The 285,203-nt window shown below is 48.4% G+C and overlaps 3 protein-coding genes, 1 long non-coding RNA gene, 1 other non-coding gene and 2 pseudogenes across 9 annotated transcripts; 4 read left to right on the top strand and 3 right to left on the bottom strand.

Moving 5' to 3' along the window:
• Positions 1–17,724: 17,724 nt before the first annotated feature.
• Positions 17,725–25,974, bottom strand: LOC117069418. Its single transcript, XR_004431536.1, has 4 exons — positions 25,825–25,974; positions 25,425–25,683; positions 19,793–19,909; positions 17,725–17,839 (listed from the first exon to the last, which is right to left on the bottom strand). It is a non-coding gene; the product is annotated as an uncharacterized LOC117069418 (long non-coding RNA).
• On the top strand, positions 25,974–131,025 carry ACTN1 (actinin alpha 1). 4 transcript variants are annotated; one of them, XM_033187630.1, is made up of 22 exons: positions 25,974–26,652; positions 79,319–79,433; positions 83,864–83,983; positions 92,475–92,561; positions 94,995–95,082; positions 95,648–95,726; positions 100,830–100,911; positions 103,006–103,091; positions 112,661–112,753; positions 114,122–114,352; positions 116,099–116,246; positions 119,598–119,748; positions 120,282–120,390; positions 120,856–120,996; positions 122,110–122,292; positions 122,573–122,707; positions 124,185–124,364; positions 125,045–125,191; positions 126,085–126,165; positions 126,626–126,691; positions 127,922–128,080; positions 130,130–131,025. In XM_033187630.1, the coding sequence occupies exons 1-22, from the start codon at positions 26,548–26,550 to the stop codon at positions 130,286–130,288; spliced, it is 2,745 nt and encodes a 914-aa protein (XP_033043521.1). In that variant the 5' UTR covers positions 25,974–26,547; the 3' UTR covers positions 130,289–131,025. The 4 variants fall into 4 exon arrangements, with proteins under 4 accessions (XP_033043521.1, XP_033043518.1, XP_033043519.1 ...); XM_033187627.1 differs by lacking the exon at positions 126,626–126,691 and having other exon boundaries at positions 130,130–131,022; XM_033187628.1 differs by lacking the exon at positions 126,085–126,165 and having other exon boundaries at positions 26,308–26,652; positions 130,130–130,847.
• On the bottom strand, positions 70,782–71,499 carry LOC117069417 (annotated as a pseudogene).
• Positions 131,026–146,970: 15,945 nt separating the features above from the next.
• LOC117069419 (protein mago nashi homolog 2-like) lies at positions 146,971–147,911 on the bottom strand. The gene is made up of 2 exons (XM_033187632.1): positions 147,461–147,911; positions 146,971–147,158 (listed from the first exon to the last, which is right to left on the bottom strand). Exons 1-2 carry the CDS (start codon positions 147,737–147,739, stop codon positions 147,006–147,008), a joined length of 432 nt encoding a protein of 143 aa, XP_033043523.1. The 5' UTR covers positions 147,740–147,911; the 3' UTR covers positions 146,971–147,005.
• Positions 147,912–213,358: 65,447 nt separating this feature from the next.
• Positions 213,359–217,041, top strand: LOC117069422 (annotated as a pseudogene). The gene has a single exon (XR_004431537.1). The product of XR_004431537.1 is annotated as an uncharacterized LOC117069422 (transcript).
• ZFP36L1 (ZFP36 ring finger protein like 1) lies at positions 216,068–222,872 on the top strand. The gene is made up of 2 exons (XM_033187634.1): positions 216,068–217,920; positions 220,287–222,872. The coding sequence occupies exons 1-2, from the start codon at positions 217,864–217,866 to the stop codon at positions 221,244–221,246; spliced, it is 1,017 nt and encodes a 338-aa protein (XP_033043525.1). The 5' UTR covers positions 216,068–217,863; the 3' UTR covers positions 221,247–222,872.
• A 52,559-nt stretch (positions 222,873–275,431) lies between these two features.
• On the top strand, positions 275,432–275,538 carry LOC117071636. The gene has a single exon (XR_004432404.1). It is a non-coding gene; the product is annotated as a U6 spliceosomal RNA (small nuclear RNA).
• Positions 275,539–285,203: the final 9,665 nt, after the last annotated feature.

Consider the following 285,203-nt stretch of genomic DNA (forward strand, 5'->3'; position numbering starts at 1 on the left):
AGCGGTGGCTCATACCTGTAATCCCAGCACTTGGGGAGTCCAAGATGGGTGGATCACTTGAGGTCAGGAGTTCAAGACCAGACTGACCAAGGAGGTGAAACCCTGCCTCTACTAAAAATACGAAATTAGCTGGGGATGATGGTGCACACCTGTAATCCCAGCTACTCCGTAGGCTGAGGCATGAGAATTGCTTGAACCTGGGAGGCAGAGGTTACAGTGAGCCAAAATCGCACCACTGCACTCCAGCCTGGGCCACAGAGCGAGACCTAGTCTCAAAAAAAGAAAAAACATGTCAAATAATATTTAATGGCATAAGAAAATGTTCACAATATATTTTTAGGTGGAAAAAACAATATGTAAGGCAATATATAGTAAATCACATTTTTATTGTGATAAAGTATATTTATGCTAGGAAAAAACCACTACAAGGAGACATGACAAAAATATTGCCTTTCTGGACGGTAGGATTATGTAAGGTTTTGCTTTTTTTCTTTTAATTAATCTACATAACTTTTTTTTTTTTTTTTTTTTTTTTTTGAGACGGAGTCTCGCTCTGTCGCCCGGGCTGGAGTGCAGTGGCCGGATCTCGGCTCACTGCAAGCTCCGCCTCCCGGGTTCACGCCATTCTCCTGCCTCAGCCTCCCGAGTAGCTGGGACTCCAGGTGCCCACCACCTCACCTGGCTAGTTTTTTTTTTTTGTAGTTTTAGTAGAGACGGGGTTTCACCGTGTTAGCCAGGATGGTCTCGATCTCCTGACCTCGTGATCTGCCCGTCTCGGCCTCCCAAAGTGCTGGATTACAGGCTTGAGCCACCGCGCCCGGCCTTTTTTTTTTTTTTTTGAGACAGAGTCTCACTCTGTTGCCCAGGCTCGAGTACAGGGGCGCAATCTTGGCTCACTGCAAGCTCTGCCTCCCGGGTTCACGCCATTCTCCTGCCTCAGCCTCCCGAGTAGCTGGGACTCCAGGTGCCCACCACCACACCTGGCTAGTTTTTTTGTATTTTTAGTAGAGACGGGGTTTCACCGTGTTAGGCAGGATGGTCTCAAACTGCTGACCTTGTGATCTGCCCACCTCGGCTCCCAAAGTGCTGGGATTACAGGCGTGAGCCGCCGCGCCCGGCCAACATGTTTTATTTCATTATAAGGAAACAAGTTAGGGAGAGTCAGGCAGCCTAAACAACCTGGCATATGTTTGTGGAGCCCAGATGAGAATTCAGGTTTCCTTTTCTCCTACCTTCTCTCCACCCAAAACTCCACTCCCCACCACCAGGCTAAGCAAGACACCATCCCTCCATTGCTGAGAATGTCCTTGGAGGCTTCTGGAGACCTGGCCCACTTGGCCAAGTTTATGTTTTGGTGGAAACTCTTAATGTTTCCATTGTCTGACTTGAGAGTCTTTAAATTATTCATCTTAATTAAGTGCAGCCTGGGTGTTCTTTGACAGAGCCCTGGCCCAGTGGATTTCTTTACATCTTCTTTGTTTTAGAAGCCAAGAATAAAAAGGGTTTAGAGAGAGGACAGACTATTGGCTTTGCTGTGTCTACATCTGAAAGGCACCCATTCTGCTGGGAGAAATGACGGCATGGCCATTAGGCCTGTCTGACATCCCACACAGTGATTCCTTAGGGTCTTGGAAGCCAGCAAGAACTATTTCTCTGCAGAAGTAGCTGCCTGGGTTTCGAGGTGAGTCAAATAGCATCCCTTACTTGAGTAGCTTCACGAACAGACATATCCTTTCAGCTAAGACCTGCATTCTTACCATGTGCCAGGTACTGGGGGCGCAGCAGACAGCAAGGCAGGCAACAAAGGCCCTCTCTCAAGGGACTTATGATGGGGTAGGAGAGGAGATAGAACAAATTAGTGAACTGGCAATTAAACAAGGTGACCTCAGAGAATGGTAGATGCAAGGAAAAAATAGTGCAGGGCAAAGTAAAAGGCAGTGATGTGGGGGGAGGGAACAAGTATAGACAGGTGACCGTGGGTGGCCTCTCAGAGGTGGTGGCATTTGAGCTGGACCTCACCGGTCATCAGATCAGGAGCAAATCCAGGGGAACAGGTTTTCAGATAGAAAACAACAAAGGGAAAGACTTGTGGAATGAACTTGGCCATTTTTATAGGAAAGGAGGGAAGACTGGGAGGTCTTTTCTTGGAATAAATTCCCAGAGGGGGTAATAGGACCAAACTTTGAATATATATTGGTGGATTGCTTTCCAAAATCAACACATATCGTGTAGCTAATTGTTAGCAGTCATTATCCTTGGGGAGTGGAATGCAGGGGTCAACAGCATGAGTAGAGGGACTTTAAAGTTTCTATCTTCTGAGCCAGGTAGGGTGGCTCACACCTGCAATCCCAGCTACTTGGGAGGCTGAGGTGGGAGGGAACATTGCTTGAGCCCAGGAGGTCGAGGCTGCAGTGAGGTATGATTGCGCCACAGCACACCAGCCTGGGTGACAGAGTGAGACCGGTTTCTAAAATAAATACATTAAGTAAGTAATAAATTAATAAATAATTTTTAAAAATTTTCCATCTTTTGTATGACTTGATTTTTTTTTTTTACCAAGGGCATAACATTTTTTTTTTTTTTTTGAGATGGAGTATTGCTCTGTTGCCCAGGCTGGAGTGCAATGGATAGAACTTGGCTCACTGCAACCTCTGCCTCCTGGGTTCAAGCGATTCTCCCACCTCAGCCTCCCAAGTAGTTGGGATTATGGACGTGCACCACCATTTCCAGCTAATTTTTGTATTTTTAGTAGAGATGGGATTTTGCCATGTTGGCCGGGCTGGTCTTAACCTCCTGATCTCAAGTGATCTGCACTCCCTGCCTCCCCCTGGCCTCCCAAAGTGTTAGGATTACAGGCGTGAGCCACCGCACCTGGCCACATATTATTTTTATAACTTAAAGAGACATAATGTTTTAGGATGTTGGTAATAAGCAGGGTGGTAAATATGTTTTATTATTCTAAATACCATATATGCATTACACAAATTATGTTATATATATTAAATATTTTATAATAAAACCGGCCAGGCGCGGTGGCTCAAGCCTGTAATCCCAGCACTTTGGGAGGCCGAGACGGGCGGATCACGAGGTCAGGAGATCGAGACCATCCTGGCTAACACGGTGTAAACCCCATCTCTACTAAAAAGTGCAAAAAACTAGCCGGGCGAGGTGACGGACGCCTGTAGTCCCAGCTACTCGGGAGGCTGAGGCAGGAGAATGGCGTAAACCTGGGAGGCGGAGCTTGCAGTGAGCCGAGATCCGGCCACTGCACTCCAGCCTGGGTGACAGAGCGAGACTCCGTCTCAAAAAAAAAAAAAAAAAAAAAAAAACCTTGGGTTTTTATGTTTATTTTGTCTCTGTGTGTGTGTGTGTGTGTGTGTGTGTGTGTGTGTATTTGTGTGTATGTGTGACTCTGTCGCCCAGGCTGGAGTGCAGTGGCGTGATCACAGATCCCTGCAGCCTTGACCTCCCAGGCTCAGGTGATTCTCCCACCTTGGCCCCCTAAGTAGCTGGGACCACAGATGTGTGCCACCTCGCTTGACTAATTTTTATATTTTTTGTAGAGATGAGGTCTTGTCACATTGCCCAGGCTGGTCTGGAACTCCTGGGCTCAAGTGATCCTCTTGTTTCAGCCTCCCAAATTGCTAGGGTTACAGGCATGAGCCATCACACTTGGCCAGCTTCGGGTTTTACAAAATATACTAATTTTTACACCATCAGGTAGCTATAAATGTGACACCTTCGCCACATGCTTATGAGGATTGATGATTATTACTCTTTGACATTTTTGCTTCTTTATTCAAGTTCTGTCACTGGTTTGCTCTGATATTAGATAAGTCACTTCAGCCTCGGTAGGATTCAGTTTTTTATCAAACAGGAAGAAAGATCCTTCCAACCTCTCAATTTTCTAACAGAATTGCTCACAGAATTAAACAAAATAGTAAATGGAAAGGCACTCTGCAGATTTTTGAATGCAATAGGATAGAATAGAGGAAAGAGAATTGGGAGGGAATTGTCATCTGGAATGGAGTTTCCCTTTCCAAAATGAATATATATAATGTGACCAACTGTTAGCAGTCACTATCCCTGAGGAGTGGGATGCAGGGGTCAAAAGGATGAGAAAAGGGACTTTAGAGTTTCCATCTTCCATCCACATCTCACTGGAGCCAGCAGCTTCTCCATAGAGCCTTCCTTGACTCTACCTTTCACTCTGATCTCTCTGTTCTCTAAATTCTTTTTTCTTTCTTTCTTTCTTTCTCTCTCTCTCTCTTTCTCTCTCTCTTCCTTCCTTCCTTCCTCCCTCCCTCCCTCCCTCCTCCCTCCCTCCCTCCCTCTCTCTCTCTCTCTCTCTTTCTTTCTTTCTTTCTTTTCTTTCTTTCTTTCTTTTTCTTTCTTTCTTTCTTTCTTGATGGAGTGTTGCTCTGTTGTCAGGCTGGAGTGCAGTGCCACAATCTTGGCTCACTGCAACCTCCACCTCCCAGATTCAAGCAATTCTCCTGCCTCAGCCTCCTGAGTAGCTGGGATTACAGGCACCCACCACCACTCCAAGCTCATTTTTGTATTTTTAATAGAGACGGGGTTTCACCATGTTAGCTAAGATGGTCTCGATCTCTCAACTTCGTGATCCACCCGCCTCGGGCTCCCAAAGTGCAGGGATTATAGGCACGAGCCACTGTGCCCAGCCTCTAAATTCTTTCTTTTTTTCTCTTTGAGGTTATCATAAAATAGCACATTCTCTAAATTCTAACTCAAATGTTTTTGAACTTAAGGTTGTTTGACTTTATACTTTAATTGTTTAATGTACATTAATGATGATGTCCCTCTTACTTTAATTTCCTCTAGAGGAGGGTCCACAGAAGGCATGGCATTTCAATGGTGGAATTTTAGGCATTAGCGAGCAGGTCAAAGAGATATTTTTGGGGGAAAGGGTGGTCTTTTCAGATTCTAAAATTACAGAAAGTTGGATGTATTGGGAGGAGCTTCAAATTAAACTTTCAAAGACATAGGTTATAGTCTGGGTGTTTCAATTGCTAGCCCTGAGCAAGTCTTGTAACCTTCCTGATTTCAGTTTCTTGAGCTAGAAAAGGGGGCCTATGAATAACTGCCCTACCCACTTCCTTATGGTGTTTTGGGGATTTGGTGAACCAATGTACAGTTAAAAAGCTTTGAAGATGGTGGGGTTTTGTGGAACAACAAGGGCCTAGTGCTGTAATGTGATGACTTCAAGTGTGCCCCGCAAAGTCATTCAAGGGACACGCTCACACAATGCTTGCTGGCCGAGGCTGGAGGGAAGGGATTCCTGTCATTGACCCTGAGTGTCATGCACAGAGCTTGGGCTTTGGCTTTAGGCAGAACTTGGTTCACCAATAGACCTCCTCCCCTTTCCAGCACATGGGAGACTGTACCTCTCAGCAACCTTGCTGTTGGGTAGAGCCATGGGGACTGGTTCTGACCAATGAAACAATAGAGGAAGTTCTCTTCCAGGCTAGTGAAACACTCATGCGTGATTCTCCATTCTCTCTCTTCCCCTCTCATGGCAATTGTAGAGGAGGCCTTGTGTTGACATTGTGGGACCCAAAGATCACAGCAGCCAGGATCACTGAGTCCCTGCTTGGAAGGTGGCTGTGTGAAGGAGAAATATACACCAGTTATGTAAAACTGCTGAGATTCTTAGAACTGTTTATTACTGCAGCACAACCTAACCTATCCTGTCCAATGTACAGCCTGAGTCTCAGGTGCCCCTCTTCTGGAATAATAACACGTATTGCACATGTTTGTGGTGAAGATTTAATGAGAGAACGTGTGAAGCTCTTAGCTCAATGTTGGCTCATGGGACGAGCTCATGAAATGTTAGATTCCTGTCCTCTTCTGGCAGGGTAGTGCATTCTTGACAAAGGCAGATAAGCCTACCTGATCAGACCTTCCCTTGGCCCTCTGAGGCATAACAATGAGGTCAGGAGTTCCTCATGGAAGCAGATGCACAATCCTTATTAACCTGCAAGTATTATGAGTTCTGTCTCTCCACACTTCCCATCTCTTTTCATAGAAATCCTGGGGCAGTAATTTGAGGCTGCTGAGAGATGTGGCACTGACAGATGTTGACATCCATCTTCCATTTGCAACAAGCTGTGGCAACTCCACTTTCCCCACCCCACCTCCACCAACTGACTTCTCTTCTGCTGGGGATAGGGGTGGGGACTGAATGTCTGGGGAGTCGGTGGTGGGTGGGGAGGGGCATTCCTTCCTCATTTACCATGATCTGTCCCCCTCAGCCTAAGGGAAGCATTTGGGAAGATCAGCATTCAGTAGGGCTTCTGAACCTCGTTTAGTATGTGCCTTGACTCAATAAAAAACCAAATAATTGCAAAATAATAAAGAAAGAAAGAAAATAAAAACTCTACGCTGTGGGTGCCTTTTTTGTTTTTTGAAGTGAAGTTGAATGAAATGGTGATGTGCTGGGAACAAACCATAAACTCGAAGCCTCAAAAGGTAGAAACAAAACTTCCACGGAAAAGCACCTTTCCACCCCCCACCTTTTCCTTTTTTGACGCAAGGCTTATTCTGTCACCCAGTCTTGGGTGCAATGGTGTGATCTCGGCTCACTACAACCTCTGTTTCCTGGGCTTAGGCGATTCTCCTACCTCAGCCTCCTGAGTAGCTGGGACTACGGGTGTACACCACCATGCCCAGCTAATTTTTTTAGAAATGAGGTTTTGCTATGTCGCCCAGACTAGTCACGAGCTCCTGGGCTCAAGCAGTATGCCTGTCTCGGCCCCTAAAAGTGCTGAGATTACAGCTGTGAGCCACCATGCCCAGCCACCTTTTCCTTTTTAATAACGGTCCAAGATGTGGTTCTGTGCAGATGCTTCTGCAACCAGGCTGGTCCTTTTAGCTGAATCAGGAAAGTGATTTCTTGAATCCCACAGGGAGGAACTGGAGAGCCTAAAAAGCCTTTAGAAAGTTAACTCAGGGTGATTGTAGTCTTTTCCAGAGCCAGGAACTGAGGCCTCACCTGGACACCTTCCCCCACAATGTCCTCCCACTCTTCCGTGATCTCACACATCCAGGCAGACACATACCCATTCAGTTATGGAGGAGAGGATGGGAGCAACTGGAGAAGCTTCCAGCCTAATCTTTGAAGACTCAAAAGAAATTCAAGTCCATTTTCAAAGTGTAGCCCTGGCTATGGTGGGGCCTGGTCCTGACCTGCAGGAGCTGTGGCCAGACTAGTAAGGAGCTACTCCAGACAGGCCAGGAAAATAGATTCCACTTCCCACACTCCACCTTATGAGAAACAGATGACTCCTTTCTGAGAAATGCTGAGCGCCTCCAGAAATCCATCCTTGTCCCCTTTTTTATTTTGTTCCAAAGCAAATACTTCCCTTGGCTTCTGTTCTCACGTCCAGACAAGTTCTGCAGGAGCGGAACTCCCAGAGCCAGGGACCTGGACTTGAATGGAAGTCAAAGAACCTATGGGTGAGCTATGACCACAGACTGGTGGGCTCATTTCATAACAAGTGCTCTAGACTTACATATCCAAATAAGCATTCCCTTCAAAATCATCACCTAGGTAGGCTATAGGTTTACTTCAAGGGTAATTAACAAAAGTATCAACATTTATGGAACATCTGCCAAATGTTAGGCTCTGTGCTAAGGGGCCTATGGGTATTAGCCCATTTGACCCTCACAGCCTCAATAACAGATGAGAAAACTGAGGTTCAGAGAGTCACATCACTACTGGGTAATAAGGCTGAACTCAGGTCATCTGACTTCAAAACCAGGGTTAGAATGACTTTCAGAGTCAGGAGTGAAGGCAGTCCTTTAAGATCTCACTGCTGGCATAAGGGCCTGCCTTTATCAGGTTCAGCCAGTGCAATCCAGAGCCGTCACACTCTCATTATTTCATTGAAATCTCTCCACAGTGTGACACGTGGGTGATCACCACGACCTTCATAGGCAGGAAGCTGGGTAACTCAGAGAGGTTATGGAACTGGCTATTACAAGAAGTGGCACTGAGATAACTCTTGGGAATGATTTGACTTCTGGAAACAGCCAAAAACTATTTGTAGCAAAGTCAACTAAACTGGGTAAGTCCTCAAGGTGGGCAAAATTAGGCATACTCAATAAAAATTGACACAAACTGCTCATCGTGTGTGGTACATAGGCTGGTCATGAAGACATGGCCTCGGTTCTTAGCAGCCGGAGCCAAAATCTGCCTCCTTGTAATTTGCCTCTGGGGCTCCAAATTGAATTTGGAGGTGCATTGAATTGATCGATTTAATACCCCTACCCCTCTTCCACTCCTTCCTAACAAGCCTGGTTATCTGATTACCAAACTGGGCAGACTAGAAGCAGCAAATTAGAAAACACAGAGATGTGGCCAGGCGCGGTGGTTCACACCTGTTATCCCAGCACTTTGGGAAGCCAAGGTGGGTGGATTGCCTGAGCTCAGGAGTTCCAGACCAGCCTGGGCAACATGGCAAAATCCCATCTCTACTAAAAATACAAAAATTAGCAAGGCGTGGTAGTGTGCGCCTGTAATCCCAGCTACCCAAAAGGCTGAGGCATGAGAATCGCTGGAACCCGGGGAGCAGCGGCTGCAGTGAGCTGAGATTGTGCCACTGCACTCCATCCTGGGTGACAGAGCAAGACTCTGTCTCAAAACAAAACAAAACACAAAAAATTAGCCAGGTGTGGTTGTGTGCACCTGTAATCCCAGTCACTCAGAAGGCTGAGGCATGAGATTGCTTGAACCCAGGAGGCAGAGGTTGCAGTGAGCCAGGATCGTGCCAGGATCGTGCCATTACAATCCAGCCAGGGCAACAGAGCCAAACTCTGTCTCAAAAAAAAAAAAAAAAAAAAAAAGGAAAGAAAAGAAAACACAGAGATGCATTATTCAAATCACCTGGGAAGTTTCTAACCTACTGAAGTCTGGGTTCCCCTCCCAGAGAGTCTACTTTTATTGGTCAGCTTTGGAGCTCAGGTATGGTTTTGTGTGTGTGTGTGTATGTGTGTGTGTGTGTGTTTATTTATTTATTTTTGGTTTTTGTTATTTTTTTGAGATGGAGTTTTGCTCTTGTTGCCCAGGCTGGAGTGCAGTGGCACAATTTCTGCTCACTGCAACCTCTGCCTCCCAGGTTCAAGCGATTCTCCTATCTCAGCCTCCCGAGTAGCTGGGATTGCAGAAGTATGCCACCACGCCTGGCTAACTTTTGTATTTTTAGTAGAGACGGGGTTTTGCCATGTTGCCCAGGCTGGTCTTGGACTCCTGAGCTCAGGCAATCCACCCACTTCAGCCTCCTAAAGTGCTGGGATAACAGGCGTGAGCCACCACGCCCAACCACATTTCTGTGTTTTCCAATTTGCTGCTTCTAGTCTGCCCAGTTTGATAACCAGATAACTAGGCTTGTTAGGAAGGCGTGAGCCACTGAGCCCAGCCATCGTTGTTATTTTTGAAGTTCTTCAAGTAATTTTAGCCAGGGTTGGGAATTGCAGTGTTAGGAAGAGAGAATTTAGACTAGCTCAAGGTGTCACAGGAAGCGAGCACCAGAGCTGGGCTTTAAGCCACAGCCCACCTGACCCTTCAGACTAAGCAAGTGCTCAGTAAATATGATGTCAACCCTACTGTTCAGGGGTGGCACCATGAAAGTAAATCCAGCTTTCCAGTGAGATCCTATTTGCCAGGGATTGAGGCAGGTGCCTGCTCCCTGCCTCTTCCATTCCCGAAAGCCAAAGGAGGCCCAGGGGTGGTACTGCCTGTGTTCCTGCCTTGCTGCTTCTTCTTCCTTATTTTATTTGAGACAGCGTCTCCCTCTGTCACCCAGGCTGCAGAGCAGCAGCACGATCTCAGCTCACTGCAACCTCCACCTTCTGGGCTCAAGTGATTCTCCTGCCTCAGCCTCCTGAGTAGCTGGAACTACAGGTGTACACCATCACACCTGGCTAATTTTTGTATCTTTAGTAGAGACAGGGTTTCGCCATATTGGCCAGCTGGTCTTGAACTTCTGGCCTCAAGTGATCTGCCCACCTTGGCCTCCCAAAGTGCTGGGATTACAGGTATGAGCCGCTACACCTGGCCCTGCCTTGCTTCTGATAAGATTTTGAATCCTTGTCTAATTTAATTTAGCTTTACAGGGTGTGTGTGTGTGTGTGTGCACGCGCGCGCACGTGCATGCATGCATGTGTGTGTGTCTGTATGTGTGTCTGTCCATCTGTCTGTATACCCATAACCTTTAGCTTGAGGGGACATGAGGAGAGGGATGGCCTCCGGCCCTGGCACTTTCCTGCATGAGACTGATAGGAATAGCAAGCCACAGACACCATGACAAGGATGGATTGGGACTGTCTCCACTGTGACTCCTCATTGGAGAGGCCACCAAGGAGCCAGACCCTGCCTGGTCCGTCTCCCTGGGCAGCTCTGTACTTCAGCCTCTCTAGTTGTCTTTTTTCATCAGTGCAAAGTTCCCCCAGGTGCTCGGGTCCTGGCTCCACATACAGATGCATTTGTCAGTTGCTACACCCCTTACCTTTCCCTTCCATGGCTGCCACATCCTTCATCCCTCAGCACAAGGCATACTTTATCTTTGAGAGAGCAGACTGGAATTTCAGGCCAAAAATAAGGCACGGGTGTGGAGTGATTAGCTCAGCTTCCTACCATCTATACAGTTTAAACGCTTCCACAGATGCAATTTCATTTAGTACATCCTCAAAATAACCTTGTATAAAGGATAATTTTATGTGTCAACCTGACTGAGCAACAGGGTGCCCAGGTATTTTGTCAAACATTAGTCTAGGTGTTTCTGTGAGGGTGCTGGGTTGAGAGGAACATTGAAATCAGTGGACTGCACCTTCCCTCCCGAGTTTGTGGGTGGGCCTCATCCAATCAGTTGAAGGCCTGAATAGAACAAAGGCTGACCCTCCCCTGAGGAAGAAGAGAGGATTCTTCCTGCCTGTTGACCTCCAAGCTGGGACATCAGCTTTTTTCCTGCTTTTGGACCTTTTCCTCTGATGAGACATTGGCTCTCCTGGCTCTCAGGCCTTTGCACTTGGACTAGAATGAAACCATTTGCTCTCCTGAGTCTCAGCTTGCCGACTCACCCTGCAGATCTTGGGACTCATCTGCCTGCATAATCACAGGAACCAGTTTCCTTTAAGAAATCTCTTCCGGGCAGGTGCGGCGGCTCACACCTGTAATCTCAGCACTTTGGGAGGCTGAGGCGGGAGGATCACTTGAGGTCAGGAGTTCAAGACCAGCCTGGCCAACAGGGTGAAACCCCATGTCTACTAAAAATACAGAAAATTAGCCAGGCATGGTGGCACGCACCTGTAGTCCCAGCTACTTGGGAGGTTGAGGCAGGAGCATCGCTGGAACCCAGGAGGCAGAGGTTGCAGTGAACCGAGATCTTACCACTGCACTCTAGCCTGGGAGACAGAGTGAGCCTCTGTTTCAAAAAAGAAAAAAAAGAAAAAAAGAGAAATCTCTCCCTCACACATCCCATTGGTTCTGTTTCTCAGGAACACCCTAATACACCTTGTCTCACAGATATTGCTAATCTTCTCATTTTACAGATGAGAAAATATTCGAGTCAAAGCCACTGCATATGTGGCCAGCCCTGAAAAATGTTCTGTAACTTGTTCAAGGTCAGTGTCAGTGTCCTCGGTAGAGCAAGACTTGAAGGTGGGTTTAATTTATTAAATTATATAGCCTTTCTGGGAACTCTCTTTCTCAAGCACAGGGCCCTCCTGAGAACGCAACCCTTAAGGGGCTACTCCTGGACTTAGGATTAGCTGTCTCCAGCCCCTGAGAGGCCTGAGAAAACTGAGTGTTTCTTTTCTGGACTCCAGGTTCTTCCCAATTTAGTTCTGGATTAAAGTGTGCTCTCCTGATGATCGGCCACTGACACCCACTCAGGTGTGCGCTGCCCTTACCTCTCTAACAGCAGCACCTGGATTTTGCTCACTCTCACTCTGCTCTCCTTGCTTGCGCCTTTCTCCCCATGTTTCGTGCATTGTGCAGCTCACCTTGACCAGGTAGAGCTCCCACTTCAGCCCCCTCCCCATCTTGTCCAGTACATGCCTGGATCTATGATCTCTGATTCTTTCACAGGGAGCTATGCAAATGGATATTCACAGATAAGTTAAACACAGGCACTGTCCTTCCCCGTTCTACAGTCCTTTCCTTTTTTTTTTAATTTGAGATGGATTCTCACTCTGTCTCCCAGGCTGGAGTGCAGTGGCGCAATCTCGGCTCACTGCAACCTCTCCGCCTCCCCGGTTCAAGTGATTCTCCTACCTCAGACTCCTGAGTAGCTGGGGTTACAGGTGCGTGCCACCAAACCCAGCTAATGTTTGTATTTTCAGTAGAGACGGGGTTTCATCACGTTGGCCAGGCTGGTCTCGAATTCCTGACCTCAGGTGATCTGCCCACCTCGGCCTCCCAAAGTGCTGGGATTACAGGCGTGAGCCACTGCGCCTGGCCAGTCCTTTCCTTTTTAAAGAGTTGAAAATATTTCAGAACCCACGTTATTTCCATTTTGTTGTCAAGCCACAACCATTGTTTCAGAGAGAAGGCTCTATATGAAAAAGACTAGGTCTTTTTTTTTTTTTTGTAATCATGTGCCTTTAGATACAAAAAAGACTAGGTCTTTTGAATCTCCATTTCTCTCCCCACCTGCTTATACATTCCTTTCTCACTCCAGATAATTGCCTTCTCCCTGCAGGTTTATTTCCAAAGTTATTCAAGAAAATTGCTTTGACCCCTGTTTGATGGATCTACACATTGTGATCTTCTGTGGCTCCTAAAATGTTTTCGAGTTTTCTGGCGGGGGAATAGGTTAGCTTTTTCTTGGCCATAGACTGGGTAGTTCTGGTATGACAGCAAATGTAATATAATTTTTCTTCTTTTTTCTTATTTATTTATTCATTCATTTTTTTTCAGCTCCAGCTCCAAGGAATTCTGATTTTTAGATGCTGGGAAAAAGGAAGGAAAGAAAGGAAGAAAGAAGCAGAGGAAAGAAAGCAAGAAAGAAACGAATAGCAGCATCCAACAACGAAGTTTACCTGTACCTTAAGGGAAAGAATTTTGTAAGAAAGTTTTTATTTGCAGATAATGTCTGCAAATTGCACCTGTGGCCAACCAGAAATGGGGAGGACCGACAACTGCAGCAAGCCACTTACCAGTTTCAAAATTATATTTATCTCATTTCCCCCATTTTTAGTAGTTGAAAACACTTCAACACATTCACTGTTAATAATTCTTGCTTCTGAGCATATAGGAAATAGGTCAGTGATGGGACGTGCTCCCAGCCATGGTGGGAGATAAGAAGATCTTTGAGACCTGAACAACTTCCTCCATGAGGCTGTCACTCAGGGCAGCTCCTGGCTAAGACCTGGGAACCGAGCTGTTAAGCTGTGCTGAGATGGAGTTAGAGGGAATGTGGAGGAGGGCTTTCCAGAAGGCAGGAGCCTGGAAGAGGGACTTGAGGGTCTTGAAGAAAAGGTATGTGGGCAGGAGTGTCAGGAGGGCCATGAGGTAATGCTCCCAGAGTGCTCTGAGCCCTCTGGTTAAAGGACATTTAACCACAGATTATTATCCTGCCTATTATTTGTGTCTGTAATAACAGCTATGACAATGGATGCTGCAAAGGTCAGCCCTGGGGCTCCTGTTGTCTGATGCACTTAGTAAGAGTTGGGGGTGGAAAAGAGTTGATGAGGCTTGCTGTTGATCTAAACACTTTTCAGCCAGCCAAGGCCAAGGCATGGGGGCCTATGAGAAACCCCTGATGAAACTGATCTCCTGTGGTCCTCAGGCAAGGATGGCAGCTGAAATTTAACTTGAATATGTGCAAGGTAAGGCCCACGGTATGAAAGCTCATCTCAGCATCTTTTTGAGGGTAGAACCCTCAGGGTGGAATCCTGAGAGGCTGGACCAGACACAGAGAGTAGGCACTCACTCAGTTCAGGGCAGAGGCCTGCCTTGGTCACCAAGCACACAGCATGCCAGGTGGAGTGGGGCCATGGGCTCTGGGCTCCTGAACAGTTACTAGGCCCCACAGGGGTTTGGACTGCCCTTTCCTGTCTAGAGTCATCTCACATCTCACTGGGTATTGCTTGGTAGGACTGTAGCAATTCTACCCCTTCACCTTACATGAAGAGAGGGCGGATCTTGGAGGAGAGACCTGCCCAAGGTCACCCAGCTGGATGGAGGTTGAGCCAGGACCAGAAGCTGGGCCCTTGTCTTCCAGTTGGAGTATCTCCTCCATTCCACCTTATCTGCAGGCCTCCCATCCAACCTGAGGCAGGTAAACAGCTGCCTCACAGCCCCTAGCTGGAGATAGTGGGAGATGGGAAGCCCAGGGGCCACCCAGTTCTCCTTACTCCACTCCAGTCACTTCCAACAAACGTGTTTTGAGTACTTGCTACATATCGTGCACTGTCACACATGGGGGATAGGGACATGAAGTTTAGTATCAGACCTTGTTCATTTAATCCCTTTGAGCCTTGACTTCCTCATCTGGAAAATGTGCAACACCAACCCCTGTGTCTAACACATATAGTGAGTGTTCCCTTAAAGGTACAAGATGAAGGCCAGCTCTCAGGAAGCTGGCGTCTGTCGGGGGAGCCAGGTTCATCATCAGTGATACTCAGTGTGTACAAACAAAGTTGTTTAAGAGCAGAAGAAGGAATAACTAACTCTAGCTAGGCTGTACCAATATCTGCTCTGACACTTTGCGGCTGGATGACCAGAAGCAAGTTCCTCACCCTCTCTAATGGAGCCTGAATTGCCTTACTGGTAAATGGGACGATGTAAGTAGCACATAAATGCCAGCTTATGGATTTATGAATTAGAGATAACAAATATAAAGCATTTGACAGTTAGTAGGCATCAATAGAGTATATATATTTTTTTCTTTTCTTTTTTTTGCTTGAAGCCAAATCTTCACAGAAGAGGTAACATTTGTGTTAGGTTTTGAGAGAGAGGCAGAGCTTTATGAGGAGAAGATGGACAGGACAGCATGGACAGAGGCATGAAGACATGAAAATATGGCATCTTCAGAGAAGGACAAGAAGCTTGGGGATTCTGGAGCAAGGCATGTGCAGGAGAGTGGTAGAGAGACTGGGACCAGGCTGTGATGGGCCTTGTACCCAATGTAAAGAAATTTGGATCTATGAACAATGAGGACCGTTAGGGGTTTTTGAACTTAGACAAGACATGGTCAAATTAGCATTTATAAGATATGCTTTGTTAGCATTTCCTTGGCTGTTTGTTTTTGCTTGTTTCACTGAGAGTCGCATTCTAACAACAGTAACACAACAGTGATAAACTCCTGAATGTCTATCAGAACTCTCTTCATTGCAAGTGACAGGAAACCAAACACAAGTTAGGTGTGATGGTTTGAAAATATGTCTGCTGGGCCAAGTGTAGTGGCTTATGCCTGTAGTTTGGGAGGCTGAGGTGGGAGGATCACTTGAGGCCAGGAGTCCAAAACCAGCCTGCACAACATAGTGAAACTCCATCTCTACAAAAAATAAAAAAAGTTAGCCAGGTGTAGTGGTGCATGACTGTAGTCCTACCTACTCAGGAGGATGAGGATTGCTTGAGCCCAGGAGTTTGAGGCTGCAGTTAGCTGTCATTGTACCACTGCACTCCAGCCTGGGTGACATCGTGAGACACAGTCAAAAAAAGAAAGAAAGGAAAGAAGGAAGGGAGGGAGGGAGGAAGGAAAGAAGAAAGGAAGGAAGGAAGAAAAAAGATGTCCACAAATTCTTTGATACTCCTCCCTTCAAGTGGTAAAGGCTGATTCCCCTTTGGGTGTAGACTGGACTTGATAATTCATTTCCCACAAATAGAATAAGTGGGAAGTGACAATGCAAGACTGCAGAGACTAGGTCATAAAAGGCACAGAGGCTTCCCCCTCACTGGCCCTCTCCTGGGTGACTCTTCCGGAGGAAGCCAGCTGCCATGTTCTGAGAACACTTCATCAGCCTAAGGACAGCCCGCATGGCAAGGAACTGAAACCTCTGTCAAAAGACACATGGGTGGACCAGCATGTGAGTTCACATCCTTCAGGCCTGGTCAAGCCTCCAGATTCCTTGCTAACATTCAGTCTGAAATCATATGAGAGACGCCGAGCCAGCACCACACCGTTAAGCTGCTCCCAAATCCTTGACCTACACACACTGTGCAATAAGAAATGTTTGTTTTTTGAAGCCCCTAAATTTTGCAGTAATCTATTATGCAGTAATAGATAGCTAATACATCAGCTTAAGCAAAAAGGGAACTTGTTGGTGTACATAACTGTGAAGACTAAAGGTAGGGACAACTAGATGCGAGTCATCAAAAGACGTCATTGGGGGCTGGACGCGGTGGCTCACGCCTGTAATCCCAACACTTTGGGAGGCCAAGGCAGGTGGATCATTTGAAGTTAAGAGTTTAGGACCAGTCTGGCCAACATGGTGAAACTCCATCTCTACTAAAAACACACAAAAAATTAGCTGGGCGTGTTGGTACATATCTGTAATCCCAGCTACTCAGAAGGCTGAGGAAGGAGAATCGCTTGAACTCGGGAGGTGGAGGTGGCAGTGAACTGAGATGGCACCACTGCACTCTAACCTGAGTGTCGGAATGAGACTGTCTCTAAATAAACACATAAAAAGCTGGGCATGGTGGTGCATGCCTGCAATCCCAGCTACTCGGGAGTCTAAGGTGGTAGGATTATTTGAGCCCAGGGAGTCAAGGCTGCAGTGAGCCGTGATAGGGAACCACGCACTCCAGCTTGGGTGACAGAGCCTCAAAGAAAAGACAGAGACCCTGCCTCAAAGAAAAAAAAAAAAAAGTTTCATTGTGTGTCCTTCATTCTGATTGGGTCCCATGCCCTAAGCCAATCGTGTGCTCTGATTGGCTAGGCCTGTCATTTGCCCAGCCCTGTTGACTAGGGGTGGGGTCAACTCTACTTGAAGTCCAGGGATTGGATCAGGGGAGGTGCCCTCCCAGAGGAATATCAAGGTATGGTTGCCAGGAGGGGGAAATGGTTGCTGGACAGCAAAACAACAGGTATCTCTTATACCCACATTTGCATTGTACTTTTCGGTGTGTGTCTCATGTGCATTATTTCTTCGTAGCTACTGTGACCTATTGCCTGTTCCTGGAATGCTCATGTTTTCTCACCCATTTATGTCTTAAAGGCTACCTACTCAACAAACCTTCCCTGAACACTGCATTTAAAATATGTAACCTCCCTCTACTTCTCCCCAAATTCTCAATTCCCCTTCTCTGAGATATATATATATATATTCTTTCCTTATAGCTTAACACTATCATATTATTTTACTTCTTTATTTTCTTTTTTTTTTTTTCTTGAGACGGAGTCTCGCTCTGTCACCCAGGCTGGAGTGCAGTGGCCGGATCTCAGCTCACTGCAAGCTCCGCCTCCCGGGTTTACGCCATTCTCCTGCCTCAGCCTCCCAAGTAGCTGGGACTACAGGCGCCCGCCAACTCGCCCGGCTAGTTTTTTGTATTTTTTAGTAGAGACGGGGTTTCGCCGTGTTAGCCAGGATGGTCTCGATCTCCTGACCTCGCGATCCACCCGTCTCGGCCTCCCAAAGTGCTGGGATTACAGGCTTGAGCCACCGCGCCCGGCCTACTTCTTTATTTTCTTATCAGGCTCTCCCAGTTGAAATGTAAGCTCCATGGGGTATGGACTTGTGTCCATTCTGGTCACTGCTACATCATCTGTGCCAAAACAGTGTCTGGCACATAGTAGGTACTCAATAAAAAATAGTTGAATGAATGAATGTGCACAGCCATCCTGTGAGGTAGGTGGGATGGAGGTGATTCTCTCTGTGTTATAGATAAGGACATTGAAATTTGAGAGAAGGATCCTGTTGGTACAAAGATTAAAAAAAAATTTTTTTAACTTTAACTGTTCAGTGCTAATGAGAAAACAGCAGAGGGAACTTGATTCATTACAGTGTGTTCCAATCAAGTGAACGTTAAATGATGCCCTGATGCAGGAGTTCAAATAGAGAAAGTGGTAGGAGAATTGAGTCATTGCCTGGCACGTGGTGATACAGGCATCCCCAATGCAGAAAGAACCACCTGCTTGATCACAGTCAGAACTAAATCATGCTGGGAGTAGCAATTTTGTTTCAGCAAATAGCAACAGTTACATTTAAATTAGTGTGACTAATTTGGATCTTACTGGTTTTATAGTTTCTTTTAAATAGAATTTGTAAGCTTGTTTTCATTTTATAGTTGATTGTAAACCCCAAACCTTAGGAAGTTTTGTACCTAGTTTTACGTTCATACACATTTAAGGAACTTTAAAATAAAAATTAAGTAACTTTGTGAGGATTTGTATCCTTTCAAAAGGAACTTGCTTAGTATTCAAGATAGAGAAACATTGTTTCAGAAGATTTCAAATCCTCTTCTCACTGAAGATAAAAAGCAGGAGTTGCAGAAAGATGTTCTTAGAACAGGGCTCAGAACTTCATTACTGAGAGCTTAAAGACTGTCTGGTGAATCCAGCCCTGTCATTTTGCACATAAGTAAACTGAAGCCCAGCGAGTTCAGGTCTCCTGGCCTTATCCTGCTTCCCACATAGGGATATCTGCCCCTAAAAGCTATCCCATCATTTCCATGGAAGTGATCTGGACAGAGTGACTTTTCTTTTTTTCTTTTTCTTTTTTCTTTTTTTCTTTTTTTATTTATTTTCTTTTTTTATTTTTATTTTTTTTTTTTTTGAGACGGAGTCTGGCTCTGCCACCCAGGCTGGAGTGCAGTGGCCGGATCTCAGCTCACTGCAAGCTCCGCCTCCTGGGTTCCTGCCATTCTCCAGCCTCAGCCTCCTGAGTAGCTGGGACTGCAGGCACCCGCCACCTCGCCCGGCTAGTTTTTTGTATTTTTAGTAGAGACGGGGTTTCACCGTGTTAGCCAGGATGGTCTCGATCTCCTGACCTCGTGATCCGCCCGTCTCGGCCTCCCAAAGTGCTAGGATTACAGGCTTGAGCCACCGCGCCCGGCCCAGAGTGACTTTTCAGCTAGTGGCTGCTGTAACTTGTAAGGCCAGGGCTGTGTTGTGGGGGGGGTGGAAGGTTAGGCATCAAAGTGGGGATTATTGATTCTTCCAATCTATGAACATAATAAATCATCTTTCCATTTATTTAGGTCTTTACATTCTCAGCTGTGATTTGAGTGTATTGCTCTGATTTTTGCTGGGAACAAGAGACAGCTGGGGAAAAGCTCCCAGCCCTCCTTGGAGGGCCCAGGCTGGGCAGCTCTCAAGCCTGACTAGCTCTGCTCCCAGAGCTGACCTCAAGGTAGCCACCTAAGGCAGAGATTTCTGAGGGTCCAGGTTGGTTTACCCTGGGTGCCTGGGGGAGATACATATGCCTGATAATTAGGGAAAAGAATGTACCAGGCCTGGTACGATGGTGCTTGCTTGCAATCCCAGCACTTTGGGAGGCCGAGGAGGGTGGATCACCTAAGGTCAGGAGTTCGAGACCAGCCTGACAAACATGGTGAAACCCCATCTCTAAAAAAAAAAAAAAAAAAAAAAACAAGCAAACAAACAAATTAGCCAGGTGTGGTGGCACATGCCTATAATCCCAGCTACCTGGGAGGAGGCTGAGGCAGAAGAATTGCTTGAACCTGGGAGGTAGAAGTTGCAGTGAGCCGAGAACGCACCATTGCACTTGAGCTTGGGCAACAAGAGTGAAACTCTGTCAAAAAAACAAACAAACAAACAAAAAACAAACAAAAAATGTGTGCCAGACAGGCCAGATATTCTCTCACCTGAGACCCTAGAGCTGGGCAGAGCATGGGAAGCACAGGAAATTTTCTGCCAGCCTCTTATTAGAGATCCCACATGAGGGAAATTGCTGAGTGTCTCCTGCCCTGCCTCACTGGTCTCTGGTAGGAGGGAGAGGAATTGGCCCTATGGCAAACAGTTCCAGTGAAGCAGAAGCTGGTGCGGAGGAATTCATCCTGGTGGGTGACGGCTGAGTGCTACTGGCTGGGGCATGGGACTGGGGACAGCCAACTCAATTTCACCACCCTGAGCTTCATGAGGTTCTCAGGAGGCCCAATAACTTAGGAAATGCTTGTGTGGACTATGGCAAAGGGCTGGCCTCCCTGAGCCTCCCATGGATTGATGGAGAAACAGGCACTGAGATGGAATTTTGCTGATGCCATTTTTCATTTAGTGAATATTGAACTGGAACACCTATTGTGTCCTAGGCTCTGTGTTACACTGAGTGGGGGAAAGAAGAGGGTTGAGGCTTCATAGAGACAGTGTGAGAGAAAAAATGGACAAAGGACTAAAATAAAGCAAAATATACTCTCTTAGTTACAAATGGTATGCTATGAGCGTTTGGGGAAGAGAAGTCTATTAACTATATTGCTACTGGGACTGAGGACAAAACTGAGATTTCTGATTTCCCAAGGCCGAAACCCAAAAAACTACAGTGATTTATTTCCTACCTCCTTCTAGCATTCTACAAACACTCTAATGACTACTATGCCCTGGGCTCTTAGGAAGAGCTCATAGGAGCCTATCACCATTAGATGTAAGGTTAGAGAAGAACTTAGGATACAAGGAAGGCAATGGCCAGATATCTGGGCGGGAGGTTCATAGTGCTTTTAGTTTCCAGAATATTGCAGATCCTTCTTGTCTATGTTTCCACACAGGGCCTTGCATGGTCAGTCACCCATAGCAGGGTGGAAAAGAAACTCATGAGCATTGAGGTGGCCTGCTGCATGCCAGGCATGGGGCTGGCACTCTCCCTTCTTTATGTCACCTCATGTGTCAATCCAGTTCTTTTTTTTTTTTTTGAGATGGAGTTTTGCTCTTGTTGCCCAGGCTGGAGTGCAATGGTGTGATCTCAGCTCACCACAACCTCCGCCTCCATGTTCAAGTGATTCTCTTGCTTCAGCCTCCCGAGTAGCTGGGATTACAGGCATGCACCACCATACCTGACTAATTTTTCATATTTAGCAAAGCTTGTGTTATACTGAGACTAAAGTCCCCAGTATCATCTCACAGCGTGATGGTCATGAGTGAGAAGATGGGTCAGTGTGTTACCTTGGTCCACCTCAGGACCTCCCTTATTGAGAAGATAAGTTCATCAGTTATTGTTTTAACTTACTTCCTGACCGTCTTCCCACACACTGTGAGCATCCTCACCCATCAAAACTCCCCCTCTTCTTTCTCAGACTCAGATGAGGGTCTTTCTTTCTTTCTTTTCCTTTTTTTTTTTTTTTTTTTTTTTTTTTGAGACCAGCTCTTGCTCTGTCACCCACTGCACTGGTGAGATCTCAGCTCACTGCAACCTCTGCCTCCTGAGCTCAAGTGATCTGCCACCTCAACCTCCCAAATAGCTGAGACTACAGGTGTAAACCACCATATCTGGCTAATTTTTGTATTTTTGGTAGAGACAGGGTTTCACCATATTGGCCAGGCTGGTTTTGAACTCCTGGGCTCAAGTGATCCGCTTGCCTTGGCTGTCCAAAGTGCTTGAATTACAGGCATGAGCCACCTCACCCAGCCAGATGAGGGTCTTTCTTCTTGTTCAATGGTCCATCCCTTAGCCTGTGTCCTTGAACCCATACGGTCCTATCTCCTCAAGAACTTTGTGCTGTCCCTCAACTTTCTTTTCCCTTTTTTTTTTTTTTTTTCTAGACAGAGTCTGGCTCTGTCACCCAGGCTGGAGTGCAGTGGCCCAATCATGGCTCATTGCAGCCTCGACTTTCCAGGCTCTAGCGATCCTCCCACCTCAGCCTCCCAAGTAGCTGGGACCACAGGTGCACTCCACCACACCCAGCTAATTTTTAGTATTTTTGGTAGAGATGGGTTTTTACCATGTTCCTGAGCTCAATTGATCCACCTCCCTTGGCTGTCCAAAGTTCTAGGACGACAGGCATGAGCCACTCCACCTGGCTCCCTCAGCTTTCTTTTGCTTACATTTTCAACTTTTTCCTTTTAACCAAATTCTTCTTCTCAAACAGCTCACATTTTCCAGTTTTAAAAGAAATCCTCCTTTGATCTCAGTACTCACCTCTAGCTATTGCCTCTCTAGCTACTTCTTTTTCCCCTCTGTATTCACTGTCTCCATTTATTCACTCCTAATGTCTCTTTAAACTTACAGCTTTCGCCACTGTGCCAAAATTCCATTGGCCAAGGTCATCAATTAGTTTTCAACTGTCATATCCAAGAACACTGTTTAGGCCTTACTTTCCAGACTTTCTGAATATATCTGATATTGCTAATTCCTCTTACTTTGAAACTTTAACTCCTTTGACCTCCATAACATCATATACTCCAGTCCCTCCTCATTCCTGGATGACCATTTTCTTTGTCTCCTTCAGGGGTTTTTGTTCTTTGCTGTCGCTAAGTGTTGCTCTTCGGGGTTCTGCCCTCTTCTCATCTCCACCTGGGCATTCTTCATGGATAGTCTCTTGGTGTTAATATCATCCATATGCAGATGACTCTCAACTCTGTTTTGCCTGAGGTCAGGGCTATGCAGTCAAACTGCTTTCTGGGCAACAGAATCTGGACATTCTAAGAGCACTCCAAATTCAATGTATTCAAACTCAATCCATGATTCTGTTCCCAAATATTTTCTTTTTCTGTTCTATCTCAATTGGTCGTAGTGCCACCATTCACCAGATCACCTAAACTATAAACTCATGATTAAAGCAGGATTGCTCAGCCTCAGCACTCTTGATATTTTGGGCTGGTTAATTCTTTCTCTCTCTTTCTTTCTTTCTTTCTTTCTTTCTTTCTTTCTTTCTTTCTTTCCTTCCTTCTTCTTTCTTTCCTTTCTTTCTTTTTTTTTGTCTGAACAGGGTGTTGCTCTGTCACCCAGGCTGGAATGCAATGGTGCAATCATGGCTCACTGCAGTCCTGACCTCCTGGGCTCAAGCAATCATCCTGCCTCAGCCCCCCATGTAGCTGAGACTACAGAGTCACACCACCATGGCCAGCTAATTTTTGTATTTTTGGTAAAGATGGGTTTTTGCCACATTGCCCAGGCTGGTCTCGAACCCCTGACCTCAAGCGATCCACCCGCCTCAGCTTCCCAAAGGGTTGGGATTGCAGGCGTGAACCATCATGACTGGCCTGCATAATTCTTTGTTGTGGGGATGCTGTCCTATACATTGTAAAATGTTTAGCAGCATTCCCAACCTGCATCCACTGGACACCAGTAGGAACCCACCAGCTGTGATAACCCAAAATGACTCCAGACATCAACAAATATCCCTTGTGAGACAGAGCTGTTAAAATATCCTAGGGTTGAGAACCACTGGGGTTAAAGGCATGGGTCTGGGAGTCACATATATTGGTGCCATTTTGGACTAGTTACTACCTCTCTGAGCCTCAGTTTGTTTTCTCTATAAGACAGACACAACTCTTACCTCATAGGAGGAACTTAATATAGGTAAAGTGCATGGGATCTCTCAACAAAAACACTTCTCTTTTCTCCACAATCCTAGGTCTTTCAGTATTATCTCTTAAGTATTTCTGGTCTCTCCACACTTTTCCATTTCGACCTGGATTATTGCAACAGCTTTGCAACTGGTGTCAAAGCTTCCAGCCAGCCTTGCTCCCTTTAGATCCACACTCCACCTGGCACATGAGGCCTTCATGGTCTGGCTGCTGTGCACCTCTCTAGCCCCATCTCTTGCCCCTCCCAGCCACGTTGAGATGCTAGACATTCCTTTGTATACCATGCAGTTTCCTGTCCCTGTACATTAGCTTGTGCTCGTCCTTCCTTGTGGAATAACTTCCCACACTCTTTATCTGGCTGATTCGCATTCTTTAAGGTTCAGTTAAGTTTCACCTCCTCCAAAAAGTTAAGCCTGGAGCCTCCTTTCCCACGGGGTTCAGTGTCCCTTCTCTGTTCCAACAGTACCCTTGTCATATCTCTCTCCTTGCATCTAGCTCATGACATCATATTTTTGTTTCTGTGTCTGTCTGCTGGGCTGTGTGTGACAGGGACTATGGCTTTTTCATCTCTATATACATACCATCTAGTACATTCCCTGATACGCAGATGATGCTCAGCAAATATTTATTGAGTGAATGAATGGATACAGCACCACCATTACCCTCTGTGTTAAGTTTAGAGCCACAGTTTAGAAGTGGTGATAAAATAGTCCATAAATCAGCTGTCTCTGTGGCTCAGAAGCAACATTTCCTTAGCCAGGGGCTTTTGGAAGGCACAGTGCTGAAGGGTTAACACTCATATGAATGTGTGTGGTTGACGAATGATGCAGCCAGCGACACCACCCGATATCTGCTTACAACAGCAGCAGCGGCTTCTGAGAACCAGGGGGCACTTTCTTCACCTTTTCCATGGGTGGCCTTTCAGGGTATCCACCATCAGCCTGGAGAGAAGGTAGAGGACAAAATCCAGCCCATAATTCAGGGCCCTTCCTGTCTGTGAACTTCTTCATCTAGCTCCTTCATTCACCTCTGAATTGACATATTTGCATTTCTAAATTTAAATTTAAATTTAAATTTTTGCAGTTGATGCAGCCATTTATTCTACAAATACAGTCCTCCCTTGGTATTGGCAGGGTATTGGTTTCAGTATCCCCGTGGATACCAAAATCTGAGGATGCTCCAGTCCCTCACAGTCAGCCCCGGGATCTGCAGGTTCTGAAGCCTGTGGATATAAAGGGCCAAATGCATATATGTATGTATATATTTTGAGACAGTCTTGTTTTGTCACCCAGGCTGGAGTGCAGTGGTGAAAACGCACCTCACTGCACCCTCGACCTCCCAGGCTCAAGCGATTCTCCCGCCTCAGCTTCCCAAGTAGCTGGGACTACAGACGCGTACTACTATGCCCGGCTAATTTTTGTATTTTTAGTAAGGATGGAGTTTTGCCATGTTGGCCAGGCTGGTCTCAAACTCCTGGGCTCAAGCGATCTGCCCGCCTCAGCCTTTCAAAGTGCTGGGATTACAGGCATGAGCCACTGCCACCGCCGCCAGCCTCAAATCCATAAATGAAGCTCTACTGTGTGCTGGGTGCTGGGGTGGAAGACTGGCACAGCTGTTGTTCACAATACAGTGCATAACGTAGGAGAGATTTATTTGCTACTGTTCTTCCGACCCGGGAGCCCATAGAGAAGGCTGCCAGAATGCGAGGCCTGCTCCTTCCCGGGCATCAGCGCTTTTATACTCTGCTCTTACTAAGCGCAGGGAAAGGAGTCCTGGCAGGTGGCAAGCAGAAGTTAGAGCTGTTTAGTCACTCCCGCCCTCCGTCCTCCTCCAATGACAATAAGGTTTTGTTTGTCAGGCATAAGGTTACAGGATTGGCCTGTGGAGTCCAGAAGCTCTTTCCGCGCTCGGCTCTTTGAGCCTCAGTTTCTCCATCTGTCAGGTGTGTGTATGTGGGAGGGGGGCACGGAGTAGATCTACCTAGATCACTTGGGGCCGCCCCTTCCAGTTTTGGGGGAATGTCGGGGTGTCTGTGAGGGGGAGGGAGGACCCCGCCACGCGAAGGTAGTTTTGGCCGCAGCAGCCAGCCAAGTGTGCCCGCGGAGACCGGCAGGGAATTCCGGGAGGCCCCTCTGTGGAGCGGTCCCCAGAGCCCGAGGGCGAGCTGAAAGGGTTCCTGCGGCGAGGCGGGAATGCTCGGTAGCCCCTGAGAGCAGTTCGCTGACGAGAAACCGGGCTCCTGCAGGGCAGGGATCAGCCGGGTCGCGCCTCGTAGGGTGGGGTGGGGTGGGGCGGGGCCGGGGGAGGGCGGTGGAACCATGAAATTCCCAAGAAATTCCTTTCCATTGCCCCACCCCGCCCCCTTTCCTAGGGTGCCGACCTGTCCAGACCAAGGTTCCCTGGAAAATCAAAAAATGCATGCTCTTCGGGTTTCCTCGCGTCCCTTCTCCAGCCCCCTCCCACCCCGGGATTTGGAGCGCGCGTGGGAGCGCAATAACGGTGGCGGGGAACGGGTCCAATCCCGGCGGCTCCTGGGGCTCCCGAGCGCCCTGCCACTCAGTCCCCCAGCTCGGGGAGGCGTCTCCCGGCTTCGGTCCCGTTCAGCTTAAGCTGGCGTCACATGAATCGTGGGGGAATGGGCACCGCGGGAGTGGGCGGGGGTGTGCGCGCTGGGAGGGGGCCGCCCAGTCCACCTATATGTGCCGCAGCCTGGCTGACGGATGCCAGGAATTCCCAATGAGAGGCGATGGGGGGAAGTTTGGGCAACTCGGCCTGGCCAATGGAGAGCCTCGGGAGGGCTCTGCCCCTTCCCCCCGCCCCCGCCCGCCTCGCCTCCCGCAGCGCAAGTGTGTCCGCCTAGCTCAGTGTGCGTGGAGATTAGGTCCAAGCGCCCGCCCAGAAGCAGGCAGTCCGCGAGCTCAGCCGCCGCTCTCGCCGCCAGGAGCAGCCTTCGCCAGCAGCGCCGCGGCGGAACCGGGCGCAGGGGAGCGAGCCCGGCCCCGCCAGCCCACCCAGCCCTACTCCCTCCCCACGCCAGGGCAGCCGCCGTTGCTCAGAGAGAAGGTGGAGGAAGAAATCCAGCCCCTAGCACGCGCGCACCATCATGGACCATTATGATTCTCAGCAAACCAACGATTACATGCAGCCAGAAGAGGACTGGGACCGGGACCTGCTCCTGGACCCGGCCTGGGAGAAGCAGCAGAGAAAGGTTAGCAGCTGCCCCCGCCCACCGCAGCCCCCAGCCCCCAGCCCCGACCAGCTCTGCCCGCCGGGCTCTAGGATCCGGGCTCTGAACCGGTTCCGGGCGCGCACGGGAGGGGGCGGGGGCGGCGCGACCGCTGTGAGGTGGGGTGTTGGGTTACAGGCGCCTGGCGGAAGCGGGAGCGCCCCTGCCCCGGAGCCCGCGAACGCTGGGCCGGACCGCGGGGAGGTGGCGCCGCCGGCGGGCATGTCTCCTTGGGGGTCCGTGGTCCAGGCCACCCTGCGGCTGCTGCAACCATCCCCGCGTGGGCTGTGCGCGGGGGCAGTGCTCCTCAGGCTGGGGCTGAGACCCCGGCTCTGGGCTGCTTGCCCCGGATCGATTTTCCCTTTTCTTCCGCCCCCGGCCACCTCTCCATATGGCGTGCGGTGGCCGCGCCGCTTCCTGGGCCGCCCTGGGTTCAACCTGAGCGGCGGGCCGCCCGGGACCCTGTGGCTCCCCAGGCCGAGGGGAGAGCACCGGAGAGATCGGCGGCCGCCTCCAGATCTGCCTAGAGAAGGACCAGCTGGAGTGCGTCTGGGGCCGAGAAAACTGGGGGGCGTACGCTGGCTCCCCCGCGGGCCTGTTGGAGGCGGAGTCAGGACTGCAGACCGTTTTATTGCTTAACTCAGTGGGTTGGAAGCTGTAAGACCCACATGGGCTTGCGTCTACGTCCTGCCCCTCCGACCCCCGGGAAAGGTGGGCAGCTCGGTTCGAGTTGAGGGGCTCCAGAACAAGGGTCTGTCTTAGGGGATATTTGGGGCCAGTCACTGGGGATCCCTACTTAGCTACGGAACTGCTTCCCAGGCAGGCGCGGTGTGCCGGGTGCGCGCCCCGCCATGAGAGCTGGGCTCGGAGTTGGCGATGGGACCCGGGCACAGTGGCCAGTGGCAGGAAGAGGTCAGAAACCACTCGTGGTGGTTAGGGGAGGGCGCCTCAACCCTGCCGCTGCTTCCTGCCTGCGCGGTGAGCCCGTGCCCCCAGGCGGCCACGTACCCTGAATACCCCTTTCCCTCCCCCTCCTCCCGGCTGCCCGCTTCCATCCGGTCCCTCCCCGTTTCATACCCTCCCCCCACCCTCCCTACCCCCCCTCGGCTGATCTGGGAATGGGGTTTGGGGTGGGGGGGACAGGATGGCGCGTCCCTTTGGATAGTGCGGTTAGGGCTGGGCTTGAGGGAGAACGCTCATGTCCAAAAATGGTAACATTCATTCCCTTTTTTAAACTTAAAAGGGGGGTAGTTTATAGAGCCGACTGAAGTTTTTTTTTTTCAGCCAAAGGCATCCTGTATTAGCTCACTCAGGAATCCCAGGCCCTGAAACGGAGCCCTTTTACTCACTTCATCAGACAGGCAGAGGTAATCTAAAACACACACAATGGGATTCCTCAAAGCAGGACGACCTGGGCCACGGTGCCCAAGGCCTATGCAAGGCTGGGCCCTATACAGCGACATCGGTCATCGGTCATCTAATCGGACATGGAAAGGTCCCCTGACTTCGAACTGACTTCTTTGTAATGTGCCAGTTGCTTAAACTCCCCCTCTTCCTGTCATCTTCCTAGTAAGAGCTGAGGACTGGGGGAGCTGCAGACAGTCCCCCACTCACTTGGCTAATTTCCTGGGACCATGGGTGCTGTGGGTGGAACTGAAAAGTGAGTGGGTAATTTGGAGATCCCTATGGGGCACCACACAGAAGGCTCTTTAATAATTTCAGGGTGAAGCCTTCTTGCGAATGGATTTTAAATTAGAAGTGAGGTTAGGATGGTGGATTGGGGTCTTCCTTGGGGTTTAGAAGCAAAAGAGAAATCCCTGCTTAGGGAGCACCTGCTTTGTGCCTAGGAGGGGCAGGAGTAACAGCTGCCCAGGAACTAGGCCCCAGGAACTGCCCAGGAAAAGGACTGTGAGACCAAGTTCCTGGGGGACAGACACTGAGCACTGGCCTGAACATAATATTTAATGTTTCTGAATGAATGAATATATTAAATGCAGTTGGGGAGAATATAGATTCCCAGGGCTCTGACCTGGGTGGCAGTGGGTGTGCCCCAGGCCTTTGGGCAGCCAGGTAGGAAGAGGTGGTCTGGGAAATTGGGTTATCCTGGAGGCAAACTCAACAGTGCCAAGAGCTGGCATTTGCTAATATGTGCCAGGCACTCACAAAGATGAGGAAACCAGGGCCAGAGAGGGGAAGTAACTAGCTCCAAGTCCAGACTGGTGTTTGGTGGGACTGGGGTGCAGCCATATTTGGGACTGGCAGCTTCCCCTCACTTGTCCCTCCTTGGCAAGGGAGGCAGGAAAACTGGGCCTGACAGCCAGAGCCAGAGCATCTCGGAACCAGGAGAGCGGACACGTGCTTTGGGCGGGGTTGATGGAGGGGCCACACAGAAGGAGCTCTGGGCCTGACTTGGAAGATTCAGATCCACATTTTTTTTGTTTCCTGTTAATTCTCTAGATTATCTTTCGTGGGCCTTAGTGTGCAGAATTTCTGGCCTGCCTGGTTCACAGCAGGTTGATATTAAGGAGGTAGTATTACAGGTGAGGGATAAGACTTAAGGTAAACGTGTTGCTTTTGACACTCTTTCTACTGACTGAGAGGCAGGGTTTGTGTGGGACCAGAGTCCACAAGTGGACAGAGGCTGATGGTTCCAGAGGAGGCAGGGAGTGAGTGTGAGGAGGGGAAGAGGAGGACACAGTGTAAAGGGATACAAAGGTCACCTGGTAGAAGGCAGAAGGCCCTCTTTTTAGCTTTGGTGCAGCCATGGCGATTTGTGAGACTTTGGGCAAGTCTTTCCATTTCATTGAGCTTTTATTATTAGATCATTCAGCAAATACTTTGTGAGCACTCATTCTGGGCCAGACACAGTTCCAGGTATTAGGGATGGGGCACTGAGCAAGATAGACTAAGCTCCCGTTCTTGTGGCACTTTCATTAGGTTTCCTCCTCTGTAAATGGGATGCATTTCTGCCCACGGAGCCCTCAGGACTCTTCTGGGGAATCAGGTTAAATGACGCATTGAGAAATGCTTCCTTGGTGAAAGTATGGCCTGATGTGGATGCAGGGAGAAGTCTGTGCAGGCAGGAGGCATGACTCAAGAAGCTGCACTGGCTAGGCCGAGGCTTGTCCCTCTTTCAAAGAATGCTTTGGTGCGGAGTTCATGGGCTGGTCGCCATGCCTCCAGACACAAAATGCAGTTATCTTCCAGATAGAGCATGTGGATTAGAGGCACTCCTCTCCTTTTCCAGCTTTCATAATCTTCCTGGTCTTTGAGGCTGGGCTCTGAAGTTGCTTTTCCTAGGAGTTGCTGTTATTTTCAGGATGACTGCGGCCCCCAGTTTTCTCCCTTATGTAATTTTGCTCATGTTCTTAGGTGTATGTGTGTACCCAGTGTAGGTCAAGCTGGAGAGAGCATCAACTTGGAGTAGGATCCTGGCTCTATAATTTTCAGGCTTGTGACCTTGGGCAAGTTCCTCTACGAGTCTCCAATTCCCTACTTATAAAAAAGAGCTAATACCCACCTTGCTGGCTTGATGAGAACAGATATGTAAATGGTAGCTTCTGCTGTTAAATTTTATTTTCTCTCTTCCTTCTCAAGTCCTGGAGATTCTGGTTTAATGTGTGTTTCTACAGGTGCCAGCCTGCGGCCTTTTACATGTAGGAACTTAATCAATACTTGTTGAGCTAATGGATGTTGAAACAGAGCGGCAGCGTTGGCAGGTGAAAAGAGGTGGTTGTGAATAAGGCCCACATCCCCATTCAGCAGACAGGTGAGGATAGGTCACAGGAAGAGGGGACATGTTTTTTGCACTTCCTTGCACTTCCTTCTGGACAGCTAGGCTGTTGCAGGAGCTAGCCAAGGCCACCAGTCAAGGTGGAGGACTACAGAGAGAGGAGGATCTGCTGTAAAAGAGTTTACCTGGGGAGAGATGGGACATCCAAAACCAGGGTGATGCCTTGTAGAAATAAAACCAGAAAGAGGAGAGGATTGGCAGTCCTCCCCATTCTTAGGCCCCTCCCTGTTCTGCACTCCTTGCAGCTTCACCCCATGCAGTGTCCGTGGAGGCAGGGACCCAGCCTGTCCTGTTCTCTGCTGAATTCCTAGTGCTGAGCACAGGGGCAGGCCTGCTGTAGGTGGCCTGATCTAGGACTGTCTCTGAAAAATGGAATAAATGGCATCATGCGTGGCTCCCAACTTCAGGCTTGGGGGCGGGGAAGGCAATGAAATGCTTTATGTTCAGATAACCATCTATCCTGGGGCTGTCCCAGACTCTGCAGATAAATGTGTGCTGGGTGCACCGTGAATCCAAATCTTGGTGCCCCTGTTGACTGTTGAGATCTTGGCAAGTCAGCTTACCTGCTGTGTGCCTGATGATATCAATGGGGAAATGGGGATAATAATAGTTCTTGCCTGATAGAGTTGCGTGGAGGTTTAAATGAAGCAATGTATGTAGGGATTTAGCACAGCACCTAGCATATAGTGAGTGCTCAGTAAATGTTATTTGGAGGAACCGGAATTTCTATGGTCTTTACCCAATAGGCTTTGAGATAAGCCATAGTATATAAACCCATCTTTGCAGGAGCCAAGGTTGTTTAGGGGTGTACAGGACTTGTGTTGTCCTTGACGTCTGACCTTAACCTCTGTGATTGCTCAATCTCTTCACCTGTGGAATAAGGTAGACTTCCTTGCCTACCGTACTCCCTGGGTATGGGGATGAAGGGTGGATGTTAAAGTACTTAAAAAACAACAGACAACCCCACCATGTCCGCTTATATAGAGAAAATGGCCACACGGTAGGAATTCCCTGTAAGTGATTTAACTCTGGATGTCTTCAGGCTGAGGCATTCCTTTTTTTTTTTTTTTTTTTTTTTTTTTTGAGACGGAGTCTCGCTTTGTCGCCCAGGCTGGAGTGCAGGGGCGCGATCTTGGCTCATTGCTACCTCCATTTCCCAGGTTCAAGCAATTCCCTGGCCTCAGCCTCCCTAGTAGCTGGGATTACAGGCACGCACTACCACGCCTGGCTAATTTTTGTATTTTTAGTAGAGATGGAGTTTCTCCATGTTGGCCAGGCTGGTCTTGATCTCCTGACCTCATGATCCGGCAGCCTCGGACTCCCATAGTGCTGGGATTACAGGCATGAGCCATCGCCCCCGGCCTGGGCTGAGGCATTCTTTGGGCCCCACCCATCCCTCCCAGCAGTGAACCCAGCCCTGCTTTATCTGAGCATCTGATGTGTCTCCTTCTCCAAACCTTGCCCCATTGGTTGGCGAAGTGATTGACAAAGCTTGAGGAGAGGTGGACTGGGGAATAGGGCTGCAGAGGCCAGCTGGCCTCAGACCAGGCAGGTGGGGGCTGCTTCTGGCTGCCACCCAGGCTGCGGTAAGACAGGCAGGTGTGAGGAGGCCTGGTGAGCCCTGAGAACCAGATTTTCCAGTTTTGAGAAATGGTGGTACTCCAAGGGACTGCTGAAGTCGCCGGACACTGGAGTTTGGTTTGGAGGAGAATGAGGCTAGCAGCTCCTGTAAGATGCATGGCTACCACCTTCTCAAGAGGAAGAGGAGGAACCTCCCTCCCTTCAGTCTGACTTCTGGGGAGGTACTGCAGGCTCTGCAGGCTGTGTTGGACTTGGACACCCCTTTTCGTCTGCTCGAGGAAGGCCTGGGGCTGGGCACCTGGCTGGGGCCATAAACCATCAGTCTGGCTCAAAGACTTGTCATACAAGACCTGGGGGCCTGGAGCCAGGGTGGGGCAGCTGGAGCCTGAGATGTGGCCTAGTCACAGATGTGCTATGGCGGGTCTCTGGGAAAGAGCCCAGCCCTTAATATGGTGAGAATATGGATGGTTCCTCCTCATGGAGGCAATCAGTAGATGTTCATTAAACCCCTGTTAGATATCAGATGCTCTGCTTGCTGTGTGGAGTGTGGAAATGATGGTTTAGGTAGATAGGGAACCAGAAAGATGCAGAATTGCAACAGGCTCTGCCAATAATGGCCATTGGCAGGAGCTTGTGGAATAGGATCTGCACTCAAAGGAAGGCGGTTCTGCTGGGAGCCTTACCTTTCTCTGGCATTTCAGCTGCATGTATGTGTGCGTGCGTATGTGTGCGTGTGTGTGTGATGTAGAACAGAGGTGCGGAGAGGGGAGATGCCTGAAAGGGCAGAGCAGAGCAACAGTGACTATCCTTGCTGGGGAACACCCCCTCCCATTACTCTCCCTTATCATTCTTCTATTATAGTTTTAAATTTGTGTTTTATAGAGATGGGGGTTTTGCTGTGTTGCCCAGGCTGATCTTGAACTCTTGGCCCCCAGTCGTCCTCCTGCCTCAGCCTCCCAAAGTGCTGGGATTATAGGCGTGGCCACTATGCCTAGCTTCATTGTTCTTTTCCATTTGTTTCGCCCCTCCCAGAGCTGACCTCTCACCTTTCTGCGAGAGGTGGCCAGGCCTTCTGGACAGGTCACAGACCAGACTCTTAAGGCCACACCTCTGTACAGATATTGTTGGGATCCTCCCAGCCAGTTAATCCCACCTGAGCTGCCTCCATGTGTAACCCACCTATGGTTTTCCTGGGCTTGGTATGGAGCCAAAGCGCACCTTCTCCACCAGCCCTGCTTTTATGCCCTCTTTAGAGTACACAGAGAGGTGTTGGTAGGCCATGTCTCTGCAAGAGGGGCCTGTGGGTTGGGCTGAGTTACTCACCATGGACACTGGTGGGGTTCTGGAACTCATCAACTGAGTTGGTTTGGGCAGTTCTAGTCTGCACCTCCCCGGAGAGGTCACGGCAGAGAGGCCGGGGCAGAGGAAACCCGCTGAGCCTGCTTCCTTAGTTCTGGCAGATGGGTCAGCCCCCACTGCACTCATGATTCAGTTTAGCCCAGGGTTCTGGCTCCATCTCCCGTGGTGCCAGTGCAGGTGGCCTCCTAAGTACTGTTTGGCCAAACCTGCCTCTGACTGAGGCAAGGAGCCTTAGGAGTGGTGGGGACAGGAGACATAGTAAACCAGGGCTCAGAGCCACCCCGGAAACCCTCCTTCCTCCTTCTTCATGCATGACCAAGGTTTCTGTATTCATCCATTCTCACGCTTATAATAAAGACATACCCAAGACTGGGTAATTTATAAAGCAAAGAGGTTTCATTGACTCACGGTTCCGCATGGCTGTGGAGGCCTCAGGAAATTTAAAATCATGGCGGAAGGGGAAGCAAACATGTCCTTCTTCACATGGCTGCAGGATGGAGAAGTGCAGAGCGAAGGTGGGGAAAAGCCCCTTATAAAACCATTGTATCTTGTGAGAACTCACTATCATGAGAACAGCATGTGGGTAACCACCCCCATGATTCAATTACCTCCCACCGGGTCCCTCCCGTGACACATGGGGATTATGGGAGCTACAATTGAAGATGAGGTTTGGGTGGGAACACAGCCAAACCATACCTGTTTCCCACCTATCCCCAGGCTGGGCATCAAGTCCAGGCTCCCAGGAATCCATCCTTCTCAGCAGATCGGGGGAAACTCATGGAGAGGGTTGCTCAGGCTCTCCCTTCCCTGCCTTTCTTGCTATCCCTCTTTTCATGTCATCCCAGGGGGTTATCTGGCAGGTGAGTGTGGTTATCTGGGCATGGTGAGTCTGGTCTAGTGATGGGCAGGCCCCAAAGCTGTGTGTGGCAACATTCATGACCCCAACTGGCCCCTTCTGCATGCACCATTCTGCCATGAAGTTAACAAAATTCCTTTTCTCATAATAATTCTAGTGGCTCCCCTTTTTGAGCACATGGTAATTATCAGCAACTGTCCTAAGGACTCTATATGCATGAGCGCATCTAACCCTGTGAGATGGATCCTCCTGTTATCCCATTTTGCAGATGAGAGAGCTGGCTCAGAGAAGCTGCAAAACTCCTCCAGGCCCACACAACCAGCAAGTGGTGGAGCTGGGATCTGAAGCCAGGCAATTGGGCTCCAGCATTTGCACTTCTTCTCAACTTTGCTCTGCTGCTTATACAACAAATGCTTGCGTGGGTAGAACACCTAGCCCAAGACAAATATATACAAGCAAAACCCTGGTGATGGAAATGTTCTCAAATTGGATAGTAGTGGTGGTTTCACAGCCTCACAAATATACCTGAAACCACTGGATTGTACTTTTTAAAATGGTGACTTTTATGCCATGGAATTTTATCTCAATTTTTAAAAACCTAAGAAATTATTAACTAATATAACGAAGAAAATGACAATTGCTTGTCATCCCACCTCCAGAGGTAAACAAGCATTCACAGGATTTATGATGGCTTCTGCCATCCTTGTCCCTCTTCCCTCGTTTGTGTGTCCCGTCCTCTGTCATGCCCAGTGTTTAGAGCCGGGGTCCAGGTTCATGATGAGTGAGAGGAGCCTGGAAGAGGAAGACAAGGGCGGGAGCTTTTGTAGAAAGCGGGATGTGGCTCTTTCCTTGGAAACTGACCAGAATAGATCATAGATATGCACAGGCAAACAGAAGACTGGGTGGGGTGGGGAGAGGGTGGCCTTCATTTTCCAAGTCTCAGTCCAAGGGGAAAATTCCTTCCCAATCTCTGTCTATAAATCCTGTTGGCCTGGGATTGCTTCTCTCCATGTGCTCTCCCCAGGATTGGCAGGGTGGGAGTCCATGTGAGGCAGCTTTCCTTAGGGTTGTAGGCAGGGGAAGGGGAGGGCAGGGTCAGGCTGCCCCCCAAAGGAGGCAGCTGTACCACTCTTGGAGGTTGCCTAGCAATCGTGGGGAAAGGTGACCTGGCCCGCTACAGAGGTGGGAGGAGAATAAAAGGCAGCCAAGGATGGAAATCGGGCGTACATTGCAGAGGATGCTGTTCCCCTGGAAACTGCCTCCTTGGTCCTAGAGGGAGTGGAGTCTTCCCTAGGCCTGTCACCCACAGGTCAGGGCTGGGGGACCTAGGGAAACCCTTCTTGCACATGAAGTGTATGTCAGACACGTATGTCAGTGGCTGCATTTAACGTTGACAACAGCCTTGTAAGATATGTGGGATGATGACACTTCATAGATGAAGATCCTGAGCTTCGAGATAGAGAACAACATGCTCACAGCCACACAGGGAGAGAGGCCTGGAAATGAAGGTGCTGGTACCCTTCACCCTTAAAGGGAACCATTCATTTTGGTTCAAAACATTTCACAAGCCCAAGGTACTTGGAGGTAAATGTAAACACCACCTCCTGGGGAGGGAAGAGAAGATGAGGGAAGGCTGGAAAGGTGTGTTACCTGTTTTATATCAACCAACCAACCAGCCAGCCAGTATTTATTAACAATGTCTTGGTTTTCCAAATAAGCACAAAGCCTAATAGTTCACACTGATTAAAGGCTGAATGGTTTGGATTACCTCCACCTGTCAAACAACTCTTTGGGGAAGGGACTGTTAGTTTTCTTGGTACAGACAGGGAAATGGAAGCCCAGAGAGGTTAAGTAACTTGCCCAAGATTAGGCAGATTGACCTCTGAACTCAGCTCTTAACCAGAAGTACAGACACACTCTTTGCTATTAGGAGTTTATGTTTGAATTGGGAGGCAAGGCTTATATAAAATTGAAATAAGAGAACAACTCATTGTGGCACATTTTTAACATTTATGCTTCCATGTGTGGCTTTCTCTCCAGTAATCACGGTGAACAAACTTGTGAGGTCTTATCTCCATTTTACATGCAGGGAAAGTAAGGCTCAGAAAGGTTAAGCGACTTTACCCGGCTTTCTGTAGCCTGGAAGTAGAGTTGGTTTTCAATCCAGGTCTTTGACAGGAGGGTCTGTGAGGTTTAAGGGGATGGACATAGGCCTCAGTGAAGGTACTTTTCTTGGTTTTGAAGGTAGTGAAGGATGCAAGTTGTATTTCTCTGTGTTTTTCAGTTGAAGCAGTAACTGTCAGGAATAGACTAAAGTCCCCTGAACTTGGAGGCCTCCCCAATCCCACGTTCCTGGTGGCCGCTTCTGGTGCTGACCCCAGCTTTTGGGAGCTAGCTTCCCCTGCTTTAAGATTCAGCACCACCCTCCCCTTCTCTCTTGTTTTGGTTCCTTCAGTTTCACCTGTTCTGTCTGTCCTTCCCTTTAGAGAGTCTCTTCCTTTGTGGTCACCACGGGAACCAAACAGGCTTTGAACCAGGCAGCTGAGGCTCAGGTTTATTTTGATTTTAAAAGTCTGTGCATGTGAAACCTGTAACGTTTCAGGTTCTTGTTTAAGCCTTGAGACGATTTAGAAAATTGATGAGGGAGTGGGGGACTTAGGTTGGCTTTTGGCACTGCAGGGCTGGGGAGTTTTTGTGCCAGGTCAGAGAACAGCACCAAGTGGGGGGCAGTGCCATTTCCTGACCCCCAGCTTTGAAATTTCCAGGCCTAAATCAGAGGCCCCAAATGTTCACCTCGAGGTGGAAGAGCAGCTGGCTGGGGGAAGGGAGGCTCCTCCCTGTTACCTTGTTTTTCCTGTGTCTTGGTGGTGGGTGATGGTGGAGCTGGTTGGGAGCGTGGTCACAAGGCCTGTGATTGAGGCCAGGCCAGGGCTTGTAGGGGAGCATTTTTATGGGCCTGAAGATTTATTTTTTAAAAGCCATCTGCAAAGCTGATTATAATTGATGGGAGTGAGACAGCATCTGAGCTCTATTTTCAAATCATCTGTAGGTGAAATGACAGGAGGGGAGGCAACTTCAAGGTGGGTGGGCTCCTTTAGGCCAGTCCCCTAATGGAACTTGGCTTTCCACGCTGGAAGAGGCACCAAGCCTTGCATGTGGGTGGGAGGGGATTGTTAAAATCAGACTCTATCTTTTCTCCTTATGTCTGATGTGGAGATGTCCAATGCATAACAGCCTGTGGTTTGGGGATAGGGAAGAGGAGCTTTTAATTATTCTGAGTCAAGTCTCGACACCCCCAATATGAGGGCTTGGTCCAGGAAAAGGAGGGCAGCCTCCACCGAAGCCCTCTGTCTTGACACTTGTGTCTGTCGGGTCTGTGAGCATGGGGTGTCTGTCAGCGTTTGGCTGCATGTGTGTCTCTGGCTCCAAGAAGCCCCTCTGTTGTTTTTGGCCACGTCCTTGACCTTGGCAGAGGAGTGGCTCCTTTTTAAACACCGCAGACATCCTCCAGATAATAGATAATGGCGCTTTCCAGTCAGTTCCCGATATTTTGTAAGGGCCTTTCTTTCCAGGAACCCAAAGTGCTTTTCCAGACTCGGCCCTGGGAGCGGGGAGATGCAGGAGGTGGCTTATGAATTGTGTTTTCCTGGAGGCAGGGAAATGGGGCCAGACCCCTGGTTTCCTGTCCTTCATTTCGGATACTGGTGGCTGGGGCTGCATGGAGGTGTCTTTGCATGCATGAAGCCCTGAGGCCTCTTATTAGAAATCTGCATATTTTCCCAACTTTAGCTCCAAATGAAGCTTTGCTTTGTAGCTTTCTTTTTCTCTTTCCTCTCTTTCTTTTCTTATATTTAGAGGTTCATTGTATGTAGTTTTTTTTAAGGAATATTACATTGGGGGCTCAGTTATATAGTGGGCCCATGTGCCACCCCCTCATTGAGGCTCCTTGGCACGGGCAAAGAGGCCACAGTAGCACCCAAAGGTGCCTGGCTGGGGGTCATGTACCCGACGCCTTTTCCCCAGAAGCCACTGGTTTGGAAGCAAGCTTACCTTAGGCCCATCTTGCTAGCCCAGGGACTGTTCTGGGAATATGGAGCTGAGCATCTGTGCATCCCCCTGACCCACCCCCAGCATTAGCCAGCCCTGGGACTGTGCTTTGGGCCAGGCACATTTCTAAGTGCTTTCAGATACTAATGTAATCCTCACAATACCCATATGGATGGCTTAGTGGGAGGTAAAGGACATTTGAGGGTATTTGGAAAGACCTGAAAGGTTCAGGTGGTTACAGCAAGTATTTCTAGATTTTCTGATCTTGAAGCCAGTTCACAAAGACCATGCTGGCTTCAGATTTTCATTTTCAGGAAAGAGTACCTTGTCAAGTTGGGGCCCCAGCATTCTCCCTTCCCTCACCGGAGTTAACCGCTGTTCCAAGCTTGGTGTTTTGTTCCTATACATTTCCTATACACTTCTTGCCTATGTAGCTGTCTGTATCTTTGTCCCTGTTTTAAAACTTTGTGTAGATGGGGTCATATCCAATGCATCACTTTGTTCATTGCTCCTTTCGCTCCCACCTCTCCTTTGCCGGGGAACTGTAAAGGTAGACCTGGTGGGACCTCTGCCATCCCTGTTTTGTGGCTGAGACTGCTGAGTTCCAAAGCACTTGCCCAAGTCACACAGCTCCTTGTAGGTGGCAGGTGGGACTGAACCCAGCTTCCTGTCTCTGCGGTGGCGTTCGTATGTTACACCTGCCGCCCTGCACCCCGCCAGAGTTCAAAGACTTGCTGATGTTTGATGAGGGAGGGCAGGAGACGTCAGTCTCAGTGTCTTACTCTCTTCCCACCCACGCATGTGTGTGGCATCTGGTGTCCATACCTATGGGTCCCTGGTCCCTTGCCTGCTGCCCTCTTTTCCTGGGCTTGAGATTCAAGTTCTTAGGGACCTATGCCATGTTGCCATTTTTTTCACCTCCCAGGGTAATAGTTGTGCTTTTATTACTTCTTGATAAAGCAAATATGTCATGACGAAAAGCTATAGTGAATTTGGGAATGCTTCTAAATGAATTTATATTTTATGGCTCACAGCAGCCTCTTGCACCATTTGGAAGCTGGTTGTGCTCTGCAAGACAAGAGACTGTGCTCTGGATATGAGGCTTGGGCTGCATGTAGAGTTTTGGAAGAGGCCAGATGTGGGGAGCCACGATGAGCCCCACTCTGCCAGGCCCGTTCCTGGGCTCCGAGGACAGCAAGTGGGGTCCCGGTTGAGTGGCCCTTGTCCTTGCCTGATTTCCCTGCTCTTGCCTTCTTATCTTCTGGCTCTCGGCCACTCAGCTGTTGCCTTGCCCAGTTACTGCCTGAGCTAGGAGAGTCAGAAAGGACAGATGTATGGCAGCCTGCCTGCCTTCATCACACTTTCTTGGGGCACTGTTGTGAAACTCCTCTCTAAAGACATTTAGAGGATTCTCTGGGATGTCACTGATCTGTGACCGATCTGAGGCTCCTTCGATGATCAAAGGTGGATTTATGGAGTCTCCTGGGGTCCCCCTAGTAACTGACTCTGAGGAGCATCCTGATCAGCTCATCCTAGCCCCCCAAAGAGCAGGTAAGCAAGAATCAAGCTTGCACATACTAGGTATTCATCGAGTATCCAGTGTTGATGAACGGTGGTGGTGAAGGCCTTTGGACAGGAGTGTGGCAGCTGTAGTCCCTCAGGAGACAACTGACAGATGCTGAGGGTCTGGGAGCCGGTGGTCTGAGTCACCAAGGACCACCCCAGAGATGAAGTTGATCCCTGGGGCCAGGGTAGAGGCCCAGTTGGCTCCTCGGGACTCAGAGGTGTGTCCTGGAATCAGAAGGAGGCCAGGGGCCAGGGAAGCTGGCCTTGTCATTGGGATGGGGTCACAGCCTAGGATGACCTCAGCCCCTGCCATGCTGCTCAGCACCCCTCTCTGAGCTGGTGCCTCCAATGGCAGGCAGGTTGGAGCTGGCACAGACCTCCCAGCTCCCTACCAGTCAGCCCAGCTGCGTTTTTATCTTTGGCTAGCTGCCCATCAGATTCCAAGGTGCTGACCATACTGACATGTCCCTCTGTACCCTGCCCCTTCCTCTCTGGAGGGTGGGGTTATTGCATTTGGCTGGGACCTGCCTCAGAAAATCACAGGGAATTTCTGGTCCTTTTGTGTGGGTTTGTGGACCTTAAAGGAAGTAAAACATGGGTCTTGGCTTTCCTTCTCCTTCCAGTCCCTCCACTGAGGGTTCTCTCTGGAGTGTTGGACGTCAGCAGCCCACTGCCTTTAGCCATAGTATCCCAAGGGGTGTGGATCTAGATAACTGTGGGGCCTCTAGCTTCCCAGCATGTGGGGTTCAGCAAAACTTTCACCTGCCTCCTGCTACCTTTCTGTTGGAACTTTGGGAGTAGCATTTGGGAGTGGGGATAGATGTGAAAAGACTGTCTTCTTTGATTTATTAGGCCAGAGAGCTGCCTGACAGAAACCTATCTTGTCCCCCAGGAACAGAAAGAGTGGTCGTGTGTTAGGTACCAGGACCTCAGGAGACCTGAGGTCTTGTCCTAGTGCTGCCTGTGGCCAGTTTGTGATGCTGGATAAGTCACACCCGAAACCACCTATAAACCGAGAAATTCGATGGTAGGATGGTGGTGAGGCTCTGTTCTTAAGGCTGTACTTGGATTATCATATGCAGATGATCTCTAAGGGTCTGGGGTGATGCCAACATTCTGTGTTTCTGCCCTCTTGGGGGACACTCAGCAGAGTCAAGCACTTCTTTTTTTAAAAACAAAATTGGTTATGTTTTTATTTTTTGAGAAAGGTCTTGCTCTGTCACCCAGGCTGGAGTACAGTGACATGATCTTAGCCTCTACCTCCTGGGCTCAAGTGAGTCTCCCACCTCAGTCTCCCAAGTAGCTGGGCCCACAGGAGTGTGTCATCATGCCCGGATAATTTTATTTTTTTGTAGGGACAGGGTCTTGCTGTGTGACCCAGGCTGGTCTCTAACTTCTGGGCTTAAACAATCTCCTGCCTCCCAAAGTACTGGGATTACAGGCATGAGCCATCATACTTATCTGAGTCAGGCACTTCTAAAGGTGACCTTGCAGTTGACTCCTGGGCTTCGTAGCCTGGCCCTGAAGTTGACTATGCTGTGAACACAGCTTTTTTAGGAGCCCTCTGTGTCTCAGCTTTGAGGAATTTGTTCTCACCCTCTAGGGAGGGCGCAAGTGGGGCCAGGTGAATGTGCTTCCTTTATAGATAGACCCAGAAGCTAGTACTCTTTGTGTCCTGGGCTCTGCATTCACTCTGTCTCTGGAAATACCTGCTTAGGGTGTGGTCCTTAGGGCTAGGTGCCTGGGGGAGGTGAGAGTCAGGGAGGCACTCTCCCTTGTTTGGTGTTGGTGAAGGGTACCTTAGCTCTGCCTTCTAGCCTGGGTGCTCCAGGTGTGTCTGGGGATGCTGGAGGTGGCTCAGGAGAACTGCAAGGTGGACTGATCATAATTGGTCCTTTGTGTAGGCTTGGCTGACCCACAGGCCTGGTGTGAGGAGGCTGCTTGCTTCTGGGCTCAGTGGGTCTGAAACACTGGCTGGAGCCAGGGAGCAAGGCTTTCAGTCTGGAATCTGCCCAAGGGACTGGTGTCAATAGGTAGCCTTGTCTTCCACTTGTTTATTTCCAGAGCCTAGCTCTGGCCCTTCTCTCCTTTGCAGCAGTTTGAGAAATCAATAGAATGCCCAAGCCAGAAGGGACCTGCACTGTCACCTACCCCTCTTCTCCCTCAGATAAAGGGACAAGGTCCATAGTGGTAATCTGATTTGTCCAAGGACACTCTGCCATGAGTTCATTCCTTGTGGGGCTAGCTTTGGTAAGGATTCTTTATTCTGGGTATACGTAAGCCATCTTCTGAAGTCATCCTTGCAGGTGGGCTCCAGAACACCTGCAGATAGATGCACATGGGGCAGGCCTCTGTATTCTGAAGGCAAATGAATCTGCTGGGGTTCTGGCTAGTGTGTGGGTGGTCAATTTCAAATGAATTTCACACATGCAGGCAGCTGTACCCTGCCAAGTTGGAGGTAGTGATCCACATGCGGGCCCTTACACTCTGATGTTCCTGAGACTGGCTCCTGCGTTTGCAGTTGAGGGAATGGAGAAATGAGCCTGCAGGACAGAGGCAGCCTGTTGGCTGTAGTGAACTTGGTATTAATAGCCAGCATTTATTACCGCGTGTCCAGCACTGTGCTAAGTCCATTACGTGCATTATACCGAGGAATCATCATAGTCGCCCTATGAGGAAAAGGTACTGTGACATTTTTAGTCCCACTTTACAGAAGGAACTGAGGCTTAGAGAGATTAAATATTTTCTCCCAACTCACAGCTTTTAGTGGGGCAGCTGGGCTTTGATTTCAGGGCTGCCTGGCCAGAGCGCACACTGCTAACCACTGTCCTAGTTGCTTCCTCTCTGCTGGGTCATTCCTTCTGGTGGTGAGCACCAGCTGTCAGCCCTGACTGGAGAAGGGAGGCTCCTCATGAGAGATGGAGCTGAGTCTCCACCCTCCCGGGCCCCATACACTTCTCTCCTGACCCGTGCATTCCTGTGCACCAGGAAAGTGGCCCGTCTCTGGTCATGGAGACTGAAGTCCCAGCGCTGTATTGAGCAGTGGAGGTGGGGGTGGCTCAGGGTCAGGTGGAGGCTTTACGGAAAAGTCATAATGGTAGAATGGAGGGTACCTGAATCCTGTTTTTTGAGGGAAAGTTGCCTTTAAGTTGGAGGGATGCTGTTGGCTTCCTGCAGCTCCTTGCTGCCTTTCGATGATGCCCCTGTGCATGGGAGCCTTCAAGTGTAGGTGGAATAGGCAGGGTTGGAAAGGCTTCCTGCTCCCCATAGTCCAGGAGAGGCAGTACTGGAGCCCCTTATTTGCTGTTCATCTTTGGTAGGTCAGCATAACCTTTATGTTACAAATGCCAATAGATGTTTAATTCCTGGGGTGGGATAAGGTAGCAAGCAATTTAGAATTTAATAAAATTACGAATTCATGAGGAGGTGATTCTTATTTCTCTCTTTATCCATGATGCATGTTAGTTGCATGAATAAATGAATGAATTTTTTTTTCTTTTTTATTATACTTTAAGTTCTAGGGTACATGTGCACAACGTGCAGGTTTGTTACATATGTATGCATGTGCCATGTTGGTGTGCTGCACCCGTTAACTCGTCATTTACATTAGGTATATCTCCTAATGCTATCCCTCTCCCCTCCCCCCTCCCCACGACAGGCCCCAGTGTGTGATGTTCCCCTTCCTGTGTCCAAGTGTTCTCATTGAAATGAATGAATTTTTAAAAACTTATTATGGAAAATTCACACACAGGAGTAGAGAGAATAGTATAGTGATTTCCTGTGTACCCATTACTCAGCTTCAGCAGTTAACAACAGAATTGCCTGTAATATTTAACCATCTGGGCTGTTTTATTGGCACTGAGATTAGTGTGCTAGTGTGAACTGCAAGGAACTTCTCAAGTGAGAAAGGACGCAGAGAAGAAATGATACATAGTATGAATGAAACCTCATCTTTGTGGTGCTGCCATACTAGGCAAGTCACAGGTGCTCCCCTGAGGGTTTGAACTAACTGCTCTGGATAACTGGCCAGTTGGTGTTGGGTTCCAGCCCCAAGTGGGAGGAAAGTTTCTGAAGGGTGAATTCAGCTGGGTATGTGAGATTCTCAAACACACACTGGGGCGGAGGCACTGCAGCCAGCCCCAGTTCATCTACTCAACTCATGTTTACTGTGGATCATCTTTTTTTAAAGTTGACATTTCAAACATAAGAAAAAGCATTGAGAATAATAAAAATGAATATCTACCTGCTTGCCACCCAGACTTAACAAACATAAAGCAGACATTCTTTGCAGGTGAGGGGCAGATGCACAGTCTCTGTCTCCAAGGAGGCCCGTGGGTGAGAGACCCAGGGACGGGCAATTTCCTTGTCATATACAAAGATATCACATCAGGTATAGGAATGGAGTTCCAAGGAAGGCTCCAGCCCGTCCTGGAGGAGACAGGTAGGACTTCTTGGAGGAGGTGATCATGTGAGCTAAAAATCAAATCTGGAATATGTGAGTCAGGCCAAGCTGGTGTGGGGGCAGGGTCAAGGGGAGGTAGGCCTGCAAAGAGTGTGACCAAAGGCAAGAAAAAGGGAATGCAAAGTTCTGAGGACGGAGGGGCAGGAGGCAAGTGAGGAGTTGGCTGGATGCAGCTGGAGTGAAAGATACTTGTGGGTGGGCAACAGTGAGGACTGGCGAGTCGGTGAGGGATAAGCTCTGGGCATCTTCGAGGCAGTAGCAGGCACCAGGCTTGTCCTGAGACCTGCTCAGTGCATGGCTGTCTGAATTCGACTCCATATGTTGAGAAGATTATAGACCAATATAATCCCATGCAGAAAAACCCACACAGCGGGTGCAGAAGGGCGGAAACCATATCGGGACTATTTGATTGATCTGGGCTGCTTAGAGCAGGCTCCAGGCTGTCATTTGAAAGAGGGGATGTATTGGGTTGACCCAATGGGGAGAAGTAGGACTTGGTGAGAATTGTGTGGAGATGGAATCTAGCTCAGAATAGAATTTCTGACAGCCTTCCAGAGAAGGGATGCATGGTTGGGCGAGAGTTTCATGGTCTTAAATGTGTTGAAGTAGTCTCAGGTTGGAAGCAGGCAGGGCTGGGGTGTGGAGAGAGGAGGGCTCTGCATTGCCTGGTCTTCAAGGCCTCTCCTTGTTCTGAGTTCTGAGATATAGGCTGGGGAGGGTGGGTAAGTGCCCCGTGGGCACAGGCAAATGGTGCTCCTGGGAAGGCGGCTGTGGAGGAGGTGCTGGCCCGTTGCCATGGGAACCATCACTGCCGTGGGTTTCCAATTCCAAGGATGCCCTGGAAGGGAATGAGCTCACTCCACCTGCAAGCTGGTGAGTCAGCCCTGCCTCTCCCGCTTGCTCGCCAAGGCTAGGCGGGAATTTGAGTAGTGAACCCTGCCTCTACCCCCTCCTCAGATCACCCAGGTGCCCGTGCCCTGGATGTGGGGTCTTGTCATAAAAGATGCGGGGCAATAAAGGCAGCTGCCAGTCATTCTGGCGTCACTGGGGATCCTGACTCGGGGAAGCTACTAGCCTAGTTGGCTAAACCTTGGCCATGTGCAGAGGGTGAGCCATTCTCTCTGCTGGCCACTCAGCTGATGTGGGCTGCACACCAGCCACAGCTGTACTGGGCCAGGGCTTGTGGTCCGGGGGTAGATGGGTGCAGAGGGCAAGCTTTCAGGGTGCCTTGTGAAGGAGAAGTATAGGCTGGGTGGGTGTGAAGGCCTGTCGTTCGGGCATGGGGGTAGTTTCTGGAGGTGGCTGAGGAATGCTTCCTGTGGGAAGTGGCTTCTGATCCGGTGCTGGAGGGATGAGGAGCAACTAGTTTGCCCACCAAGTCCTAGGCATCTGAGGCCAGGGTCATGGCCCCTGGCTCCTCCTTCTGTGCCCCTTCCCAAGTGCCCAGTTGTGAGGGAGTGATCAGAATATGTCAGGGGTATTGCAAGAATCTCAAACAGTTGTGACTTGAGTGTACAAGTCATTTTATCCAAGACTCTGTGAAATCCATGGCACCACCCACTGGGGGCTGGTCCCTCAGGACCACATAGGGCCTATAGCCCGCCCCCGTGCCCCCGCGCCCTGCGCCTCGCACCCCGTGCCCCATGCGGCATCCTGTGAGATGCATCAGAACACCCAGGGGAACGCTGCATTTCTAGCCTCTGCCCGCCTTACTTGCTTCACCCACATGGGCCTCTGTTTCCATTTGAGAAGATAAATAAGTTAGGGGAGAAAAATGACCATCTTAGACCCTTTCTCCTAAACACAACAATTTATATTTTTAGAAACCTATTTTTATTTTTAGTCTTCATGCCTGCATTATTCTGATAGCAGTAATCATAGTGTATATAAAATTTCGCTCTGCTTTTTTATTTCCCCACTTGGCATTTTATCAAAAACACTTTTTCTTATATAGCCACACAGCCTTTATGTTCCTTCCCTGGAGAAACTGAGATCCAAGTATAGATTTGTTTCATAAATACATGTTTATTTGTACTTTCCTGCCTCTTTCCAAAAAGCATTTGAGGTGGATATATTAAAAGGCTCGTGTATAACAGTTTTTTTTGTTGTTGTTGTTATTTTGTTTTAGAGACCGGGTCTCACTCTGTTACCCAGGCTGGCATGCAGTGGTGCTATCATAGCTCACTGCAGCCTCAAACTCCTGGGCTCAAGGGATCCTCCCACCTAAGCCTCCTCTGAGTAGCTGGGACTACAGGTGCATGCCACCATGCCTGGCTAATTTTTACATTCTTATGCAGGGTCTTGCTATGTTGACCAGGCTGGTCTCGAACTCCTGGTCTCAAGAAGTCATCTGACCTTGGCCTTCCAAAGTGCCACGATTACAGTGTGAGCCACCACACCCCCTTCCTTCAGAAGCTTTTTGTTGTTTATTTATTTATTTTTTAATAGAGATAGGGTCTTGTCAAGTCGCCAGGACTGCTCTCAAATTCCTGGCCTTCAGTGATCCTCCCTGCTTCACTTCCCAAAATGTGGGGTTTCAGGTGTGAGCCACTGTGCCTGGGCCAGCGTTTTAAATTAAAGTTAGAAGATCCAGAGCTATGTCATAGTGGCGGTGAGACAATTGTTAAGAGAACAACATTAAAAGAGGTTAGTTTTTAAGAAATTTTAATGTAATTCCCCCAGCTTTATTGAGGTATAATTTAAAATTTTAAATTATATATATTTCAGTTATGCAACATGATGATTTGATAGACATGTACACTGTGACATGATTACCACAATCAAGTTAATTAACACATCCATCACCTCACACAGTTGTCATTGTTTGTATGTGTATGTATGTGATGACACTAAGATCTGCTGTCTTAGCAAATTTCAAATAAACAGTATACAACCGACCCTTGAACATCACAGGTTTGAACTGTGCAGTTTCACTTACAAGCAGATTTTTTTTTTCGTAAAAGTTATACTGTGTGCCTGCCTCTCCTGCCTCCTCTTCCTCCTCTTCTGCCTCTGCCACCCCTGAGACAGCAGTAGCTGTCCTCCTCCTCCTTCTCCTCCTCCTCAGCCTACTCAGTGTGAAGACAACCAGGATGAAGACCTTCATGATGATCCACTTGCACTTCATGAATAGCAAATATAGTTTCTCCTCCTTATGATTTTCTTAATAACATTTTTTTTCCTGTAGCTTACTTTATTGTAAGAATATAGTATATAACATACAACATGGATGTCGATGTGTTTTTAATCAAATGTTCGTACTATAGGTAAGGCCTCTGGTCAACACTAGGCTATAACAGTTCAGTTTTTTGGGAGTCGGTTGTACGTGGATTTTCTGCTGCATGATGGGAGTGTGAGGGTTGTTGCCTCTTACCCACATGTTCTAGGGGCTCAACTGTAGTATTATTGGCAATAGTAACTATCCTGATGGAAGGTTTGTACCCTTTGACCAACATCTCCCCATTTCTCTCAACCCCCCCAGCTCTAGGAACCACCATTCTACTCTCTGCTTCTGAGTTTGATTTTTTTAGATTCCTTATACAAGTTAGATTATGCAGTATTTGCTATGTCTGGCTTATTTTGCCTAGCCTAATATTAAAAAAGATTAGTTTTTGTAAGTCAGCACAGACCCTGGTTCTGAGCTTCCTGGCAGCCAAAGCAAAAGGAGAACTTGGAAGTATCAAAATGTTTATTTCTTAGTAGAAGAAAGTATACCAGTTCACAAGAAAGGGGCACTTTTTGTAAGTACTAAAAACTGAGTTTTACCATTTTAGGAGTGTGGTGCAGTAAACAGTGCTGTCAGTATTAGTTTCATGGAACACACAGAAACTTTTTTGTATACTTGTTTCTTAAATCAGCTCCCACTGAAAGCCACAGGTATGGTGTTAAATCACACTTGTAGGAAGGCATTTCTGTGGGGAGCTGAGGCAATGAACTCGAGCTCCACTCTTTCCAGAGGTTTAACCTCAGAGAGGCACAAGTCCTTTGAGATACCCTTGAGCACTTCTTGGAGACTCTCTCGTGGCAGTTGTTTGACAAGAGCTGGAGAACAGGCTGTGTGGACTCCTGGTTCGGAATTCAGAGGTTTCCTGAGGTCTTGACAGAAAAGAGAGCTATTAGGTTGGTGCAAAAGTGATCGCGGTTTTTGCAATTAAAAGTAATAGGAATTTTGTACCAACCTGAATATTTGCTTTGGGTGCTAAGCACGTGAAGGGCAAAGCTGCTATTTTATTATGAAAATGAGAGCCTGGCCCACTCTCCCTTTCCAGAAGGATGGCTGTCGAGGTCAAAGTTGTCTTCTAGAAGCAGTTTGGGATCTGCCCACAGAACTGGGATGAGGCCCTTCAGGAAGGGAACAGTGTGGTCAGTCGGGGCTGGGCCTGGGTAAGTCCCCCTTACCAGCTGCCTCACGCTCGGCTGCTGACATGTCCTCTACTCATAATTCTCCCATTATTGGACACTTTCGTGGTTTCCAGTTTTGGCCTATCGTAGATAATGCCTCTATAAATATTCCTTTCATGTGGACGTTTTCCTGCATTTTTGGATAATATCCAGAAGCTGGGTTTTTTGACCATACTTGGAGAGGATCATTTCTGAGTCCTTTTCCATGTGAATCAATTGCTTTGAAAAGACTGACCAGCTTAATATGCCACCTGTTGTTTTCTTAATTGAAAAGGAAAGTAATATTTATTGTGGAAAATTTGGAAACTACAGCAAAGTACAAAGAAGAAAATAAGAATTAGGAGAAATTCTATCACCCTGAGAGCACAGAAGTGTGTGGCCTGGTGCACACACCTGGTTCACTGCTGCAGTGAACTCGTCTCTTGTCAGGCAGGGGATTGAGCCTGGGACAGTCCCCTGCTAGTAGTCTGTCTAGGTGGATGGGCCACCTGATTTTCCTCTGCCCCAAACGGTCTTCTCAGCCACTAATTTGTCTGCCTCTGAGCATACATTTCTAAGGTTTTGAAGGACCTGTTAACCTATTAATCTATTAATCATAGAAAATGGTTTAGAAAAGTTTTAAATGTCTAAATGTTTGGGAGGAAATGTTAAATTATCAGTGACTGGCTTCTTAGCAGATTTCTCAACAGCTACCACCTGCCAGGCTTGAGACCCAAGTGGTCGGGACTCCAGGCTGATGCGCTTCGGTGCGAGAAGTGGTGGAATCGCCTGGGAAAATGTTTCCCAGATCTGACCCCTGACCATGTTCCTCAAGTTCCTATCTGGCTCTGAGGCTTGTCTGGAGAGCCAGGGTGTTTGGTAAAATGGAAGGGAAGTGGGAGCGATCATAAATGAGAACCTAAACCTGCCGTCTCTCACTTCCCTCTCTTCACTTCCCTGAATCAGACATTCTCTGGGCCAGGTAGACATGCCCTTCTTCTCCGCAGTTGTTAGGAGGAAACTTTCAGGGCAGGGAGGCCTTTCCCATGCTGGCCAGATGCCTTGCTGAACTCTTGACCAAGGCACTGGTTGTGGGCTGAGGGTTACTGACCCCCGCAACCCACAGAGTTGCTTCTGTTACTGGGTAACTCCACCATCACTCAAGCGGTTACATGTCAGACTGAATTTCCCAGAATATGGGGCAGGAAGAAGACGGTCCATTCATGGAATTACTTGACCTCAAATAGAGAGTGAGGCTTCAGTCCTTAGGAACTGTAATGACTGACCAAAGAGTTCCCAGGTGGCTTTAAATGCCAGAATGGGCACGGCAGGTATGCTGGGCACTGTCATTCAGCATATAGGAGCTAATGCACAGAAGGCCCACTCTCCTGCCACTCTAGCGGTTTCATTGTGTTGGGTGGGATCTTCGCAGGGACCACAGCTGGAAGTCACAAGGGGTCTCTTGGGGGAAGAGGAGATGAAAGCCTAAATGATGGCATCTTATCCAAACCCCTCTTACCATGCATGGAACTCTCAGACAGATGCTGTTAGAGATGTGCCTTGAAAATAGATGCTTGATGTCTTTAGAGCTGTGTATCCTCCAGCCAGCCCATCTGACACACAGTTGCAAACAGCTTTCAGTTTTCCAATTTCCAGAGGCTGTGGATGATTAGAACTTTGGAACCATGGGATTCACCAGAGAGAATCTTGGTTTGGGGATGTTTTCTTGGGGCAGAGAAGGGGGAAGCCACTGGAATGTCTCAGTTGCTGTTTGTGTTGTTTGGGTGAAGAGCTCCTTTTTGGGATCTCGTGATGCCTCCAGCTTGTGGCCATGTGGATGGGCTGGGATTGATTTGTTCTGTCTGGCTTGTTAGACACTCGACCCGCCTTGTCTCTCTCCACCCAGAAAACCACAATGAACTCTAAAGGCTGGTCCAATTAAGATTCATGGTAATTGGGGGAGAGAGAGGGGGACTTGAGGAGACAAGAGTGACTTGTGCTTTGGTCTGTGAAGGAGAGGTTCCTTTGCGATGAGGATTGGATGTGCGTCATGCAATGAGGGGCCTCCTGCCTAAGCTGTATTCAATGATCACCCACTGCAGGTGACCACAACTTCCTCGTAGGTATTCTCGTTCCCCTGGGTATGTCCACCCTCTGCTACCCAAATGGAGAGGTTCACTGCAAGGCTATATCCCTTATAGAATGGCCTGTGGACCACCTAGGTTTGTGTAACACTGTAGTTTCCTGGGCCTTTTCCAGGCCTCCTGAACCAAATGCTCTGGTTAGAGCCCAGAAATCTGCATTTCCGGCAAGTGCCCTACTTACTTTTTAGATAAAGCTAGGTAACTCTATGAAGGATTACCTGGAGGAATATTGCTTCAGTCTGAATGGAAGGAGTTTAGCTAAAAGAACTCAATTCTTTTACTTTTTTTCCCCCTTTAATGTTTTTCGGTTTTTATGAAAATGGAGACAGGGTCTCACCATGTTGCCCAGGCAGGTCTCAAACACCTGGGCTTAAGTGATCCGTCTCCCTCTGCTTCCCAGAGTGCTAGGAATACAGAAGTAACCCACTGTGCAGCCTCTTTTTTTTTTTTTTTTGAAACAGGGTCTTCATCGTTCTGTAACCCAGGCTGGAGTACAGTGGCATGATTATAGCTCACTATAGCCTTGGACTCCTGGTCTCAAGCAGTCTTCCTGCTTCAGACTCTTGAGTAGCTGGGACTATAGTGTGTGCACCACTGTGCCTGGCTTCAGCTCCTTCACTCTTATTTACTCTACCTCCAGGACATTCTTAATGAAGCTTTGTCTCCTTGTGACTTAGGCCATAAATTCACTAGCCACCCCCAAATGTGAATCAAATATTTCTTCTGGATGCCAAAACCCCATGATTTAGACCAAAAGTGAAGAAAGGAAAGGCAATCTGTTATTGCTTTCCTGGTTGTAAATTGCTTTTGGATTTGGAGCACATGGTCTGGTTGACTGTCTGCAAGGCTGCTTTAAAGAACACTGCAGTGCTAGCAGTGGAGGCCCTGCTGATGAGTGATTCATCCCAGGGATTCTGAGGGGCCATCTGTATCAGGCAGGTGACCCACCCTGCCCACTGATCCCTCTCACCCTGCTCAGCAGGTCCTCCCCTGCCACCAAGCACAAACATCTGTGTCCTTCAGTGACCTGCCCAGCTCTGTTGTTCAGTTTCCTGTGGAGAAGGGCTTTTTAACTTTCTGCTTCCTGCCTCGCCCTGCTTCCCTGGTTGGCCCACCGGAGTGACCTCGGATCTTCTAGTCTCAGTTGAGCCAAATTCTGACTGTGCACTGTTGTCTGGGTTCTAGCTTTCTTCCAAACCGCGTGACGGTAGGAGTTTGGGTTGGCTCTAGAAACAGTGAGCGGCTAGTCATTGTCATGAGACTGGATCATTTCAGCCTGGGGGTCTGCCAGCAGTTGTGTGTTTTGCTGGGATAGACTCAGACAGCTCCTTTGAGACATTCCCAGGCAATGGGAAGCCTAGGAGGCCTGCAGGACTCAGTTTACATGCAATCTCCTAATGACTCCACACTTGAGGTTCATTTTGGAGGTTCTTGGTCAAGAAACCCTCTGGCTGCTTCCCTCTTTTTCCCTGTGGGAGCTTCATAGGGGAGATGTGGAGGCCACAGTGCAGATGGGGACCAGGAAGCTCAGAAATAGAGGGAGGCCGATGATAGGGGAGCAGAATTGAGTGTGGCATGGAGGCCGCCAGGGGAGCTGTTATAGGTCTGCTTGCATCAGAGTGGACAAGGTTGATGAGAAGGATTAGTAAAGAGGAGCTGGGACCTGAAGCTAAGATTTAAGAAAAAGGATCTCCAGGATACCTCATCTGGAGGCCCAGAGAAGGCAAAATCTTGCAGTCAAAACAACTTTGCTGAGAAACAATTTCTTAAAAGAAAAAAGTCTGGCCAGGGCAAGGTTCTAGTAGAGCGAGTGATGTGTTCGTTTCTTAAGGTGTTGCACATTGGCACAGCCTTCAGGTTAGCATCATGGCCACTGATGCAGCAAAAGCTATGAAAATGCTCAGACCCTTTAGCCCTGTAATTTCGCCCCCCAGGAGTGTGTCCTAAGGAAACTGTACAACTGAAAGAAAGACATGCTTAAACATATTCTCTGTGTGGGCTGGGTGCCATGGCTTGTGCCTGTAATCCTAGCACTTTGGGAGGCCAAGGTGGGCGGATCATGAGGTCAGGAGTTCAAGACCAGTCTGGCTAATGTGGTGAAACCCCATCTCTACTTAAAATACAAAAATTAGCTGGGCGTGGTGGCAGGCGCCTGTAATCCCAGTTACTCGGGAGACTGAGGCAGGAGAACCTCTTGAAACCAGAAGGTGGAGGTTGCAGTGAGCCAAGATTGTGCCACTGCACTCCAGCTTGGGTGAAAGAACGAAACTCTGTTTCAGAATAAATAAATAAATAAATAAAATTCTCTGTGTGGAACAGCAAAACTGGGGGAAAAAAAGTGCTTCCATATCTAACTAACCCTGGGGAAGGAATTTAACAAACTATCCATCTTGATACATCATGGTGGTGTAATATTTTTGCAGCCTTTAAAAATGATAATTAGGAAGATTGTACAGGAACAAAATATTCAACAGACTGTTGAAAGTCGGAGAACACTAAAGAGTAATACATTATAATTGATTGCACTGTAAATAAGGAAGATAGTGTAGTAAGTAGTATAAATAAGGAAGATAATATGCAAAAATACAAATGGCTATGTTAAGGCTAGAGAATTCATTATTTAAAAAAATTAGTATTTAAATTATATGGCAAGTCAGGGAATTTCTATCTGAAGCATCATTCCTCTTCAAATATTTTTCTGTTATCACTCATCCCTTTTCTTTTTTTTTTTTTTTTTTGAGATGGAGCCTCGCTCTCTCACCTAGACTGGAGTGTAGTGGCATGATCTTGGCTCACTGCAACGCCCCCTTCTGGATTCAAGTGATTCTTCTGCCGCAGCCTCCCGTGTAGCTGGGATTGCAGGTGCCTGCCACCACGCCCAGATAATTTTTTAAAATTATTTTTTATTTTTAGTAGAGACGGGGTTTCACCATATTGGCCAGGCTGGTCTCAAATTCCTAACCTCGTGATCTGCCTGTCTTGGCCTCCCAAAGTGCTGGGATTACAGGCATGAGCCAGCATGCCCGACCACTTGTCCCTTTTCTTAGGGAGTCATGGCAACTGGGTGAGATTGAATCAGCCATTTTGAGCACCCTTAATGTGTGTTGTGCGCTGCCAGGCTCTGTGGAGTACACACAGTGTAAGATGTCATCCTCTGAGCTTAAGGGCAGAGGATGTGTGTCTTTGCTGGGGAGATAAGATGTCCCTGTGCTGGACACGCTGATTAGTGCTGAGGCTGAGGCATGGCTCAGGCATGGAGTGAGGGACATGGAGGCTGAGGGTGGCGAGTGGGTGGAGTGGTTTGGGCCTTTAGCTGGGGTTGGAAGGAGGACCAGGAGAGCTTTCAGGACATGGAAGCAATCAGCCTGGCATTGGGGCAGACCAGCAGAGTTGAGTTTGCCTAAGAGGGATTTTCAGCTCATCACAGCTGTGAGTGAGCTCTGAGTTAAATAAGATGTCTGTTATTCACCCTGTTTTCTAGAGATTGGAAACTGAAGTCCAGGAAATAAGCTCTTCCAGGAATCTCCAGAGTCCCCTGGGGACAGGGGTGGGTGCACAGGCCAGCTCCCGTGGGTTGGCTGCGCTCCAGTGGCAGATCCCCCTAAGGGTGGGAAATCATCCTCCTGACCCTCTCGGGAAACCTTTTCGGTCCCTTGTGGGTTGGTGGCGTCACTGGTGGCGGAGGATCAGTGTTCCTTCTTTCAAATCTGCCCATGCCCTGCTTGGGTGTCAGGCCCTCCTGGGGACAGCCCCATCCACACTTTCCGTTTGGGGGACTTTGACATTTTGTTTAAGTGGGGATGTGATTGAGAGTGTGTGAGGGTGAGAACCGGAGGCTCTGGCTCTTTAAGGCTCGGCCTTCAAGTGAGGTTTGGCAGAGGAGATACTGAACGTTTAATTTTAGGCCAAGGTAGGGGGTGGGGGAAAGTCCCTACCGCATCTGGTTTGTGTTAAGCCTGTGCCTTCAGAAAAGTACTGTGTTTATGGTTAAAATCCAGCAGGGAAGGGGGGTGGGCGGGATGCCGCTTTCCCCTACTAGGCATTGTGGCACAGGGACAGGGCACACACCTACCTTCCTTCTCATGCTTTGACCCCATCCCAAGCCCGACAGTTGCAACTTGGAGAAAACTGCATGTGACATCCATTTTATCTCTGCAGTTAAAACCAGATGTTTGCTTTCAAGCAGCCGCCAGCAGCTGGACTTTGCCAGGCTGAAGCTGTATCCTTTGTGCCCCAGAACTCCCTGCCGTTGGCTGCCTGTCACTTCGGTCTGTCTGCAGCCCACAGGGTCCCGGGTGGGTCAGGGCTGCTGTGGAGTCCAAGCTGGGGCCTGTCAGAAGCTCCCCGGGGCTGGCCTCCAGCAGGCCGCCCTCCCACGATCTCAGGATTGAGAAGTCGAGTCAATCCCTAGGATGTCTAGACTGCCAGCACTGGAAGGTCCCACAGAAACCAGATCTAGCTCCTTCTGTCAGATAAAGAAACTGAGGCCCAGAGAGCTGGACACTGAACCAGACCTCCCCACTTTCAGCTTGGCTCACTGCTCTTTTCCCGCCTCCTCGTAGCTTCCCTTTTTTCTACTGTTTGTGTTGCTCTTCCATGCTCTACTCCCTCAGAGGGCCGGCCCTGGGAACAGGGAGTAGGGTAAAAGATCTTGAGACCCAATGGGAAGTTCACAAGGCTGTTCTTGTTAACTGCTGTTTGCCAGCATTAATATAGTACCTTGCACAGGGTGAGAGTTTAGAAAATCTTGAATGAATGAATGAGTGAATGAATGATGGGGTTGCTTGGCTTGAGGGTGGGGACGCTGGTGTTGCACTTAAAGCCATTACTTCTGGGAGGGCTACCAGGCACGAGTCTCCATACCCAAAGCTCGCCCTGTTCCAAGACCATGTCCCGTCTTCTCCAGGCCTTCCTCAGCCCAGCCTGTCACCCAGCTCTTAACAGAAGCCTGGAGTTTCAGAGCTGAAAGGGGCCTCATATATCAAATGTTGCATCACCTTCATGTTAGAGATGGGGAAACTGAGTCAAGGGCACACAGCTAGTCAGCAGAAACGTCAGGACCAGATCCCAAGTCTGTGGGGTTGCAGAGCTTCCATGTATCCCTCCTTGGGCGTTTATATTGGGAGTTGAGGTTAGAAAGAGAGAAGGCCCGGTCTTGTCCATTGTGCCTCCCCCTTTCTGTATCTTCCTCCGTTGGATGAGCTGTTTCCTCTTTCTCTCCCTCTTCACTCTGACTTCCTCTCCTGTAGTGGAGGACGGTGGTGTGGTTTCTCCATAACAGTCTGAGTAAAAAGGCTGGGCCCCTGGGATTGGGCCAAGTCATTCCCTTGTGTCTTCCTAGAAAGGGAAAAAGAGAGTCGGCTGGCTCACTTCCTTCCGGGGAAACCAGTGCCTGAGTCACCCTGGAGTCAGGGCCCAGGGAGGAGCTGGCCGTCACCCCGTTGCCTCTGGCCATGGGGGGCGCTTCCCTACCACTGTTTCTCAAAGGGCGGGGGGCCAGGGAAGGCCTGTGCCATACAGCTGCCCCACCGCTCGTCTGCCTTCATGGCTTCTTGGAAGGGTTTCTTGGCCTTCTGCAGGGAGGCTGGTGCTGGTGGCAAGGAAAGCAGGCAGGTGATAACATTGCCACCCTCTAACTGGAGGTCTTAAACACCCTTCTGAGTCACAATTTGAAATGTTTTTGATGTACACGTCTTCAGTATCTGTTTTGTTTTATGATAAAAGTTTGACATGCTTAGGGCTGGGTGAGGTGGCTCACGCCTGTAATCCAGCACTTTGGGAGGCCGAAGTGGCCAGATCATGAGGTCAGGAGATTGAGACCATTCTGGCTAACACAGTGAAACCCCGTCTCTACTGAAAATACAAAAAGTAGCCGGGCGTGGTGGTGGGCGCCTGTGGTCCTAGCTACTTGGGAGGCTGAGGCAGGAGAATGGTGTGAACCCGAGAGGCGGAGCTTGCAGTGAGCCAAGATGGCGCCCCTGCACTCCAGCCTGGGTGACAGAGCGAGACTCCATCTCAAAAAAAAAAAAAAAAGTTTGACATGCTTATGGTAAAATAAAAAATAACTCCCCACACGTAACACTGTTATTTTTCTATACCACAGATAAGATTTTATATGTTTGATTGATACGTATATACACACACGCACATATATATTATGGTAAAAGATACATAGTATGAAATTTACCATTGTAACCAATTTGAAGAGTACGTACGGTTCAGCAGCATTAACTACATGTACCTTGTTGCACAACCATCACCACCATCCATCTCCTGAACTCTTTTTTTTTTTTTTGGTGAGATAACAACTCATTGTCACCCAGGCTGGAGTGCAGTGGCGTGATCTCGGCTCTCCGCAACCTCCTCCTCCCGGGTTCAAGTGATTCTCCTACCTCAGCCTCTCGAGTAGCTGGGATTACAAGCACCCACCACTACACCTGGCTAATTTTTGTATTTTTAGTAGAAACGGGGTTTCATTATGTTGGCTAGGCTGGTCTCCAACTCCTGACCTTGTGATCCGCCCGCCTCGGCCTCCTGAAGTGCTAGGATTATAGGTGTGAGCCATCGTGCCTGGCCCCATCTTCTGAACTCTTTTCATCTTGTAAAACTGAAACTTTGTACCCATTAACAACTCCCCCTGACCCCGGCCCTGACAACCCCATTCTACTTTCTGCCTCTATGAATTTGACTACCCTAGGGGCCCCATGTAAGCGGAATCATACAGTATTTATTCTTTTGTGTCTGGGTTATTTCACTTAACAGAATGTCTTGAAGGTTGGTCCATTTTGCAGCATGTGTCAGAATTTCCTCCCTTTTGAAGGCTGAATCATATTCCATTGTATGTATGACCACATTTGGTTTCTCCATTCATCTTTGATGGACATTTGGGTTGTTTCCCCCTTTTGGCCATTGTGAACAGTGCTGTGGTGAACATGGGTGTACAAATACCTATTTGAGTCCCTGCATTTAATTTTTTTGTGTATATGCTCAGAAGTAGTATTGCTATATTTTATGCTCTTACTGGTTGTGCCTCTCAGGCACCTTGGGTTCCCGGGGCAGTGTCAACAGGTCAGCAGAGGGTTTTGGATACCACCCCTTCCCCCTGCCAGCGCCAGGCCTGCTACAGTAGCTGTCTGCGGAGGCTAGGGCTGGCCTGGCCATTTGGGTCCCCGAGGGCACACTGTGGAACTGCAGAGAGAATGAAAAGTTTTGGAATTTGTTGGTGCAGAAGGACCTCTTTGAGCCAGGTCCCCACCCTTCCTTCCTCTCTACCTCCTCCTGTTTTGTACTTGGGGAAGGGGGATGCAGCCTTCTGGGAGCCCTGGGGAGGCACAGGGACCCCGATCTTACTTTGGGACCCAGAGCCCCATTCTTCTTATGAACTCCTCCTCCTGCCCCCAGTTCTTCCTGTCCTGGGCTGTTTTTCTCTCCGAGGCTCTCCCAGAGGGTTAGTGTGAGAAAGATTTTTGGCCCGTGAGTTACAGAGATTAATGCAAAACTTGCTAGCTTCCTTTGGAGGAAAATTCTATTTCTTGCTAATAGAGCAGGAGCTCCTTGTCCTGATTCCTGCTTTCACCAAGTCGGGCCCCAGAGCGGCTCCTCACCAGAGCCCTGTGCACAGCTGACTGGTCTCTGTGGGCTCACTGGTTCGAGCTTCATTATGAGCTGCTCTGACCCCCGCTGGCAGAGATCTGCACGCGGCTGTCTTTTGGGTACCCCGTGCGCCTCAGGAGGCAGTGTGTCTGTTCTGTCAGCTAGATCACAGCTCTCTGAGAGCAGAGCTGCTGATTGTTTCTCTTTGTGGCCTGGTAGTGGCTGGTCTGGTAGCCTGTACTTCCTGGATGCTCAGTTAGAGAGAAAGAGAGGCCATGAAAATAATTTGGGAGTTGGCGTTAGAGAACTCCTGGCTTTTGGTTTGGGGCCTGCTCTTTGCTAGCCGGCTTTCTTAACCCTCTCAAGTCTGTTTTTCTGTCTCTAAAACGGGGATCAGAAAACCCTACTTCTTTTTTTTTTTTTTTTGAGATGGAGTCTTGGTGTTTTGCCCAGGCTGGAGTATAATCTCAGCTCACTGCAACCTCTGCCTCCCGGGTTCAAGCCATTCTCCTGCCTCAGCCTCCCGAGTAGCCAGGATTACAGGCGCACGCCAGCATGCCTGGCTAATTTTTGTATTTTTAGTAGAGGCAGGGGTTCACCATGTTGGCTACGCTGGCCTTGAACTCCTGACCTCAGGTGATCCACCCACCTTGGCCTCCCAAAGTACTGGGATTATAGGCGTGAGCCCACCATGCCCAGCCAGAAAACCCTACTTCTTAATAAGCTTGTTGTGAAAAGTAAATGGGGTCATTGTTATAAAGTGCATGGTAAGTGTCAGTGAATGTCAGCTTTTTGTCACCGTTGTGCCTCTACTAAGTAGAAGGGCCTGGGGAGGACTCCCTGCAGAAGGCCAACTTCCTAGGACCTCCTGATGCTTTCTCTCCGTCCAAGCCCTGCTCCCCTGGGAGAGGCTGCGCGTGGGGTTGTCTGGTTGGGTGGCAGCAGCTTCCCCTGCAGAAGGAAACTGCTTCCTCCCCAGGGAGATGGGAGTTGCTAAACTCTGGCTTGGGCCAGCTGTGTGCTCTAAGCAGAGATGATGTGCGTGTGTGATGAGGGCGGTGCCTTGGGCTTCATTCCAGATACACCGTGTTCTCTGACCTCGAGCTCCCTTCCTTGGAGCCCCTCACTCCAGCACCAGGCATTGTGGCTCAGAACTCCCACTGCTCTGGATTGCTATTTGACTGTTTCATAGGTGGGTCCTACTTCCCTTTTTAGATGATAGGCTCCAGGGCCTCCGTATTCCTCATATTTGGGGACAGAAAATAAGGGCTTCTCTTTCCATGCAGTAGGGTGCCCCTTTCTCCTGTGGGATGATTGGGACTGCCCTGTCCAGGCTTTGGGGAGGGAATGGGAATGGGAACCCTGCTTGGAGCTGCATTCTGTGTTCGGCCCCTGCCTGCAGAAGATTTTACCTTACAGAGACTGCAGGGTGTTAGGGAGAACCCAGCTTTGGAGCCAGCAGCACTGGTGTGGAGGCGAGCTCTGCTGTCTCACTTGCTGTGTCCTTGAGCTGGTCCTTATTCTGAGCCTCAGTTTCTTCCTCTGTAAAAAACAATCTGTCTTGCAGAGTTGTTGCCGAGACTAAATGAGATGATGGATGTAAACCACCCAAGTTGGCATCCCATACCTGGTAGGCTCCCTAAGTGTGGGCAGGTGTTGTTATTTTGTGTGTGGATGGGCCAAGGGGTGCTTTTAGCAAACCATTCTTCTCCACACAGAGAGGTGCGGTGAGACAGACTTCCTATACATTTCTGTAGCCCAGAGTTGCCCAAACTTGCCTGATTATAGGATTCACCTGGAGTACTTGTTACTTGTTAAAATACCAATCTGTGAGTCCCATCCCAGAACTCCTGAACCAGAATGGTGGTTGTTGGGTGAGGGGTCTCTACTGTTAACCTTTTTTATCATCGGGCCAGTCTGGGAAATGCCGTTTCCCTCAGATTGCGCTGCCAGTTGCTGTGTCATTCCGTCTTCACGGGGACCTGTTGGAATGAGGCAGGTATGGCCCCTTGGAAAGTAGGAGACTTTGCAGGTGAGACTGAAGCTTGAAGGGGCTGGCCTGAGGCCCTGAGCTCCTTGTGGTGGAAGCAGATTTAGAACTGCGATCTCCCAGTGCTGTGTGTCCACTGTGCCTGCAAACATTCCACTAAAGCATGGAAAAGGTGAAGGTGGGGACGGAGAGAGATGCAGTGACAGGAAGGAGGTGAGGGCCGAGGGCCTTCATGATGGCCTTGGGACCTGCAGAGACTGAGTAGGGGATGGATGGTGGGACAGAGCTCTGAGCCCCACTGGGACGCTTCCCCAGGTGTGCCTTCTGAAAACCGGGGCCGCAGTGAGCAGGCGGGGCCTTGGGCTTCTTCTCAGAGCCGCTGGGAGTCCACAGGTGTCTGAGGGGAGGCGCGGTCTTAGGCAGCATGGAGCCGGTGGGAGGGGCTGGGACTCCTCCCCAAGGCTGCTGGTGGAGTCCTGGAAGTCCTGTGGGTAGGACTTCTGCCACTTCTCCCCTCTCCTTCTGCCTTTTTTGTTGGGCTGGGAAGTTTTCCAGAAGCACGGGCAGGGCTGGCTCCCTTGTTCGGACAGGGAAGTTGAGGAATAGGTATTTCCAGGGTCAGCCGATGATGTCAGGCACTGGGGTCCCACTGCCTTGTCTGCTTCCTCCTTCTCGAAGTTGGCCTGGTCCCTTAGAGAAAAACCCTTTCAGGTCCTCACTATGCCATCTTTCTTTCCATTTTACCCTTAAGAGGCCCTTAAGGAGGATTTCAACCTCTGCTGGGCCCCACCCCCAGAGGGTGACTTGATTGCTGGGGGTGAGGTGGGCTGGTGGGCTGTGAGCGGAGGGGCCCTGTTATGGATGGTTGTGAGAGTCTGGCCGGGGCACGGTGACCTGCTGCCAGGCCCTGGGGAGAGTCACGCTGACTGAGCCTGTGGTTAAAACTGTGCGACTTCCACTGCGGGTGAAATTCTGGCTCCTCTATCTACTGTTTGCTGGGACCTTGAGTGGCTGTGACCTCTTCGCCTCGGTTTTCTCATCTGTAAAATGAGATGCCTTCTGGGGTGGTTCGGATTCATTGGGCTGACACTGGTAGAGCACTTGGGGCAGTGGGTTGGGAACGACATCCTGATCTCTGAAGCTCTTCCACTCCGACCTTTCAATTAGATCTGCGGCCTCAGGACTTTGGCCCTTTGAGGACTGCCGTGAACAGCGAGCTGCCCCAGGTGTCTGGGCAGGCAGGGAGTATGGGTGCAAAGCTGTGGCCTCTCTGACTATTCCTTCTTCTATTGACTCAGGTCTGAAAATCTGGGTGTGGCCTCTACCCCTCCGCCCCGTCTCTCCTGAGTATCGCTTGTATCCACCTGCTTCTCCGTCTCCTCCGCTGCCAGGTTGGACTGGCTGCCTTCATCTCTGGCTGGGACCTTTTCGTGATCTCGTGCTTGCTCTCTTTTCAGCCACTGTTGTCCATCTCTGATCTGCCCTTCCCATGGCATTTAGAGATCTCTTTCCAAGATGCAGGTGGAATTATGTAACCAGCATCTGATTCACACTCCCAGCTCAGCCCGCCACAGCCTCATTTGTTTCTTTCAACTGAAATAAAATGTCTTCGGTGACTTCCACTGCTCTCAGGAGAAACAACAGCTGCAGGCACCCGAACACCCATGTTGCTAGCTCATCTCCAGTCTCTGGCACCCTCTCCTTCCCTCCTGCACTGTGACTTTTTTTTTTTTTTTTCCAGTTTTTTGAACAGACCTTACTCTCTTTTCTCTGGGGCCTTTGCTTTTTTTTTTTTTTCTTTCTTTCTTTCTCTCTTTCTCTCTCTCCCCCTCCCCTCCCTTCCCCTTGCCTCCCCTCCCCTCCCCTCGCCTCCCCTCTTCTTTTCTTTTCTTTTCTTTCTGCTGGAGTCTTGCTGTGTTGCCCAGGCTGGAGTGTAGTGGTGCAGTCAGCTCACTGCAACCTCCACCTCCTGGGTTCAAGCAATTCTCCTTCCTTAGCCTTTTGAGTAGCTGGGATTACAGGCACGTGCCACTACACCCAGCTAATTTTGTATTTTTAGTAGAGATGGGGTTTCACCATGTTGGCCAGGCTGGTCTCCGACTCCTGACTTCAGGTGATCCACCCACCTTGGCCTCCCAAAGTGCTGGGATTACAGGTGTGAGCCACTGTGTCTGGCCTGGGCCTTTGCTATTTTGTTTCCTCTGCTTGGGCAGCATCACCCCCTGACCACCCTGCTACCCGCCCCACACATGCATAGGGTGACCTACAGCTCTGCCTATACCTGCTATGCTGGTGTAATTATTAGTAGACCCCCTGGTGCCTTGGTTTGGATGACAGGTTATATGGGCCTCCTTCACATTTACAAACTTTTCATCTAATACTCCCCAGCCTTATAAATTCACTGACATCCTTGGGGCAGTGATCAGACACACTGCCCCCCCCCGCCCCCCCACTGCCCCCCAGGATCAGTTCAGGGTCCTGTTTTAGCCTCATACCTTCGAGGACTTTTCCTATAGGCACTGGAGCTTAGTGTACAAAAATGCACTCATTGATATAATCTTTGCTTACTGTTTGTCTTCTCCATGAGACTGCAGGCTCCATGACTTAGGACAGTGCCTGTATTTGCCCATGATGTAACCCCAGTGCCTGATACAGAATCAGTGCTCAGTAAGAATTTGTGGAAGGAAAGAATGAATGAATCTGGCTGCAGCTGTCTGGCAGGGGAGGCCTGGAGCCTGGGCGAGTCTGTAGAATCTGCAGTGGCCTGCATGAAGGAGGCTGCCAACATCGGGCTAGTCCAAGCCCTAGCAAGCCAGTTGCCCACACTCTGGCACACATCATCGGCTTGGCTGCCCCTTTAATTATTCATCAGTCTTTCTCAATGGCCTTTGTGTTCAGAAACCCAAGGGAGAAGAATTCTAACCCTCTTTCCATCTCCCTAAAACTGAGACCTGGAAGAAAAACCTGCCTGGCCCATTCTGCATCCCCAGGGGGCCAGCAGGTCCACAGCCTCCTCTCGGGGCTGGCTTTGAGCTGGCTCTGCTCCCCAGTCCACTGGGCCCAGGGACTGCCTGGGCACAGCTGAGCGGGAGCCCGTGTGGCTTGAGACTGAGCAGGGACTGGTGCAGGCTGGTGGGCAGAGCTGGATGAGTCCCCATCATTCCGCAGCCTGAGCAGAGGCTGAAGGCTGGCCTGGAAGAGTTTAGCCTCCCAGCAGAGTGGAGCGGGCTCAGGCTTTGACGTCCTAGAGACCTAGTTCACACCTCAGTTCTGCCTCTTGCTAGCTGTGTGACTGTGGGGAACTGGCCCTTGGTGTCCTGCTGCTTTGTTCCTTTAACCTAGAATTGTTGAGTGGATTTGCTGAGATGGCACATGCCTCGTGGGTGATGACAACAGTGAGTGGGCACTCACTGAGTGGTTATAACGGTAGCCAACATCTTTGAGCAACCCTAGGATATGATTCCCTCTCCTTCCCTCACCTCCCCTTGGGGCTCCCTGAAACACGTTGCCATCAGTGTCCCCATCTTGAAACCGAGGATAGAACGCTGAACTTTCCTCTCAAGGTCGGGGGGAGCGGGGTGCTGGGGAGTGGAGAGCACCCCTGGGGCTGCCGTTGCTGCAGTGTCTGAAGTGAAGCCTAGGAGCCCCGGGGCTGGTGGAGAACAGCAGGTGTGGATCTCTTTGATCTTTGAAGAGGACTGTAAATACACTGACCACAGGCGGAAGCCCCTCGTCCCATCCTGCCCCGCCCAGACGTCCCTGGGCTTCTCAGCAGAGGTGGACAGATCTGCCTACAGCTGCCCTTCTTCCCACTCTTCTGGAAATGGAACTTTCCACAGACACATTCCTGTTCCTCAGCTTGCTGCTCCCTGCTGCTGATACCTTGCTGCCCTGTCCCTCACGCCGGGCTGGCCATACCAAGGTGTTGGCGAGCTGCTCAGCCTGCTGGGCTGCTGACACCCCAGACCACTGCCGGCCTAGTGGACAGGCCAGGAGGGCAGTGATGGCACTGGGTCATGTTGTCCTGGGCCTGGGTGAGGGTTTCCGTGCTGCTTTTTAAGGTGCTGATCTGTGTGTGTGTGTTTTGGGAGAAGAAACTTTGTGTTGCTGAACCTCAGGTGAAGAGAATTGAGGTTGTTAGGCTCCTCCGTCATGGCCCAGTGTCATCTCGGGGCCATGCAAGGCCACTGTGTGTCTGTCACATTTTATCCTACAATCTTCTGTGATGGACATGCAGATTGTCCCCAGCTGCTCTCCTGCTGACACAAATGAGGCAACGATGAACGTTCTCCCATACATCCCAGTGCAGCTGTATGACGAATGCATTGAGCAGGGAATTGCCGGGTTGGAGGGAATTTCCTGATACGGTGCTGGGTTACTCTCTAAAATGGCTGTGCAGTCTACTCTCCACCAGCCAGGCATGAGGGCTTCTGGATCCCTCAACCCCACCGACATTTGGCATAATCACCTTTCTAATTGTTTGCCAGTCTCTTAGGTGTAAAGAGATGCGTTTTAGTTTTGAGCTGCAGCTGAAGAGGAACTCTCCACGTGCCTAGACTGCTCCCTCCTCCAGTCAGCTCTCTTGGAACCAGAAACTTCCTCCTGGGTGGTGTTGAGAATCATGGTGATGCTCTGCAGAAAACCTCTCCTCTGTAGGGAGTGGCAGTTTATAGATACAGTGTTTAATGCCTCAGTCCCTGCAGGAAGTTCTTTTTTTTTGAGATGGGGTCTCACTGTCTCCCAGGTTGGAGTGCAGTGGCATGATTACGGCTCACTGCAGCCGTGACCTCCCTGGGTTGGGGTGATCCTCCTGCCTCAGCCTCCTGGGTAGCTGGAACTATAGGGGCATACCATCATACCTGGCTAACATTTTAAATTTTTTGTAGAGACAGAATTTTGCCTGTTGTGTAGGTTCCTGCGGGAAGTTCTGCGCCCTGGGGATGTCTGCTCCAGTCCCACCCCCAGGGTGCAAATCACTGCTGGGACTTGTGGCGGCTTGTGATGCTTCCACAGTTGCTGAATTCGTTCCCTCATCCCTTGGTATCTCTGGCATCCTGAGGGCTTGGGTTCCCTGGAGCTTTGAGAATTCCTTTGCAAAGTCATGTGGCTACTGCTGGGTGGTTGTCCCTCAGGGAGGAGGTGGGTAGTACTGTGGCATTGGCTTGGAGTTTGGGCGGGATCAGTGCTGAGGTCCTATTGATCACGTTTTGACTGAGTCAGAGAGGCTGGGGTGCAGTGCCTGCTGGATCCTGCGGCCCAGATAAAGGAACACACTGGGCACCAAGGTGTCCCCCATGATCCCTTGATGCTACCTGGGACCGTTTAGTGACAAGGGCAATTCCATGGATCCTGGAGTCGTTCTTTTTGTCTTATGCCTTGCCATGAGTACCCTTTCTCTTGTCTTTCTTGTACTTTAGTAATGAACTCTAGACACTGTTAACTACTTAGGGTGTGCTGGGCTTTTTGCATAGATTATCTCATTGAAACTCCTTACCAACCCAGTTGAGAAAGGTATTGTCTCTGTTTTATAGATGAGGAAACTGAGGCTCAGAAAGGTCAAGAACTTGCTTAGGTTCCAAGGTTAGTAAGTGGCAGACCCATACTGAACCCAGCTCTTCTGTGCCCAAATCTGTTCTTAGCCACAAAGCCTTGGTCCTCAGAGTGTGGTCTCTGGACTGGCAGCATCAGCATCACCTGGATACTTACTAGAAATGCGGTTTTCCTGCCTGCCCAGAACTTTGGAATCAGAAACTGGTGGTGGGGCCCAGCAGTCTGTATTTTAACAAGCCCTCCAGGTGATTCTGGTAAATGTTGAAGTTTACATGTCAAGTTTGAGAACCATTGCACTCAATTATTCTGCTGTTCTTTTTTCTGTTTTTTTTTTTGCCCGGCTTCTCCCCTTCTGTCACTGGGCCAGTCACTGTAAGCCCAGACTTTGGACCCTGGCTACTCCTCAGGGACTTCATGCGCCTTTTAAAGAGGTACAGTAATCTGTCCTCTGGGGCCTCCAGGAACCCCTCCCAAGTCCCCAAAAGCAGTTGACAGAGCTGATGCTCCAGCTGCCTCCAGCTGACAGCCTGGTGACTGGAACCACCATGGGGGTCAGAGTTCCCAGCCACTATGCCCGGGGAGGTGCTTTGAGGGGTATGAGTGATCCAGGGGTGGACTGTGGGACAGACCAGGACAGAAGCTCCTGCTGGGAGGTTATTTTAGGGCCACAGAAAGGAGACTTGGAAAACTTCCTTGTCCAAGCAGGATCTCTTTCTTTCTTGCAAATTTGTAATGATAAGTGGTTTGATCTTTGGAGAGGAGCTTCCACACAGGGGGTTGGAATCTAGGCAGGTTCCTTGTTTCTGGTCAGCAAGGCACACTCAGGAGAAATGACCCTGGGGAGAGGACAGAAGCTTTTTTTTTTTTTTTTTTTTCAGTAGAGACAGGGTCTTGCTATGTTGCCCAGGCTGGCCTTGATCTCCTGGCCTCAGGCAGTCCTCCTTCCTCAGCCTCCCAAAGTGCTGGGATTGCTGGTGTGAGATATCAGAGCCAGCCATATTTAATTTTTGAGCCCTCACCGTAAGTCTAGTTTTCTGCTGTTTAATTCTTAGCTCAACCCCAGGAGGGGTAGGTTTCATCATCCCATTCCACAGATAAGACCATGGAGGTTTCAAGCTGGAAGATTGAGGGTCATACCTCAACTACGTGGAGGGGTCAAGTTAGGGGCCAGAGTCTGCCAGACCCCGGGGTTCCCATATTGTATGAGTGGCAGGCTGGGCCAAATCCCTGTCAGCTGGGGGAGTTCTCTATGGAATTGAGTGACCCAGAGCTCTCAGCATCTGTGCCAGAAAAACCAAATGACCTCACTTTTGGTGGCTTTTCCTTCTTTGGGGAAGGAATGTGCTGGCCACTGCTGGGAGCTGCAGCCTGCTGAGGCCTGTGTGCTCTCAGACCTGCAAGGGCCAGAATCAGACTCCAGACATGGGGGAGGGGTTACAGGCAGGACCAAACTGTAACCCCGGAGGAGTGAGGAGGAGGCTGTTCTCACACTGGCCTCCTGGAGCGGGTGCCACTCTGCTTCGAAGACCAGCTCCTCCCATTTAGTAATCCTCATCTCAGCAGGCTTACCAGCCACTGTTCAGTAGCTGAACTAGCTCAATTACATCAGTCCCCTGAGAGAGCTCTGGTCCAGGGCCTGCCTTTGAGCCTGGTTTCTTGCCAGTGGGCCAAATGGGTTAAAAACAAAACCACATCTCGATATAAAAGGCTTAGCGGGGTCCTGGAACATTTTAGTTTAAAAGAGAAATAACAGCTTTATTGAGATGTAATTCACATACCCATACAATTCACCCATTTATACAACTTCATGGTTTTTAGGATGTTCACATAAATGGGCAGCTATTTATGTCATCAGTTTTGAACATTTTTATCACCTTAGAAAGATATTCTATACCCCTTAGCTATCACCTTCCCCCAACTCCTCCGTTCCCAGCCCTAAGAAACCACTAATCAAGCTGCTTTCTGTCTTTGTAGGTGCTTTTGTGTTTTAACATCTAGTGAGTGCTTGGTCTGTGTCTGGCAGCGGACTGAACCCTTTGCACTAGCTCACATAGCCCTCCCTTGTGACTACCTTACAGGCTGCAGGCTCGTTTTATCTTTATTTTATTACTATTTTCACCATCGTCATTCTGGCCTACAGAGCCTTTATTGATGTGAGAACCAAGGCTCCAGGAGGCCCAGTCACGAGTCCAGGATTGTGAAGCCTGTACTGGACAGAGCTTGCTGTTGGCTGGCAGTTGGGGTGGGCTCTTGGGTCCCTGGGAGGGGGTGAGGCTGTGGATGGTGACAGGTTGGCGGAGGCAGTTGACTCTCATTGGCGAGGAGCTAAGAGGACAGACCTGTTTCTTCACTAGGATCGTGTGCCCACCTGTTTTAAAGCAGCTCTGATTTCTCCTGGGAGCCCATAGGTTCCACCTGTACCAGGCAAGAAGGAGCTGGGCAGTCTGCCTTCTGGGGGGCCGTGGATGGCAGGAAGGCCAGATCGGAGTCTCTTGGTGGCCCAGGAGTCCTCTCAAGCAGGGTGCCTTTGTTAGGTCAAACAGCCTCCCAGAAAAAGCTGCGGGCTCCCTGCTTCTTGGCCCTGGTGACGCTCTGGGGGTGTGGTGCTGTGTCTTTTGAAATGGGCTGTAGGTGGGTGTAAACCAGGAAATGCGGGCTCCACTCCCCACTCCCTGTCTCCTCCTCTTGGCCAGAGGCCGGTCTCAGAGTTCTCTCATCAATGTAGAAAAAAAAACAGGACTTCTTTCTTGCTCTGTGAATGATTAACTTTGATTAAATAGACAGTGAATGGGAAGTGAGAGCATCCTGACCGCTGACATTGACTGGGCTCCTGATGTGTCCGGGGTATCTTTCTGGCTGTTTTGCTTCCATTGTCATAATCTTCACAAAGTGGTGATGTTCTTTATCTGCATTTGTAAGGTGAGGCAATTGATGCCTAGATAGTTTAACTAGGCCGGGCGCGGTGGCTCAAGCCTGTAATCCCAGCACTTTGGGAGGCCGAGGCGGGCGGATCACAAAGTCAAGAGATCGAGACCATCCTGGCTAACATGGTGAAACCCCGTCTCTACTAAAAAATACAAAAAACTAGCCGGGCGAGGTGGTGGGCGCCTGTAGTCCCAGCTACTCGGGAGGCTGAGGCAGGAGAATGGCATGAACCCGGGAGGCGGAGCTTGCAGTGAGCTGAGATCTGGCCAGTGCACTCCGGCTTGGGTGACAGAGCGAGACTCCGTCTCAAAAAAAAAAAAATAAATAAAATAAGATAGTTTAACTAAAGCCGTATAGTCAGTGAGTGGTGAGGACCTGCTGGGTTAACACTGTTAAAGTGTCTGTTGTGGACACAGCACCAGGCTAAGTCTTTCAGGACATAGGATCTAATTTGGTCCTGTCTCATTCTGTGCCATTATAGGCCTTGTTATCCCCATTTTACAGATAGGGATCCTGAAGCTAGGATTAAATCTCTGTCCAAGCAGACAGATCTAATGTGAGGTGTGGGCTGACACTGGAGCCTAGGTCTGTCTTGTTCCAAAGTCCAAGGTGCACCCCCAGTCCCCTGCACTCTAGTCATCAGGACCCCAGCACTCACATGTCTTGGGAACAGGCTGTTAGGGCAGTGCCGGGTCCCAGCAGAGGCCTGGCAGTTGTCAGCTTTTTCAGCAGCCACTCCCAGGTGGATGGGAAGTAGGCAGATCTGGGTGGAGATGTTCCCAAAGACTCTGCTTTTCATCAGCGCATGAACCAGCTGACGGCTGGCTTTGAAGGGCTGGCAGTCAGCCCCTGATAAGTTAGCCAGATACTCCTATTTACCTTGCCAGAACACTGGGCATCTGAGATCACTTCTGGGCAGGTCTTTGCTTAGACAAACCATCCAGGGCCCACGCCCTGGCCAGACTGGCCATACACTATGGGGGTCAGAGGGATTCCAGCACACCCCGTCTGCACCTCAGTAACCTCTTCAGCATCAGTGGATGCTGCAGGGGATTCAGCCCTGAGCACAGGGGCTGGCCTGGCCTTCCCCAAGGACCCTGCTAGTTCACACACCCCGCCCGCACAGCAGGGGGCTGGCTTGGGCTGGCAGGGTGCTTGCCTGGGGAGGCTTGAGGGCTGTTGGAGGCTGACGAGTTTGTTTTTGACTTGATGAGCCTAGACCAGAGTCCTGGGTGTTCTACTCAGGGAGAAGAAGGACCATCAGATGAGAAGCTGGCTTGTATAGGAAGCTGTGTACCATTTTCAGGAAGCACAGAAGCTCATTTGGGTGATTTCCTGGGGTCACTTGGCCAGAGTACAGCCCTTCATCTTACCCAGTTAGCAGTTTGCTGTCTTAACTACTGGGGAGATGTGTGTGTGTGATTGCTGGTGTATCCTCATGTCCTGCTCCCTAATTATGACTGTCTTTAAGATTTTACACTGATAAGGCACTTTTAAGTTCTTCAGAGCCTTTTCCCTATATTATGTCTTATTTTATTCCCAAACTCATCCTTTTAAATAGATGGGATATTTTTTTCATTTTTTATCTTTATTTCGAAAACGTCCTTTTTCCTTCTCCGTAATACCTGAGACTTGTCCCACCCTTGCCAAATAATCCCAGAGAAATGGGAAGTCCCCTCTCTCCTATCCTAGAGGTCTGACATAACAATTAAATGTATATATTCCCAGACAGACTTTTCTTTTTTCTTTCTTTTTTTTTTAAAGCCACTAACTTTATTGATCTAAAAAACTTTACAAGGACAGTGACTGTTCTGCCAAAAAAACAGCCAAATGGTATCAAATGGACTGAAAGCGAGGGTGGGGGTGAGGGACGGGGCCAGGGATCCATGCAGGAAAGCTGATGACTGTCACCGGGGAACTGGCAAGGGAAAAAGGAAGGGAGAGGCGTGCAAGAGCGAGAATCCAAAAAAGTTGAAATGGTTAGGGGAGAAAACTCCCAAAAGACCTGGAGTACGTTGGAGGTGAGTACAATAGCAATCTTTTCCTCTGTAGAGGACGGGGAGGAGTCCCTCCTCGGCTGCAAACTCCGGATGAGGGCTGGGGATCAAGGGCTTCCCAGACAGCATCACAAGAAGGCGTCGCAGCCCTCTCGAAGGCATCCGAAGCAGTCCTGGGACTGCTTGGCATTGGCACCACAAGTGTGCTTCAGCCATTCCTGGAAGAGATCTTCATCTTTCTTCGGCACCAGAAACTGGCCAGGGACAACACAGGCCTTGTCAAAGCCCCTTTCCTCCAGCTTCTTGTCCAGGACTTCACTTGGCCAGGCTCCCCACTGGCTCTTCCCCCATGGGCTCTGCCACGATGTCTCGGTGCTTTTGGGAAGTTGTCATCTTGATCAGGCCTAATCGGCAGCTTCAGTTCCCGTAACAGTTTCTCCCGCCACCCCGTAGACAGACTTTTCTTATATTTGCATACTTTAAAAAAAAAAAGGTAATGACAGCACATTTTCATACAAATGGTTTTGGTACAAAACTCAAAAGAAACAAAAGTATATTCTGTGAAAAGCAAGTGTCCCCCACCCCCTGCCTTCCCATTTCCCTCCCTGGAAGCAGCCGATGATCCCAGTCCTTCTGTGTCCTGCTAGGGAGGTTGTAGCATAAAGCTTTTAGATGCTGTTCGGGAAACTAGTATCAGGGTCTGCTTGGTGAGGAGGGTTAGGAGCTGGCTTCCTTGAGACTGAAACACTGAGTATATTCTGAGTTCATGGAGATGAAATTGTCCCTGGGGAATTTTTGGCTTTCTTTGGCAAGGGGGAGAGCCCACCAGTCAGAATAAACCCTACACAGGAACAAAAGATTGTTGCTGGGTGCTATTTGGTTGTGTCTTCTAATTAGGCATGTTATGGGAAAAGTTGCTGGGCTCTAGCCTACAAGGTAGGAGGGACTTGTTTGGGCTAACAGAGCTGGAAGGGATTGAAGTGATTTCTCTGAGGTCACACGCCTGGCCGAGCCAGGGCAGGGCCCAGGTTTCCTGACCTCATCCTCTGAACACAACTCTCCTGGCCTGAATGGTGGCTGGTATTTTTGATTCTGGGAGAGTGGGAGGATGTGCTTGGAAGAGGTGTGGCCAGCACGTGAGGTTGGAACCTGGGCTGTCCCACCACTGCCCAGCTAGTCTTGTTTGGCTGCGGGTGGGTTATCTTGTTTATTCCACTGTGCAACAAATGGAAAAAGCACCTTTGTCAATGGAGGTTTCTCTGGGGAGGTCAGCCAGAGTGGATGGCCTGGATTGTATGTTGAGACTTAAACATCAGAACAGAGTGCTCTGGCTGGGCGTGGTGGTTCATGCCTGCAATCCCAGCACTTTGGGAGGCTGAGGTGGGCGGATCACTTGAGGTCAGGAGTTTGAGAACCAGCCTGGCCAACACGGTGAAACCCCGTCTTTACTAAAAATACAAAAAACTTAGCCTGGTGTGGTGGCGGGTGCCTGTAATCCCAGCTACTCAGGAGGCTGAGGCAGGAGAATCGCTTGAACCCCTGTGGCGGAGGTTGCAGTGAGCCGAGATCGCACCACTGCACTCCAACCTGGGCAACAGAGTGAGATACATCTCAAAAAAAAAACAAACAAAAAAAAAACCAGGGAGGTGAGGACTAACTTGTCCTACACTTGACCCCTCCTTTTGCTTTAGTTTCCTCATCTCTAAAGTGGGGAGAATACTTGTCCCACAGCGTCATGTTGATGAGTCAATGAGTTAAAGGAGGTAAAGCACTCAGGAGAGGATCTGGCATGTAGCAAATATTCCATACATATCAGCTGCTGCTGTTACTATGATCTGTGGCGTATGTGTTTGTCTCCTCCAGATGAGGAACTGAGGGGTGAATTTTAGTTGTCATAGCTTGGGGTTGGGGGATGTTACCAGCAACTAGGGCGGGGTCCAGGGGTGCTGCCGAACATCCTATGATGCATACAGCAGCTTCCCTGCCCCCACCAAAACATTTTTCAGACCCCAAATATCAGTAGTACTGAGGTTGAGAAACCTTGCTGTATATAAAGGGGAGTTTGTTAAGGAGTACTGACTCACACGATCACAAAGCAAGGTCCCACAGTAGACTGTCTGCAAGCTGAGGACCAAGGAAGCCAGTCCGAGTCCCAAAGCTGAAGAACTTGGATTCTGATGTTTGAGAGCAGGAGGCTTCCAGCATGGGAGAAAGACGGAGGCCAGAAGACTCAGCCAGTCTAGTCTTTTCATGTCTTCTGCCTGCTTTTATTCTGGCTGTGCTGGCAGCTGATTAGATGGTGCCCACCCAGATTGAGGGTGGGTCTGCCTTTCCCAGTCCACTGATTCCAATGTTAATCTCCTTTGCCATCACCCTCACAGACGCACCCAGGAATAATAATACTTTGCATCCTTCAATCCAATCAAGTTGACAATCAATATTAACATCACACTGGGCATGGTAGCGTGCACCTTTAGTCCCAGCTACTTGGGACGCTGCAAAAAAAATCCTCTAAACCAACATTTTCAAGGGCTGCCTTTGCAGGGCTGCCTCAGGCTCTCAGAGTCAGAATGATAAGGGACCTTACTTAGCTCTGCTGGAGGGAGCTGCTTGAATCCCTTCCCCAGCGCCTTTGCCGAGCCCTGCCTTTAGCCACAGGTAGCACACTGTATAGCCAGCTTGTGGTCTGTTCTTTATTATGTTGAACTCTAATCTTCCCTGAAACTTTCTGTCCTTCATTCTAATAATAGTAGCTCCCATTTTTGGAGGCTATGTGTGGGTAATTGTGCTTAAGTGTTTTCCACGTGCTGCTGCAACGATCTTCCCCACCCTGTGAGGTAGGTTCTATTACCATCCCCATTTTACAGATGTGGAGATGGAGGCTTGGAGAGTCACCTGCACAGTCACTCACTGGATCCAGGTCCATCTTGCTCTAGAATCCACTTTCCTCACCATTCCTCACCACTGGCCTGTTCTGCCTGGTCAGTACCCAGCAAGTTGACTCACTCATTCACGGGAGGGTCTTTAGATATTTGCAGTAAATCCCTCAGCCTTCTCATCTCTCCTTCTGGTCATGGAGCCCCAGTTCCCAAGGTTCCCCTCAAAGGCCTGTCTGGTCTGCTTACCATCTGGAGTGATCTCGCTTGCCTCTTGACAACCACCTGCCTGTCTCTGGGCTCTGCCTGTCTCTGCCAGGCTGCCCCAGAGAGGCTGCCCATCTTCTGCCAACTCTGCTGATGTTCCATCAGCTCAGACTGTCTGTGCCAATGCTGGCTGCAGTCCCCTGGATTTCATCTGGTTGGTGTTTTCACTTCACAGTGACCCATTTTCAGTGACAGCTTATGAGATTCAGCTTACCTGTTTGGCCCCTGAGAATCTCAGCCTTGGTTCTGCTGTTCCCTTCCAGCACCCACCCGTGCCTGCACCTGAAATCCACATCATTCGGGTGGAGCAGAAAGTGTGAGGGGCTGGAGGAGTCGGGAGGTTGGGTTGTGAATATAACCCAGCCGTGTGGGCTGGGGAAAGCCGCTCACCCTCTCTGGTGTGTGTCCTTAGTTGTAAAGTCAAAGTTTGGCTTGGGTGGTGCCTAACACCTCCTCTAGCTCTAACATTCTTTTATGAGGTGTGTTAACAGCATAAACTGATAATAATTATACTCCCAATTGTGGTGGCAGTAGTAACAATGGTTAATTATTGCAGTTGCTGTAACATTTTCAGTGTTTTAAGTGGACTGTCTCATTGACTCCTCCAGTAGTCCGCTGGGTAGGTGCTATTACTACCCCCAGTTTACAGATGGTACCTTAAGGTAGAGCCATGTCAAGTGACTTGCCCAGGGTTTACCACCTGCTAGAAGTTGATAGGCCTGGATTTGCAGTGTCTTCTTTAGAGTGACTAAATCCTTGCATTCCCGTGGATACTTGTCTGCAGAGTGATCCGAGCAAATCCCATGGCCCTCCTGCTTGAGGGTCTTGTGATGTATGCCTCCCTCCCCCCATGACAAAGGGTATGAAGGATGCTTGACTGTAAAAGCTCATCCCCTGACTCATGCTTCTGTGGTAATCTTCTGTACCCCAGATCCCTGCAGAGTGTGATTATTCAGACATCCTTTTAGAATCTAAAATTCCGGCAGTGATGATGATGGCAGGAACCACCACTTTGTGCACACTTACTATATTTCAGACACAATGATACCATATTGTCATTATTCGCATAAATTCACATTACTATGCTAATATTATTTACTGCATAAGGGCATTTCCTCTCAGTCATGCCTGGGAGATGCTATTGTCCCCCATTTACACACAAGAAAACTGAGGCTTAAAGAGGCCTATTGTGGCTAAAGTCACATTGCAGTGTGTCTGAGCTGGGGGGCAGGGAAGGCATGTTCTCAAAAGCCATATTCCTTTCCAACACATTTTAAAGGAAGTGTCTCAACATGATAATTGTGAAAGATATGACGAAAAGATGTTAGCGGCATCTGTGAGAGCAAGGCTGTGAGACCTGTACAGAAGGTGGACAATGTGATTCTGTCTCCATGGCCAGCTCTGTGAGCCCTGGCCTGGGTTGGGGCTCCTCTGTTGGCACCTGGCCAGGTCCCTCTTTGCAACCCTGAACTTCAGGGCTCGAAAGTTGTATTCTTCACCTCCTCAAACCACCTTTAAACTGGATTAGACATGGGCAGTGGCTTCGAGGTCAGTGAGAGGCTGAGCAGGGGTCCAGGCTGTTTTGCGGCCCCTTGCTCTGTCCCAGGTCCTCAGAGACTGTGCAGGGCCGGGGCGGGTGGAGTACAGATAGGGCTGCTGAGAGGAGAACAGGCCATTGCCGCTGCTCTGTGGGAACGTCCCAGTGTGATCCTTGGTCCCAAGGACTTTTCCTGGGACCTCTCGGCATCCCCGAGGCCATTTCTGGAACGGAGTGGATCCACTGAAGACCTGCCGTCCCAGGTCTCCTTTGTCAGGCTGTGAGCCTGAGCGTGACCCAAGGAGGTGACTTGAAGATGGCCCTCTCCCACGAACACGCCACAGTTCCACCCTTTCCCACGAACACGCCACAGTTCCACCCTCTCCCACGAACACGCCACAGTTCCACCCTCTCCCACGAACACGCCACAGTTCCACCCTCTCCCACGAACACGCCACAGTTCCAGCCCTCTCCCACGAACACGCCACAGTTCCAGCCCTCTCCCACGAACACACCAGCACCGGTTCAAAAAGCTCGCATGTTGTCATCTTGGAAACAGTACAGTGCATGGCGGGGTGGGACCTACAACAGGAGGATTTGGTGGTTGGGGGCAGGGAGAGGATGGGGGTGGGAGTGCAGGGGAGCAAGAGCAAGTCCTCTGAGACCTGGTCCCGGGAACATTGTGGGGAGCTAGTCCTCTTCCTCCTCCCCACTGTTCGCTGAGCATTTACTCAATGGCAAGTTCTTTACGGATATTTTGAGTTAATCTTTTTAACTTTTACGAAGTGCTCTTACTGTCCCTGTTTTACTGCAAAGGGAACTGAAGTTTAGGAAGGTTAATCTGAAGGTCACACAGCCAGTAAATAGTGGATCTGAGAACAGAACCCAGCTCTGATGCATCCCGAAGGGCATGTTGTTGATCACCGAGTCACTGCCACCATTTCCTCCTCTTGCCTCAACTTTGCGGTGGGTGCTGCTTGTCGGGGAAACTTTGCAGTTTGAGAGGTGCTCAGAGCCCCCTTCAAGGCAGTAATCTGTGGGGCCTCTGAGGATTGGGGGTTTTAGTAAAGCCATGTTCCAGTGCTTTGTCCAGGAGACCCGAGCAAACACAGGTGTGTTTTGTTTCCCAGGGCTAAGCCTGGCTTCTCCAGGAAAGGGGACTGGCTGCTTTCAACAGCACTTTTCCTCTTTCAAAAGCAGTGTCTTTTTACAACAGCAGCCTCTTCCTCCTTTATCTCACCCCCAACCCCCTCCACAACTGGGTAATAAACAGTGAGAATTTACAGCCCCCAGCTGGGCGGGCGCAGGGCGGTGCCTGCTAGGACCCGGGGTGTTTCAGTTCACATTGGACCTGAAAGCGTCCCTTCGAGTTGCTGGGGCTGACAAAGTTCCCCTCAAGGGAATAGAAAACCTTAGGCTGAAGGTTCAGTGCTGCGGGCCTGGGATTGGGTGCTGGGGATGGCCAAGTTGGTGATAAATGAGAAAAGACCGTCCACCCCAGTGTGAACGCACACTCCAGTGTGAATGCACAGCTTGAAGACAATGGGCAGACCAGTGTCAGCTGGGAGAGAATATGCAAAACCAAAATAAATTATATTTGTTTTAAAGAGTTAAAAATCCTTTAACATTTTTTCTACCAATAAAAAGAAGTTAAAAATAAAGCTAAAGGCTAAAGGATAAAGGTGCAGTGCCAGCACCGGAGGAAGGATGCTTGATACATGTGCTTCCCTCCCCTGTTGTGTCCTCTTTTCTCCGAGCTGTCTTCTATGTCCAGAGGGTCCCTAAGAGCACTGTTTGTCCCATCACCCCCTGCCCTGAGAGCATTCAGCCTCACCCACAAGGTACAGTTGGATCTCCCAGGACCCTCTCAGCTTTGTATCCAGTTCCCCACTTGTTCCTTCACCTGGCTGCCCAATTCTTACGTCCACTAGAATGTCTGCTGCACAGAGGCAAGGACTTTTGCTGTTTAGTTCACTGCTGTGTCCCTGACTCTGTGCCCTGGGTCTCTGGGATAGAAAGGTGAACACTGAGTTTCTACCTCCAGGAGCTCCCAGGCTGGGGGTGTGGAGCTGACAAGTGGCTAGACATAATGGGTGAATGCAGGGTACTGTGGGTGTATGTCCAGCCCAGACATAGTAGGTGCCTATCAGGAAGGCTCCCTGGAGGAGGTGATATCTCTACCCAGTCTTGAAAGATGAGTGAGTTAGCCAAGCAAGATAGAGAGGACACTGGAAATCAATGTATGCCTCCTCTCCACCCCCGATTTGTGTGCCAGTCTTCCCAAAGCTCTGGGATAGCACAATACGCTGTTTCTCTTCATCATGGGAGTAGGCTGGCCTGCAGAGTAGAGATATGTTTGCAGGAAGAGACAGGTATTCCGTATTGGTAAGTTACTAGTGAGACATGATTGAAAGATTAAGCCCAGAGTCACGGGGTATCATAATGCTGTCCCTTTCTCCCTGCCTGTGTGGAGTGATAGCTCCTGTCCCCCGTTCCCTTTCTTGCTCATAGGCTCTTCAACTTTTGCTTTTAAATCTAAGCAGCTATTTCTTTTCCCCTAATACTCGCTGATGTGATGTTCTTCCCTCTTCCTGCCCACTCATTGCCACTTCATCTTTGGAGTTCCCCAGGGCAGGAGGAAGGGGGTGGGGAGCATGAGGCTGTGACCTTTCCCATGAGGAAGAGTATTTCTAGTGTGGTTCCTACTATCACATGAATGATACTCTTCCCACCCTTTGAATTTTGCAGGGCAGGTGGGAAGAGAGCTGAATGGCTCTGGTGTTGGGTGAGCCCCATGTAATTGGTAGTGCCATTTGGTGCAGAGAAGTCTGGAGTTGCCAATGAATGATTTAGATCTAAAGCAAGGGAGCTCTTCTCTCTGGTTACCATAGACTGGAGACAACTGGAGAGAGACACCCATTTTAGATGTGTAAAACTGAGATGCATGCTTTTCTCATGTTTGTTGAGACACCCTGTTTCTGTTTGAACCACCAGGTGGTGCTGTTGGCACAGGATGGCTTAGTTGTTGCCTCACCTGATCATGATCTGCTTAATAGAGAACTGTGAAGCTGATGGTCTTTGATTTAACCTCCTTATGTTTCCTTTCTGGAACTCCTCATGCTTTTGCAGCTTAAGGTGCCCCTATCCCCACCCAAAACACACACAGATACACATTGGGGTGCTTACTCTTCTTCCCCCTTATCCTGACACCCTGCATCTGAATTCTGTTTTCAGTGAAACTTATTACTCCTTCCTCTTAGCTGGCTGCTAATGAAATGATTTAATATACTAATTTACCCTAAGGTGTCAACAGGGCTTAATATGTTACTTCCGGGTTACTCTGTCTTAAAACTGTGAAGATTGAAACTAAGTCTTATAACTTAAGAGGTAACTTATAAGAATGGAATTGTGGCATTTTCAAATGTGGGTGTGCATGATGTCTGTGAGAGAGGGCTAGGAGGCGGATGTTAAGGAAATTTGCTGCTTCATCTATCCTGCTTGCTCCCACCCATGTAGCAGGCTCTGTGTAGGGTCCCTCGGCTGCTGCCCTGTGGGGAGCTCAGTGCTTGGTTGATGCTGTGAATGAGACCATGGTGGGGCAACTCTGTTGAGAGGCTCTGCTGAGTAGGTGTCCACCACCCACCTCCCAGCACTGTTAAACAGCTTGTCCAATGAGGATGACAACACCAGTCCCCTGACCACTTGCCCTTCTTCTCTCTGCCCAGACATTCACGGCATGGTGTAACTCCCACCTCCGGAAGGCGGGGACGCAGATTGAGAACATCGAAGAGGACTTCCGGGATGGCCTGAAGCTCATGCTGCTGCTGGAGGTCATCTCAGGTGAGGCGGACCCTGGCCCAGGACGAGATGCTGTCTATTGGTGCTGCCTGACACCTTGGCATCACTCTGCCCATGGGCGCAGCTGTTTTGGGACTCTTGAAACAAGTTGGGGATGACATGTGTGAATTCCCCCTAGGAGCGTGGGTCTGAGTTCTGGTTCTGGTGCCAGCCATCCAGGTGCCTTGGACAAGTTGCTTTGCCTTTCTGTTTCAGCATCCTTGTTTGTTAAAAAAAAGGGAGGCTTTGAAGGAACTGAGGTTCTTTCTCCTCCCCAGTGCCAGGATTCTGTGGCCAAGAATGTTAACCATGGGTGACTGTCTCCAAATCTTGGCTCCATTACTACTTATCTAGCTGTATCCAGGTGACCCAGGCCATTCCCCAGCCCCCGATTTGTCCAGATGTCTGGAGGGACAGCTCTACTGGAACACACATCTCATCCTGCTTATGAATGCCTTTCTGCTACCATCCCTTAAAGAGTGGGAGTCCCGTGAGGCTAGCCTTGGTTGATACACTGGGCCATGTTAGCTACTGTCTTCACTTTCTCTTCACCTTGATGCCGGTAAGCCTTAGACCTAATCCCAGCCCCGGCCTCTCCCTTGAGCCACCTCTCAAATGCTGAACCTCGCTGGGCGTCTCCACCCCAGTGTCCCACACGGTCCTCTCAGCATGTCCAAAACTCTGTGCTTGTCACTCCCACCCTAGCAAACCTCTTTTCCCTCCCAGAGTCTTGTTCTCTGCACCCAAGCTGGGATCATAGACAGTTCTTCTTTGCAACTTGTTACTGATGTTCTGTTCATTCTGATTCCTTCTTCTCAATCCTTCTTTTAACTCCTACTGTTGTGGTGTCATTGTGGCCTGTGTCAACTCTCACCTAGATGATCCCATAAAGGCCTTTACCCCAGCTCCTCCTGGCAGTCCACCCCTGTCACTGTAGCCAGAGGGCTCGCCCGACAGTCAGTCCAAATATGGTCACGCTGTTCCCTGCTTACAGCCCTCAGCCCGCGGTGCCTCTCCAGGGCTTTCAGCCTGCAGGCCACATTCCTTAGCATAGCTTATGGAATCCTGCATGAGCTGGCACCTGCTTTGTTTTCAACTCACTATTCCCAAAAAGGTATCAGACCTTAGATCCTCTGCCAGTTGGCGGTGGGGGCGGGGAACGTGCAGCTCTCCTCAGATGACATCCACTTTCTGTTCCCTGTGCCTTTGCACAAGCTCTAACTGCCCTTTTTTTTTTAAAGTAATTTTTTCTACTTTCAGATAAAACCTGTGTGTATGGTAAAGTAATATATAACAAAAATGTATCATTTTAGCCATTTTAAAGGTTGCAGTGCAGTGGTATTAAATGCATGCACTCACTGTTGTGCAGCCATCACCACTGTCCATCTTCAGGGCTCCTCACCGTCTAAAATCGACACCCTACACCTGTTAAACACTAGCTCCCTGCTCCCCCTGGCCCTCCCCTGGCAACCACCGTTCTACTTTTTGTCTCTGATTTGACTCCTCTAGGTATACCTTGTACGAGTAGAATTATACAGTATTTTCCCCTTTGTGACACTGGTTTATTTTACTTACTAGAATGTCTTCGCGGTTCATCCGTGTTGGAGCATGTGCCACCATCCCTTTCCTTTTTAAGGCTGAATCATATTCCATTGTATGTATGCCCTACAGATATAAAATGGCTGCCTACATTTTGTTCATTCACCTGTCGGTAGACATTCGGGTTGTTCGTACCTTTTGGGTATTGTGAATAATGCTGGGACACGGGTGTACAAAATACTTTTAAAATCCCTCTTTCAGTTCTTTTTTTATATATTCCCCAAAGTGGAATTGCTAGGTTACATGGGAATGCTCTGTTTAATTTTTTGAGGAGCCACCATGCTGTTTTCTTCTGTCTTTATTTATTTATTTATTTTCTTTTTCCTTTTTTTCCTTGAGATAGAGTTCCACCATGTTGGCCAGGCTGGTATTGAACTCCTGACCTCAGGTGATATCCCCGCCTCAGCCTCCCAAAGTGCTGGGATTGCAGGTGTGAGCCACCGTGCCCGGCCTCTAACTGCCTTTTAGAATGTCCCTGCTTCCTACCTCCTCCACTACCCTTTCTCAGTTTTAAACAAACCTGGCCTTACTATTTATCATTCTTCAAAACACAGCTTGAGGGTGTCTTTCAAGAAGGCTTCACCCCTCCTCTGTCCCCTAATCTGAGTGGGCTGTGCCCAGCCCGCACCACCGCCCCCCACCCCCCGCCCAGCTCCCCAGCACCTCTAATACCCCATTAATTCCTCTGCTGTATCTTTTACCACGAAGTATAATCATTTTTGGTTCACTTGTTTTCTTCTCTGCTCCACACAGCTCCTTGGGGCAGGCCATCTTCTCTCTGTGTCCCAGGTGCTTCGAACAGCACCAGACATGTAGGTGGTGCTCCAGGAACATTAGAATGACTGAGTGCCCAGAGCTGGCCTTGTCCGCATGATACCCAGTGTATTCCTGCTGCATGGGTCTGACCTGTGCCCGAGGGAACCTGTGCGCTTCTGTGAAGCATGTGTCTCTTTCCCAAGGCTGGGGAAGATCTGTTCTATGAAATGATCTGTTCTCCCCTGGACAGGAAATGCTGGGGTATCTTCTCCTGATCATCGTTGGAGATGGGTAGGGTGCCCCAGGATGAGGAGAAGAAGGGGGACGCTGCCTACAGAGGTTCTCAAAGTGTGGTCCTTGGACTACCCACGCCAGAATCAGCAGGATTGCTTGTCAAAATGCAGATTTCCAAACCTTACCCCAGCCCTCTTAATCACAGACTTAGTGAGAGGGGAAGGGGTTGGACAGCCACAGATTAGCAAGTTCTCCAGGTGATTTTGTGCTGACTGATGTTTGAGAACCACTGGCCCAGGTCTGGGAAGTGTTTCCCATTCTCCCGTGTTTAACCCTTGCCTCCTCCACTGTCCTCTGCAGAAGCCTCCTTCCAGCCAGTGTGCGCAGCTGCTGAATGGCTGGGGCACTCCACTTAGCTGGACAGGCCCCAAGGGCTGGGGCTGTAGCAAGAGTAGCCTTCCAGGGAGGGACATGGTGCTGCCTGCATCCATCCTGTGGGGAGGGAGCCCCTGTGCCATCTCCCCTGGACAGGAAATGCTAGGGTACCTTGCTGGGCTGCAGCCAGAGCCTTGGGAGGGCCCCAAGTGGAAAGTCTTGATTTAATTTAAAAAACAGCTGTGCTTCCCTGGGAGCTGACAGCCAGATCCCATCTGTGGCAGGAAGTCTGCTGTCTTCCAGAAGCTAGTGGGCTGCTGGGAGGCCACCTGGAGAGGTGCTGCTCTGACAGGGTGGGCTAGGCCAGAATCCCAGTGGCTGGTCCCTGGAGCTCTCACAGCCAGACTGTCGGCCTGCTGGGGAGACAGTGGGGCTGGTCGGGAGATCAGGGCAGGCACAAGGGGCCTGAGTTCCAGGCTCTGTGATGGTGGTTCTAAGCCTTTTGGGGTCCTTGGCCCCTTAGAGACCCTGAAAGCTATGTACCCCTTTCCTAGGTATGGCCACATGCTGCACTTAGAAAATTCTCAGAGGCCCCTAGATGCTCTTTGTTCTGGGATAAAAGCACTCTTAATGGGGGTATTTGGAGAGCCAGCTCCTCTACCTCTATTTTCTCGAAGGTTCTGACCTTGAAACCTGAGCAGCAGAAGCTACTGTGTGGAGTCTGGAGGTAGGGGTGGAGGGTTGACCTGGAGCTGAGCCCTGGGTGCCCGTGGGAGGCAGCATAACAGGACAAGAACTGCAGTTCTCAAGTGGGGATGGGCTGCTCTAGGCAGCCCATTTAAATACCAGGGAAGTTCATACTTGAGTGACCTATACCCTCCTCCCAGGGCACAGGGAAGGCTAGAAAGGAGTTCAGGGCCTTTGCATATACTATTCCTTCTGCCTTGATCATCATTCCTTGCTTTCTTTGCCTGGCTGCAAAGACTCAGACCTTTCTGACCAATCCTCAGTTCCTCCTTCCTCTTCCTCCTCCTCTTTTGAAGAGCATGGATCTTTCTTTGTATATGTTCATTGTATATATTTATTTGTGTTTTTCTGTTTAAGGTCTGTCTCTCCTACTGGACTATAATTACATAAAGGCAAGAAACTGTTTTGTTCACCCCCCTATGCCTAGCACCCAGCCAAATCCCTGGCATGCAGTAGGGGCTTGATAAATAAATGTTGAGTGGATGCAAGCAGGTTTGGACCTGAGAAGCGGAAGAAAGAAGAGGCAGGGTAGATTTGCCTCCATTCCCTGCCAGGGTGACATTCTCCAGCCCCTGAGCGGCGTGTGAGCGCAGACACACATGCACACATGCACACGCTCCTGCCTAGCTAAGCTGTGCCTTGGATGAGGGTGTAGTGATAGTAGCTCTGGCCCCTGGCTCATAGCATCTCACCTTCCTTTTCCTCCCTCTTGATCCAAACAGGGGAACGCTTGGCCAAGCCAGAGCGAGGCAAGATGAGGGTGCACAAGATCTCCAACGTCAACAAGGCCCTGGATTTCATAGCCAGCAAAGGTGTCAAACTGGTGTCCATCGGAGCTGAAGGTGAGTAAGGCCTGCCTCTGGTGGCCCCAAGGAGTCTGATTTTCTTTGTCTCCCTGGTTCTCTTGGCCTTTTTTGAGCTGCCTCCTGGGCCCTGCATCACTTGGGGGCATTGGGCAGTGGGTCCCCAACATCTCCATCTGGTCGCCTGTGGGTGCTTCGTATTGCAACACTTTTCTAGTCTCAGCCCCGCCCAAAACCAAGGACTCAGACCCCTGTTCCCATGCCTGCACCCGCTTAGCCACGTCCTTGCTCTGTGGAGTCCTATGTGTGTGTGGCATGCCACCTCCCCTATCCACAGGCCTGACTGCACAGCATTGCCTGGAGCAGAGGATTTGTGTGTGGGCTGGAAAGGGTGTGCAGACACAGGCTGGTAGAGGCCGGAGGCTGCCCCGAGACTCCCCCGGGGTCCTGGCAAGACTGAAGTCTGTAGGAACATTTTTAATAGCATTTCCCTGCAGTGTAGCTTCCTAACTCTTTTACTTTTACTTAGAAACACTTCCCAAAAAAGCTATTACTAGGATGTCCTTAATGATTGAAAGAAGATAGTGTCATTTCTTGTGTGCATTGTGGTGGCTCTGAAAAATTAAGAGTTGGTCGTTTAGAGCAGGCAGAAGATATTCTATCCAGGCCCCTTCAGTCCTGTGACCATGGATTTAGCAAGTATTTATGGGGCACCTGCTGCGTGAGGTCAGAGACCTGAAAACGAACGAATCTCACTCATTCGAGACACACCCTGGCTGTGAGAGTGGATTGCTCACTCTGTGGCATGTACTTAATCCTGCAGCAACCCTATGAGGTAGCGCTCATAATTAATTCTCCCAATTTTGCCATAAAAAAACAGATGCTTGAGGAGATTGTTACTTCCTTAAGGTTCTGTCGTCAATAAATGGCAAAGCCGGAACTCAAACGCAGGTCTTTGTGACACCAGAGAAATGCCCTCAGAGAGTGGCCTTTCCTTGGAGGGGGCAGGGGTCTTGCTCCTGGTAGGTCCATAGGGGCAGATCTCTTCTCTGGTTGAGGCTTACAGTCCCCTCTTTTCTAGAAATGGAGGGATATTGTGTTGATACATCAAATGGAGAACTTTAACACAAGCTCAGCAAACTGCAGTGCATGGGGTCAAGTCCAGCTGACACGGATTTTTGGAAATATTGGAACACAGCACACCTGTGTTAATGTATCATCAGTGGCTTTTGTGCTTCAATGGCAGTGTTGAGTAGTTGCTACAGAGATTATATGGACCACAGAGCCAGAAACATTTGTTATCAGGCCCTCTACAGAAAAAATTTGCTCACCTCTGGCCTTATCTGGACTTCAGGCCAGTGCCCAAGGTGGTCACGGGAGGTGCCTTATGGATTCCAGCATCTCCCCCACCAGCTATGAGCTTCCCAAAGGCAGAAAGCATGGTTTCTACATCCTGTGGCCCCAGCTCCCAGCAGCATGATGCATACAGTAGGTGCTCAATAAATGTTCAAAGGATTGACATATAGCGGTATACTCTGCTTTGTGATTAGGAAGATGTTCTCCGCCTTATAAGAAAAGAACAGTTTGTTTTATTAGGGAGCAATTCAAGACTTGGCAGAAAAAGTTATAACTAAGCAGGCGTGGGAGGCCAAAGACAGCCACCCAGGTGGTTGGTGCAGGCTCAGATGCCCCCGGGGCAGGGGAGTGTAGAGAATTTGTGAAGTGGTTCAGGGGTCAGTGGCAGGGGTGGGTAGGGGCTGTGGTGAGCTGCAGAATCATGTCCTAAGCGGGGTGGGCACCTTGTGGATGTAAGAAATTGCCGCCGTGTGGCTCCAGTGCTGCTAGATCTTCCGGTTTTTCCAAAGAAGCCAGAAATCCAGATTTTTTGAAAAGAAAAATTTGGCAACTAAATTTTAAAAAACAACTTGTTTTTTCTTTAAAGCCTCTACCAAAGCAGGGGAGGAGGGCAGGGAAGGGGAAGGTGGAAGAGAGTAGCACTCACCGAGTACCAGCTCTGTGTTGCCAGACAGGGTGCTTTACGGGGGCCATCTCCTGCTACCGTCACGATGGACTCGTAGGACGGGTATCACCAGCCACGTTTTACAGTTAAGGAAACTGAGGCTCAGAAAAGTTGCTAGAGTGGAAGAGTGTCGTCAGTTGAGCCCAGGCTCTGAGCCAGACTGCTTCTATGTGGCAGATCCAGAGTTAAACCCAGGGTTAGGCTCCAGAGCTGAGGCCTCCCTCTTCCTGTCAGCGCTGCCTCCCCGGGTCGGGTCCCAGGACAGAACTTTCACATGGAATTCTCTTCAGCAGTGAGATGGCAGATCAAGCCTGCCCCTGCTGTGCTGGCCTCAGGGGGTGAGGAGTGAGAGGAACACTGGCGTGAACTCTCATCTCACTGCCGCTGCTGTGCTGGGAAGGTGATTCACCTGGCGGCCTCGGTTTTCCCTTTTCCTTTGACACAGGCCTAGCGTCTCTCAATATTTTGAAAAGGCTCCTTTATTTTTTGTTTTTTGAGGCAGGGTCTCACTTTGTCACCCAGACTAGAGTGCGATGGCGCGATCTTGACTCACTGCAACCTCCGCCTCCCAGGCTCAAGTGATTCTTCTGCTTCAGCCTCCCAAGTAGCTGGGATTACAGGTTCGCGCCACCACGCCTGGCTAATTTTTGTATTTTTAGTACAGATGGGGTTTCACCATGTTGGCCAGGCTGGTCTTGAACTCCTGACCTCAAATGATCCGCCTGCCTCAGCCTCCCAAAGTCCTGGGATTACAGGCATGAGCCCCTGCGCCCAGCCAAAAAGCCTCCTTTAAAATGAGATATTCTTTACCTTCTCCCTGCCCTGAGGAGCCAATGTTTTCAGCTGCAGCTTCCAGGTCTGAAATCATCCACTCCCATCAGGCTGAGCACTAGGATCATGCCACAGTGGCCGCTCTGCTAAATCAGGAAACTAGATGAGGCAGCAAATGGCATTTTGTGGGCTTTTAAAAGTGAAATGGAGTTTATTGATGTAGATTATAAATAAAAGGTGACAGGCAGATCGCCTGGAATGAGCTCTCCTGGAAGGGGGGCGGGGGAACGTTGCAGGTTGTCCATCCTGGGCTGCTGAAGGCTGTGACTGTGGAGACCAGGCCCAGCAGGGACACCCCGCAGCCCCCCGCCAAAGTCTTTGAAGGATTATCATGCAGTGTAAGGACTAAGACCTCTGGCTGACTCTGAAGGGCAGAACCAGGCCCAGAATTGGTACTCTGTGGGTAGGTGGACTCTGGATAACAGGAAGAGCCTTGGGAAATGGAATCGGGGCTCTGGGAGGGTCATGAGTGTCGTGTCCCTGAAGGTGTGAACATGGAGGCTGGAGACAAGGAACTTCCACACATCAGGGAGAGGTTGGAGCACATCCTTAAGGTCTCCCTTATGATACTTGGTTCTAGAATGCCTAGACTTCATGGAACTGGGACTTGGCCTGGGTGAGTGGTTGGAATGTAGTTAACCAGGGGAAAGAACTCAAAAAGAATTTTGTATTTGAAGGTCTTTGGGCAGGTAGAGCCTGAGGGTTTGGGTGCTGTGAGCGTGGAGGTGGTCTCAGTGAGGTAGCATGTGTCTTTAGGATGGAGGGGCCATGGGTGCTCTACCACAGCATTGGTCTGGGAAGTGGTGGCCCCTGGGGTTCTAGTTTCTGTCACATGGAATTTCTGCAGCATTCATTCTGCCATCTGAATACTGAACAGATAACGGTGTCTCTGGAGGGAGAAGGAGGGAGAAACAGGTTCCCAGTAAGCAGGGGATGCGAGCAGCTTCATAGCTCACCATAGACCAGGAAGGGCAGACGCTGTTAATCTGTCATCAAGATTTTTCCCACGAAGCCCAGTTGTGACCTTGGGACCCTCCCTTTGGGCCCAACCTTCCAAGCAGTCCCTGTCACAAAGCTGCTTGCGAGATGCGGCATCCCTGCTGCAAGTGTTGAGAAGCCGGAGGCCTGGAATACAGGACCTGCCATGCCAGGGAAGGGGAAGGAGAGTGAATGGGATGGGAGTCAGGTGGGAACTGGGGCTGGGCGTACATGGGCTGCTAATTAAGCACACTCTACTCTCTGTGCTCGTGCTTGGCACCTCTGTTTTCTGGAGTGAAACTATGTCTTTGGTGTAAATGAGAATTCAGTAAGCAAAATTCTCTGGGGAGTTTCTGGGGAAGGAGAAGAGGATAAGTAGGCAAGACCCAAGAAAGAAGCCACTTGCCTCTCTCTCAGTCCCTCCAGGAAGGCTCCAAGATGGCAGATCTGCAGGCACTGAGGTCAGGGCCAGCGGGAGTCCCTGAAGTTTGGCCGTGACAGAGTGGGCAGCATGTGGGGGACCAGGGGAGGGCTAGCATTGCAGTCCCACTCCTAGGAAGGCCAAACCATAGGATTACCGCCAGAGCTTTTCTCTAGGCTTAAAAATTTTTTCCCTTCTATTTTAAACACTGTTTATGAAATTTTTTACCTGCTTTTCCCGTTTCCCATGTTGAACAATTTTTCTAAGTTATTAAGCACTCATGATATAATCGTTAATGGCTGCATTCATTGTCTTTTTTGTTTTGTTTTGTTTTCGCGACGAGTCTTGCTCTGTTGCTCAGGCTAGAGTGCAGTGGCACGCTCAGCTCACTGCAACCTCCCCCTCCCGGATTCAAGTGATTCTTCTGCCTCAGCCCCATGAGTAGCTGGGATTACAGGCACATGCCACCACATCTGCCTAATTTCTGTTTTAGTAGAGATGGGGTTTCACCATGTTGGCCAGGCTGGTCTTGAACTCCTGACCTCAAGTGATCTGTCCCACCTTGGCCTCCCAAAGTGTTGGGATTACAGGTGTGAGCCACTGCGCCTGGCCTCATCATCTGTTTGTTGTACTTCATCCTAGGCCTGGGCCCTGCCCTGGAAGAGACTGAGGCCCATTGTGTTCTCAGGGGGCCCAGGCCTGTGTTAGCTCTGCCCATTCCCCCACTTGTGGTTAGTGTTTGTTCACTCATTCATTCACTCAGCAGATGCTGATGGGGGCTTTCCCTGTGCCAGGCTTCATACTGGACTCTAAGCAATGATGCAAAATAGGAAGTATTCTTACCCTCATGGGGCTTACATTCTAGAGGGAAAGAGAAAATATGCATGTACACCTATCAGATGGAGAAAACCAAAGCAGGGAGGAACTTGGGTGGTCAAGGGAGGTGTCCATGAGAAGGGGGTATGTGAGTGAAACTGGCAGGAGGTAGGGACAAGCCATGTAGGTATCTAGGGAGGGGGAGCTGCAGGGGGGCCTGAGCAGGGGGGGAGGGGAAGAAAGAGCAGGGGGAAGAAGGGGAACCAGAGGCCCAGGCAGCCAGACCACAAGGGCCTTGCTGGCCACTGGCTTTGACTCTCAGGGAGGTGGGAAGCTGTGGAGGTTTTAGCAGAGGGTGATATGGGGTCTGGGGATTTACTTGGTCATTCTGTGTACTGTGTACATTTGCGAGGTTTCTAGTACGGGGCTGTGATAAATATAGCCTTGCAGCAAGTGCATTCATACAGGAACCTTACTCTGCATTTCCTTTCATTGGCTAGGGATAGATTCCTGGAGATAGAATTTTACTGCCAAAAAGTTGAGCAACTTTAAGATGCATACTCCTTGTGGCCAAATTATTTCCCAGATTAATTGATTAATTTCCCAGAAATTATTATTATTGTTTTTAAACCAATTTACACTTCTAATGTGGTAGCCTTGCTGACATCAAGGCATGTGGTTTTTCAGCTTTGGGTTTTTTTTTGTTTTTGTTTTTGTTTTTAAGAGACAGGGTCTTGACTTGCCATGCAGGTTGGAGTGCAGTGGTGCTGTCACAGCTCACTGCAGCCTTGAGCTCCTGGGCTCAACCCCAGTCCTCCTGCCTCAGCCTCCCAAGAAGCTAGGACTACAGGTGTGCACCACTGCACCTGCCTAATTTTTTCATTTTTTTGTAGAGACAAGATCTCCTATGTTGCCCAGGCTGGTCTTGAACTCCTGGACTCAAGCGATCTTCCTACCTTGGCCTCCCAAAGTGCTAGGATTACAGGCATGAGCTACTTCACCCAGCCTAACTTTGTTTTTTAAGTTTGCTAATTTAATAGCATGGGAAGATGATCTTATTTCTTTGATTATAAGTGAGATTGAACATTCTTATGAATTATTTGTATTTCATGTTTTATGATTTTTTGTCTTTTGCCTATTTATTGAGAGTTTAGTATTTTTTGTTTTTTCAATTTAGATGAACTCTTTAAACCATTAGAAATCACAAATGAAAGTGCTTTTTTTACAAATATCAAAGCTTTATGAGCCGATTCTTTTACTTTTTTGTTTTATCTTATTTTTTTTGAGAGAGGGTCTCACTTTGTTGCCCAGGGTGGAGTACAGTAGCACGATCACAGCTCACTGCAGCCTCTGCCTTGGCTCAAGCAATCCTCCCACTTAAGTCTGAATAGCTGGGACTACAGGCACTACCATGCCTATTTAATTTTTGTATTTTTGTAGAGATGGGGTTTTGTCATGTTGCCCAGGCTGGTCTTGAACACCTGGGTTCAAGCAATCCATCTGTCTTGGCCTCCCAAAGTGTTGGGAGTACAGACTTGAGCCACTGCCAGGTCTATGAGCTGATTCTTAACGAGTAGTTCTGCCTCCCCACGATGTGGACTGCAGAATGCTGGCTGGCTGTGTTGCTTAGTAGCAAAAGGGGTTGCATGCTGCTACAGCTCTCTGTTTCTCCCCAACCCAAGTGCTTGGATGTGGGACTGTGCTCCCCTGGTGGCTGGGGCTATGGGAGGGGCATTTTTACTTCCCTGTTTGCAAGAAGGGTTACATCCTATTCCATGTCCAAAGTGGACACTTCTTCCTTTGCTCAGCATCCCATGCAGACTCAGTGGGTTACCTGCTCCCCTGGGAGGTGGCTGTGGCCAAGCACTGCTCCATGGACTACACCCTGCTGGTCATGCAGCAGCATACAGTTTTGCCCTCACTTTCGGGAAAGGGGCTAAGATGTCAGTATACTGTCCTTAATGGAAATCCACTCTTGTTTCAGGGGTTTGTGGGATGCAAATCCTAGTAGGGTCAGGACTCCCTGGAAATTGATCCTTCTCATGGTTCTGTTGGGTCTCCCCTAAAATTAATGTTGTAGGTAGGAAAAAATAAGATATTCTTTGGGTGCCTTACTCTTAACTGAGCGTATTTTACCATGGGCCAGATTACTATCTCCTGATCTGGAAGCAGGTGATGAGGGGGTGTGGAATGTACATTTGAGTATCACTTGTTCAACCACAAGACCATAAATTGCTCCATGTATTGGGCTCCTTAAAATAGGGCTTATTTATGTTGTGTTCCCTGCCATTAGGCCTGGTACAGAAAAAAAGAGAAAATCTACTTCATAGAACTTCTAGATTCTAAAACTCTAAAAGGTGCTGCTTACACTAAATATAGTGGGTTTTCTGTTAGCTGTGATCTTGAAGCTGTTGTTTGATTTTTGGCTAACACGGTGAAACCCCATCTCTACTAAAAAAAAAAAACTAGCCGGGCGAGGTGGCGGGCGCCTGTAGTCCCAGCTACTCGGGAGACTGAGGCAGGAGAATGGCGTAAACCAGGGAGGCGGAGCTTGCAGTGAGCTGAGATCTGGCCACTGCAATCCAGCCTAGGCGACAGAGCGAGACTCCGTCTCAACAACAACAACAACAACAACAACAACAAAATCTGTTTTAATACCCAAACTAATGGCATTGTGAGGTTGAGTCAGTGGATGGTTCAAAATGGCAATTTACAAAACTTTAAGTTTGTGACTTTCTCTTGATTCCACTGGTTTTTCCACATGTGGGTGGCTATTTTGAGAGCTGTGATTGCCCAGACAGCCCCAGCTCACAGAATTGCCAGAACATTTGTGATTGTTTAGAAATCCTCTCCTCTTCTTCATCAGCTGGGGACACAGATCAGGATTTCAAATGCCCCCTTCTCTGTGCCCTTCCCTGATGTACCCACTGTCTCCAATTAGGATTGATTACACTTTTTTTTTGGTGCCCTAAATAGACTTCTCTTCCAGCACCTGTCACAGTTTATGCATTAACTTTAAGAAACATCCAGGCCAGACATGGTAGCTCATGCCTGTAATTCCAGCACTTTGGAAGGCTAAGGTGGGAGGATCATTTGAACCCAGGAGTTTGAGACCAGCCTGGGCAATATTGTAAGACCCTGTCTCTACAAAAAATGAAAAAATTAGCCGAGTGTGATGGCCTATCTGTAGTCCCAGCTACCCAGGAAGCTGAGATGGGAGGATTGCTTGAGCCCAGGATTTGGAGGCTGCAGTGAGCCGTGATTGCACCACTGCAGTCTAGCTTGGGTGACGGAGTGAAAACCCTGTCTCAAAAACAAACAAGCAAAAATCCGGTTTCCCTCTAGAAGCAGAGCTCTGGAGTCTGATTCCTAGTGTGGGGCATGGAGTGCTGTGGGTGCTGAGGGAGTGTTAATTCTGTCCCCGCTGAGGCCCTTTCTGATGCGTGGTGCTGCTGTTTCTGTAGAAATCGTGGATGGGAATGTGAAGATGACCCTGGGCATGATCTGGACCATCATCCTGCGCTTTGCCATCCAGGACATCTCCGTGGAAGGTGGGTTTCCGCTTTGTTCCATCCTGCCATCACCACCCCATCTCCCTCCCTGGGCTTAGCCTGGAGAACTCCCGCACCCAGGGCAATGGACGTTCATCAGGGGCCGTGTCCTAGGCTTCTTGCTCATTTATTGGGCATCAGCCCTCTCTTCCAGTCAATGTAGAAAAAAGAACTATTTGCCATTCTGATTCTCATAGGCGTGTTGGCCCCAGGGAAACTCCCCACTTTGGGAAAGCCCAAGGCTGCCACGGGGAAGTATATTGGAAAACCCACCTGGCTCTTGGGTCGTTCATCTGAAAGGGTGGGGAAATAGCCGCTGGAAGTGCCAGGAGGGTCGCTAACCCTGTCCTCTACTCTGCTCCCCTAGCACCCTCCAGTGGCCACTTCACAGATCTACAAGGGCTGTCATGGTCTGGAGAAGTGATCTCATTTGGTTCCATACTCGGGCAGTTTTTGAGCTTTATGTCTGCTATGCATGTATTTATCTTGCATAATATTTGTGTATTGCTGTGCATATGATAAAACACACATACTGAAACAAACTTTTACAAGATAAGATGGAGATAATATTTTTAAAATGTTTGTTTTAATGGCATAGACATAAACATTTTTAATCAAAGGAATTTCTTAATAAAAACAACGTGGATTCAATTCAGTTGCTTTGTGATGGAGATGTTGGTTTGACACTCTGTGATACAGCAATGCAGGGGTCCCAGTTCGGTTTATGGGTACTTGGCTTTTAGGGTTGAAGTGGTTGGAAAGAGGGTCATAGTAGTCACCTGGGGTGTGGTTCTTGTTAATGACAGTGGATGTAAATCTATTTCTCAAATAGCCTTCTTGATGATTTTGATTCTTTTGGGTGGACTTCCTGTCAGCTCCGAAGTCATCATTGTGTTACTCTTGTGATTTAGCTGACAAAGAGCTTAAGCTAAGTAGAAGCACTAGCTTTGCCAATTTTTAAATTGTCTGCTTTTGCTTAGGTGGTTATGGTCTTTGTAGGAACCCTTGAATGTCATTTTAAAGTCCATTTTGTGCATTGAAAATAAATGAGATCATTCATGAACCCAGTCCACTGAGTACCTTAACCTCCAATTCACAGGCATGAACACAGGAGTATATTAGTCAGTTTTCACGCTGCTGGTAAAGACATACCCGAGACTGGGTAATTTATAAAGAAAAAGAGGTGTAATGAACTCACAGTTCCACATGGCTGGGGAGGCCTCACAATCATGATGGAAGGCAAGGAAGAGCAAAGGGACCTTTTACGTGGCAGCGGGCAGAGCATGAGAGCCAAGTGAAAGAGGTTTCCCCTTAGAAAACCATCAGATCTCGTGAGACTTATTCACTACCACGAGAACAGTATGGGAGGAACCACGCCCACGACTCAATTATCTCCCACTGGGTCCCTTCCACAACACATGGGAATTATGGGAGCTACCATTCAAGATGAGATTTGGGTGGGGACACAGCCAAAGCATATTGGGGGTAGTGTGGTTTACAGTCTTTGTTCTGTGCTGGGAGCTCCGTGAGCCCCCTCAGTTGCCTGCCTAACCTCACAGACACGTGGTTCCTTCACACACAGAGGGCAGCAGTATTGAAGTAAATATAGGGAGACCTTATTTTTTATTTATTTTTATTTATTTTTTATTTTTTAGATTAAAAACAAAATCTGTCTAGGAGTCCTAATGCTTTCTTCTCACTCAGCTGTGTGCACCCTCAGGCTGTGGGATCCCCTGTCTGGAGACCCCTGGATGTGTAGATTTCTCAGATCAATCAAACCTTCCTCCTCAACCTGATAGAGGTTGCTGACTTATTTTGTATCATTACCATTTCTTTTTTTTTTTTTTTTTTTGAGATGGATTCTCCCTCTGTCGCCCAGGCTGGAGTGCAGTGGCCGGATCTCAGCTCACTGCAAGCTCCACCCCCCGGGTTTACGCCATTCTCCGGCCTCAGCCTCCAGAGTAGCTGGGACTACAGGCGCCTGCCACCTCGCCTGACTCATTTTTTGTATTTTTTAGTAGAGACGGGGTTTCACCGTGTTAGCCAGGATGGTCTCGATCTCCTGACCTCGTGATCCGCCTGTCTCGGCCTCCCAAAGTGCTGGGATTACAGGCTTGAGCCACTGCGCCCAGCCTACCATTTCTTTGAATAAAAGGAGTAGGGGGAGATAATTCTTGAAGTTGGAAAAACTGTTGTCTCATAATTTATATGTATAGCACAACTAGCTCTGAAAAGCTTCCCAGCTTGCTTTTTCTGTTTCTCAAATAACTTCTCAAACTTTGTTAAGGGAATAGACTTGATGGCCAGGGCTCCTCCTTCAGCCCTCTGAAGGAGGGTTGGCATCAAGGGGTCACAGTGGGGACTCCATCAGCCGGCATCCCTTCCTCCACCGAGTCAGCCCTCTGACCTCGCTGCCCGTCCCCTTCCCCACAGAGACTTCAGCCAAGGAAGGGCTGCTCCTGTGGTGTCAGAGAAAGACGGCCCCTTACAAAAACGTCAACATCCAGAACTTCCACATAAGGTGAGTGCTGGGGGCTGAGGGGCCTCGCAGAACCAGGCTGCCTCCCCCAGGAGCTCCCAGACCGCCCCCCTTGACTGGGTCAGTCTCAGCTTTAGAACAAAGTGGAGACTGTTGGTGGAAGAAGTAGCTTTCCTTGGGAAGGGGGTGCCACCATCCCTCTGAATCCCCCCGTCTCTCTCCCTGCAGTGTCTTAGGGCTGCTGCCTGATATAACTTTGGTTGATGCTTTTGCTACTGGGAGCGTCCCCAAGGAAATTGTCCAGGAAGTCCCAGCCCAGGGCTCTGGAACAGCAGACTAGGGCTGTGGGCCTTGGTTGGGGGTAGGGCTGGATATGGCAGGTTTATCTCAACCTGCCAACCCTGCCACAAAGTCTTGACCCCAGTGCCTGGGATTGTGGCAGGAACAAATGTCCCTTCCCATCCTGTCTTCTAACTCCTGCCCCAGAAAGCTCTGTGTTCATCTCTCTGGAGTCCAGGAGGCCCCTGCTTTGCCCTGGTTAGTGCTTGGCTGCCCGTTTCTTCAGCCTCATTTACCAACCTACCCCTTCTTCTCTCTCCCCGGGCAGTTGGAAGGATGGTCTCGGCTTCTGTGCCTTGATCCACCGACACCGGCCTGAGCTGATTGACTACGGGAAGCTGCGGAAGGTATGTGTGCCCACCTGACCTCCCACTTTGGGTCCCTGGCAGGTGGGGTAGGAAAAGAGCAGGACTAGGACCCTTTCTGTGACAGTCCATGGTCCAACCTGAGCGGGGTTGGCCTCTTAGAATAGCCAGACAGAGCTCCAACTGAAAGTGAAGAGAAAAACACCTTCCCTGTTAGGGCAACTTCATTAGCCTTGTGCGTGGTGTGTGTGTTCTTGCACACATACACAGCCCACCAGGAAAAATATCACAGCTGTGGCAGCAGCTTTGTCAGAGGGATGGAATGGTACATAACGTTTCTCCTTTCTGTTTTTCCGGGACTTGTAAAGAGGAGACACATATTCTAAGAGACAGTTCATCCCCGCCTTGTCCTTGACTTCCTGTGCAGTCCTGGGCAGCTTATCCTATCCATGGATTTGGTTTCCATTATTGCTGAAGTTTGGCTGGGGGATTTTCTTTTGGTTTCACTCCCGCCTTCAGCATGAAGCTGCAGTGATTTTTCTTGAGTGGATGTGTGGAGTGGGGACAGATGTGGGAGTGGGAGCTGTGTTTCTAGCCTCATGGTGGTTCTCAGTGTCTGAGCTGGTTGGATGACACTGCCCTGGACCTTGGAGAAACCTGTCCTGGACCCTCTGACCACACTCTCCAGGTTTCCTCCTGGACCCTCTGACCATACTCTGCAAGTTCCCTCCTGGACCCTCTAAACACACTCCACCTTCCCTCCTGGACCCTCTGACCATACTCTCCAAGTTCCCTCTTGGTCCATCTTGGTGCCAAGAGGCCGCAATGGCATGGCCATCCCGGGAAAGGCCCTTCCCAAGCCCCCAGTTGGTGACCTGGAGTTGGGGTTGGAATGTCGCCTATCTGTGCTCAAATCTCTTGGCAAGGGAGGCTTCAAGGAGCGGCTGGACTTGTGTGTCTCTACTTCACCTCGACGCTGGAGAACACAGTGTTCAGTGTAGCTCTTGTCTTGCCTGGGCCTCCAGGAAGGGCGTCTTGCTTCTCAGTGGCCAGAAGAGGTCTAGTATTGCTGGGGCAGGAGCTGCTGTGCAACTCGTGGTGGTGGCAGGTCCTTTGCTGCGGGCGGGTGGATAGCAAGCTGCCAAAAAGGATCTTGAGGGAGGGAAGGAGCAGATTCCTACTTGCTTCCCTGTACTGCGCCGCGCCTCCGCCAGCCCCACACACACTGCCCCGTCACCTGAAGCTTGGGGCTGAGGCCTCTGTCCACTGGAAGAGCCCATCTGCTGAAGGAGAGGAGCCACAGCAGGGGCCAGCCCTTCCCCAGCTAACCTCCTGGGGGCAGAGGATCCTTGGCCCACTTCCTCAGCTGCTTTGCAAGGAAAAAAAAAAAGAGAGAAACTTCCTGTCCTGCTGGGAAGCTGTGTGGCCAAATCAAACGTGGCCAAGGGGGTATATCCTAGAGGTGGCAGTTTTCTCTTTTGAAGGCATCATCACCACTTCCTATTCAGCTGATGGGCTTTGGTGACAGGTGTGCACGTATCTCTGTCCCTGCTTGAGTATGCTGGGGTGTCAGTGGCCAGTTCATCCACAGCTGTTGGACATCCCCACATAAAGGGGTCTGTGCTGACCGTGGCTCTGGAGCCCCCTCCCTTACTCTGAAGAATTTGGAAGCATCAGCCATTTGGGAGGTGAAAGTCCAGGGGTTCGTTCTGATACCCAGTTAGCGCCCTCCCACACACTGTCCCTCTCTGTCTTTTTATTTATTTCTGCCAATTTCTCCCTGTTTTGCTGTCTCTGTCTCCCTTTCTTTCTTTCTTTCTTTCTTTCTTTCTTTCTTTTTTCTTTTCTTTTCTTTCCTTTCTTTTCCTTTCTTTCTTTCTTTCTTTCTTTCTTTCTTTCTTTCTTTCTTTCTTTCTTTTTCTTTCTTTCTTTCTTCTTTCTTTTCTTTTCTTTTCTTTCTTTCTTCTTTCTTTCATTTATTTATTGAGACGGAGTTTCACTATTGTCGCCCAGGCTGGAGTGCAATGGCGTGATCTTTACTCACTGCAATCTCTGCCTCCTGGGTTCAGGTGATTCTCCTGCTTCAGCCTCCTGAGTAGCTGGGATTACAGGCATGCACCACCATGCCCAGCTAATTTTGTATTTTGAATAGAGATGGGGTTTCGCCATGTTGGTCAGGCTGGTCTCGAACTCATGACCTCAGGTGATCCACCCGTCTTGGCCTCCCAAAGTGCTGGGATTATAGGTGTGAGCCACCACACCCAGCCTTTTTTTTTTTTTTTTTTTTTGAGACATAGTCTTGCTGTGTTGCCCAGGCAAGAGTGCAATGGTGGAATCTCAGCTCACTGCAACCTCTGCCTCCCAGGTTCCAGCGATTCTCCTGCCTCAGCCTCCCAAGTAGCTGGGATTACAGGCATCCACCACCATGCCCAGCTAATTTTTGTATTTTTAGTAGAGACGGGGTTTCACCATGTTGGCCGGCTGGTCTTGAACTCCTGACCTCAGGTGATCTGCCTGCCTCGGGCTCCCAAAGTGTTGAGATTACAGGTGTGAGCCACCGCGCCTGGCCCCCTTCTGTTTTTTAATTGTAATTTTTTTGTAGGGATGAAGTCCCACTGTATTGCCCAGGCTGATCTTGAACTTCTGGTCTCAGTGTGACCCTCCTGCCTCAGCCTCCCAAGTAGCTGGGATTACAGTCACAGCCACCACACCTGGCTTCCACTCTTTTTTTTTTGGAGATGGAGTCTCGCTCTGTCGCCCAGGTTGGAGTGCAGTGGCGCAATCTCGGCTCACTGCAAGCTCCGCCTCACGGGTTTATGCCATTGTCCTGCCTCAGCCTCCCGAGTAGCTGGGACTACAGGCGCCCACCACCACGCCTGGCTAATTTTTTCTGTTTTTTAGTAGAGACGGGGTTTCACTGTGTTAGCCAGGATGGTCTCGATCTCCTGACATCGTGATCCACCTGCCTCGGCCTCCCAAAGTGCTGGGATTACAGGCGTGAGCCACCGCACCCGGCCTGCTTCCACTCTTTTTAATTCAGTATCATCATCAGTAAAATCCAGCCCAAATCCTAGCACACACCTGGGCCCAGCGAACCAGGAACACCCTTCCAGAGAACAAGGAGGTTGCAAGACCAGCTGGTGCTGAGGAATAGGGAGAGAGGGCTGAGGGGCTTCGACTGGGAAGCTCTTCCTTCCTGCAGCAGCCATGGGTGGGCATGGGGCCCTGGGGGCCCTGGGACTCACGTGGGGTGGGTGTGTGTGTACCTGGACCTGAGCACTGGCAGCTGCTGTTCAAGGCCCTGGATGGGAATGACCTTGACTACTCGGCAGTGTTCACCCTCCTGGCTGCTGTTGGAGACTTTCCCAGAAGGACCCCACCTTCTCTGTTTAGAACAATTTCCTCCTGAAAACATCCTGGATGATGTATTTATCTTTTTCTTACCCTATACTTCTCCCTTTAGCAAACAGGGAAACTGAGTCCTGGGCCGACACAACCAGCTTGCTCTAGGTTAGTCTGGGGAACCAAGAATGGAGGAGAAGGGCCCAGCCAGAAACTCTTCCACTAAGGTTTTTTACCCCCTGCATTAAAAACTTATAAAACAACTTGTGGTAAAATATACGAAACAAAATTTACCACTTTAAACATTTTTAAATATACTTACTGTTCAGGTGTATTCCATATACTCACATTATTGTACAACTGTTCCTACCATCCATCTCTAGAACTCTTTTCTTGCAAAACTGAGTCTGTACCCACTAAACGGTAATCCACCTTCCTTTCCTGCCCCCAGCCTCTGGCTGCTACCATTCTGCTTTCTGTCTGGGAACCTCATAAAAGTGAAGCCATATGGTGTTTGTCTTTTTTTTTTTTTTTTTTTGAGGCGAGGTTTTACTCTGTTGCCCAGGCTGGAGTGCAGTGGCGCGATCTTGGCTCATTACAACCTCTGCCTCCCAGGTTCAAGCAATTCTGCCTCAGCCTCCCGAGTAGCCGGGATGCACCACCACACCCAGCTAATTTTTCTATTTTTAGCAGGTGTTTTGTATTTAATTGCAGGTGTCATCATGTTGGCCAGGCTAGTCATGACCTCCTGACCTCAAATGATCCACCTACCTCAGCCTCCCAAAGTACTGGGATTACAGGCATGAGCCAGTGCGCCCAGCCTGTGTCCTTTGTATCTGGCTTATTTCACTTAGCATAACATTCTCAAAGTTCATCCATGTTGCAGTGTATGTCAGAATTTCCCTCCTTGCTAAGGCTGAATAATATTCCGTTGGGCTTGTGCCCACGTTCTGCTTATCTGTTCATCCATCTATGGGGACTGGGGTTGCTTCTACCTCCTGGTTACTGTGAATAATGCTGCTGTGGACAATGGAGGTATAAAAGTCTCTTTGAGAACCTGCTTTCAATTCTTTTGAGTATCTCCCCACAAGTGGAATTGTGGGACCATGTAATCCCATGTTTAATTTTTTGAGGAGCCACCATCCTGTTCTTACAGCAGCTGTACCATTTGACATTCCACCTACGTTTATGTTACATTCATCGCACAAGAATTACAGCTTCTCAACATCCTTGCCAATCCCTGCTAAGTGTTCTTGAGAAGGTAGCAGAAGCCAGAAGAGTCCAAAGCTGTGGCTATTTAAAGGAGCCTCCAAATTTCATGGAATGTGAGCACCAGAGGGGTCCTGCTCCGAATCTTGACTAGTCTAGAGTTTAGAGCTCCCTACTCCAACTCTTGAGTTATGGGTGGAAAAGCTAAGGTCAGGTTGTCTACCCACGAGTCCCACTGGTGGGAGGCAGAGCTGAAACCAGAAGCCAGGATGGATGGTGAATAGGCCAGTGCCCTGCTCCTAGCACACATTTCTTAGGAACTCCTTCCTACTCCCGACTCAGGCTGCAGACTACTTCGCCCCATTTCCCTGACAATCTGAAGCTTGAAGGGGGAAAGAGAATGCTTTAAACCTCTAACCAGTGAGCCCCAGTGGTGAGACCAGCCTTCCACATCTGGAACTGTCCCCTGAGGATCGAGCTGGGGCTGGGAGAAAGTTGCTCTGCTCCCCAGTTTGGGTGGCCACCCAATTGGGAGTAGCCAGTGACTTGCTGTGGCTCTCACTTTATCATCCCTTCCTCCTTTTCTCCCTCTAGGATGATCCACTCACAAATCTGAATACAGCTTTTGACGTGGCAGAGAAGTACCTGGATATCCCCAAGATGCTGGATGCTGAAGGTGAAAGTCGCTTTCCTTCTGTGTCTCTTGCCCATCCCCCCGTCACTCAGTGGCTAAGAAGGGGTGGACCCCAGCAGTCCAGGGCTGGACAGGAGCAGGGCCTGGTCTTCTGGGACTGCATTTGAGCAGCATGGGGATCACAGCCTCCTGGGGATTCTTCCATCGTTCCCTGAGCTTTGGAGGGAGAGGTGTTAGCTGATTCTGCAAAGGGCTGAGGGGCTGTTCTTGCATCGATTGCCTGAGGATGGTTCTCGTCTTTGCCTTGGAGTCAGGGTAGCAGGTGCTGGGGTGCGGGGAAGTGTGCCCTTGTTGTCCGACACAGTTTCGGATGGGAAGTTTCTCTTGCTGAGAGGTGCACTGTCCTAACCCTCTGAGCCTTGGGTGGTCTCTGGACGGCTGAGCTTAGCATCTCCTTATGCCCCAGCTATGACTGGGGCTGACTGGGCATGGTGTTTGCTCTCATCTGTAACCCTGGCTTCCTTTTAGCATCTTCTGAGGAGGGTGCTAGAGAACTATGGCTTGGACTTTCTCAGTGGTGGAAGTGTCCAGTTCTGACCTTGCTGGGCAGATCCCAGCCAGAGGAAGTGGCTCCATGTGGGGTAGGGAAGGAAGGAGGGGGCCTAAGTTGAGTGTTGACTTTTATGTTCCTCACCAAGGCCTTAGTGTCCCAAATGCTGCTAACCAGGACACCTGGATGGGGACAGGTTCAGGGTTTGACACTAGAACATCCTTACCAAAGACTGGGCCTGGGGCTGGAAACCCAGCTCTTCCTGGCCGCTGACCCCGCCGTTGCCCCTCTCCCCATGCAGAGCATCTTGGATGGGGTGAGCAGGGGCTGTATGGGGAAGGGAGGCATCTGGGAGCATAGGGGCCTGTGGGTTCATGAAGCCCGGGCTGGCAGCTCCAGGCTGGGGTCAGGCTGGGTCTTCTTGTCCCATCTCTGTGCTTGCCCCTTGAGAGGAGCCTGACGCACCATGGCCACTTCCCTGTGTGCTCTCCTTGGTCCCACCTGCTCAGTGCTGAGGGGCTAGAAAAGGGTTATGGGGACAGGAAAAGACGGCGGTGGGGTCCAGACTGCTCCCTGCCCTTCTGCCTCACCAGTGACTTTTTTTTTTTTGAGATGGGGTCTCCCTGTATCACCCAGGCTGGAATGCTGTGGTGTGATCTCAGCTCACTGCAATCTCCGCCTCCCAGGTTCAAGCGATTCTCCTGCCTCAGCCTCCCAAGTAGCTGGGATTACAGGCACCCACCAATGGCTAATTTTTATATTTTTAGTAGAGACGGGGTTTCACCAAGTTGGCCAGGCTGGTCTCGAACTTCTGGCCTCAAGTGATCTGCCTGCCTTGGCCTCCCAAAGCCACCAGTAGCTTTTAAAATTTCAAAAATGTCATGAGGAAAGTTTTCAAACACATAAAAACCCAGGCAAAAGCAGAAAGAATAGCATGATGACCTTTCCTATTTCCATCATCCAGATAGAATGGCTACTGAGGTCTTGCCACACTTTGTTTTTTTCTTATTTCTTGGTTGGAGTATCTTAAAGCAATTCTGAGATATCACATCATTTTACTACTGCATGCTTCTGAATACATACCTTAAAAATAGAGTTATTTTCTTAGGCAACGATGAAGTTTTCACATTTAGCAAATTGATAATTCCATTTGATACCCAGTTCATAATGAAATTTTCATAATTACCTATGACATTTCTTTGAGGGTTGGTTTGTTTTAATCAAAATCTGAACAAGGTCCATGCTGGCATTCGGTTGTGTTTCTGACAGCTTTTCCCATGGCTAGGACTTCTCTCCCCGCTTTGACCCCTTTTATTCCTGCCATTGAACTTGTTACAGAAATGGGGCCACTGTCCTGTAGCAAGTTCCTTATCCTGGGTTTGTCTGCCTCTTTGGGGCTTCATTTCACGTGTTCCTCTACTTACATTCATTCCATAAGCGCAAGTTGATGCCAGAGGCTGGTTAGATTCGGGCTCCACATTTTGGCAAGAAGACTTGGTGGTGCTGTGAGCTTCTTTCTGCATCACATTGGGGGTGTATGGTGTTCTTGGAACCAGCTGGCTTTAACTTCAGATTTTTCTTGACAGACATCGTTGGAACTGCCCGACCGGATGAGAAAGCCATCATGACTTACGTGTCTAGCTTCTACCACGCCTTCTCTGGAGCCCAGAAGGTACCCGGGGCCCCCTGCTCCTTCCATGCCCAGCACACCTCCTGCTGGACCCCAAACTATGTCCTCCTGCCCGCCTCCACCTCTCCTGGTGACAGGTATCTGGATGGTCTGGTCTCTCAGACAGAGGCAGCCCCTGGTTCTGAAGTGGCGTGTTGTTCTTACCTGGCTCCTCTCCCACCCCACACCTCTCTCCCTCATCTTCTACTGTTAACAAGAAAATTGGGCAGCACCCCACTTTCTGGGACCCAGATGACTGGCTTAAGCAGGAAGGGCTGTGTGCATGAGGCAGCCCGGGAGGTTCTGGAAGGCTGGAAGGTAAACAGGAGCAGCCCTTCCATGCCCAGGTCTGTTGAAGCCACTGGCTCGACAGAGCAGCTGGAGTTCCCTTAGAAGGGCAATGCTGGGAGGCAACTCCAGTCTTCACTTACCCACTTGGCAAAGGCATCATAAAGCCCCACCTTTGTCCTGCTCATGGGCATGACTTAGCAGATCTGTCCTCAGCCCCTTTGAGCTCTAGTGCCTTCTCCTGTATCCTGCCTGGGACTCCCATGCGGCCATGCTGCACTCTGTGTTCTCAGACATAAGCAGAACCTCTGGGAGGAATGGAGAGGGGGTGGGCAGCTGTGAGCCCCTTCAAGTGTCCTGGCCCAGTTTTGCTCTGGGAGGCCTGAGGTTAAAGTTCAGTTGTGCAGGTTCCACACCACACAGGGGTACCGTTCATGCTGCGGACATTGAAGATTTGAAGGTTTTCATCACCAGGCTTAGGCAGCACACCCCCTGTCCCCCAGACCTCCCTGGTAGGCAGGACCCTGGAGGAAGCACAACATCACCATGTCCACAGAACCTTCATGTCTCATGCAGATCTCCCACCCTCCACATGGCATCTGAGCGACCATCTGAAAATGCATGATGAGGCCGGGCGCGGTGGCTCACGCCTGTAATCCCAGCACTTTGGGAGGCCGAGGCGGGTGGATCACTTGAGGCCAGGAGTTCGAGATGAGTCTGGCCAACATGGTGAAACTCCTTCTCTACTAAAAATACAAAAATTAGCCAGGTGTGGTGGCGTGCGCCTGTAATCCCAGCTTTTCAGGAGGCTGAGGCCGGAGAATCGCTTGAACCTGAGAGGCAGAGGTTGCAGTGAGCCAACATTGTGCCACTGCACTCCAGCCTGGGTGACAGAGTGAGACTCTGTCTCAAAAAACAAAACAAAACAAAGCAAAAAAGCAACCACAAAACAAAAAAATGCATGATGGGAGCCCCCGCCCTCTCCCACCTCTCCTGTGCCGTCCCTGCCTCAGACTCTGCTCACCTCCCACCCACTCCCTCCCCTGCGGTCTCATTTTTTCTCTTTCTGCTCATTCCTTCCTTTTCTGTCTGTCCGTCTGTCTTATGTCCTCTTTCCGTCCACCATGGCTGTTTGGGTTTATTCTGTGCTGCTACCGCTGCCTACTTTCTCCTCTCAACCTCTTCTCCTTCTCTGTGCAGATGTGTAGGCACGCTAAGGCCGGATGGGAAGGCCGTGTGACCTAATGTTTCATGTCACGGCCACGCCTTCTCGGGTGCGCAGAAGGTGAGCTCTCCCTCGGCCTCCTCCACTCTCCCCTCTTGCCCATCTCTTCCGTCCTCCCTGGACACTCCAGCAGCAGGCCCTGGGATGGAAGGAGGGACTAGAGAAGCCCCTCCTTCTCTTGCAGGGGGACAGTACTCTGAACTTTGGCCAGGACACTTGAAGATGCCAGAGAACCCCAGCCTCTGAATGACCTCCTGTGTCTCTGTCCCTATGCCATGGGCATAGCGGATACTACAAGCAAGAAAGAAGCTTGTGGTCTCAGCTTCTTCCCTGCAGCCCGCATCAAGAGCCCTTATCCCAGGCAGCACAGCTCTTGGCAGTGCTTGCTATTTCCTTAAACATCCAGGACCTCTTCCCTCTTTCTCTCCCTCCTTCCTGCTTGAGCAAGGCCATCCTCGCAAATTTAGCCAGCAGCCAGAGCAGGGAGAGGTCTTCCTGCCTTCTCCAGGGAGTCCAGACCAGAGCCCTGCCTGATGCTTCTCAACCAGGCTGCCATGGACAGTTGTGCAGGTTGCAGACTACCCACGAGTGCCATGTGTGTGCAGTGGATGACAGAGATTTGAATGTTGATTACTAAAGTGATCCTACAGATGGCGGTGAAAATGTCTTCTAACAAAATCAGTAGGACATTTTCCCAGTAGAAGTGCCCTTGGGGAAGAGGTGAAAAATGATCCAGAGACACCATATGAGCTGGCAGCAGCCCTGTTCCCTGCCTGGTTGGGCGTCCAAGACCCTCCTGAACTTCCTTCCAGGGCTCACTGGTATGGACCAGAGACAGGAGAGCAGCTCCATCTGGAGGCTCCTTCTCATAGGTGTCCCCCCAGCCTGCCCAGCCCCTCTCAGCCTCTCCTCTGGCCTTCCTTCTGCTTCCTCTTTGTCCTTCTCACCTCTCCTGCTGCTGTTCCTGTGCCCCCTCCCTTTGCCCCTCGTGGCCAGGGTGTGAGCAGCTTCTCTCCCTTGCCTTGATTGGCCTCCTGGTCCGATAGCCGCAGGTGTGCACCTGCCCGTGTCCATGGTCAGGCTAAGCTCTCTGCTATGGTCTTTTCCCCTCCTCCCAAAGCTCCTTCCCCCTCTTCCAGTCTCTCCCCTTCTCCTTCAGGGGTCTGTCCCGGGCTTCATGCCCATCGATGCTGGCCTTCCCTGTCTCTGAAGCCTTCACTGTGTCCTGGTTGGTGACAAAACTTGGAAGGGAGTGTGAGATGCGTGTGGGTGGAGGGGGTATGAAGTGGGTGTGTTTGGTGTGTATGGGTATGCGGGGTTCTGAGGAGTGTGTGGTTTGCAATATGTGTGGTGTGAGGGATGTGGTGGGTGAGATATGGGGTGTGTGTGAGGTGTGTGTGTATGGTATGGATGTGTGTGTGGTGTGTGTATGGGGGGTGTGGTGTGTGAGGTGTGTGTGGTGTGTGTATGGGGGGTGTGGAGTGTGTGTGTGGTGTGTGTCTGGGGGGTGTGGGGAATGTGGTGTGGAAGGGTGTGGTGTGTGAGGTGTGTGTGTATGAGGGGTGATGGGGTGTGGGGACTGTGGTGTGTGAGGTGTGTGTGTATGAGGGTGTATGGGGTGTGGGGATTGTGTGTGAGGTGTGTGTGTATGAGGGTGTATGGGGTGTGGGGACTGTGGTGTGTGAGGTGTGTGTGTATGAAGGTGTATGGGGTATGGGGACTGGTGTGTGTGGTGTGTAGGAGGTGTGAGGGATGTGGTGTGCTGTGGGTGTGAGGTGTGTGTGTGGTGTAGGTGTGGTGTGTGTGATGTGGAGGGGTGTGGTGTGCTGTGGGTGTGAGGTGTAGGGTGTGAGGTGTGTGTGGTGTGGAGGGGTGTGGTGTGCTGTGGGTGTGAGGTGTAGGGTGTGAGGTGTGGTGTGGAGGGGTGTGTGGTGTGCTGTGGGTGTGAGGTGTAGGGTGTGGTGTGGAGGGGGTGGTGTGCTGTGGTGTGAGGTGTAGGGTGTGTGGGTGTGTGGTGTGGAGGGGTGTGGTGTGCTGTGGGTGTGAGGTGTAGGGTGTGAGGTGTGTGTGTGTGTGAGGTGTGTGTGGTGTGTGTGGTGTGAGGTGTAGGGTGTGAGGTGTGTGTGGTGTGGAGGGGTGTGGTGTGCTGTGGGTGTGAGGTGTAGGGTGTGAGGTGTGTGTGGTGTGGAGGGGTGTGGTGTGCTGTGGGTGTGAGGTGTAGGGTGTGAGGTGTGGTGTGGAGGGGTGTGGTGTGCTGTGGGTGTGAGGTGTAGGGTGTGTGGTGTGTGTGGTGTGGAGGGGTGTGGTGTGTGTGGTGTGAGGTGTGTGTGGAGGGGTGTGTGGTGTGTGTGTGTGTGTGTGGAGGGGTGTGTGGTGTGCTGTGGGTGTGAGGTGTGGTGTGGAGGGGTGTGGTGTGTGTGGTGTGTAGGAGGTGTGAGGGATGTGGTGTGCTGTGGGTGTGAGGTGTAGGGTGTGAGGTGTGGTGTGGAGGGGTGTGGTGTGTGTGGTGTGAGGTGCGGTGTGTGTGGCGTGTGTGGTGTGTGTGTGTGGTGTGGAGGGGTGTGGTGTGCTGTGGGTGTGAGGTGTAGGGTGTGGTGTGTGTGGTGTGGAGGGGTATGGTGAGCTGTGGGTGTGAGGTATGTGTGTGGTGTGAGGTGCGGTGTGTGTGGCGTGTGTGGAGTGAAGGGGAGTGCTGTGGCTGTTGCATGTGTGAGGGGTGTGTGGTGTGGAGGAATGTGGTGTGCTGTGGGTGTGAGGTGTAGGGTATGTGATGTGGAGGGGTGTGGTATGCTGTGGGTGTGAGGTGTAAGGTGTGTGGTGTGGAGGGGTGTGGTGTGCTGTGGGTGTGAGGTGTAGGGTGTGAGGTGTGGGTGTGGTGTGGGTGTGATGTGTGTGTGTGGTGTGAGGTGTGGCGTGTGTGGTGTGTGTGTGTAGAGTGAAGGGGAGTGCTGTGGGTGTGGCGTGTGTGAGGGGTGTGTGGTGTGGGTGGTGTGTGGGTAACAGCTTGCTCTTGCTCCCAAATCTCATGCCACCTCCCCATGCCCCCCTCCCTTTCACTCATCCCTGTTGCAACCATTTCACGCTGCTTTTATCCACACCTGAGGGCAAGGTCACAGCTGGGTTGGTGGTGGTGGTGGTTGTCCTCTCATGTCCTGGTCAGGGGTCTGACCCAGAGTTGCCCCCACCACGTCTAAGGCGACTGCTTCGATCTGAGCAGGCAGGGGAGGGGAACCCCACCTCACCGTGTGTAGTGGGGCTGATGGAGAGGAAGGACTCTTCCTGACTCACACACTCCTGTCTTGTCTGTCTCCGGGCTGGCACCAATGGGGAAAATCTTCCAAAACCCGTGCCCAGTGCCCTCCATCCTCTCCACTGTCTTTCCGTCACCCAAACTTGTACAGTGGAATGAAAAGGCAACAGCGCCTAATGTGTGTGTGCACGTGTGGTGCACGGCTTGTGTGCCTGTACAGGCCCGTGCTGTATAAGTCTGGGTACTGATTTCCCTCATTAGATGAGGACCAACTGCTGTTTGACAGGTGGGTTTTGGTTCTAATTCTTTCTCTGCTTCCCTCTCCCCTCCTCTTCCCTTACAGGGACTTAGAATGGGTGGAGAGCATTAAGATTTTGTTGATGTAGCTCCTGTTTTAGAGTTCATGGTCTGCTGTTTCTGAGAAAGAACACTTGAAGGCATGGACTCAATCTGAGAGAAATTCATGAGCCATCTGGGAAAACCCTAAAAAAAAGAGCCGGCAGTGGCTGCGGTCTGATCTGTGCCTTGCTCTGCTCCAGATCTGAGCAGGGCAGGTGCAGTCACAGGACTGCCGGCCACCAAGGTTGTCTTGAGTAGCAGAAACTTGAACATGAGGGTCTGTAGGAGGAAGGCTTAGCAAGGCCTTGGGAAGGGGCAGACAGTGTTGTGGAGGGAGGTGACCACAGCTTGTGCAAGAAGCTTTGGGGTGTGCAGGCGGAGCCTGCGGCAGGAGAGGAAGCTGGCAAGGTGTGGGCTGCCTGAGGAAAGGGGCCAGTTCCCCTCTGCCTGGTCACCCACCCTGGCCCACTCACCACAAGGAAGCTCGGATGCCTGGTCTGAGATCCCTGCTGATCTGGAGCTCTGTTAGCAGGAACTCTGGGCTTGCTGGCTGACTCAGGACAGAGGGAAAGACTGGGCAGTGGACAGCTGTGGGAAGAAGAAAAAAGCAGGTCCAGCTAGATTTGGGAACGTTTTGGCTAAAGATGACATAGATGAGATCCTCGTAGCATTCATGTGAATCTGTGGGTTGTGGGGGGTGGAGCCACAGCACATCATCTGGCCATGTTTGGGTGTTTTGATGTCACCTTGAAGACAGATCCTCTCCAGACTGTACCTGTATCAGGCAATCAGATGCTGACTATTAGGGTAGCAGTTTGGCTTGGGATAGCTAAGTACTCGGGGATAATAATAGTTCATATCTTTTAAAAAATAACTCTTGAATATACAACAAAATGTATTGTATGTTAAGTTGTATAATAGCGCAGCCTAAAGTAGGCCAAAAAAAACATGAAAATTCGGGTTGGGCGCATTGGCTCACACCTGTAATCCCAGCACTTTGGGAGTTGAGGCTGGTGGATCACCTGAGGTCAGGAATTTGAGACCAGCTTGGCCAACACGGCGAAACCCCATCTCTACTGAAAATACAGAAATTAACCAGATCTGGTGGCACGCACCTGTAATCCCAGCTACTCAGGAGGCTGAGGCAGGAGAATGGCTTGAACCCTGGAGGCGGAGGTTGCAGTGAGCTGAGATGGTGCCATCGCGCTCCAGCCTGGGTGACAGAGCAAGACTCTGTCTCAAAAAATAAACAAAATAAAACAAACCAAAATGACCATGAAAATACCAGCTAAGGGAAAGGAAACACAGATTTCTAGTAGTCTTCTCCTTTGGCACTTGGAAGCAACATTTTGCTCATTTCCAAAGAATATTTTCTGAACCCATCAATTATCTGTTGCATCTGTTACATTATCTCTTGTCAGGGCGCCTGGTTCTTCTTGCTGCGGTCCAGAGAGGCCCATCGCCTCTTCAGGAATAGCCTGAAGCCAGGGCTCTCCCGGGGTTCTCTTCTGAAGTTGCTTCTGAGGCTGCTTCAGTTCCTGAGGTTCTCAGGGAAGGAATCTTTCCTCCCCTAGAACAAATCTCTCCTTTGAACTTGTGGACTAAAGCGTCTTTGAGATTCTTTATGTACTTGGTGGTGCTGGGTGTCTCTCTCCTAGATCCCTCAGAGTTCATGGAGTTCTTGTAGCCATGAGAGGAAAACGCTAGAAAACCAGGAATTTGAGGTGATGGGGGAAGGCCTGTCATCCCTAACAGGCTTTTCTTCTGCTCCCGGGATCATGTCCCATGGGCCTGACTAAGCCTGGTCTTCCCAGCTGACCTCAACTTACTTCTCAGACTGAGGCTGGTGGGTGATGAAGCTGCTTTCATCAAAGGACCACTATGGAAGCAGGTCCAACTCACCACCGAGTGGGCTTCTCTGGGGTGCAGCCTGCCTGTTGGGGGAGTCAGGCTGCGAGAGAAGGGAAAGGATGAGGTTCTGAGGATTCTGCCGTGGTTTTTTTTTTTTTTTTTTTAGAAAAATCAAATCTGGACTTCAGGAACCTACTTTCTAGAGGTACTGTAGGAGCTGGGCTGTCCCTCAAGGGAGCCCCGCTGGAGTCTGCAGGCTGGCCTGCCATACAGAAAGTGCTCTCATGTCTCCCGTGGTACTTGTGTGTTATTTCTGAAGGCTGATTCACTGATTATAATGGATGGTATTCTCAGTCAGTCTCCTTCTGGAGAGGCCAGCCTGGGAGCAGGTGGCTGAGACTCAGGCTTGGGAACGCAGTCGGATCTTTGTGGAAAGTCCCCAGGAGGCCCACCCGGAATCTCCCCCAGACTTCATCCAGAAGGGAGCCCTTCTGACCCTGACCCTGACCCTGGAGTAGTCAGCAGGCTCTTAGGGATGGGCGAGGCTCTTGCGGTCCCACAGGACACATGTAAAATCCCATGAATGCAGACCTCAGTCCATCAGTTTGATAAACTGGCACATATCAGAGTTTATGACCCTTGAGCCGATGGATCAGGAGAGTAACAAAGTGAAGGTGGCTTTATCCAAGAAAATCACAGCCACAATTGCTTCATGCCAGTGATGAGTAGCTGCCAAGGAGTTTCAGCTGTTTGAGTGGCACATCTCTGGCATAGTCTGCAGGGGGGGCACATCCTCACAAAAACATCAGCCTGGAGGAGGACACATGGGTCTCTCCACAGCCCCCTGCCCCAGCCTTCAAGGGAAGTAGTCTGGGGCTTCCAGCAAGTTGCTCTCCAGCCAGCCCCATGAGGCTGCTGGCCTGGTTCCCGTGGCCCTGCTTGCTTTCTGGGGCTCCACGTCTCCTTGGCAGGCTTCAGGAAAAGCATTTCCCTCCTCGTTGCTTCTTGGGATTCCCCATGGGTGCTTGTTGGTTCTCCAGAGAAATGGCCATCAGTCAGGAGTTGTGGGTGAGAAGCAGCCATGGCATCTCCAGGACAGGGTTGAGTTGGGGGCAGGGGGTGAGGGCCTAAGGATGTGACTCCCTGTCTCAGTTTCTTGAGGCCCAGGACTCAAAGTCCCCACCTCAGGGGACTCTTAGACCACCCTCTGGCCACTCCCACCTTCTCCTTATTGCTTCTCCCAACCCACTCTGACACCTTGCTCTGCAGGGCGTGCCTCCCTTGACCTCCTTGACTGTGCTTCTGACAGGGCCTTTAGGATGATCTCATTCTGCCCCTTACCCCCTACCCCACACACCCCAGCACAGTCATCCACAAAGCACATGATTTGGTGGGTGGATGTCTTATTCGAGAAGTTCTTCAAGGAAAAAACATTTCCGTCTTCCATCTTAGTCATTCTTTCCAATTCTAAGCGCATTCATTCTCAGGAAGCTCTTCCTTACGACCAGCCTCAGTTCATCTTGCTACAGTTGAAACCTGTTTTGTCGTGTTCATCAACCAGTTGTGAGGTCCTATCTTTCAACCCGTTAATCCAGGGATCATTTTTCATCTGCAGGACACCCTTCTCCAGGGTCCCAGGAGCTACTAGCTTCTCCCACCCCCAGGCTGTCTTCCTTTCTACCTTCTGGCCCCCAAAAGGCTTTGAGTTCACTTCCCCCTTGGCGTAAGGTTGGAATGTATGCAAGAACACAGCTGGATTTTAAAACCACCTGTTTGAAGTGGACTCAGGAATGCTGGGTCCCTGCTGGTGTTAGGGGTACAGTAGCCTCCACAGCTGCAGAAGGCGCTCTCCCATTAAGGTTTCTTGGTCTTTGCCTGGGTTGCCATTCAGTCCCTTTCCCTTCCCTTCCCTTTGCTGTTGAGGCCTGTCTTGGGTCCTTGCTAGCCCGGCACACAGCGCATGATGTGTGCTTAGCTGTCCCGGAGGGACCTGCGCTGGGCTTGCTGGGCATTGTGTCCATACTTGGTTGATCTGGAAGTTGGACTTGGGTGCAGTAGAGGGGTCCCTCAGTTTTCTCTAAAGTACTTCAGGCTTTGGGCCAAGAGCCTTGGGAGATTCTGCAGGGATCCCGAGAGGTCCCACGATTTCTCAGTCAGCACTTTATCCCAGGACTCCCAGATTTGAATTCCCACATCTCCAAGGTCCTGGAAAATCCAGCCAGAGGTCCTAAGCCTTGGAATTCCAGTGCCTCCACTTGGAATTCCAGGATGGGTATGAATTTTCTCACCTCTCCACCTGACCTGAGCATTTTGATTATATCAGTCATTGGATTAGTTTCTTCCCAACCTGCAGGTTGGGCCTTAAACTCAGGCTGTTCTCCAGGGGCCCAGTTCAGCCACCAAGACCTCTGTCCAGGCTCACCTGACCCATGGGACCTGGCTATGGGCTGGCAAGGAGGATGGTAAGGAGAGAGGAGGAATGTGGCCTCACAGCCTTCTTAACTCCCTTCCGATCACAGGGAGCTGCAGGAATGGGAGGGGCTTTGTCAGCACAGGTGTGTACCAGGTGCCCCTGCTGCTGGGGCTGGCTGGTCGTGACTCTCTCTGTCTTGTTGCCAGGCGGAGACAGCAGCCAATCGCATCTGCAAGGTGTTGGCCGTCAACCAGGAGAACGAGCAGCTTATGGAAGACTACGAGAAGCTGGCCAGTGATGTGGGTACCCCCTGGGTTCACCTGGCCTGTCTCTAGCAAGAGTCAGTCCCCTAGAACGTGTACCTCCAAATCTTTCCTTGGAGTGTAGTCCCAGGCTGGTATAGTCTCTGATCCCAATACAGCTAGTCCAGGGCAGCCTGAGCTCTGTTGTGGCTCTCCCAGAAAGTAGTGAGGTGGGGGCAGAGGCCAGTCCCTGAGTCATCATGAGCCTAGGATATCCCTTTGCCTCTCAGGGTCTGGTTTTTTTCACTTGTCAAGTGAGAGTTGAGCCAGGGGATGTCAGAGCCCTTTCCAGCCTCATGTACTCTTAGTCTGTGAGTTTTTCTTCAATGAGAAAAGGGGCGCATCTTGTTCTAAGAGGGTGAGGGTAGGGCTTTTGGTAAATTAGTGCTGGCTCAGGCTAGCATAGCAGCTACCAAACGTAGCGGCTGCCCCCTACTTTTCAGGGGACAGGATTACGCAGTGCTGGGTTTCCTGTTCTGCCATTGGCTACATTTGGGTTAAGCCTCCTCCTCTTGAAAGAATTCAGCCCTTTGAGCTGCTCAGCCCAGGCTCTTGGGGGATCTGCTGCCCAGCATAGTAAGAACCCAGGTTCTGGAACCCAAGTACCTGGGTTTAAATTTCTGCCATTCCAGCCAGGTCACCTTGGCAAGTTCCAGGACCTGGTAGGGCCTTGGTTGCCTCCTCTGTAACATGCAGATGATCACAGCCCTTAGCTTCGTAGTGTTTCTGTGATGATTCAGATGAGTCCATGTGTGTGATGTGCCTGGCCCCCTGCAGGTGTTCAGTGTATTCCTATTGTCATGTGCACCCCTCCACCTTCTCCACCACCATCACCTTGGCTCAAGGAAAACAGTCCAGGCTGTGCCTGCTTATGCTCCAGGCCAGCTCTCTGCGCAGAAGCCAGTCTCTTCCCTTTTAAGTCAGAGACCCACATTCTAGATTCCTAGGAAGTCAGATGGCAAGAACTTCTGGAAACAGCGATTAACCCCCTCCATGGTAAAGATGAGGAAACTGAGACCAAGTCAGTTAGAACCTGGTGCTAAAACCCAGGTTTCCTTCCTGCCTTTTAGTTGCACTATTTTCACACCAGGTCTATGGGTCTTCCCTGAGCAAAGCAGGGAGGTTGAGTGATGTGACTGTGAGTCGATGTACTCTAGTAGCCAGGCTTCACGAAGCCTGTGGTTCTCAAAGGGAACACCCTGGAAGCTGGCTTCATGGCCTGGGAATGTTGGTAATTGGGAAGGAGTGTGCTATCAGGAGAGACCCCTTCCTCTTGCGGGAAGGACTGGGAGGAGAGAGAGGCTGGCTCTAGCACACTCCCTCCCCGCATCCTCACCCCCTGCCCCCACCGCCTTCCCGCCCTAGCTGTTGGAATGGATCCGCCGCACCATCCCGTGGCTGGAGAACCGGGTGCCCGAGAACACCATGCATGCCATGCAGCAGAAGCTGGAGGACTTCCGGGACTACCGGCGCCTGCACAAGCCGCCCAAGGTGCAGGAGAAGTGCCAGCTGGAGATCAACTTCAACACGCTGCAGACCAAGCTGCGGCTCAGCAACCGGCCCGCCTTCATGCCCTCCGAGGGCAGGATGGTCTCGGTGAGCACTGGGGGTGATCCTGGGCCCCTAAACTGGACTGCCTCCACCTCTGAGCTGCTCCTAGTCGTGGTCAAAGTCAGCTTTATGGGGGTGGGGATGGGTGTGTTTGCTTCTGCCTACATACACTGCTCCAGAAGTCACTTCCCCTTCCAGTTACCACCCAGGCACAAGCCCAAACTCGGCCATGTGGGCAGCCCCCTCTGCCCAGAGCATTCTGGGTCAGGCTTGCCCTTCCAGACCCCTGAGCATCTATTCCAGACCTCCCTCTCACAAAAAATCATCCCTGTGAACACAATGCTTTTTGACACCCTGAACAAAACAGGGCATAGTTGAATCGCAGTCAAGTTGATATCTACTTCCATGGAATCTTAAGTAGTTAAAAAATATTATTACTTAAGTAATAGTTTCATGGAGTTTTTTGAGTGGTATATTTCAAAGATACAAATAAGCAAAATACAGAACATAGAAATTACTGAAGATCTTACTACCTAGTATCAACTTTAAAAAAATGATTTTAATCTTTTTGGTTTTTTCATGTAAATATTTGAGGGAATCCTAAAGCATATGTATTTGAAATTAAACATTTTTCCCCATTTTTGTACTCAAGTGTCCACTGACAGATAACTAAAGCATGTTTTATATAATAAGCTGCTTTTAAAAGAAACCAAAAAACTCCAATCTTATATTATATTCTGACCAGCTTTCCATGTCATAAAATACTCTTCTTTTAGGTTATTTTTGTTATTCATCCCCCTTGACATTGTCCCCACAACTCAGGGAAAAATTGTATAAGCCAGAGAAACACCCAGAAGAAAATGTAAGAAATTTGCCATGACGGAGCTTTTTGTCCTTAAGTGAAAAGTAATAGGAGCGTCCCAGGCACACGACAGGTCTAGAAGGGGAGGGTGAAAGGCAGACAGCATTGTGGGGAGAGCAACCCAGGGGGTGGTGGAGGGAGAATACATTGCAAGTGTGTCTGCAGTTTGGAAAGTTGCCGTCATTTCGGGGCTCCAAGGCTGAATCAGTAGCTTTTAGTTGGCCAGAGCCAGTGCTAGCCTAAGGATGCTCTATGAGAATTAGACAGAGTACCCTTTCTGGGGGACAGATGTAGCTTGGCCTGGGGACATGTGATGGGGAGGGTGGCTTGCAGGGTGCAACCCCAGCGACTGCCCAGCTGGGTACCCTTGCACAAACTGGAGGCATGGCCCTGTCTGAAGGGGCGTGTGGGTTTGCACTCGGCATCTGTCCTCCCAGAATTCTGGCCGGCTCACCCAGGCCAGGGGCTCTGTAGGCCCCAGGCTACTACCCAGAGGCCTGAGTCCATGAATGGATCCAGGACCGTGAGGAGGCTGGGCAGCTCCCGTGCCTGCTTGCCTCATTCATTGTTGGTCTGTTTACCTGGGGGGGCCCTTTGCCTTAGCACATGCATGGCCCCTGTGATTGGATCGAGTCCTGTGGGAAACCAGTCCTAGTCAGGGAGAGCCCGGGGCCGTTTCCCCATAGGACTCTATTCTCAAAGTCCCATAGCTGGGTGACCAGTGTAGACGCAGGTCCCATGCCTTGCCCAGGAGGCCTGGCTCCTGGGAGCCCAGAAAATACCACCGGGAGATGGGAGGTAAGGTGGGGCAGAGATAGGGAAGAGGCTCTTCCTGGAAGGCATGGGGCACCTTCAGGGATCTAGGGGGCCAGGGGACCTTAAGCCTAGGCCCAAGGCAGATCCTGACCCTGTACCTCCCATCCCCACAGGACATCAACAATGCCTGGGGCTGCCTGGAGCAGGTGGAGAAGGGCTATGAGGAGTGGTTGCTGAACGAGATCCGGAGGCTGGAGCGGCTGGACCACCTGGCAGAGAAGTTCCGGCAGAAGGCCTCTATCCACGAGGCCTGGACTGACGGTGAGGCCAACCCAGCCTCCTGCCTCCCCAGGGCTTCACTTTCCTACTCTCCAGCCCAGCCGGCAGCCACTACGCTATTCTTTGCTTTTCATTTGTTTCATTTGGTCTCTTACTAGTTCCATGGCATTAGGCAAGTTCATTAGCCTTCTGGTTGCCTCAGCTTCCTCATCTGTAAAGTGGGGATGATAATAGTGCCAACCTCACAGGCTTATAAGAATTGAATCAGTTAATACACAATGAAGTTCTGAGGGGAGTTCCTGCATAGTGCAGTGCTGTGTGAATGTTCACCTTGCAGTCAAATGCTCTAGCACGAGTGTTCACTTTGGTTTTTTGTTTTTTGGGGGAGTTTTTTAAGACGGAATTTTGCTCTTGTTGCCCAGGATTGAGTGCAATGGCGGAATCTCGGCTCACCGCAACCTCTGCTTCCTGGGTTCAAGCGATTCTCCTGCCCCAGCCTCCCTAGTAGCTGGGACTATAGGTGCCCGCCACCATGCCCAGCTAATTTTTGTATTTTTAGTTTCACCATGTTGGTCAGGCTGGTTTTGAACTCCTGATCTCAGATGATCCACCTGCTTCTGCCTCCTGAAGTGTTGGGATTACAGGTGTGAGCCACTGCACCCAGCCGTATAATGTCATCTTAAGGAATTGTGTCTGCAAAGACCCTATTTCAAATAAGGTTCCATCTTGAGGTTCTAGGTTGACATGAGTTTTATGGGGGACCCCATTCAACCTAATTCAGCCTCCTCATAGGGTTGTTGTGAGGCTGCAGTATTATAGTACATTTCATGTTCATGGTTTTCATCTGTTCAGTTCTTTTTCCTGTATTTCCTGGCCTCCAATTACAGTGAACTGGCCTTTGCCTTAGCACATGTGTGTCCCTGTTACTCCAACCTTGAGGCTCTTGGGGACGTGTCTGGTGTCTGCTTATTGGCAGCTAAGGTGAACTCTGAAGAGAGAGGCTCATACCTAGGATAGTGTTTCCCCAGAACCTGGACCACGGCTGGAGGTGGGGAACAGGCTGCCCATCTGCTGGGGCCCCTCCGGCCATTTCAGCTGGAGTCTGGGGCAGACCCATTGGCCGGCGGAGCTCAGTGCCCTAAGACTCCCCCATTCAGCCCTGTTTTGTACTCCTCAGACCTTAGGTTGGAGATGAGAAGGAAGAACCATACCCCAAGGCCATATGGGAGTGGCTTGGCTTGGTGTAGGGCAGCGGTCCCCAGCCTTGTTGGCACCAGGGACCAGTTTCGTGGAAGACAGTTTTTCCACAGAGTGGGGAGGAGGCAGATGCTTTCAGGATGGCTGTTCTACTTCAGATCATCAGGCATTAGATTCTCATAAGGAGCACACAACCTAGATCCCTCGCATGCGCAGTTCACAATAGAGTTTGAACTCCTGTGAGAATCTAATGCCGCGCCTGACTCAACAGGAGGTGAAGCTCAGGTGGTAATACTCACCCACCTGCTGGCTCACCTCCTGCTGTTTGGCCCAGTTCATAACAGGCCACGGACTGGTACCAGTCTATGGCCCGGAGGGTGGGGGCCCCTGGTGTAGGGGATGGAGTGTGCTTGACTGGCTAAGGGGGGTTGGGTCTAGTTCCCCTTTGTAAGTAAAATGCTGGGCTTCGCACACAATGGTTAGAGGTTGCTGCCCCCACTTCCACTGTGTGTGTGTGGAGTTATTTATCCAGGCGTGGACAGGGCAGAGTGGAGGAGGGATAGTGGGGATTGCACTGATTCATCACCTGCTTCTATCGGGTCCAGCTCACAGCCAAGGTACAGAGGAAAGATTGACCTTGTCGGCTTGCCAGCCACCAGCAGGGGCACGAGAAGTGCTGGCATGCTGGCACAGCCTCTGGGGAAAGCAGTTTGGCTACATGTATTCACGTCTACCAATTTTACTACACTCTAACCTGGGAATTCCATTTCTTGAGACTGTCTAAAGAATCCATCCTGAACATGGAGACATCCACACTAGGGCAAGCGGAGGGGCCCAGCACGCCACAGGACAGTGAAGGGTTAGGGCAGTGGACATGCAGCCTTTCAGCAGACGTCTGCATGAGAAGACTGTGGAGCCAGGGTAGAAATTACAATAATGTGCTGCTAATTTTTTTTTTTGAGACAGAGTCTCGCTCTGTCACCAGGCTGGAGTGCAGTGACACGATCTTGGCTCACTGCAACCTCCAACTCCCTGATTCAAGCGATTCTCCTGCCTCAGCCTCCCAAGTAGCTGGGATTACAGGCATGTGCCACCACGCCCAGCTAATTTTTGTATTTTTAATAGACACGGGGTTTCACCATGTTGGTCAGGATGGTCTTGATCTCCTGATGACCTCGTGATCTGCCCGCCTCAGCCTCCCAAAGTGCTGGGATTACAGGCGTGAGCCACCACGCCCGACCAATGTGCTGCTAAATATTTTAAAAGCAGGAAACATAATTTATATATGCCCAAAGTGTTCACAGAATATCCACATAAGGAAGGACTGAATAGGAGTGGATAAGCAGGCTTACCTATAATTTTTTCTAAACGTGATATATTACCATTCTGTTTTAAAGAAGAAAGAACAGGCGGCAGGAAAGAAATGCCGCCTGGGACACAGCCTTGGCTCCCAGCCCAGCCTTATTTTTTGAGATAGGCTGAGCATCCCAGCAGCAGAGGGTTGGGTGTGTGAGTGAGGGAGGCCAGGCCAGCCCCCGTCCTGTGCCTGTCAACTTCACAAGGCAGCTGGTGAGCATCGTCTAACAATGACGTGGGAGGTCATTTCTTGTTCTTGCTTTCCTCCTGTGGAAACAAATTTAAGAAACGCAAGACCTGCTCATGCCCTGTAAAGAGAGGGCAGTGTGTCTGAGGGTCAGAGAAGGCACTAGCCATTGTCGGATTCTGTGCAGAGTGCACTGGACACACCGACCCAGGGAAGGGGCCCCTGCAGGGCTGCCGGCAGCCAGTGACAGTAAATGGGGACATTCTAAAGGCAGGGTGCCCCTGAGGTGCTTGGGTTGTTTTTTTCCTAGTTATACCAGAGGGTGTGGATGGCTGTGTTTCCTGTTGTGTTTCCTGTTGTGTGTATAGTGTCATGCCCTATGCGTTCCCGCAGACTTCTGCATAGCCTTCCTACATAGACACTATCATGGTCTTGGAAGTGCTCTGAGGAGAGCAGTGCTTTTCCCTGTTGCGCCCGTGGTTGGATGTTCTAGTTGCACATCTGCTTTTGTACACTGCAGATCCCTACACAATGGGCACCTCTGTGGGAAGCACCCCTAGAAGTGGAGCTCCTGGGGCCCTGAGGGGTGGGCGGTTGGGACCAAGGAGATGCTTCTCACTCTTGCTCAGCCGTGTGGCCCTCTCTCAATCCAGGCAAAGAGGCCATGCTGCGACAGAAGGACTATGAGACAGCCACCCTCTCGGAGATCAAGGCCCTGCTCAAGAAGCATGAGGCCTTCGAGAGTGACCTGGCTGCCCACCAGGACCGTGTGGAGCAGATTGCCGCCATCGCACAGGAACTCAAGTAGGTGGCCCCAGATACCCCTACCCTGTAGCGCCCTGTGGTGAGGGGCCAAGGCTGGGCTTTCTCAGCTGCTGGGGGAGGTGGGGGTGTGGCCATGGAAGGTGGGTGCCCAGGTAGGAAGGGAATCTACGCAGAAGACAAATCTCTCTCCTGGTGGGGAAGGAGCCCGGGACCACGGCCTTCCTGTTAAAGGCCACCAGTTCTCACCTGTAGCTAGTACAGGAGCAGAGGGTGACCAAGCCTTGGTTCCGAGCTTTCTGGTTGGGCCTTGAGGGCTCCCTGCCGTTGGCCATTGGGGTGAAGGCTGGTGTCACCTCCAGCCATGATTGGGGAAGGGGTCTTCTTTGGTCTCCTCTCTGCGAGTCTCCTGAAAGAGGGGAGGGGGTGGAAGGAGTGCCTGGAAGGTCTCTTGAAGGGAGTGCCCCTGGCTCTTCCCAGCACCACCAGCCACCCCACTGGCAGCCTCAGGGAGAGGGAGATGGGCCATGAAATTAACCTGGGTCCCCCGACTTCCTTGTCTCTTCCCTCCCCAGTGAGCTGGACTATTATGACTCACCCAGTGTCAACGCCCGTTGCCAAAAGATCTGTGACCAGTGGGACAATCTGGGGGCCCTAACTCAGAAGCGAAGGGAAGCTCTGGAGGTGAGGGGTCCCAGAGGGAGATCTAGGCCCATATCCAGCAGCCCTGAGGTGCTCCTTCTTGCTTCTTGACTCTCTTTGCTTTGGGCTAAAAGACTATGGGTTCCCCAGACCTCCCCCAACCCTGGCCTAAATGTGGAAGATTTACTTTGGCACAGGATTTGGACTTTGCCCTCATGGCGATGCCTCCTCTCTTGCCCTCACTTGTCTCATCCTCCTAGTTTAGTGTGCTTTACAGCCCAACCCCAGCCATTTGAGAACCCTCCTATTCTACACACCAGACTCTGGGAGCCAGGCCAGGTAACTGCGAATGTGAGGTGGTTCAGACACCTGGCAGGAAGAGCTTGTTCTTTCTGCCTGATTGAGGCAGTGCTTCTAGACCTGGGGCTCACCAGGAGGATCTCAATAGGAGTGGGGGATGATTCTGGACATCACTGTACTAACGCCCACCCTATTTGGCACTCCCAGCGGACCGAGAAACTGCTGGAGACCATTGACCAGCTGTACTTGGAGTATGCCAAGCGGGCCGCACCCTTCAACAACTGGATGGAGGGGGCCATGGAGGACCTGCAGGACACCTTCATTGTGCACACCATTGAGGAGATCCAGGTGAGCCCCACCCCACTCCCCAGAGGCTGGCTCCCCTGGGGCCCTTGGCTCACGCTCTGTGGGTCGCTTTTGCAGGACTGCCCCTGAGGAAGAGCATCCCAGTGATTTTATAGACACAAAACCTTTGCATTTGACTTATTTTGACAAGATAATATATGCGCATGGTCTAAAAAAAAAAAAAAATTAAAAAGGGTGTATGATAGGGTCTCCCTCTGACTCCTTATCCTCCAGTCCCTAGTTCTCTCCCCAAAGGTAAGAATTTGACTACAGTCTCTGCATACAAGCAAATATGTTTGTTTCCATGCTTTGCACCCTTTTTGTATAAAACAAAAATTAGCTTTTATTATATACCGTATTCTAAATCTTGATTTTTATTTATTTTATTTTTTTAGAGACAAGGTCTCGCTCTGTCACCCAGGCTGGAGTGCAGTAGTGGGATCATAGCTCACTACAGCCTCCAACTCCTGGGCTTAAGGGATCCTCCTGCTGCAGCCTCCGTAGTAACTGAGACTACAGGCTAACATCACTATGCCTGGCTAATTTTTTAATTTTTATTTTTGTGGAAATGGGGGTTTTTCTTTGTTGCCCAGGCTGGTCTTGTACTCCTGGCTTCAAGAGATCCTCCCATTTCAGCCTTCCAAAGTGCTGGGATTACAGGCATGAGTCACTGTGCTCAGCCCTGAACCTTGATTTTTAATGTAACATTTATTTGGAGCTCATTTCACATCAGTTAGCAGCTTCCTCAATCTTTCATGCAGCTGCAGAGTACTGGGTTTAAAAGGTTTTGCCAGGAGCTAAGGAAGTCCATGTTGTGGGAGGTCATCTGGGGAGTGAGCCTCTGGAGCAGCCCTTCTCCTTGATCTGTCAGGTGGTGAACACGCCAGAGGCTTTGCTGTTCATTTCACCAGCCCTAAGGATGAAACTGTTGCTTTTGATGACTGTGGCTTCTCCTTCCTGTGGCCATACCTGCCATCCCAGTTCTCAGCCACAAGAATCTTTGAATTGATGCCTCCTGGTCTCCCAGCTGGTGTGAAACTCAACTTCCATGGCCCTTCCACTCACTTCTAGCGCTCCCTTTGTTCCTCTTACCCATATATTCCCATCTCTGTCCAGGGACTGACCACAGCCCATGAGCAATTCAAGGCCACCCTCCCTGATGCTGATAAGGAGCGTCTGGCTATCCTGGGCATCCACAACGAGGTGTCCAAGATTGTCCAGACCTACCACGTCAATATGGCGGGCACCAACCCCTACACAACCATCACGCCTCAGGAGATCAATGGCAAATGGGACCACGTGAGTTGAAGGGCATGGGCCGAGCCATCATAAGTTTCATGAAGACAGGGATTTTTGTCCATTTTAATTGATTTTTATCAATTTCATTTAAAATTGTCATATAGTAAACACTCATTGTTTGTCCAAATGTCAAATGACTGGATTTCCAGAACAGGTTGACACCTTCACTCCTGTTCTGTTACTGACCGGCCCTTCCCCTCCTGGGTCCTCCATTTCCTCATCTGGCACATGGGCAGATGGCTGACCTGTCCCCAAAGTCGCCTTGTTATTCTTGCCCCAGGTGCGGCAGCTGGTGCCTCGGAGGGACCAAGCTCTGACGGAGGAGCACGCCCGACAGCAGCACAATGAGAGGCTACGCAAGCAGTTTGGGGCCCAGGCCAATGTCATCGGGCCCTGGATCCAGACCAAGATGGAGGTGGGTCCCGTGCTGGGAAGCCGTGCTGGGGCTCCCATCCCTCCCCACACTATCCCAGCCAGCCAGGCTGCCTGTCTCCCTGGGTGGGACCCATGGAGGACTGAGGCCCTGAGCCCACCATGGGTCTGCTCTCCTGTAGAAGGCTGTGGGGTCTATGTAAGGAAGCCCTGCTGGCACTATCTGATTTGGGAGCAAAGACATATGAGGACACCACTAAGAAGCTGCCTATGGGCTCACGCCTGTAATCCCAGCACTTTGGGAGGCCGAGGCAGGTGGATCACCTGAGGTCAGGAGTTCGAGAGCAGCCTGGCCAACATGGTGAAACCCCGTCTCTACTAAAAATACAAAAATCAGCCAGGTGTGGTGATGCGTGCCTGTAATCCCAGCTACTTGGGAGCCTGAGGCAGAAAAATCACTTGAACTCGGTAGGCAGAGGTTGCAGTGAGCGAAGACTGTGCCATTGCACTGCAGCCTGAGCAACAGAGCGAGACTCCATCGCAAAAAAAAAAAAAAAAAAAAAAAAAAGAAGAAGCTGCCTGTGAAAGTCCCATAGGAGGGTCAGCTCCTGAGCACCTGATCCAGCTTGATCCCTTTGGTGTCTCTTGTTGACCAGGCCTCCCCTTCCTCTCCTCCTCCTCCTGAGCAATGAGCCTGGCCAAAGAAGATGATTGATCAATCCCAGAAAGAGAACTGAACCCCAGTGGAGCACAGAATGTTTTGCTGAATTGTGTGGGGTAGATAGTGGGGTGCTTTAGCAGATCAGGAAAGGGGCCCTGCTTGGCTAGAGCGTGGCCTCTGAGTTCCTTAAGGGCAGAGACCATGTTGAGCTCACATTTGTGTGTGTCGCCCCCCGCACCCCTGCCAGCACATTGTCCATAGTAGACAGGCAGGAAATAGCTACTGGATTGAATTGAGTGGACAGAAAGTGCTTTCACAAACAAGGGTTATTTACATGGATGAAAAACAGACATAAATAGGCATTAGGCCTGGCCTGCAGGGATGGATGGGATTCAGGTGGGCCAGGGCAGGCATCCCAGGAGGCAGAACAGCAGGAGCAAGAGCATGGGCACTGAGGGAGGTGAGTGAGGTCTGCCGAGGCTATGAGGATCCTGGCTCAGTGGGTCCCTGAGATGGACAAGACTTGGGAAAGGGGCATTTGAATGGCAAGCAGAGGAGTGAATATTTAGGTTAGAACTGACCCTGCATTCCCTTCCTGAGGCTGACAGGTACCTGAGAGCTGGTAGGTATTTCATCCAGTGATAACAGGGCTTGTTATGTACCTCTGTGGTGCTGTTTCCATACCTAGGAGCACCCATGCTAAAAGTGTCTTACTAATTACCAGTGATGGCCTCCTTAGGGCTGGGATAGGAACTGAGAATCATTTGAAGGCTTAACAAATGATTTTGGAGGCCCCAGTCCCCACCCTATGGGAGCAGAGTGAGGTGGTCTGACAAGGTGCCTCTTTCCTGGTGAGCAGGAGATCGGGAGGATCTCCATTGAGATGCATGGGACCCTGGAGGACCAGCTCAGCCACCTGCGGCAGTATGAGAAGAGCATTGTCAACTACAAGCCAAAGATTGATCAGCTGGAGGGCGACCACCAGCTCATCCAGGAGGCGCTCATCTTCGACAACAAGCACACCAACTACACCATGGAGGTGGGTGGGGCTGGCCTTGTTCCTCTCGGGGAGCCCATGTCCCCTTCTTTCCTTCCTGGGTGGGGAAGTCTCCAAGGAAACAGGTCATAGTTGGAGGATAATTCACTTCACCTCTGAAGCCTCACATCTTCAACTTTTAGTACCTTTTACTTTCCCGAGGAGCGTGTTGAGAATACATATTTCTAGGCCCCGTCTCTAGAATCTGCTTCACTAGTTCTGGGGTGGAGTTCAGAATAAGCACTTCTGGTGGTTCCGGGTGCTGGCGGGCTCCAAACACTGGCTCAGGCACCTGCTTGTAAGATGGCTACTTGTTTTAACTGTGAAAGTGTGTGTGGGCTGGGGGTTGTGGGGTTGGAGGTTCGGGGAATCACACATTTTTTTGTCTCAATCTTTCCTACCCCCAAATCTGCCCTCCTTCCTGACCTGACCCCCATTGGCAAGTCCCAGTCTCTTTGCTCTCCCAGGCAGAGGCTGCCACCCTGCCCCCTCGATCATCTAGGGTCCCTGTCCTAGTAGGTTGTGCTTGTCCTGGTTCCCCTCCCTCTGGTGACACTCAGCCACACGGAAGGCCAAGTTTGATGGCTTTGGCCATTTTGATAGTTGGGGAGTAGGGTGGATAGGGGCCGCCAGGAGCCCAGGCGTGGGACCCCTTTGCTGACAGGCCTCTTGCCTGCCTGCAGCACATCCGTGTGGGCTGGGAGCAGCTGCTCACCACCATCGCCAGGACCATCAACGAGGTGGAGAACCAGATCCTGACCCGGGATGCCAAGGGCATCAGCCAGGAGCAGATGAATGAGTTCCGGGCCTCCTTCAACCACTTTGACCGGGTGAGAGCCCCACCCTGTGTTTTCTTAGTGCAGCCCCCAACCCCTGCCCCAGGGCCCTGGAGGGCACTTCCCCGGGATGTGGGCTGCCATGAAAGTGAGGAGGGAGAGAAAGGGGAAACTCCCATCAGCCTGCACTGACTCCATGCACCCCACAAAACAAACCTTGGAAAACTTGTGTTGGTGCCTCATAAGCTTCCCTGCTTTCTGGGAGAGAGTGTTCATCCTGTGGGTAGAAAGAGGACCTTTGACCCCTGACCCTTGCTCTCTTACCATGAAGAGTCACCCACAGTGAAGGCTTGCTGCTCCCTGGCTGTGGAGACAGAGGAGCAGAAGAGAGACTCCTCCTGCCCTCGCTGGCCCCCACCCCTACCCCGACCTCCAGCAGCCTCTGGGACTCTGCTGGGGATGTCAGAGGCCTTGGTCCTGGGTTCCCATCCCAGCTCTGGGTCAGGCCGGGTTTTAGTGGGCTGCCCCTTCCCAGTGCCCTGGGGCTTGCGGGCGGTCCCAAGGCGTGGGAGCATGTTCTTGGGTGCTGCCCACCACCCCTGCCTGCTTCATGGCTCTCTAGGCACCTGGGGGAAGTCCCTGGGGAAGCCGGGGGGGCTGGGTCACTTCTGGGGGAGCTTCTCACCCTTGTGGCTCATCACACCCCACTCTAGTCCTGCTCCCTGGAGCAGGGCTGTGTGTGCTGGGGGGAGGGCACCCCCTGGAGCCTCGTTGGTGTGTCTAACCGTGTGCACTTTTATTTCCCCTCCTCCCCCGCCCCCACCCTCCCTCCGCATGCCTGTCCCTGTGTCTCCCCACACACGCCACCCTCCCCCGGGGCATGCCCCTCTCACGGCTCCACCTCCCTGACACCGCATGGCTCGCTGCCTGGCGCACCGCGGCCCCAGGATCACTCCGGCACACTGGGTCCCGAGGAGTTCAAAGCCTGCCTCATCAGCTTGGGTTATGATATTGGCAACGACCCCCAGGTACTCGCCTCCTGCATGGAGCACGCTCAGGGGTGGCGTCTGGGGCGAGAAATAATGCGTTTTTCCTTTTTTTCTTCTCTCTGTCTGGATCTCCTGTCCCCCTCCTATGGGCCATGGGGCTCGTCCTCTCCTGCTGTCTCTGTCTGCCCTGTTACTGGTCCACCCTCTGCCCTCTGCTATCTTTTGTGGCAACCTGCTGGGTGCCCACTGTCTTCCATCCTCACCGCTCTTCATCCCATGGGTGGATTTTTGCCTCTCCCTGCTCTGTCTTCCCCCTGTCTTTGGACGTTGCCACCAATGTGTGTTTGCATCTTCTCCTCCTATATTCCTTTCCCCGTCCTGATCCCCCAAACCATAAACCTCATCCCCGCTCTGGCCATCTGTTCCTGTCTTCCTGGCCCCGGGCCGGCCCTTCCTCTTCCCGACCCTCCTTGTGTCTTGGTACCACTGCCCCCCACAGAAGAAGACAGGCATGATGGACACGGATGATTTCCGCGCCTGCCTGATCTCCATGGGTTACAACATGGTAACGTAAACCCCACCCTCTGTCTGCCCTGGTGAGGAGGCAGCCAGCTGGCGGGAGCGGCCAAGTCCCAGGAGTGGCAGGCTGGAGGCCCTCAGGCTAGGGATTGCCCTCTCTGGAGGAGCCACAAGGCCCATGTCCTTGGGGAAGATGGCTCCCTGAAAGCCGGCCCGGCCACCAGCCTGTGTGTATCCAGGAGCCCTGGCCTCCTCGTCTCAGTCTCTGTGCTACTTCATCTTCTGGTACTTCCTCACTCCCACTGTGGACAGCTGGGCTGACCCTGAGGCTGGCAGGAAGGACTGGTGGTGTGGGACATCCCAGGTTGGGGTTGGCCTGCGTCACCTCACATGGAGCATGGAAATTGAGACTTCCACCTCTGTCCTGGTGGTGGCTCCGGTTGGGCCTGCTGCCCCTCTGGATTGTCCCAGGCTGTCCCCCATTCCCCAACCTTCCTATTCTGTCCCCCCAACACAGACATTCTGAGCAGGGCAGTCAGGTGACTCCTGGGCCATGGTGCCAAGTGAAGAGCTCACAGGCTGCCCTGTGCAGTGCAGAGCATGGGCATGGGGCTAGGAGCAGTGAACCTGGGAGTAAATCCCAGCCCTGCCATCATTAGCGTGTAGCCTCAGGTGAAGTGGGGGAACCCTACAGGACTGTTGCAAGGGTTAAATGAAGGAATTTAAGTCTGTGCATGTATCTGGCACATAGAAAATACAGTGTGGTGGGGAGAGAACAGATTCTAGAACCAGACTGCCCGAGTTCAAATCCCAGTTCTGCTGCTTCCTGGCTGTGTGACCCTGGGCAAGTCACTTAGCCTGTCTGGGCTTCAGATTTCTCATTTGTACGATGAAGATAATAAAATACCTACCTTTATGGTTGTAGTGAGGATTAAATGAATTGAAATAAAGCTTTTAGGTTAATACTTGGCACACAAGACATGCTCCATAGGTGTCAGCCATTGTTAATCGTTGTGATCACTGTAGTTATTATCAACATGATTATTTGCTATAAGAGGAACCCAGGCATCTGCAGGGCATGGGAAACCCTGAGCTGGGTCTCTCCTCTTGAGTGTTGTGTCCCCATCATACCCTTAGGACAACCCAGGTTAGGTCAGGGGGATGTGCCCTCCTCTTCCAGCCACAGGCTGATCTGAGTCCCCAGGGTCTTCAGTCCATATGAGATATTCCCAGCAAGCCATGGGCTGACAGGCCTGGGGTTGGCTGTTTCCTCCAGGGAGAAGCAGAATTTGCCCGCATCATGAGCATTGTGGACCCCAACCGCCTGGGGGTAGTGACATTCCAGGCCTTCATTGACTTCATGTCCCGCGAGACAGCCGATACAGATACAGCAGACCAAGTCATGGCTTCCTTCAAGATCCTGGCCGGGGACAAGGTGGGTGTTCTATGGCATGGGCATTGTGCTGGGGTGGCAGGCACTGGCTGGACTGTGATCTAGAGGGGTGAGAGCTGGAACCGCCCCTTCTTCCAGGGTCCTTTGGCCTCTCCTTGTTTGCCACTTCTACTCATTTCTATAATGCCTTGGGCTCAGCTAAGGTGTCAGGACGCAGGATTAGTTTAAGTGACCCTCCCAGGATCACTGCTTGCCAGTGAGGGACTCCATAGCTGGGATGAAATGACAGGTGGCAGAGGGGAGTAGAGTGGTGTGGATGTGTAATTGGACTCTTGGAGTCCATCTGACAACCCCTGGGACTTCACCCTTGGTATCATCCTGTGCATTGGCATGGACTATAGTGGGAGCAGGAAGAGGGACTGTGGGACACAGGAAGGAAGCACGTCTCTCGTGTTTTCTACCCTAAGCAGTGATCCACTCTGGGTTTCCCAGTCTCCCAAGTACCCTGCAACACTCCACCTGGCAGTGGAGGGATGCAGGGGATTGTCTCCATGGATGCCAGAGCCTCAGTCCAAGTCTCCACTGTTCTGAGATGGTCATTGGTAGACCTGGATGTCACCCAGAACCACAGCCATCTCCAGCCCAGGGACCTGAGGGGATCTATAGAAGCCACAGATCCCTCAAATATTACAGAAAAGACTCACAGAGCAGCCAGAAGAAATGGTGGGGGTGGGATGTGGGCCTAGGGTCTGTGTTCTGTTCTGTAAAGTCACAGTAAATCCTTATGCCATCCTTCCTTCAAAACTGAAAAGATTCAGGCCAGGCATGGTAGCTCATGCCTATAATTCCAGCCCTTTGGGAGGCCGAGGTGGGTGGATCACCTGAGGTCAGGAGCTCAAGACCAGCCTGGCCAACATGGCAAAACCCCATCTCTACTAAAAATACAAAAAATTAGCGGGGTGTGGTGGCATGCACCTGTCATTCCAACTACTCGGGAGGCTGAGGCCTGAGAATCGCTTGAACCTGGGAGCCGGAGGTTGCGGTGAGCTGAGATCACACCACTGCACTCCAGTTTGGGTGACAGAGTGAGACTCCATCTTAAACGGAAAAGATTCAGTTACCAAAAGCAAAAGCCAGTAGGGAGGGAATATAATTTCTGAAATGTCTGTCTACAAGGGAATAAAGGCTGAACCTACAAAGAAGTCCCCAAAGGTCTGATTTAAGTACAAGAACAACCTTATTTGCATCATAGCACCTTGGAGCTGGAAGGATCTTCAAACCATTTAGTTGTAGTTGCTAATTTTGTAGAAGAGGAAAACTGGGGCCGAGATAGGGGCTTCGTCTCCCAACTTTGGGATTGACAGTGGCAGCTCCACCCTCCCTCAAACTGGTTCCCAGGGCACTCTGGCAGAGGTAGGGCATGGTGCAGGGGGACTACCTTGTGGGTCAGAGCCCCCAAATGAGCTCTCCTGGATCTTGAAGCTCCTAAAAGACACAGCTTTCAAATAGACCTAGCATGGGCAAAACCTGGGAGAAGGCAGATACTCAGGCTGGAGCTGCTTGCATGGGGCAAGGCCCACATTTCTGCAAAGGAGCTTAAGATAGCCTGACCATATTTGGGAAGCAATGATGCCCAAACGTGGATGGTGTTCTTAATCTGCTGGAGGGCTCATTAAAATTAGACTCTCTGTCCAAAGCCTCCAGAGAGCTCAGCTGAGTGCGTGTGGGGTCCCCCCAGGAACCTATACGCTCCACCAGAGTATCTGCGGATACTGGTCCAGCACGCAATTATTGCAGACTAGTGTGATTCAGAAAATGGTTATAGGTGTAATTGGCATATGGAATTAGATTGGAAAGTGGCTTAAAAAGTAGGTACTGAAGTGGAAAACCTGAGACAGTTTTAAAAATACATGTGTATGCGGTATGTACATGTGTGGATATTTATGTCCATACATCCTGTAGTTCCAGGAGGGAGGCATAATGCAAATGGCACGCACTGCCTTCACGCGGCCGGGCTTTGCAGCTGTGTTGGGCCACCCCGCTTTACGGCTGCTGGACTTTGCGGCCGCCTTGATCACTCTTTCCCCGCAGAACTACATTACCGTGGACGAGCTGCGCCGCGAGCTGCCGCCTGACCAGGCCGAGTACTGCATCGCGCGGATGGCCCCCTACACCGGCCCCGACTCCGTGCCAGGTGCTCTGGACTACATGTCCTTCTCCACGGCACTGTACGGCGAGAGTGACCTCTAATCCACCCTGCCCGGCCGCCCTCGTCCCGTGCGCCGTGCCCTGCCTTGCACCTCCGCCGTCGCCCATCTCCTGCCTAGGTTTGGTTTCAGCTCCCAGCCTCCACCGGGGCGAGCTGGGGCCCACGTGGCATCGAGCCTCCCTGCCCGCGAAGTGACAGTTTACAAAATTATTTTCTGCAAAAAAGAAAAAAAAAAAGTTACGTTAAAAACCAAAAAACTACATATTTTATTATAGAAAAAGTATTTTTTTCTCCACCAAATGGAAAAAAAAGAGGAAAGATTAACTATTTGCACCAAATTGTCTTGTTTTGTTGTGACGTAGGAAAATAACCAAGCACAAAGTTATATTCCATCCTTTTTACTGATTTTTTTTTTCTTCTATCTGTTCCATCTGCTGTATTCATTTCTCCAAATCTCATGTCCACTTTGGTGTGGGAGTCGGGGTAGGGGGTACTCTTGTCAAAAGGCACATTGGTGCATGTGTGTTTGCTAGCTCACTTGTCCATGAAAATATTTTATGATATTAAAGAAAATCTTTTGAAATGGCTGTTTTTTAAGGAAGAGAATTTATGTGGCTTCTCATTTTTAAATCCCCAGAGGTGTGACTAGTCTCTTTATCAGCACACACTTAAAAAATTTTAATATTGTCTATAAAAAATAGGACAAACTTGGAGAATATGGACAACTTTGATATTGCTTGGCAAGAACGGTATTAAAACAACCACACTCCTATGACAACTCTTTGCCTGCTCCTTGCTTGATGTTTTCTGGAAGTGTGTGTGGGGTCAAGGATGGCGTGGGGCACCTGTATCTACCCGTAATGTTTTTGACCCTGCTGTGTTCAATTGTCTTACACTTCAGTTTCTTCATTTTAAAAAGGAAAAGGTAATTTCTCCAGTCTCCTATGAGTTGGACAGAAAGTCATGGATGCGTAAAGGACTTCTTGATGATAAGCCCCACCTTCATTTTTCCACGGCATCAAACAGCTCTGTGACATCTGCATTCCCCCGACTCGTTTTATTTTTGCTGCAGGGAACAGCTTGAGTTGTCTCTTAAGAGTCATCTCATCCCTTGCTATTCAAGATGACCCACAGATGGCAGCCGTTCGGCATCACCTGGGAGCTCATTGGAAATACAGAATCTCAGGCCCCATCCCTGAATGTCAAATACTGTGTGTACTGCTGTAGCTTCTCCAGAGTAAAAGATAGTCTTTATAGGACGCCGTCTGCTCTGGCACCAGGGCCCCTGAGCCCATGCCTTTTATCTGACCTTTGTTTTGCAACCCATTACATCACTTGCCCCCTGGGCATCCTTTGAATTTCATCCTTGGCCAATTCTCATTGTACCCTGTTCCAACTTGCTTTAAATGATCGGGTGGATGAAATTCTCCCCATTGACAACTGACAGGTAGAATTAATTGTTCATGCGTCAGTGGGATGAATTCATTACAGCTCTTTCCTGCCTATGTGGATGTGTAGCTCTTACATTTTTATCTACCTCCGACTTTTTTGTAGGGACTTTGTTGATAGCCTCATGAAGGCCCATCTCTCCTCTCTCTGGCCTGTCCATTCCTTAACAAAACCCTAATGACTGTTCTGGTACCAAGTCTGTGGCAGGAGTGTGACCTAGCTTCTACCCACCTCTTCCATCACTGGACCAGCTCATAGTTTGTCCCTTGGACATGGGGTTAGTGCCCAACAAGCCTAGTCATTTGGCGAAGTAAGTTACTAGAAGGGAGAACAGATTCAATTTCCTGATGTGGTGAGGAGAGGCTGAAGGCTTTGCCAGTTCCTTGGCCTATGTCAGGCTCTCTGGTACTTCTGCAGGTGGCATGAGCTGTGTGAAGCGCCTCTGAATTTAAGGCTCCAAAGCTCTCCAACAAAAACAAGACTTTAGACTAGGATCTGCATTATGGGCGCCAAGGGAAGAAATACAACCTCAACATCAGTGCCTGTCAAGGGAGGCAGATGTGAGCTCAAGTCTGCCTGCCACCGGCCAGTTGGATTACCTTGGTCAAGTGACCTCCTTAAATGGGGCCAATAATGTTGCTTTCCTTCTCTCTCTGGCACACAGTAGGCATGTAATAAGTGGCAATGGGTATTGTCCCTAGAGTTGTATAAAAAAACAGCTGTAGCAGGGCATGGTGGTACATGTCCATAGTACCAGCTACTTGGGAGGCTGAGGTGAGGATCACTTGAGCCCAGGAGTTTTGAGTCCAGCCTGAACAACATAACAAGACCCTGTCTGTAAAAGGGGGGAAAAAATTCAGCTGCGCTTTGTTATGCTGTTTAAAATATTCTTAAAGAAAAAGGCCTGATTACAGAAAAATACCATTAAGGGAAGCCCTCCTTCAGTCTCTGTGCTCTGTAGTAGGCACTCTGTGCACGACAGTAGTGCTCTGTAGTAATGATCCCCCAAGATGTCCATGTCCCCTGGAACCCATGATTGTTAATTTATATGACAAATAAGACTTTGCAGATGTGATTAAGAATCTTGAGGTGGGGAGATTGTTCTGGATTATCTGGGTGGGTGCTCAGGGAGCAGGTGTGTCAGCATCAGAGGAAATGTGATAACAGAAGCAGGGGTTGGAGTGATGTGAGGCCACAGGCCAATGAATGTGGGCAGCCTGTAGAAGCTAGAAAAGCCAGGGAAACAGATTCTCCCTGAGAGCCTCCACATAGAATGCAGGTCTACAGACCCATTTTGGGTCTCTGTTCTCCAGAACTGTGAGATAATATGTTTGTATTGTTTTAAGTCACTTCATTTGTGATAATTTGTTACAGCAACCATAGGAAGCTAATATGTGCTCCATCGTTCATGCCCTGGGGAGCTGGCTGCCTTCCTGATGTCAGTGACCCCTGGCATAGGCATGACCTGCTGGAGAAACTGCCCTAGCTTCAAAGGCCTGAGTGTGCAACACTGGCCCTTGGGAGACTGCCTTAGCTGCTGGACTTGACTTCCTGAGCCCTAAAAGTGCCATCCATGGAGAGGGGAGAAGGAAGCTTCCTAGCTTTGAGAGCCCCAGAAGGCCAGAATAGCTGGACCCAGCAGGAGATGGGTGGGCTGCTTAGCTCAACTGGTTAGTGGCAAAGGGCTGAGGCTGACAGCTGTGGGCTTAATCCAAGAATGGGGCAAGTGACCTCACTTGGAGATCTCTAAGGTCACAGGCTGCCCCTCCCTCAGTGCCCCCTATAGATGAGGCCAAGCTTAGGGGGACTGAACATAGGTAAATGGGCAGTAGCTGGACCTGAGCTTTACAGGACACTCAAACACTGCCTTATAGGATCCTCATCTGAGCAGTAGCTCTAGAAGTTGCTTTGTGAGTTGTTTTTTGATCGTCATGGCTTTCACAGCCCCAAAAGGGGTGGAGAAGCTGCTATCTGAAATGCAGTTGAGACCTGAGCAAGCACAGCAAAGGTGGTGCAGTGGGGCTCTTTGTCAACGACATGGGCCAACTAGCCAGCTTAAAGACACAGGGGAAATTATTGTAAGGCTTCCTGTTGTCTCAGATGCAGGAGCCAGAGGGCAGTCCAGCTCCAGGTAGGCACCAGCCACAGAACTGGAAAGCCCTTGGGAGGCTGAGGTCCTGCCTTCTCTCTAGCTTATTTTGGCTCCTCTATGTGTCAGCCTCCCTCCTCTCCCTGCAGTCCAGCTTTGGGTGCACACCTCCCCATGGTGGTAGAGGCCAATTCCGCAGTGCCTAGTGTTGACATTTTCTTGACACAAGAGACTAGTTCCAATTCCAGATGTCCAGGACGCACTTGGCCCAGGCTGACGTGGTCTGATAAAGTGATGCCTGTCAGTGGATGAGGCTGGGGCCATTGCTCATGGGCTAGATTGGGTATCACCTTTAGGATAACCCAAAAGGTAGTCTCATAAGAACTGTCTCAATTCATCAATATTCACATTGTAGCATCTCTGATATTGAGCTACAGCGTACAATCGATCTCACTTTAGAATTAATGGTGTCTTACAATTGCTGTTGGCCAGACAGCAGTCATGACTTAGTGTCATTGCCTGCCTATTTGAGACAGGAATGTGAGTCCTGTCTGTTGTCTCAAAAATTTCTATTAATCTTATCTCCTGGTAAGATCAAGCTCCAGTATCAACACTTGCATAGTGGGTCCCCAGAAAGAAAATGCTGGTGGTCATGGTGTAGTACTGGCTTAAGAAATGCTAGCCAGGGTGCAATGGCTTACACCTATAATCCCAGCACTTTGGCAGGCTGAGATGGGCAGATCTTTTGAGCCCAGAAGCTCAAGACCAGCCTGGGCAACATGGTGAAACCCCGCCTCTACTACAAATACAAAATTACCAGGGTGTGATTGTGCGTGCCTGTAATCCCAGCTACTTGGGTGGCTGAGGCAGGAGAATCACTTGAACCTGGGAGATGGAGGTTGCAGTGAGCCGAGATCATCCTGAAGGAAGGAAGGGAGGAAGGGAGGGAGGGAGGGAGGGGAGAGAGAGAAAGAAAAAGAAATGCTGCATTTTCATTTCTATTGATGGCACAGCAGGCAATGGTGTGTGGAGAACAGCCACTTAAAGACTCTGGGTCGGGTGCAGTGGCTCACGCCTGTAATCCCAGCACTTTGGGAGGCCTAGGCGGGCGAATCATGAGGTCAGGAGTTTGAGACCAGCCTGACCACATGGTGAAACCCTGTCTCTACTAAAAATACAAAACATTAGCTGGGTGTGGTGGCGGGTGCCTATAATCCCAGCTACTTGGGAGGCTGAGGCAGGAGAATCGCTTGAACCCGGGAGGCAGAGATTGTGGTGAGCCGAGATCGTGCCACTGCACTCCAACCTGGGCGATAGAGTGAGACTTCATCTAAAAAAAAAAAAAAAAAAGACTCTGACAAGGGATTCAGAAGACAGTTTTAGCAAATTTGCTTTCCTCATATTGTACATGATACATGTCTAAAAAAGTCTGAGCTCTTTCAATAAGTATATAATAATGTATATATATGAGTACGTAAAGAACATAATAAAATTCTAAAGAAAGCATTGTGTTATGGTTTAATTTGTTATATTTTATAGCTCATAAAATAATGGAGCATCTATAAATCTGATCATATCTTAGTTGAGTATAATATGGCCTATGGGCCCTATTGCCTGTCAAATCCCCCAAATCTGGATTCTATTTTTGATGGAAGAGGAAAAGAAAGATCCATCCTAAACTTAATCCAAAGGCAATGTAAGGGATGTCTGGAGGGCCTGGGCGGGTCAGCTTTGGAATGGAAGTGGTCTGTGAGAAGTTAACCTGGCGATACTGATTCAAAGAGCCTGTCCAGTGAAGCCCCCTGAAATGGGGAGAATAAGAATCTTACAGGTTGTTCAGTAGAAGTCTTGGAGTGTATTTTCAGTAGTTAAGGGGGAAAAAATGACTACTCTTAAAAGTTTAGAAACCAAAGTCACCCTTACTTCATCCCCAAACTGAGGAGCAGGAGATGGAATGGACACTGAGGAGCCACCTAAATCTGTTGAAGTGCCTTCTGGGGTCCAATCCAGAAGTCATCATAGCCTTCGGGGTCCATGGAAGAAAGCAGTTCCATCACAGAGAGCCCACGAGTTCAGCCAGGGAAAATGCTCACTGAAAAGCAGTAGAAGTGGAAGCTGTAAGAGTATTAGGTCCCGCCGGGTGTGGTGGCTCACACCTGCAATCCCAGCACTTTGGTGAAGCCGAGGCCGAGGCCGGCGGATCACCTGAGGTTGGGAGTTTGAGACCAGCCTGACCCACATGGAGAAACCCAGTCTCTACTAAAAATACAAAATTAGCTGAGCGTGGTGGTGGGCACCTGTAATCCCAGCTACTTGGGAGGGATTACAGTGATCTGAGATCATGCCACCGCACTCCAGCCTGGGCAACAAGAGCGAAACTCTCTCTCAAAAAAAAAAAAAAAAAAAAGAATATTTTCTTCTTTGCTATAAGTTGCTATAACTCATGATAGCTCCAACAAAAATACAATAACTCATGATAGCTCCAACAAAATTATGATGTCTCTGGGATATCATAAAGGAGAATTCCTTGGTCAGTCAGAGAGTTATAGAACCTAATAAGGAACTCTCAGAGTAAAGAATATATTAATTAGAGACTGGGCATGGTGGCTCACGCCTGTAACCCCAGCACTTTGGGAGGCCAAGGCGGGCGGATCACAAGGTCAGAAGTTTGAGACCAGCCTGGCCAACATGGTGAAACCCCGTCTCTACTAAAATACAAAAAATAGCTGGGCGTGGTGGTATGCGCCTGTAGTCCCAGCTACTGGGGAGGCTGAGGCAGAAGAATCGCTTGAACCCAGGAGGCGGAGGTTGTAGTGAGTCAAGATCATGCCACTGCACTCCAGCCTAGGCAACAGAGCAAGACTCCGTCAAAAAAAAAAAAAAAGGAAAAGCTCAAGAATTATGAAAGAAGGTTACTATAGGACAAAGAAGGTCTTTGAAACCAGCTCCGTATACAGACGAAGGTAAGTCATAAGTTTAAAAAGTTGCTGGTGGCTTCTGTTGTGGATGATCTTCAGTATCACTTTGAATGTCTAGCCTGTGAGAAAAATCAGCTTATTTTAGAAAATGAAGCCCTAGGTTGAAAAACAGCTCAGCTTTCCAAACAGTTAGAATGTATGTTAATACAGTGTGATGTATGGCGAAGTAAATTCCTTGCAAGCAGAGTAATGGCAGATGAGTTAACCAACTCAAGAGCACAGGAGCAGTTTTATTTTTCTGTTTTTTGAGATGGAGTCTCGCTTTGTTGCCGAGCCTGGAGTGCAGTAGTGCAATCTCGGCTCACTGCAACCTCTGCCTCCCGGGTTCAAGTGATTCTTGTGCCTCAGCCTCCCAAGTAGCTGGGATTACAGGCACCCATCACCACGCCTGGCTAAGTTTTGTATTTTTAGTAGAGTTGGGGTTTTGCCATGTTGGCCAGGCTGGTCTTGAACTCCTGGCCTCAAATGATCCTCCTGCTTCAGCCTCCCAAAGTACTGGGATGACAGGCATGAACCACCATTCCTGGCCTCAAAAGCAGTTTCACAGCTTCAAAAACATGATGCACATGGTTCCGTACAGGATCTCCTAAGTGAACAGGAACAGTTTAATTAGGAAATGATAGCTACCCAGAAATTACTGGAGGAGCTCTTAATCTCTTTGCAATAGGGAAGAGGGCAACCTTACTCTCCTAGCATACAACCCCACAGCACAGCAGAGCTGTCATTAACAAATCACAAGTTGGCAAAAGCAGTAAATTCTCATCTTCTGGGAAATGTTGGCATTAACAATCAAAAAAAGATTCCATGGACAGTTGAATTCTGCAGCACCCCAGTGGAGAAAATGGCTGAAATGGTTCTACGAATTTTAGCTCCAACTACCTAAACAGAGAGCTTGCCTGATAATCCATGTTTTGAATTTTCACCAACCACCTTACTTGCTACAAAGAAAAATTTTGGATGATTTCATCCCTATGCTAGATATGAAAATATAACTTTCTTTTTTTTTTTTTTTGAGGTGGTGTCTCGCTCTGTCGCCCGGACTGGAGTGCAGTGGCCGGATCTCAGCTCACTGCAAGCTCCGCCTCCCGGGTTCACGCCATTCTCCTGCCTCAGCCTCCCGAGCAGCTGGGACTACAGGCGCCCGCCACCTCGCCCAGCTAGTTTTTTTTTGTATTTTTAGTAGAGACGGGGTTTCACCGTGTTAGCCGGGATGGTCTCGATCTCCTGACCTCGTGATCCGCCCGTCTCGGCCTCCCAAAGTGCTGGGATTACAGGCTTGAGCCACCGCGCCCGGCCGAAAATATAACTTTCAATTGTTGCAATCACTGCCAGGGAGAACTTACTGCCCTTTAACAGTCAATATATTGGAGGCATGCTACAGGTATTTATTTGCTTGTTATCCAAGAGTCATTATTATTTGGGAGCTGGGGTTCTTACAATGCTAGAAGTAATATCACTTCCTATTTACAAAATGTAAATACCCGAAGATGTTTTATGTACTAGACTCCAGATTACTCCTTCTTAATTAATATCTCAGGGTAATAAAAGAATGAAACTGTATTTAAAATTTACATACAGTTGCATTTTTTTCTTTGAGTTTATACAATGTTTTAGAAACAGTCTACTTTTTATAAATATCAAGTTGGATATTCTTGTGTGTTAAACTGTATTTAATATTTAAAATAGAGAATACTTTCCAAGCAATACATGATGCTTTTCCTAAAGGACTCTAAAAGAAAAAGGTTCTATAACTTTCTTTTAAGCACTAAACTATTATTTATCTTACTGGATAGTTTATATGAACAGTGTTAATGTAGGTACACTAAAGCAAGGGTAGGCAAACTACAACCATGAGTCAAATATGGCCATACCCATTCATTCACTATTGTCTACGTTGTTTTTGCACTGTAGCTGCAGAGTTGAGTAGATGCAGCAGGGCATGTATGGCTTGCAAAGCCTACGGTATTTACTGTTTGATCCATTACAGAAAAAGTTTTCTGACCCCCACTCTAAAGTAATTGTAGTACAAGACCAGAGGACCTTTATGGTAATTTTTTGAGCTACAGAAGAGCCTTGGAGAAATGGATGAAGGGATTAATCTTTTTAAAATAAATACTATAAATTAGAAAAAGAATAAATATTTTAGAGCCAAATTAACAAGTACGTCAGCAAAACATGTTAGTTTTAAGCAGGGGATTGTGTATTCTGAATGGACACAATCTGACATATATAAAAGAAACAGATTCTTAACTATTGACTCTTAGCAAATGCAACACAGAATATTCAACTTGATGTTTATAAAAAGTAGACTGTTTCTAAAACATTGTGTAAGCTCAAAGAAAAAAATGCAACCCATCAGTTAATATATATTATGTAATATATACTATTGTATATTTATTATTAGCCATCATAAATGCCCATTGATTGGCCTTTAGGAATAATTACAAAATATTTATATCAAATTATGCAAATTTGTTGCAGAAGTGCCTATCAGTAGAGAAGTCTTCAAAGGACAAATCGCGTCAAATAATAATGTATTTTAATGTCAACTTAAAAACAAAGGCAATATAAAACATCCCCTCTTATCACAGATTACCTTAAGATATACTTTCTAATTGCACTCTTTAGCATCTTCCATTTCTAATCATACTTTCTTGTCTAGAAATCTCCTTAAGTCCTACTTTTCCAATCAACAATACAAGAGAAATTTTGCAAACTCCAATACCTGGGGAAGCTGGCTTCTGGAAACAAGCTATTTAAAAGACGGCTTGTGAACACTTGTAAAAGGATACGGGGGGCTGGGCACAGTGGCTCACGCCTGTAATCCCAGTGCTTTGGGAGGCTGAGGCAGGTGGATCACAAGGTCAGGAGTTCAAGACCAGCCTAGCCAACATGGTGAAACCCCATCTCTACTAAAAATACAAAAAATTAGCCAGGCATGGTAGCAGGTACCTGTAATCTTAGCTGTAATCCTACCTACTTGGAGGTTAAGGCAGGAGAATCGCTTGAACCCAGGAGGCGGAGGTTGCACTGAGCCAAGACCGTGCCACTGCACTCCAGCCTGGGCAACAGAGTGAGATTCTGTCCCCCACCAAAAAAAAAAAAAAAAAAAAAAAAGATACAGGGATCCCTGGGCCCAGCCCAGTTCCAGATAGAAGAGGCTCTGCTTGGTCAACTCTTCTTTTGGGGCTAGATGCCGGCCTCTACAGAAGAGCAATATAAAGATGTCTCTGTCCTTGCTGAAATTCAGACACAGTGTCTCCTCTAATCCTGGTGAGAATGATGGGGAAAGGGGAGTGGATGGAGAGTCCCACTAGAGGACTAAGTGGCTGTGGAAACTAACATGCCAGAATGTGCTGGCTTATGCATCTGACAACTTGCAGGGACATTTCTGCATGCTGTGAGGACCAGTGATTATTGCCAGTCAGTCATTTTTCTTAATGACTTGGACTCATCAAACCCATGGGATTGGGTTTTATGGGATTGGCCATTATGAAGCCAATAAGGTAAATGGGAGATTTGGGGTTCAAAAAGACCTTAATGGGCAGTCATGATGTAATCTTACAAGGCTACATTTCATAGTAATAAACATAAAACCCTGAAATTGGGTCTAAAACACCAAAACCTGTCTCCAAGGTGGGAAGATATGGTGGGATCACATGGAAAAGAGGCCGAGAAGACTCGAAATGTGAGTCAACAGTGTGGTTGAAGCAGCTGAAAAGAGTTACTTCAATCTCGGGCTGGACAGATAACTTGGGAGCTCAGAAGCTGGTGGTGCCTACGTTTTCTGCCAATGTAGCTGTGAAGCACAGAAAGCTGGTCTCTGATGAGAGAAGAATGAAACAATGCTCCACAGTGGAGAAGAGACCCTGCCACGTGTCAGCCCGAGCCCATGGGTGAGTGACATGAATTGTATCCTGGTACCTCGTGACACATTTTCCTTCTCTTTCTTTCTTTTTTTAAGCAAGACTTAATTTTTTCTTTTTTTTTTAAGAGATGTGATCTCACTCTGTCACCCAGGCTGAAGTGCAGTGGTGCAATCATAGCTCACTGCATCCTTGACCTCCTGGGCTCAAGTGATCTTCCTGGCTCAGCCTCCTGAATAGCTGGGATTACAGGTGCATTTATTTCCCTTCTCTAATTTGAGTTAGTGCAGGTGGATTTGGGATTGGATTTGTAACCCAAGTCCTACTCAAAGCAAATGTTTTAAGGACTGTGAGAGATGGGCAGGACACGACCGCTAACACTGAGTGGTTTGGTAAGACCAAGTGGTTGAGGCTCATTTGGGACTTTGAGGATCACAATGAATGGAGATCTCTGCTTACTCTTCCGCATCTTCTGGTGGTGAGGGAGAGAGGGGGCTTCCTGGGCTGTACCCACTGCAGGAGTCTTTTTAGTTCCAAATTTGCACTCCATGGTGAAAGCAGCATTTAAAGAAGAAACAGAGAAACCCATTCTTATTTTATAGGTAATGGAAGTGGGGAATGCAGAAGGAATGGGTTAGAGATTTCCAAGGGAACTTCTGTGGTCCTCGGTGACTGGCTAAATGCAGTTGAAGAAGGAGAAGAATGTCCATAGAATGTTAGTGTTGGAAACACCTTTGAGGTCATGGAGTCCAACCTTCCCATTTATTGTAGGAGAAAACCAAGGCCTGGGAGCATGGGTTGCCTTGCTGTAAGTCACAGGGGCTGAGGCAGAGCTAAGGTGAGAACCCAGGTCTCCTGACTCGTGGCCCAGTGCTCTGTACAGGACAGCAAAGTTTGGGGCCATGATGGTCAGGAGGAGAGAGAGAAATGGAGGTGGCAATAATTTGGTTTTATGTACAATCAGCATGAGATAATAAATGTAGTAAGTCATCAATGTACCCAACCCAGTGTCATTTGTGGGTGACAGTAACCATTAGATTGTGTAGTGGTTAGGACCCTTCTGGGTACAGGAAACATAAAACCCAATCTAAGCTGGTAAAGACAGAAGGATAAGCTGGGTGTGATGGTTCATGCCTGTAATCCCAGCACTTTGGAAAGCCAAGGTGGGTGGATTGCCTGAGCTCACGAGGTTGAGACCAGCCTGTGCGATATGGCGAAACCCCATCTCTACTAAAATACAAAAAATTAGCTGGGCATGTTGGCACATGCCTGTAGTCCCAGCTACTCAAGGAGGCTGAGGCACAAGAATTGATTGAGCCCAGGAGGTGGAGGTTGTAGTGAGCTGAGATCCCACCACTGCACTCCAGCCTGGGCAACAGCAGAGTAAGACTTTGTCTTGGAAAAAAAAAAAAGGATAAGTTACTGGGTCAAATAACTGAAGTGTCCAGAGGTAATGCTGACTTTCCAGGTGGCTAAGGCAGAGACTAAAATGCCAGCAGGGCCTGGCTTCTCTGGCTGGACCCTATTCTCAAAAGCATCTCTCTCTGAGGTGGCAAAATGACTTCCAGCAGCTCCAGTTTTCCCACCTTGTGATTGCAAGTCTGGCAGAGAGACACTCTTGAAAAAGGAGCGGCCCCAGCTGGAGGCAGGCAACATGGTGGCCCCAGCCAGGACACTAGGTTTTGCTTATTGTTATATGTAAAATGTTTATTCAGAAATAGAATGCTTGTTCCTCGGCACCACAAGGAAAAATTAGCATCAGACAAAAAGTTTTCTCAGCAAGGCAATTTTACTTTCTGCAGAAAAGGTGCTCCTTGCAGATGGAACAATGGTGAAAACACACCTGAACAAAGGAGGGAAGCAATTTTTATCCTTTACACAGCTTGTCCCTGCTACTGTGTCCTGTCTCCATTGGCTGGAGCCAGACCTCACAATCTAAACTAAAACCTGAGTGGCTAATAATTTAAAACTTTTCTAAACAGGTGAAGGCAAGGGAGAACAAAGGAAAAGAGGAGGTTGCTTATGCCTAATAGGGAAGGTGCATAGGCTGCAAGCTGGGACATGCCTGTGAGTATGTCCAGCACAAATATCTTGGTTAAAGTACAAGGACATAGAATGTACTACGTGTTTGTGAGCATGTCTAGCACAAGTATTTTCGTTAAAGTGTAAGGACATAGAATGCACTTATTCCTTTATATCTAACAGCTACATAGGATAGGGCTTAGTAAAGAGTTAATAGCACAAAGCAAGGAGGCTTGAAGGAAGTTAGTCTTTAAAATAAACTATTATTTCTAACACTTACGACTTATTTTTAACAAGAAGGGAAACTTTGAAGAGGAAACTTTTATCAGGGGAACCCACCCTGGATAGTCAACATGGGTTCTTTTCTATTTCCCTAAGCATCGGCTGGTCTGGAAAATAAAGGGAAAGAGTACAAAAGAGGAAAATTTTAAAGCTGGGTGTCCGAGAGAGACATCACATGTTGGCAGGTTCCATGATGCCCCCCAAGCCACAAAACCAGCAAGTTTTTATTAGCGATTTTCAAAAGGGGAGGGAGTGCACAAATAGGGTTTGGGTCACAGAGATCGCATGCTTCACAAGGTAATAAAATATTTACAAAGCAAATGGAGGCAGGGTGAGATCACAGGACCACAGGACGGGGCAAAATGAAAATTGCTAACGAAGTTTCGGGCATGCATTGTCATTGATAACATCTTATCAGGAGACAGGGCTTGAGAGCAGACAACTGGTCTGACCAAAATTTATTAGGTGGGAATTTCCTCATCCTAATAAGCCTGGGAGTGCTACAGGAGACGGGGGTTATTTCATTCCTTTGTCTTCGACCGTAAAAGACAGCCACCCCTAAAGTGGCCATTTTAGAAGCCTACCCTCAGGAGCACACTCTCTTTCTCAGGGATGTTCCATGCTGAGAAAAAGAATTCAGCAATATTTCTCCTATTTGCTTTTGAAAGAAGAGAAATATGGCTCTGTTCCACCCAGCTCACTGGCAGTCAGAGTTTAAGGTTATCTCACTTGTTATCCCTTGAACATTGCTGTTATCCTGTTCTTTTTTTTTCAAGGTGCCCAGATTTTATATTGTTCAAGCACACATGCTCTACAAACAATTTCTGCAGTTAAAACGCAATCATCACAGGGTCCTGAGGCGACATTCATCCTCCTCAGCTTACAAAGTTGATGAGATTAAGAGATTAAAGTAAAGCCAGGCATAGGAAATCACAAGGGTATTGATTGGGAAAGCGATAAGTGTCCATGAAATCTTCACAATTTTTGTTCAGAGATTGCAGTAAAGACAGGCTTAAAAAAATATGAAAGTAGGCTGGGCGCAGTGGCTCAAGCCTGTAATCCCAGCACTTTGGGAGGCCGAGACGGGTGGATCACGAGGTCAGCAGATCGAGACCATCCTGGCTAACACGGTGAAACCCCGTCACTACTAAAAAATACAAAAAACTAGCCGGGCGAGGTGGCGGGCACTTGTAGTCCCAGCTACTTGGGAGGCTGAGGCAGGAGAATGGCGTAAACCCGGGAGGCAGAGCTTGTAGTGAGCTGAGATCCAGCCACTGCACTCCAGCCTGGGCGACAGAGCGAGACTCTGTCTCAAAAAAAAAAAAAAAAAATTATGAAAGTATTAATTTGGGGAACTAATAAATGTCCATGAAATCTTCACTATTTATATTCTTCTGCCATGGCTTCAGTTGTTCCCTCTGTTCGGGGTCCCTGACTTCCTGCAACAAACTTTTTACTTTCCACACTTACTGTTTGAGGCCTAACTTGGGTTGTGTGCTTACCCTAGGGTGGAGAGTGCAGCCCCACGCAGGCCACCTGAATTCAGAATGAGTGTCAGGGCTCCTTATCACAAGCAACAGAAACCCATTCTGCCTGCCCCCAAAACTCATATAGGGCATGGGCTTCTCCAGAGGCAGATGCTGGTCAATAGGCAGGACAGACATCCATGAGCATGGGGAGGAGTGGGCTCCCAGCCCAGATCCAGGAGAAGCGCTGTTGGGACAGTGGGCAGTCGGCACCTGAGTCAGAGGTGAAGGTGGCCTCTAGCGGCAGCTGTCACCACTCTGCCCGTGCCCATCCCACCCTTCAGTTTGCTCCAGCAAACTTCCATCTGTGTGTACCTGCATCTGTGTGCCTGGGGCTTTCCTCCCAGAACTGAAGAAGACCACTCTGTGGATGGAGCAGGCTACTGAGGAAGCAGCCACCAAGAGCAGCCCTCAGCCCTCAGGGTGGGTGTCTGAGGTCCTCAGCTCCCTCACCACTTGGATGGGATGATTCTGAGGCACATGTTTTAGGCTGTTTATCGGCACTTCTTTCTTCCACGATTCAGTGCAGATGACCATGCAGTGCTGAGCTCATAGCACAGCCTCACTGGCAGCCCCCCTTCCCTAAGCCTCTTCCTCATTTCCATCCCCTGCACCTCCCACGTAAACCACTGGTGCTAGAACCCTCATCTAGTGAATGCTTTGGGGTGTCCCAAACTAGGACCCAGCCCACTCTCTGGGACCTACTTGGGGACAGCGACTTCACCTGGAAGTCTCGCTCTAGACCCTTGAGATGGGCTGGGAAGAAGCCCCACACCAGGTCCTCAGACGGCACTGGAACACTTAGACCCACAGGTGGAGGAACCATTCCTGCTGCTGTAAGGAGGGGGCACCAAGGGCTTGGGAAGGGCTGGCCACCTCTCCTTCAGCTGCCGCCCTGTTCTTCATGGGCAGCCCCCACAACAGGGCAGGAGAATAGGAACCTCCTGCATGCCTGCAAGAGGAGTGGGGGTCCAGGCATGCAGGCATGTGGCACAGCAGGGGTCACCTGTGGAGACCTCGGTGCCTGTAGGAGACCCCAGGTTTAGAAACAAGATTCTCATTTTATGATTCAAGACAATGAGAAAACAGTTATTTAAGGAAAACATCTCTCTATAGGTTATATAGGTTATATTTTATGGGTTGTACTAATATTTTATAGAACAGCGGCTCATGCCTATAATCCCAGCACTGTGGGAGACCGAAGCGGGTGGGTTGTCTGAGGTCAGGAGTTCGAGACCAGGCTGACCAATATGGTGAAACCCCACCTCTACTAAAAATACAAAAATTAGCTGGGCGTGGTTGCATGCGCCTGTAGTCCCAGCTACTCAGGAGGCTGAGGCAGGAGAACTGCTTGAACCCAGGAGGCAGAGGGTGTAGTGAGCCGAGATTGCACCATTGCACTCCAGCCTGGGCAACAGAGCGACACTCTTGTCTCAAAAGAAAAAAAAAGAAAAGAAAAAATTATAGAACCTATTTTGTGTATTCTGTGATAGGCTATATCTGTTTACTAAGGGCTGCCTGGAATAGGATGCATAAAATGAACCACTAGGATAAAACTAACCCAGTGTCCAGTAAGCCCCCATGAAGGCTTCCTTCCATCCTCTGCACCTCTGCAGCTGGAAAATTCTTTTTTAGAATGTCCTTCCTAAAAATGAGCGAGTGGATGCTGCCCTCCAGTGGCCAAGTGTGCCCTTAAAGCATGTCAGAAGCAAAATCAAACCCTTCCCCCTGCTTCCTCCTAGGGCTCCACAGACTGCTCCTAGTGGGAATACCGCTGGGGTATTCCTGGAGTGCTGACGGGGCTTGGATCTGTGCCACAAAGGGACAGCAGAAGCAACAAGGTGCATTTAGCAGGAGAAAAACAATACCTAACATTTGCTGAGCACTTACTTTGCATTGGCCTAAATCTGAAATGATTGACATGCCTTTAGTCATCGCACATACCATTATTATCTCAACTGAAAAAAACAAGGCCAAGCTATGTGGCTAATGCCTGTAATCCTAGCACTTTGGGAGGCTGAGGTGGGCAGATTGCTTGAGGCTGGGAGTTCAAGACCGGCCTGGGCAACATAGTGAGACCCTGTCTCTACAAAAAAACCCACAAAAAGTGGCCAGGCATGGTGGCACATGTCTGTAGTCCCAGCTGCTACTTGGGAGGCTGAAAGGGGAGATCCCTTGAGACCAGGAGGTCGAGGCTGCAGTGAGCTATGATCATACTGCTGTACTCCTGCCTAGGTCACAGAGAGAGAGAGAGAGACCCTGTCTTTTTTTTTTTTTTCCCCCCCAGGATTTGGTATGTTTTATTTGAGCGAATTTTTAACAAAAGGTGGCTTTTATTTACAGAATTTAAAGTGTGTGGGAACTGTCCAACCCACATAGACTGAAGTAAGGATAACCATTAAGCCTGCTAATGTATTTTCTTATTTTCAGTTTACATACAATTTTTTTGTTTGCTTTACATTTATAAAAAAAACCAATATTGTAAATGACAAATAACCCCTCCCATCCCTTAATTAAATATACAAACAGCTTGAAAAACATACAACTTAAATTGGTTTAATCTTGAAGTATAATCCAATGAGACTGAAAACTAAACATTTCAAGTCTTGTACCAAATAGTAAAATACTCGAAGGCCTTCAGGATCCTTTGACTGATTTACGTCAATAAGAGAACCTATTTTTGATGTGGCAAAAGATATGTGTGCCAGGCACGGTGGCTCACGCCTGTAATCCCAGCACTTTGGGAGGCCGAGGCGGGTGGATCATGAGGTCAGGAGTTTGAGACCAGCCTGGCCAACATGGAGAAACCCCATCTCTACTAAAAATACAAAATTAGTCAGGTGCTGTGGTGTGTGCCTGTAATCCCAGCTACTCGGGAGGCTGAGGCAGGAGAATCACTGGAACCCAGGAGGCAGAGGATGCAGTGTGCTGAGATTGCACCATTGCACTCCAGCCTGGGCGGCAGGGCAAGACTCCGTCTCAAAAAGAAAAAAAAAGATATGCGCTTATCTCCAAGCTCACGTTGGCCAGCTCTGTCAGGGGGAGGCCACAAAGCATCATCTTCTTTTCTGATTTCACTGTCATCAATAATTCTCTTCAGTTCTTCCATTAAACTCTTGTGCATATAAACCTCTTTTCTGATCATGACATCATTTTTGTAATTGTTGTTGGCATATCTAAGCTTTCCGTCTGGCTGAAATTCAGACTCCAGAAACTCGTGCCCAAACTTGCCCTTGTGCTCTACGTAGTAGCGCAGGTATAAATCACTAGCCATAGCCATTTTTGTCCCCGGGAAGACAGCTGAAAACCCAGACAACCAAGAGACCCTGTCTTAAAAAACAAACAAAAACAGGAGGCCACGGCCTGAGATGTCCACTGAGTGACAGAGCTGGGACTTGAAACTATGTTCTCTCATCCCCAGAAGCAATGTTTTATCCACTTCACCAGTGGTTCTCCAACTTGGCTATGCTCAAGAATTGTTTAGGGAGATTGGTAAAGAGGCAGCATGTAGGACTCTGTCACTAGAGATTCTGATTATTTCTTTTTTTTTTTTTTTTTTTTTTTTGAGACGGAGTCTCTCTCTGCCGCCCAGGCTGGAGTGCAGTGGCCGGATCTCAGCTCAGTGCAAGCTCTGCCTCCTGGGTTTACGCCATTCTCCTGCCTCAGCCTCCCGAGTAGCTGGGACTACAGGCACCCGCCACCTCGCCCGGCTAGTTTTTTGTATTTTTTAGTAGAGATGGGGTTTCACCGTGTTAGCCAGGATGGTCTCGATCTCCTGACCTCGTGATCCGCCCGTCTCGGCCTCCCAAAGTGCTGGGATTACAGGCTTGAGCCACTGCGCCCGGCCGAGATTCTGATTATTTCTAAGAGGAGCAAAGACAACTGGGAATTTGTCCCTAGGACATTCTGGGTGGGGTCCAGTAATGGAAACAAGTTCATGGGCCACCTTTGAGAAGTGCTAGATTAAAACCTCATCATTACCAAGAGGGAGATTTTGTATGGATAGAAGAGAGAACTTTCTAATAGTCATATCTGTATTCTGATCCAACAAATGCTGCATGCCAGCATTGGGATCGTGCTTTCATATACACAATCTCGTCTCCTCTTGGTGGCTCTTTGAGTAGGTGCCTGCAGTTTACAGATGAGGATACCAGGCTCTGATACCTTCAAGAGAGAACTAATCTCTCCCTTCTTTCTTCTAATTCGGGACCCTAAGCCTGCTTCATCTGGCATTCCATTATGTGCTTATGGTGGGTCTCCCTATGGAAATTGTGCACCTTGATGTTGTTGAGGGCCTTTGAGTGTTGTCTGGCGAAGGTCACAGATCGTATCTGTTGAGCTGAAATGTCCCATCTGCTGAGAACAGCTTTGTGCCACGAGGAACTGGGGGACCTATGGAGCAGCTGCCCCAGTGTCACTAAAGTGACATCAATCCTGGTGTCTGGAGCCACTAATCCCTGGGGGAAGGTCCTGTGGAAGAGAGAAAGAGCTATAACTGGACATTTGGGAGCTGAGTCCTGGTCACCTTTAGGGCTACTTCTCAGGGGAACCCGCCAAGTGCTATCAAATCAGAACATGTCCTCCGCAAGGTAAAGATCCCATGAAGGCAAGCCCAGGGTTGTGATAGGGTCCCAGGAACCAGGGCAGTATGCAAGCTCTGAGGAAGGTTGGGAGCATGGTGAGGCCAGCTATTTCACAGTCTGGTCCCTGTCACTCCCAGTTCCTCCCCAGGATCGGTAGGATGCCCCTCACTTCTACCCATGAAGGTACTCCTCTCCTTACATTCTGCTCCTCACACTTCCCTCTTTTTTGTTTTTTTTTTTGTTTTTTGAGATGGAGTCTTGTTCTGTTATCCAGGCTGGAGTGGAGTGGTGCAATCTTGGCTCACTGCAACCTCTGCCTCCTGGGTTCAAGCAATTCTCCTGCCTCAGCCTCCTGAGTAGCTGGGATTACAGGCATGTGCCACTGTGCCCAGCTAATTGTGTTTTGTATTTTTAGTAGAGACGGGATTTCACCATATTGGCCAGGCCAGTCTTGAACTCTTGACCTCGTGACCCACCCCTGCTTCAGCCTCCCAAAGTGCTGGGATTACAGGCTCACACCACCATGCCTTTGTATTTTTAGTAGAGATGGGGGTTTCTCCACGTTGACCAGGCTGGTCTTGAACTCCCAACCTCAGGTGATCCCCCCGCCTTGGCCTCCCAAAGTACTGGGATAACACGCGTGAACCACAGCACTCAGCCAAAACTGTCCATCCTTCATCAAACCTAAGCATAAATACTGTTTTCCCTGGGTCTTTGGGTCTTTATTTCTGAAGGCTCCCATGTGACATACAACTTTGGTTAAATAAATGTGTTAAGCTTTCCTCTTGTTAATCTGTCTTTTGTTACAGGGGTGTCAACCATGAACCTCTAAGTGGGTGAAGGAAAGATCTTAGTTTTTCTCCCCTACACCCTGCTTTCCTGGAGATCATTCCCTTTGTAGTTTTCTCCAAATGATTATAAAAGTGACACTTGATTCATGCAAAAAAGAAAAATTCAGCGCATACAACATGGTATAAAGAGGAAAGTGTGGCCGGGCCTCCAGGTATGGGACAGGACACCTGTGGCAGAAGGGTCTTCAGGGGAAAAGGGAGGAGGTCAAAGAGTGACCTTGTTAAGGTCACTTAACCTAAGTTTTATGGCTTCCTAAGTTTTATGGCTTGCTTTGGGGGAGAGGAATTCTAGTTTCCATGATCTGCTTTGGAGGAGAAAAGGTCACAGAGACCTTTCTGCGTCTGTGGCCCTCCCAATCCCTTGCAGCTCAAAATCCTCAGCTGGTGGGGAGTGGTGGCTCATGCCTGTAATCCCAGCAACTCAGTAGGCTGAGGTGGGAGGATTGCTTGAGCCCAGGAGTTAGAGGCTGCAGTGAGCTAGGATTGCATCACTGCAGCCCAGACTGAGCAACAGAATGAGACCCCGTCTCAAAAAAAAAAAAAAAAAAATCCTCAGATGTCAAGGCGACATGCTTTGGAGTATCGCAGGGGAAAAATAATAGCTCCCACGGGTTTGTAGTTAGAAAAGCGCCCCTGTCATGAAAGACAGATGAATAAGATAAAACTAAACAGAAGTTTATTAACATGTGTATTTTATGTATACATGGGAGACACTCAGAGAATGAATAGTTCTCAAAGAGGTAGCTTTGAATTCTAGCTTACGTAGCATCTTCAACAAAGAACAAAGAACAGTCCATTTTTAAAGCAGTGACAAGACAAAGGAAAAGGGCTTTGAGTCTGTAGGGGCAGCAGCTTGTGGGGAAGGCAAGTAAATGGCAGACAAAGGCTAGTTAGTAAAGCTTATTAATATGGATTCCTCTGGTACCATCTCCAGGCTGATAGGGTCTAAGTCGGTCTTCAGTAGTTAACCTTTGTTCTCCCTAGTTAGAAAGGGGGTTGGGGCTGGGTAAAGTGGCTCACGCCTGTAATCCCAGCACTTTGGGAGGCCAAGGCAGGCAGATCACCTGAGGTCAGGAGTTCAAGACCAGCCTGACCAACATGGTGAAACCCCATCTCTACTAAAAATACAAAAATTAGCTGGGCGTGGTGGCAGGAGCATGTAATCCCAGCTAGTCAGGGGACTGAGGCAGGAGAATCGCTTGAACCCGGGAGGCCGAGGTTGCAGTGAGCTGAGATCGCACCACTGCACTACACAGCCTGGGTGACAAAAGCAAAACTCCACCTCAAAAAAAAAAGGTGGGGGTTGGGACACCTTTTGTTGTTGTAAGTCTATGTCCTACATTTAGGCAAACACAGGGAGAGCAGGGTGCTTTCCCGCATCTGCTCAAGGATCCTTCATATTTTGGGGTGGCACATTCTGGACTCCTGCAGTATTGTGTTCTTAACCCTGGCAAGGCTAAGAGGGATCATTTTATTTCAAAGAAAACGTCTCAGGACCCAGTCTGGAAAATTCTTACTTGGAAATTTAAGGTCTTATTCTATTAAAATGTCTTTCAGTTGTGAAATATTAATATAAAAACGTCATCCTTAAAAACTTGCCAAAAAACCCCTTAAGATTATTTATTAAAATAAACACAATACTTAAAAATTATCATAGAAGTTTAGTTCCTGAACATGGGTAGGTCTAAGTGCTCCAATTGGAGATACACTTACATATGATATATACGGATGTCAAGTTGATGCTAAGAAGCCCCCATGGCCCCCAGGTATTACCATGCAGGTGCAGATGAAGACTGTATGATGGTGTGGAGGAATGCTTAGAACTGAAGTAGTAGGATATAAAGGAAATTGTAGGCTTGAAGGTTCAGGCCCCAGGGTCCGATTGCTTGTGCTCAAATCCTAGCTCTGTCCCTTGCCAACTTTATGTCCTTAAGCAGCTTTAATTCTCTAAACCTTTATTTCCTCATAGAGTTAAAAATGACTTCTGTTTTAAGTCTCTTTGGAAGGCTGAATGAGGGGGGAAGAAAAGGCAAAGCATTTTTCTAGAATACTGGCACCTGGCACCTGTAGCAAGCCTTCTGTACGAGGAAAAGGTGTTGCAAGGCCCACCCCATACCCTTATTACAAAAGACAGATTAACCAGAGAGAGGCGTAACAAAGGTGTTCAGTGTAAGTTTTACATGATGAAGACACAAAGATCCTGGGGGTATGACCCAATGGTAATGAACTGGGGGGATATTGGCAAAGCCTGTTTGTTCAGATTCTTTCTGGCCTCTCTGTGAGGCAGGTCCTCGTCCCAGGTATGGGGTGGGACCCTTTTGCAATGAGGGTCCTGTGGCCGCCTCGAGGGTAAGGTAGGTCAGAGGTCTCTAGGTTTTATGGCTTGTTTTGGGGGAGAGGAGTTCTAGTTTTTATGACACGCCTTGGGGAAGAGAAATTCTAGTTTCTATGACCTGCTTGGGGAGAAATGGGGAAAGGAGAAATGAGGGCAGGAGAAGGTCAGAGAGAAACTTGGCTTCTGAGGCCTTCTATCTCCTTTAGTTCAAAGTACTCAGCCTGTCCAAGCTCCAGACTTCAGGGCATCGTTTTCTGAACCCCAACACTATCAATGTTTACCATGTTAGAAATGAAAATTAAGCAAAAGTTTAAGTAGCATTTATTAATTAAAAATAATGAATGTAAATATTGTTATATTTACAATAAAATTTTTTTTAAATTTTATCTTCCAAAACAAAAAAGTGAGAAAATCAGTATGATTTTTAAAATAATTTTTAAGTTTTGTGGGTACATAGTTGGTGTATGTATTTATGGGGAACATGAGATGTTTTGGTAAGGCATGCGATGCATAATAATCATATCATATAGAATGGGGCATCCATCCCCTCAAGCATTTATCCTTTGTCTTACAAAGAATCTAATTCTACTCTTTTAATTATTTTTAAATGTACAATTAAGTTATTATTGACTATAGTCACCCTGCGGTGCTATCAAATACTGGGTCTTATCCACTCTTTCTATTTTTTTTTGTACCTATTGACTGTCCCCACTTTCTCCCCACCCTCTTACTACCCTTCCCATCCTCTGGGAACCATCCCAAATTTTTGGGGTTTTTTTGGTGCCACCACACCTGGCTAATTTTTGTATTTTTAGTAGAGACGGGGTTTTACCATGTTGGCCAGGCTAGTCTCAAACTCCTGACCTCAGGTGATCCACCCACCTCGGCTTCCCAAAGTGCTGGGATTACAGGCATGAGCCACCATGCCTGGCCCCAAATCAGTCTTTTTAATACATTTTTTTCAAATCTTTTTAATGTCTGGCTTAATAGAAACCAGCTGGACACTCATATTTGCTTCTGCATTCAATCTACTGCAATATCACATGTCATGCAGCCTCTGGAAAATTCTGTACACACAAGAGAATGAGAGGGCACAAGAGAATGAGAGGGCAACATACTAATGCCTTAGTGTTGTTATAAAAATAGTTTTGATCTTGTGGGGGAGAAAAAGTAATATCTTTTCCTCACCCGTCGCAATAACAGTGACTGACACCCCTATAACAAAAGACAGATTAATAAGAAGAAAGCATAACAAATGTATTCAATATCAGTTTTACATGACTTGGGAACCTTCAGAAAATGAAGACTCACAGCCCGCGGGTACCACGTTTTTACGGACAGTCGTGCAGAAGTAGGATCGGAGCACAGGGAGGAGGATCTAAAATTTAAAAATTGGGAAGTCAGCAAGGCCTGTTTGCTCAGATTCTTAATGGCATTCCTGTGTGACATTTCTTTTCTCTGTATGGTGCAGGACACCTCTCACATGAGGATCTTCAGGGAGAAGGGAGGGAGAAGGTCAGAGAATGACCTTTCTAGGTTTTGCTGTTTTCTCAAATGTCTGAGTGCCATATTTTGGGGTAGGATTTCTTTTTCTTTCTTTCTTTTTTCGAGATGGAGTCTCGCTCTGTGGCCCAGGCTGGAGTGTGATGGCACAATCTCAGCTCACTGAAACCTCTGCCTCCCGGGTTCAAGCAATTCTCCCGCCTTAGCCTCCCAAGTAGCTGGGATTACAATGGCGCACCACTACACCCGGCTAATTTTTTTATTTTTGTATTTTTAGTAGAGATGGGGTTTCACCATATTGGCCAGGCTGGTCTTAAACTCCTGACCTCAGGTGATACACCTGCCTCGGCCTCCCAAAGTGCTGGGATTACAGGTGTGAACCATCACACCGGCTTGGGGTAGGATTTCTTTTTTTTTTTTTTTGAGACGGAGTCTCGCTCTCTCGCCCAGGCTGGAGTGCAGTGGCCGGATCTCAGCTCACCGCAAGCTTCGCCTCCCGGGTTCCCGCCATTCTCCTGCCTCAGCCTCCCGAGTAGCTGGGACTACAGGTGCCCGCCACTTCGCCCGGCTAGTTTTTTGTATTTTTTAGTAGAGCCGGGGTTTCACTGTGTTAGCCAGGATGGTCTCAATCTCCTGACCTCGTAATCCGCCCGTCTCGGCCTCCCAAAGTGCTGGGATTACAGGCTTGAGCCACCGCGCCCGGCCTGGGGTAGGATTTCTAAGCCACAACAATCTTACGACTTTCCTGACAGGTCTCAAGGACGCCCAGGGGCAGAACAGCAGAGTCTCTGCAGGCAGGACAGATATAGTCTGGGGGTGCCGAGCCTCCAGCCTGGGTGGACTCCCTTACCAGACACGGTGGTGTCCTACCCGGGTCACCTCTATTTGAGGACGACCTGCCTGCACTGAGCGCCTCAGGTGCAGCGTTTTTCCTGGAAACAGGAGCAAGCTGGGGCTAAGCACAGAGCCCGCTGGAAGCGCCAGGGAGTCAATGGAGGCCAAACGGTGACGGTGACGGGGTTGGTGAGTAAATACTGGCTTGCTCATGGCTCCGTGTGACTGCTGAGGTCTGCTGTACCTCTACCATGCCCGGTAGGATGGAGTTCCGACTGGCCATGCTGGCAAAATGGCTTGATAATCCCTGTATAAACAAGCCCCTTCCCTCCCCTGCCTCACTGTTGCTCTCTGTGATCACTGATAGAGCTCAGACACCACAAGATAAGGCACCTTGACATAGTGAGTATTTGAAGATGCAGGAAACTGAGAAAACCACAGAAGCAAGAGGGTCACTTTCTGATCTCATTCCCTTCTACCCTGAAGTAGGTCATCTGCATTAACGTCCTTATCTCAGAAGATACAGAGAGAGGCCAAGAAGTACCTGAACAAACAGGACTTTTGTTAGTTCTGTTTGTTGTTCTGTTTGCTAAGTTCCCCCAGATTTCTACCATTGGATTATACAGCTCTGGTCCAACATACTTTTTCGTGACTGTCCTTAAGAATGTACAAATTTCCCTGTTTCTTTGGGTCTGCATTTTCTAAAGACTCCCGTGTCATGTAAAACTTACATTAATTAAATGTGTGTGCTTTTCTTTTGTAAATCTGTCTTTTGTTGTAGGGGTTCGTGGCTGACAATCCATGAGCCTTGTGATGGGTGAGGAAAAGACATGACTTTTTCTCCCCTACGTCACCTTCCAAAAAACCTACTTTCAAGTGCTCATCTCAGGATCTGTTTTTAGGGAGAACCCAAATGAAGCTAGCAGCCTTTTCGGGGCTCACAGTCCTCTGCAATGCTGCTTCTGCAGTGGGGTGCTAGGAAACATTTAACAACTTGCTGAATGGGGAAAAAAGCCCTGGTTTGCAGTTTGCTGCTTTCCATGGTATAAATACTGCCCCCGTGGCTGGTTTCCATGTATGGAGTTGATGTCACTGACCACAGAGTTGAGGAGAGGTGTACACTGTTGGCTCTCATGAAGTGGTTTGGGCTGGCTGCAGCCTGGGTCACTGCTGTAACCCTCACCACCCTCTAATGTCATTGTCTCTCTGTGTCCCCTCTACAAGGAGACCTTAGCACTGTCGCAGTGTCCACTCATCATGGGTACTAATACTCGTGGAGCCATGAGTAAGTAAAAGCCACAGTGGTGGTTGGAGAGCTGCTGTCAGGGAAGCGGGTCCTGGGCTAGGGGAGAGGTGAAGAGGCTGCATAGAGGCCACCTCCCAGCCGAGACTGGAAGCATCAACTTGGGGGTCCCCCAGCCCTGGCAGGGAGAGACTGGAAGGGAGTCTGCAAAGGCAAAGCCAGAGCCAGGGAGGGCGTGTGTGGAGAATATTTGGTCCTGGAGGTTTCGAGGGCTGCAGCATAGAGGAAGAGAAAGGTGACCTTCTGCCTCTGTGGGGGACAGTGACCCTGGTTTGGCCTGCTGTCCCCTGGTACCCCTGAGACCAGAACCCAGGTAGGCCTTCCCAGTGGCCCCTTCTGTCAGTGCTGACATGAAAGCAGGAGCCCTGGCCGGGCCACAGAGCCTGCCAGTTCCAGCCTGATTGGAGAACTTGCAATTAGTGTCCTTCCCAAAGCTGCCACCTGGAGGAGAAACTTGGACCTCTTTACCCAGGGCCTGGTGTGGGTGGAGGAGCCGGTTCGGCCAGTAAGGAGCCCAGTGGGAAGATCACAGGAAACCCACAGCTAGAACCGGGCAGGGTGCAGGGTGGAGTCAGGCACGGGAGGCCAGATTTACAGAGCTGCTCCAGATCCAGGCGACATGTAAGCACAGAGCCAGGGCTCCCTGGAAGTTTCTCAGTTTGGAGCTGAACATAAGCGCCTCAGACTGTTTAGGCTACTGCAACAGAACACTGTAGACTGCGTGGCTTAAACAACACAAACTTATTTCTCCCAGTGCCAGAGGCTGGAAAGTTGAAGATCAGGGCACTGGCAGATGCGGTGTGATGAAGGCTCACTTCCTGTTCCATAGATGGCTGTTTTCTCACTGTGCCCTCACAGGGCAGAAGGGGTAAGAGAGTTCTCTAAGCTCTCTCTCTCTCTCTTTTTAAAGACAGAGTTTTCCTCTTGTTGCCCAGACTGGAGTGCAATGGCGCGATCTCGGCTCACTGCAACCTCCACCTCCCGGGTTCAAGTGATTCTCCTGCCTCAGCCTCCCAAGTAGCTGAGATGACAGGCATGCACCACCACGCTCAGCTAATTTTTTGTATTTTTAGTAGAGATGGGGTGTCTCAATGTTGGTCAGGCTGGTCTCGAACTCCTGACCTCAGGTGATTCGCCTGCCTCGGCCTCCCAAAGTGCCAGGATTATAGGCATGAGCCACCATGCCCGGCCTAAGCTGTCTTTTATTTATTTATTTATTTATTTATTTATTTATTTATTTATTAGAGTCTTGCTCTTGTTGCCTAGGCTGAAGTGCAATGGCACGATCTCGGCTCACCACAACTTCCACCTCCCCGGGTTCAAGCGACTCTCCTGCATCAGCCTCCCGAGTAGCTGGGATTACAGGCATGTGCCACCACGCCCAGCTAATTTTGTATTTTTAGTAGAGATGGGATTTCTCCATGTTGGTCAGGCTGGTCTCAACTCCCGACCTCAGGTGATCCACCCACCTCGGCCTCCCAAAGCGCTGGGATTACAGGTGTGAGCCACTGTGCCTGGCCTAAGCTCTCTTCTAAAAGGACACTTGGGCAGGGCGCAGTGACTTGTGCTTGTAATCCCAGAATTTGGGGAGGCCAAGACAGGTGGAAGGCTTGAGCCCAGGAGTTTGAGACTGTTATATGTAAAAATGTTTATTTAGAAACAGAATGCTTGTTCCCCGGTGCTGCAAAGAAACAGCACTTGAACATAAATTTAATTCTCTCAGCAAGGCCATTTTTACTTTCTGCAGAAAGGGTGCTCATTGCAGATGGAACAATGGCGAGAGCACACCTGGATAAAGGAGGGAAGCCATTTTTATCCCTCCATTAGGCAGTTTGTCCCTGCTACTGTGTCTTGTCTCCATTGGCTGGAGCCAGACGTCACAATCTAAACTAAAACCTGATTGGCTAACAGTTGAAAACTTTTCTAAATAGGTAATGGCAATAGAAAGACAAAGGAAAAGAGGAAATTGCTTATGAAAGGACTTAGAAAAGTGATAACATTCCCAAATAAGGAAAAAGCATAGGCTGCGAGCTGGGACATGCCTGTGAGCACGTCTAGCACAGAGACCCTGGTTAAAGTACAAGGACATAGAATGTACCACGTACCTGTATGTCTAGCATAAAGTTAGTTTTTAAAAGAAACTATTATTTCTAACACTTATGATTTATTCTTTAATAAGAAGGGAAACTTTGAAGAGACACTTTTTACTTTCTACAGAGACCAACCCCATAGCTACAAAAAATACAAAAATTAGCCAGATGTGGTGGCATGTGCCTATAGTCCCCAGCAACTCGGAAGGCTGAGATGGGAGGATCACTTGAGCCTGGGAGGCAGAGGCTGCAGTGAGCCGAGATCACGCCACTGCCCTCCAGCCTGGGCGACAGAGGGAAATCCTATCTCAAAAAATATATATGTATAAATTAATAAAAAAATAAATAAAAGGACATGAATCCCATCACCTAATCACCTCCAAAGGCCCCATCTCCAAATACCATCACACTGGGGGTTAGGTTTCAACATATGAATTTTGAGGGGGGATACAAACATTCAGTCTATTGCAATAAGGGCCCAAATAGAGGTGCCAGAGGAGTGCCTGGAGAATTATCCAGGATCCACAGACCTGAGGACCGAAATGACAGACTGACTTTGGCCTTGTCCCCCATCACTTCACCTAGAAGGAAAGGAGACTAGGACAACATAGTGAGAAGGATGGACGCATTGGGCCCCAGCACACTTGGGTTTGAATGCTGCTTTTGCTGTTTACTAGCTGTGTGACTTTGGGAAGTTTTCTGAACCCCTCTGAGCTGCTTTCCTGGTTTGTAATGCAGGTCTCTTGGAGGCATGTGATGGTGTGTGCTAACTGGCCAAAATGATGCCTGCAGCTTAATTAGGGCTCCATAAGTCATCCTATATTTCATTGAATCTGACATGCCACTCATTTGAAGGGGCACCTTTACTTTAGCTCCTCTAAGAAAGGAAAACAGCTGCCAAATAAACTGACCTGCCATCAATTGTAAGATGCACCCAGATTTCAGAGATAACAAAATGTAATACCAAAAAATGTGCATCTTACAATCGATGACATGCAGTAGTTCTTTTTCTTCTGATTCGTGGTGTTTGTGCTTCTGGGGCTTCTGTCTCTGGAAGATAGCAGGGTACAACGATGGACTGGGGCAGCCCCACTCCTGAAGTCGCCTCTGCCCAGGCACTGCCGCTTGCTCCTTTTGCCTGTGCTGCTGCCCCTGGGTGGCTTGTGCTTGAGGGTCTGAGCTTTGCCTGTGGTTTCTGGCTTCTGTCGAGGTCTGTTTGAGTCCATGAGGCTGCTCAGCCTTTCTGAGACCAGGGAAGCCATTTTCTTTTTCCTCTCCTCTCCTCCCCTCTCCTCCCCTCCTTCTCTTCTTTCTTTTCTTTCTTTCTTTCTTTCTTTTTTTTTTTTTTGAGACAGAGCCTCACTCTGTTGCCCAGGCTGGAGTAAAGTGGCAATCTCCGCTCACTGCAACCTCTGCCTCCCAGGTTCAAGCAATTCTCCTGCCTCAGCCTCCTGAGTAGCTGGGATTACAGGCATGCACCACCATGCCTGGCTAATTTTTGTATTTTTAATAGAGATAGGGTTTCACCATGTTGCCCAGACTGGTCTTGAATTCCTGACCTCAGGTGATCTGCCTGCCTCAGCCTCCCAAAGTGCTGGGATTACAGGCCTGAGCCACTGCACCTGGCCCAGGGAAGCCATTTTTGATCTCTCCGCAGTTCCTGGGGGCAGAGCTGAGCTACAGTAGATGTGCAGAGCCTGCCACTAGCCCTCTGTTCTTAGAAGGTGGGAGGTGAAAGTGGACAGGCCATGCATGAGGACAAATGTGCCCATTCCTTACCTTGCCACGAGGCCTGTTACATGCTGGCAGCTTTCCAAGTGAATTCTCTCCACCCCAGGACCTGGGAGGGAAGCAGGGCAACCCTTGGGCTCCCTGTGCTGCAGATGAGGAAATGGAGTTAGTACAGGCTAAGTGATTTGAGAGCATTACCTGCCTAATAAGTGCCTGACTAGATCCCAGGTCTATCTTAGGGGTTGCTGCTCCTGTTTAATGAGCAGTCGCTGGGTGTAAGAAAGACACAGTGATGCTGTGCAGGTGAGGCAGGGACCAGAACACAGTGCTGAGCATGTTCTAGGGATGCTGACAGGTTGGGAAAGCCTAGACCTGCACGAGTGTATATGTTTAAATATTCTGTGGAAAGTAATTAAAAAATACTTCATGAAAAAAATAATGAAAATTTTATATATTGGGTTAAATAACATATTTCAAACTTAATTTCACCTGGCTGGATGTGGTGGCTTATACCTACAATCCCAGCACTTTGGGAGGCCAAGGCAGGTAGATCACTTGAGGTCAGGAGTTTGAGATCAGACTGGCCAACATGGCAAAACCTCTATCTCTACTAAAAATACAAAAATTAGCTGGGCATGGTGGCATATGCCTGTAATCCCAGCTACTCGGAAGGCTGAGTCAGGAGAATCCCTTGAACCTGGGAGGTGGAGGTTGTAGTGACCCACGATGACACCACTGCACTCCAGCCCTCTAACTACACTCCAGACAGAGGAAGACCCTGTCTCAAAAACAATACAAATAAAAATAATTTCACCTGTTTCTTTTTTCTTGTTTGATGTTACTGCTAGAAAATTATATACATGCCTTGCAGTGTATACATTTCAGCCCCCACAGTGTCCCCCACCACCCCATCCCCCCCCTGCTTTTCTCCAGCCCAGTCTCTGAGACTTCCCTGTCCCTAAACAGTGGAGTGATGGCCTGTTGGTTGCTTTCCACTATCACAGTGAGGCCCTGGGAAAGTCTGGGTCTGCAGTGGCTCGGGTGTCCGAAGGCTTCTGGGAGCTCTGAGCCATGGCTGTTGGCCTCCCCAGTCTCCCAGTTCTCCAGAGGCCTGCAGGCCTATTTCACCTTACCTAGCTACTGCCTGTAGAGGTTCAGAATAGAGCGAAGCAGACTCCCTCCGCCATGGTTGAGCTGCAGTCCTGACCATGTGTGCCCTAGGCACTAGCTAAGGCACGTGGGGGTCTCTGAGCTTTTTGCCCACCCAGCTATGGCCTGAGTTAGGGCTTTCTCATCAGTTTTGTCCTATCCTGTGTTGCCCAGGCTAGAGTGCAGTGGTGACCACTCTGAGTGTAGTGGTGATCACAGCTTACTGCAGCCTTAACTTCTTGGGCTCAAGAGAGCCTCCTGTCTCAGCCTCTCCAGTAGCTGGGACTGTAGATGCAGTCCACTCTGCAGTCAAAGTTTTGTAGAGATGGGGATCTTGCTATGTTTCCCAGGCTGGTCTCAAACTCCTGGCATAAAGTGGCCCTCCCACCTCAGTTTGCCAAAGTGCTGGGATTATAGGCATGAGCCACCATGCCTGGCTGTGTTTTCCTTCAATATACAACACACGTATGTGCTTGCTTTTGGCCACACTTTTAAAGTAAGGCTGATAGCTATGAATCCGAAATCTGTTTCCAAAAATTTGTTGTTGCTGTCTCTGTTGTTTTGAGATATTCTGGCTAAATGGTTGATAGCTGTGTGTGTGTGTGTGTGTGTGTGTGTGTGTGTGTTTTCTATATAGAAGCTATGTTTACATTTCAGATTGGCTGCAGTGGCTCATGCATGCAATCTCAGCACTTTGGGAGGCTGAAGTGAGAGAATTGTTTGAGGCCAGGAGTTTAGGACCAGCCTGGTCAACATAGTGAGACCTTGTCTCTACTAAAAATAAAAATTAGCTGGGTGTGGTGGCAGCACCTGCCGTCCCAGCTACTTGGGAGGCTGAGGTGAGAGGATCCCTTGAACCTAGGAGGTCAAGACTGCAGTGAGCCATAACTGCGCCACTGCACTCCAGCCTGAGTGACAGAGTGAGACCCTGTCTCTAAAAAATAAAAAATTTAAAAAGCTATATTTGCATTTCAAAACCTATTGATCCATTCAAGGACTCTCAGTTTATTCTGAAACCCTGAATGTGGGCTGTGGCCCTTGGCACTTGGACAACTAGAAAAGTGGTTTTCTTTGGCAAATGTACCACAGCCCTTCTTTTTTCCTTGTTAATGGAAGAGTGTGGGTTTTTGGAATCAGACAGACCTGATTTTCAGCTCTTGCTTTGGCACGAACTCTCTGGGAGACAGTCGACGAGCAAGGGTCCTAACCTCAGCTTCCTATAGGTAAAATGGAAAGAATACCTGTCTCGTTGTGAAAAATAAGTGAAATATTATGTATAAAGTGCCTAGTAGAGTGCTTTGTGCTTAGCAGGTAGTGCATTCAATAAATGTGACTACAGGCTGAGTGCGGTGCCTCACGCCTGTAATCCCAGCACTTTGGGAGGCCAAGGCAGACAGATCACCTGAGGTCAGGAGTTCAAGACCAGCCTGGCCAATGTGATGAAACCCCTTCTCTACTAAAAATACAAAAATTAGCCAGGTGTGGTGGCGGGTGCCTGTAATCCCAGCTACTCAGGATGCTGAGGCAGGAGAATAGCTTGAACCCAGGAGACGGAGGTTGCAGTGAGCCGAGATTATGCCATTGCACTCCAGCCTGGGTGACAGAGTAAGACTCTCTCTCAATAAATAAATAAATAAATAAATAAATAAATAAACCATAGGATGTACTATCATGTTCTTGAATAATATTTTAAGAACATGGGAAAATTTGCATGATATGGGAATTGATGGGAAAAAAAGAGAATACATAATTATTTGTAGTGGGTTCATAACACTGTAAAACAGAAAAGTATGTACACATAAGAACTGGATGAAAATACACCAACATGTTCGCAGTTGCTATAATTGGGTGGGGTTATAGATGATTGTTGTTTTCTTCTTTTTATATTTTTCTCTATTTTAAAATTTCCATAACAAACAGTTATTATTTTTATCAGCAGTAAAAAACCCCACCGTTTGTGTGTTTATTCCAGGTCTTAGCATCATGGAAGAAATGTTTTCTTTAAATTATATTTATAAAGACATAAGTTCCTTGTGTGTAAAACCTATGCCTTTTGGTGAAGAAAAAATTCCTCGTTTCTTTAAGTTGTTAAAATGTTAAAGGCATTTCTTATTCTATTTAAATCCCTGGGTCAATTGCTGCTATGGAAACTATTGTAATGGATATTTTACAAAAGGATAAATGCAACTATTAAAAATTATTGAAATAGTGTACCTGCTATGGTAAAAAAACTATATTGTACAGTATATGTAATAAACCTTTCCCCTCCCCAACAAATAATCACTATACATTTTTCCAGAATGTTACCATGCATATACCAACCTATATGTGTATTTTTATTTAGTTTTATAGAAGAGAATAAGTTATATACTTTTTGTGATCTTTATTTTTTTTCATTTTTTTTTTTTTGAGACGGAGTCTCTCTCTGTTGCCCGGGCTGGAGTGCAGTTGCCGGATCTCAGCTCACTGCAAGCTCCGCCTCCCGGTTGTGATCTTTAAAAAACATTTTATGAATGTAGAATTCACATAATATAAAATCCCCTCATTTAAAGAGCATAGTTCAGTGATTTTTGTTTTTCTTTTTTTGTGTGTGAGATGGGGTCTCACTCTGTTGCCCAGGCTCAAATGTAGTGGCACGACCTTAGGTCACTGCAGCCTCGACCTCCTGGGTTCAAGCAATCCTTCCACCTCAGCCTCCCTAGTACCTGGGACTACAGCCATGCACCACCACGCCTGGCTAACTTTTGTAATTTTTGTAGAAACGGGGTTTCACTATGTTTCCCAGGCTGGTCTCAAACTCCTGGGCTCAAGTGATCTGCCTGCCTCAGCCTCCCAAAGTGCTGAGATTACAGATGTGAGTTGCCTTACCCAGTTCAGTTCAGTGATTTTCAAGGTAAATTTATAGAGTTGTGCAACCATCACCGCAGTCCAGATACTCACCATGGTGCTTTCTCATTCAACACTGCCTCTTGGAGATGGCTTCGCATAAGTGAGTATGGATCTCTCTCACTGTTTTCAGTGGTTTGCTGGTTTTCCATCACATGGATGCACCATTGTTTATTTAACCAGTGCCCCACTGGTGAGTCCCAGTTTTTTTGCTGCTATTAACTGTGCTTCAGAGGAAATCCCTGTACATACATCTTTACACCCATGAACATGAATGTACCTGTAGGGTTCATTACCAGTGAAGGAATTGCTGCATTAATGAATATGTGCTTTTATAATTTAAGAGACTGAAAATTACTTCTAATTAACATTCCTACATTAGTATTTGAAAAAGGCCATTTGTTCAACTAGGACTTTAAAACAATCTAATAGGATAAAAACTGCATAACCTAATTTGATATAAGAAGTGACAGAGAGGCCAGGCATGGTAGTTCATGCCTGTAATCCCACCACTTTGGGAGGCTAAGGTGGGAGGATTGCTTGAGGTCAAGAGTTCAAGACCAGCCTGGGCAACATGGTGAGACCCCCATCTCTAAACAAATTTTTTAAAAAAGTTAGCTGTATGTCATGGCACACACCTGTAGTTCCAGCTACTCAAGAGGCTGAGGCAGGAGAATTCCTTGAGCCCAGGAGGTCAAGGCTCCAGTGAACAAGATTGTATCACTGCATTCCACCCTGGGTAACAGAATGAGACCCTGTCTTAAAAAAAAAAAAGATGAATAATAAAGATTAGAGAAGAAGTGGTAGAGATATTTTTGTGCATTTGTATGTATGTATGTATGTGTGTATATACAAACACAACATTTTTTCCTAATGTTTATAAAGTATATGTCTTTTTTTTTTTTTTTTTTTTCAGATGGAGTTTTGTTTTTGCCATCCAGGCTGGAGTGCAATGGCATGATCTCGGCTCACTGCAACCTCCGCCTCCTGGGTTCAAGCAATTCTCCTGCCTCAGCCTCTTGAATTGCTGGAATTACAGGTGCCTGCCACTACGCCCAGCTAATTTTTGTATTTTTAGTAGAGATGGGGTTTCACTGTGTTGGCCAGGCTGTTCTCAAACTCCTGACCTCAGGTGGATCCACCCGCCTCAGCTTCCTCAAGTGCTGGGATTACAGGCGTGAACCACCGCGCATGGCCATGTCTGCTATTTGTTAAGTCTCTGTGTCCCTGGAAGCCACATAATTTACATATGTGGGAGTTAATACATTAGACATCACTATTTCTATGGAGCTTTTAAAATGAGAAAAACCTGCTGGATACACACACACACACACACACACACACACATACACACACACACGTATATCCAAAACAAAGGAAATAAGCATATTGAAGAGATGTTTGCCCTTTTCTTTACCGCAGCACTATTTGTGATGGCCAAGATACAGAATCAACATAAGTGTCCATTGATAGATGAAGAAAGAAAATGTGACACGTATACACAATAAAAAATCAGCTATAAAAAATGATAAAATCCTGTCATTTACAGCAACATGGATGGAATGGAGGTCATCATGTTACATGAAATAAGCCAGGCACAGAAAGACAAATGCCGCATATTTTCACTCATGTGGAAGCTAAAAACAAAAGTGGATCTCATGGAGCTAGAGGGTAGAATGATAGTTAACGGAGGCTGGGAAGGGGGCTGGGGAAGATGAAGAGAGTTTTACTAATGGGTAGAAACATACAGCTAGACAGAAGGAGTAAGATCTAGTAGTTGATAGTACTGAAGGGGAATTACAGTTAAAATACTTTATTGTATATTTCAAAATAGCTAGAAGACTTATAATGTTCCTAACACACAGTAGAGATAAATGTTTGGGGTGATGGGTGTTCTGATGGCCCTGATTTTCTTTTTACATGTTGTATACATGTAATAAAAATATCACCTGAGGCTGGGCGTGGAGCTCACGCCTGTGACCCCAGCACTTTGGGAGGCTGAGGTGGGACGATAGCTTGAGGCCGGGAGTTTGAGACCAGCTTGGGCCACAGATGGAGATCCTGTCCCAAAAGAAGAGGGGTAGGAGGGAAGAAAGAGAATAAGAAAGAAATTAAATTTTAAAAATCACATGTACCCCCAAAATATGTACAACTATGACGGATCAATAAAAAAAGTACTCCAACAATGAGAAAAACCAAAGCAAAATGGAGGACCGGACACTTGATTGACGGTGACCGGGGACTGTGTGTCTTGAGCAGGTTGTGCTCAGGTCTCTTCCTCTCTTAGAATCTCGCTGTGGGCCGGCAGGTGGCGCTTGTGCTCCCCGTGACCGCGATCCGTGAAACTGAATTTATTATAGTAACCCGATGTTGCCCTGAACATATAATTTTCAAACCTTCCAGTCCACCACAAGGAAAACCTCTGAGGATTTTCTTCTGGGAAGAGCAATTAGCCTAACCTCTTAGGAGGAGAAATTGCATCTCTGAGCTTGTCTGGGAAAGTAACATACCCTCCCAAGAGCAGTCTTGGGGAGGGCGCAGAGAAACCGCCAAGCAGCCTGTGGGAAGAGGGAGGGGTGCTGGAGAAGGGCTGGGAACTGCAGGGTAGGATTTGGGGCTTGGAGTGGGAAGTATCCTAGGTCTGAGGACAGCAAGTCCCGGGCCTGTGGGCTTCTGGGCTTAGGCTGGAGGGTAACAGAGAGACCGACCGAATGGGTGCAAGATTACTTGGGTGGGCTGAAGATGCTCTGCCCAACTCGCCAGGCTGGGAGACCCCCTCTTTCGCCTACCTACTGTGACTAAATGCCAGGCACTGGTGACACAACCATGAAAAGACAGGCCTGGTCCCTGCCCTCACAGAGCCTGGAGGGCGTGGGGGAGTGGGAACGGGAAATAGAAGCCACCAGGATCTAGGGGAGTTGTTGAGGTGTGTTTGGGGAGGGAGTAGGGCAGCTTTCTCGGGGGGCCAGGCCACTGCCCAGATTCCAGACTCCCTGGGATGGGGAGACTAGACTGGAAGGAGCCGTTGGGGAATGGGGATCTGCTGAACCAGGGCAAGGGGAGAGAGCAGCTACTGGGGGTCACAGGGCAAGAGCAGGGAGCTTGGAGCTGGGGGATGCCCAGCCTGAGCCTGTGGGAGGGGAGAGTGGTGCCCTGTGCCCTGGTCACAGATGAGGCTGGGAGGGGTGTGGCCTATTTTGAAAAAGAGGCCTTGCTTGGCAAAGGCTGTAGTTGGAAAGAGTGTGTGAGAGAGAGAAAGAGGCAGGGAGATAAAGACAAAGGGAAGAGAGAAAAAGAGAGAATTATTTTGTCTCTACCCTCAGGGACAGCGTAATTTTGGTGGAAAGTGAAAATGTGCCAGTGTACAAGTGCACACACACACACACACACACACAAAGACTGTTACCATAAGATTGTCAGCAACTGGAGCCAAGGGAAGCATCCAGATGGCCAAGCCTGTATGACCTTGGGCAAATACTTAACCTCCCTATACCTCAGTTTCTTCATCTGTAAACTGGGAGCAATATTAGTATTGACCTCATAGGGCTGTTAAGAGGATTAAACACAATAATGCTTGTGAAGCATGGAGCATAGTCCCTGGCAGCTAGTAAGGTCTCACAAATGACTGTTGTTGCTGTCATTCATCATGATCACTAATATCAGTTGTCATCTGCTGGAAAAGGAGGGACAAGAAAAGGTGGGATATGGATGGGAACAGCCAAGACAAATGCGCAGAATGGGGAAAGCAATTCAAGCTGGAAAGGAAAGAACTCATGGGAACAAAGGTGAAGAGGTAGGAGGGTGAGATTCTAAGTCCTCGCTACTCAAAGTGTGGTCTGAGGACTCATCAGCAGCAGTTGCACCTGGGTGCTTGTGAGACGTGCAGAATCTCGGACCCCAGCCCAGGTCTATTCACCCATAATCTGCATCTTTTCAAGCTGTTCAGATAATTTGTTTGCTTGGGGGAGTTTGAGAAGTACAGCTCTCAGCCATAACTCATGGGAGTGAACCATGCTGGTGCCACAGTGGGAGCAGCAGAGAGAAGGCTGCAGAGGGATGGGGGCTAATCAGTACATGTCCCTGAAATAGTTCCACATGCAAGTTACTGCCCAGGATTCAATATTTGTTACAATTTTTTCCCTTTGAGGTAAAACCTATATACAATGAAATACATATATGAACTGTACCTCTGAGTTTTAACAAGTGCACATCTACCAATGTAAACTTGGACTCCAGTCAAGATATAAAACCTGAGCAGCCACCCAGAAAGTTCCCTCATACTTCTTCCTAATCGATCCCTGCTCCAGTCCCTAGAGGCAGCAGTTGTTTTGACTTATTTTCTGCAACATAAATTACTTTGCCAGTTTTAGAACACCGTATCCATGGAATCATATGATAGGTACTGTTGCGTAACCCTTCATTTATGCAGCATCATGTTTTTAGACACATCTGTGTCACTGTATCAGTCATCTGTCCCTTTGTATTGCTGTGTGGTATTCCGTTGTATAGGTACGTCACAGTTTGTTTATCCACTATGCTGTTTCTGATTTTTGGTTCTTGTAAATTAGGCTGCTAGGAAAATTTCTGTATGTCTTTTTGTGAACATACATTTATATTTCTCTTGGACAAATACCTAGAAGTGGAAGTGCTAGGTCATAGGGTAGGTTATGTTTAGTTTTATTTTATTTTATTTTATTTTTTTGAGATGGAGTCTTGCTCTGTCGCCGGGGCTGGAGTGCAGTGGCCGGATCTCAGCTCACTGCAAGCTCCGCCTCCCGGGTTCACGCCATTCTCCTGCCTCAGCTTCCCGAGTAGCTGGGACTACAGGCGCCCGCCACCTCGCCCGGCTAGTTTTTTGTATTTTTTAGTAGAGACGGGGTTTCACAGTGTTCGCCAGGATGGTCTCGATCTCCTGACCTCGTGATCCGCCCGTCTCGGCCTCCCAAAGTGCTGGGATTACAGGCTTGAGCCACCGCGCCCGGCGGTTATGTTTAGTTTTATAAGAAACCACTAGCCCTGTTCCAGAGTGGCTGTACTATTTTATGCTTTTACCAACTGTATTAATCAGCTCAAGCTGCCATAACAAAATACCATAGGCAGGATGGCTTAAACAACAGACATTTACTTTTTCACAGTTCTGGAAGCAGGAAGCCCCAGGTCAGGGTGCCAGGGTGAGGGCTTTCTTCTAGCCAAGAAGGCCGCTGCCATCTTGCTGTGTGCTTACATGACCTTTTTTAAGTGTGTGAGTGGAGAGAGAGAGAGAAAGAGAGAGAGAAAGAGAGAGAGAGAGAGTGCTCTTTAGTGTCTTTTCTTATAAGGACATTAATCCTATTGAATCAGGGCCCAGCCTTTATGACTTTATTTGACCTGAATCTTAACCTTAATGGTCCTATCACCAAATACTGTCACACAGGGGGTTCAATATATAAGAATTTTGGAGGAACAAAAACCATCAGTCTGTAACACCAACAATGTGTGAAAGTTCCAGTTTTGTCAGGTATTTTAATTTTAGCCATTCCCGTGGGTGTACAGGATATTTCATTGTGGTTTTATTTCCCTGATGACTAATGATGCTGATGATCTTATTTTTTCCATTTTAAAAATTCTGGTACTACACACATAACATAAAATGTACCAAGTTAACCAATTTTTTTTTTTTTTTTTGGGACAGGATCTCACTCTGTTGCCCAGGCTGGAGTGCAGTGGTACGATCATGGCTCACTGCAGCCTTGACCTCCAGGGCTCAAGCAGTCCTCCTGCCCAGCCTCCCAAGTAGCTGAGCAGCTGGGACACAGGTGTGCACTACCACACCTGGCTAATTATCTTTATTTTTTTTTTTGTAGAGGCAGGGTCTCCTTATGTTGCCCAGGCTAGTCTTGAACTCCCAGCTCAACTGATCCTCTTGCCTCAGCCTCTCAAAGTGTTGGGATCACAGGTTAAGAGGGGGCCACCATGCCCCACTTCATCTTAATCATTTTTAAGTGTACAGTTTAGTGGTATTAAGTGCATTCATAATGTTGTGCAATCAATCACCACCATCTGTCTCTAGAACACTTTTTATCTTGTAAAACTGAAACTCTATACTCACTAACCAATAATTCCCCATACCTCCATGTCCTAGCCCTGGAAACCAACATTCTACTTTCTGTTTCCATGGTTTTGACTACTCTAGGTACTTCATAGACTTATACATTATTTGTCCTTCTGTGACTGGCCTATTTCATGTAGCAAAATGTCCTCAAGGCTCATTCATGTTGTGGCATGACAGAGGGTTTTTTTTTTTTTAATTTTCAAGGCTAAATAATATTCCTTTTTTTCTTTTCTTTTCTTTTCTTTTCTTTTTTTTTTTTTTTTTGAGATGGAGTTTTGCTCTTGTTGCCCAGGCTGGAGTGCAATGGCACAATCTTGGCTCACCGCAACCTCCACCTCCTGGGTTCAAGTGATTCTCCTGCCTCAGCTCCCGAGTAGCTGGGATTATAGGCATGTGCCACCACGCCCGGCTAATTTTGTATTTTTAGTAGAGACAGGGTTTCTCCATGTTGGTCAGGCTAGTCTCAAACTCCTGACATCAAATGATCCACCTGCCTTGGCCTCCCAAAGTGCTGGAATTACAGGTGTGAGCTGCCACTCCCGGCCAAGGCTAAATAATATTCTATTGCGTGTATATACCACATTATGCTTATCCATTCATCCAGTGATGGACATTTGGGTTACCTCCACATTTTAGCTATTGTGAATAATGATGCTGTAAACATGATATTGTTTATCTGAGACCCTTCGTTCAATTCTTTTTGGTATATACCCAGAAATGAAATTGCTGGATCATATAGTAATTCTATTTTTAATTTTTTCAGAAACAGTAGATGCATCATTTTGCATTTCCACCAACATTGAACAAAGGTTCCAGTTTCTCCACATTTTCAGCAACACTTGTTGTTTTCTGTTTTGTTTTTTGTTTTGTTTGTTTAATAGTGACCATCCTAATGTGTGTGAGTGGTATCTCATTATAGTTTTGATTTGTATGTCCCTAATTAGTGTGCTCATCCGTTCTTGCATTGTTATAAAGAAATACCTGAGCCTGGGCAGTTTATAAAGGAAAGAGGTTGATTTGGCTCACTGTTCTGCAGGCTGTACAGGAAGCATGGCACGGGCATCTGCTCAGTTTCTAGTGAGGCCTCAGGAAGCTTTCAACCATGGTGAAGGTAAAGGGGGAGCAGGCATGTTCCATGGTGAAAGTGGAGCAAGAGAGAGAGGGTGGAGGTGTCACACACTTTCAAACAACCAGATCTCACAGGAACTCAGAGCAAGAACTCACTTATCACCAAGGAGACGGCACTAAGCCACTTATGAGGGATCCACCCCCACACAGTGGTGGGGCCTCCCACCAGGCCCCACCTCCAACACTGGGGGTTACATTTCAACATGAGATTTGGAGGAGACAGACATCCAAACCATATTATTCCATCCCTACCAGTAGTCTTCAAAAGTCTTAACTCATTCCAGCATCAAGTCCAAAGTCCTGTCTCATCTGAGTCTCATCTCCTTCCATCTTGTTGGCTGTACAATCAAATCAAGTTATTTACTCCCAAGATAAAATGGCAGTACAGGCATTGGGTAAGCATTGTCATTCCAAAAGGGAGAAATTGGCCAAAAGAAAGAGGCTGAAGGCTCCATACATGTCTGAAACTCAGCAGGGCAGACATTAAACGTCAAAGATCCCAAATGATCCTTGACTCCATATCCTGTATCCAGAACACATTGGTGCAAGGAGTGGGCTCCCAAGGCCTCAAGCACCCTTGCTTCTGTGGCTTTGCAGGATGCAGCCTCTGTGTTTGCTCTCACAGATTGAGGTTGAGTGCCTGTGGCTTTTCCAGACTCAGGATGCAAGCTGCCCATGGCTCTACTATCCTGGGGTCTGGAGGGGAGCAAACCCCTTCCCACAGCTCCACTAGCTAGTGCCCTGGTAGGGACTCTGTGTGGGGCTCCAACCCCACCTTTCCCCTTAGTGCTGCCCTAGTAGAGGTTCTCCATAAGGGCTCTGCCCCTGCAGGAGGCTTTTGCCTGGACACTCAGGCTTTCTGAAACATCCTTTGAAATCCAGCAGGAAGCTGGCAGCCTCCTTTACTTTTGGAATCTGTGAGCCTGCAGGCTTAACACCACATGGAAGCACCAAGGCTTGTAGCTTGCACCCTCTGGAGTAGTAGCCCAAGCTGTACCTGGGCTCCTCTGACTTGAGGCTGGAGCTGAAGCAGCTGGAATGTGGGGAGCAGCCTCTTGAGGCAGAGCAGGGCAGCTGCATTCTGGGCCTGCCCCCTAAAACCATTCTTTCCTCCTAGGCCTCTGGGTCTATAATAGGAGAGGCTTTCTCCAAGATTTCTGAAATACCTTCAAGGCCTTTTTCCCATTGTCTTGGATATTAGCACTTGGCTCCCTTTTAGTTGTGCCAATCTGTCTAGCAAGTGGTTGTTCTGTAGCTTGCTTATATTTCTTGCCTGAAAATGATTTTTATTTACCTGTCACAGGGCCAGGTTGTAAATTTTCCAAACGTCTATGCTCTGCTTCCCTTTTAAATATAAGTTCCAACTTTAAGTCATTTCTTTTCTCCTGCATCTGATTGTAGACTGTTAGAAGCAGTCACATCACTCCTATATTTATTTTTTCCTGTAAAAAATTTTTTTAAAGACAGGGCCTTTCTCTGTCACTCAGTCTGGAGTGCAGTGGAATGATCATGGCTCATTGCAGCCTTAACCTCCCAGGCTCAAGTGATACTCCTGTCTCACTCAGTCTCCTGAGTGACTAGGACCACAGGCATGCACTGCCATGTCTGGCTAAGTTTTATCTTTTGTAGAGATGGGGTCTCACTGTTTACCCAGGCTGAACTCCTGGGCTCAAGCAATACTTCAGCCTCGGCCTCCCAAAGTGCTGCGATTACAGATGTGAGCTACCATGCCTGGCTACATGCCATTTCTTGAATGCTTTGCTGCTTAAAAATTTCTTCCATTTGATACCCTAGGTCACTACTCTTATGTTCAAACTTCCATAGATTCTAAGGACATGAACACAATGCAGCCAAGTTCTATGCTAGGGCATAACACAAATGACTTTAATCCAGTTTTCAATAACTTACTCATTTCCATGTGAACCTCGTCAGCCTGGCCTTCACTGGCTATATCTCTCAGTGTTTTGGTCATGACCATTTAAACCAGTATCTAAAAAGTTCCAAATTTTCCCTCATCATCCTGTCTTCTTCTGAGCCCTCCAAATTCTTCCAACCTGGAAGACTAGAGTAAATAACTGATCCTTCAATGCAAAAACAAAGGAGACATCCACAAGAAGCAACAGCAAACAGGGAACCATGACCTTCTGTAATGGACAAAGCAAGGAGCCAGTGACTGACTCCAATGAGACAATGATACATGAGTCCTTTGACCAATAGTTCAAAATAGCGGTTTTAAGGAAATTCAGTGATCTCCAAGACAAACACAAAATCAATTCAGAAATGTTTGAGAATTTTTTTTTTTGAGATGGAGTTTCGCTCTTTTGCCCAGGCTGGAGTGCAGTGGTGTGATCTCGGTTCACTGAACCTCCACCTCCCAGGTTCAAGTGATTCTCCTGCCTCAGCCTCTGAGTAGCTGGGATTACAGGTGCCTGCCACCATGCCAGACTAATTTTTGTATTTTTAGTAGAGACAGGGTTTCTCCACCTTGGTCAGGCTGGTCTTGAATTCCTGACCTCAGGTGATCCACCCACCTCAGCCTCCCAAAGTGCTGGGATTACAGGCATGAGCCACTGTGCCCAGCCAAGAAAAATTTAACAAAGAGATTGAAATAATTTTAAAAAAAATCAAACAAACAGAAATCTTGGAACTGAGAAATGCATTTGCCAAACAGAAAAATGCATGTCTAGAGGCTCCTAACAGCAGAATGGGTTAAGTAGAGGAAATAATTAGTGAGCTTGAAGACAGGCTAATAGAAAATACAGCCATAGGAGAAAAAAGAAGAATGAAAGGAGTGAAAGTTATCTACAAGATATAGAAAATTGCCTCTAAACACCAAATCTAAGAATTATTGGTATTCAAGAGGGATATGTACAAGAGCAAGGGGCAGAAACCCTATTCAAAGAAATAATACCAGAAAACTTTCCAAAACTTGAGAAATATATAAATATCCAGTACAGGAAGGTCAGAGAACATCAAACAGATTTTATCAAAATAAGAGCACCCCAAGGCATATAATAATTTTCTCTCAAAAGTCTAAGATAAATAAAGGATCCTAAAAGCAGCAAGAGAAAAGCAAATAACATATAAAGGAGCATCAATTTGTCTGGCAATAGACTGCTCAATGGAAACCACACTAGCCAGGAGGGAGTAGGATGACATTTTCAAAATGCTAGAAAAAACGAAACAAAATAACCCTGCCATCCAAGAATACTGTATCCAGCAAAGTTGTCCTTCAAATATTAAGGAGAGATGGAATCTTTTTCAGACAGACAAAAGCAAAGAGAATTCACCACCACCAGACTCATCTTACAAGACATGCTAAAGACAGTTCTTCAGCCAGAAGGAAAAAACCAACCCACTAACATGCAAAAAGAAAACATTTGAAGGTATAAAATCCACTGGTAAAATTAAATACATGGACAAACCCAGAATATTCTAATATTGAAAATGTGATGTGCAAGTCATGCATAACTCTAGTATGAAACCTAAAGAGTAAATCTATCAAAAACAATATAGCTACAGCGCCTATTAAGAGATAGGCAGTATAAAAACATTAAATTGAGACAATAAAAAGACAAAATGTGGGGGGGGATGGAGTTCAAGTGTAGAATTTTTTTCAGTTTTTGTTTCTATTATTTTGTTTGTGATCTAGAACTTTGTGATAAGTTGCCACCTCTGTAAAATGACTGGTTATATTTATAAGATGTTTTCTGTAAGCCTCATAGTAACCACAATGTAAAAACCTATAATAGAGTCACTGAAAATAAAAAGCAATGAATTAAAACATACTACCAGAGAAAACCACTTAACCACAAAGGAAGACAGTAAGAAAGAGAGAAAGGAAGAGAGGAGTTACAAAACAACCAAAAAACAAGCAACAAAATGGCAATGGTAAGTTCTTATCAAAATAACACTGAATGCAAATGAATTAAATTCTCCAATTAAAAGACATAGAATGGCTAAATGGATAAAGAAACAAGACCCAACTATATGTTGCCTACAAAAAAACTCATTTCACCTATAAAGACACACATAGAGCCCAGGAGACTGAGGCTGCTGTGAGCTATGATCGTATCACTGCACTTCAGCTTAGAAGACAGAATGATACCTTGCCTCTTTTTTTTTTTTTTTTTTTTTGAGATACACATAGAGTGGGCTGGGCGCGGTGGCTCATGCCTGTAATCCCAGCACTTTGGGAGGCCAAGGTGAGTGGATTACCTGAGGTCAGGAGTTCGAGACCAGCCTGGCCAACATGGTGAAACCCTGTCTCTACTAAAACACAAAAATTAGCCAGGCATGGTGGCACACACCTGTAATCCCAGCTACTCAGGAGGCTGAGGCAGGAGAATTGCTTGAGCCTGGGAGGCGGAGATTGCAGTGAGCCGAGATTATGTCACTGCAGCCTGGCCGACAGAGTGAGACTCTGTCTCCAAAAAAAAAAAAAGAAAAGATACACATAGAATGGAAGTGTGTCGTGTTAAAATAAGATATATTATGCAACTGGAAACCAAAAAAGGGAAGTAGATATTATTGTATCAGATAAAATAGACTATAAGTCAAAGACTATAAAAGAGACAAAGAAGGTCACTATATGATGATAAAGGGGTCGATTCAGCAAGATGATACAATTATAAATATCTATGCACCTAACATTAGAGCTCCCAAATATATAAATCAAACATAAATCTATCTCAAGGGAAAGACAGACTATGATATAATAATAGTAGGGAATGTCAACACTCTACTCTCAGTAATGCACAGAACATCCATACAGAATATCAACAGAGAAACATTAAACTACACACTATACTAGACAAAGTAGACCTAACTAATATTTACAGAATATTTCACCCAACTGCTGTGAAATACACATTCTTTTCATCAGCATATGGAATATTCTCCAGAGTAGACCATGTCTTAGGCCACAAAACAAGTCTCAACAAATTCAGAAAAGAAGAAGTAATATCAAGCATCCTTTCTGGTTACAATGGAATAAAACTAGAACTCAATAACAAGAAGAACCTCAGAAACTACACAAATACATAGAAACTAAGCAACATGCTCCTGAATGACGAATGGGACAATGAATAAATTAAGAAAAAAATGTAAGAAGTCTCTCAAAACAAAAGGAAATACACCAGAATCTATGGGATACATCAAAGGCAATACTAAGAAGGAAGTTTACACAATAAACAACTATATCAAAAAAGTATAAAGGTTTCAAATAAATAACCTAATGATGCACCTCAAGAAACTAGAAAAGCAATAACAAACCAAACCCTAAATTAGTAGAAAGAAATAAGTAATAAAGATTAGAGCAGAAATAAATGAAATTGAGATTTAAAATACAGAAGATCAATGAGACAAAAAGTTGCTTCTTTTGAAAAAATAAAATCAACAAACATTTAGCTAGACTATCTAAGAAAAAAAGAGAAAAGACCCAAGTAAACAAGATCAGAAACTGAAAAGGAGACATAAGTGAGACTACAGAAGTTCAATGAATCATTACAGACTATTACAAAAAACTATGTGCCAAAAGATTGGAAAACCTAGAAGAAATGGATAAATTCCTGAACATATACACCTATCAAGACTGAACTATGAAGAAAATAGAAAATCTGAACAAGTCAATAATGGCTAATGAAATTGAAGCTGTAACAGAGTCTCCCATCAAGAAAAGCCCAGGACATGATACCTTCACTGCTGAATTCTACCAAACATTTAAAGAACTAATATCAATTCCATGCAAACTCTTCAATAAAACTGAAGAAGAGGGAATACTTCCAAACTTGTTTTACAAGATCGTCATTACCCTGATACCAAAACTAGACAAGGACATGACAAGAAAAGAAATAACAGGCTAATATCACTGATAAAAATAGATGCAAAACCCCTCAACAAAATATGAGCAAACTGAATTCAATAACACATTAAAAAGACCATTTGGCATCTGGGCACCGTGGCTCACGCCTGTAATCCCAGCACTTTGGGAGGCCGAGGTGGGCGGATCATGAGGTCAAGACATCAAGACCATCCTGGCCAACATGGTGAAACCCCATTTCTACTACAAATACAAAAATTAGCTAGGCGTGGTGGCACATGCCTGTATTCCCAGTTACTCGGGAGGCTGAGGCAGAAGAATTGCTTGAACCTGGGAGGCAGAGGTTACAGTGAGCCGAGATTGCGCCACTGCACTCCAGCCTGGGCCACAGAGTGAGGCATCATCTCAAAAAAAGAAAAAAAACCATTTGCCATGACCAAGTGGGATTCATCCTAGAGACATAAGGATGGTTCAACATTTGCAAATCAATAAATGTGATACATCACATTAACAGAACCGTATGACAATTTCAATCAAGGCTGAAAAAGCATTTAATAAAATTCAACATCCCTTTATGATAAAAACTCTCAACAAATTGGGTAGAGAAGGAACATATCTCAAAACAATACAGGCCATATCTGACAAACTGTCAGCTAACATCATACTGAACAGGGAAAAATGGAAAGCCTTTTCTTTAAGATGTGGAACATGACGAGAATGCCCACTCTCAACCTTTTAATCAACATAATATTGGAAGTACTGGCCAGAGCAAGCAGGCAAGAGAAAGAAATAAAGGGCATCCAAATTGGAATGAAAGAAATCAAATTAGCTTTGTTCACAGATGACATGATTTTATACTTAGAAAAATCTATGGATTCCACCCAAAAACTGTTAGAACTGATAAACGAATTCAGTAAAGTTGCAAAATCAATGTACAAAAATCAGTAGCATTTATATACATTAATAGCAAACCATCTGAAAAGGAAATCAAGAAAGCAATCCTATTTATAATAGCTACAAAGAATATAAAATACCTAAAAATCAATTTTTTTTTTTTTGAGACAGAGTCTTGCTCTGTTACCCAGGCTGGAGTGCAGTGGCGCGATCTTGTCTCACTGCAACCTCTGCTTCCCGGGTTCAAGCGATTCTTCTGCCTCAGCCTCCCAAGTAGCTGGGGCTACAGGCGCATGCCACCATGCCTGGCTAATTTTTTGTTGTTGTTTGTATTTTCAGTAGAGATGCGGTTTCACCATATCGGCCAGGCTGGTATTGAACTTCTGACCTCGTGATCCGCCTGCATCGGCCTACCAAAGTGCTGGGATTAAAAGCATGGGCCACTGTGCCCGGCTTAAGCAAAGAAGTGAAAGATCTGTAGAAGGAAAACTATAAAACTTTGATAAAAGAAATTGAAGAGGACACACAAAAAAGGAAAAGAGAGTCCCTGCTCATGGATTGGAAGAACATAACATTGTTAAAATGGCAATACTACCCAAAGCAATTTACAGCTTGAACATAAGCCCTTTCAAAATACTAATGATATTATTCACAGTAATAGGAAAAAAATTCTGAAATTTATGTGGAACCACAAAAGACCCCAAATAGCCAAAGCAATACTGAGCAAAAAGCACAAAGCTGGTGGCATCACATCCCACTATCTGATTTCAAAATATACTACAAAGTTGTAATAACCAAATCAGGATGGTACTGCCATAAAACAGATACACAGATCAATGGGAACACAACAGAGAATCCAGATATAAAATCCTTGCATTTATAGCCAACTAATTTTCAATGAAGGCACCATGAATATACACTAGGGAAAGAAGAGTCTTTTCCATAAATGGTGCTGGGGAAACTGGATAACCATACGCAAAATGATAAAACTAGACCCCTATTTCTTACCATATATAAAAATCAAATAAAAATGGATTAATTACTTAAGTCTATGACCTGAAACTATGAAACTACTAAAAGAAAACATTGGGAAACACTCCAGGATATTGGTCTGGGCAAAGACATTTTGTGTAAGACTCAAAAGCACAGTCAACAAAAGTAAAAATAGACAAAGGGGATTACAGCAAGCTAAAAAGCTTCTGCACAGCAAAAGAAATAATCAAAGAAGTAAAGAGACAACCCCCAGAATAAGAGAAAATATTTGCAAACTACTCATCCAACAAGGGATTAGTAACCGAATATAAGGAGTTCAAACAACTTAATAGCCAAAAAAAAAAAAAAAAAAATCTTATTTAAAAATGGGCTAAACATCTGAACAGGTTTTTCTCAAAAGAAGACACACAAATGATGTACGAAAAAATGCTCCCCATCACTAATCATCAAAGAAATACAAATCAAAACAACAGTGAGATTATCTCATTCCACTTAAAATGGCTTTTATCAAAAAGGGATGCTGCTGAGGATATGGAGAAAGGGGAACCCTCACAGACTGTTGATGGGAATGTAAATTAGTAAAACCACTATGAATAGCACTTTCTGAGCTATTTTTGGCACAAAAAACTAAAAAGAAAACCACCGTTTTATCCAGCAATTCCACTACTGGGTATATATCCAAAAGAAAAGAAATCAATATATCAAAGAGGTATCTGCACTCCTGTATTTATTGCAGCACTATTCACAATAGCCAAAAAACGGAATCAACCTAAGTGACCATCAGTGGATGAATGGATAAAGAAGATGTGGCATATATACCCAATGGAATATTATTCAGCCATAATAAAATAAAATCATGTCATTTGTAGCAACACGGATGCAAGTGGAGGTCACTATGTTAAGTGAAATAAGTCAAGCACAGAAAGACAAGTATTGCATGTTCTCACTCATATGTGGGAGCTAAAAACTTGGATCTCATGAAGACAGAGAGTAAATTTGTGGTTTTCAGAGGCTGGGAAGGAGAGAGAAGTGAGGGGATGAAGAGAGGTTGATTAATGGGTACAAATATACAGTCAGAAAAAAATAAGATCTATTGTTCTATAGATCTGTAGGGTGACAATAGTTTACAATAATCTATAATCTATTATGTATTTCAAAATAGCTAGAAGGGAAAACTTGAATGTTTCCAGTATAAAGAAAAGACAGATATTCAAGGGATGGATATCTCAATTATACTGATTTGATACTTACACATGATATGAATGTATTAAAGTATTACATGTACCCTGAAAATATGTACATCTATTATGTATCAATAAAAAATAAAGATATCTTAAAATAAAATAAAATGTGTAAAGGAAAAAAATCATTTGACCATATATGTGAGGGTTTGTTCTGAGTTCTGTCTTCTACTTCATTGGTTTGTATGTCTGTCTTTATGCCAGTAGCACATTGTTCTGAATACTGTAGCTTTGTACTAAGTTTTGAAATCAGAAAACATGAGTCCTTTAGCTTCACTCTTCTTTTTCAAGATCATTTTGGTGATTTACGGAACCATGAAATTCAATATACATTTTAGGATTAGTTTTTCTATGGGATTTGATAGGGATTGCATTGAATCTGTAGATTGACTTGCTGTACTGAGAACTTCCAGTACTATGTGGAATAGAAGTGGTGAAAGCAGGCATCCTTTCCTTGTTCCTGATCACAGAGGAAAAGCTTTCAACTTTTCACCATTGAGTATGATATTTGCAGTGGGTTTTTTGTACGGCTTTTTAATGTTGAGGTAATTTCCTTCTTCTTTCTTTTTTTGTTTTCTTTTTTAAAAAAAAAGTTTTATTTTTAAAAAATCAACAGATAATAATTATACATATTCATGGGTTACCTACTGTTTGATTACACATATAATATGTAGTGATCAGATCAAGGTAACTAGCATATCCCTCATCTCAAACATTCATCATTTCTTATATTGGGAACAGTCAGTGTCCTCCTTCTAGCTATTTGAAACTATATATTTTATTGTTAACTGTAGTCATCCTACAGTGGTACAGAACACAGAACTTATTCCTCCTATCTAGCTATAATTTTATATCTTCTAACAAATCTCTCTCTAACTCTCTCTTCCCATTACCCTTCTCAGCCTCCAGTATCCTCTGTTCTACTTTTTCTATGAGATCAACTTTTCTTATTTTTTTACTTCCACATATGAATGAGACATGCAGTGTTCCATTCCTGTCTTATTTCACTTAATATAATGTCCTCCAGTTCCACCCATGTTGCCAAGAATGACAGAATTTCATTCTTTTTTAAATAGCTAAAGAGTATTCCATTGTGTATATATACCACATTTTCTTTTTTTTTTGGAGACGGAGTCTTGCTCTGTTGCCCAGGCTGGAGTGCAGTGGCCAGATATCAGCTCACTGCAAGCTCCGCCTCCCGGGTTTACGCCATTCTCCTGCCTCAGCCTCCCGAGTAGCTGGGACTACAGGCGCCCGCCACCTCGCCCGGCTAGTTTTTTGTATTTTTTAGTAGAGACGGGGTTTCACTGTGTTAGCCAGGATGGTCTCGATCTCCTGACCTCGTGATCCGCCCGTCTCGGCCTCCCAAAGTGCTGGGATTACAGGCTTGAGCCACCGCGCCCGGCCAATATACCACATTTTCTTTGTCCAATCATCTGTTGTTGAACATCTAGAATTCTATTCCTAATTTGTTGAGTGTTTCTATCATGAAACAGTATAGAATTTTGACAAATGCTTTTTCTGCATCAATTGAGATTATCATTTTTCCCTTTTGTCTGTTAATGTGGTACATTGATCATTTTTTTGTGTGTTGAACCATCCTTGAATTCTGGGAATAAATTTCACTTGGTCATGTGTGTAATCCTTTTAATATGCTGCTGAATTTAGTTTGCCAGTATTTTGTTGAGGTTTTTGCATCAATATTCTTAAGGGATATTGACCTATTGTTTTCTTGGCATGTCTGTCTGGCATTGCTTTCAGGGTAATACTGGCCTCATAGAATGAATTAGGAAGTGTTTTTTCTCTTTTTTTTTTTTTTTTTAGATAGAGGCTTGCTCTGTTCCCCAGGCTGGAGTGCATAGCGCGATTATGGCTAAGTGCAGCCCCAACTTCCTGGGCTCAAGTGATTCTCTTGCCTCAGCCTCCAGAGTAGCTGGGACCACAGGTGTGCACCATGATGTTTGACTAATTTTTGTATTTCTTGTAGAGATAAGGTCTCACTATGTTTCCCAGGCTGGTCTCAAACTCTCAAGCAATCTGCCTGTCTCAGCCTCCCAAAGTGTTGAGATTACAGGTATGAGCCACTTTGCCCAACCCCTCCTTTCCAATTTTTAAAAATGTTTGAAAAAGATAGGTGTTAGTTCTTTAGATATTTGATAGGATTCACCAATGAATCCATCAAGTCTAGAGCTTTTCTTTGTTGTAAGGTTTTTGATTACTGAGTCAATCTCCTTACTAGTTATAGGTCTATTCAGATTTTTGATTTTTTCTTGATTTAGTCTTAGTAGGTTTTACGAATATATCTATTTCACTTAGGCTATCCAATTTGTTGGTGTACAATTGTTTATAGTACTCTCTTAGAATCCTTTTTATTTTCATAGAATTGGAAATAAATGTTCCCACTTTCTTTTTTTTCTTTTTTTTTGAGACAGGGTCTCACTCTTGTTGCTCAGACTGGAGTGCATTGGTGCGATCTTGGCTCACTGGAACCTCCGCCTACCAGGTTCAAGATATTCTCCTGCCTCAGCCTCCCGAGTAGCTGGGATTACACACATGTGCCACCTCGCCTGGCTAATTTTTGTACTTTTTCAGTAGATACAGGGTTTCACTATGTTGGCCAGGCTGGTCTTGAACACCTGACCTCAGGTGACAACACCCGCCTTGGCCTCCCAAAGTGCTGGGATTACAGGAGTGAGCCACCCCCCGGGCCAAATGTCCCCACTTTCATTTCTGATTACAGTAATTTGAGGCTTCTCTCTCTCTCTTTTATTAGTCCATCTAGCGAAAGGTTTTTCAATTTTGTTGATCATTTCAAAAAACCAACTTTCGGTTTCGTTGGTTTATCCCTGTTTTTCTTTTTCTTTTTTTCCTTTTTTTTGAGATGGGGTTTTGCTCTGTTGCCCAGGCTGGAGTGTGGTGGCATGATCTTGGCTTACTGCAACTTCTGCTTCCCAGGCTCAAGTGATCCGCTCATATCAGCCTCCTGAGTAGCTGGGACTACAGGCACACACCACCATGCCCAGCTAATTTTTTGTAGTTTGGGTAGAAGTGGGGTTTTGTCATGTTGCCCATGCTGGTCTTGAACTCCTGAGCTCAAGTGATCTGCTTGCCTTAGCCTCCCAGAGTGCTGGGATTACAGGCATGAACAACTGTGCCCAGTCTTTTCTATTGTGTTTCTATTCTCAGTTTAATTTATTGCTAGTATTTATTTCAGCCACCACGACCAGCCTCCAGTTATATTTCTGTTATTGATTCTTAACTTCATCCTGTTGTGGTCCGAGGAGATACTTCATATGACAGTTATCTTTTTAAATTTATTTAAATATTGGGTTGTTTGGTCTTGTCTTTGTACTTCCTTAAGTTGTAAAGTTAGGTTGTTGATTTGAAATCTTTCTTGTTTTTTAATGTAAACACTTATAGCTATACATTTTCACCTTAGCACTGCTTTTATTGTATCTCATACGTTTGGCTTTATTGTGTTACTTATAGCTATAAATTTGCACCTTAGCCCTGCTTTTGCTGTATCTCATACGTTTTGCTTTGTCGTATTTTCATTTTCTTTTATTTCTAGGTATTTTCTAGTTTCCTTTGTGATTTCTTCTTTGATCCATTGGTTAAGAGTGCATTGTTTTTTTCACAAATTTGTGAATTTTTCAGTTATATTTCTTTTTCTTTTTTTGTAGACAGGGTCTCACTCTGTCACCCAGGCTGGAGTGCAGTGGTGTGATCACAGCTCACTGCAGTCCTGACCTTTCCAGGCTCAGGTGATACTTCCACCTCAGCCCCCAAGTATAGCTGGGACTACAGGTGTTCACCACCATGCCTGTTTTTTTTTTTTTTTCCGTAGAGATGGGGTTTCAGCATGTTTCCCAGGCTGTTCTCGAACTCTGGGCTCAAGTGATCTTCCCACCTCAGCCTCCCAAATTGCTGGGATTACAGGCGTGAACCACCACAACCAGCCTCCAGTTATTGATTCTGTTATTGATTTTTAACTTCATCCTGTTGTGGTTCGAGGAGATAATTTATATGCCAGTTATCTTTTAAAATTTATTGAGACTTCATTTGGGTTTGGTCCCATGGGGCTTGTGTAGATGCAGGGCTGGAAGTTGAGTGGACACATACCTTGGGAGTTACATGTTGTATGGGGCTAATACTTCCTCCCTCACAGGGCTGGTGTGACATGCAAATGAGATAACACAGGTGAAAGTCCTTTGTAAAGTATAACAAGATAAGGAAAAGTTTATCATTGATCCCTTTTACCATAGAGAGGAGAAAGAGCCATTTCCCTGCTTTCTCCTCAACAGTGCAGTCTCTCTTGGGAGCAGGAGACAGGAGAGAAAAGGCTACGCTTTTGGTGGGAAATAGCCTCTTGTTAAAATCTGAGCAGTTAAAGTGGAGTGCCTAAACACCAGCACAAGTTTGCCATCACAGTTCAGCTGAAAAACCCAACTTCTGTATCTTTTTCATTTGTGTTTTTTGTTGGTTTTGTTTTGTTTTTATTTGAGACAGAGTCTTGCTTTGTTGACCAGGCTGGAGTGCAGTGGGGCAATCTCGGCTCACTGCAACTTCTGGCTCCTGGGTTCAAGCTATTCTCATGCCTCAGCCTCCCAAGTAGCTGGGATTACAGGCGCCTGCCACCATGCCTGGCTAATTTTTGTATTTCTAGCAGAGACGGGGTTTCACCATGTTGACCAGGCTGGTCTCAAACTCCTGGCCTCAAGTGATGCACCCACCTTAGCCTCTCAAAGTGCCGGGATTACAGGCATGAGCCACCATGCCTGGCCACCCCTTTTTCATTTGTGAACTAGAAATAATAACACCTACCTCATGGGTAATTGTGAGGATTAAGATAACTTTTACTCTTGTTGGTGGTGTCATTATCACTAATATTTGGAGAAAGCCATGCTAAAGGGCTGTATATGTTGTTCTGCCATCTTGCAATGACCTTCTGATATAGATCTATCACTTTCTTTTTTCTTTTGAAAAAATTGAGGGTTAGTTGCACAGCACTTCCAGACCCTACAGGAGGCTAGAGTTGTCATTGTGCTCCTAGACCAGCTGTCTTTAGGGAGTGGGGCTCTATGCAGCTTGTGCCGGGGGGCGGCCACTAGAGGGCACTCGCCTGCTCCTCAGGGCCTGTGCAAGACCGGAAGGTGTCCGGCTCTAAACACACCCCCTCGGACAGCCGCTGTGCTGCATGCCCAAAGTGACCTCTATGGCATTTTCCAGGATGGACCGTAGTCTCCAGGACCCCATGTGGGAATATGGGGCTAATAGGCCTGCTCAGTTTGTTCTCAGAACAGGGTGGTGAAAGCATTTGCCCTGCTCAGATTCCTGGGACCCTGTGCAGAAAGGTGAGGGAAGATGGTGCTGTCTGTCCCCTTCAAGGATTCCTCCAGGACAGGCAGCTCATGCAAGACGTGAGTGCACAGGGGAGAGCACCAAGGTGTTGAGCAGTTTCCTGTGCACCCCACCCCCTCCAGGAGGACCTTCATACCCTCTGTTAGCTCACTGTATGTCATGACAAGCCCCCACTCCCGAAGTGGGCAGTGGGTACAAACTCACGACTGGGGAGGGACTGTGCCTGACCAGGCATGGCTCTGGGGTCCCCTCTTGGCTTCCTCTGACCCCAAGTTGAGCAGCATCTGGGGCTTGTTCTCCAGAAGCACACTGGCCAGCACCTGCCCCTGGCTTGCTCCAGTCTTCCTTGGAGAGCTGGCTGAGGGCTGGATGGGAGAGTTCCCCTGTGTGCCCTTTAACTCATGGAGTTGCCTTTGACTTGGTCCAGTTACTTCCCCTTGAGCCTCATGGAAGGTGTTGGGGGGGCTATAGATCCCTAAGTTTCCCTGCCTCCAGCCCCAAGATCCACAGCCCCTTTTTGCCATGTTATCCTGACTCCTGGGTCCAGTACAGCCTGCCCCTTACCCCATTGGCCTTCCCTGTCCATGGCAGTGACCCCTTGCTGAGTCACATCCGCACCACCTTGCACCCACCCCCTTGGGCAAACAGGGCCCGGGCAGTGACCCCGAGGGCCCAACAGCCAGTGCAAAGGAGTGCTGTCCTGGCCAGGCCTACCTGCCTTCCCAGGACAGCAGTTGGGGCCTCTTGGCCACCCATCCCCACCTCCACCTTGGGGAGAACCAATGGATCTCTTTTTCCTCTTTTCCTCCCAGCAGTGGTGGGCAGATCGATACGTGGCTCAGGTTCCTCTTAAGCAATGGAGCTCCCAAAGCCCTGTAGATGATTGACCTGGCCAGCCCATTACTTGGTCATGGAATGTGCGTGTGCCTGGCAGGCAGAAGCCCTCTGGCCTCCAGAGTCCCTTTCTGGGTAGGGTTCTTTTCAGGGAGGGAGACCACTTGGGGGCTATTATTCATGGTAAACCAGATCCCAGTGGGCCACCCAGTTTCTCAGAAGCCACATTCCCTCTTCACTCCCGGAGGCCATTTGACAGAGCAGCGATTGCTCCTCTCTCTAGCTCAGCCCTTTAACCACCGCAACATTCATTTACTAGTCTGCATGTCCACTGACTGGTTCAGTAGTAAACCACTGTATGTGAATAAACCACTCACTCACCCACGGGCTTATACACTCACTTGCCCTCCCACTCATTCCCATATCCTCTCACATATCCCCTTACCTGTCCACTCCCTCCCTCATCCCAGGGAATACCTGAATGTCTGAGGTACCAGCCTGGTGCTAGGCACAGCCAACAAAAAAGCTCTAAGCAGTTGTCAAGGGCAAAGCCTTTGGAATCAGAAAGATGTGAATCCTGACTGTACTGTTTCCTGGCCATCTGGCTATAGGTACATTTCTCCAATCTCTGAGCCTTAGTTTTTTCATCTGTAAAACAGGGACCTCATGCACCTTCCTTTCAGGGAGGCTGTAAAGATTGGCTTTAGGATTAATACATGCAAAGTGCTTCAGCCAGAGCCCAGAGAACACAGCTGTAGTCACAGGGCCTCTCAGCAGCCATGTCCTGGCCGTGGAGACTATAGTTGGCCCCATCTGACCCTGGGCGGACCCTGGGACAGGGAGGGGCCCATTCCTGCCCCTCAGCTAGGCTATGCTCCCTGGACAGGTGGTCCCCCCCGCCAGCGCTGGAATGGAGGGCAACAGTCACCCAGCTTCCTGTGCATCCCTTCCCTGGCCTTCTTTCCCTCAGGATGCCCTGGGGTTTTCAGGTCAGCCAAGACACTTGGAGCAAGATCTAGCTTGCTCTCTCCCCTCTCTGCCAAGGAAGTTCTCCGTGACAGCACCGGGGTTGGGAACTGGCTAAGAGCATCTGACCCTCTGAGGGAGCATTTTCCTTCCCATGTGAGGCCCTGTGTGCCCAGGACCTAGTTAGCCCCCGTCCTCTTCCCTTCCACCCACAGCCCCAGTGCAGACTGTTCCCTCCAGCTCATCTGGGAGTTCCCTGGGGCAGGAGGTGCACCCTGAATGCCAAAAGGTGGGCTTAGCTGTGGGGTCAGCTAGGGGAGGGGAAGAGAGAGGGACTGGAGCACGGCTGGGGCAGGGGCTCTGTGTGAAGGGATTTCCTTCATTTCCCCTAGACAGGCAGCCGTGTGAGGTGCACAGGGGAGCGTTTTGAGCCCCTTGGCTTTGGTTAGGGGATGTGTAGAACTGTGGGTGTGAACTTTGGAGTGGCTCGCACCAGAATGCACATTTTCTACACACTGGCCCGGTGACTTTGGGTAAGTCACTGGTAAAATCTTAGTGGTTTAAGAAATGCATGTGACATACTCAGCATGCACTGGCACCCAGGAAGTGCTGCGTTACTAGGGGATGGCCCTGGGGCCAGTGGCTTTGTACCAACCTGGGTAAGTCCCCGGCCATTCAACTCAACCCAGCAGGGGAAGGGCTGTAGGGAGCCCTTCCCCTCCCCTTGGCTAGTCCTCGGTGGCACTTTCAGTGGCCATGTCCTTGCTGGATAATGTCTCCTTCATCCTGGATGGGTTGCAGGTGGGGGTGGCAGTCAAGGAGCCCCAACTCCCTAGGCTCATGTTTTCAGCCTGACTTACTGAGTAGACCTGCCTTGGTGGGGATGAGGTGGGATGAGATGAGTGGGTAGGAGTGCATAATTGTCTGGAGGTGAGCTCGGCTGTGGACTCGCGAGCGCAGACACATACACTCTCATACATTCCAGCTGCAGCTGCCCATGGGCTAGGGCCCTGCCTCTGGTCTCCTTGCCCCTAGCAAGGTGGTCATTATTCGTTTCCTTCTCAGTTCACTCTATTTTAAGCTTCTAGAGGACAAGAATATGTTTGTTTTGTTTTTAAAACTTTATATCCTTATTGCTCAGTAGAGTAACTGGCACTGAATGAGTGAAATGGAAGAATAACTAGACACTAGGCAGTGTCAGAACAGGTATGTGGACAGTGCATGCTGACCATCAACTGGGCCATCAACTGGCCATCAATTGGACCAAGGTGGGCATCCCCAGGCAGGCATTCTAGGGTCCTGTGTATTGCCATCTCTGTGCCCTCCACCTAAGGCTGGACGTTGGTAGGGGCCCTTATGTTGTGGCCTTCTTGATGTGACAGCCCTGCTTTCCTGAGGCCAGAGATCCCCGGTGTGGGCCGTGTCAGGCGCTGCCACCTGGGACCTCCCTGTGCTCAGTGCTGGTGCTTGTTCTCCGGAGCACCCCTCTGTCCTGCCCCTAGCCCCAGCACCCAGTTTCTGTTCTGGGGTGGCACATCCACATCAGAAAGGGAGCTCCTTGGAGGCCTGGTAGTGCCTGGCTGGTATACAGTGGGTGCTCAGTACATGCCTGCCACCTGAGTGGTCCACTTGCTGGACGGGGCTGGCCGTGTTGCCTAGGGAAGCTGGCTGGGAACAGCGTTCCCAACATGGCCTGCCCACCAGGCTGGCCCCCAGGGTTGAGCACTTCCCAGCTGTCACAACCCAGTTGTGAGAAATGGTTCAACCCCAGGAGTGCTATGGTCTGTGGTTGGCCAGGGGCTGGAATTCCCCCAAGGAGGCAGCCCCTGCAGCTAGGCTATGGTCTTGCCTGGAGCAGGGTGACTGGGAGGCCAGAGCACCCATGCCTGTGAACCTGCACTGAGAAGTGAACCTTAGAAGGGGTCAGGTCACCACTCAGGGACCAGCATCACCCCCAGGGCAGCCTCCTCCCAGACGGCAGTGCCAGGATGGGGCCATCTGGGGAGCAGGCTTGCACGGACCATGTCTCTCTGGCGTGGACTCAGGCTGGGAGTCTCAGCGCCTCGGGACTGTTTCCTCATCTGTAAGATGGGGGTGCTTACAGACAATGGAACATTATTTAGCCATAGACCGAGGTGCAATAATAATACATGTTACAACCTGGTTAAACCTCGAAAACATGATGCTAAGTGACAGAAGCCAGACACAAAAGCTCTGGATAGGTGGAGTATCCAGAAGAATAGGCAACCCCATAGCGACAGGAAGTAGAGGGTGGTTTCCAGGGGCTGGGGGAGGAGGGAAAGGAGAGCAACTGTTTAGTGGGTATGGGTTTCCTTTCAGGGTAATAAAAATGTTTTGGAACTAGACAGAGGCAGAGGTTCCACAACCCTGTAAATATACTAAATTCCACTGAAGTGTTCACTTTAAAATGCTTCACGTTATGTTATGTGAACCTTACCTTGATAAAAAAAAAAAAAAAACCACAGGGGTGCTACTGACTTCACCAGCTGGTCGGGAGGATTCAGAGAGAAGATGGCCATGTAGCCCGAGCTCAGCCAGTGACACTGGTGAATGTCAAAGAATGGAAGCCGCCGTGACCCTGGAGGCTGTGTCAGTTCCCTTGCCTTGCTGGACTCCAGACTGCAGGAGTCAGGGGCAGGAGCCAAGGGGGAGGTGAGGGCAGGTGGCTTCGCTGGGCACACCCCTTAGTCAGGGGCAGAGGGAGCTGCCGTGGCTGCTTCAGCAGCTGTGGGTGAAGATTCCTATGCTGCAGGCCCAGGCTCCCGCCTCTGATTTGCTGCGCACTTTGGGCTGGCCCTTCAAGCCAGGTTCGTTTGTTAATCTGCCCATATCTGCCTGGGTACCTGCTCTTCTGTCGCTTATCGGACACCTGACCCCATCCTCATACCTGATTCCCACAGCGCAGGTCACTGCCAGGCAGTGTATTACCAACCTCTTGGTTCTAGGGTCACAGGAATACTGGATCTGTTTTGTTCATGACTGTATTTCTAACATGCAGTGCCTGGCACATAGCAGGTACTCAATAAATATCTGCTGAATGAACAAATGCACAAATCCTCATTCTTTACATAGTGGGTGCCAGGTCCTGTCTGTACTAAGTGCTGTCAGTAAATAGCTGTGAGGTCAATGTTATCATTATCCCCGTTTTGCAGATGAGGAAGCTGAGGCTCTGGGACATGGAATGGCCATAGCAGAGTTGGGATTCTGACCTGGCAGCCCAGCAGCAGAGCCCTTGCTCTGACCCATCCTATTCTAGGCTGTCTCCTGACCTTGGAGCTCCCACTTTGGGAGGCAGCTTGGGCCCTGAAGCATTCACTCTGCCTCCTCAGCCACAGGGCCCCACCCACTCCCAGGGAGGGGCTCCCTCTGAAGCCCCACACCCACCACCCCGAGCCCTTTCTCAGGCTCACAGCCACCCCAGCCGGCTCCCTTCCCTGGGAACCTCCGTCATAAAGAAGGTGAGGCCCTGATCTGTCCTGTCTCTCTGCCCTGGGGCCTTCCTCACCCCAGGGAACCTCAGTTATAAATATGGGGGTTACGCCTTGAGCTTGTATTAAGCACCTTTCATCTGGGGAGCTCCTGGCTGCTGGGAGGCTAATTAGCTGCTCTCTGGGAAGAGTGAGTAAGAGCTGACGTCCTAGCCAGGGAACTGCCTTGCTAGGCATGGGGCTGGCCCTCTTGGGAGAGGTGTGTGAGCCATCATCTCGGGTCACCCACTTCTCCATATTTCTCCTTCTGTAGGACCTCCTCACAAGAGTCCCTTCTCTATGGCTAATGAAAAAGCCCACCGTTTGTTGAGTGCTTATTATGTGCCAAGGGCTTGCTAAGCCCCTTCACCTGTTAAATATATGTGTGCAGTAGGGCCATAGGACTACATAAATATATGTGTGCAGAGCAGTAGGGCTGTAGGACTACATAAATATATGTGTACAGAGCAGTAGGGGTGTCATGCATTAACGACCATGATGGAGCCCTACTCCTTGCTGGCATGGGACCAGCACTTCTGCACATGACCTCATGGAGTGTGCTGCCTGGCACGGATCAAGCACTTGCTAAGTGGTAGCTATTATCAGTAATCTTCAGAACACCCCAATGAGGTAGGTACCATACTATTCCCATTTCTCAGATGAGGAAACAGGCTCAGAGAAGTTAAACCACTTGCTGGCTATCACAGAGTCAGGAGTAGAGTTGGATTGATTTGATTGATTCTAAAGCTGCACATAGTTTTTCAGCTGCTCCCTGATCCTTTCCCCTAACCTGGAGTCTGTTAATGACAAAGGCCTTGCTTTGCATAACGCTAGGTCATGGGGTCACTGGGCAGGGCTGTTCTCGTCCATCTCTCCAACAGTGCACTGGTGGGCTAGGCATGGACCAAAAACCCTTGGAGATCATCTAACACAACTCATCCCCACCTCACATTTTTCAGATGTGAAAATTGGGGACAGAAGGGACTGAACAAGGTGACAGGATTAATGGGATGATATCTCCTTGTCAGAGCACAAGGGATAAAGAGGCAGTGGTTGGTGCTCATCCCGGCCCCTGTCATCAAACTGGAATTGATACCAAGTAAGAATCATTCGCACACTAGAATTCCTGGCTGTTATTTGTCATCCTGGCCCACCTGCAAAGAGCAGCCCCAGGGACGTTTGGGTGGGGTGCGGGTGCACAAGGCAGGCTGGAGCTGAGACTGGGGTGGGGAGGGTGTACTCCACCTACCTGCCCTCCAGGGTGCTTGGAACCTCCTAGGGCAGGCTGGCCTGTTTGTGCCATGCCCCACAGAGCACTGCAGTGATCCTAGTGCAGAGCACATAGTAGGTGCTTAAAAGTGCTCATTGGAGAAACAGCTGGATCCTGGACCTGCAGGAGGGAGGAGGTGGCACACTGAGGGCATTGATGGGTGGATGGTAACATCATGTCTACTCATCATTACTCAGCAGACCTGGTTCCATCAAATGTGACCATCCTTCAGGCCTTACGGAAGGGACCTACGTAAATCTGTTCAGGCAAAGAGAAGTTTGTGGCTGTGGGCACCTGGCTGGGGTTCCTGAAGGTGGAGCATCTTTCTTGGTGCTGACAGGAGTGGCTAAGATCTGAGCATGCAGGCAGGCCCTCTTGTCCCCTGGATGCTGCCCTTCTGAGGAGGAGCTATGTGGGTACCAGAGGCATGGGCCTAGGAGGCTCTGACCCCCTGCCTGCCCTGCCACCAGTCTCTGCTTCTATAACCAGGGTCTGCATCTTACCTGCCAGGCCTGCCAGCTCCAGTCCCCTCCCCACTCCCCTCAGGACCTCATCTCTCCTCCTGGCCTCAGCTTAAGGGTTTCCTCAGAGAGGTCTTCCTCGAGAACCTTCCCATCCCAAATCTAAATTAGTGCCCCATTTATATATGTTCTCTGAGCACCTTATTCTTTTCTTTCACAGGAGTTTGAAAGCCTTTTCAAATGGAATCTTATATTTCTTTTCTTTTTTTTTTTTTTTTTGAGACAGAGTCTCGCTCTGTCGCCCAGGCTGGAGCGCAGTGGCCGCATCTCAGCTCACTGCAAGCTCCGCCTCCCGGGTTTACGCCATTCTCCTGCCTCAGCCTCCGGAGTAGCTGGGACTACAGGCGCCCGCCACCACGCCCGGCTAGTTTTTTGTATTTTTAGTAGAGACGGGGTTTCACCATGTTAGCCAGGATGGTCTCGATCTCCTGACCTCGTGATCCGCCCGTCTCAGCCTCCCAAAGTGCTGGGATTATAGGCTTGAGCCACCGCGCCCGTCGGAATCTTATATTTCTTTCTAGGTGATTTGTTGAAACAAGTCTGTCTCCTCCATTAGACTAAGCTCCGCGAAGGGTGGTAAAGTTGTTCCGTCCACTCGTCCTCTGGGCCTAGCAGGACATATTTTGCATTGAATGAGTAGATGACAGAAACCCCGTGAGAGAAAGAGTGAGCCAAGCCAGTGGTTCTCTGAGTGTGGCTCCAGGACCAGAGGATCAGCAGCTCAGCATCGCCTGAGGACTTGTTAGAAATGCAAACTCTCTTAGTTGGGGGACCCAGCAATCCGGGTTTGAAAGAACTGTCCAGGGGGCATTCCTGTGCACACTAAAGTTTGAGAACCACCGAAGGCGGCAAATCCCCTGCTGTTGGGTCAGTGTGCACTGTGGCAGCTTTGGCGGCATGTAAGAGGAACCACGGATGAACAAACCCCACTTTCAAACGTAGCAAAGGGCAGAGGGTGGACACGTCACCCCGACCCCCAAACGGGGCCCAGGCGTGTTGTTCGGCGGGCTGGCCACTGGAGGGCAGTGTGGCCACGTCCATCGCGCCGCCTCCGAGGGCTTCCGGGCGAGAGCGGCCGCGGGAGGACGAGAGCAAAGCCGTAGCGAGAATCTCGCTCCACGCCGCAGCCTCTTGCAGGAGCCTCAGCTCACCGGCCCCTCGCGTTCCGAGCCGCCGAGGGAGCTCAGCCGCCGTAGCCCCGGCCCCTATCTCTCCCCCGGGCTGCCTCGCGCCTCCCGCTCCCCTCGCGGATCGGGCTTGGTGTGCGCGTCTGGATGGCCTCGGGCCTGGAAGGTTCGCGAGGCCCCAGGAGCCGCAGAGCACGCCGGGGAGGAGATCCCGGCAGGCCGGCAGGGGCAGAGCGCCAAGGAGGGCGGCAGAACCTTGGCTGCTTCCCGGGAGGCCAAGGGCAGCTCTCCCGCGTGATCCGCGCGCTGCAGAGCGCGTCGGCCATCTTGGCGGCCTAGCCCGGGCCCCGCACCCGGCCGGGTTTTCGCCGCGGCGCGGACGCCGGGGTGGCGACGGGAGAGCGCGACCACGAAGCTCGGCCGCGGGAGTGCGTGGACATCGCAGAAGCCCAGGAGAGCCCTGGACCCTGCTAGCTTCCCGGGGGTGCTGGGAAACGCCACCCCAGTAGTCGCCGGGAAGGCAGGCCTGCACTCCGAGCCTCAAGTGAATCGGGTGGCGCCAGCCTCCCTTCTTCTTTTTGCCCCATATTCAAAGAGCGCAAAGTCGGAGGCCCTTAAAGTAGGTCACAGCGGTCAGCAGGTTTTTGTGGGGCAGGCAAGTGACAGGGCCCAAAACCAGGCGTAGTATCTGGTTGCCTAAGATGCTTGGGCAACTCCTTCACCGGGCACACCAGTCTCCGAGCCAGAGGTCAGGGACTGGCCCCGCGGAGCTGGCTCCAGGTGGCCGATGCATCCCAGTCCCTGTCCACCATGGGGACTTGACATGCCATTCTGAGGAGCCCCAGGCCCCCACCACGCCTGTTGCCTGTCTAGCTTAGTTCACACATGGATGCTCTCTCTCTGGCAGTTGGGTATTTCTCAGGTTCCAGAACATCCGTTCATCTTATCAGTCCTTCGGGGTTCAGCTTAAAGATCAGCTCCACTAGGAAGCCTTCCTGGATTTCTCCTGTTAGTTTCCAACAGAATCCGTCTCCTCCCTTCTCTGCCCACCTTGAGTAGCAGCAGTAGCTGCAGCTGTAGATTCTCCTGTTTTTTCCTTACAGTCTTTGTTGTTGCATCCTCTCTCACTGAATTGTTGAATTGTGAGACCCCGTGAGGGTCGGGACCCTGTGATGCTGGCCGGGAAGGGGTTGTTGCAAGGGGATCATGGGATTATTGAATGGGTTTTGATCTGGATTTTGGTGTTGGAAATCAAATTCCCAAATGTTTTCAACCTTGGGTAAAGGAACATGTAATGGTGTTTTCTTAAAGCTGTAATGGAATCCTTTTGTGTGTTTAATTGCTTTAAGTTATTTTAGTAGAAATGTCAGGGTAGGGTGCCGGAGGAACAAAAGCCATGGGTCTGAGCCCAAGCAAGAAGAACCACTGAGCCCGTGCTGGGTGCTTCCTCTGCGTGGCCTCGGGGTCAGGGCCTGTCAGATGGGATGGCAGGCTGCGGGTCGGGCCCCAAGGTCCAACCAAGGAAGCTCCTGGGGCCGTGACGGGCTTGAGGCTGTGATTTCGGACTCCTCGCTGATATTTCAGAGGAGGCAAAAGAGAAAGTGCCTTGACAGCCTTGGAGAAGCCCGGAGCTAAAGGAGAGATCCTTGCTTTTTCCTTTTAAAATAATAAGCCAAACGCTCTCCCATGAAGGAGCCCAGAAAACCCCGTTCATGCCTCACCCACAGATGATTTGTTGAATGCTCATTAAGGGGAAAACAAAGAGGTGGTTTTGTTTATTTATTTAAAAGGAAAAATAAATGAGCTGTGACAAAACAATCTGAAACCAGGCCCCTCTGAGACCTGGGCTTTCACTTCCTTGATGGGAAGTAAAACAGAGAATCGAATCCCCCTCCAAATAAAAGTGAAGTTAATAATCAGACAGCTCGAGCCCTGGCCACATCCTGTCGGCCCCTCCCTCCCTGGGCTCTCTGTTTATAGCTGCCGAGTGCTTTCCCTTCAGAGCCCAAGCCGGCTTAACCCTTTCCTCCCCATCCAGGGAAGCCCAACCCTGCTCTGAGACTGGAGGTAGGCTCCTCACACCCCCTGGTGCCGGCGTAACCTCAGCAAACGGTGGCTCTACCCAGGCCTGCTGGCATGGGCCTGTGTCACCCACAGGGCAGCCAGCTTGGATTTGAGTGATACTCTCTGCTTGTCCTGCACAAAGCCTGAAAGTGTAACATTTCCTCTCCACACCTCCAGGGGAAGACTAGGTCAACCCATTCCCATTCCAGACTCCATGCAGCTTCTGTAGCCTGGTAGACTCCAGAAAGCTGCATTCTGACAGAGGCACAAATCTTTGGGGTTTCTGGTCTGTGCTGAGAGCAGCACTCTGTGCATGTCTCTGGACTACTTTCTGTGAAAACTTGCCACTTCCTTCAAATGCCTTCCATTGTAGTAGCATGTTGATTTCTTCCAGAACCCTATGGGGTCAATAGTAGCACATCCCACTGGGCAGAGGAGGGCCCCTTGCTAAATTAATTTTGAGTTTTCTACTGTTCTAAGTAACAACTCTGCCCTATAGGGCCACAGTTATCCTCATTTTACAGAGGAGGATACAGGGGTTAAGTACTTTGCCCAACATTACAGAGCTAATACATAGCAGAGCTAGGATTTGAACCCAGGCATTCTGGCCCCAGTGTGCCCTTAGTCTCTGCACTCAAGGTTTAGCAGCCGGAGATTCCTCTCTTCTCTGGAGCCAGGGGGCTTTCAGAAGCTTAGGATAATCTTATGAATGCATTGTGAAGGTCCCAAAGCCCAAGAACCTTTTGGGAACATTCCTGAGCTTTGTCTTGGGCTGTCCGGCCTCCTTTCTTGTTTCCTCCTATGGAAGAACAGGGAGCAGGTGGAGCCAGTGCAGGGCTCTGTCCATTCTCCTCCAGGATCAGCAGCGTCAAGATGTGGCTGGATGTGAATCCTCCATCCCTTCGTCTGGCTGGCAGAAGACTTAGAGCAAGAACCCAAATACTTCGTGTGGCTGCTCTGACAGTGGTCTGGATGACCTTCTGCTTAGGTTCCCTTGTCTCCTCCAGTCTTGTCACCTGAAGTCCCAAACACCCTCTTCTGGCTGAAGCTTGTCTGCAGGAAGCCACCCACCCAGTAGTCTGGGGCATGAACTGGCTGTGCAGACCACCTGCCTCTCCTGGGAGTTCTGCATGCCATGGCTCCTTGATTTCTTCTTATAACTATATCTCTTGCCTGGCCACCTTTGCACAGCCATTTGATAGGGCCTTTGCACCAGTGAAGGTATGTTGTGTTGCCCCTGGTGTATGGAGGCCTTCAGGGACCGCTTGCCTGAGACTTAGCTCTTTTTTGGGAGATGTTGCCAAGCCCAGGGTCTGTTGTCTGTCTAGAGCACCCTGAACCCCGTCTTTGGGAAGGGATGGTCTACTGCAGGTCTGCTTTCTGGGGATGCATTTTGACATTGAAAGCCATGGACCAGAGTGGCAGTGCCTTACTCTTCATTTTCCAGCTAATTCTTCAACTAGAGAGAGCTGTGGTGGCCCCATCCCAACTGCCCTGTTCTCAGAGCCTGGGCAGCTCCTCTGGCTGGGGGGTGCTGAGCACAGCCATGGCTTCTGTGACACTTGAAGGGGCTGACACACAGCAGGGTACCTGGCCCAAAGGGGTGTCAGAGGATGTGTGCCTTGATTTTTGTTTAATTTAAATGTTTAAGAAAAGCATTCAGATTCAAACAGAGTGTTCACAGTGGGGTGGCTCTACTGTGGGCCTCTCAGAGGCTTAACAGCCTCCAAAAAAACCACATATTAGACCCACCCAGTTACAGTTCTTACTGTGCTAGGCACTCAACATACTGATCTCATTCACCCTCATGCCCTGGGAAATGGGGAATGGGGGATGTGTAAGTATCCCCATTTTCCTGTTGTGAAAAGTGAGGTTAGAAAGGTTGAGTAGCTTGCCTACGCTGCTATGATGGCTTTCTGCTGAGGGGGAAAAAAAAAGTTCATTGTGCTTTAAAAATACATTGAAACCAATTTTAAAGAGATTTTTACTGAGCTTAAAAGCACTGTCAAAATGGACATCAGTCCTTCTGCCTGCACTCTTCCAGCCCAAGAGGCCCAGAGGGGCAGGGCCCCACTCTTGGTCCCCACATAAGTGTGGGGAGGGCTGTGTAGGTTGCCTTTCTGACCTCGGGTGGGGGTGTCCATCTGTTCTCCAGCCCTCCCCGACAAGTTTTTCCATAGCTTCATTTCTTGTCCAAGAACACGTGTCTATGGGAAGTACATATTGTATTGCAAGAGCTAGTAAGACAAGAATCATTGAATTAAAACTTTTTTAGTTTTTCTGAACTTAAAATATTTTATTATGGAAAATTTCAAATATATGCAGAAGGAGACAGAGTAATATGATGAACCCCATGTACCCACCCAGTCTTAGCATCACCAACTCATGGCCAAACCTGTTCATCAGTGCCACCATCCACCTCCCTACCTTCTGTACAATTCTGAAGTATATCCTATGTATCACATCATATCATTTCATCTGTCAACAGTTCATTCCAGGCCGGGTGTGGTGGCTTATGATTGTAATCCCAGCATTTTGGGAGGCCGAGGTGGGCAGATGACTTGAGGTCAGGAGTTTGAGACCAGCCTGGCCAATATGGTGAAACCTTGTCTCTACTAAAAATACAAAAATTAGCCAGGCGTGGTGGTGTGTGCCTGTAGTCCCAGCTACTTGGGAGGCAGGTGAATTGTTTTAACCCGGGAGATGGAGGTTACAGTGAGCCGAGATTGTGCCACTGCACTCCAGCCTGGGCGACAGAGCAAGACTGTCTCAAAAAAAAAAAAAAAATTCATTTTGTATCTCCCAATAAGAGACACTTGTTAAGCTTAGCCACATTATCATTATTCCACCTAAAAATTAATAATACCCCCTAAACATTACCAAAATTCTACTGGTGTTCAGCTTTCCCAAAACACTTTCAAATTCTTTGCTTTTCCACTTACTGAAAGAAAAAAAATAAAAATCAGTCCCCAAATAAAAATTTCGCAGCATTTGCTCATCTCCTTACAATCCTGCTCACAAAAGGACAGATTTCTGAATCTGGGCAGAAACACCCAGTTATTAAGTCTGAGGTGATGATCACACTGAAATCTCCTGCTGCAGCTCTCTGTTCAGCCAGCGCCTTGCATATAACTGGGTGCTAGGTCAATATGGGCTCCGTTTCACATAAGGATGAACACATGCAAGGGTGAGGATGCAGCCAGGTTGAGCTAATTAGGGGAGACTGGAGCGCAGCCCCCTGCGTCCTCCCACCCACACAGCCGCCCTGGCTGCGAGTGCCTGTCCTTGGCTTTCCCGGCCAGTGCTCCACCCGCCAGCTGCTTGGGCCTCCTCTGGGACCCTCTCCTCTCTCTTCCTTGGGATACTTGACTATGCTCCAGTGGCTCTATGGAATCTCACTTTGTGGGGCCTCCAGGGCTCTTCTTGGTCTTGCCAATTGCTGTTTAACGTACAACAAAAGTTGACTGGGTTCCTTTTTTTTTGAGGGGGAGCTCATATTCATCAAGAGTGTGCCAAGTGCTTTGATCATCTGTCCTCACAGCAACCCCAGGAGATGGGTATTGTTGTCATCGCTACTTCATAAAGGAGGAGACGGAGGTAGGTGAGTCCTCTACTTGCCTAGGAGGGGGCAGTGCCAGACTTTGAATATGGTCAGCCTGAACATCGAGTTGGTGTGCTCCATGGCAGTATATTGGTTCCCAGCTCTTAAGACTCCTTTAAAAAACTGCTAGGCAACTCGGCCCAAGACTGGGCAGTTATCCTTTTGAGGACAAATCTCGACAAGCTGGGATCTGCTGTCACCTTGCACTTTTCCTGAAATTTCCACGTCTTTCAAAACAGATAGAGCATGACTTCTAAATATACACACACATTAGGAGATTAGTTCAGTTGAATAGAATACATTTTAGGTATTTCAGCCTATAATTTCCTGGTTTGTCTTTTTTCATGGTTAAAGAATAGTTTGAGTTATAGATTATATGACTGTGACAGGTTGAAGGTTAGGAGGGATGGCAAGAAGCTGAGTATGTAAGGTCAGAACCTAGACATCCATCCTTCTGCACTTTATAGAAAAAAAAATGTTACTTTTGGAATGTACAGAATTATCAGGGTCAAGTACATAAGAATTTTTGGAGGGAGATGGGCTGGCATGAGTACCATTTTCCTTGTCCCAGCTAATCAGAGCTCAGGGTGTGGCTGAACTTTGGAGGAGCAGTATAAGGTGCTTGGTGAGCCGCCTTTCTATGGGGATCCTGCCTTACCCACTGAGGACAGCCTGGGCATTGCACAGCTGGGCACTAAACCCAACACCCATGTGTTACTTTCTTTGCTTCTGGATTTTGCCTGGGTTTGCTTCAGCTTTCTCCCAACTCCTGCTCCCTTAGGGAAATGAAGAGTGGGCAGAGGTTTTATTAAGTAAGAAAACTGGAAAAACCAAAGCAGGCATGGAGAAGGGAGGCATTGACAGAATTACAGAAGACAGAGAACAATTAGAAGTCTGAAAGAAGACAAGCCAACAAAGGACTAGCATCTTCCATAAGTTTTCATGGGGTTTATGGACACAAGGCATTGAGGCATTGAACTTCAAGAAGCTGTTTGCCAACCAGAACAATGGTTGTGGCTATCTCTAGGCTCCCTTGGGAACACCTGGAAATTAATTTAAATCATTTTAGTTATTAACAAAAGTTGCATTTGCTGGGATTTCTCTGGCTTTGCATAGAGGTGGGTATGCCAGTCTGCCATGGACCTCTGTTTTTCCAGGAATGGTGTGTCTGTGAGTTAGATGAGCCCTTATCCACAGAAAGGTGGCTGGGCCAGACCTCTCTCTAGAAGATGAAAAGCTGATCATACCACTCTACTCATACCTAATATTCTTCTGGCACAGGGCTCCTGCTCACATTCTCCAGTGAGCCAGCCATAGGGTACCATGATGGCAGCCACCCTACTCTGGGGTGAGTTGGACTGGTTTTTGGCCTTGTCCCAGGAAGACTAGCCCTTTCTCTGCAACAGACTAACAGCGGGGTGAGGTAGGAAAATTGTAGGAAACACAAAGGCGAGAAGGAAAGCTTGCTTTTCCAGGACTGTCCTTGTTCAGAGTTAGGAAGAGTCTGAAATCCACACACATACAAAAGCCCCAAGACTCACTTGTAGCCACCCAGAACACTACTGAGTGGATTTGGTTGGGGATCAGGGCAGTTGTTTTAAATTCACTGCTGCCTCTTTTTCTCTCCTGGGTCTGTTTTTTAAAAAAAATTTTCAGGTGTTGTTTTCTTTGACATTCTTCTCTCTTTTCAGAATAGTTATAACTGGCCCCCTCTTCTTAATAATTCTCAGCTCCCTTCCCCACCTCACTCTGCCTTCTTAGCATAAGTTTTCTTTTCTTTTGGCCTGCCTTGTTTTACATCTGGATTCCTGGATGATTTATTTTGTCTGTTTCTTGAATTCTCATCTTCTCCCATTTCTTAGAGGTTTTTGGGATTTTTCCCCCCCCTTTCAGCTTCAGTTCTTTTCCCTAAAGCTTTCCTTGGGTCACACAGCTTTTATTCTTGTTCATCTGTTTAAGCAGAGCTGGCAAGGAGGAGGCCACAGCCGGCAGGCAGAGCCACAGCAGCAGAAGAGGTCTTGGGAGCCTGAAGATTCTCCTCCCAGCCCTGGTGTCCTTCTGGGGAGGGGGATGGGGACAGTGCTGCTCTCCCTGTTAGGGCTGATGTTGTCTGCCAGGCCTGGGCTGAGGGTTGGGGCAGATGGTGTCTCCTCCACAGTGTGTGGGCCTGGGACTCTGTGGCTCAGGGAGGCAAAGGAATCCATCCTTCGGGCTGTGGGTTGGAGGATTAACCAGGTTAGACCAGGAAAGACTGGAGCTCCATGGAGTTGCACCCACTGGGAATGTATTCCTTGCAAAACTCAGTGCTGTGTTTGAAGAACTTGCAGCATAGGGACTGCCTCTTGGGACCAGAGTCTGAGTTTCCTTCAATTCTGACTCAGTGACTGAAGTTGACCTGGGCATCCAGAGGTGTCTGCTGGGGAGACAGAGGCAGTTTTCCAGTGGAAAGTCCTTTCTTCCCACTGTCCCCGGCCTTGGCCAGTGGGCATTTTGAGGGTGCAGGGGGAATTCTAGAAGAGGCTGGTAATTGTGGGGTATATTAAAGACTCTTGGCTGCTGGGCAAACCCCACCTGTGGGAGACTCTGAGGGTCAGCCCTGGTACTGATGAGGTGGGTGGCACTTCTTGGTGGGCATAGTGGCAGAGAAATCCTAGAAGTTGCAACCACACCCCTCCCTGTCTGGAGTGGTGGGGTGGGGTGGGAGCATCCTAGGCCCTGCTCCCCAGCTGTCCAAGGCAAATCGACTGGAGTCCATCTGGCTGTCCCCACTGGTCCAGGCATGCTTCCCATCCTGGGGCATCAGTCCTCAGCGGGTGCGGCTGAGGGGCTGGTGGATCAATGCTCTGCCTGGGCACACCTGGAGCTGAGCGGCATCCTGGGGTGAGGGGACTCAAGAGCTCCTGGTAGACACCCACTGGACTGCCTTATCTTTTCTAGGCCCTGTGCTGATGGTGGCCACCTGCTTCTCTGGCAAGCGTGGTTGAGGGCCGTTTCCATAGGCACACCTTACTCTCTTTCTGGGTCCCATCTGTTCTTCATCATCATCTTCATCAATGCACAGTGTTCCCTGTCACTTGAGGGAAGTGCTTTTGCTTATATAAAGGCTTGAGACAACTCTTTGCTTACATTTTATATTTTGTTTATGTTTTCTGAGCCTTCAGTTCTGGAGTCCAACTCTCGGGGTCCAGCATCCTTTAAGACTCGAAAAGCATAAACTTCAGGAGGCCAAAGGCCCTTACTCCTAGGCCCTGTGGCCTTGGTTTATCTCTGATTCCAGGCAGTGCCTCCTGGTCTATGTAGAGGGCTATAATCAACAGGAGGAATGACTAGGGGATGGGTGATGAATGTTCTTCCAAGTTGCTCCCCTTGACTCTGGCAGGAGAGCTGGGGGCAAAGACCCAGCCTCTTTGACACAGAAATTCAGGTGAGGATTAGGATCCCAGCAGCCTCCTGCTCCTTCCCGCCCAGGCCGCCTCACTCCTAGTTGGGCCCCAAGTGCAGCCACCTTAAATCTGTCCGTGTTGGTGCCTCCTCATTCCTGCCATCTCGCTCTGCCTTCCCTCTTCCCACACACTAGCACCACGCTGTATAAATATTTACACCCCCGGGCTGGCAGGAATCTTTCTCCAGCTGCTTCCCTGGTCTCTGGGAGAGCTTGTTTCCTCACCCAGCAGCTGCAGCAGATCTGGTTGCCTTTGGTCAGACAAGAGCAGGCCCTGGTTTGGGGGCCCACAGTACCCCAGAGTGGAGGGTGCAGTTGGTGGGAGAAACTTAGCACTAAAGAAGTCACAGGGCTGTGGCAAAGACCCGTCCTCTCTCTCTCCCCCACCGGCTGTCTACATGGCGACCCTCCAAGAGCAGCTCTGGCTGGGGAGGTTCCTGTTTCTCAAAAGAACAGCTCCTCAGGACAGAGTTGGCCATACAGGACCTTGCTAGGGAGTAATGGAGGATAATTCCAAAGCAAACTTGCTGATGCTAGGACAAAATAGTACCTTGGTTTACCTGTGAACACTTTACTGTTTACTAGTAAGTATGAATCCCTTGATTTGCCCTGAAGACCCCACAGTTTAGAGCAAAACCCCCTGGATTATCTGCAAGTCAGGCCTCTCACCAGCATCTGCCCCAGGCCACCCTCCCTCCCACCAGTCCCTGCCAGTCTTTCCGCCTCAGGGGTAGAGAGAGGAGAGGACAGATGCTCCTTCTCCCACCTTCCTTAGTGACCCAGCCAAGGAAGCAAACTGGCACTTGGGTTCCCATGGGCTGGGCACCATGCACAGTACTTCCCCATGTTCTCATGTAGTTATTCAAGTCTTGGGCACAGTAGATATCTTAGCTTCCTCATGCATGTCTCCTCTTTCTGCCAGCAAACAGCAGCAGCCATGTAGTAGCAAGCCCCCAGATACAGAGCCCAGACTTTCTCTAGTCCTGAGTTCAGCCGGGAACCTCTTGAGAGCCAGCCAAGGACTGGACATCAATCTCAGCTGCTCGCAGTAGGTACAGGTCACCTTCTGCCACCTCCTGCTCCTGTGCCTCAGTTTCCCTTACATCTGTGGGAGGTCATTAACCTGTGCTTCTTAAAGTATTTCAAATTTAGCAAAAAACAAGTTTGAAAAAAGCAACGTCATTTCTTTTTTTTTTTTTTTTGATGGAGTCTTATTCTGTTGCCCAGGCTGGAGTGCAGTGGCACTATCTCGACTCACTGCAACCTCCACCTCTTGGGTTCAAGCAGTTCTCTGCCTCAGCCTCCCAGGTAGCTGGGATTACAGGTGCCTGCCACCATGCCTGGCTAATTTTTTGTATTTTTAGTAGAGACAGAGTTTCACTGTCTTGACCAGGCTGGTCTTGAACTCCTGACCTCATGATTCACCTGCCTGAGCCTCATACAGTGCTGACATTACAGGCGTGAGCCACCGTGCCAGGCCAAAAAAAAACATCATTTCAAATCATTTTTCTAGTTATAGGGATTGGGGTGGCAGAAGAGATTGTTCAGGTATCAGGGACTAAGGAGAATGTGTGTTCAGTGCTTTGGGGAAGCTGGGGAGGAGATAAACAGAGTTTAAAAGGCCTGGATTTTATATCCAACAACCCCTAAAATTCAAGTAATAGAGCCATTGGAGGTGTGTGTGTGGGATTGGGTCGGGGTTCTCATGGGGGCCAGGGACAAAGACCCCAGTTTCCCTGCACTCACACTTGTGCGGGAAAGAAAGCAAACAGATCTCTCTCTCTCTCTCTCTCTCTCTCTCTCTCTCTCTCTCTCTCAGTGGGTAATGTACATGGAGAAAGGCAGGAAACTGCAATTTGAAAGCCATGCATTTGTGAGATACTCCTGCTGCCTGCCTGTCTCTCCAGCCCCCCAAAGTAAAACAAAACCCAAATAAAAGCCTGACCCGGCAGATATTAATGCTACAGAGCCAGGGCTGGTGTGCAGGCAGCCACCTCCTTCTTCCCCCTTCTGTTTCTATAAGTGGCTGAAATAAATTTAGTGGAACAACCCCACCCGTCTGAGGGCCTAAGATTTCAGAGCAGTGGGATTCTCTATCCTGAAAACCCTTTTTTCAGAGCTGAGAGCTTTTTGTTTAAATTCCTTTTGGGAATGGAATGCTCTCGATCTAAAATAATTATTATACTGCAGTCATCTATTCCTCATAGATAAATGCTTTGACACAGTATAGCTTGCTGAAAAGATGATCTACAAATGCTCTGCAGCTTGAGATTGTCAACTCTATGGGGACAATGCCTAGCTGGATCTGTTGGGGTATTTATTGTAAGATTATTCTTCTAATGTTTGTGCATATTCAGCCAAGTCCCTCTGTTGTCTGTCATAGAGGACACTGATTGTGGTTGGCTAAGTTAGCGAAGTAGAGAAGTACTGAATCTTCATTTTTTTTTTCCCATGAATATTTATTGAGGGCCTACTATCTGTTTAGGCACTAAGCCAGGCACTGGGGGTTGAGTTGAGAGCAGAGAGAGCCTGCTTTGATGGAGCATACATCCTAGGGGGAAGGGAATGTTAAAAAGTTAAATGACTACAAAAAACTGGCAACTAATGTTGTATTTTAAAGTGAAGATGAAAGACTGAATGCTTTCCCCCTAAAATCAGGAACAAGGTCAGGGCATCTACTCTTACCATGCCTATTCAACACTGTATTGCAAATCCTGGATAGAGCAATAAGGCAAGAAAATGAAATATAATTCATATGTTAGGGAAGGAAGAAATTAAGTTATTCCTATTTATAGACAATATGTGCTTGTCTACATTAAAAACAAAAACAGCCCTGGTACAGGGGCTTATGTCTGTAATCTCATCACTTTGGGATGCCCAGGCAGGAGGATTACTTGAGAACAAAAGTTAGAGACCAGCCTGGGAAACATAGTGAGATCCTATGTCTACAAAAAATTAAAAAAAACTAGCTGGAATGGTGGCATGTACCTATAGTTCCAGCTACTTGGGAGGCTGAGGTGGGAAGACTGCTTGAGCTCAGGAATTTGAGGCTGCAGTGAACTATGATTGCACCACAGCACTCCAGCCTGGGCAACAAGGTGAGACTCTATCTCAAAACAAAAACAAAACAAAAATAATAAAAACACCCCAAGTAATCTATCAAAAAAATCCTCTTACAATTAAAGTGATTTTGTGAGATCATAGGAGACAAGATCAATACACAAAAATCAACTGAATTTCCGTAAACTAATAAACAAGTGGAGACCAAGATTTCAAAAGGCCAGGTGGGGTGGCTCATGCCTATAATCCCAGACTTTGGGAGGCTGAGGTGGGCAGGTCAACTGAGGTCGGGAGTTCAAGACCAGCCTGACCAACATGGAGAAACGCCGTCTCTAGTAAAAATACAAAATTAGCTGGGCGCAGTGGTGCATGCCTGTAATCCCAGCTACTTGGGAGGCTGAGGCAGGAGAATCGCTTGAACCCAGTGGGGTGGAGGTTGCGGTGAGCCGAGATCACACCCTTGAACTCCAGATTGGGCAACAAGAGCAAAACTCCATCTCAAAAAAAAAAAAAAAAAAATTATGATAGTTCTAAAAAATAGGAAATATTAGGTATAAATCGAATGAAACATATATAGAATCCCTGTGCTAAAAACTATAAAACAGTTGGGCATGGTAGCACATGCCTGTGGTCCCAGCTACTTGGGAGGCTGAGGCAGAAGGATCACGTAAGCCCAGCAGTTAGAGGCTAGCCTGGACAACGTTGCAAGGCCCCATTTCAAAAAAAGATTAAAACTATAAAACACTGATGAAATCAAGTAAGTCCTAACTAGACATACTATGTGCATGAATTAGAAGACTCAACATAGTAATTCTCCCTGTAGTGATTCAATGCATTTCCAATAAAAATCTCAGTAGGGTTTTTTTTTTCCTAGATATAGACAAGCTGATTCTGAAGTCTATATGAACAGGCAAAGGAACTAGAATAGCTAAAACAATTTCAAAATATAAGAAAAAAGTTGGAGGAATTACACCTTCTTAAGACTTAGTAAAAAGCTACAATAATTGATCGTGTAGTATTGGTGAAGGGGTGGACACAGATCAGTGGAACAAAATAAACATACCTTACAAATACGGCCATTAAATTTTTGGAAAGGTGTAAAGGCAACTCAATGGCAAAATGACAGTCTTTTCAACAAATAATGTTGCGAGTGAAAATCCACAGGCAAAAAAAGAACCTCAGGCTAAATTTCACATCTTTATATAAAAACTAACTCTAAATGGATTACAGATCTGAAGTAACTACTTTTAGGGGAGGATTCTAAGAACATGGCAGAGTAGGAAGCATCAGGAATGTTTCCCCTCTTAAGAAAACAATTGCACTGGCAGAATCTGTCTGATACAACTATTTTCGAACTCTGGAGTCTATTGAAGGCTTGAAAATTCCAGGGGGAGGCTTGAACAGTAATTTGTGTTTAATTTTGGTCAATATCAGCTTTTAGAACAGTAGCAGCTACCCATCCCCCACGTCCAACCCTATGGCGGACAGCTGTGCATATGTTCCTGGAGTAGCCTGCATACAGCTTACAGGAGCCAGGGTGGGCCAAAAGGACCCTGTCCTCCAAATATCAGGGTTATGTGCTCTGATTACTGCTTCTGATAACAGAGATGTAGACAATGATGCAGGTGGCCATTTTTGTTGCACCCTCTTCCATCATTTTTTATTTTTATTTTTGAGATGGAGTCTTGCTCTGTCACCCAGCCTGGAGTGCAGTGGCGTGATCTCAGCTCACTGCAACCTCTGTCTCCTGGGTTCCAGCAGTTCTCCTGCTTCTGCCTCCTGGATAGTTGGGATTACAGGCCCCCACCACCATGCCCAGGTAATTTTTGTATTTTTAGTAGAGACGGGGTTTCACCATGTTAGCCAAGCTGGTCTCAAACTCCTGACCTCAGGTGATGCACCCGCCTTGGCCTCCCAAAGTGCTGGGATTATAGGCATGAGCCACCGCACCTGGCCAACACCTTCTCCCACTGTTGCAAGCTCCTCCCCCTCTGCTGAACTAACTTATAGGGGATTTAAAGTGATGAAGGCCCCCTTTAAAAAAAAATCAACTCTTCATTTCTCTCTTTTTCCACTTTTTGGAGCCAGATATTAAAGACTAGGACATTCAAAAACAATTACATACACGGGCAAATTTGAAAATGAATGCCCATGCATGATCAGAGAAAGGCACAGGCTCAGAATAGGTCTCAGAAGACACATTTATACCTCAGGCTGATCCTTGGCACAGAGAGCCTACAACAATAATTAAAAAAAAAAAAATTACCAAACCCAGCAAACCTTGGTGAAGGGGAAGAATCTGATTTCTAGAATTACCACATTATTAGATTGAAATGTTCAGTTTTCAACAACAACAAAAATCACAAGACATACAAGAAACAGGAAAGCATGGTCCATCCAAAAAATAAATAAACAGAAATTGTTCCTGAAAAATAACTGATGGCAGATCTACTAGATAAAGACTTTAAAACAACTGTCTTAAAGATGCCTAAAGAACTAAATAAAGATATGGAGATAGTCAAGAAAGAGATGTATGAACAAAATGGGAATAACAATAAAGAGATAGTAAGCCTAAAGTGAAAGTAAAAAGAAATTCTGGAGCTGAAAAGTACAATAACTAAAATGAAAAATTCACTTTGGGATTCAAAGACAGTTTTGAGGAAGCAGGAAAAAGAGTCAGCACATTTGAAGACAGGACACTGGAAGTAATCAAGTCTAAGGAAGGAAAAAGATAGAGGAAAGTGAATAGAGACTAAAGGACCCATGGAACACCATTATATACATAGTGGGAGTCCCAGAAGAATAAGAGAGAGAAAAGAGGAAAGAATATCTGAAACTTGGCTAAAAACTTCTGAAATTTGATGAAAGACATGAATATGAACATCCAAGAAGTTCAATGAACTCCAAGTAAAATAAAGAAACCCACACCAGGATACATTATAATCAGACTCTCAAAAGTCAAAGACAAAAAGAGAATCTTGAAGCAGCAACAAAGAAGTTACTCACATAAAATACATTAAAAAAAAAAAAATTAAAGACATAGGGTCTTCCTTTGTTGCCCAAGCTGATCTTGAACTCCAGATCTCAAGCAATCCTCCTGCCTTGGCCTCCCAAAGTGCTCGGATTTCAGGTGTGAAATCCCACTGCATCCCACTACAAGGGATCCTTTTTTTTTTTTTTTTTTTTTTGAGACGGAGTCTCGCTCTGTCGCCCAGGCTGGAGTGCAGTGGCGCGATCTGGGCTCACTGCAAGCTCCGCCTCCCGGGTTCCCGCCATTCTCTCGCCTCAGCCTCCGAGTAGCTGGGACTACAGGCGCCCGCCACCTCGCCCGGCTAGTTTTTTGTATTTTTAGTAGAGACAGGGTTTCACCGTGTTAGCCAGGAGGGTCTCGATCTCCTGACCTCGTGATCCACCCGCCTCGGCCTCCCAAAGTGCTGGGATTACAGGCTTGAGCCACCGCGCCCGGCCTACAAGGGATCCTTAATGAGATTATTAGCAGATTTCTCATCAGAAATTTTGGAGAACAGAGGCAGTGGGACAACATATTTAAAATGTTAAAAGAAAAAAAAATCAAACAAGAATACTGTATCTGGAAAAACTGTCCTTCAAAAGTGATGGAGAAAGTAAGACATTCCTAAATAAACAAAAGCTGAGGGAATTCACTACCACTAGACTTGTCCTATAAGAAATGCTCCAAGGGTGTCCTGCAAAGTAAAATAAAGAACAGTAGACAGTAACTTGAAACCATATGAAGAAATGAAGATCTCAATAAAGGCAATTATAAGAGCTAGTATTATTGAAACAACAGTTTGTAAGTTTACTTTGTGAATAATTTAAGAGACTGCTTTAAAAAACAGTTATTAGTCTAAAAGCTAAAATTATTGTAACTTTAGATTGTAATGCCACATTTGTTTTCTACATAATTTAAAAGACTAACACATTTAAAATAATTATTAGTTTCTATATTGGGGCACAAAATGTATAAAGATGTAATTATGTGACATCAATAATCAAAAGGGATGCAGATGCAGCTGTAAAGGAGCAGAATTTTTGTATGTTTTTGAAGTTAAGCTGTTATCAATTCAAATTCTAGTGTTTTAACTTTAGGACATTAAATGTAATCCCCATGGTAACCACAAAGAAAATACAGTAGTCCCCCCTTACCTGTGGTTTCACTTTCTGTAGTTTCAGTTATCCACAATCAACCACAGTCTGGAAATATTAAATGGAAAATTCCAGAAATAAACAATTCATAAGTTTTAAATTGCATGCCATTCTGAGTAATATGATGAAATCTTGTGCTATCCTGCTCCATCTTGCCTGGGACATGAATCATCTCTTTGTCCAGTGTATCCACACCATATCTGCTACCTGTCCATCAGTCACTTGGTAGCCATCTTGGTTATCTAATTGACTGCTGTGGTATCACAGCGCCTGTGTTCAAGGAATCTTTTTTACTTAATAGTGATCCCAAAATGCAAGAGTAGTGATGCTGGCAATTTGGAGAGGTCAGAGAAAAGGTAATTTGGAGAGAACAAAACAGTAAACTGCTTCAAGTGAGAAGGTGAAAATTCTCAACAAGGAAGAAGAATCATATGCTTATATTGCTAAGATCTATAGTATGAATGAAAATTCTATCCATGAAATTCTGAAGGAAAAAAAAATTGTCACAGTATATGCAGGGTTCAGTACTACCCCTGGTTTCCAGCATCTACTGGGGGTCTTGGAACATATCCTGTGTGGATAAAGGAAGGACTACTGTAGTTGTAGTATAGAAAGAAAATGTACCAAAGAAAATGAGAAAGGAATTTAAATGTTTCACTATGGAAAATCAACTAACACAAAATAAGATAGTAGTGCAGAAAAATGAGGAACAATACAACTCTAAGGCATCTAGAAAACAACAGAATGACAGAACTAAGTCCCTTCTCATCAGTAATCACTTTAAATGTTAATTAAATGCCCCAATCAAAAGACAGTGATTGGCAGAATGGATAAACAAAAAACCTGATCCAACTATATGTTGTCTACAAAAGATTGACTTTAGATTTAAAGACACAAACAGATTGAAAGTAAAAGGGCAGAAAAAGATGTTTCATGCAAACAGTAACCAAAAGAGAGCAGGAATGGCTCTACTAATATTAGATAAAATAGACTTTAAATCTAAAAAGGTTACAAGAGATAAGGACATTATATATTAATAAAATGCTCAATATAGCAAGAAGATAGAACAGTTATATACATTTATGCACCTAACAACAGACCATGAAAATATATAACACTTTCAGAAGAAAACAAAAAATCTTAATGATTTGGGGTTAGGCAAAGATTTCTTAGCTGTGACACCAAAAGCATGATCCACAAAAGGTAAAACTGATACATTAGACTTCATTAAAATGGAAAACTTTTGCTCTGTGGAAGATCCTTTGCTTAGAGAGTTAAAAGATAAGGCATAGACATGAGAAGATATTTGCACGTCACATAAGCAACAAAAGAACTTTATAGGCCGGGCGCGGTGGCTCAAGCCTGTAATCCCAGCACTTTGGGAGGCCGAGATGGGCGGATCACGAGGTCAGGAGATCAAGACCATCCTGGCTAACACGGTGAAACCCCGTCTCTACTAAAAATACAAAAACTAGCCGGGCGAGGTGGCGGGCGCCTGTAGTCCCAGCTACTCGGGAGGCTGAGGCAGGAGAATGGCGTAAACCCGGGAGGCGGAGCTTGCAGTGAGCTGAGATCTGGCCACTGCACTCCAGTCCGGGCGACAGAGCGAGACTCTGCCTCAAAAAAAAAAAAAAAAAAAAAAAAAAAGAACTTTATATATCCAGAATATGTAAAGAACTCTCAAAACTCAACAGTAAGAAAATGACCAACAAAATGACCCAACTAAAAAATAGGCAAAAAGTTTGAATAGACATTTCACCAAAAAGTATATGCAGGTGGAAAATAAGCATACGAAAAGATGTTCAACATCATTAGCCATTAGAGGAATGCAAACTAAAACCACAATGCGATACCACCACATACCTATTAGAATGACTAAAACAAAAAATAGTAATACTGTTTTTTTTTTTTTTTTTTTTGAGACGGAGTCTGGCTCTGTCGCCCAGGCTGGAGTGCAGTGGCCGGATCTCAGCTCACTGCAAGCTCCGCCTCCTGGGCTTACGCCATTCTCCTGCCTCAGCCTCCCAAGTAGCTGGGACTACAGGCGCCCGCCACCTCGCCCAGCTAGTTTTTTGTATTTTTTAGTACAGACGGGGTTTCACCGTGTTAGCCAGGATGGTCTCGATCTCCTGACCTCGTGATCTGTCCGTCTCGGCCTCCCAAAGTGCTGGGATTACAGGCTTGAGCCACCGCGCCTGGCCAATAGTAATACTGTTAAGTGCTGGTGAGGATGTGGAGCAAGTGGAAACTCTCATATTTTGTTGATGGAAATGCAAAATAGTATAGCCACTTTGGAAAATGATTTGGCAGTTTTGTATTAATTTCAACATATAGTTACCCTGTGACTCAGAAATCTCACTCCTAGTTACTTACCCTAGAGAAATAAGAACTTGGCCAGGTGCGGTGGCTCACGCCTGTAATCCCAGCACTTTGGGAGGCTGAGGCAGGCGGATCCCGAGGTTGGCAGATCCCGAGGTCAGGAGATCGAGACCATCCTGGCTAACACGGTGAAACCCCATGTCTACTAAAAATACAAAAACAAAATTAGCTGGGCGTAGTGACGGGCACCTGTAGTCCAAGATACTCGGGAGGCTGAAGCAGGAGAATGGCGTGAACCCAGGAGGCAGAGCTTGCAGTGAGCCAAGATTGCGCCACTGCACTCCAGCCTGGGTGACAGAGCGAGACTCAAAAAAAAAGAAGAACTTGTGTTCACACAAAAACCTGTACATGAGAGTTTATTGAAACTTTATTCATAGTGGCCCAAAGCTGGAAATAATCCAATGTCCTTCAACAGGAAATGGATAAACTATTGTATAAGCACACAGTGAAGTACTATTTATCAATAAAAAGGAATGAACTATTGATACATGCAACAACATGGTTAAATATCAAAGGCATATGCTGCATGAAATCAAACATATAATATGATTCCATTTGTATGACATTCTGGGAAAGACAAAAGTGCAATGATAGAGAACAGATCAGTGGGGTTGCCAGGGATTAGAGATGGAGAAAGTTTGAATGCAAAGGGATAGTATGAGGGAGTTTTTGAGGGGCGATGGAACTGTTGTGTTTCCTGATTGTGGTGGTGGTTACATGAATCAATTCATAAGTTAAAATTCATAGAACTGTATGCCAAATAAAGATCAATTTTACTGTATGTTAAATTGAAAAGTAAAAAAAAAAAAAAAAGTTACAGGAATGAATGTATACTCACAAACTGAAATAACTACTTTGAAGGAAATGAACATTCCATGAGAGCCTAAGAGAGAGGAGGGACACTGCTATGTGATGAAGGAAAGCATCAGGAATGTTTTCCCTGAGGAAGTGAGGCTTGAGTTGGGTTCTAAAGAATGATTTAGAATTTACTTGGGCTAAAGGAAGGTTGATTCTCACAGAAGGATTTGCATGTGCAAAGGCCCCAGAGTAGGAGGAAGATGGCTCATTTTCATCTAAAAAGGACTAGAGCACAGGGAGTTCCTTGGAGGGTGGGAGAAGTGGTGATGGGGAGTGAAAAAAATCTAACCTCTAGTAAGAGTCATTATGCCTGACTGCTCTAGGTGGGGCCTAGGTTAGGTCGGGTGGAGAGGTGTAGCTGTGGGCTGGCCTTATAACTTCACTGACAGTTGGAACATCTTGCAGAGACCTGGGCAATTAGACCCCCCAGGGCAATGCTGGACCTGGGATTGGATTCTCAGTAGTCCTTGCAGGAGGCGGCCTGCTCCCAAACCCAAAGATTCCAGACACCCTGCAGGGCCACATTTATGATAGACCCTAAAGTGCCCTCTCCTGAGGCCCCTGTCTTGTTCAGGAGAATATTGACAGCTCAGTAATATACACTAAGCTTTCTGAAGGGCTTAAGGACTTTGAGAGATAAGACAGTCTGGCTTTTATAGACTACCACAAGGCCTCAGTGATGTAGTTGTTTACAGAAATACTTGTGTCAGTAATCAGGTATTTTTCAGATGTGGGCAACAAATCCCCATCACCCTACCCTGAACCACTTTACTGTCCCCCAGGCTCCAAGCCCAGGGCCCTCTCCCCATTTCCAGGCCTCAGGGCCTGCCTTATCCAGGGCTGGGGATGGAGGCTAGAGAGTGACACAGATCAACTTGTAAGTTGTCAGTTGACCATTTAATGAAAATTTACACTGAATAATCCTTTGCCAAGTGAATAGCCCCAGAATTTGTTTTGTGGTGTAATAAGGGTTGCCAAATGCCTTAGTTTACATACAACAGCCTGGCATATATTCAGCGAGGCATGACTCTAGGCACTTTATGGGCCAAATTTAGGCAGTTATGATTCCTATTTCAGAGATGAAGAAACTGAGGCCTTGGTCAGTGACTTGAAAATAGCTAGAAAATGGCCAAGATTTGGATCCAGGACTGCCTAACTTCAATGTTCTGGCTCACTGATTCTCAAACATTAGTATTTGGGTCGCGAGATGGAAATTTACCAAAAATGCAGATTCCCGGTCCCATCTGGGCCGGGAAATCAGTATTCCGAACTTTAAACTAGGGAACTCCAGGGGTCTCTCTCTCTCCACCTGAAGAATTTGGGGGATTTTGCGAATGACCTGAAGCCTGAGAGGAAGTGCAACACTGCAGGACTCTCAGGAGCGGGTACCCTGCTGACGCCTGTGACTAGGCCTAACCGTCTGGGTTCTGCCGCCCAGTGCTCTAGACTCTCACCTGCCCGGAGGTGCGTTTGGGGTCCAGATTGGCCGATGAATATGTATATCCGCAGCGCCTCCTTCACTCCGAAGACTTTCACTTTCCCCCTTGCACAAAACCGAACATCCCACCCCACCCCCACCTCCAAGCTAAAATACCTGGGCCGCCCCTCCCCTCGAAGGGACGCGCTCCAGGCGAATGGGGAGGGCCCGGAAGTCGGGCCCGGGACAGAGGAGCCGGCCCACCGCCTCCCGGTCGGAAGCGGCAGTGCAGGTGAGGCCGCGGCCAGCCTGGGGACTGCGCGGGTAAGGAGCGGGAGGGCCGGCTGCACCGCGAAGTTGGCGGGGGACGGCCGCGCACGCCTAGCCTCGGCCTTCCTGCCCCGTAGGGGCTGGCCGCCCTCCCGCCACCCCTGGGCACCTGCCGACCACGTCTGGGCGGGGGCGGGCCGGCTCCCGCCCTCGGGCCCTCACCCCACCCCGGCCAGCCGCGGCGGGGACGCCGGGTCAGCGAAGGGTTAAGGGACTTGCTCCCTCCTCTCGGCTCCCTCACCCTTGGAAAGTCCCCGAAATGACGTTTCAACCCGACAATTTAAAAAAGTTTAATTATAGAGACAGGCTCTGGGAGCTGGAACAAACCCTCGGTCGGCGGGGCCGGTAAACAACTCGGGAGCGAGCGGGCTAGGCCAGCCGCAGCCTTGCGGAGCCCGCGCCCCTGGGGAGAGGGGGAGGGGAGGGGAGGGCCGCCGGGAGTTGGAAAAGCCGAGGAAATTCGAGGAATCAGCTTTCTTTGGAAAAACCCACTTTGTAGCCATTCTGGGGCGCCTGATGGTGCTCCTGGCCGGTCCCGCAGCCTTGGAGGGAAAGCGGCGTCGCCCGAAGCAGGGGCATAGCCGGTGCCCCGCGGGGACAGGCCCTGGGCCGGGAAGGGGCCCCGCCCGCTCCCAGTCCCCTTCCCCTTTGCTTTTTTTCAGCCCCTCCTCCGGTCTCCCAAGCTGAGCTTCGCGAACCCTCGGGAGTTAAAGACCCGCCGGCCCTTTCTTTTTGGGGGGTGGGGGAGCAGGAATGGGTGGAGGCCGGGGGAATAAAAAACCGAAATAGCTTCACATCAGAACTCAGACTAACCTTGTGGTTTCAACGCGCACCCTGCTCTGTCCTGAAATCTGGAACTCATTACCTCATCACCAAGAAACTGCACGAAATCTTCCCCCCCGCCCCAACACCCACTTGGGCTGGGAAAAGAACGAGCAAACATCCCTCTAAGAAAGAAACCTACACTTGAATGATTTAAATTAAGGTGGATGGAAGTTATTTCCCTTTCTGGCGCTTGCCAGATTTCAAGAAAAGCTGAAAAATGGGAGCAGGGGGAGGGAAGCAACAGGCGGCTGCAGGGCAGCAGCCGGGTTAAAGTGAGGGCCATCCATTTCAGGCAGAGGAGACGAACGAAAGCCGACCCCGCTGGGATCACGTAGGTTCGTGGCTGCAGCAAAAGTTGTGTTTCGCAAAGTTGAAAAACAACCGGTTTCTCAAACAGTTGTGATTTGGAAGGGTTTGCCCAGATGTTGACGAATAAATAAGAAATGCGTTAAAAAAAAAAAGTGTGTGTTGGGGGTGGTGAGAGTGTGACTCGAGCGCTCTCTTCTGCCCGCCCCGTCCTTTCCAAAGAAACGTGCTTATGATGGGGTGACCTAATTACATCGCAATGGAACTCAATCTTAGCCACACCAGCACCGGGTTTCATAACAGATTCGGCGGCCTCGAGTGCTGGGAAGAAACGTGCGAGGGCCGAGGGGGCGGCGGGGCCCGCGTGGAAATCGGAAAAAAGCGCAGCCCTGCGACTTCCGCCTGGGTCATCACACCAGCACTCGGGCCAAGGCGTAAGGGGCGGGTGGGGGACACGATAACTTTTTATTTGGGTGGGTGGCATCCAAACCTAACAGGATATATTTTACCATTTTCAAGGGAGTCATGCTCCTTTGCGGGCCCTTCGGTTTCGTGGCTCCCATGCCCCCCACTCCACCTCCCGCCAAAACGGCGCAGCGTGACAAGCCATACGTTCCACTCCCATGGGGGCGAGAGAGAAGTAACAAGTTTAAAGTGCCGCCTCCGTCCACCTCTTTACCTTCATTCTTACCAAAGTAACCTTTTTTCATTGTTCTAGAGTCTTGAGGTGTGTGGGGGGAGGATGGAGGAGGAGGGAGGGTTGTGGCGCCGCCTAGAAATCAGAGCGCGCGTGGAAAGTAGTGAGTTAGTTGCTCGGTGGGCTTTTTCTGGGAGGAAGGGGCATTCAGGAAGGATTAGGGTTTTCTTGACTAAAGTTTAAAGATTGGATGCGTGAAAAGAAACGCCACGCCTAGGCCTGGTAAAACAATCGGCCATGGTTGTGGTCTTTTTTTGCGACGCCCCCCACCCGCCCACACCCGGAGAGCGCCGGCTGCAAAGCAAGCGCGAGTATGGACGCGTGCGGCGCGCTAAATTGTGCCGCGCTCGCCCCCGCCAGGCCGTGTCCTCCTGGGGGAAAAAGTTTCCCTAGTCCCCCCCCCGCACTGCGCCCCACCCTACGCCCCGCTGAAAAAAAACAGCAACATAAAATCCTAGACTTGAACGTTCTGTGCGTTCCAAATTTCTAATGTCTTCGGCCTGCCGGGTTTGCGGAGGGCAGGCGAGTGTAGAAGAGAAGTCGGGAAAAGGTAAGTTGTGCAGACACTTGGGGAAGTTTCAAGGGGACCACCAGCTCAAGATGGAAACCGCGGACCGGGCGCTAAGGACGGGCTTCAGCTCCCGCTGGCAAAAAGAGAAAGTCGAGCCCGCCTTCCTGCCCAACAAAAAACAACAACACGACAACAAGAACCCCGGAGGGAGTGGAATGAGTGACGTCACAGCCGCGCTCTGAGGCTGACAAAGGAGGGGGCGCGCCCCTCCCGCTCTGCGCCCGCGCAGCCCGGGAGAGGGGCGCCTGAAGCGCCGGGTAGGGAAGTCAGCCGACTCGAAACTTTTCCTCTTTAAGAAAAAAAAAAGTTGTGCGCGGCTTGGAGTGGGGTTTTTTTTTTTTCCGCTTTCTTTTCTCGTCTCCCCTCCCCCGTCTTCCTTTTGAAAGTTTCTTCTCCTCCCCCTGCCCCCCCCTCCCCGCCTGACCGCATGGCTGATTCAACTCCAGTGTCAATCAACTTCTTTTTCCTCCTCTTCCTCATTTAAATAAGTTTAAAGCTCCTCCTCCCCCCGGCCCACCAAATCTGAAACTTTATAAATTGGGCTTTGCGCGCCCTAGCCCCGGAGTCAGAAAGGCGAGGGGCGCCGGGAACTGGCGTGTGGGACTCCAGACAGGAGAGGCTGCGCCTTCCCCGCATCGGGACCTTCGCGACACACCAGATCCTCGCCCCTGGCCCGCGCGAGCGCACAGAATGACCACCACCCTCGTGTCTGCCACCATCTTCGACTTGAGCGAAGTTTTATGCAAGGTAAAGGGGGGCGGAGCATTTGCTTTTCAAAAAGTCTCTTTCTTTTGCCTTAAAAAATAATCCCCAAAAGTTTGAGTCTTGGAAGGCAGTGGGTAAGTGGTGCAGCGAGATGATTCTTTTCTCCTCCCGCATTTCTCCCAAGTTTGAAGGAATTTGGCCTCGTCCTTCCCACCCTTTGAGTTTCAACAGTTCCTGGCGGGGATTACATGTGAATCTGGAGGCCAGGGTTTTGAGGGGCGAAGTTTGCCTGGCAGGGCAGCCCGGGGGCCTCGGGGGGAGGGCTGAGATTGGGACAAGTTTTGGGCGATTCCTTTTTACGTAACGTGCTGCTGGATCCCAGGTTCGCTGGTCTGATCGGGTTCCCAGTGTGCGTCCTAGGTCTGTCCAGCAGCGTTACCCACCCGTGGGGTTGGGAGTGGGAGATCCCTCGGGGAAGTGAGTCTCGGGACGATATTTTCCTCCACTCTTTGCGGGGTGCTGGGGCTATGCGAGGAAGAAAGGCCAAGTTGTGATTCAAAAAGATGTTGCAGAACAAGTTTGCAGTGGGGCTTGAGTCCGCCCTAGCTCCGCTGGGCTTCTTCCCGCGATAGCCGATCGTGCAGCAAACTTTGGGGTGAAAGAGGCATTCAGGTTGACCCGCTTACCTGTGTTGCAGAGGCACTGCGGTTCGTCGATTGCGGGGGGGGGATGGGGGGCGGGTGGCGACGAAATGCTGGCTTGAACTTAAGAGTCCCGCGAGTAAGGATTTAATGGGGGCCTCCTTAAAACATGTTGCTTGTCAGCCAGTGTTGAAAAAGCAAGTTTTAAGCTCGGAATGTTCCAGGACTGCGGTTTAAATATACATAGCAAAAGCCTACGGATGTTGTTAAATTTCTTTCCAATCTCCCCCTCCCAATTTGAAAGGGTGAAGCTGCTGGGCTACTTTTTAATTGCTGAAGTGTTCTGCCTTCTCTTAACACGTCGGGTCATGTTGCTCTGTTTTCCCAGCTTGCTGCTCCTGTTGGTGCAGCTGCCAACGCCCCAGGGCTGCAGGGTTGGGGTGCAGGGACGCCGAGGAGCTGAAGAGTAACGTTTAAAAAGTTTGAATTTTTCAGCTTCCTTCCCTCCCTGCACATCCCCAAACTCCACTTGCCGGCCGGGCTGCCAGAGCTCCCCAACACTTCTTCCTTCTTTTCTCAATTCTCCCGGCTCTTTGATCTATTTCTTTCTTTGGCCCCCTCCCCCCTCAGGACTTTTTAAATGAACCTCATTGTTGGGAACCAGCTCTCCACTGGGTTCCTGTAATCCTCTCGGTGGGGTGATTGCAGTTACAGATTCCCGGTCCCCGCCTGCTGATCCTAAGGGACCAACATTAGAATTTGCACAATGACACCCACATGGGCTGGGAACTAACTCCTAGGTCCCTGACCTGCACCCTTTCCAAATCTTGGGTATATTTGGGCAGGTGACCAGGGTCCTATTGGAACAGAAACCTGCCATTGGTGGCTCTGCCCCCATCCCCACCACCCCCAATCTGCTATTGACAAGGAGGTGGGTAGGGGGGTTGGTGCTTTCCTTTGCCTTTCCATCTGCAGCTTTGCGTTAAAGATTAAACACTGGAGCTCTTATCCAAACCTGCTATTGCAGCCAGAAGACTAATTGCAAAGGCATCTTCTCAGTGAAGGGGGCGGGGTGGTCTGGGGGTGAGTGGAAATGGTGAGAGATTATTGTAGAAAATATCTTTTCTGGGAACTTAGGGCAAAGAGTTTTATTTTCAGGAATCACATCCCTGTCTCCCTCAACCTCAGACCAGGCCCCCAATCTCCTCCCCACAAGAAAAAGCAAAGGCAGTCTGAAAACCTGTTGCCAAAGGAAGGGAACACTTCTGAAGGAGAAATTTGAGAGTCTTAGGCCAGGTCTTGAGGGAGGGGGTATCAATTAAGCAGAGACTGATTAGAAGGGGACCTAAACTAGCCTATAATAGACTCCTTTTTGAGGTTTACCTGTTTTTGTTGCGGCGGGGGGTGGGGTGGGGGGTGGGGGGTGGCAATCTAGAGAGGTCCGGGTTGTGTGAGATATTTTGAGTTGAAGAATCTGTTTGACCAGTAAAGAAGTTGAACTTTACAGATTAAAGTGGTAGCTTTGGGGACAGAGGATATGGGGGTTGCATTGCAGGAGTCAGCGTGGAGCAGTGTGCTTGTCACACAGTCTGGATCTTGTGGTGAATGGCCTATGGGAGGGAGAGAGCAAGGGAGCTTGCTAGAGCAGAGGTAGAGATGAGTTCTTTGAGAAGGAGCGGGCGTTTGTGATTGTGTAGGGGGCTGCCCATAGTGGACATCCTGGTGGGATTTCCTCCGTCCTTACCATCCTTTCTCTTCTCTCTCCAGGGTAACAAGATGCTCAACTACAGTGCTCCCAGTGCAGGGGGTTGCCTGCTGGACAGAAAGGCAGTGGGCACCCCTGCTGGTGGGGGCTTCCCTCGGAGGCACTCAGTCACCCTGCCCAGCTCCAAGTTCCACCAGAACCAGCTCCTCAGCAGCCTCAAGGGTGAGCCAGCCCCCTCTCTGAGCTCGCGAGACAGCCGCTTCCGAGACCGCTCCTTCTCGGAAGGGGGCGAGCGGCTGCTGCCCACCCAGAAGCAGCCCGGGAGCGGCCAGGTCAACTCCAGCCGCTACAAGACGGAGCTGTGCCGCCCCTTTGAGGAAAACGGTGCCTGTAAGTACGGGGACAAGTGCCAGTTCGCACACGGCATCCACGAGCTCCGCAGCCTGACCCGCCACCCCAAGTACAAGACGGAGCTGTGCCGCACCTTCCACACCATCGGCTTTTGCCCCTACGGGCCCCGCTGTCACTTCATCCACAACGCCGAAGAGCGCCGTGCCCTGGCCGGGGCCCGGGACCTCTCCGCTGACCGTCCCCGCCTCCAGCATAGCTTTAGCTTTGCTGGGTTTCCCAGTGCCGCTGCCACCGCCGCTGCCACCGGGCTGCTGGACAGCCCCACGTCCATCACCCCACCCCCTATTCTGAGCGCCGATGACCTCCTGGGCTCACCTACCCTGCCCGATGGCACCAATAACCCTTTTGCCTTCTCCAGCCAGGAGCTGGCAAGCCTCTTTGCCCCTAGCATGGGGCTGCCCGGGGGTGGCTCCCCAACCACCTTCCTCTTCCGGCCAATGTCCGAGTCCCCTCACATGTTTGACTCTCCCCCCAGCCCTCAGGATTCTCTCTCGGACCAGGAGGGCTACCTGAGCAGCTCCAGCAGCAGCCACAGTGGCTCAGACTCCCCGACCTTGGACAACTCAAGACGCCTGCCCATCTTCAGCAGACTTTCCATCTCAGATGACTAAGCCAGGGTAGGGAGGGACCTCCTGCCTACTCCAGCCCCTTCCCTGCACCCACATCCCATACCCTCTTCTCCCTACCCATCCAATTCCCCACAGGCCCTACATTCACAAGGTTAAGCTCAACCCCTTCCCCCAACACCTCAGAATGCCCCCTCCCTCTCCCCCTCATAACCCCACCTAACGTAAGGACAAGTCAATTTGTCAGTAGCTTCTTCTGGCTTGAAACCCCCTCCATGGATTTTAGCCCACTTACCATGCATAACAGACAAGTCCCATATTTTGTCAGTAGATGCCTTTTTTTCCCCCTCGGCTTAAGCCTTAAGTGCCAAATCACAAGAGAAAAAGCAGTAACAGTTTACAGAAGCAACTTAGTGCCTTGTAATCTAACTTTGTCACTGTGACTACATTACCTCTTCAGCGCCAGAGGGCACCCGTGGGCCTCCCGGAGCCTCTGCCCATGGGGGGGTGGAGACCCGGAACCAGCAGCCCCCTCCACTGGCGACACAACTGCACCTTCCCTCATTTCAGTCTCCCGCACACTTATTCCTCCCCTTTTCCCGGCGGCACCTCTCCACCTGTCCCCTCTCCCTGGCCCCTTGGAAGAGTTGTTGCCAGACTAGGGTTTTGGGGGAAATCTGTCTTGACATTCAAAACCTTTTTCTTCCCGATCTGAATCCCTGTTGACTAATCTTGCCTGGGTTTGTGTAGGTCTGCAGGAAGGAAGGCTGAAAAAGCGGATGAAGATTTTGACTTAAGTGGAACTTTGTGATTTAATTTTTTCTTTTTTTTAAGTGGGGAGGAAGGGGAAGCTAGATGGACTAGGAGAGACTTGATTTTGGTGCTAAAGTTCCCCAGTTCATATGTGACATCTTTTTAAAAAAATAACAAAAAAAAAAATGAGAGAAAAGCTAAAAAAAAAAAAAAAAAGTAAGGGGTGAGCAGTTAATGGTATTCATTCCACATACATATCTGTGTAAAACGATTTCTGTAGAAGTAGCTTTAATGGTTTTTGCTCTAGAATACCGTAGGTCTATCCTTAGAGCACTCACGCCATGCTTTCTTCCCTGGGTTTTAAACTTCATATAACTTTCAGAAATTGGAGAGCAAAAATTTTGCTTGTCACTGCACATCAATATAAAAAAGCTTATTTAACTTATCAAAACGTATTTATTGCCAAACTATGCTTTTTTTGTTAATTTTGTTCATATTTATCGGGATGACAAATCCATAGAATATATTCTTTTATGTTAAATTATGATCTTCATATTAATCTTAAAATTTTGTGACGTGTCTTTTTCCTTTTTTTCCACAGTTTTAATATATTATTCTTCAACGACATTTTTTTGTAACTTTACACTTTTTTGGTTATTTTATTTTAAAAAAATGAAAAATTAATTTAAAAAAATGCAAAAAACTGTTGGATTATTTATTTTAGAAATTCCCCCCTTTGTGTCGGACTGCAAATTGAGTTTCTTTCTCTTTAGGCCTTTCACAACTAGGACTGAGAATGTATGTAAAAGTTCTGTGACAGTACAGAAGGAAAACAACTTTTTATGTATAGCTTCTAAAAGGGAAAAAAAAAAAAAGAGAGAAACCCTTTGACTTCCACGTGCCCATCTCAAGACATTCCATTCACAGATTTGAGGTTCTGGATTCCAGGTCTGGAGTTTTCCAATGTTAATGTAAACAGAACTGGCACACACACATTAAGATGAATGTAATTATTATTCCTCTTGCTGGTCACTACCGTCGCTTTCTATTTCTCTTTCTTTGTGTGAATTTATTTAAAAGAAAAAAAAACTTTTTGTAACGACTATTTGCAGTTTAAAAATCAATAAACCCCGTTTTTTCAAGAAACATTGATGGTGGAGCTGGTTTTACTTGGTTTTGGTTTGACTTTGCCAGTAAGATTCTCCCCTTGTATACCGTGCAGGTCCTGAGGAGGAGGGCAGAGAGGGCTGTGACTGTGGTTGGCCACATCTCATCCCTATAGCTATGCCTATAGCTCCCTTCCTTGATGCTGGCAGTTTGCTGAGTTTAGAGGGGACGGGGTGGAGGTTTTCTGCAGAGGAACCTGAACTTCCTGCTGTATTACTTCTGAAAAGACTGCAGTGTGTTAGTTGTTGGCTGAATAGCAATGGGCCCAGCCTTGCCGACACCTGTGTAGCCTCAGCGGTTCTTCTGGGGAGCCAAGGCTCAGGGCCTTCCAGTCTGCCCCGCCCAGCCTGTTGTCTTCATTCCTTTGGATAGTGTTTGGGGTGCCAAAATGATAAAGGAGGACCTAGCACATGGCAGTTGCAGGCTTGGATTTGAATGAGTTATTTTATTGCCGTGCCTTGGGGTGCCTTGGGCTCATTTTGCCCACAGGAAATTTACCTCAGTCCTAGCCTTTCAACACCTACCTGCGTGGAGTGGGTGTAAGGAAGCACCTGCCTGCTTGGAGAGGAACATCCAGCGGGGTGAGGGGCTCAGTCATAAGGAACTGGGGACTGGGACTGGATTTGACATACCCTTTTGGGTTTGGAGGGCTGTTAAGGGGAAGTGAGTGTTAACACTGGCCAACACAACACAGCAAGTAACCAAGGGCTCCCACCACCTTAGTTACAATCTCAGATGCTATGCAAAATTAAGTGTGTTGTCATCTTGGGAAAGGTGGGGTCTCCTTGGCTAGAAGCACCCCCATCAAGGCTGGATGGCCACTTACAGGTGGCATTTCACCTGCTGGAGGAGTTGGAACTTTTTAAAAATCTTGAGTGTGAGCCTTGGGAGGATTTATATGGGGACAGGCAGAGATTGCTATTTGAAGCTCACTTGCCTTTGGTTCCTTACACTGAGTAAGTTTTGGGGGTTCAGCTGAGTCACCATGATTCCACCAGTCCTCTTCCAAAGGTCTGCAGCAGACACTGGGCAGGCCAGGGATGTCCCTGAGACTCAAAGACCTACCTCTACTCTCAACTCATTTTCCTGGTCATCAGATATCTACTGGGGGTGAGGGGGGTGAGGTAGAAAAATAGGGACTATTACCTGTTCCAGGGCAGGGGCTGGTGGTTTAGGAAGGGGAAAAGCAGCCCTTCTTGGGACTGGAGTAAACCTAGGCCTCTTGTTCCTTAAGGAGGAAATGGCTTTGTGTGTGTGTGGAGGTGGTGGTGGTTGGTGGTGGTGGCATGTGATCTTTTTGGAGTAAAAGCAAAAAAGACATTTAATCATTCACCTTGAGCTCATTCCCTGCAGGCATACCTGAGCATGTGACAGACACCTTTCTAACTTCCCCTCTCATGGTGACACTGGTTAGGTTCCTAGAGGCCCAGGCATACCTCCCGGCCAGCCCTGAATTTCCTCTGTGGGAGTCAGTCCTTTGACTTAGTCAGTCCTTTGACTTTGTCTAACCAAGATAGAGACATTGACTACTGGAGGCCCTGGAGGGTGAGGGTTGGCTGTAAAGCCCAGGGGAGACTCCTTATCATGTGGGGAAGCTCCATGTCCCCGGGCCTTAACCCTTTACCTCCACCTAAGTGTCTCCCTGGGGAACTCAGGCTGGGATTGAGGTCACCCAGGCCCATGTGTGGTGGCCACAAGAGCCTGGTTCTGTCCCTTCAAGTCCTTAAAGTTAGAGGAACTAACTGTTCCCTTGGGAAAGGGAACAGCAGAATCTTTCAGGCCCATTATTTCTCCAGGATGTTAGAAGAAGGGGCCTCAGCAGCAGCTCCGTGCTGCAGTCTGGCAGGGAGGCCCAGGAAGTGTGAGCCCAGAGCTGGCAAGAAACCCCTATCTCTGAGCTCCTCTGCAGCTGGGAAGGATAGGAACTGTGCCGAGGGAGTTGAAGGGAAGGCCTTCACGAGGGAAGTGGGTCAGGAAAGGCCAGGCCAATCCTGGGGCACAAGGCCTTCTCCACCCCTTACCCTGGAGGCTGGGGCGTCTTAAAGGCTGGGTTTAGGGGCGTGCACCAGGTCTGCCATGGATGAGTGGGGCCTCTGTGGCTGCTGGCCCTGCAACCCACTCTCTGGCTGTTAGATGAAGATCTTCCCTTGGAGTAGCTCAAAGAAATGAACTATTTCGGCCACTGAGCAATGCCTTTCCTGGCCTGGAGGCCTCATTCTCAGGAGGAAGGCTAGGGGCCTGCTACAGTTCAGTGACACTCATGAAAGGAGGGCTTTGAGGGCCAACTGAGATTGTGGGTTAGTCTGAAGATGGGTTTTACAGTCAAGTGTATCACAAAGCACTGGTTACTGAAGAGGTTGAGTGGGTCATGGCAGGGGAAGGATACAGGGCATGAAGGAAGAAGAGGTGTTGAATGGAGCCCTTGGACCAGGGTTCAAATCCTAGCTCCCCTTCTACCAGCTGTGCTTTGGATAAATGACTCAACCTTGGATTTTTCAGCTGTGTCTCAAGGGGTTACTGTGAGATCAAGTGAGCCATTAGTCATGACAGCTCTTTGTAAGTGCCAGGTAGTCCTCTAAGAACCTCCTGTGTATTAACTCATTGAATGATCATAACGACCCCATGGAGGAAGCTCTATACTCTTCCCTTTGTACAGATGGAGAAATTGGGGCGCAGAGAAATTCACTAATTTGTCACACAGGGAGACAGTGTCAGAATTTGAACCCAGGCAGGCAAGCTCCATCACTGTGTTGCCCCACTATGCTAGAGTGTTGTAGGCTGGGACACTGGTGCAGTCCCTGGCACATAGTAACTGCAAATCAATCAGTGTTAGTTGCCCTCTCCCTTGGCCTTTAGTGGAGATTCTGCATGAACAGAGGAGGCAACCAGTTGGATTCGATGATTCTGCACACACCCCCTCTGTTGAGTGCCATGACCTCACCTCCCAAGAGGCCCTGCATTGGCACATTTGGAGGATGGCATCTGGGAGGAGGGGGTAAGCCATCCCCTTGGACTTTCCCCTTCTCTGCCTGCCATGAGGTGGCTTCTGTTAATGATCAACAGACCAAAGGGTGCCCTGGGGCTGCCTCAGGGAGTTGGCTCCATGCCCTTCTTCCCCCGGGGTCTTCCACCCCTGTGTGTAGCCAACCATTTAATCATGTCTGGCTGGACTGACTGGAGGCTACCTGAGTTCAGAGGGGGAGGAGGCAGGGAGGTGAGCCAGGATCCTGGTCACCCCCTTGCTGCCTTGCAGGTGGCCCTCCTAAGGTCTGCCGCTTGCCTGCTGGGCAGCAGGCAGAGATTCTGAAGGCTGGAAAGCAAGGCAAAACCTCAGCCTTTTCTTGAGGTTAGGTCAGCACTGGGGGTCTCACCTCTTGATAGGTAAGGCTTGTGTTGAGAAACCTGGCCTACAATGCTTTCTGTGGGAGTCCCAGATGGTTACAGCTGAGTTACCATCATAGAAAACTAGACTCTGAGGAGCTAGGGCAGGGGTTGTCCATGAGAGCCAACTGCTGGTCAGTGGACAAGGATGCCTCCTCCACATTGAGGCTGTTTGCAGTTGTTTTGAAATGTTGGCAAAGCCCAGATCTCAAAGTACAGGGCTGTGAGTGATGACTGTACCTGTGCTATCAGCTTGGGTTGCAATGAAAATAAATATGGGCAATTGCCAGAACTAAGGCAATTTTTTCAGCACCTGGAGCCAGGCAGGTAGCTTCCCCCTGACCCCAAATGTACTTCGGGGAGAAGGAGCTCATGACCACACAGGTTAGCATTCGTTTCTGCCAATCCCAGTATTCCAGGGCTATGGGAGGCTCTATTGTCCTTGGTAAGGAGCTAGTTTTGGAGTTACAGGGACCTGGGTTCAAGTCCCTGTTCGGCCTCAAAGTCACTTGTGACTTTAAGCTAAACACTTAGTAAAAAGTTAAGATCCCAGTTTCCTCATTTGTAAAATAGGATGATGGTGATAATGATGATGATAATGATATCTAGGTCAATGGGTAGAAAAACTGTGGTATTGTCACACCATGGAATACTATGCAGCTACATAAAAGAACAAATAACTGATACACAACAATGTGGATGAATTGCAAGAGCAAAGCTGAGTGAAAGAGACCAGCCACAACAGAGCACATATTGTATGAGCCCATTTGTATGAAGTTCATAAAGCGGCAAAAGTGACCTATGATGATTGATATTTGATTAGAAGATAGAGCATACGTGTAAAATTCATTGACCTGTGCACTGAAGATTTGAGCACTTCACTGTGAGTTATACTTCAAAAATACAAACCTATACAGTTGTCACGAGTGTTAAATAATACATGTAAGGAAAAGAAAAAGAAATTCAGTACCTGGCCCATTATAGGCACTTAATAAATTGTGGCTGGTCTTTGTAATGGCAACAATGGAGGATGCAGGTACTATTCTAGTCCCCTTTTATAGAAGGAGGGAATGGTCTCAGAGCAGCCGAGTAACTTGCCCAGGGATGTGGGGTTTGAATCCCATCCCAGTAGCTCTCAAGTTTGCACACTGTCCTACTACCTAATACTGTCCCTCAGTGAACAGGTGCTGTTTCTGCAGGAAAGCTAAATTCGCAGTAATCTAGGCACAACCAAGTTGACTAATTAGTAAGTGTAATCATCTACATTAGAAAAGTTTTTCTTTTTCCAGATTTAAAATAAGCCTCCTTGCTAGTCAGTACCTCCCACACCCTGTGGGAGGTAAGGGGAGGCTGATTTGGGGGCTAGCTGGGCTCTGAGTGGCTGGAGAGAGGAGAACCTTGACTGTCTGGTGGGCCAGCATCCAGAGGCCACTGTCCTGGGAGTCACCCTGTGGGCTGCTTGCCTGCCTGTCCTGGCCTATCCCTCACCTGGGCTGATAAGGGCTGTGAGGCCTCTGAGGGGCCTGACTGGCTTAGAGGGGCCTTGGGGAAGGCCTGTCTGGCCCAGCCTCGCTTCACTGGCTCTCAAGCTCAGGGGTGCACGGAAGCCTTATATGGCTATCACAGCACCACTTCCACTCTCTGTTGCGTTCTACTCTTTTGGGAAGTGGTTCTTGGAGCTCCACAGGGAGATGTTCAGCTCAGCCAGTAGATCCAGCCACCCCAAGGAGCTGGGAGTGAGTTCTTGCTGGGCTGACCTCCTCTGTGCAGCATCTGCACAATTGGCTCAGCCTCAGTGCTCTGGGAAGGGCCCAAGGCTTGGGGTCAGACAGCTGGGCAAAATTTGAGGAGGTACTCACTCTCAGGGTCTTACAAGTGAGTGCCTCCTGAAGTTGCACACACTAGGCTTGTGATTTGCTTTACTCTCATTCCAGCCCTGTCAGGCAGCCCTGGATTTGTGATCCTGCTCAGCCATTTTCAAGCTGTTTGATCTTGAGCAAGTTGCTTAACCTCTCTGAGACTTGTTTTTCTCCTCTACGCATGGGGTACAGGAAGCATACTCACCCTGCCCACATTATAGGGCTGTGGTGAGGATCAGATGAAATGGGGAGGAAGGAGCTCTGGAAATGATAAGACCCTAGACAAATGTCATATTGAGAGTGTGGGAGCAGCTTGCAGTCCTCAGAATGACAGAGCCCTTCTCTAAAGATGTTTGAGTATCAAAATGTGGTACTTTGCCATCTTGGCTCACTCTCTCGATTTTCTACCTCAAACTCACATATGGTGTGAGTGTTATAGGTGGTTCTCTTGAATTTATATAGTAAAAATAATAACATGAACCAGGATTTGTGAAGACTTATCATGCACACTGGGGGCTGGGCCTCTATCACATGGTTACATTTGATAGTACCTGCGAGCCAGTGCTATCATTGGCTCCATTTTACAGATGGGGAAAGTCAGGCTCAGGGAGAAGTCACTATTCCCAATTACACAGCTGTACACCACTGAGCCAGGACCCAGGTCTGTTGGGCTGCAACACCCAAGCTCTCAGCCTCCACTTGTAAAAGGAGGCAGATGTCAAATGGCATGGGTCACTTAACAGGTCCAGGTTCCGGTGTTCACCCTCCCCTGGGGACCCATTGTCATGGAGGAGAATTTCTTCTCTCAGCCCATCCTTTCCTGAGATGTCTCCATCACATCTGGTCACCCTCTCTGCAGCCCAGGGGCCTGGGGTAGTGAGCAGAGGTAGGGTTCGCTTTCTGCCTCCTTTACAAACGGAAGAGCTGAGGTGAAACGTGGTGTGGGCAACTGCGCTGGGCTCACCTTTGGGTGCAGCAGTGGCTTTGAAACCACGCCTGTTCTCAGTGGTGCTGCTGCATGGTTGGGGTGGAGGAAACCATATTTTATCACTCACAGGGGTGTTGTCTGGCGTAATGTGTGATCAGGAGGGAGCCTTCTAAAGGCTAAGCTGATTATTTTCTAATCAGTTAACAACTTTATAGTCTACTTGAAACTTGTGACCTTGGGGCTGGCTGTAGAAGGCACCAGGATCGTTGCTGGCATTGGTGTTCCCTCTTTTGGTGCCTTGTTTTCTGAGAGATACTGTCCATTATGATTAGACTGCATTCAAGCATTTCCTCTCCATTCAAGGAAGTCATTTATTCCTGCAAATGCAGGGGTCAGAGGGGGAAAAATGGTGGATTCTCAGAGCTCCAGCCAGCAGCAGAAGCCAGCAAGGGAGGAGGAAGGAGGCATGACGAGATCGGCATAGCCAGCACTCAGATCCTCCCCCAGTTGCCTCAAGCCGAGGGAAGGAGGGCGGGGCTCTGAGGCTTCCTTCATTGGCTCTGGAAGGCCTGTCTCCTAAGGAGTTTTTCTTCCTTTGTTACTAACGATTTTACTGGGCCAGCCTAGTGGGCTCTGAGGCATTAGGAGCAGCCAGGCAGTTGGTTCAGTTAGACTATTAGACTTGGGTAAAAGCTGAAATAGTGCCAACTTTGGTGTTGTCCCTAACCCCTGCTTCTCTCTGTGCATCCTGTAGCTTTTGGGTTGGTTTGGGGCAGGAGCTGCATCTTCCCACACAATGGATGACACCTGCAGCCCAAACAATGTGCCCAACCTCGAATGGAAACCCCTTCAGCAGTGTGCGGTCAGACATTTAGGGGAGATTGCTGGAGTGCAGGTTCACATGAAAGGGGGTTAGGGAGCTGGGCTTTCTCTTCATAAGCATGCACTAAATATCTCTGGAGGTTTAGACGTCCATCCCCACATACAAGCAAACCTGGGGGTTACGCATTGCTGCAGCTGCCACCAGTTTGGAGACTGAAGGGAACAAGTCCCACCCCGGCCATCGCTTGCTGATGAAACTTGATGATCACTTTCTATTTCCAGGCTTCCATTTTCTTCTCTGTGAGATAGAGGGTGGGGCCAAAGAGTAGTTTGTTTCATGATTCCATGAATATCTTAGAAAGCAAAATGCGCAGAGCCAAATTTCCTTTGCCACGCTGCATGACAGGGCAACGGAACTGGCAGTGTTGTTGCTGTAAAACCCCAACTAGAGTTACAGACGGAAGGGAGTTGGTGTGTCCTGTCACTGATGTCAGGTGACTCACCCAGATGAGTTTGGGACTCTAGAAGCTGGCTGTCGGAACATCTTTGAAGTGGTGGTTTTAAACACTTTTATGAACTGTAGGCTGAATGAGAACACGTAAGTCATTCTCTTGGTATGTTGTATTTTCCCAAACACGCTATTTCAAATTGAAACATTGCAACAACTGCCTTAATTTAGCATGTGCTTTGCATTTGAACATGCTGCTTATTAGCTGACTGGTTTTTGTGATTCTCAGAGAATAAGTTACTCAGGTTTAAAGTCACAGGGAGGCAGATTTTGACTCAGTCCTGGGAAGACCTTTTTAAGACGCTGAGCTGACCTTTGGAGGTAGTGGACTTCCTGTTGTTAGTAATGTTCAAACAAAAGCTAGGTGTTCCCCCCACCCGACTCTCCCTCTCCTGGGTCAGGGACATTGCAGAGTGATTCTTTGACATCCTATCCAAAGCAGTCCCCTCCTCCTCACTCTCTATGTATCATTCTGGTTTAATATTTCAGTACTTATTACTCTCAGAAAGTGCCAAGTTCATTTAATTCTTGACTTGTCTGTCATTATCTCACCCAGCTTGAAGGTAAATCTGGTGAGGCAGGCTCCTGGGCTCTTACTAATTGTTTTTTTTTGAAGTAGAGTCTCACTCCGTCACCCAGGCTGGAGTGCAGTGGCTTGATCTCGGTTCACTGCAACCTCTACCCCCAGAGTTCAAGTGATTTTTCTGCCTCAGCCTCCTGAGTAGCTGGGACTACAGGCATCTGCCACCACGCCTGGCTAAGTTTTGTATTGTTAGTAGAGACAGGGTTTGACTATGTTGGCCAGGCTGGTCTCGAACTCCTGACCTCAAGTGATCCGTCCGTCTCGGCCTCCCAAAGTGCTGGGATTATGGCATGAGCCACCGTGCCCGGCCTCCTGTTCACCATTCTATTTCATATCAGTGCTGATGCCTGGCGCTCAGCAGGCACTTACCTACTAAATGGATGATTTTTCTATTGGTACAGGTGTTAGAGCTTCTAAGAGCCCACTGTTCTAAGGGATTAGACCTTCAAAAGCTGGCTGTGGGTGTTTGAGGGAGCCGTGGTGTCCTGAGATTAATGAGTAGAGGAGTATTAGGAATTGCACATGTGACCCCTCTCTGGCTGTTTGTCCTGGGGTGAGTCACCTGACCTTTTTGGGTCTCTCAGTTGCTTCATTTGTAAAAAGAAAGAGTTGGATTCAGTTATCTTTATGGCTCCTTCCAGCTGGACTATCTTGTGATTCAAGTATTCTGTGTTTGTACTCACTTCTCTGTTTGTTCAACTCTCTTTTATTAGGGGTTCTAGGCCTGTTGAAACTGACAAAAAAAAGTAGCCGTGGGAAGCAAAGAGTAAATATTATACAAGTGCAAATGAATTACTATTGTATTCTGTGTAACAAATTATAAGGACTACAGAAAGTCTCCAAGGGAACTGACTATTTAATTAAATAATCATCAGGTTAAATATAGCTCATTCAACTGTGGTACAAATGAACAATTGAGGATTTCTTTCCTGATACGTTTTAGCCATCTGATAGTGTGCTCAGCCACAACATACCCACTACTCTCTGATTTTAAATATACGTTATAAATGGGATCAGTTTATACTTTCTTTCTTCTCTCTGTGGTCTCTCCAGGAGATGGCTAGTAAGCCTGGATGATTCCATTTTACTGGTGAGAAAATGCAAAATAAGCTATTCTTAATAACAGCATTAAAACAACCCTTGCCATCCTGGCTAACACAGTGAAACCCCGTCTCTACTAAAAAATACAAAAAACTAGCCGGGCGTGGTGGCGGGCACCTGTAGTCCCAGCTACTCGGGAGGCTGAGGCAGGAGAATGGCGTAAACCCGGGAGGCAGAGCTTGCAGTGAGCTGAGATCCGGCCACTGCACTCCAGCCTGGGCGACAGAGCGAGACTCTGTCTCAAAAATAAATAAATAAATAAATAAATAAATAAAAAATAAAACAACCCTTGCAAAGGATGGCACTGAATGGTGGGTGCATGTTGAAGTGGAAGGCACAGAGATGGCTAAGTTTTTTTGTTGTGAAGTAAATTTTGTTGTGAAATACATTTTCCTCTTTCTGCACGCTCCTGGAAGAGCTCTCCTCTTCTGTATCCTGAAGTGTTACCCAAATGCCACACATGATAGCAACCAATTCAGAATGACCTCTGTGATGAATCAGTCAGTACGTAGATGGGTACTGGGTTCTAATGCAATGCGGAAGGTGCTGTATGGATCCAAAAGGCATAGAATGTGGTCCTCATGCACACCGTTTACATTTTAGTTGGTGAGGCAAGACATAAACTAATGAAACCATCAATTAACCATATCAGATTTTGTCCTGTGGATACAAATAATGGATACAATACAATACAATCCATAAAATTTGTATAAATCTGTACAAATATGGATACAATAAAAGACTAACTTGAGAACAGATAATTAGAGGATAGTACAATTTGTGATACTCTGTGCTCGTGGCAGCATCTGGTCTGGAGAGAAGTTCTCTTGCAGCTCCACACTGGCCTAACTCTGGGAGTACCAGAGGAACCCTGCTTACTTCCCTGAGTCACAGAGACTCAAGGAATTAAATGTAAATGGTGCTCCCTGGAGCTGTGTATCTTGGTGTCCCTGCATCAGAAGAACTCAGACTGCAGAGACCTAGCAGACAGGAGCAAAGAGAGTAGTCTTAAGGTCTCTGCCCATGGGGTGGAGCCAACCTACAGACCCATTAAAACGTACTGTGCTTTATACAATATTCTAAATATTTTGAACCAACATTTAAAAATCAAAAGATTTAATAATAATGATTCGAATTTCTGACGTCTCTGGGAAAACTGGGGTATCTGGCCACAGATGGCTCATATTCCCATTTGGCATCAGCCATGTGGATGTAAATAGTATCTGTGTTTGTTTGTTTTTTTATAAAGTGGGCTTGTGCTCTCCAGTTTGCCCTAGTCCCCACCACGCCCTGTGTGTCCCCAGGACCTCCTGAACTTTCTCTCCTCCAATGTTACAGAAATTTTTCTTTGTATCCATATCTCTATCAAAAAATATGAAAAACAAAAGCTCAAGAGGGCTATGTGCTTAAAAACAATAAGCAATAGGAAAGACTATTTCTTCATGCAAGCAAAGGGTGGCTATGTTGAAGGAATGGAGCCCACCAGCCTCACTTATGTCCTTCCCTGCTGGGCTCCTGTGCCAGCTGAGTTTGAGGGAAACATGGCAGGTTATATAACAGAGGAATCACCTCAGGAATCGTCTTAATAGTTGAGGTGTATTAAGGGTTTATATGTGCCATGTGCTACCTCATTAATCCTTCCAACAGTGCTTTGAGGTAGGTTCTGCTATTATTCCCTGCCTCCCAGAGGAGGAAACAGGCGCAGAGAGGTTAACCAACATGCCCAAGGTCACACAGCTACTTGAGGATGGAGACAGGATTTGAATGCAGGCCTGCCGGACCTCAGAATCCATGCCCACTTTTGTTCCCTCACTATGAGTCTGTAAGACAGATGCCCCTGGCCTGTGCTGATACATACACGTAGTGTCTGTGTGTATGTGTGTATTGTGCCTCCCACTAGAATATAAGCTACATGAGAACAGAGCTTTGTTCTGTTTCATTCCTTGCTGTCTCCCAGCACCCAGAGCAGTGCTTTGGCAGGTAACAGGCACTCAGTAAGTATCTTTAAATGTATGTGCTGGGCAGACAACCCCTGATCCCTGGGAGGCTGGGGCTATATTTGCTGAACTCTTTCCTCTGAGTATTACATCCTAATGGGGGCTTAGGTTGGGCCTTTTGCCAGATTTGGTTAGGGTGAAAGGGACAGGTGGGGATAGCCCAACTTGCTCCACACCTTGTTGTTCCAAGTCTGGGTCTTCCTCTTTTCTTCGTTTTTCCTTCTCCATCCTCCAGAGCATGAAATGAGACAGACAGGGGACTGGAAAGGGAAGGACAAAGCATTAACTGTTTACAAAGACAGATGGTGGAGGAAGTAGTCCTGCGGACCATGTGGTGGGCTGTCCTGGGGTGCTTGTGCTCAGGGGCAATGGGAGTGGGTTAGTGGGCAGCTGCTTCCTGACTGAGGTGGGAGAAGTAGCGAAACCCAGTGATGAGGGGCTTGATGACAGCAATGGTTTTGAGTGGTGGCCCCATCTCTGGTGCCCATCTGCTTTAGTTGCTTAGAAGCATACCCCAAGATAAGGATTTGAGTGGAAGTAGTTTGAGAGGTAATTTCAAGAAGCACCACTAGGTAAGCGGGAAAGTGAGTCAGAAAGAGAAGGCAGCCAGTAAAGGGTTTGTATCAAGTTAGTTATCACTCTGGGTGTCTAGGCCTTGATGCTGCTGGGAAGATCAGGGAGCCAGTGAAGGACACATGCTTCAGAGACAACACATCCAAAGGGCAAGGGAGCTGGGGTATTTATACACTAACTCTTTCAGTCTTGGGTTGAGGGCTGCTTGACACTTCTGACCTTCTGTGACGGTGGCTAGAGAGAGTCCACAGGCATAGGTACAGGGACTGGCAGGTGGAATTGGACAGACATGTGCTGAAATGGTGAGGGTGAAGGGATGTGGTGGGCCACCAATAGCATCTTCAACCCCTCTTCTGTTCATGGAAGCTGAGCATCACAACTGGAGCCCAGTACGCTTGACAGAGGTACTATATCTGCCCTGTGTCCATTAGCTTTTGCTACATAATAGACCACCCCCAAAATTAATGCTCAAAATGACAACCACTTACTTAGCTCACACTTTGGTGGGTGGGAAATTTGAGCTGGGCTTAGCTAGGTGGTTCTTCTGGCCTCATCTGGGCTTACTTATATATCTGTGGTCACCTGGCAGGTAGGCTGCGGGCTGGTGGTCTAAGATGGCCTCGGCTGGGACAGCTTATTGGTGCTCCATGTGGTCTCTTATCCTACCGCCCTAGCTGGGGCTTGTTCTCATGGTGACAGCAGCACTCCAAGAGAATGAGTGTGGGCAGGCAAGCCTCCAGAGGGCTAGACTTGGAACTGGCACAACATTACTTCCATTATACTTCATTGGCCAAAGCAAATCACAAGGCCAGCTCAGATTCAAGAATAGACTCCACCTCTCAGTGGGAGAAACTACAAAGTCATATTTAGGAGTATAGATACAGGAAGAGGAGCACTCATAGTCATTTTTGCAAATAGTCTACCACATGCTCATGCCCTTAGGCATCTTGTGATCTGGTGGACAATCAAAATCAGTGTTTATTCTACTGTTTTAGGCACAGTAGGAGTCAGAAGCTGTTGGCTGGAGTGTGGGAAAGTCTCTGTCCTACAGCAGCTTCTCCACTTAGGCTTTCTGTTAAACATTGTCCTTTCCCTTGTTTTTTTTTTTTTTTTTTGGAGATAGAGTCTTTTTCTGTTGCCCAGGCTGGAGTGCAATGGCATAATCTTGGCTCACTACAACCTCTGCCTCCCGGGTTCAAGTGGTTCTCCTGCCTCCGCCTCCTGAATAGCTGGAATTACAGGCATCCGCCACCACACCCAGCTGAATTTTGTATTTTTAGTAGAGTCGGGGTTTCACCATGTTGGCCAGGCTGATCTCAAACTCCTGACCTCAGGTGATTCACCTACCTTGGACTCTCAAAGTGCTGAGATTACAGGCGTGAGCCACAGTGTCCAGCCTCGTTCATCTTTAAGAAAGCAATGACCTCTGGGAGATAACACATTATCCCTCTACTTACTGAGGCTTGTGTGTGGGTGGGGAGAGCTGAAAAGAGCCAATCTGAGAGTTAGGTTGAGTCAAAGACATGTAATTTGAATTTAGCAGTTTATTTTTTTCTAAAAGATTTGTACTTGCTTATCTAACAAGAATTTTTTTCCTTAATAGAAGGTAGTTTTGTGGAAAGAACCAGGTGCATATCACATAGGATATTACTGCTTTCCTTGGTTTATCAATCCTTAAAGGAAGTTTACTTTGGAGTGTAAGAAAATGACAGCCACTTCAAATGCAGGTGGCATCATGAGGAGGTATTAGTTTCCCTCCCCATATAAAACACAGAAGAAATACACTTACAAAAAGCCAAGTAAAAGAGCTTTGAAATAGTGGACAATATGGCTCTGCTGTTTACCTTGGGTGGAGTGATAGCTCGGGTGGAGACGTGCGGAGGGAGTGAGATGTCCAGCCATTGTCTGTTCCTTGGGCTGCCTGGGGTATATACCTCCACCTTTGGGTCATTCACCTCCCCACTGCCCCACAGCTCATGTTCAGGTGGATCTGCCAGCCTCCCGAAGGTCTCTGGCCTTTTCTCCTTCACTTCACTTTTCTTTCTTAGTTACCTGCTGCTGTGTAAAACCCCATTGTGTTCCTGCGGCACCATCAGGCTTGGAAGAGAGCAAGTCCAAGGGTTCTCCCAAGGTCTGGATCTAAACAGCCAGACAGGGTAGGAAGGAATGAGATCCCCATACAGGTTGGGAGGAATGAGATCCAAGGCCAACTCCCTTTTGGAGGGAGGAGATCCTCCTGGACTCAGAAGCTGGACTTCTAGGTGAAGAAAGGCTTCAAGCCTCTGGCCTCTACCCTTGTTCCCTGGTGGTGTGGACTGGCTGAAAGGCTTGGATCACCATTGATAGTAAGACCTCAAGTCTGCAATGATCGTAATGGAAGCCCCTCCTTCCAGTCCAGGAACAGAAATGTTCTTGCTGTAAGTAGCTGGGTGTGAACTAGGCATGCAGAGTTGAAATATTCCTGTGCAGGATTGATCTGCATGAATGGCCCTCACCTGTGATGCTCCTGATGCATCTTGGAGGCCAAAGGAACTTTCTTCCTGGCTCTTGGCAGCATTGACTGGGGATTTCAAATGGCCAACCAGTTCACAGCCATTGTGAACAGTTACGTGAAAACCCTTCATTTCATCTGTTCCTCACAATGGTCCCTGCTTTACAAACAGAGAAGTGAAGCTTCTGGAGGTCAGATGATTTGCCCAAGGTTATGGAAGTAGTAAGGGGTAGAAACTAAGCCTTTTAATTTCAAATCCACTGCTCTTATCACAATATCTCACTATTAATCCCCAATCTGCCCAAATATTGCATTAAAAGGAAATGATTTAGGGAAGAGATTTGAGGGTTGTCTCCTTTGAAATGTATACTTTCAGAATTTTCCAGCCATCCTTTTCAAGGCATCAGCCCCAATTCCCCTTCTGTACATCCTCAGTGAGTGATATCTCACCTCCTCCAGCCCATACAGCCCTCCCCTCCCCACATAGGGCCAGCATCTTAGCATTTTCCTCCCCACCAACCACCGACTCTGAGCAGTGGGTGCCCAGTATTGTGTCAGGGAACTTGGGAAGCCACAGGGTCAACAGGCCCATCTTCCCCTGGCATTAATTTCACTAGAAGCATTGTTAGGGGAGAACAATCTTACGGTGCCTATCTACCTACTATGCAGCAGGAAGTACATTTTGAAGATTAGTATTTTTTATCTTTCAAAATAATGCAAAGAAATTATTGCTTGCTGCAGGTGTTTCCAGAGGCAGCCCTGAATCTTCTAGAGATGTCTCCTTAGCAGGCTGTGGGTTTAATTGCTGAAATACGACCCTCATTATCTGAAAAGCTCAATGGGTATCTACCATATGCCCCAGGACAATGTGCCGCGCTGGTGCTTTTCTCATATATTATTAGATAACTTTCCTCATCTTTACGTTCCTGTTAAGTTACACCCTCCTTGAAGCTTTTGTAGTAAATAATAGCACGTGCCTACTATGTGCCAAGAGTGGGGCTCAGACAAGTATCAGGCAAGCGAGGGGCCTCGTGTACAAAATTTAAGGAGGCATTCAGCTGCTGATCCTGAGACTGAGTGCCTAGTCCTTTGTGAGTGCCATTGTCACCTTGGTCCCACCCTGGCTAGGTTCTTTTTAATTATTTTATTTTATTTCTTTTTTAGAGACAGGGTGTCCCTATGTTGCCAGGGCTGGTCTCAACCTCTGGGTTCAAGCGATCCACCCACCTTGGCCTCCCAAAGTGCTGGGATCACAGGTGTGAGCCACCTTACCCAGCCTACCCTGGCTAGATTCTTTACCTATATATATCCTATTATCTTCACAATGGTCTCATTTTACAGATGGGCAAGACCTGAAGCATATGCTGGTTAAGAAGCTTGCCCAAGGTCACACAGCTGGTTCCAGCAACCTGCTGGTGAACACTGACATTATCGTGTTTGGATTTACAACAGCCCTGAGAAGTAATTGGTCCTATATAATATTGGTTCATGAGCTCTGATTGCTCAATTTTCAGGCATTTTGGAAATCAGTGGTTAAATACAGCCATTATTAAAAATGAAATTATATAAACTTAATCAATTGTATTAAAAACAAATGTAATAACTACCCCAAACTCATCATTTCCTAATTCTCCTGTGTTCCCTGTCCAAGGGCAAGGCAGAGTGGCTGCTACTTTGGAGCAAAAAAAAAATCCCTTCTCTGTAGGGCAGGCAGAGGCAGGCTCCTCCCTGCGCCAGCCGGAAGCCACTTCTTCCTGTCATTCTCCAGTGCGGATATACTGTAGGAAACGGCCACCAAGGCCGCAAGGAAGAAAAACACCCGCTTCCCATGCTCCCAACATGGGCAGTAGAAAGCTCTAGGCTAGAGCTCCCCGAGACCTCTCCCTGGGTTTGAGGAGAAACAGACTTTCCACTGAAGTGACACACACCGTAGCCCATAGTCTGAATGTTGGGACTATAGGAGCTTTCACCCGGGGGCTGGAGAACAGCCGGTCTACAAGAGAGAACTTGGCTTTGGGTACCTGAGAGGCCTGGGTTTGAATCTTGCCTCTGCCTGGGTGGCGTCGGTCAAGGCATTTAACTTCTCCTTGCCACACGGGGTGGCCTCGGTCAAGACATCTTGCCACACTGGTTGGCCTTGGCCAAGGCATTTAACTTCTGCTTGCCTCAGTTTTTCCAGCTGTAAAAGGGGAGAATGCCCACCTTATGGACTCATACAGAGTTGTGGTTGAAAAATCAAAGACATTGTGTAGAAACCATTCTAAGATATACATGATGGAAGGCGTGGAATAAATGTGAAATGAACGAATACCAATAGCAGTTATGCGCCAGCCACCATGCTAGGCAAGGAGGATTCCAATGTGAGTGGACAGGGGTCCTGACTCCAGGATTTGCAGTGCAGGGAGGCAGGGAGAGAGAGAGGAGGTGATGGTGGAAGGGCTGGCACTTTGGTAGCAGCGTGGGGAAAGAGCAGGGAGCACACGGTGGGTTCTAACTCACCCTGCCCAGCCACTTGCAGAACAAGCATTTCCTGAGATCTACTATGTGTCTGTGGATATTACGGGGGGTGCAGCTATGACTATGACACAGTCCCTTTTCTTTCAGAAAAGCACTAACAGGCATGAAAGGCGAAATGATTACACAGGCAAGACAATGCTTAAAGATCAAGATAGAAGAAATTATGGATCGAGGAATGTAGTGCCAGACCACTGGAGAGGGCTAGGTAGACAGGGAGGGCCTCTGTTCAGACTTGCTAGAGAGGCTGGCAGGTGAGGGTCCTCCGGGAAGGCCTGCAGTTCTTCTCTGGTTTGTTTTAGCAAAGTGGAGGAGAGGGGAGGGGCAGGGCTGGAGTTTGCCTTCTGCTGTGGTGATGATGCTCTGAGGGTCCAGCTGTTCTTCCCATCCTTGCTGCTGCTGGACTGCCTCTCTCCCTGCCACGGCTTGAGCCCAGGGCTGAAGCACCACTGGACCTGTCTCCACGGGACCCTGAGGACAAGTCAGAATCCTAGCTTGCCACAGTGTCCCTAGTCACATTGATTTGGTTGGTGTGCTGAGGACATGCAGAGAGAGGGAGTGTAGACGCTGAATTAAATCCTTTTCAGGAGAGAGGACAGGGTGGGAGAAGAACTGGCATTTGGTCACAAGTCCATCTCATCCTGCCTGGAGGCTCCTCTCAGTTGAGTCAGGGTGACTTTCCTGGGTTGAATAAACAGTTTCAGGACAGTTTGGAGGTTGTGTGAGACTGGCAGGTGAGAAAATGAGGCCCTCCCCACACTCCCCAGCCCTAGGCCTTGCGTTCTCGGAGATACAGGCACGTTCTGGATCTCCCGAGCCTTCTCTTGGTGAAGGGAGTTTCTCCTACAGCACAAGGCCTGCTGTGGCGGCTGAGGTTGGCCAAGGCCCCAAGGCTGGGTAGGGGGACAGTAAGTTGGTGTTTAGGGGACATGGCCTCTTGGCAGTTGTACCATTGTGCCTTACTAGGAGGCAACTTTTCTCCTCACCCAGAAGTAATTAACCTGTGATAAGCAATAAAAAATAAATCGACATGATGATGTCTCATTCAATGATACTCCATGCTCACATGATATTACTAAGGGAACTGTTTTTAAAATTAAGGATACAGGCCGGCGTTTTGGCTCATACTTGTAATGTAATCCCAGCATTTTGGGAAGCTGAGGCAGGGGGAATCACTTGAATCCAGGAGTTCGAGATCAGCCTGGGCAACATGGTGAAACATGTTCCTACAAAAAAATACAAAGAATTAGCTGGGGATGGTGGCACAGGTCTGTAGTCCCAGCTACTCAAGAAGCTGAGGTGGGAGGATGGTCTGAGCCTCGGAGGTCAAAGCTGCCATAAGCCGTGATGGTGCCACTGCACTCTAGCCAACTTGACAGAATGAGACCCTCTCTCAAAAATAATAAAATAAAGGCCAGGCGCGGTGGCTCACACGTGTAATCCCAGCACTTTGGGAAGCCGAGGCGGGCAGATCACTTGAGGTCAGGAGTTCGAGACCAGTCTGGCCAACATGGTGGAACCCCGTCTCTACTAAAAATAGAAAAATTAGCTGGGTGTGGTGGCCTGTGCCTATAATCCCAGCTACTCAGGAGGCTGAGGCAGGAGAATTGCTTGAACCCAGAAGGCAGAGGTTGCAGTGAGCTGAGATCGTGCTACTGCACTCCAGCCTGGGAGACAGAGCGAGACTCCATCTCAAAAATAATAATAATAACAATTATTATTATTGTTATAAAATAAAATAATTAAGGGGCAGAGAAAGAGCAGATGAAATGCTAGGTCTGCTGAAAAGTGTGGGATGAGGTGCTACCCAGCACGACCCCCTCTTTTCTGTGCTTGTCGTGGTTGCACCTGTGCTTCCCTGGCTCTGAGGAGTCTGTCCGCATGCTGGACGTGTTTCTCCTGTGTGCATCTTCGTGTCATAGACCACATTACTCTTGGAGAAAGGGACTCTTTCTGGAAGAAGTAGGCCGAACCCCACTCTGCTCCTTGTGTGAGGAATGGGTAGGGGATCGGAAGAGAGGTGGTAGAGAGTGGTGATTACAGGTGTGGGCTCTGAAGTCAAAAAGCCTGGAGTTCTTTCCTGATGTTGCCCCTGCTCCTTGTGTAAGCTTGGGGAAGTCACTTAACCTCTTTAAGCCTCAATATTCTCATCTGTGACATGGGAATAATAAAAGTGCATATCCTCATGTGGTGATGGGGAAACCTGGAGAGGAGAGCTAGGCACTTCTTGCTGTGGGGCCCTGGGAAAAATCCCCAAACCTCCGAGCCTCAGGTCTGCTCAGGTGTCATGTGGGGGGCACATTCCCAGCCCACGTTTCAGAATTGCTGTTAAGGGAGGATGGAATGAGACCTTGGCACACTGCGCAGCACTATGAGGAGCATGTGGTAAGTACTCCCTACATGCCGGCCACTCCAGTGACTGCGGCTGACTGTGGTTAGGGCCAAGGCAAACGGACAGAAGGAAGCTGACCTCCTTCGCCCGCTGGGCTCTTTCTGTGTTTCTCTAAGGAAACCCAGTCCTGTAGTAGTGAGCAGCCCTTGAGGCCAGGTGGGTTCCACTTCACCATGGTCTAACCCTCCCAGGGACACCCTCCCTGCTTCTTTGCCATCATCAGCTGGGCCATCAGTCACACTGGGCAGATGTGTGACCACCAGACACAGCAGAAAAACACTCATTTGGCAGCCTCTTCAGTTGGGAGTAAACTCCCTGGCTCTGGGATTGTGGGGCCACCTCCTCTCACAACCTGGGCCATGTTTTCATTCCTAACCATCCCCACTACACAGAAGAGTTGGAATTTTCTGGTTTCTCACAGAGCCCCAAACATCTCCTGTCCATCCCCTTGTTAGACTGGTAGCTAACTATGTGTCTGTAAGTTAGAGACACCAGGGGCTGGTAGTGGGTGCCAGGTGCGGGTTGTCTGCTCAGCCCTTTCCCGAAAGGCCCCTATTGGATGGTTTTCTTGGCTCTCAGCAGTGGCAGTTCTCTCTGACCACCTGTCTTCTGCTCCACTCAGGGTTGTTGCACTGAGACTGGTGACCAGTTGTTCTCTATCTCCTGGGGACAAGCAGGCGCTGAGGCCACAGTGCACACACTGTGTCTGAGAGGGGCCAAAGGGGAAAACCACCTGCCTGGATTGTTCCGGCTGCAGCAAAGCCTCCAACCCTGGAGGTCTTTTCCAAACAGGATAGAGCTTCATCTCTCTGGAATGTCTGAGGGCAGCAAGGTCTCCCCTGCTCTCTCTGCACAGACAAAGCTCGTCTTCCATGAACAGCAAGGTCTCCCCTGCTCTCTCTGCACAGACAAAGCTCGTCTTCCATGAACAGCAAGGTCTCCCCTGCTCTCTCTGCACAGACAAAGCTCGTCTTCCATGAATGACTGGGCCCCACTTCTGGATGCCATAGAGCTCCAAACTCCTTCTCGTACTCCACAAAACACAGAGCACTGCTCAGGGCCTTGGCTACTGTGAATGTGTTTCTTCTTCCAGGTACTCGTTTTATTTCTCTAACTCCCCTGAGGATGAGGAGCCTGTCCCGCTTGATATCCACATCTCACTTACCACAGTGCTGGGCGCTTCCTAAGCATCTGCTAGGGCCTTACAGCAATTGGGCGGCGGCCTTGAGGGGGAAAGCAGAGCTTGGCAGGATGGGTCACCAAACTGGGAGGTGCTGATGAAGCCGTGAAAGGTCTGGAATTTGGATGCTGCCTAAGGAAGGCAGGCTCCACAGTGGCCACAGGGTGGTGGGGTTCCGTGCTGGGGGCAGCTAGGACACTGTAGTAGCCTGGGGAGAAAGGGCTGGGGCATGAAGGTATTGGGCAAGGGGGACAATTGACTTCCTTCAGAGCTGAGTTGAGAACCATCCCTAGAGCCCTCCAGATGACCCCGGTCTTTGTATCAGTGAGGGGTTCAGGCCAGGCAGGCCTCTGCTAATCTCCAGCTGGATGGGAGGGGGTGCAGGGGAAGTGTGAACGCGATGTGGCTTCGGGAGAGATGGGGGCTTGGGTGGGTGGAACCAGAGGATGAGTCCCTGGCCAGAAGGGTAGGGGGAGACAGGGCACCCAAAATGCCACAGAACATGGAGCTCCCTGCAAGCTGGGGAACGTGGCCAGGCCCTGTACCCTTAAGAGAAATCGAGCCCTGGGGTTGACTCATGCTAGGTGCCAGAGTCACTCTGAGACTCTCACTGAATGACGTCAGGTGAGAACCTGGGCAGACTCCTGGGGCAAAAGGGAGAGTAAATCATCATCATCATCATCACAACAACCACAGCACTACTCTACATTTCAGTAATGTTTCATAGTTTACAAAGGGCTTTCACATGAAGAGGGAGAGGACTGAGGAATTTCAGTTGCCTCCACCCACATACACTCCCAAGGCTTTCACCTTGACCCTTTGCCTCTCTCCTCCCCATCTCCAGGACTCAGAACTTGTACTGGGATCTGCTGCTGTGTGCAGCCTCGAAGCAGGGTGAGAGGAGAGGCTAAGGATCCGGAAGGTTGCTCCTCCCTGCAACCTCCTCCTCTCCTGTGGTCCTGAGTCCCTCTCCTTCTCAGACGTATGCACCCATACCTGGCTTATCTGGGTTTCTGAGAAGGCAAGGAAAATAGAACTTCCCTTCCTGTGTCCCCAAGAAGGAAGGAGCTCTGGGCTAGGAGGGGATGGACCAGAGCTCCTGGTACTTTGTTGGCATCACAATAACCCCTGTTTCTTTCCTCCCCTGACCTACCTGCTGGGTCCACCCTGGCTTTCCATCTTGCTCTGTGGGTACATCTGCCATGTGAGGCAAAAGTCAGTAAACGTCTCCTACATTGACCCAGGTCTCAGCCTCCTTCCTGCCAAATGGCACAGATGGCAGCCTCAATCCCTGCCTGGATAAACACACTCAATATTTCTTTGTTGTTGTTGTTGTTGTTGTTGAGACAAAGTCTCGCACTGTGGCTCAGGTTGGAGTGCAGTGGCGTCATCTTCGCTCACTGCAACCTCCGCTCCCAGGATTCTAGACATTCTCCTACCTCAGCCTCCCAAGCAGCTGTGATTATAGGCACCTGCCACCACACCCGGCTAATTTTTTTGTTTGTAACAGAGACGGGGTTTTGCCATGTTGGCCAGGCTGGTCTCGAACTCTTGACCTCAGGTGATCCACCTGCCTTGGCCTCCCAAAGTGCTGGGATTACAAGTGTGAGCCACCGTGCCCAGCCAACACTCAATATTTCTCTATAAGCATACCATCTTTCCAAACTTCAGAAACTCCAACATCTGCAGCCTGTCCCAGGCTGGTCAGGAAGTAACAGAAAGAGAAAAGGTGCACAGCAGCTCCAAAGGCAAATGCTGTTGGCAAGAAAGCAGGGAGATGCAGTAAAGAGCAAGGATGGCTGGCCGCAGGGGAGGGTACTGCCATGGGCCCATGGGACAAAGAGGGCCAATGTAGAATGCTCTGAACTCAGAGTAGGGAAAGAGGATGAGGATGTGGGTATCCTTGATACAACCAGTCGACTCACCTCGAATGTTTAGGCTAGGATACATAAAAGTGTGAATTAGATGGTCCCACCAATTTAAAAAATGGGACACTACAACCCAGATTGATAAAGCCTTGTCCTTTAGGAGTGGCAGGAAGAACAGTGTGGGAGAGCCATGAATATAACAAATGAAGCTACATGTAGTCTATGGAAGGTTTAGTGTCATCTACCGGAATCAGTCGATCATTTCCCAGTGAAAAGTCAGTAGGGAGGCCAGGCACGGTGGCTCACTCCTGTAATCTCAGTATTTTGTGAGGTCGAAGCAGGCAGATCGCCTGTGCTCAGGAGTTCGAGACCAACCTGGGCAACATAATAAATTAGCCGGGTGTGGTGGCATGCACCTGTGGTCCCAGTTCCTTGAAAGGCTGAGGTGGGAGGATCGCTTGAGTCGGTGAGGTTGAGGCTGCAGTGAGCTGGGATCGCGCCACTGCTCTCTGGCTTGGGCCACAGAGTGAGGCCCTGTCTCAAAAAAAAAAAAAAAAGTCAGTAGGGAGATAGAAAACAACCTGTCTAATCAACTTTATTGGACACAACTAGTGTACAAAAACAACATCAAGGTGGGTGTGGTTATGCTGTGATAACAATCATAAAATCTTGGTGGCTTACAATAAGAAAGGTTATTTTTCATTTGTAATACATGTTCGTTATGAGTCGGTCATGGACTGCTCTGTTGATTTCACTCCTGGGCTGATGGCATGACACCGGGACTCCTGGATCTGGGCACTTATGGTTTCACAGCACAGGGAAAAAAGATCAACACATGGAATCATTCACTAATTCTTAAAACGTCTGTCTAGAAGTGACACCTGTCACTGCTGCTCACGTTTCACTGGCCAAAGCAAGTCATATGGCCAAACCTGAACTCTCCTGGGGCAGAGACCTCAAAATCCAGTTGGTGAACAATTGTCTTGAGACGGAGTTATAAACAAATATAAGAATAAAATATATTGGCTGAGTATGGTGGTTTATGCCTGTAATCCCACCACTTTGGGACGCTGAGGTGGGAAGACTGCTTGAGTCCAGGAGTTTGAGACGACCCTGGAAAACATAATGAGACCCCATCTCTACAAAACAATTTCTTAAAAATTAGCGAGGCACGGTGGCGCATGCCTATAGTCCCAGCTACTCAGGAGGCTGAGGTGGGAGGATCGCTTGCGCCCAGGAAGTGGAGGTTGCAGTGAAGCCTGGGTGACAGAAGAAGATCCTGCCTCTCTGAAAAAAACAACAAAACAAAACAAAAAACCCAAAATACAATATAAGCTTCAAAGGGAAGAATCTTGAGAAGACTAACTGGGATTGCAGGCATGCACCACCACGCCTGGACAATTTTTGTATTTTTAGCAGAGGCAGGGTTTCACCATGTTGGCCAGGCTTGTCTTGAACTCCTGACCTCAGGCAATTCACCCACCTTGGCCTTCTAAAGTGCTGGGATTACAGATGTGAGCCACTGGCCAGGTCTCAGCTGGGTTTTGAATCTTGCTGTATTGTTGTAAATCCCAGGTACTCCACCCCCTCGGTATCCGCATTTGTCTTGCTTTGGGGCAGTGACAGTGGAGTCCATTCTCCCTGTTTGACCTTCTCCAAGGACCTCCTAGAATATGGTGGGAGAAGGGAAGCACATGTGGCTGGGTGAGGGAGGAAGACTTGCCTCTTCCCTCCATCTTCCCAGTTCAGTTGATCTGGGAAGTACAGAAATGTATTTTCTTAGGGATGTGGCTCAGATATTTTCATTTTATTAAAACTGATGTCTTAGACTCACAGGTTTCCTTCAGGCTGGAATGCCTCTGGTGTAACATGACATTCTGGGGAGTATTAGCCAGACGCCCACTCTTTCTGGGTCAGTACCAGGCTTATGTAATTAAAAGTCCAAAGTGGAGACGCGTCAGACAGTCAGACTCACCCAGCCAATAACCTTCCCCCGCAGCCTTCTATCTGGTCATCACAGAATTTTTGCGCAGGAAGAGACCTTGCACCTAATGAACTCTCATCCATCTTCTTCCAACTAAAGAGCTGAACATCATGAAGACCAAAATGCAACCCTCCTGTCTTAGATGTCACTAGGACCCTAGTGGGCCCTCTGCGCCTTCAGTGGCTTACAGACTGTGGCCTACCATCCCTCCCCACCTCCTCCAACAAGATAAACACATCTGTGACCCCATCCCGAGGGAGCCAGGGAGGGAGGGAGGGAAGGATGGAGGAGGGAGCCTCCCCAGCAGACAATCAGAGACTCGGCCTTGACTTGGGTTGTTAAGATAGCTGCTGCCTCCCTTCTCCAGCTGGCGGGAAGCAGTGACCCAGAGAGCCAGAGCCACCTCCGGGGGAGGAGAAGCTGGCTAGGGAGGAAAGATAAAGGAGAAGGGGGAGGAGTCTGGCCAGCTCCCACCTCCCGGCTGCTGTTCCAGCCAAGTGGCTGAGCTGGAGAAAGAGAACTGATAACAGATAAGGGGCTTGCTTTCCTGTGGCCTTGTTTATACAAGCTTAGGTTCTTGCCGGCTGGTCCCTGGGGTTGGGGTGGGGGTGGAGGAGCTATGTGGGCGGAGGGCAGTGTGGGTTTCTGGACTGAAGCTTGCTTTCAGCTGGCCAAGGCCTGCGTGGCTTGTAGATCTTCCTTGTACCTCCCACCCCATCCCCAGCCCCAGATTTCCTGCAAGAAGCTGGTTGAGTGGAGGCTTGAGCTGAAATGCAAGGCTTTCCACACTTGGAGTTGGGGGGCCTTTTACCTGAAAAGCAGTGGACATGGCAACTCTGTCTCTCACTTGGCCTCTGGGGCTCTGGGCATCTGACAAAGGATTTCTAGTTCCAACAGAGCCTTATAGTCATATATTCAAGCAAATTCGAGAATCCCCTGCACGCTCTTCCTCAGCCTCCCTGCAACAAATTGGGTCAGACTTGTGCTGTGTCTGAGGTCCTGGAAGCTGTGGAAGAGCAAGTGCCATGTGCCAGGTCCTGTGCTAGGGAATAGGGGTCGGGTCATGAACCAGAGAGACACAGTCTATGCCCTGGTGGACATTAAAAGCAGATAAGTGAGTCTACGAATCATGGCCAAGGCAGCATATGCTCTGGAAATGTGGCAGGGAATCTAATCTCTCAGGTGGTTGGGAAAGACTTTTTGGAGGGATGGCATCTCAATAGAGGATTGGGCTGGGCACAGAGGCTCACGCCCGTAATTCCAACACTTTGGGAGGCCGAGGCAGGCGGATCACTTGAGGTCAGGAGTTCGAGACCAGCCTGGCCAACATGGTGAAACCCCATCTCTACTAGAAATACAAAAATTAGCCGGGCATGGTGGTGGCACGTGCCTGTAATCCCAGCTACCTGGGAGGCTGAGGCAGGAGAATCACTTGAACCCGGGAGGCAGAGGTTGCAGTGAGCTGAGATCGTGCCATTGTACCCCAGACTGAGCAACAAGAGCAAAACTCCATCCGCTACCCAGCAAAAAGAAAAAAAAAAAAAAAATAGAGGATTGACAGACAAGCAGGATTGAGTAGAGTTGCAAGAGACACATAGAGAAAGAACATCCCACACAGAGAAAACACTGCAGGGAAAAGCATTTTAGAAGCAAAAAAGATGGGGTGTTTGGGGAGAAAAGAAAGTGGTAGTGTTTAATGGGACCCTGAGGAGGGAGGGGGCAGAGTAGAGGTAGGCAGAGGCTAGATTATGGTTGGGGGTAGAAGTGGAAGGCAGAAAGGGGACTTGGAGAGAGGAGACGAATGGGTAGACTGGAGGACTCCAGGAGACTTTCCTCTGCAGGAAAGTGGGAGCCATGGTCCTTTCTGAGGTATTCTTAGATGGTGACTCCTGGAGCAGAAGCTTGTCAACCTCACCTGGCTGCCTTCTGTGTCGAAGCCCAGCAAACGCTTGTGGGTTTGGGGCTCCCTCCCGTGGGTGTCCTCTTGGCCTCAGCCCCACCTGTGGCAGGCACATCTGGTTTCCCAGCCCCGCCTTGGTTGGGTGGAGATGACACCAGCCTGGAGGTATTGTCCTGGGAGGTCAGCATGTCCCTGGTGGGACGGGTGGGATGAGAGTTGAGGCTGAGCTGCAGCTCATCTGGGGAGGGCCTGACTCCCTTGAAGCTGTCTGCAACTGGCCCCCATCCCCATTGTGCCCTCCTAGGTGGCAGTGAGAAGGATTCAGAACCCCTTGCTTAAGGCCAACCCTCTCCCCGCTGCCCACCCCACTTCCAAGTGCACAAGTCACTCCCAAGACCCGCAGCAAGTCATCCATTTCCCCTACTCATTCCTTCCTTCACTCCATTCCACTCAACAGTGACTGAGGCCTGTTGACTCTCTGGCACTAGCACACACACCTTCACTGGGTTAGGCGCCGTACTTTGGTCCAGGAAATCCCATAGCTGGGAATATTAAATTTAATGGGTCAGGGTACAGGTTCTAACACCAGACTACTGGAGTTCAAAGTCTCTAACTCAGTGACCTGGGGCAAATCTCTCCATATTTTTGCACCTCAGTTTCCTCATCTGTAAACCAGTTAACAGTAGGACCTACTGCATAGACTGTTGGCAGATGAAATGACAGCATTCCCATAAAAGGCTTTGAGAATAGTGAGTGGTCAATGAATACTAGTGGCTACTGTTTATATACATCAGCTGTTCACTTTGGGAAAAGGAAATGGTTAGGAAGGAATCTTTTTTTTTGAGAAAGTAACACAGTAACATTAAAGATATCTACCTTAACAGCAACTATTTTTATTTTTAATATTCACTTCCAGTACTTTTTTTTTTTGAGACAGAGTCTCGCTCTGTCGCCCAGGCTGGAGTACAGTGGCACGATCTCAGCTCACTGCAAACTCCACCTCCTGGGTTCACGCCATTCTCCTGCCTCAGCCTCCCAAGTAGCTGGGACTACAGGCGCCCGCCACCACACTTGGCTAATTTTTTGAATTTTTTTTTTTTTTTTTTGGTAGAGACGGGGTTTCAGCGTGTTAGCCAGGATGGTCTCAATTTCCTGACCTCGTGATTCACCCACCTCAGCTTCCCAAAGTGCTGGGATTACAGGCATGAGCCATCGCGCCCGGCCTCCAGTACTTATTTTGAGATCATGATAAAAAAATCCAGAAGTCTGGGGAATTGTATGCTTTCCTTTCTTTGGATCTACTCCAGTAAACCTGCTATATATATAGACTCAGTAAGTGACTGTGGGTATGGGATCCACGCCCATGCCCAAGCCTACAGGTGAGAACCCTGGATTTGGATTCCTGTTCATCCCTGAAGTCTTGTGTGACTGTGGGTATGTTGCTTAGCTTCTTGGATTCTGTTTCTCCTCACCTGTTAAATGAGGATACTAACCCTCTCCATGGGTTATGAGAAGTAGCTCTAATGTGGGCAAAGTGCCCAGCACAGAGTAGAGGATTAATAAATGCCAGCTCCCAGCCTCTCCCTCTGATACAGTGTGGGGTTCAGAGGATGGTAGGTACCCAGGGGTTGGTAACACCAGACTGGCCCCCAGCCCACCTCCTGCCTTCCCATAGTAAGCCCTGGAATTCACCTGAGAGCACTGGGGCTCTGGCCTACTTTAGAGACTGGGGGTCAACCAGCCTCCAGTTTACTTTGCTGACACCACTATGGGGAAAGGAGGGGCCATGTGAGCTTCCCCAGGGTCAGAGGGACATGGGAGTGGGAGAAGGCAAGGGTGAAGTTGTTACCTGAGAGCCCTTGTGGGTTGTACCGGTTTATGGCCAGGGTGGGCTGGCAACTGTTGGGGAGAAGGACCGTGGGGCGTGTGGGTGGGGTGAGCTGGGGATTGCAAAGTTCAGAAAGCTCAGAAAGAGCCAGGCACAAGGAGAGAGAAGCTGTGGTGATTAAGAGAGGAGTCCATTAAATCAGACTGGTGGGAGCAACCTGGCTGAGTTACCTAAGTCCCCCGCCACCCCCAGCCAACAAAGGGCCTTTCTCAAATAGAGAAGGGAGAATATTGTATTCATAATGAGTAATCGCTTATGTCTTCAGAACATTTTCAAATCAGAGCATTCTTTTACATCGATTTTCTAATGTCAACCTCACCAAGAGGCAGGGAAAGGGAGGTAATATTCCTACTTGACAAATGAGGAAACGCAGGTTCAAAGGGGCTGAGAAACTTGACCACATGCATATAGCTGCTGAGCTGGAACGCAAACCTGACCTTCTAGCACCAAGGTACCTGCAACTGAAGGATCAGTAGGCATTTTCCAGGCAACTAGTGGATTGGGAACTACAATAATTTAGAATTTCCCCCATTTAAAAAAATAAAGGTAAAATAGAAAGACTATCTGGCCCTCTTTCTTTTTCAGATTCATCGGCTTCTTTTCTGACTTGGGCATTAATATCCATGCAGAGGACCTGTCCTGGGGGCAGTGCCCTTCCGAGGAATAACAGCATGCAGATGGGGGGCGCTCAGGGCAGCCCTGCAGAAGGATTTTCAGAGCTGCTTGTTAACAGGCGACTAAGTGAGGTTGCAAAATCACGCTGTCTGTGCATCAGCTGTCACCAATAGGATTAGGGGCCTCTCCATTTAGTCTGTATCTAAGAGATCATACTAACAAACAGCGTGAATGTGAGCCTTGGGAAGGCCCATTTACCTCTCTGGGCATCAGTTTGCTCATCTGTAAATGGATGAACTTACCTTAATTTGACTCTCTGTGTGCAGGTTGGTGGAGCAAACATTTCCGGAATTCCTGGAAACCAGTCTGTCTCTGCCATTACCAAATGGTAGCCCTGGATCTGTCACGGTCTCTCTGGGTCATGGTTTCTTCATGTGTAAAATGCAGAGGGGTGGCTCTTTAGGGTCCTTTCAGCTCTAACATTCTCTGCAGAAGCCAGTCACCAGGCCTGGGCTAGAAGAAACTGTTGGAAAGTGACGCCTAGGGCCTGCCTGCATGGGTCTGAACGAGGGGACCCTATGGGTGAGCTGGGGGTGATAGAAGCCAGTGGAGGGGAAGGGTCAGGGGGAGGGACTGGAAGTTAGGAGTTGGGATTAGGGAAGAGGGAATCAAGATGCCTGGCTAACCTGTCAGGACCTTGCCCATCTATCTGGGCTATCTCCAAAGAGGTTCCTAGAGTCCAAGCCTAAGGTCCCGCCTGGGGAGACCCTCTGAGGAGGCTGTAGTCAGCTACATCCCTCTGCGCAGGGAGATGAGCCTTCTTACCTGGCAGGCTCACCCGGCAAGCTCTCTGCTCAGTGGACCTTCCCCACCTGAAGCAGGGAAGGAGAGAAATCCCCCAGTTGGGCCTTGCCATAGCTAGCATGGGGTTAAAACTAGGCTCTCTAGGCAAACAGTGTCTTTGCTATCTTGTGTTTGGAACCCAGCATGGGGGAAAGGTGGAGTTCACAGGCAGCCAGTTGTGTCCAGCACAGCCTGCTGTGTTATCTCGGTGCAGGGCAGCTCGCAGGGAGGCCGGCCTGCAGATAATGGCCAAACTGTGTTCACCCTGGCCATCGGGCTCCTTCCCATCAGGGCCACTGCTTTTTCTTTAAACAATTGCTGTGGAGCCAGCTCCAGTCCAGCTGCTTTGGGAGACCTAGGAATGTATTCTTTCTTTCATGGACCCGGGTGAGGAGTGGAGAGGTCTTGTGGTATCCTGGCAGATAATGCAACCTGTTTCAGTCCTTGCCACTCCCTTCTGGCAAGCCCTGTCTCCCCTCTGTGATTCAGTGTCTCCACCTTTAAAATAAGGAGGAGAGTCCCTTTGGCCACCCCTCTCCCCCTGGCTCATGAGGACATATGGGGATACATGAGGTCCTGTCTATCACAGCGCTGTGGGTCTTTAGGGAGGCCCTCAGAAAACACCAGCTGCTCTTGTTGGTTATGGGGATCTAAGGTTCAAGAAGAGCCCGGTGGTGTTATTTATTACTCATGAAGTCTTGGCCACCATGCTGATCCCAGGCAGGACGTGGTTAGCCAGTCCTAGACTGAGCAGGAAGCCAAATGAACTTCCTTTTTTTTTTTTTCTTTTTTTAGAACAATCTCAGAAACCTGGCGCTCTCAGCCCTCAGAATCAGCTGATGCCCCTTGCCCAGTAGCCGGGGTAGAGGTGGGGGTGTCAGTTTCTGCATCTGGGCCCCTGAGTATTCTTGGGAAATGACGCATGCTGTCACCAGCTGTACAGGCCATTACCCGTTAAAAAAATGTGACTGCGGGGCCATTAGCCCTGAGAGTTCAGCACCCTCTGCAGTGGGAGGGTAAGAGCTACAGAGCTTACAAAAGGTGCCTCCTATCAGCTGGAGACTAGAGCCTTAAACTCAAAGTCTAAAGGCAGATTGCACTTCTGCTGCACACCAGCCACGTAATCCTTAGGAGGAATGAAAGCTCTCTATGCCTTTGTTTCCCCATCTGTAAAACCAGCACTGTAAAAGAATAATACATGCCTTGTAGGGTTGTTGCAAGAACAAAACATAATCTAAAATGTTAATGGATGGTCCTAGTAGAACAGGTGTGTAGAAAATGCTCAGTAAGTGAAATAGAAGGGAGAGAAGCTAGGATATGAGGTTAAGATATGTGGACAGAGAATATCCCAACAAGCTGTCCTAATCTTGGAATGCATGAACTGAAAATAGCGTGGGCTGCAGGTCCCCCAAGCACAGACTCAATGGCATGGCTGATGACATCAGTCCAAGGCTGTCCAGCCTGGGCAACAGCATTCTTATTTGGATTAAAGGAATAGAAGTTGCAGAGTAGAAGTAGGTTCCCAGAGGATCCACCCTTCTTCCACCAAAGCCCACAAACAGGTGAGCTCCTTCATGCCCAGAGCTCAGAGGCCTTTATAGACAGGTATGAGGAGAGAGCAGGTTCTGTGGTCAGAGCCCAAGGCTGGGCATGGAGAATTCTGTTTTCCTGAAGCTGGCTGTTTCGTCACCTGGGACAAATTTCCTAACCAGTCACCCCCAGGTAAAAGGGAAGGCCGCAGACAATGGGCTTTTGGTCTTCTGCTTCTGAGCCCTCTGATCTTGATGTGTCATTTGACCTCTCAGCTGTGGTTACCCCTCTGGGTGATGGGGATCATAACCAACTCTCCTGGAGGAGGGTTGTGAGAATGGAATGATGAGATGGCTGAGGTCCCCTCGTGCTTCTGTATGACCAGGTGAATGAAAGGGGGTGCTGTGATGAGCCATCTACACCTCTGTCAAGGGGCAGGGACTGGTCACCACTAGGATCTTCTCCATCCTGAACACTGCCTTAGGGAGCTTGGGTAAAGTGAATCACCCTAGGGGTAGGGAAGTGGAGAAGGCTGACTGGGAGGAAGGCTCCAGGTTAAACTTTTTGGTGCCACCTTAAGAGAAATCTGTTTGGAGGCTTAATTCATCAGTAAATCAGGCAAGTCCTACCCGCTTTCCTAAGAGAAGGAGCAAATGAGAATTAATTAGTAAACGTGGCTGTCAAACTTGGTCGGTGTTATTATTAACTTAGTGTGTTTGTTTAAAAGGGGGAGGCTGGCTTGCTCCAGTCTACAGGCAGGCGTGTGAGCTGCTAGCCTGCCAGCCAGGTCTGATGAGAAATCCTGTAGATTGTTTCCACATGGGAGTTTACAACACAAATAATTAGTTGCAGTGGTGGAAGGCCTTGGAGGCGAGGGATGATGGATTCTGATGATGGATTTTGCAGTCCTTCACATAAAAGGCAGAGGTGTTCTCTAAGGGAGGAGTTGTTGTACTAGGGGAAGGGCACCCCAGGGGCTTAGGCACCACAGCCTGAAGCCAGCAGGCAGGGTGACCAAGGGGGTCACCCCTGCTGTCTCAGATAGTTGGGGAGGCGTGGGGAGTGCTGCACACAGGCCGCGTATGTATGCCTGTATTCCTGGAGCGTGCAGGTGTCTGGGGCTTTCTCACAGGCAGATCTATCGTGCTGCTCCAGAAAATACCAGATGCTCAGCCAACCCACTGCATGCACCAGCTACACTAATGTGGTGCCCACCCAGCTGGGGTGGGGGAGAGGTGGAGACCAGTGTTGAAAGGATGGTTTATACTGAACAACTTCATTTTTCTAATATTTGCTGGTGCGTAAGGGTTAGCAGATAGAGTCTCTGCTCTAAATGACACTTTAATAAATTCTGTGGCTTCAGCTTTACCCACTTTGGTTTCATGAACTGTCCTAATCTTGGGATGCATGAACTGAAAATAGCGTGAGGTGAAGGTCCCCCAAGGATAGACTCAATGACATGGCTGATGACACCTGTCCAGGGGTCACCCACTGACCTTTCTTGCTGTATATTGGTTTCTAATGCTTCTCAGTCCTTCCTTCCAAGGCTAAAATCATGGACTCTGGAGCTAGGCTACTTGGATTTAAATATTGGCTCCACCACATATTAGCTGTGCAACTTTGGTTATTTTTTTGTTTTGTTTTGAGACAGAGTCTCACTCTGTCACACAGGTTAGAGTGCAATGGTGCGATTCACTGCAACCTCTGCCTCCTGGGTTCAAGCAATTCTCATGCCTCATCCTCCAGAGTAGCTGGGACTACAGGCGCATGCTACCACACCCAGATAATTTTTGCATTTTTTGTAGAGATGAGGTTTTGTCATGTTGCCCAGGCTGGTCTGGAACTCCTGGCCTCAAGTGATTCACCTGCCTTGGCCTCCCAAAGTGCTGATATTACAGGCATAAGCCACAGCGCTCGGCCTAGCTGTGCAACTTTGGGCAAGTTACTTAAACTTTCCGTGTCTCAGTTTCCTTATCTGTAGAATGGGAGTGATGATACTTCATCGGTTGGTTGTGGGGATGGAATAAGTTAATATTTGTAAAGCTTTTAGATCACTGCCTAGTGCATAATAAATGCTGTATAAATGCTGGTTAAACAAATGAATGAGTTCTGGTTGCCCTAAGCAGACTGGTTGCCCATGTCTCTATATGATTTCCTCTCCTCTAAGCCATTTTAACACACAGTAAGAACAATGTGCTTGCTATGCACTTAACATTCCACTTTGTAGCTCTCCCCGTATCTAGAAGCTGCCCTCCTCTGAGCACATTAGGGTTCTGTGAGCCCATTTTCCTCTCTGGGGCCCCCACATTCTGTCTGCTGCTGTGACCTTTGTTATTTGAGGTCAGCATGGCAAAACCCTGTCTCTAATAGAAACACAAAAATTAGCTGGGCGTGGTGGTGGGCGCCTGTAATCCTAGCTACTTGAGAGGCTGTGGCAGGAGAATCCCTTGAACCCGGGAGGTGGACGTTGCAGTGAGCCGAGATCGCGCTACTGCACTCCAACTTGGGTAACAGAGTGAGACTCTGTCTCAAAAAAAAAAAAAAAAAAAAAAAAAAAATAATCCCAGCACTTTGGGAGGCCGAGACGGGCGGATCACGAGGTCAGGAGATCGAGACCATCCTGGCTAACATGGTGAAACCCCATCTCTACTAAAAAAATCTACAAAAATCTAGCCGGGCGAGGTGGCGGGCGCCTGTAGTCCCAGCTACTCGGGAGGCTGAGGCAGGAGAATGGCGTAAACCCGGGAGGCGGAGCTTGCAGTGAGCTGAGATCCGGCCACTGTACTCCAGCCTGGGTGACAGAGCGAGACTCCGTCTCAAAAAAAAAAAAAAAAAAAAAATCCCTCTACATCGGGCAGAGTGAGACCAGCCCCCACCTACACACGAATCCTTGCTGTGCAGCTGCCTCCAAATGTTGGTGATGACCTTGAACTAAGGAGAACACTGTCCTGGTGGCATGTAGGACAGGGGTACAATGGGGTACTACTGTGTTCTTTGGAGTTCCGTTTGATGTCTGGAGTCCTTGGAGTCTCCGTGGCTATCTGCTGCTCTGGTTTTGCATGGGGTTAGGCCAGAGTCTTCTTGCATCAATAAAGGACATTTTATTGACTGTCTGCTCGTTCCTTACCTACTTTATTGTGACCCAACTCATTATTTTCAGTAATAAAGGTAGAACACTGTTGAAAAGAACTGGAAAATAAGAGTTATACAGTTAAGTAATTGGCAACACACTTCTCCCTGGAACCTGAGCAGACCTTGTGGTTAAATGTGTGTGCAGATGTGTTGTGTGTTTATCAAGCATCTTTAACAGGTTCACACCATTGACATCATAATATCACTTCTGGGAAACTGTCCTAAAGAAATGCTATAAAATTTGAAAGATGCTTTATGCACATAGATGTTCTACACACAAGTATTTATAAAAGGAAACCCTAGAAACAACCGAAATGTCCAGCATTTCAGATAAGGTTATGCACAACCACAGTTGCACTAATTTTAGTGGTTTTAAACCTTTTGTACGTTCATGAGTTGCTTGAGAAACTTACTAAGATGAAGATTCCCAGCCTCCACCGCTAGAGATTTTGATTTAATGGATCTGGGGTGAGATCCAAAAATCTGCATTTTTAACATACCGCATATAATTTTGTTGCAGATGTTCTGCAGTTCACATTTGAGAAAACTGATCAACTTGATGGGATATTTTACAGTCATTTAAAATGATGTTTGCAGAGAGATTATAATAACATGGAGGAATTCTTTATAACTAAAAAGGTATGAAAATTGTGTATATAACTGTATCCAATTATGAAATACAACTATATAGAACAAAACAAAAATATACAAAAATATAAACACAGGTGGTCTCAGCATGGTAGAGTTATGGCGATTTTCTTATTTTTTCTGCATTTTCTATATTTTCCAAAATTTCTAAAAGCAAGCATTATTTTTATCATAAATACTCATATGCCTGTAATCCTAGCACTTCGGGAGGCTGAGGTGGGTGGATCACTTGACCCCAGGAATTTGAGACCAGCCTGGGCAACATGGTGAAACCCCATCTCTACAAAAAATGCGAAAATTAGCTGGGCGTGGTGGCTCATGCCTGTAGTACCAGCTACTAGGGAGACTGAGGCAGAAGGCGGAAGTTGCAGTGAGCTGAAATTATGCCACTGTACTCCAGCCCGGGTGACAGAGTGACACCCTGTCTCAAAAACAACAACAAACAAACACCCATAGGCTCATAATTTTAAGACAGACAGTATCTTCCTTGGAACAAATTCAAGGGCTTTCTCTTGTTCACCCTCTTTCCTGGGATTTATATGCTGGAAGGTTCCATTTTCTCTTTGAAGAGGCTGAAGGACCCTGAAGCAGAGTGAGGCTGGTCTCTTCACCTTCAGATGGGCTAAACCCCTTTTGGAAGTGCCTTCACACTCGGCTTTACCTATAGACATTTGATAAGCTTCTGGGGTTACTGAAGGCGCATTCAGCCCTGTTAGTGGTTGTTAAGATAAAAAGAATACTTAGCCTGGGATTGCACTTTATTTTGTAGAGCTGAGCTATCTTAATGTCATTCTCTTGAGGATTTTTTTTTTCATATTACAATTTGTACAGGACAGTGAGGCCCTGTGTCAAGAAGTTGGAAATAAGGAAAACAAAGTTGTCTGCTAAGAGCTGTACGTATTAGTTTGCTAGGCCCATCATAACAAAGTTCCAAGCCTGGGTGGCTTAAAAAGCAGAAATTCATCATCTTACAGTTCTGGAGGATAGAAGCCTGAGATCAAGGTGTTGGCAGGGTTGGTTCCTTCTGAGGGCTGTGAAGTAGGATCTGCTCCAAGCCTCCTTCCTTAGCTTGCGGATGGCCATCTTCACCCTGTATCTTCTCCTGGGCTTCCTTCTGTATGTGTTTGCATCCAAATTTCCTCTTCTTATAAAGACAACAGTCATACTGCAGTAGGGCCACCCCAATGACCTCATTTTAACTTAATTACCTCTTTAAAGACCCCATCTCCAAGGAAGGTCATATTCTGAGATACTAGGGCTTAGGACTTCAACATATGACTTTTTTGGGTGATTCCAGTCACCCTATAACGATGCATTGCTAAGTGACCGATAGCAGGACACAGAGCTGTGCAGACTCTTAAAGAGTTGGAATGGGTTCCCGACATGTCTGATTTAACTGTCAGATAGCTTGGAAAGTAAAAGTGAGAGGCAATGTGGGCTGTTTCCATTGGGACTTGATCAGGGAGGGAGAGCTTGGGCCCTGAATTGCCATCTGGCTCATCCTGGGGAAAGGCAGGTACCCCTGTAGTAGAGACAAACTCATCAGCTTAACTTGCTTTTAACCAGATCCACTTGTGGCTCTCTGAATTTCAAGTCATGACTGGGACCAAGATCGGTAACCCGTGCAAGCCTCCCCTGGAGAAATGGGAATAAGAATTCCCTGCGAGACTGTCCTGCCAGTCCTGAAGGCTGCTGCAAGGCAAGACTGTGAAGATGCTCAGTAAATTGCCAAGCTCTTTCTGTCCCCAGCAAGCTGACAGAGCTCTGAACATCCTTGCTTACCTGCAGCAGCCGATCATGATGCTGTCTTTGAAGCCTGCAGGTTAAATTATACGTGGAGGAGTCTGGAACTTGAAACAATATTCAAGGAGGAGAGGTGGCAATGACTATTAGGTTGGTGCAAAAGTAATTGCAGTTTTGACATTAAGTGATGGTAAAAACCACAATTACTTTTGCACCAACCTAATAGTTGTGGCATATGTGGTGGTGATAGAAAGCCTTCAGAAGGTCCATTGCCAAGGGCCTCCATACATTCTTAAAAAAATAAAATGCCCAGGCACGGTGGCTCATGCCTGTAATCCCAGCACTTTGGGAGGCTGAGGTGGGCTCATCACCTGAGGTCAGGAGTTGGAGACTAGCCTGGGCCACATGGTGAAACCCCATCTCCATCAAAAATACAAAAATTAGCTGGGCATGGTGGTGCACGCCTGTGGTTCCAGCTACTTGGGAGGCTGAGGCAGGAGAATCTCTTGAACCCAGGAGGCAGAGGTTGTGGTGAACCGAGATTGCACCACTGTACTCCAGCCTGGGCTACAGAGTGAGACTTCAACTCAAACAAACAAACAAACCCCACCTTTATTTTGAAATTGACATATGCTTCATATATGAAAATTTATAAGTTTGATATAGAAGAATAAAAAGTAAAAGTTCTTGTTCTCTGGGCCTCTACCTCTTTTCCATCACCAAAAGCCCCACCCCCCAGTGAATGACCTCTTCCGGATGTTCCTATGTGTAGACAAAACATACATGTAAATACTTAAAAAACCAACACGCTCATGATTTAGTTCATACTGTTTGAAAATTTGTGTTTCTAACTTAATGAATGACTGTGGGCTTCTTTTCATGGCAGTTCATGCACAGGGATTTTCATGTTACTTTTTTAAACTGTTGCATAGTATATACCACATAATAGATACACCATGTACCATTTAACTCATTAGTGGACATTTTGGTTGTTTCCAGTTTTAAAAAATGTGACAAACATGATTACAAATGAATATCTTTGCTCATGTATCTTTGAACCCTTGTGTGAATGGCTAATTCTCTGTAGGATACATTTCTAGGCATGAAATAACCTAAGGTGATATTTATGTATTTAAAATTTTGATAGATTTTATAAGTTGCTCTAAAAAAGAAAGCTATCAATCTACACTCTCTCCAAAAGTTTATGAGAATTCCTGTTTCCTCCCATCCCTGCCAAGAATGAGCACTATGCCATTGGGCCCTGAATTTGTTAAGATGTCGAAGCTGAATATTATTTTGAGAGTGTGTTCTTTCAATATGTTTCCAGAGATACTTAAAATCATGATCATAAGGCCTTTTGGAAAATAGCATTTGGATCCAAGATCACAGGAAATTGTCAACAGATTTTCCAAGGAACCCACTAAGCTCTGGGAGCGTATTCAAGGGGGCCTAGGATTTTCTACCTGAACCCAGACATTGCACCAACTCATAGAGAAGCTACACATCTGTCTTTCTTTTCATGTGAGAGGGGGAAAAAATAAACAAAGACAGATCTGAACATGTAATCACACCCGGTGCCCTTGAAGCAGTTCTCTAGTTATCTATCTAATCTATCTATCTATCTATCTATCTATCTATCTATCTAGTTATCTCCTGGGCCTCATCAGTTTTCCTGATTCTCTGAATGCCCTGTAAATAGTGCTTATATGGGGTGCCTGTATGAAATGTTTAGAGACAATCAATTCCTTATCCAGTGGCGGGGGGCGGTGGAACTGTGGAAGTAGCTGGCCTTGCCTAAGTTTGCTTACCCCTCAATCTCATGGAACACAGCAGATGCTGGCTGCTGCCTAGTCCACTGGGCAGACCAAGGGCCTCATTAGGGTAGCAGCAAAGCAGAGGTTCCAGAGCTATGAGAAAACGCACCTTTGATAAAATGATCCAGGATTTTGTGTTCAGAAATATCCAGAAGGAGCCATTTTAACTGCAGCATACATGTAAGTTTTGCATTTTATGAGTCTGTTATGTTTTTCTCTTGAATCACATTGCAGACAATGCCATATCTTTAGAGCTGAGGACTTCTAAAGGTCTGCCAGTATCCCCTCCTGCCTCCTCCACCCGCAATCATGACGGATTAAGTGTTCTCTGAGGTGCTGGAATTTTCCAGTCCTTCATGGAGGCCCTGTCTGCTGCGATTCTAGAGATGGGGCTTCGTTTCTGTATTCAGAAGACCTGCATTACAGGGTGGGGATGGAGATTTCATCAGAAAGCATGTGAAGGCGCCAGCAGTGTTGGTGCTCAGCAAGGTTAATTTCCTACCCACTACAAGCTCATCCCATCTGAATCACAGGATTAGCAGAGCAGAACTCTAAAGACTTTAAGAAGTGCTTTGTTGCTTTATATACAAAGTTCTAGAGAAAGAAGAGACAGGAATGAAACTGGAATTTCACCATCTTCTTCTTGGGCTGTAGCACATATCTGTGCCTGCAGTAAATGTAAATATGTATATCTATACATACATATATATAACTATAACTAGTTTTTCCTTGAGTTGAGTTGAAGTGAATTGAATCATGCTTGTATTCACCCTATGGAAGGTCAAATGTGTAATTCATGATAGGACGAAAGGTAAAAGCTTCACTCCTTTCTAGAGCTTCTTAGTATCTGCCGTTTTCGTTACCTATGGAAGAATTCCAGTCCATGTTAGAGGTAGGGAAGTAAACATTTGCATTTCTACAATGTACTAAGCCCAGTGCCTCATTTTACCTTCCCAACAGCACTAGGAATATTGTTTTGCAACTCAAGAATCAGAGAGTTATAGCCATTTCTTCCTGAGGTCACAGGTGACAAGGGGTAGGGTCACAATTCAAACCCAGGCTGGCCTGATGGCACACCTTGCTCTGGTCCCACTCACCACCTCCACGGCGTAAGCTTCCTGGAGTCGGTCATTTCAGAAAGGAACGCCAGCTCATTATTGAGTTCCAGATCTAAGTATAAACAGTAACCCCTGGTCCTGCCCCTTGAAGGCTAGCTTGGGGCTCTGTTCAGCCACCAAGTGTCAGGTGTCTCAGGAACGCCAGTCATTCCTGTGGGATAAAGTCATGTCATCCAGGGTACAGAGCAGGCAGGCATGGAGGGACAGAGGGACAAAGCGGCCTCTGCCACGGTCATGGGTGACATGTTTCTCAGACTCCTTCATGGCTCAGGCTCTCCTGCGTGTCCTTCCCAAGACCCTTCTGCGGCTTCTTCCTTGGGAGAGGCCCATGCCCTTCGTTAAGTCCTCAGCTTACAGCAGTTGCTGCAGAGCCCATCCATTTAGGTATTTGGTCGTTCATTCATCCAGTGACTATTCATGGAGGTGCTACCCTGACGCCATCACCCTAGTTGCAGAGGACAGAGCAGGAATCACGGGAGACCTCGTCCTTGCTCTCCAGGAGTGTATGCATGGTGGAGAGAGAAAGTCAGCAGTCACAGAGGTAATAATGCATTGACCACAGTCTTCTCAGCATAATCATGGAGGAGGTGCTGTAGATATCTAGAAGAAACGTGCACACTGAGGTCTACAGAGGGGGCTGAAGTTGTCTAGGGAAAGAAGTGGGGAAGAGCATTTATTTAATAAACCCAGCAGCCACTGTTTTAATGCTTTACACATACTAACTCATTTAATCCTTCTAACAACTCTATGACAGGGTACTATTAGAAACCTCATTTTACATTTGAGGGGTGAAATGACCTGTCCACGATCACCCTGCTAGGCACAGTCTTAGCCAGGATCCAAACACATGAGCCTATGGACAGTATTTAAAGCAGGGAGGGGAAGGGATCACCCCTGCGTGAATGCAGGCAGAGAAAAGAAGAGGCCCTAGGCTGCAGCCGGGGCGAGCTCCTGTGCTAAGGGGGACTGAGTCCAGGAGATTGCAAACAGGCATTAGAGGGGTAGAGAGTCAACAGAAGAAAGTATTTCTAGAAGGAGAGAGCAAGCCGTTGGCCAAATGCTTCGGACTGATGGGGGAGGATGAGGACTGGCTGAGGATTGACTGGTGGTATCATTGTGATGCTTGACAAGAGCCATTTTAGCGGGGGTCATGGGGTGCAAAGCCCAATTTTCAAGGGTTCAAGAAAAGATAGGCGGAGAGGAGGTAGTGACTGTGATAATAATTCTTTTGAGGAATTTGACTCTAAAAGAAAGAAGCTAAGTAGGGCAATAGCCGAAGGGCAATCTAGTTCCAAGGGATTTCTTTTTTAGGAGGGAGGTAGTAAAACATGTTTTGCACCAGGAGGAATGCCTCAGCAGAGGAGAAGCCAATCAGGCAGAGAGAGCACCCAGCACAGAGTGAGGGCCTTGGGCTACACCAGGGGCTGGAATCCAAGGTCGAGTGAGGGTGGCTTTAGACGGGTGCGTGGCCACAGGGGCATGGCAGATGGGCTGACAACAGATGGGCATGGTTGTATGCAGCCGCCTGGGCATGGGCATGGTTGTGTACTGGCTTTCAGTGGCGGGTCCCTGACCAACATCTCCTCCAGAGCCTGCTGGTTTGATTTTCCCCTTGTCCTCTCTGACATCTTAGCAGAACCACAAAGAGAGGGAGGCAACCTTCTTCTCTGGATGCTGTAAGAGCTGGAGGGCATCCCTGGGCATTCTTTCCCCCCACGTGTCACCACCCTTTGCCAATTGGTGCAGGCTGAGAGGAGGGGCACTGACGGCGGGGTTCAGTCTCGGCTGTGTTCCTGGCGAAGCTGTGAACTGAGTGCGAGGAGAGAGCTGCATCCACTGAGGGTCGTTTTCTTAAAGGCTTGTTTGGCACTTGCTCTTCAGGAGCCCTAGGGATTTGAGGACACAGGTCAAGGGATTCCTGCTGTCATGTGACAGACATAGTATCCACCCACTCGACACACAAAATGGCTATGAACCCCATTCCAGCAAGTTTATGTAAACTTACCTCACAGAATTTCTTTCTTCTTCTTCTTTTTTAAATTATTTTTATTTTTATTGTTTTTTTTTTTGAGATATACTCTCGCACTGTTGGCTGGGCTGGAGTTCAGTGGTGTGATCTCAGCTCACTGCAACCTCTGCCTCCCGGGTTCAAGTGATTCTCCTGCCTCAGCCTCCCAAGTTGCTGGGATTACAGGCACCTGCCACCATGACTGGCTAATTTTTTGTATTTTTAGTAGAGATGGGGTTTTGCTATGTTGCTCAGGCTGGTCTTGAACACCTGACCTCGTGATCCACCCGCCTCGGCTTCCCGAAGTGCTGGGATGACAGGCGTGAGTCACCGTGCCGGCCCTTCTTTTTCTTTTTTAGATACAGGTTCTTGCCCTGTGGCCCAGGCCGGAGTGCAGTGGCGTGATCATATCTCACTGCAGCCTCTAAGTACTGGGCTCAAACAATCCTCCTGCCTCAGCCTCCTGTGTAGCTGGGTGCACCACCACACCCAGATCATTTAAACATTTTTTTGTGGAGACGGGGGTCTTGTGGTGTTGCCCAGGCTCCTCACAGAATTTCTCATGCACAAAATTGGCCAGTTAGGGCCTTGGGGGTGATTTATACTTTTTCAAGGTTTGAATCTAAGAAATTCACAGCCTGAAGTAGGCACCTATTCCTCCCTGGCTCTCCAAAGTGCACCTCTTCAGCCTAGCTGTGTTTTGCAGATAAACGCACAAAGAAAAAGAGGGGAGAACGAAACTGGGAGAGCTCTGAATACAAAATCAGGGATTTCCCATTGGGGAAAAATTCCTCTGGTTAAACAAAAGGATTTGGGTAAATGAGGCAGACACACCAAAGGTATAAGACAGCTAGCATCCCACAGTCCTGGTTTACTTCATCAACCACTTTCTCTTGAAAATAAAGTGTAAAAAAATAATACGTAGGTATGTATCCCCTACTCTCCCCACCAAAGAGAAATTCTGTCTGTCAATTTCTTTTCCCCCAGTGTATTGTAGGCTATATTGTAAATTGTTTTCCTACAAAGTAATAAAATGTAAATGTGAGTTTTAGATATGCTCATGTTTTGGGTTGTCCAAGCATGAATTCCCAACCAGTTATGGGCTGAGGAAGCTGTGAGAACCAAGGGGGTGATGAGGAGGGAAGACAAAAGTTCCCCATTGTTGTAGCTGAAGAAGGCTAGGATTTAGGAAACCTGGGATCTGATGTCAGCTGGAGGCCTTCAGGGGACACCAGAGGCAGGTAGGCTTAAAAAGCATTGAAAGCAGAAAGCATCAGGAACATTCTCCACCACAGAGTAGAGGAGGAGGCAGGGTTTTGCTGGCAGGGCCTCAGCTCCTCACCTCTGGAAGACTGAGCAGACCCCTACTGCAGATCCTTGCAGAAAGAGGGCTGCACAGGGCCATGGCGAAAGGCCATGGTGCCCCATGGAATGCTGCCGAACAGCTACCCCAGCAGAACTCTGAGAGGCCTTCCAGGAGTTCATTTTCTTTCAAACCCTTCTTCCAATTTATCATGGTAATCAGAGGTAGGATTCACATCAGGTGAATCAGGTGAGGATTCGCAAGCAGAAATCTGTTAAAACCAAATTGATTTTGTGAAACAAGGAGTACCTGAAGCTCTGGGGGATTCATCTCAAAAGGCTTCACAAAACAACGTGACTTTGGATTTCATATGTTTGGACAAAAAATCCAGCTTTTGTTGCACTTTGAAGGAAGGCTGGGTCTGGCAGGGATTCCAGGGCAGCTGGGGAGATGCGTGACAAAGGGACAAATGAAAGGCGAGGGGTATGTGAGAATGCTGGAGAACCTGCTTAGGGGACTAGACAGTAATGAAGACCGATGATGTGGGAGAGAGGGTAAAACCCAGGATTAGCAAGGAAGAGCTCAATAATAGCCAAGAGCTTCTGCAAGCTTCGGGAGAGTGATTTGATTCAAAGAAACCTTAAGAGGTAGAAAGGCATGAGCGAGGGGAGTCTGAGAAGGGCTTTTTCTCAGCCTACAGGCACAGGAAGAAGTTTTAGAAGTGTGGTGGGAGAGACAACTGTGAAATGGGAAAGATGCTAAGAAGGACGCCTCAGATTGGTGGACAGCCCCAGGAAAGACATGGAGGAGTTACCAGGTAAGGTGAATTAAATGGGGAAGACTGTGCTGAAATTAACCAGGCAGCAAAGCAGGGGAGAAGCCCAAGGGGTGCATCTGTAGCTGTTGCTGGTCCCTGAGGGCCTGCTGTGTGCTGCCACACTGGACTTCCCTGTATCCCCAGAATCTAGTGTGGTGCCTGCATATAGTTGACACTCATTAATTATTTGTTGAATGAATGGATGGGTGGAGAAATAACAAGTAAAGTGTCATTGAGGCTGCTGCGAAAAGTAGTGTTGCAGTTCCTCAGACAATTAAACATGGAATTACTAGATGATCTCCTAGGTACATACCCAAAATAATTGACACAGGGACTTGAACTGGTATTTGTACGGCCGTGTTCCTAGAAGCACTATTCACAATAGGCAAAAGGTGGAAGAAACTCAAGTTTCCACCTATGGATGAATGGATAAGTAAATTAGAATGTTTTCAGCTTTAAAAAGGAAGAACGTTGACACATGCTACAACATGGATGAACCTTGAAAACATTATGTTAAAGTGAAATAAGCCAGTCACAAAGGAACAAATATTGTATGATTCCACTTACACAAGGTAACTAGAGCAGTAAAATTCATAGACACAGAAAGTAGATTAGAAGTAACTGGGGGAAGGAGGTAGGAAGGAACAGGGAATTGTTGGTTAATAGATTTAGAACTTCAATTGGGGAAGATGGAAAAGTTCTGAAAATAGAAAGTGGTGATGGTTGCACACAGTGTAAATGTCCTTAATGCCTTTGAACTGTACATTTAAAATGGGTAAGTGATACTTTTTTGGAGGTGGGGGGGGCGGAGTCTTGCTCTGTCACCTAGGCTGGAGTGCAGTGGTGCAGTCTTAGCTCACTGCAACCTCCGCCTCCTGGGTTCAAGTGATTCTCCTGCCTCAGCCTCCCAAGTAGCTGGGATTACAGGTGCCCGCAATGATACCCAGCTAATTTTTGTATTTTTAGTAGAGACGGAGTTTCACCATGTTGGCCATGCTGGTCTCGAACTCACGACCTCGTGACCTGCCTGCCTCGGCCTCCCAAAGTGCTGGGATTACAGGTGTGAGCCACTGCGCCTGGCCATATTTTATGTTATATAAATTTATCACAAAAAAGAGGTAAAATTATAACTCTCGAATATAGCAAAAAAAAAAAAAAAAAAATTGACCACGCAGAACATGCTAAAACCTTTCTTAAGACCCACATAAACTTTCATTCATGTAATCCTCACAACGATCCTATGACTCAAGTTCTATCATTTTCCCAGTGAGCGCCAGGCCTTGTGCAAGGCAAGGTGTATTACACAGATGGCTTCTTATGGGGAAAACCCTTCACAGTGGGTTACTATGTTCATTTTGTGGATGTGACGTGGAGCCTTCTAGGTAGACAGAAACATACAAGCCAGTGAGGTGCCTGAGTAGGCTGAAATTCAGGCTTGGCTGAACCCAGAAGCTACATGGTTTCTGTACACTATGCTATTTCTTCCAGCACCAAGTGAGCCAGGATTAGAGCAGAGGCATAGAGAGGTCAGCAGTGTTCATGTAGGATGCATGTATTAAGCACTGACTGTGTACTCAGCTCTTTACTTGTCACTAAGAAGATCAGAGAAGTAGAAAACGCTATTCTTGCCCTCATAGGCTTGTCTAAGGTACATGGGGCTCCGCAGCAGGTATTGGTATAAAACTATCTTCGGTTGTATCACATTGGCTCCAGGGCTGTAGGATCCAAAGGGAGAGAGTTAAGGTGGAAGAGAATCTGGAAGACCTCTGGAGTCAGGGCTTCCTAGGAAGGAGTCATTGAGTCCATTCTATGTTCTAGGTGACAGAAAAATCTAGTTGTGTAAATAGGAATAATACTAACACAAACTCACAATTCCCTATCTGCAAGCCTGAAACCCAAAGATCCCAGGGACAAAAAGGTTTTTTTTTTTTTTTGCTGTTGTTGTTTGTTTCTTGTTTTTGTCAATCTGGTGCCAACTCTCATTTGGCAGCAAAATCTGATCTGAACTGGAAAGGCTATTTGCAGTCTGAAGTCCCTTCAAGTGAAAGTTGACATGGTCACTGCAGCATCATGAATGTGTCTGATTATGAGGCCCTGCCTTGGCACCCACTGGGGGACATACACTAAAGACAGCCTATGTACCATATTACCTCCTAAAATAAGAAAAAATACCGGCTTCTGGCCCCAGGGATTTTGGATGAAGGATTGTTAACTTATATTCATCACATGATAGACTATGTGAAGTAGGCATTTTGCCAAGTGCTTTACTCCCATTACCTCATTTAGTCCTTACAATAACCCTATGAGGTAGGCCCTATTATTATCATTCTTGTTTTACAGGTGAGGAAACTGAGACCAGAGTAGGAAAATAACTTGCCGAATGAAGGCTACAAACTTGTAAGTGATGGGGCCTGAACTTAAGGTCTTTCTGTTTGGGCAATAGCATTTCAGTGATATCCTTGGTTGGAATAGTTTTAGAATCAAGGTAAAGATGGAAGTCAGACCATGGAGGCCCCAGGAGGAAGGAGCCAGAGGGGAAATGGGACCTGAGGGGTGTGTTCCCCATCTGGCTGTTGACAGGGAGGGGAGGGCAGGTGAAGGTCAGAGGCGACATCTCAGATCAGGTGGGCCTGGCTGGGCAGCCAGGGTTGGGGCTACAGAGGGGTTGGGCCTCTCAGGAGAGCTGGGGCTCCCTGTGATAGAGGCTGCAATTTGGACATCACAGAGCCCCAGAGAGTCTGAGTCCCCAACCCTGGCTTTTAACTTGTCACCTTCTCCCAGACATAAATGGCCACCCTCAGGCCTACAGCCATTCCCCTTTTTGTTGAAAGAGGAAGCAGTCAGAAGGCACCCTTCACCCACTCTATGTGGTCTGAAGAAGAGGAACCTGGATCTGATTTGGATTTTTTGAAGAAATCTTGCTTTGATGTGGTCTCATCCAACTTCTTCATTTGCTGGTCTGAGTGGGTCAGTGGGTGCTGTACCTCTGTGGGGACCGACCAAGGGGATTCTCTCAGCCAGGGATCTCCCCCACGAGGGAGGAGTTTCCCAGCCCTGGTACCCATGACTCCTCGGGTACCTCCAATGATCTCCAGGCTATTGGAACCTTCTCAAGACAAAATTTAAATATTGAAATAAATATTCTATGGAAATAAACCTGTGAGAAAAAAGAAGCCTATGCCAATCAGATTTTTTTGTTTTTGTTTTTGTTTTTTGGAGACGGGAGGATAAAAGAGAGTTATAACCTTTTAAAAAGATATCAGTATTCTAAAAGCATAGGCAATCAGGCTGTGAGTGGGGGAAGCCCTGGATTTTAGTTTTGACTCCCTTATCCCTTCACTGTATGACTCTGGGCATGAATAGATTTTGTAAATTATAAAGCATGACAGCAAGAGGATCAATGCTGCATGATCATCACCCTAGAGCAGAAAATCCTACCATGTTACCTGCTTTGATCTGCTTTCCTGAATGAGCAGGGATCTGACATACATTATCAGGGCTACTCATATCCATACTTCCCCTCTCTATGCCTCAATTTCCATAGTAGTCAGGCTAAGCCAGGCCATGCTGCAGTGACAAATAAGTCCCCAGTTTTCAGTGGCTTCACACAGTGAAGCTTTGTATTTCCTGCTGTGATGAGGATGGGCAGATCCTCCTCCATCTTGTAAGTGTGCTGTCTAGGGTACATGGACTGTCTGGTCACAGTGGCAGGGGATAAGAGGGATGGAGGAGGCACATCCTGTCTTCAGTGTTTGGGCCTGGAGATGACATGTGTCATTGGCTATAATTAATCACCTAACTGCAAGGAAGGCTGGAAAATTCGGGGAAGCACATGGATATTCAGTGGGCACAAATGGACTCTGCAACAGTTTCCACATCTCTCAAATGCGAGGGTTGGACTAGATGACCTTGGAACAGGCACCCCCCAGCTCTGGCCTTCTAAGATTGTCTGAGCCAGAGACCCAGAAATTGATGACTTACAGCAGTGACAGTGCCCTGCTTCCACAGGAAAAGCTACACCCCTCACCACAAATATCTATTTTACTTTCTTCATTCTTTCCCAGACCATCTCTGAGCTATTTGTTCTGTACTGCCCCTTCATCAACTCCCAACTCCCAGATACTTCCAAGGTAAAATGGCCTCCAGCGACCCTAGACCAGTGTAAATGTTTGTTCTCTGAAAGAGATGGGTCTTGCCTTGAAGGGACACTAATGAAGAGCTGAAAGCTGGTAGGCTGAGACCACCTGGAACCACTTGACCCTGGAATCCCACCTCCCTTCTACCATCCCTAGAGGAACTCAGCAATAATTCTAATGACTGCCTCCATTTGCTTTCTCCTATTTCCCTCTTGATGTGTATACTTCCTAATCTTTTCCCAGTTTGGTGAGATCCACATGATCACTGGAAATATTTCTGTCGAGATGATTAATGATGCACATTTGAGGCCAGGCGCAGTGGCTTATGCCTGTAATCCCAGCACTTTGGGAGGCCGAGGTGGGCAAATCACCTGAAGTCAGGAGTTTGAGACCAGCCTGACCAACATGGAGAAACCCCTTCTCTAAGAAAAATACAAAATTAGCTGGGCATGGTGGTGCATGCCTGTAATCCCAGCTACTCGGGAGGCTGAGGCAGGAGAATCACTTGAACATGGGAGGCGGAGGTTGCTGTGAGCCAAGATCGCGCCGTTGTTCTCCAGCCTGGGCAACAAGTGCGAAACTCAGAAAAAACAAAACAAAACACACAAACAAACAAACAAACAAAAAACCCACATTTGAAAGGCAATGACTGAATTGTTGGATCAGGAATATGCTATATAGTATTTCTTAATATCAGCATGGGCATTTGACAAGGTCTCATCTGATCACAGGAGAAGGGATTGAAGTTGCTCAGCTAACCTGTGTGATGGCATCATGTCACACACTGCTGGTCTGACATCCTGCATGCTCCAGTTGTGATAATAGGGGTTCTGCCTTTTTCAGGAGACCGAGTATCCACTTTGAGCCTTCATTCTGTTAGACAGTTCTTATCATGGTAGTCTGGCCTATACTCCAGCCTCTCTGCAGGAATGTCAGAGGCCTCTCAGCACTGCTTATTCTTGATGACTTATCACCATTGAGTAGCCTGTCAGGTAGGGCCTATGCCCTGACTCAAAGGGACTCCCAAGTCATTCTGCGTCTGGGTGTAGGCTTCCAGTGCTGCTGTGGCTGTTACAGAATTGTTAGACATTCCTCCCATCCAGCGGTGGGACCTATGCTCCTCCTCTTGAATCGGGACAGTCTTGTGACTGCTTTGATCAGTAGGGTATGGAGAAAGTAATGTTTTTTGACTTCTGAAGCCTGGCCATAAAAGACCCCACAGCTTCTGTCTGGTTCTCCTGGAATACTCACTCTTGTGACCCAGCTGCCATGCTTTGAGAAACCCAAGCCATATGGAGAGGACACATGTCATTCGACACGTGACAGTCCCCGCTCAGCTCAGTCTTTGAGTCCTTCCAATGTAGGTACCAGACATGGAATGAAGAAGCCTCTAGATAATTCCAGCCCCTAACCACTCAGTTCATTCACCCACCCCTGTTGTCTACTTTTCCCAGCTGAAGTCCTGAACATGAACCAAAGAAGAGGCATCCCAGCTGTGCTCTGTCCAGATTCCTGACTCAGGAATCTGTGAGCAGAAGAAAATGGTTGGCATTTTTCATCAGCATGTCTGAAGTCATTTGTTCCATAGTAATCAATAACTAGAAAAACCACCTAATCCTTCCGCCATTAGTATGAAGATGGGTGGATCAATGTCGACCTCTAGAAGAGAAGTCTCTAGTAGCGGGCTGCAGGCTCATTCCTATCCAACCTCTTTAATGACAATTTATAGGGAGCAACAACCACACCAAGAAAGACAACAGGATTATTGGGAAAGTGTGGGTATCATAAATTGAGATAAATAGGACACTGGAGGATGGATAGGAATCCTGAAAGATCTCAACCAGTTCAGAGGAACCTAACCCTTGCACTTAGCCTTTGAAATTCATGTGGAAACGTGCTAGGGGAAGTAGGGGTTAGCTGGGGAAAGGAAGGGGTTGATCCCCAGGCAAGAGGGCACATGGTGGGTGAGACAGAGCTTGGAGGCACTGAAGGTAGGGCACAGAGGGATTATCCGGAGGCACTGAATGTAGGGCACAAGGATGACTTGAGATGGGCTGGTCAGTGGACAGGAACCTGTCAAACAGGGTCTCAAGGGCCAGGCTAGGAAAGCTGGTAAAAGGTGCTGGGACCCTGGGTCCTTTTACCCTGCGTCCTAGCCCTCCAGAGCTCAGGAGCCGAATGGATCTGGCTGTTTAACACCTTGGTTCACCAATTCTTTTGGAAGATCCTAAAATAAGATAGAACTAGTTAAGCCAAGACAGCTTTGAAACATACAACACAGGAATACCAGGACCAGAGTGGCTGAGTTTCCCAGAAGTTCGTTCTGTTCAGGTTCCAACGGGGTCTCCTCCACCATCCAGTCCACCTACAGTGCTGGGCATGCAGCATGCCAGGCGGCCCCACAGAAAGACCTTGCACTGGGGTCCTCCTGCCTGCTTGTGAACAGTGACCCTAGCAGTGCTCATGGTTAATACTGTTGTATCTCCCCATAAAAAGACATTCCTGAAAAGGCTGGGGTGGGAAGATCCCAGATGGATGTGACTTCCTGGGGCTACCATGTCTGAGCCTGGTGGGATATGAGCACTGCGGACACCTCTTTTTATGTGGGGTCTGGCCTGGGGTGCAGGATCTGTGAAGCGAGAGGACCCTGCTGGCACCCAGCCTCTGAGTAGTTCAGTGGGAGGAGGGGCGTCCTGGGTGCTGGGGGTGCCTGGTGCAGGCCCCCACTTGGCCTTCTCAGTCCCTCTCAGAGTTTGCCACGAAGTGACACCATAGTAGACTCAATCCTTCTTCAGGCCTCAATCCCGGGGCTTCAGAAATAGCTAGAAATTGGCTGGGTAAGCAGGCGGTGGCTTATATGGAAAAAGAGGCCCCTTGGCAGCTGCCCCCTGTGTTTGTGGGGCTGTGTCCTGCCTCCGTCCCTAATAAGTGTGATCTGCATTAGCACTTTCACCTCTTAGAGTCTCAGTTTCCTTGTCTACAAAATGGGAATAGTGCCTATTTCAAGAGATGACTGTGAGGATTGGATGAAGGTGATTCTATTAAAAGTGTGTCTGGCATAAGTGGTTGCTGAGTGACCACAGTCATTTCTCTTCTACCTGTCCTGTAGACTCCAGCACCTGAGCGTTCATGACAGGCATGCGCCCTCCCCTCGGTGCAGGGGAGCTGTGCACAGAGCCTTAAAGAACCTCCCAGGGTGGCAGTCACAGGTGAGGGAGGGCATCAGGCGCCAGTGGAGCTGGAAGGCTCAGCCTCGGTGTGGTCATCTCCCTCCTAAATTTCAGGGGACAGAAAAGGTCCTCTTGCTCTTTGCTTGGTGTCTCCCAAATCACCTTTCCTACCTGACGCTGGAAAAACAAATTCACAATCACAGGTGACAGCTGCAGAGGGGCCCCTCTTTCCATATAAGCCACTGCCTGCTTAGCCAGCCAATTGCTAGCTATTTCTGCAGCCCTGGATGGAGGCCTGGAGGAGGATGAAGTCTGGCTATGGGGTTACCTCTTGACCCTAAACCCATGCTCAATCACCACACAGGCTGCCTTTCAAAAGTTTATTTTCAGGGGAGTCACAGAACAGCAGGTGGAGAGCCCTAGGAAGAGGAAGCAGCTGGGGTGGGCTCCAGAGGGGTATGGGTCAGGGAATAACCTCAGAGGAGAATGAGCTGCAGAGTGGTGGCCCAGCAGAGGCACCCCTGTATCCCTCACCTTCCCTCCTCCCCCATTCTTGTTCCCTGCATCGTGGACACCATTCCACCAGCTCTTAGGGCCCACCCGGCTGACCACAGGCTCTCCACTTGGCTTCCAGGCTGGTCAGGGCTGGAGGAGGGCAGGAACCCTGAGACACTTGGTCCTGGGAGGTTAGGGGTTGGGGCATGGGAAGGCACAGAGCCAGGCTGTGACAGAGGATGGAGGGCTTGAGTGACTGAGGGAACAGGTCAGGTGGGGCAGCCCTGAGGACTATCCCCCTGAGGAGAGGGGTTCTGAGCAGCAACCTCGCTGTCCAGGGCCCAGCAATGAGGGAGGCGTGGCCTGAAGCTTGGATTCTGGCTGCAGAGGGCTTGTCGGGCTTGCTTGCTGAGGCCCAGGGCCTCTCTGGGAATGAAGGAATGCCTTCTGCTCTGGAACACGGAGGCCTGACAATTTTCCCTCTCAGCAACATTTACTTCTCTGTAAAACAGACTGTTATAAGCTCCTCGGGAAGTTTGTTGGATTTGGTGCCTGAGTTCACAATCTCCTGGGGTGGACAGAAGGGTTTGGTAGAAGAATTAGGTGTGAAGATGGACGGGAGAGCAACGTGGAAGCTGGCTGGGAAGAGCCTGAGGTATTCTGGTCAGGGTTCTCTGTCTCTCTGTCTCTCTCTCTCTCTTTGTGTGTGTGTGTGTGTGTGTGAGTGTGTGTGTGTGTCTCTCTCTCTTTGTGTGTGTGTGTGTGTGTGTGTGTGTGTGTCTGTCTCTCTCTGTTGGGGTGGGAGAGATCTCTAGCTCTTAGGATCATTGCCTGTCATGGCCTAACCCTATTCCCCACTCTATTTTTGCTAACATAATTACTGTTTCCTTTGTATGATTTTTTTTTTTTTTTTTTTTTTTTTTACTTCAGCCCAATTCCAGGCCTCCTTGTCTAAAACAAAACAAAACAGTGCTCTCTTTGGCAGCTCATGTACTAAAATTGGAACAATACAGAGAAGATTAGCATGGCCCCTGAGCAAAGAAGACACACAAATTTGTGAAGCATTACATATTTTTTAAAATAAAAAAGTAACAAAACAAAACAAAACAAAGCTTTCAAAACTTAACATTTCTGTGGCGTCTCCCTGAATCAGTGTAAACAGCCATGGCATTGGGTGCTGCCTGACAGTGAAGCTCTTCGGGCCTTGGAGACCGTTCTGCAGGTGTCTCTGGGGACATTCTTTTTTTTTGTTTTTTTGAGTTGGAGTCTCGCTGTGTTGCCCAGGATGGAGTGCAATGGTGTAATCTCAGCTCACTGGAACCTCTGCCTCCTGGGTTCAAGTAATTCTCCTGCTTCAGCCTCCAGGGTAGCTGGGACTACAGGCATGCGCCACCACGCCTGGCTAAGTTTTGTATTTTTGGTAGAGACAGGATTTCACCATGTTGGCCAGGCTGATCTGGAACTCCTGACCTCAAGTGATCTGCCTGCCTTGGCCTCCCAAAGTGCTGGGATTGCAGGCGTGAGCCACCATACCTGGCCATCTCTGGGACATCCTTGAGTATCCCACGTCTGTCTGCTACTGTTTGGGCCTGTCATTCTTTGGTCAGTAGATATGGCAATGTGTCATCCAATAACTGATCCCTTACCAACTTTTTGGTTTTTTTCTGAAATCGAGTTTTGCTCCATCACCCAGGTTGTAGTGCAGTGGGTATGATCACAGAACACGGCAGCCTCAACCTCCTAGGCTTAGCCACCCGAGTAGCTGGGACTAGAAGCATATACCACCACATCTGGGGACAAAAAAAAATTATTTTTATAGACGTGTGATCTCACTGTGTTGCCCAGGCTAGCTTTGAACTACTGGGCTCAAGCAGTCCTCTCGTTTCAGGCTCCTGAGGTGGTGGGATTATAGGCATGAGCCACCAAGCCCGGCCCATTACCAACTTTAAGTTCTTCAGTTATCTGTTGGTTTTTCCCTCTGCAGATAAGTAATCTTAATTCCCATAATTAATTTTGTAACCCAATCAACACAACTTCTTTTGAAATCACTGCATCCATCTCTCCTAAGTTTTCAGAGTCTCCATTTTATAACAAGTGGCTAAGCCCTGAGTACACAGAGACTGATGAAAAGATTGCATGGTTTATCTCTGCCTCTCTGCTTAGATTCCTGTTTAATAATCATTAAATCTCTCACGTGTCACTTCTATTTGCAGTTTATGGAGCACCACCATGTCCCTTATCTCAGGCCATCAGCCCTTCTTGGTGATCTTATTATTTCCACTGATTCAGGTTAAGCTTGGCTTTATTTAGATCATCTTTATTATACCTGTGGGTAGGTTTTGTAAGCAGGCCCTAGCACAGGTTCAGTTGTGGGTTTCCTTTTAAAAGGTCAGTGTGAAACAGGAAATGTGACTAAGAAAATCTTCTTCCTCCATGAAGGCTCACTTCGTTAACTGGAAGAAAAGCTCCTATCCCGTCTCCCCCCAAACTTACTCATGGCCCAGACACATTTCAAAACAGCACGTATTTCCCAAAACACTGACATGTGCATTCTAAGGCTCGTGTGTGCGGTGAGTAGTTCTTTGTCAGGTTCATTCTGTGAAGGGGCCCTGTCGTCACACCAGTCACTGTTCTTCAGAGAGCTGAGGATGTGCAGGGGCCTGAGGGACCTGGAAACCTGGTGGCTGAGCAATGAGGAGAGTGGAACTCATGGTTGGAACAGTTGGCCATTCTCATGCAGATAGGGGCAGGGCCAGAACGGGAATCCAGGTCTCCTGACTCCCTGGCCACATTAACCCAAGTAAACCCCATATCTACCTCTTTAGCTTCTGGAGGCCCCTGCAGCTTTCTCCTTGTGGGACACAAGCCAGGTACAGTTGCAGGGCGGACATGTGGTTTCCAAACAGGATGCTGGGGAAATTAATCTGGGATTCCTGACTGGGATTCAGTGGGAGGCAGTGGTGGCTCCCCTGTAGATCAAGTGGTTTGCGACCTTGTTTCAGTTTTCTTATCTATAAAGTAGAAAAATAATAGTACTTATGATGAGGTAAAGATAAATGAATACACATAAAACACGCAGAGCAGTCTTGGTGTGTGATCACTCCGTAAGCATTAGTGATTATTATTCTGGTGGGTTGGTTAGCTTTCCTCCGTTCTATTCAGTTCAGTGAGGGTTTGGCACCAACCATGGGCTTTGCCGGGACTGTGAAAATGGCCACATTGAGGCTCCACCTTAACCCTGGCCAGTCTCCCAACAGCCAGCCATTTGTCTTAAGAAGAGCTGAAGGAAATAATCTAATGGTACAATGCAAAGTCAACACTGATGGGACTGAGCGGCATCTTTCGGATAAGACGTGCAGTGGGGAGTCCACCTCTGAGTTGGCCTGTTTCCGGGCTCCGTGCGCTGCTCACTCCTCACAGACTCTGAGTGAGTGGTGCAGTGGGCCCAGAGTCAATTCTGGCTTGGCAATGGATACTGTTACCGAGGGCGTGGGTTGAGGCGCAGGAGCTTGGGGCTCCAGATGCTTGGAGTAAATGCGAAAAGGGAGTGTGGGATGATGTGAGTGGGAGCTGTGAATGGGTTCAAGGGTGCTGAGTCCTGGCTTGACTCACCCTTCCAGCTTCTGCTCTAACTCTCAGTGCCTTTGTCTGCATGCTGGGAAATCCCTGGGTGCCGGGTTAAACCCCAACCCTAAAAGGCACGTAGACACTTCTCCTGAGCTTTGAGTTGCTTCATTCTGCCCAGCAGCTTCCTGAAAATGTAGTCTTGCCACACCAGAGGAAGGATAGACCCATAGCTGTGGGGGACCCTGTGTCAGCAGGATTTACTAGCGAGTGAGCTGGGGCTGCAACAGCACATGTGAGCAACTTAACAGTGCTGATGGTTTTTCAACAAATTTTTAAAAATTAGAAAAATATTTAAAAATTTTGTGGGGACATAGTGGGTGTGTATAGTTATGAGGCACGGGAGATATTTTGATACATGCATACAATGTGTAGTAATTGCACCAGGGTAAATGGGGTGTCCGTCACTTAAAGCTTTTATCCTTTGTGTTACAAACAATCCAGTTATACTCTTTTTGTTATTTTTAAATGTATTTTTAAATTCAGTTATTATTGACTATAGTCACCTTGTTGTGCTATCAGATACCAGATCTTATTCATTCTTTTTGCTCTTGTCGCCCAGGCTGGAGTGCAGTGGCTCAATCTTGGCTCATTGCAACCTGCGCCTCCCAGGTTCAGGAGATTCTCCTGCCTCAGCATCCCGAGTAGCTGGGATTACAGGTGCGTGCCACCCTGTCTGGCTAATTTTTTTTGGTATTTTTAGTAGAGATGGGGTTTCACCATGTTGGCCAGGCTGGTCTCGAACTCCTGACCTCAGGTGATCCACCTACCTCGGCCTCCCAAAATGCTGGGATTACAGGCGTGAGCCACTGTGCCTGGCCAAGATCTTATTCATTCTTTCTAACAATTTTTTTTGTAGCTATTAACAAGGCTGAAGTTTTAATACAGCTTACTTTTATTGCACATGCCGTGCATTATGCACCAGTCTGGGTTCTTCCAATGCTACCAGGAGCCTCTTGCCTTTGTATCAGTTCATAGTTGTCCTCTTCTCCAGCTGCCTGTGTATCTGGGTCAGGGGTCCTTTTTTATCGAGTGGAGCAGATGTGCCCAGGTACAGAGAAATGCTTTGTGCTATTGTCCGCCAGGCAGAAGCATTTTCTTTTCTCAAATATTCTTGGTAAATAGGTGAGCAGTCTTTACCTGAACGCACTGGGTGTCATATGCCCCAGCCCTAACTTGAATGTACGGGCTTGCTGCAAGTGGGTGATTCCTCAGACCTTTGCTCTGTCCCTAGACGGGGTGACAATAGTCCTTACATTCTTAATGGGTCCCTATCTGGAATCCATTTGATCTTAAAATAAAATGGTAGTGGAACAAATTTTTCATTAATTTCTAGCTAATTTGCAATGAAATTAAATTTCTGAGTATAAGGAATATTTTTTAGGGAGTAAACTTATAAGTGGAGTTGCTAGGTGTTTCCCATCGATTAGCCTAGTGTTTAAAAGTATAATGTCTTGATTTTCTGGTTTCTTACTTTTTTGAGTTCCCTTACTTTTCTTCCAGAGTTCATTATGCAGGTCTGGAAAACAACAACAACAACAACAACAACAGCAACAACAACAGCAACAACAGCAGCAGCAGCACCAGCACCAGCACCAGCACCAGCACCAGCACCAGCAGCAGCAGCAGCAGCAGGAGAAAAGCAGGGGTTAGTTTGGGGGGTTGAAATGGGAAAAAGTAGACATTTCCAGCTCCCAACTTCTTATTTCCCGAGTATCTTCGGAGCCCTAGAAAATGGCTCGGAGCTGCCTTTGCAGTTTTGAAGCTGCACTTGGGTTCCCATCAGCCCCTGGGCCTCTGATTACAGCCTGGGGAGCACCTCTGCACTCCCAGCCTCCTGGGCATGGGTTAGGGTGAAGATGTTGTGCAGTGAGGGGTGGGAGCCTCACAGCCTAATAGAGCCAAGCCGGCCACACTGCCTGTCTTTCCCAATTAGTTCCCCAAAGGGAACAAAGCCTTATTTCTTCCCTCCCTTAGTTCCCAGGCACTGGTTGGGGAAAAACAATCCTTGGCAGCTCAGGGGTTAAAAATAAAACACAGCGAGGGGGAAAACAAGCCGGGCAGCTGCAGCGGCTCCTCAGAGCCCACTCCAGGCTAAACAGAGGCCCCAGCAACTCCTTGGAGACTTGAACCCTGGGCGATGGAATTTTCCCTTGCATGAAGGCTATTGTCCTCTGGAAAGGGCCAGGGCCAGAGGAGGGCCTGGGGAGCACTGATCTCCCGAGCCCACAGCCAGGGAGCTCCTGAGAGCCCAAGGGCTCGGTCCCACCCAGCTGGGTTTGGGTGAAAAGGCAACGGGGGTGCAGCCCACCCCTCCCCCTTTGGGAAAAAGGGAGGGCTTGGACTTCCAAAGGCCTGGGTAGCAGTTGTTGCCCCAGTCCTCAGCCCAACCAGCTAGTCACGGGTGGAATAAAAGGCTTGGTTCCCTTGGCAACTGAGGGGACTACAGTTTTTCACAGAGTACAAGATGGGTTGGGGGGGAAGGGAGGTGAAAGTGAGGGATGGGGGAGGTTTACAGGAGGAGGGAGGAAGGGGGGAGGGGCAGCCTGTTTACCAGTGATGTTTGAGTTTGAGTCTCAAAGGGAACCTTTTGTAGGTTCTGGCCTGGGAAATGCACAGGATCCCCTGAGTGTGGGGGGGTGCTCTTAACTGCTTCTCAGTTTTGAGTCACCATTGGAGGTCTCTGGTCCATGGTGGAAATGTGATTGTTGTAGGCCTCATGCTAACCTCATGGACAGCTCAGGAGAGTTAAGCAGAGTCTACCTTTATAGGTGACTAGGCCTGGCCCTGTTTTATAACTGGAGACCCCTGGAAGTGTTGATAGATGCTTGAGCCCATAGAGAGCTATTTGTGAAGCAGAGATTAGAATAGCAGGCGCCTGTCTCCTGGGTCTGATCTCAATGGACTAGACAAGGCTATTTTTAATATCAAGCAGGAGAGTTGCTGAAATATGGACAAAGTGCAGAACCTGGGCTGATTTTGTCTCGAGCACAAGACTTTGTGAGAGGAGCTTAAAAATCTATCCATGTACTGAACAGATACATTTAGCCTCAGTGAAAGCAAGTGATAAGGGACAGGAAACTTTGTCCCAAAACTTTGGGATGAGAGGTCCCCACATGTTGTCACTAGCACGGAGGTGTACGGGAGACTTGGTATAATCCTCTCTGAGGCTTTAGATGGTCAGGGCTGCCCACCTGGCATTGATAGAAGCACCTTTTATTGCTGCCATTAAAAGTGTGGCGTTTGTCAAATGAAAAGAAAGGAAGCAGAGTGAATATGTTGATATGGTGGTTTAAGAAGAGAGAAGAGTGTAAACCGACACACTGTTCAAGAGTCTGAAAACGATTTTTTTAAAAAATGGAAAACAGAACCCCAAACCCCATGTGGTATAGCAGGGAGTTCTTGGAGATGATGCGAATGGGGTTCATGCCTGCTTTGGTGGAAGGGCTTGCTTGGTTCTTCTGCTTTTGCCGGGGTACCTGGGAGTGGGACGGGGGTGTTAGGGGAGAGGTCACTGTGTTTTCCTGAGGGGGGGACGAGGGTCATCACCGTGAAGTACTTCCTCATGCACACCAGGGTCAGTTCCTTCAAAGCCTGGCTCCGATGGTGGGTCTCATCTGAAAGACACAATTTGAGGAAACCTAGAGGGCAACTCCTAAGATGAGGGAACACCTGGATGGCAGGTCTCTGATAAGGAAACAATCCTGATATACAACTGCAGCTGCTTTGCAGGCATGACTTATGGCCAATCAGATGACCATCTGCTTTAATCATCATAACCAAATAGTAATAATAAAAAGATCAAGGAATCACTTATCACCTAATTAATTTACTTACTGACTGGTGGGTTGGCAGAGAAACAAGTCTGGGCAATGTAGAATAACAAGCTACTTAGAAAATATGCAGAGAGGCCAGGCGCAGTGGCTCACGCCTGTAATCCTAGCACTTTGGGAGACTGAGGAGGGCAGATCACTAGGTCAGGAGTTCGAGATCAACCTGACCAACATGGTGAAACCTTGTCTCTACTAAAAATGCAAAAAAAAAAAAAAAAAAAAAAATTAGCTGGGCATGGTGGTGCGCACCTGTAATCCCAGCTACTCAGGAGGCTGAGGCAGGAGAATCACTTGAACCTGGGAGGTGGAGGTTGCAGTGAGTCGAGATCACGCCACTGCACTGCAGCATGGGTGACAGAGTGAAATTCCGTCTCAAAAAAAAAAAAAAAAGAAAAGGAAAAAAAGAAAACAGAAAATACGCAGACAATGGCAACCCAGGGAAGAGAAACTCACGTGAGCTCACCTCTGCGCTCATGTAAATTCATGTAAGTGCATGTAAATTCATGTAAGTTTCAAGACAATTCAGTGAGGTTGGTGTGATTATTATTCTCATTCTGTAGATGAAAAAAGCTGAGGCTTGGGTGGGTTAACTAATTTGAGCAAGATTACAGGGTTGGAGGTGGTGAGCACTGGGTTTTGAATGCTATCAGATTATCCTCAATCTATACAGCAGCCTATAGTCAGAAAAGCACTTTCAGATCTGAAATTTCACTTGTTTCTCAAAACCACTTATGGCAGGAGGTGATTCCCATTGACAGCCACAGAAGCTGAAGGTCATGGAGTTTAAGTGACATGTTCCAATCACAAGACTCTATGTGGCAAAGCTATGACTGCTCTGGGACTTTTCACACGATGGCCTGTTTCCTGATCTCAAATTCCATTCTCAAATATCCAGAAACTTTTTTTGATTTGTTTGTTTGTTGGTTGAGATAGGGTCTCACTCTGTTGCCCAGTCTGCAGTCCATTGGCGCAATCACAGCTCCCTGTAGCCTCTCAACCTCCTAGGCTTCAGCAATTTCCAGCCTCAGCCTCCACAGGCTAGCTAGGACTACAGATATGCCTTTTAAAATTTTTGGTATAGACAGGGTCTTGCTACATTACCCAGGCTGGTCTTGACCTCATCCAGGAAGACTTTGATGTCTGCCATTCACTCATACATATATTTATTCAGCCATTCAACTAATATTTGCCAAGCACCTGTCATGAACAAGGCATCAAGGGAAATGGAAAACACACTAGATTTTTAAGAAGTCCCTGTGAATAAAAAGAGTCTTTTAATCTTACCATCTGTGTCTGCCCTCACAGTTATCAGTGGAAGTTTTCCAAAATCAATGTGCTAACTGATGTGTTTTATTTCATAAACCGACACACTTACAATTGAGGAACTAAAATGTTAAGAACTATTGAATCACGAACATTCTCTGAACACCGTACACCTTAAAATGGAGGTAGTAATTCAGTAAGGTTTGGATGGACTCACGATGACACCTCAGTGGGACACTTCCAGTTCCTGGAGACAGAGGAAAAAGCGTTTTGGCCAAGGCTCCCTTTGGCTGTCCACATTTGCTCAGACGCTCAACCTAGCTAGCATTTCTGTCTCCCCCCACTGTCCCTGCAGACTCTATTGTGAAGGGGCCCCTCCCATGGTCAAGCTTCCTCCCCATATCTGATTTTATGGCCCAGCTACTTCCTGGACAGGGCCAAACACTTAACAGATGCCTAGACTTGTATGGGTCCACGTCAGTGCGTATGCTGGTCATATTTCCTACACACCCATCTATGCAGAATCACACATTAAACAAGATTTCTCACACAGAACTTCCAGGGGGAAAACCTCATCCCCAAAGAGACAGAAGTTGCCAGAATATGTACAGGGAGGCAAAAAGCACTTAAAAACAGGGGAGCATGGTCATTTGCCCTGGAAGAGCATGCAGTGTTGGGAGAGCTGATGAACAAAATTTCCATCCCTCTCCATTCATCATTCATCAGTAAGTCATGCAGGTCAAGGTGTAGATGGAAGGGGAAGAGGGCAGAGAGAGGAGAAAAGGGAAAAGAAGTTTTTGTTTTTGTTGTTGTTGTTTTTTTTAGAGATGGGATCTCACTATATTACCTAGCCTGGCCTCAAATTCCTGAGCTCAAGTGAGACTCCCACTTCAGTCTCCCGAATAACTGGGACTACACGTGTGAGCTACCACACCCAGAGAGCTATGGAGTTTCCATTATAAGGAAAATGAAGATGACAAAGGAATGCTGGGGACAGGCTTTTGAAGAGAAGAGATCAACTCAGGCTGAAGTGCAATGGCACAATCACACTTTAAATGGGTACATCTTTAAATTTGTGAATTATATCTCAATAAAGAGGTTTTAAAAATAGATACGCAAACCTCACACATTTAAAACATACAGGATATGGCATACAAAAAATAGATGGGACATACTTAAACTAAAAAAGAAATTACTTATTATTCATCTGAAATTAAAAGTTAACCAGATGTCCTATATTTTATCTGGCACTCCTACCTCCCCAGCCCTCAACACCCAAAGCTCTTTGAATTTGTTTTCATTTTCTGTCCATATGAAGTACCTCTTGGGGCAAAGAGCTTCAAGGTTTATTATCCTCTTTGTGAAACAGTGCCATGCTTTGTCTTCACTTCTCCTAAATGTCCCCTTCCCACATATTTCAGAAAACGGTGTATTTCTGCTAGGCTTGTTTTCTCCTTAATGCTATGGAGGTCCATGCTCAGCATCGGGCTTCCCAAACAGAAATATGCTGGACACATCAGACAATTTTTTCTTGGCCAACTCATCCCTCCATCCCTTCTTTATGGTTGCCTTTTCTCAGGTCTCTTGTTAGGAATTCATGAGTGAGTAACATCCAACAGACCACCAATCCAGATGTGATGGCCCAAGGGGATTCAATATCGGTTGGGGGGGAAAACTCCCTGAGGGTTTTCCAGGTCCTGTCCTAAGAACCAAGTGCTTAGGAAGCACATTCACAATGGAGGAAAGCCACACCATAGCATAAATTCATTTGCTATATGGAGTCTAAATTTTGCCTTTTTCCATTTCATGTGATGTGATGTGTGTGTGTGTACGTGTTGTGGTTTTTGTTTTTTGCCTGTTTGTTTTTGTTAGCCTGATAACAATCCAGTAAAACAATTGAGCGGATGGTGGAGCGAAGGCAGGTAACATGGTTTGGCTCTGTGTCCCCACCCAAATCTCGTCTTGATATAATTCCCACATGTTATGGGAAGGGACCCAGGGGGAGATAATCTGAATCATGG

This window comes from Trachypithecus francoisi, unplaced genomic scaffold (genome assembly GCF_009764315.1).
Source record: "Trachypithecus francoisi isolate TF-2019V2 unplaced genomic scaffold, Tfra_2.0 Lachesis_group3, whole genome shotgun sequence".
Lineage (NCBI taxonomy): Eukaryota > Metazoa > Chordata > Mammalia > Primates > Cercopithecidae > Trachypithecus > Trachypithecus francoisi.

Coding starts and splice junctions, on each gene's coding strand:
- ACTN1 (XM_033187630.1), top strand. CDS start 26,548: ATGGACCATTATGATTCTCAGCAAACCAACGATTACATGCAGCCAGAA. Junction 116,247..119,597: donor CCACGAGGCCTGGACTGACG/GTGAGGCCAACC, acceptor CTCTCAATCCAG/GCAAAGAGGCCATGCTGCGA. Junction 126,692..127,921: donor TCTCCATGGGTTACAACATG/GTAACGTAAACC, acceptor TGTTTCCTCCAG/GGAGAAGCAGAATTTGCCCG.
- LOC117069419 (XM_033187632.1), bottom strand. CDS start 147,739: ATGGCTATGGCTAGTGATTTATACCTGCGCTACTACGTAGAGCACAAG. Junction 147,159..147,460: donor GTGAGCTTGGAGATAAGCGC/ATATCTTTTTTT, acceptor TGCCTGGCACAC/ATATCTTTTGCCACATCAAA.
- ZFP36L1 (XM_033187634.1), top strand. CDS start 217,864: ATGACCACCACCCTCGTGTCTGCCACCATCTTCGACTTGAGCGAAGTT. Junction 217,921..220,286: donor TGAGCGAAGTTTTATGCAAG/GTAAAGGGGGGC, acceptor TTCTCTCTCCAG/GGTAACAAGATGCTCAACTA.